Source organism: Brachycentrus maculatus, unplaced genomic scaffold (genome assembly GCF_059751285.1).
Source record: "Brachycentrus maculatus isolate JH-2025_06_01 unplaced genomic scaffold, ASM5975128v1 h1tg000034l, whole genome shotgun sequence".
Lineage (NCBI taxonomy): Eukaryota > Metazoa > Arthropoda > Insecta > Trichoptera > Brachycentridae > Brachycentrus > Brachycentrus maculatus.
This window is the reverse complement of record NW_028280788.1, coordinates 202,929-458,786: the sequence shown is the minus strand read 5'-3', so window position 1 is coordinate 458,786 and position 255,858 is coordinate 202,929. Positions and strand designations below refer to the sequence as shown.

Sequence of the window (255,858 nt, the reverse complement as noted above, 5' to 3'; positions counted from 1 at the left end):
TACAAAAACAAGAAGAAGAAGACTAAACTCTATTACTAAAATTTAACATAACGAATATAGCATGAATCCATAAAAAATATCTTGATTTTCTAGCTGTTAAACCTATTTAGTGTTGAAAGAAAGATATCAATTTGTGCATCATAAATTTTTATTACATAAATATAAGTATATCAATAAAAATGTAAATGTTCATTTGTTCAGAATTTCAAATCTCCATACGTTATTCACCGATTGCTATAAAATTTTGACACCATGTTTCATTCAAATACATGCATTTTAATATGCTCCTGTGGCAGGTAACAATGCTATTTTGAAAAACATATTTTTTACCATAATGGCAGCGTAATCTGCTGAACATAACAGCAACACATGCAGTACTAAAAAATTACTCATGGCGGACGACGTGATTTTTTACAGCTGCTGTCATATTCACATTTTCAATGTTTCTAATTGCATTTTAGTAAAATAAATATGCAGTAATTAATACTTTCATTGCTTTAAATTAATAAAGTTAAATTTTGTTTGAATGGATTTTGAGAAAGCTACTTTAGACATCTATCAAAAGGCTTAGAATGGCTGGCGCAGGAACACCATCCTACTAGAGTAATTTATATACTTCTTAAAAAAAAATTTATGCAAATTGATTTCTTCCTTCCTTATTACATAAAATAGTAAGTTGACAAATGGTGATATGTCTCTTTGAAAGTTGGACGACAAAATAAATAAATACATAGTAATTTTACAAATTATATACGCTGACAACCTGGTCAGATATGTGGCAGAGGTGAAAATAACTAAAAGGTAATTATCAACTATAGTAGAATCCCAAAGGTCGCTCCGGAGGCTTCAATCCTTTTGACTACTGAGCATTTTTTAGTTTGCGTATTGCTCTTTTACTGCTATAATAAACATTAGATGTTAGCATTTGGAATTATAACCTGTTATGGCACTAAAATTCTCTTGTCGGATTTGAATGTTACAATTGCAGTCGTAAGTATGCATAATCGTCATTCTTTTTGGGGTAATAAGCATAAACGATATATATTTTGTCATTATTGCAGCAAATGAACCATACGCAGTTACCCAGACTCTTATCTTTTAGCATTAACGGAATGGTATAAGTTTCTACATATTCACATTTCACACAAATGAAAGGAAACTTTTAAGGTACAAGTTTTGAATAGAAATATTGCTACATTGAATATTTATGGTACATTGTTAGTGAAGAAGCATTGTGTGTTTATCCAGCGTCAATATTCTACGATATATTATAATGCACAACAGTGCAAAATTCAAATCAAAGTGGAAAATAAAATATATTTAAAATATTCTGCAACAACTATTGATTACAATAATATTACCCAATAATACATAATATATATGGTTCCCAGCACCTTATGAGCATCAATTTAGTATTACGATTAATTACGATAATTTCTGTATAGTCCTAATATGTTTGCCGTTTCCTTACCCAGAATATAACAATATTAGAGATGGATCGTAATATTGTTATAAAATCGGCATATTCATGGCAGGATAACGGTTTTATCGATATCTAAAACATCTACATATAAATATATATCTATTTAAGTAATTTTACAGTTACGGCGACGGTTTGCCGTGTCGATACCCTTTGCGGCGATACTGAAATAATGCTCATGTTTAAACTAAATTTAAATAATAATTTATATACAACTACGTCATTACGTGCGACGATTCACTATCCACAGACTATTGCCGAAAAGCGGGTAGATACTGCCAAGTAGATATCCACCGCCTCCCGCAGACATGCTACGATATGTTGATCAATTACAATTTTGTATTTGGTCTATAGATAATGTCTAACCGCTACACTATATTTAAGTAGAAATGCAACATTGGCCATGAGAAAATTGCAAAGGAGTTGGATTTTTTTCAAGGATAATTCGAGGCTACTATTTCCAAAGTTTATTCAGTCCACAAGGTTATGTTAATGCCACAAGTAGAAACCTGAAAGGGAGTGAAACGTCCAAATGTCAAGTTTGTGTAACATATTATTCCAAAAGGAAACGCTGCTTTGCAAGACTAGTTTCTGCATGCTCTGAAGGTGGACATATCCATGCAGTGCAAATGTATTACAAATGGGAAACATGCAAAACAAAAAGGCCAAAATTAGTAATCATTTACAATTTTCTTTGCACATTTTAGAGAAGATTCGTTATATAATAAAATATATTTTTGCCATGCTAAAGAAATTTTTTATTTAATTTGACAGGCGCCATGGCATAGTTAAGTAGATGTTCGACCGCAAAACTGGCATCGCGGATTCGATTCCCGCCAAGTGCAAAATAAATTCAAGAAAGATTTTTCTTCAATTGGTCTGGGTGTTTGTGGTGTATTTTTCTCATTTAACTTCCCTATCCTTACTATCCTACCTGCAGACAAGCATCTAAAAGTAGAGGCTTTGCCGGTTATTCCTTTAAAAAAAATCAAAAAGGTAGCTCCGAATATCCTCATTTGTGCAACTCTTTGCAATTCAAAATTATTGATTGTAAAATTTCCTCTTCGCATAGTTATTTTACATTGACAGATATCTTAATGCTTAAAAAAAACACTCCTCAAGTTATCATAGAAAGCATTTTTTTAAAGATAAATTTCGCTCTGATTAAGTGCACTTTGGAAAAAGTAGCTTTCAATTCAATACATCCTGTAGGATAAATCATTACAATTGAACTAATATTTATTAAAGGGCCTCCGTGAAATTGACAAAAATTAAATATTTTTTTAGACATCCACATGAATGAAATAAATGTATGAAATGAAGCGAGTCTTGAATGGGAATGAATTAAGGTAAATAATTTACTGTTTATATATTTTTTTCTCAAATTATGTAAACATTGACGTGACCCTTTCTAAAAAGATAGATTTGGCCTATGTTTATGATAAAATACAATTATATTACAATAGTATGTGCTGAATTAAATCAGTGCAAAGCAAAAATACCATGAAAAATTAAAAGACTGAAATAAATAGCAGATAATATCAATGGTGGTATGACAAAGGGGTGTATCTGAATATTTGACACGGTTTCCTTCAACATATAAGACCGCGGTCATACTGGAAGCATAAAGAAGGTTATCAATAATCGGGTAAGACCAAACCAGTGATTCTGATCAGCATTCCTTGAAAACCAGCGAACGCAAATGCGCCATGTATATGAATAGGTCCAACATTTTGAGTGTGTCCAAATACTTGTTTACAAAATCTCGATTATCTCCAATTACAGGAGTTATTTTCATTTTTTGACATCTCATCAAAATGAAGAAAAATATGAAAGTCTGGGCATTTACAAGGCTGACGACCGTCATAGGCTGGTTTAAGTGATCACTTTACACACGTGTAACATTCACCAATTCTACCCATTATTGACAACCGGAGTTGTCATGCCCGTAAATGCCCAGACATCCATATTCTTATTCATCTTTGATGAGATGTCAAAAAATAATATGAATAAGTCCAGAAAAACACCTCTCTTCTGATTCTCATCCACACTCGATGGTGCATAGGGCCCTGCATCTAATTCTTGTAGCAAAACCTCGATCACGATCTCACAAACGAAAGGTGATCACTCCTGTGTTTCAGTGACCAGTCCAGGGTATTATTAAATAAATATAACAGCGAATATTCTATATACAGTGGAACTTCTCATAACGAGCATAATTCGTTCCAGAATCATAGTCGTTAGGCAAAATAGTCGTTAAGTGAAACATTTTTTGTTTTGACTAGCTTGGAAGTCCCGGTACACAAGTGAATGTCGGGACAAACGGACTTGCCTTTTCTCTGTAACTCCTGCAAAATGTCGCTCGTAAAGGGAGTAACAATTTCACATTTTTTTGCTAACTATGCGAGTTACTCGTTATGAAAGTTGCTCATTATGAGAGGTGCTCATTATGAGAGGTGCTCATTATGAGAGGTGCTCGTTATAAGAGGTGCTTGTTATGACAGATTCCATTGTATTTATGTATGGAATTACTACAATATATACAGAGGTTGACACCCATAGAGACCCTTTCTTCCTTGATCCCTGTCTACATAGGGTTCAATTGACGCGGTGTCAATTTGATTGTTAATTATATAAAGACAGGATGATCATTCCTGCACTGCATATTCTTACATACTCATACAAACTATCTAAGGAAATTTATATTATCCACTGACACTTCGTGATGGAATTGCATTTTTAATTTATTATTAGATTAAAACCAATATTTTTAGCTTTTCCACTTTTTTTATTTGACCAGCGACCGGGTTTCGTCGTTACCGACATCATCAGACTGGTGAGAGGCTATACAAATTGTTATGTTATATATAAAAGAAGGCAGGAGTTGATAACCATGATTTGAAATAATTTTATTGAGAAATTAATTTAATTTGAGTGAATTTAAGTATTGTATGATATTAAAAATAAAAAAATTAAATAAAAAAAAAAATTAAAAAAAATTTAATACCAGTCTGATGATGTCGGTAACGACGAAACCCGGTCGCTGGTCAAATAAAAAAAGTGGAAAAGCTAAAAATATTGGTTTTAATCTAATAATAAATTATCTAAGGAAACACGAGGTTTTGATATTTGCTCTCTCTACCAGTGTAACTACGGTCCGTGTTATTTTTACGTTAGATAAATAAGTCAATATATTTTATAATGATAATAATTTAGTACATATTAATACAACAAATTTACCAAGAATCAAACGAAATAAGATGGAACATTATCATTTTCCCTCCGCTAATTATTTGACAAATATATTTAGCAATAATAATTGAACGGTAAAATCTAATTATTTCTTATACAACATGAATGAAAATATTCTAAATGAAATAAATTTGTATGTTAATTATTGCATTTTAAATAGTTCACAATTAAATTTATTCATTCACAACATTCAGTTTTAATACTCATTTTCATATGATGAAGCGCAGGTCATTTATTTATATATATTTAATATAACTGATATGTGGTACTTTAATTCATAAATAAATAATTATAAATTAAGTAAAAGATAGTTTAAATTAAGGATAAATTGAATATTCCAAAATTTAAAAACTAGGAAGAAATTCTGATAACAAATAAATAAAATAATAGTTACAATTTATTTATTCTTTTGTTACTTGATGTTCTGTTAAAAAAAATTGGCTTGGCCATGTACTCTGCATGCTTCCTGAGAGCCTTAATCAAGCTTGCCTCTTTTACAAGGCATCAGGTTCGCGCCGCCCGGGACGACCACTGCTGACAATTCGTCGGCAGTTCTCATCAGAACTTTGGGACGCGGATCTGACTTGGGAGGATGCAAGAGAGCTGGCAGCCAACAGAAAAGCCTGGAGACAGTTTGTGGACTCCATATCCTCCACCTAGGGAGCGGATATGGTTTAATAATTTAACTCTAAAGTCAAGTTTATCAAGCATATAAACAATATTTTTTAGCTTAATTCTACAAAAATGTAATATTTGATATGCTTCTACTTTATTTCATTGACTTTTTAGACTAAAATTCCTGCTAATTTTTAAACGAGTTAATCACAATTAATAAATTGTGAGTTTCCTTACATTTCTGGGCGTTTCATACGAATATTAGAAACATGGGTAAATAATGACCCAAAAGACACAAAATTTTCATCCATTAGTGTATTCAATTGAATCAGATGATTTATTTCCTCGCAAGGTTAATACAAAAACATTATCAAAAGGTTACAATATTACCCTTCCCTTCCCGGTGATATGTATTTACTACAACTCGACTTTTAAAATGAGAATATCAATATAAAATATGATAGATACGGGCTCAGAATTTTTGTATTCCTCCGTAATACAATTACGTTTTACATAAATGTATTATAGTATAAAGTTATTCATTTGCAGCGATGGGAATAAGTAATTTGTAAAAAAATTGGGGATACAATCACTAATACATAAATGTTTCTTAGTGTGTGCGTGCGTGCTGTGATTTGCGTATACACGCATGACATAGCGTGTTTACAGCGACAGTAGTGCGCAGATCGTCTGATGCGACGGTCGTGTCGCTATGACAGCCATTGCAGCTACTTGCGATGTATTTTTTTTTCATTTTCAGATATTTACCAGAGCTAACATTACAAAATTGTTACATTTCAACTCCAACTATGTTGAATAAAAGCGACATTTAGGAATATTCACATTTTTCCCGTTTTTAAATAAAATCTTCATATGGTGTGCAAAATACATATCACCGTTGCATGCGGAAGTTTTTTTAGCACCGTAAGGGAAAGGTTAACAAGAGGTTTGTGCAAATTAAATAAATAAAATGTTTGAGAAATACATTTATATTTATGCGCTTAATATACAATACATATTTACTATTGGATATCCTGGGATGATAACCGAAGTTCAGGTGTGATCGCCTTCATTAGTCATGCAAGTTAACACTGTATCGATTCGGTTGGTACTCTATGCATCATAGGATGCGACTAAGGGTCAAGAGAGGTGGAAGACGATTTCTATATTATATTAAGTGCATAAATATAAACCTTATTTGAATGTTGACATACGGAAATTAAATATCTTCAATTGGCTTCAATTACAGTCTAATATCAACTAAATAAGATATACAGACAACTTTTTAGGAGGTATTTATATCAATACTAAATACAGAAAAAATCTGAGAAGTACGTTTGGTTCCACAATATTGCAATTTTATGTGTAACATTCGTCAACTTTTGAAAAAAATGGTGTCTACATAATAAACATAAATACAACATTTTTCAAGGCCACACCACCTATCGAAGCGAAGTCAGTCATTTTAAAAAAGGGTTTTTTTTTAAATTCATTTTTTATTATAAACCAATTACAGTTAACATAAATGGGCAAAAAAAAATTGATAAATTATTTTAATGTTTTAATAACAGTTTTTTGGGAGTGAAAATAGTTTTAATGTTAAATTCACTTGAATTTGTAACAGAAGAAAGGTAAGACAGACTTCCTGGTGATTTAGTGAATAATTATTATTTAAATGCATTTAAAAAAACACAAACAAAGACACTTTAGGTTACTAAATAAATCACTCTGAATCATTCACAAAACACCTTATTCATTCTTTGCATCGTCAGTTTAAAAGCAAAATTCATTACGTACCTTTTTTTATATGAACGATGACGATTTTTGCTCTTCAAAATTTCTCTTTTTTATTATATACATACAAATAATGAATATATATATATATATATATATATATATATATATATATATATATATATATATATATATAAGGTTTTTTTGTCCATCCTCTTAGTGCAGTGATTGGGGTGTTTGACTTGGTTCCATTCCCAGGAGATATAATATAAATTCATTAATTGATTCGGCAGTCACTTTATGGTAAAATCTATCCATTTTTAATTAATGTTTTACTTAGTAAATATCACTATTTCTTAAAATCTACTATGACACGTGTTTCGATGCATTCCGCATCATTTTCAAACACGGTATGTGAAGCTAATTCCAAATTTTAGAGTTGGGTTCTTGGGACGTTGAAGGTTGAAGAGAGGGTAGGAGCTGTTTCTTATTTTTATTTATTTATTTTTTTTTTTTTTTAATTTCTTATCAGTGGGAACATAGACAATGGCGGGGAGGCTTTAGTGATTGTCATATTGTTAATTATTGGTTTATCGTTATCTATATTTTTATGAATTTCTATTGTTTCAAATTGTTGCAGTTTATGGCTTTTCGTAATACGAAAAATACTAAGTAAAACATTAATTAAAAATGATTTAATATAAATTTGATATTTTTTCACTTTTATATTTAATTGATATCCTGGACTGCAGCGATGAGAACTACAGAAAAAATGCAGCCTAAGCAAATGGAGTTTACATACTACTGTAAGGCTACAAAGGTTCACTACAATTGTAGTGTTCTCACAACATACAAAGACGTTGAATGACCTTTACACAATTGAATGTTACAGTACCTATCATTATTCTTGTCAGTGTGTGCAAAATAAAGCAAACGTATTGAATTTATATGGCACAGCTCTCGCAAACTTTTGGTGCACAAATGTAGTATTTGAGTATATTAAGGTACATTTAACATTTTCGTCATTATATGAACACTACATTCGTAGTCTACTTTTATGTGAAAATGAATGTAGCACATCTTATGTGAGAAGTAGCAATACATTACATCTGAAATGCGAGACTTGATTGTCATCTTCACCCGTCAATGTAACATTGATTTGATGCAGTGCCCTATGCACCATTGGGTGCGAATGAGCTTCAGAATCAAGATTACAGTGAAGAAGAGAATTTTCTTTAATTCTTGGTGCTGAATTCATCTAAATGACAAAGAATTTTGCCTGTAAACCAACGTAAAACAACATTATTCTCAATAGTACCTCTGCACTGTAGTACATTTTCTCAAATACAAGAATTTTTATTTATTTTATAAAGTTGATAAAATCACTAACATGGTGTAAAACAACAGTTGAATGTCCTTCTTGAATCAGTTTATGGCAGTCATGTTATAACATAAATTGAATCATTCTAGCACTTACCTTCATAAAACAAATAAAATAATTCATTACCTCATTTTTGATTTTGCAAAACTGTACTTTCTTTGAAGAACTGTAAAATATTTAAACACACGTCAATATTCCATGTTTCAAGTCAGTAAATCAGACTAGAAACTCTTAATACAGAATCCTAATATCAAATGGAATTTTCACTGCACAACTTTTTTTCTTTTGTAGTAAACTGAATACTGAATGTGTAAAAGCTAAAGTAATATTATTATCAAATTCGGGAATTCCTTAAATAATGAACTGCTTGTTATTTAAGGTTAGGTTGTCACATTGGGAAATCATTTTTATGTTGCATGGCATTCAATGAAATCCAAAATCGGCATTATGGGATCCGATTTGAGAATCGGAAAAACTGAGGTTTTAAAGACGAGGCAAAAAATATGACGAATTCAAATGGAAATGTATGTTTAATAGAAAAACAGTGGAACCTCTCATAAAGAATAATTCGCAGAGCAAGCAAAAAAAAAGTGAAAAAGTTGTTGCTTTAACGAGTGAAATTTCGCATGCGTTACAGAGAAAAGGCAAGTCCTTTTTTCACGACATTCACTTGTGAGCCGGGACTTCCCCACCAGTCAAAACAAAAAGTGTTTCTTTTTAATAGATTTATATTATCCACTGACACTTCGTGATGGAATTGCATTTTTAATTTATTATTAGATTAAAACCAATATTTTTAGCTTTTCCACTTTTTTTATTTGACCAGCGACCGGGTTTCGTCGTTACCACCAGTCTGATGATGTCGGTAACGACGAAACCCGGTCGCTGGTCAAATAAAAAAAGTGGAAAAGCTAAAAATATTGGTTTTAATCTAATAATAAATTAAAAAGTGTTTCGCTTAAAGAGTAAGATTTTGAAACAAATTATGCTCATTATAAGAGGTCCCGCTGTATTAGTTACTAAGATAACTCTACTAAATAGATATTTGTTGTAGGAAAAACCAATTGTATTTATGTTATTTTGATTCACCAATATTAGCATTTAAAAATTATAGTTATGTGATGCAATATTGAAGGGTTCATATTGGCATTTTAAATTGTGAAAACTCTGAAATTGATTTATATTTGTATTATTGAAGTGTTTAATAATTAAGTATTATTTATAAAAAAAATACAAAACAACACAAATGATTTTCTTATCACTCAATTAATTGGCTGTCGGTTTATAAATATAAATTATTATATTTTGCCACTCACTTGGGAATGTTCCAAAGAAAAATCATAACGATTTATCAACAGTGTTATGAATAATAAAACCGCTAGATTATTCACGTACGATTTTAGTTATGTATCGATTATTGACCCTACAATGTTTTATGTATCTATTTTTTATTGTATTATTAATAATTTGCTTAGTTCGATTAGTTTGAAAACGTCCAATTCACCATTCCCTAAGCTTTTCAAATATCTTCAGTCTAAAATCTTAATTTCCTCAATTAAGACTGTTAATTTTAAAATGTACAAACTCTCTCCGCGCCGATTATTTAAATTAGTTATTGACACTATCGAAAATATTATACTTAGGTATAATTTACTGTCCAAATCGCCAGACGTCGATAAGATTGCTTCGAAATAACCGCACACGTATATCATCCAGTTTTGAACCCATCCAATTTATAATACATATAATAGTTACTCTTAAATATATTAGATATTAAACGCTTTTGAATATTATTGCCAGTTTTGCATTATTTGAGGTGTATTTATTAAAGTCTTTTGCGAGTTTATCACTCGTTCTGCGATAGACTTAGTCTATCCACAGTATGGGCTTATATCATTTAAACTGAGCCTGGAAAAATGGCTGCTGGTTCGATTGAGGTCCTCCGAACTGGTTGAAACCGCCCAAGATATTAGCGTTCGGGTTACCCACGGGCGAAAGTAAACTTCCGTTGTTGTTGTTGATGAATGGAGGCGCTCCGTTGGTATTAAACCCGCTCTGCTGTTGCGGAAATCCTTTCATCGGCACTTGAGCGAACGCCATGTTGCTTTGCGGGAAACCTTGCGGGCTCGCAAACAGGGGTTGCCTTATGCTCGGGTTGCTGACAATCGGGCTGGCGACTTGCGAATTGTTATGAACGGGGCTCGACGGGATACTCTTCAGTTGGTTCATGGAAGGGGGCGGTCCAGATTTTGGACTCTTCATTCCGAACAAGTCGTCGAGATTGATGTTGACTTTGCTAGTTTCCGTGGCCCAAGTCGCCCCCACGGCGACCTTGCTGGAATTTTGCGCCGACGATGGATTTTGGTTTGCTTGGCTGTCTCTGGTTGGATTTATGGAAACGGGTTGAAGGGTCAGGCCTCCTCCGAGCATATCTGTAAAACATTTATTATTATATCTTCTATCAAACAAGAATCACTAACCTAACCTAACTTATATTATTTTGAGAAATAAAAATACTTTGTTTTTTGATCCACTCAATGTGAGTGGATCAAAAAACAAAGTCTTTTTATTTCCCAAAATAATATATCAATATGATCCACAAAGTTAATGCTTTCAATATTCAAAACATAACCTAACTTAACTCATTCTGCGATGACATACAACCTTTTGTTAGTAGAATGCGGCATGTGGGGGTTTCAATTAAAGAAATAAAATATGTAAATCCACCCTTGAGGTGACACAAAAATAAGGCTATAATAATTGTTTATTTATTATTATTTGCGTATAAATTACATTTTATTTGACATAAATATTTATAAAAAATTCCTTGAAAGGCAAATTGAAACTAAGTACCATAGAACGGGGCTACTTGAACTTTGATGTGTTACTTGAGCCCAGTACAAACAAAATATTTAGATCGTGGTATCGATCGAAGTATCGTGAGAATAAGTGTCACCTGTCAGGGAAACAATGAATCATGTCGATACGTTCATTATTGTAGACCAAATACAGATTTAATTTTTTTTTTGTACTGGGCTCAAGTAACATATCAAAGTTCAAGTAGCCCAGTTCTACGGTACAGGGTGTCCGGTGGCAGAATTACGATTTCAAATTGAAATAAAAAATAAACTGAAAGGTTATACATTTATTTCAATAACTTCAATAATTACAAAGAAGAGAAGTGCGGATTTTATTTCTTAAAAATTATTTTGTCTAAATGTAGACCGTCACGACGGACACACGCTTGGAATCTGGCCTCAGTATTCCGTGCCACTCACTGGAGAAGTGACGTCGGGATGCCATTAACTTCGCGAACAATACTTTTAGTGCAGAGATGTTGCAAGGTCGGTTTCATACACTTTACTTTTGAGGTATCCCCACAGAAAAAAAACCCATAGGAGTGTATGATCAATCTCATGACGTTCCATGATTGAGTTCACAACAGTCATCTATGATTGGATTTAGAAAGGTTTTATTTAGCAGAGACCCTTTTTATTTGTACGCAAGATCCGAACGCAGATAATTTTACATAATGGAAAACCCCTGAAAACCTGTTTTCAGGCAATTTCTATGCAGATTATACATTGACCAGTTATTTTATTCACATTTTGAGAAGGGATAACACGCAAGGCCTCTAATAGAGGCTTGTCTGCAAGTGGGATAGTAAGGATAGGGAAGGTAAATGTGAAAAATACATTACTAACACCCAGACCAATTGAAAATAAATTTTTCTTGAATTTATTTTGCACTTGGAGGGAATCGAGCCCACGATGCCAGTTTCGCAGTCGAGTGTCTACCCAACTACGCCACGGCACCTGCCAGCAAGTGTGTCCAAATACTTTTTCACAAATCTGAGTTTCACCACTTTTACTGGGAGTTATTTTACATTTTTGACATCTTAGATGATTCCTCAGATCAACTCAGATGATTCATCTGAGATGTCAAAAATGTAAAATAATTGCAGAAACCCAGATTTGTGAACTAGTAATTGGACACGCTCAAAATGTCTTAATAATGTGAATTAATGGGGGAAAAAATTAAAACATTTTACATGAAGAACATTTATTTATTGGTACAGATTACACTTGGTGAACGAACTAGATGTAGGTAGTTTTGTTCAAGTTTTGGAAGGTACACAGTTCTAGTTACATCTTTTTCTACTTACAGATATCATATTTAAACACATAGTACTTATATTTTTATTATAAATCATTTATTAACATCTCAAATATAAGGCTACATTTGTAGGATTTATTTGTGTTATTTGAGGGGTATTTATATGTTATTGACGACAGATGGTACCACACTTTAACAACTTAATATGACCATAGAGGTCTCTAAACAGAATATACAAAGTAACTAACAATGGACCTAATAGCTGTTTTCCTCTCAGTCTTCAAATAAAAAACTTTCATTGGGTGAACTTCCAATCGTGTTTCTTGCGTCTAAATAACCTATTGTAAGGGTAAAGTATCAGGAAAGCATGCTCATTCTAGTTTGTCATTACTACCATATAAAGGATCCAATTATTCAACAAAATATATATGCTTGGTTAGAAAAAGAGATATAATAAACTATTACTTCTCTCTCTCTCTGGTCTCAATCCTGCGGATTGGTCTGTAGCAACAGATGACATCTCTTTCGCCATTCTCGCCTATTTTTTAAAGTCCTCTTCAGCTCCTCATACGTCGAGCAGCCCATGTCTTCGTATAAGTCGCTTAGGTATTCGCGGCGTGGGCTTTTATTACTTCTATATATGTTTAAACATCATACCAAAATATATGCAAAAATACTAATAAATTGCATGGTCTTATTAAAAACTCTCCAAGCATAATAAAATTATTTTATACAATAGATTTCTCAAGTGAGAAGAATTATCCATCATTTTTTATACGGAAAAAGATGCGAGTGTAAACAGAGGCACGCATTCTATATAGGCAGAAAAGCAGTGCCTACCCTGGATTACTTGCGTTCCATATAGAAACACGACCAGTGCCTACTATACCTTATCCTTACCCAACCCTACTCAGATTAAAAACTCAGTGCACGCCACTGAGTGTGAGAAATCCAGTGCCTTCTATATTCATGCGTCTCCTCATACATACCCACCAATTATTCTGACTCCTGACTTGACCACAACCAAGTATTTGAATAGGTAATCAGGTAGATCATGCCAAGTTATCCTCGGTTTTCCTCTGCTTACATTTCCAACTACATTCGCCTCATAAATTTATTTTACTGTTCTTTCTTCACTCATTCTATTTACATGCCTAAACCATCAACACGCCTCCCTTAATTTTATCAATAATACTTACTCAGCCTTGCGTTTTTTCCTTATTTCCCTATTCGAACATCAATCATATATCGTTTTGAAACACATTCGTCTATTTCTATCCTTTTTTTGTCAACCCTAGCTTCACTTCCAGAATTAAGGTTGGAACTAGAACCCAATGGCGTACTGCCAGTTTAGCTTTAGCTGGTTTTTATATGCTATAACTGGTAATTAGTAAAATATTTTGAGATTCTGCTCCTTCCAATGATTTATGGTATAAAAATTCAATGCTTAAAAAATGTTAATCCGAATTAAAGAATTCAACCTAAAAATCTATACAAGTAAAAAAATTAATATTTGTTCAAAATCTAAAGTTATTCACCGACTGCATTGAAATTGACACAACGGTTTATTTGAAAACGTGTATCTTTTAATATACATTTGTGACATACATGTCGCTCACTCCTTTCAACGTCATAATATTAAAAATCGTCAATTTTCAGTTGTACATGTTTTCGGAATGCCCAGAAAATGTACTATATCCCAGCAAAAGCGGCATATTTTTAACTTAATATTTACCCGCTACAGGGCAGAAGTGATGTTTTTGCATTTTGAAGAAAAGGTATTGTAAAAAACCTTCAGATTTTACCCAAAAAGATTTGTTGCACAGTAAAAAGTTCAATAAGTGGCTTGATATATATTTTTAATACGTTTTACTATATTCTTGAACATTAAATACGATCTCCTGAAAAATCAAGTTTTTTGATATATAACATTGTTGAAAGGAGTGAGCGATGTGTGTTAGAGAGCTTACTACACTTTAGATTAAAATTAAATATAAAAATAACACATGCTACATGTTTCGTTATTTCAAATGCTTTGTGGTGACTTCTCACATAAAAAATCACAAATATATTGACGCACCACCATTTTTAAAATGTGGTACCAACCACCAACTCTTCTGTAAGTGTAGCCTTATATTCATACTACGGTTTTACAACAATAATACACTCCGAACAACATTGACAAATCATTTTCTAAATGCGAAACAAAATCAACTCAATGTTTGCAAAATAAGAAATCTCATAGATAAACAGTAACGTGTCTCACTTTGTGCGAACAAAAAAAAAGTGCACAAATAATTAACAATTTTTGTTTTAAACCCTGTTTAGCGTTGTGATTTAAAGAAAAAGATATAAGCGCTTATATAGATTATGTATGTGTATGGCTAACATTGATATCACACATACTAACACCCATTAAACGCATATTTATTTATTATTATTATGTTTGACTTAAAATTTGTTTGACAATGTTTATATAAACAAAAGTATATTAAATTTATTAATTTATGTTAAAAATCTTCTTAAATTTTTAATGATTACTTTAAAATTTTGATAACACGCTGCATTCAAATACGCGCATGATTTTATATACCTGTATCGAGTAAAAAATGCTTTCTTTGAAAAACAGGCCACGATGGCAGCGTCATCTGTTGAATGTAACACCGATACACGCATTACTAAGTATCGCTCGTGGTGGACAGCGTATTCCTTGACAGCTGCTAAAATATTATATACCCAAAAGCATTGTGAAATTTAACATATATGTTTATTTTGATCATAGTTTATATTTAAACCCGTAGCTTCCAAAACTAGTCATTAAAAATAAATATAATACTCAAGTGGTAAAAAAACAAGTGTTTTCATTTGCAAAATAACATATTAATGTAATGTATTTTTTCTTTCTTTTCCATTTAACTAGACCGAGCTACAGCAGTGTGCGGCCGGGTAGAGCTAGATTAGAATAAAAATTTACTTAAAAACGGCTATTAACAGATATTAACTGTTTAAGATGACCCGAGTAACTTTCTACACTGACGATTTTACTGATACGCATTTAAGACAAGTGAGGTGTGATCCGAAGGTTTGTAGGATCTACCAATGACTAAACAGAAGTGAAACATCTATGTTTCGCTGCAAAACATCGTCACAAAGAATTAGAGAGACGTTACTACATAGTCACGCACGCTTCACATTTGAAATTACCCAAACAGTTTATCCGCCTTCGTAGCGTAATGGTCAACACGCTCGGCTACCGTACTGGAGGTCCCGGTTTCAATTTCCATGGAAATCAAATAAATATAGGTGATTTTTTCACTATAATATTTATTCAATATTACCCTGGACTGGTACCTGAAGCGGGGGGCCGACCTTACCTTCATGTGTTAACAATCAAGATAAAACTGTGTTTATATGATACAGTGCCCTATGCGCCATCGGGTGCGGATGAGGGTTTGAAGAAGAACAAACAGCCAAATCGCCCTAGTGAATTTTTCATTGCATACCCTTTTCCAACTGAAAAATGTTCATTCGTCAATTTGGCACAATTTACAACATGTTGAGTGTGTCCAAATACTTGTTCACTAATCTGAATTATCTCCAATTATAGAAGTAATTTTTCATATTATTTTTTCACATTTCAAGAAAGATGAAGAAGAATATGGAATATACCGTAATTTATTTATTGTAACTACAGACGGTAGAATTCCATATTGAATTGTTGGGTAATATATCTAAAATTAAACATGGTTTATTGGTTGAATTCTACATTTATTTATGTATATTTCAATATGTGACACGTTTCGTCTACTTAGGACATTATCAAACACTCTGTGTTTGATAATGTGTTTGATGATGTCCTAAGAAGACGAAACGCGTCACGTATTAAAATATACATAAATAAATGTAGAATTCAACCAAATAAACCGTGTTTGATTTTGGATATATTACCCAACCATACCGTAACTGCCCAGACTTCCATATTCTTCTTCATCCATGTCGAGATGTCAAAAAATAATATGGGGCGATTTAGCGATCGAAGCAGTTTTGGAACCAGGAATGGTGCAAGGTGTCCGATGTGAACATGCATCATAGGAGCACGTCCGGGTTGAGCTCCACCATGTAGTTGTTGAGGAGATTCAGGGCGGCTCGCGCGAAGGCCTGGCTGTCGGTCAGCATCCTGCCCGAGAGGTGGCGGGCGGAGCTGTCGGCCAGCCACATTCTCATCTCGCCGAGCTGCTCGCCGCAGGTGGCCCTCAGCACGGCGCTGGGCACGTGCAGGATGGCCGTGGCCACGATGGACATGGCGCCCAGCTTGATCTTGTCGTCCTCGTTGTACCGCAGCGCCCAAACCAGTTCCAGAGCCGCCTGGCAGAACTTGGGCGCATCCGGGCAGTTTTTACTCGCGACCAGCAGCATAGCGATCGCCGCCAGGTAATGCTGCAGCAACACGTTATCTGAATCATTCGTCAAATTGTGTCCTTTCAACGTGAACTGGTGCTTGCCGAAGCCGTACAACAGGGGGTAAAAGAAACTCTTCGCTACTTTGGCGAATACATTCTTCCTGGCTTTGGCAAAAGGGTGTTTGGATCTGGAATGGTAATATCTGGTTTTCGCCATAAGCCTTTCGCGGATGACGTCCGCTCTTGCCGGCTCCAAGCTCTTCGCCTTGTTGGCTTTTTCCTTTGCACCCTTTGACTGTTCGGATTTCGTCTTGCCGGGGTAGGAGAGCCGCCCGGCGGATTCGGCGATGACATCGAGGAAGAGAAGCCGCGTGGCGATGGAGTACTTCCCGACCGGAGCGTGGAACTCTCTGCAAATGTGTTCAGCAGTCGGTTCTGGGTGAACGCACACGATGGAGATACAAGCGGACAGTCGTTTTTCGTCGAAATCTTCCACGGGAAACTTTTTATCCAAGTGTAAGAGGACATCTAGTAGTTCGATGCCCAACTGACTGTCGTCATTCGGTAGCTGCTGGTAAATCAAGTCTTCGGCGGTGTTCAGACATTCCGAAAACGCTTCGGGGTCGCTCGCTTCCAGTAGGCAATCCTTCAGGTCTCTCAAGTACAGAGGTCTCTTCTTCGCGGAGATGGGTACGTCCGCACTCATGTCGTACGGTTCCAGGTCGTCATCGGAATCTAGTTCCAAATCGCTTACGATTCTCAAAGTCGAGGCGATAGACGGTCCGGTGCTCGCTTTAGCGGATGCCGAAGGCTCTTGGCATATATTTTCGTTGGAATCGAAACTAGGCCCGTTGGTTTGCTCTACAACCGGCGTGATATCTCCGTATATCTTTTTGCCAATGTCGGTCAGGACTCGAAAGCCATCGGGGTATACGACATTACTTTCCCCCGGGGAGGGCACATAGCTGAGATCGAGAATGCACTTCTTGCTCAGTCGGGAGAAATTGTCGTATATCTTTTTGGCGTTATCTCCGAAATCCGAGTAATCAAACTGCAATTTGGGTCGCTCTTCGTGAGTGCGTTCGTTGGAGGCGAGTATGTTGAGGGATATTTCGGCGGTGCTCATTCCGATGCTTCTGACGAGGGGATCTACGGACTCCAAGTGCAGGGGGATTCCTTCGAACAGATTCTCGCGGATGGTCGCTATGTAGTTGAAGTCCAAATGGCACCTCATCAGGCGAGTGAGGTAATTGATGCCCAGGATGAGAGCCTGAGATAAGTACATCCGTTGGTTGAACGGCAAATTGGCCAGTCCGTTCTTGCTAGACCAGGCCGATGACAGCTTCGAGACGAGGTTGAAGAGGGGGGACTTGAGTATGTGTTCTTCCTTGGTGGACAGAGCGAGGTACGCCATCAGGTTCTCCAGGAGGAGAGTGCTTTCGGTGGGAAAGTGGCACATGAGAGGGAGCTTGGTGCACAGTACGTACTGCCAATCTTTGCTGGTGTCGATGGCCGCTCCCAAAATGTTGCACAGAGGAAAGCTGAAGAAGGAGTTCCGACCGTAGTCGATGGGAACGTTCTGCAGAAGCATTATGGCGAAGCATTCGATGGCCGGGCGAGTCAGCAGGTCCACGATGGTCTGGATGAGCCTCCTTCGCAGGTAAGAGCGATCGTCCATAGAGCTCGTCCAGGAAACCAAAATTTTGATCATATCCAGAATGGACTCGGATTGGCAGAAATTGTTATAGTTCACGATAATTTTACTCAAAAGATGAGCGGAGAATTTGAGAACGTATTTAGCGTCCACGTGGAAGCAGCTGTCTGACATGAAGTCGATGGTCCTGGTGAACTGGAACACGAGCAGCCGGCAGTAGTTTTCCGGAACAAACTCGTCGGGCAGACTCCTCTTGGTCCGGTTGGCCACTCTCTGCGGGAGGGAGATAACAAACTGTACGTACTGTTCCCACTGCGAGAAGTTGGCGGCCGATTCGTTCGGGTTGACCTTGGCGATCTGCTTGAAGGAGAGGCTGATGTTGGCGGCGAGCAGGCAGTCGCTCTTGACGTGCGCGATCAAGAGGCGGACGATCGGCGCCACGCGAGTCTTGTCGACGCTCTGCAGCTTGCGGCAGAGGGCCGAGAGGGACTCCAAGCTGAATTGGAAGGAGTGTTCCACGGTAAAGATGGCGGCGACGTTGTCGTCGAGGCGGTCCCCGCAGAGGGGCCAGGTGGGCGTGAAGGAGTCCAGGAGGGCGCCCAGGAGGTCGGCGTAGGTGGTCTGCGCGTAGGCGTGCCAGCGCGGGCCGGGGTCCTGCCCCGTGAGGCGCTGCGTGGTGAGGGGCCCGGGCAGGGAGCGCCGCAGGGGGCCCAGCAGCAGGTGCGCCTGGCGGGCGCTGCGCGGGGCGCCCTCCGCGCGCAGGACCCGCATCACCTCGGCGGCTCCTGAAATCCCAATACACTCGCTGTGTCCCCGACTTTTTACTATGCACAACACTCACTACGTTTTTCACATTGAGGAACTAAAACGATGTCACCTTGCCAATTTCGCGACCGTGTAAACACTAAGGCTAAACTTATATTGACACCATCCAGTGTCGACATATGTTTAGAAAGATCGTTGAATACGTAACGTGTAATTCCGGACAGGCATAATATATTTTTTTCATTTTTTTTTCCGATTTTAATTTCCGCAATGCTTATATTTTTGTTCATCAATTCACAAATAGGTAATAAAAGGGAATTTGGCACATATACATACTGCGATTGCGAAAATAAAGAATAAAGCACTAATGTACACATCAACAACACCGAAACAACAAATTAATACCATTATAATTTTAGTGAAGTGGAAATTAACTTTAGAAAATGTTTTAAAATTTTGTATTGTTATAAAACTCTAAATTGACAAGACCATCTTATAAACAACGTTTAATTCTTCGAGATAAAAACAAATCGAGAGGAAAATTGTGGATTTTAAAATTAATATATAAAGGTACCGTAGAACGGGGCTACTTGAACTTTAATGTGTTACTTGAGCCCAGTGCAAAAAAAAATTAAATCTGTATTTGATCTACAATAATGAACGTATCGACATGATTCATTGTTTCCCTGACAGGTGATACTTGTTATCACGATACTTCGATCGATACCACGATCTGAATATTTTTTTTGTACTGGGCTCAAGTAACACATCAAAGTTCAAGTAGCCCCGTTCTACGGTACAATATTTAACGAAAATTATTAATTAAATAAATCCATAAAACGTAGCTTCAGCTCGGCTTAGTGATAACATTAAAATTGTACTATAAAGGAAATTGAAGATTTAAAAAATACATTTGTTGCATTTCTATATACACTTGAAACACAACAAACGGTTTTTTGGAATCCATGCACTGCGCTTGAATGTTGAATTATAAAAGTTTTAACTCAAGTTACCGAGAATTATGCTGCCAAATCAAATATTTTAAATATAATTTATATTTGAAGCACTAACTTTGCGATTTTCCATTTTATAATTAAAATGTAACTTTGTTTTAAAATCACTATAATTTATAGTGATTTTAAAACAAAGTTACATTTTAACTGTCAAATGTTTTACAATCCTATGGCAACTGTAAAAAATTATACTAATTCTACTACTCTAATATAATGAATGGAAAAGATAGGACATAACGTTTTTTTTTCTTCTTCAATAAAATGGTACTAGCTATTTTAGTGAAAATAGTTTATACAAACATGCAAAAAACAGGATATTGAATATTTTTTTCCAATGTAGATGTGCCATGCTCAAATTACAAAAATTTGTACATAAATGAGAAAAAAAAATCATTGGGGCTGATATTCAAAATGATATCAGTCCCGTGAACAGCACAAAAAAGTAAACAATTAACTTAGTATGCACAACATTTTGAGTGTGTCCAAATACTTGTTCACAAAATCTGGATTATCTCCAATTACAGGAGTTATTTTCATATTATTTTTTAGCATCTCATCAAAGATGAAGAAGAATATGGAAGTCTGGGCATTTACGGGGCTGACGACTGTCATAGGCTGGTTTAAGTGATCACTTTACACACGTGTAACATTCACCAATCTCCGCCTCCCTAGTGTAATGGTCAGCACGCTCGGCTATCGTTGTGGAGGTCCCAGGTTCGATTCCCAGGGAGGGTTAAATAAATATGAGTGATTTTTTCACTGTAATATTTATTCAATATTACCCTGGACTGGTACCTGAAGCAGAGGGCTGATCACCTTTCTTTCATGTGTAAACGATCAAGATAACACTGCGTTTATATGAAGCAGTGCCCTATGCACCATTGGGATGCGGATAAGGGTTTTATTATTTTATTAACATTCACCAATTCTATCCACTATTGACAACCACACTACTCAAATTCTTGGAAGTTCTATATATATGAACCAATTTAGAAACCTTGTTCTTGAAAAAAAAGATATATAAAAAAAATAATATAAAAAATAACTTAGTACGTGGTGAAACTTTCACAAAGGTTTTGAATTTAGATTAAAGTTTTAAAACATGCAGTCACACATGCCTTAAAGCTGTGTTGCATAAGCCGTAGCTAGATTTCAGAGTCGCTTGGACACTAGGTAATTCAAAAATAATTCAGTCAGACATGCCTCCAAATGTATAACGATTAAGATAATGCTGAGTTTATATGATGCAGTACCTTATGCACCATAGGATGCGGATGAGGGTTTTGAATATATCACTAGCCATTGTAAAGTGTTGGGAAAATTAAAATATTTTTTGGCAACAGCATAATTCAAACTATTATCGCATCGATGGAAAATTTTCCCATATCGTACTCATACAGGAGAAAGTGACCAAGTGCATTTTTTACAAAAACGTGATCATTGACTATTTGATATCTTACTAGCTTAATATTGCCTTGAAAAAATCCCAAAGGATTTTAAACTTGGAAGTATAATATATTGACTAACTGCATTGATGTTTATTTTCTTGCCAAGCTAAAGTGATTTGAATGGCCCTCCTGAACATTTTACGTTTTGTCAGTTGGTCACTTTCTCCTGTACGAATACGATATCTCAATATGTACGTTGTTTGTGGGAAACGCTTAAAAGCGTCATTTACATACTGTTGGTAGAGAGCGGGAGACATTTTCAAACATTCCATTTACTGACTTTTAGTAGAGCGCGAGATACCAAAAAAACATTGTACAGATGGGAACAGGGTTTGCGGTTACTTATGATTAGTTTACTGAGGGTCGGGCAGCAGACTGTCGAGTACTGAGTATAATTTGATGAAAAAACTGCCAGACCAAAAAAAATAAACATAAAAATTTCACCACATTACAAGCGACAATGAAAAATATATATACAGTACCTTAGCAACATTTAGAGTGTGTCCAAATACTTGTTCACAAATCTGGATCATCTCCGATTATAGGAGTTATTTCATATTATTTTTTGACATCTCGACGCAAGCCCCTTAAGGTGGAGACCGGAGCATTTTGTCGTAACATAACATGTTACGATGCGAGCATTCAGTCAGTCATTTCACCGAGCCGAGCGCTCCATCCATAGTTTTGGATGCTCGGTAATGCTCGCCGCGAGCGATGTTACATTATGTTACAACGAAATGCTCCGGTCAGTCTCCACCTTTAAATGCCCAGACTTCCATATTCTTCTTCATCTATGTTGAGATGTCAAAAAAAAATACAGTACCTTTGAGTGTGTTAATAGGAAATAAATTAAGTGACTACAAGTATAGTCACGGCCTTACCTTCCATGGGGTCGATGGTCAGTGCGGACATCTGCGATAGGATGGGCGGCTGCTGCTGCATGAGGGAAGCCGGATGCTGCGCAGTGCCCAGGGTCTGCAGGTCCAGGAGTCCGGAGCCGGTCGGAGTCGGAGAGCTGCCCAGGAGGTCCATGCTGAGTGCGGAAGCCGGAGCTGCAAAGTGAAAGTTGTTAGGTAATATATCCAAAACTAAACAAGGTTTGTTTGGTTGAATTCTACATTTATTTATGTATATTTTAATACGTGACGCGTTTCGTCTTCTTAGGACATTATCAAACACTCTAAAATATACATAAATAAATGTAGAATTCAACCAAATAAACCTTGTTTAATTTTGGATATATTACCCAACAATTCAATATGGAATTCTACCAACTGTCTGCGGTTACAATAAATAAGTGGAAAGTTACTTAAATTTCAGTTGTGGTTTTTGATTACTGCTATATGGAACAAAAAAATGGAAGGATATGAGGCCTGACGTTGGCGGGGATTAGGGGTGACTGAGAGTATAGAGACAGAGATGGATGGAGAAGCTCCGTGAGCGGTGTTCACGAGGTCTCTGCGCGGCTACCGGTACAACAGAACTGACGAGGACACGGAGTGCGCAGTGTGTGCTCCAATTATTAACCCTTATCACTCGAGAGAAAAAAAATCATATAGGTCTCCAGCAACTCGAGGATTTTTTTTAACAAAAATATGAGAAAAACTAAGCTATTCTTAGAATTTTTTTTCGGAAAGGTAGCAAATAAGTATCCTTATTTACATAATTTGTATTTCAAGCACTAACTTTGTGATTTTCCGTTTTATATTTAAAATGTAAGTTTTTTTAAAAATCACTATAAATATTTTACAACATTTTGAGTGTGTCCAAATACTTGTTCACAAAATCTGGATTATCTCCAATTACAGGAGTAATTTTCATATTATTTTTTGACATCTCATCAAAGATGAAGAAGAATATGGAAGTCCGGGCATTTACGGGGCTGACGACCGTCATAGGCTGGTTTAAGTGAACACTTTACACACGTGTAACATTCACCAATTCTACCCATTATTGACAAGCACACTACTCAAATTCTTGGAAGTTCTATATACATATATGAACCAATTTTGAAACATTATTTTTGAATCACTAGAACTTCACTAGAGACATCTATTGGAGAGATGAAAAGAAGCTTTTTAATTAATTTTTAATTAGCTAGAAGAAACAAAAATCCACTAAATGATCTATAAACCTTGTACATAATAAGCAAGGTAAATAATAAATGCAATTCCCATATAAAAATTAAAAAAAAACAAGTGAGAATTTTTTCCAGTACGTAGGGTAGAAAAACCGACTAATAGGTGTTTGGTCATTTACGGTTGGCAGCGTTTGGTAGTTAATATAATCAAAATCACAATAATCAAACGATTACTATAGAAATTATGAATGTACTTGTTAATTGCTTGTATGTTTTGCTCTTAGTACAAATTTGCTTGGTCAAAAAATTGTCGGTAAATAAAGTGTTAATATTGGTATTTATTGATTTGGCGTTTAATTTGTAGAACTCCATTTTAATTTACGTATTAATTTTAAATCGAACACAGATTTTTTGAGTCTACTAAGTTGTATTTTATTAACAAAAACACATAAAAAAATTCTACTGTGACAATTGTTTCGCCGTGTTAGGGCATTATCAAACGATGATGTGAAGATCAAATGGACTACGGTCCTTATGTAGCTATACAAGTGACAGTTTTAACACAGTTTTCAAAAGATCTGTGTTAATATTGGCATTGCTATTAGATTGTAGATTGCGACTCACCTTGCGCGGTGGTGGGGGCGGGGGCCACGAAGGCGCTGCTGAAGTCTGCAAACTCATCGGCGCCCCCCGAGGGCGGGCGGGGCGGCGGGGGGCTCCCAAACGCATTGGCAAAGTCACCAAAGTCCGGCCCGTCCTTGGGCGCAGGAGGCTCGTCACCCCTGAAATACACAATACCGGCACACCAAACATCAGTAATGACATTACGACAACCTTACGACATCAGCAACGCTTCTCCACTCTCTTCAAAAATCTTCACAATTTTACCAATTATTTGCGTAGTTGGTCGATTATGACGGCCATAATCAAGTTTGCGAAAAGTGGCGACGTTTAAATCACCCCTTTTATGGTAAGTTTTAATAATTTCAACTCGTTCGCTTGTTGAACGATGCATTATCATAAATGGCAAACATTTAACTAATATTATGACACTGCAGATGACAGTTGAGTTAGAAAGACGTCAAATGCTTTCATCTTGAAACCACGAAATGAATGATCCTGTACTATGAAACATTGATTGTTGGTTTTTTCTAGGCTACATGACACTCTGTAATTGTGATGTACATGAAACATAAATAAATACATTGAGTGTTTTATTTTAATTAGACCCATAACAGCAAACTTATTGAAAAGCCCAAAATATATCCAAGTTTGCTTGTGTGGGCCAGTAAAGATTTACATATGGTTCACATGCTTTCTGAGATGATTTGTAATTTAGAAGTTTTCTATGATGTATTAGGGGGTTGAATTAGTTCTCGCCGTTTATAAAAAATTAATATTTCTCTGTGATTTAAATATATTCCTTTCTTTTTTTTTGTTTTCCTGTCCACCGCTACCTCGAACACCCACGTGACACTTTCAACAGCCTCAAGCCGCCTCAAAATTAAGGCTATGGGCCTTGTTCATCGGCAGGGAAACTGGGTCCCGTATGCTCTGAAGGAGAGAGATATGGAAAGTCGACTTTGCATGTGTGATTCACTCTTGCAACGGCATCACAGAAAAGGTTTTTTGCATCGCGTCATCACCAGCGATGAGAAGTGGATCTTCTTCGTCATCTGCCAGCCAGGTCAGCCACTCCCTGCTGAAGCCAGCATTGCAAAACGCAACATTCACGGCTCAAAAACGATGCTTTGCATTTGGTGGAATCAGCAGAGAGTAATTTTTTTCGAGCTTCTCAAAGCAGGCCAAACAGTCACAGCAGAGGTTTACAAGCAGCAAATGATCAAATTGAAAACAGCAATTGAAGAAAAACGTCCAGAATACGCAGCCAGGGACGAGTCGATTCTCATTCTGCACGATATTGCGCGCCCGCATGTTGCCAAAGTGGTAAAAGAACAGATAAACTCCTTCGGCTGGGAGGTTCTGTCACACCCGCCCTACTCCTCTGACGTCACACAATCCGATTATCATCTGTTTCGGTCCATGCAGCATGGATTATCGGGAGAAATTTTCAAAAGTTATCGAGAAGTCGAGTTATGGGTTGAAAATTGGATTGCCTCAAAAGACAAGGTTTTCGTTTATAGGGGAATACGACTTCTTCCTGAAAGATGGGCCAAAGTAGTCGAGAAAGAAGGGCAATACTTTGAATAAATTCTTACTTTAAATAAAAAAAATATTTTCAATTCAAAATACTACAAAAAACGGCGAGAATTAATTCAACCCCCTATTAGAATAGTAGATGTCTCTTTGTTTTTGTGGAGGCCTTTTGAAATCATCTAACAAATAATATACTAAAATGTAAGTAGTACAGCAGGTATGTATAAATGTCACCACAATTTTTCAAAGTCGAATATAGGGTGTAAAATGTTTGTTTGTTTTGCCACTCCTTACAAATATATGATAAATAACGGAATTTTGTTTCCCAGCGATTCCTCACAAATTGAATGTGATAATCTACCGTTTGTATTACTGGCTTGTGGGGAATTTGGACATTTAAACAGTCAACAGAGTGGCAACACCCTTATGAGGCGAAATAGCCCAAAAGAAGTTTTTGAGGTATCTCTACATGAGAGAGTACGGCTATTATCCTTGGCTCTACCCGAACGAGTTTCTCCAGGGTATGCTTGGCTACAATAGTTTAGAGACTAGAAGGAATGTGTATTTGACTACCCATTTTTTTCGATTGTTGCGCGGTATGATTGATAATCCTGAAATTATCCGGATTATTGGTCTGTATGTTCCCGATAGCTACCTAAGACAGCGTCGACATAGATTGTTTCACATTCCTATACACAGGACCAACCTGCCGATGGTTATGCCTGTAGGAAGAGCTACTGCTATGTTGAACAATATCACATTGGATATTGATCTGTTCCATGTGTCCGAAGGAGTTTTCCGAAGCGGGATACTTCTACACATTTAACAAGAGTCTTCTTGCTTACTTTTTAATTACGCCTAAAATGTTAGTTTGTAATGTATATATTAATTATTGAATAAATTGAATTTAATTGAATTTAATTTAATAGGGTAAATGAGGGGAAATTGTTTATGGATACATACCGGGGGTTGAAGTCATCTTCTCGCGTAGGGGAAGGGGGTGCGCAGGTTTGGAATAGGTCCACGGTGTTATTCTTACTACTGCTGTCCGTGGCGGTCTTGGCATATTGAGCTGCGGCTCCTTAACACACAAATACAGATAATTATTTTATATTTTTTATTTATTTATTGATTTGGGATTTTTACAGCTATAACAATACAATAACAATTAATAAAACTACAGCCAATAACAAAAATCCACCGATAATGTTATTCTTATTATAATTAGTGATGAATGAAAGTAATGTTTGTGGTTGGGGTGAGTGTGTGTGTGTGTGTGTGTGTGTGTGTGTGTGTGTGTGTGTGTGTGTGTGTGTGTGTGTGTGTGTGTGTGTGTGTGTGTGTGTGTGTGTGTGTGTGTGTGTGTGTGTTTTTATGTGTGTATCAGTGAATCATACATGAGTAATAAAAATATGGAAAGAAGGAAAGAGGAGGCAGGAGAGGCTTTGAGAAGAAAAAACGGAACAAAAATATTTTATTAAAATGGTAAATACAGTGATCAATGTACCAGCACACTACCCACGACAAGTGGTATCGTATTGTCGTCAGTGCGTAGCGATGGCAATGTATTGTATTATAGCGGGAGTATTATTATTATTTAAAAAACTCAAATGCACACAGCGATTCATGGAAAGATCCATGCTTGGTTTAAGCCTGAGGGATAAAGTTTGAAATATTTCACAATCACATAGAGGCGGTCAGTGGTAATGCATTGAAAATGTTAAGATTTGTTCTGAGTACTGCCAGGATTTTAGAAAATACCCACGTACTGAGAACTCTTTATAACTCCTTGGTGCGAAGTAAACTCGAGAGTGGCTCGATGATTTGGGGACCGAATATGCTTAAGTACTTTCTTATGGTAGAGAAAGTCCAAAAGAAGTTTCTGAAGTATTCTCCAGGGTATGCGTGCTCCGGATGATTTCAGGATTGTCGATCATACCGCCCAACAATCGATAAAAATGTGTAATCAAATCCACATTCCTCCTAGTCTCTTAGCTATTGGAGCCAAACATACCCTGAAGAAACTCGGTTGGATAGAGCCAAGGATAGTAGCCGTACTCTCTCACGTAGAGCTCAGAAACTTGTGATAACAACAGTCTTATGTTCAACGACGACAACAATCAGATAAATTAATGTAGCCATAAGAAACGAATAGGTTCCCCGCCCCTGGTCTAACCTGCCATCAACCATAGAAACTAACCATCACGCCGTTTCACCCGCAGGGGTAGGCAGAGAGAATAGAACGCCACACCACTCTGCCTTTGCAGACATTCTTCGCCTCTTCCACGTTCATGCATCTCCTCATACATACCCGCCGATTGTTACGACTCCTAACCTGACCACTTTCAAGTATTTGGCCTACCTGATCGTGCCATGTTTTTCTCGGTCTTCCTCTGCTCGTTTTTTCCACTTACATTCGCCTCATAAATTTGTTTTACTGTTCTTTCCTCACTCATTCGTTCTACATGTCTAAACAATATTTCATTGGATATCTAATTGGATTAAACAATATCTCATTGGATATTGATCAGTTCCATGTGTCTGGAGGAGTTTTCCGAAGCGGGATTCTTCTACACCTTTAGCAATAGTTCTTGCACATATTTTATTTTAATGTATTTTTAATATACGATTTAAATTTTTTATAGTTTTTAATGTATATATTGATTGAAATAAATAAATTGAATTGAACCTAGGTCGATCTTCTTGACCCCCTTGTTGGGGTTGGGCTTGGCGAGGCTGAACTTGGTGGGCGTGGCGAGGGCCGACACGGGCTGCGGCGGGCGGCTGATGCTCACCGGGACGGGCTCCCGCGGCTCCAGGGCCGACGACCGGCTCGGGGCGGTCTCTATGGCGTCCCGGTACGCTTCCACTCTGGAATACCAAGTTGTCTAGTCAAACCAATTTTTTTACATTTGTTCACAAATATGGATTATCTCCAATTATAGGAGTTATTTTTCATATTATTTTTTAACATCTCAACATAGATGAAGAAGAATATGAAATGTTGTTATTATCAAACACTAAGTGTTTGATAATGTCTTAATAAGACGAAACATGTTACGTATTAACATATACATAAATAAATGTAGAATTCAAATCCAATAAACCTTGTTTTTTTTTGGATATATTACCCAAAAATTCAAGATGGAATTCTACTAACTGTCTGCAGCTACAAGTCTGGGCAAGGAATCAGCTAGCTTAAGTGATTACTTTTTAGACTTGATTTTTGGGAGTTGTATATATATTTTTATTTACAACTGTATTGGTATCCGTCCGCCTCCATGGTGCAATGGTTAGCGTGTTTAGCTACCGTGCTGGAGGTCCCGGGTTCAATTCCCAGGGGGGTTGAAAATAAATATTGGTGATCTTATACTTATTTAATATTATCCTGGACTGGCCCCTGAAGCGCAGCAAGATCACCTTGCCTTCATGTAGGTAATGATCAAGATAACATTGCGTCAATACGATGCAGTGCCCTATGCACCATTGGGTGCGGATAAGGGTAAGAAGAAGAATACATATCGCAAGCATAATAATGAAGAGAACAAAGTTTGTATAAATCAAAATACATATAATGCCATCTGTGGATCAATGATGAAAACGATGGTGTAAAAAAGGAGATATTTACTTAGCGTTTCCCCCCCGGCTGGGACGAGGGGCCCCTCCTTCCTCTTCCGAGTCTTCTCTCTCCGCATCATACTGGTCCTCTTCTCCTGCAAGGGAAGGAAAATTGTCACAAACACACAACTACTGACTGTATTTCTCTGTAACAAGGTCTCTATATGCGAGTCTTCTATAAGAAAGGCTCCTTACTCAGTCACAAGTAGGTAACTAAACAAACAGGTAAACCCGCCAGGTTGCCCGCACTGGTAGATCTACCAGGTTGTTAGCCCTGTGTACTGAACGCAGGAGAGTCTATAAAAAAGTATATTCCCGATAGTTACCTAAGGGTTGTGACTGACTGGAGCATTTCGTCATAACGTAACGTCGTAATATCGCTCGCGCCGAGCACCAGCGAGCATCCGAAACTATGGATGGAGCGCTCGGCTCGCTGTACTGATTATACGAATGCTCGCATCGTAACATCTTACGTTACGACGAAATGGCTCCGGTTAGTCACCACTCTAAGACAGCGTCGACATAGATTGTTTCAGATTGTTCAATTGTGTCGCAATGTTCAAGTACTATCTACCCGCTGATTGCTAACAGCTATATATGGTATCAAACATTTTGATCAATATCACTGTTTTGGTCGGTTGGAAGATATTGCTTTTAAGCAATAAGCTGAGCGTCTACCCAACTTCGCCACGGTGCCAAGAGAGCTAAGTATTCACCATACATAGAATGCGCATCTCATGAAAAAATGCGTAATTTCTTTGATTTTTAAAGTGACATGGGCAAGACTTACCCCAATTTGAAGGTGGTTTTCTGGATGTGTCCCAGGACTGGTCGCTGTAATCTCCGCCCCGTCCCCCCATAGCATCGGATGACATACCTGAGAGAGATTGTAATCAATATCATCTGATACTCAATTCACTATACATGCGGTCAATCATTGAGTGGATGCCTTCGACTTACCGACGTATTTATCCTTATTTTTCTTTGCCTTCTTCCTTTCTTCCCTGAGTTTATCGTCATCTTGGATAAAGTCAATCAGATCCCTGACCTTATGTCTAACATTAACACCCTAAAAGCAAAAAGATCATTTATAAAAGGTGTCATTAAACAACTCTGTCACTTTGTGGTTATATCCTAAATCAGCTGATGAAGTTGTAAGCCCTGTAAATGCCCAGACTTCAATATTTCTTTCCATCTGTGTTGAAAAATCAATAAAAAATCTTGATATAATTAACTCCTAAGTGGAGCGAAATCCAGAAATTGTGAATAAAAATTTGGACACACTCAAAATATTTTGAATTAAATGGAAGCTTGGGTATAAAAATACACAGCATTGGATTCACATGGACAAATTTTCACGTGTAGAAACAATGTTATTAGCTATGGATTTTCCTTTACATACACAAATTCACATATACAACATTACCGACATCTATCGACTGATAACACAACTTACCAAGTTTAACAACAATTGAAGCCAAAAGAAATTCAAAGTAATTCATTCAAGAAATCTCACCACTGAAGTCGATAGAAATATTGTGAAATAATCGTAGTGTATATTTTCTATGAAATGTCTATCATAATAGGTTGTTTGTATATTCAAATACCTGGTCTTTCCCATTCTCGTCAATGTGCGTGTAGTGCTCGAGCGATCTCAGATCGTAGATGTGTTCTCTTGCTGAAGTGACCACCCTTTCGGATCCATTCCTCACGAGGTAGCTCAGGAGAAGTAAACACTACAAATAATGAAACACGATTAGCCACCCTACTCTCGGGTTATTTAATGGGATGGGTATTTTCACCTTCTGCGCTGACTCATTTCAAAGTCAGAAAAGGAAGAATTACATATTTAATGTTTTCATATGAATTTTATGTACCAATCTCTTTTTTGAGGTCTTAACTATATGTACATAATTATCAGATCCCGTCGCCAGCGTTCTGCAGGCGTAAAAAAACACCATGTGATAAATATTTTGTGTAGTTTATGTGTGTGAATAGTGCTACGGGTAGTATTGTTTGCATGCTGTGGCAGTGATTGTCCTGACGAAGAGACGGGTACGTCTCGAAACCGGTAGACATTAAATCTCGGTGAGTGGCTATATATTAATATAAGTTAAAAGTAGGAATTTATTTTAAATTTTTAATATAGTTTAGTATCTTGTTAGCATCCCGTGATTGTTCGCAGTGAACGCATCAAAGTTGATAGAAGTAACGGGGGCCCAGTAATGTACCTTGTAGGTCCTGCGCCAGCGGGTCTTGTTGTCCTGCAGCATGCGCCGCCACAGCATGGACATGACCTCGGGGAAGTGCTCGTAGGTGAAGGTGGCGAGCGCCAGCTCCTGCATGAGCTGCCCGGTGGGGCCCCAGGCCTCCTCGTTGGTGGCCTCGCGCACCTTGCCCTCCACCTCCGTGTAGTTCATCACCACGTTTGTCCTGTCAATTCAAAATCATCAACAATTTCAATAAATATGTAAAGAAAAAACGTCATTCATATACAAAGTGATTTTCTCATGATAGGGAATGACTGGAGTCATTTCGTCGCAATAACACGTTACAATGCGAGCATTAGTATCATCAGTACAGCGAACTGAGCTCGTTCCAAGTACACCACCCGATGTTCGGATGCTCCCCGCAAATGTTACATTATGATGCAATGCTCCAGTTAGTCCCCACCTTCAAGGTTGAATTTTTTTATTTATTTTGAATATAAAATATAAAAGGTACGGGCTCAGAATTTTTGTATTTCTCCGTAATATAATTATGTATTACATGAAAGTATTAAAACATAAAGTTATTCATTTGCAGCCACAGAAACGAATAATTTGTGAAAAAATCGGGAATAAAATCACGAATACACAAACATTTCTGTGTGACGTGCTTTGTAAGTATTCGTGCATGTCGCATGTCGTAACGTGTTTACTCTGCCAGTCCAGTAGTGGGCAGATCGTCATGCGCGACGGTCGTGTCACACTACCATTTATAACGGCCACTTACGATGTCTTTTTTCTCGTTTTCAGGTAATTATCAGAGCTAACATTACAAAATTGTTACATTTTAACTTCAACTGTTACATTTTAACTTCAACTATGGTCAACGAAAGCAACATTTAGGAATATTCACATTTTTCCCATTTTTAAACCACAATCTCATATGGTGTACAAAATACATATCACCGGAGCGCGCGGAAGTTTTTTGCATCGTAAGGGAAGGGTTAAAAACACCCTATTATCATTTAAAAAATAATGATACTAAATTTGGATGATTTCATAAAATACTACGTCAAGGGCTATATCTCAGAAATTTTAATAATTTCAATTTAAGAAAACATCTGATGTATTACTTGTAATGCTTGATTAATATCCACTGACAGTTAAAAGCTTATCAATCAGAATTTTCAATTCAAGGACAAATTTGTTTATTAAATATCAATTATAAGGTTGCTATGATTGTTTCATGTTCCAAATACAGTTTGATGTACGGATGAACAGTATTTGGATTTATAATAATTATTTTATTTAACACACAAGTTCAACCTCTCAAGTAAAAAAATTTTAACACATTGTTGTGTGGTTTTTTCATCAACTCCGACCCTAACAGACTAGACAGTCTGCCGCCCGACCCTCAGTATACTAATCACGAGTAATCGCAAACCCAATTCCCATCTGTACAATATTTTTTGGTGTCTCTTGCACTCTACCAAAAGTAAGTAAATAGAACGCTTATAAGCGTATCCCGTTCTCTACTAACAGTATGTAAAAGACACATTTATGCGTTTTCCGCAAACAAATGTGAATAAGGGGTTGAATAAATAAATTATATATTGAGTATTTTTCACATTTCTTTTTCTTCTTCCACACCCCAATGGTGCATAGGTAACTGCATCACATAAACGCAGTGTTATCTTGATCATTAATTAACACATGAAGGAAAGGTGATCAGCCCTCCGCTACAGGTATCAGTCCAGGGTAATATTGAATAAATATTAGAGTGAAAAAATCACTTATATTTATTTGACCCCCCCCCTGGGAATCGAACCCTGGACCCCCAGAACGGTAGACAAGCGTGCTGACCATTACACTACGGAGACAGAGGAGTAATAAATAATTACCATAAAAAAAAATATGAAGATAGTGGTGGCATTCTTTCCTCTCTTGTTAGTTAGGTAAATTAAGATGAGGGCTTGAATTTTTTTCATGATTTTTTAACACTGTTATTTCTAGGCATAACCCGGATTAAAAAATGTGCATTTTCGAGCATGCAAAATTAAGTAGAAAAACAAAACAAAATATGGATTATAAAAATTATTTCAATTTCTTATTTCCTTCTTATTTTTAATTTCATTGTTTGAATAAAATGTTGTAAAACATATATGGCTGACTAAGTATTGCACCCACCACTTAGTCAAGCTGGAATAAAGAGTTAAAAAAAAAAAAAAATAAAAAAAAATAAAAAAAGATGATTATCGATTGGCATTAAGATGAATAAAGATAACAGAAATAAGATATCAAATTAACAATAATTTCATAACTTTAATGTTTCTAGAACATACTCGAAAAATTTTATTGAGTTCCCATCATTAAATGCTTGTTATTATTCATAGTTAATTATTTCTAAACCACGGTTTAAGATAAAGAATATTTAACAAGAATATTAAAAACTAACTAAGCATCGCGCCACTTCACAGATAATAGAATGCCACTCTACAATATTAGAGACTTTGTGACACCACAAATGCCCCCTTAACAAAAACCCAAAAACATCGTCACTTAAATTGTGTTTTTTTGGCTTTTTAAAAATTTTATTAGATAGAACACATTTCGCTCATTCCTTTCAATAACGTCATTTATAAAAAAACTTGATTTTTCAGGAGATCGTTTTTAAAGATTCAAAATATAATACAATGAATGCATTAAAAATTAATATCAAGCTACTTTTTGAACTTTTTACTGTGCAACAGATCTTTTTAGGTAAAACCTGAAAGTTTTTTTCTCCATTTGAAAAATATTAAGTATATTTAATAAAATAATTAAACAATACCTTTTCTTCAAAATGCAAAAACAACACTTTCTGCCCTGTAGCGGGTAAATATTAAGTTAAAAATATGCCGCTTTTGCTGGGATATAGTACATTTTCTGGGCATTTCGAAAACATGCACAACTGAAAATTTACGATTTTTGATTTATAGCGTTGTTGAAAGGAGTGAGTGATTTGTCCCATCTAACAGCAGTTGTACCTTTTTCATACGAAATGGCATTTAAAACTGGGGTCTTGTATTTCATAACATTTATAAAATGTCAAAAATTGCTCTCGGATTCTTTTGACGTCACACATAAACAGCTGTTGTAAAAACATTAGTTTTTTTTCTTCTTTAGATAATAAAAAATATTTATTTCCAGGAAAACCAATTTTAAATTATAAAAAAAACATGCAATATCAAAATGACTTTTATTCGACAAGACAGACTATTTTTTCTCAAGGACTCGCCGATTGGTGCAATACCGAGCTGTCATTTTCCCACAACAGTAAAATGCAACATATTGTTATAGCGCTAGGCGTAAAATTGCAATCAGAATAGAATATGGTGATTAATTACATTTGATACCGATAAATCAGTATTAGGCAATTAGGATGGCAGCCGCATAACGTGTTGTCTTTAACCAACGTCGCTAAATGTATGTACAATATACACACCCAATAGACAGTAAACGAGTTTGTTCGTCCTCCGTGTGAAATAGTTCACAAAATTCATTATATCAGTAATGGAAACAATGCATATCGTGATTTTAACCCGTTTATGATAGAAAATGAAAGCGAAAGTGCGAAATTATGTCAAAATCAGAGCCCCAGATGGAAAAATATTTGAACGAAAACATCAAATGAAAACATCAGCAATACTTACACTTTGTCTGCGAGCTCCCGCACTTTCCACATACTTATAATTTTGTCCATTTTGAATGCAAATCCGAAACTCTTGTGTATATTTAAGAAAACATGTAAATGAATAAAGTCTATCAAAGTCAACAGCTACCTGATGATTTGGCTTACATTATTGCAAAATGGCGATCGGGATAATGACGGACAGGCGAGAGGCTATAAAATTATCAGGTTTCGAGTACAATATTTGAATTGTTAACAGGCGATTGGTTGTTGTAATACATGCGGACCAATCAAATGCGAATACAAAATATTTCCTAATGTCAAAATTGAGAAATATATGTAAAATATCTAAATATATAATAAATTTAAAATATTGGTAAATATATACAAATATTTGTCTTTTTACGATGATTGTCGTCGTGAAGAAAATTTTAAATGCTTGAAATAAAATGTCGAATTTGAGGCAAGTTTTCTAAAAACAATATCAAAATATAGTTCTTATGGTAAATTTACATAAAGATTATATTTGCATGGTAATACTAGTTTGTAAGTATTCTAGTACTGCGTAGAGAAAATAGTGTTGACATTTTTAAAAACATATTCTCCCGGGAAATTATTATCTGTGTAAACTAAATATGTCAATGGGATCTACGGATTTTCGGATTTATTCCTATGTCAATACCACCTTTCTCGCTTTTGACGTATTCATCGGCAGATAAATTATGTTGTTATTTTCCCGTATTCAACTAAAGGATATTTAAAAACTGTGACCTTTTATGCGTCTATGTTGATAATGTCCTCGTATTGGTGAAACCTGAGCCTTCGTCTCTTCCAGGATTACGCTCAAGTGGATTGAAAGGTGTGGTTTTCCAAATAACAATAAAAAAGTTATCTGTCAAAATGAACAGAAGACGGACTAATAACTTTACCTACGTCAGTTCATGTGTGAAATACATGATATTTTTGCTCAACTTTATATTCTGGGTAAGTCGCTTCGTGTTTTCATTTCTAAAACTCTATTTCCTGTATGTGAATGGCTAAGCCATTGTTGTGTTATTGAACTTTTGATGTTAATGACTCATTATTTCCCGTAACAGTTGTTTGGCGGTTTGCTCATCGGGGTGGGCATGTACGCCTTCGTTGACAAATGGCAGGCTACAGGATTAGTAAAGGTAAGATTGGCTTTTGATATTTTAAACTTGAAACAATGAATTCATGTTCCAATTTTGGAAACAAAGAAATGAATCTTTTAATTTGTTTATTTTTCAATAATTGATCATTACAAACACATCTCAAATATAATTTATTTTATTGATTAAATACCAGATGAAAAATGCTACCCACTGAGTTCATAATTTGTGGTTAGTGTCGCAGACTCTTAAGTCAGAGTTTCTCGGTTCGAATCCACTCTACCACAATTTGATACCTATTTCTAATAATGAGCCGCTTAGGCTCACAGAAATAGTATGAAATAGAAATATTTTTGTAAATAATAAAAACACAAATATTTCTCTTAAAAAAAAATATATATAATGCTAATCATTATTTAGAAATAAGAGTCCTTAGAAAAACTATGACCTACATAATATGATTAATTTTATATTCTTTACTCCATTATTGCTTTCTGTTTCATTAAAATTTTTGCAAAGAGTAAAGTTAAATGAATGCATAAAATTAGCAGTGTTTAAGTCACAAGCTGTTACAAGTACTGGTAAGCTACGTATTTACGTGGCGACGGGCGGTAGGAAGGAGAATGACTCTCGGGTGGAGGTATGTGGGTCTCTTTCGGTGAACCGATTATATATGGGAACAGTTGTCATAATAAATAAAGTAAGTAAGCACTACGAGCATTAAAGAACTAGCTCAGTGCCGGTCTATGGCAACACTTTTGAATAAATTGAGAGTTTTATTTGTATCACCACACCTGTTCCACGCATTGGTCTCAACCTTCGCCGAATCTAGCGATATTTACAACATCGCTACCATCAGGACTTGCCCTTCCTGCGCCCTAGAAGATACCAACCCCCATACAGTTTTCTACAGCCTTGTGCGGCACATTGATATCTCGTACAATCATCCCTTCGGATACCAAAATCCTATATATCGACTTTCGGTTTTCTGGCGTGAAATACTGGATCCGTTAAATCTGACGTCATGATTTATAAAAGTATCAGATTCGTTTTGAACAGTATGTTAGTGATTCCTTCAGGGTTGTACAAAAAATTTTAAATTCAATTTTTTTTTCAATTTCAATAGGCTATCCATCGATATTTAGATTAAATGATCATTTATGACTTACAATTGGTTGAAATATTTATTTACATGATGCGTTTTGTTTTCCAGCTGGACACAGTATTTGATGTGGTGTTAAATGTATCGCTGGTGCTTGTTTTGAGCGGAGCTCTGGTGTTTATAGTCAGTTTTGCCGGGTGTGTAGGTGCCCTGAGAGAAAACACCTGTCTGCTGAAATTTGTAAGTTCTTAATTAATTTTTTTATTTTATTAAAATGCTTCTTTATGGCAACACCATCACTGCTTTCATAGTAGAATATTGAATAACATGTTTTAAAGGATGATGGTTACTATGAAACTTCTCTTGAAAATTATATACATATGTATACCAATGGTATTATATATGACCTCTGTATAATTATCTTATAGAAGAAATTGTCTTCTCTATTTGATAGAGATATTTCGTATTTTGTTTAAAGTTCATTATAGACAATTTTCATTCAGTTCTTAATTTTAAGCTTTTAATTTACAACATTTTGAGTGTGTCCAAATAACTCCTGTAATTGGAGATAATCCAGATTTTGTGAACAAGTATTTGGACACACTCAAAATGTTGTAAATAAATTATCTGGTCAAATTATAAGCTTAATAATAAAAATGAAAATGGTATTTTCTGGCGTTTCTCATGTGTGTGATTATAATCCAGGATTCGGATCTCACATACTAATATAAGAGTTTCTGCTTAATAAAAAGCTTCTTTACATCTCACCAATAGATGTCTCTAGTGAAGTTCTAGTGATTCATGAACAGTGTTTCTAAATTGGTTCATATATATAGAACTTCCAAGAATTTGACTGGTGTGGTTGTCAATAATGGGTAGAATTGGTGAATGTTACACGTGTGTAAAGTGATCACTTAAACCAGCCTATGACGGTCGTAAGCCCCGTAAATGCCCAGACTTCCATATTCTTCTTCATCTTTGATGAGATGTCAAAAAATAATAGCTTTTAATTTAATTGGTTTATCATGTTTTAGAATTATGATAATAAATATGCAATTTTTATTATTCTTTCTTTACATAACATCATGAAAAGTAAATTTTTCTTGCTCATAAAATTTACCATATTTAATTCGCACTGACTTATACAGGTAAAATGCTAAGGTATTAATATATTTTTTAAAAAGTGAGAAGTAATTTTTTTTAGGAGTTCAGTGAAATTTCATACCAGTATTAGAGAAAATAAATATTAGGAAAAACTTTGTAAATTTGAAATTGTATATCGTAAGTGTAACGTTAAAAAACATTAACTTGATAATATGCAATTTTGATTTGATGCAGTATTATAAAGTTTTCAACATTCTATAAACTGGAAAAATACAATAAGTAGCTTGAAATGTCATATTTTTGTGGTTTTAAAAGTAAATTCAACTTTATGTTTAAAAGCGGGTATTTTATTCAGGCTGAAAGCTTTAAATAACAGGGATTTCAGAGTTAACGTTTTTTGCCAGTATACCCACGATATGAAAGGGAAGATATATAAGAATTATCTCAAAATTCTAATTTCAATAAAAAGATATGTTTCATTAATTGATTCGGCAGTCACTTTGTGGTAAAATCTATCCACTTTTAATTAATGTTTTACTTAGTAAATACCACTATTTCTTAAAATCTACTGTGACACGTGTTTCGATGAAAATGATGCGGAATGCATCGAAACACGTGTCACAGTAGATTTTAAGAAATAGTGGTATTTACTAAGTAAAACATTAATTAAAAAAAGATTTGTTACTACAAACAGTTGGTTTTGCAAAATTTCAACTTTAATTTTAAACTTTTAAAATTACTGTTGAAATATCTAGTTCTATAAAGTGATTGAAATGATTTTTTTAAATGAGACTTGAATTTGCAGTATTCATTCTGTCTCCTGGTGCTGTTTCTGATTGAGATGTGTGTCGCCGTGTTTGGGTTTGTATCTCCGCGAGCAGCGCGGGGGCTGTTCAGGGAGTCTTTCACGGACAGGGTCGTGCATGCGTACAGGGAAGACCCCGACTTGCAGAACATCATCGACTATGCGCAAACAGATGTGAGTTTATGTTAACTATGTTATATTTTCGATTCCCAGGGGGGGTCAAATAAATATAAGTGTTTTTTTCACTCTAATATTTATTCAATATTATCCTGGACTGGTACCTGAAGCGGAGGGCTGATCACCTTTCCTTCGTGTGTTAACGATCAAGATAACACTGTGTTTATATAATGCAGTGCCCTATGCACCATTGGGGTGCGGATAAGGGTTTGAATTGAATGTTATATTTTAACAGATGCAGCTTTTAACTCGTATATAGTTCATTCCTTGTGGTATGCACTATATACAATTTAACCTTTCCGGGATTACAAATAATTGATGTCCGACTTTCTCTGTGGAGTGGTTTTTTATTCTTCTTCTTCTTCAAACCCTTATCCGCACCTCAATGGTGCATAGGGGACTGCTTCATATAAACGCAAAGTTATCTTGATCGCTTCAGATACCAGTCCAGGGTGATAGTGAATAAATATTAGAGTGAAAATTTCACTTATTTTTTATTACATGGAATATAATTTTTTTACAAAATGTATGTATTATTAAGATAGAAATTATGTAATAATTATTATAAATGAAACTCTCCATCTCTAAGTTTTATTTTATTACAAAATTACATACAAATATCCACAGATGTCATTGCTATACAAGTTACATCATACCAACTGACAGACGTACTTTGACGTTCATTAAGGTCGATACTCCATTGAGGAAAATTCGCACCAATGTTCATTTACGACCATACTCCTGGAAAGATTTAAAATAAATAAATAGATAAACTTAGCTATTTTTTACAAAAATGTTAGTAATATTAGTCGCTGAGATTTTTATATCTACCGGTTTAGAGACGTACCCGTCTCTTCGTCAGGACAGGACAATCACTACCACAGCATGCAAACAATACTACCCGTCACTACCATAGCACTATTTACACACTTAAAACTAGGTACATAAAATGTTTCACACATGTGATTTTTGGTCGACCCGAAGACCAACATGCACTAATGGTTGCAGGACAAACATGCGTTAAGAGCCGAGGTCAAACATGCACTAGGGATATGAGTTACAATACGACTGGTTTATATACTCATAGGTTGAAAGGAGTGGGCGGGGTTTGAATTGGATATTGACAAATCTTGCTTAACCGATGTTGAATCAAGAATGGACTATAAGTAAAATTTGTTTTAGTTGTTAATTTAAGGAATATTATTTCTAAGTGCCTTCCGAATATAAAAGTCTTAGATATTGTTTTATTCTTATTATTTAAAAGGATTTTCCCAATATTATTATTAATAAAAATGAAATGCCGGTCTAATATTTTTAGGTAAATATTTAGTTACTTTATTTGTTAAATTATTATAAACATTATTCTTCTCCATTTATTATTTTTATTATCATTAGTTATTGCGGGATATAAGAACTGTTTTAAGGTTTTTTGTTTATTTTTTTTATTTAAAAGAGAATCAATTAATTGTACATTATAACCATTATTTATTTTCATTAAATCTCGGTGAGTGGTTGTATACTATGATTGTCCTGACGAAGAGACGGGTACGTCTCGAAACCATTAGATATAAAAATCTCGGTGAGTGGTTATATACTAATATTACTAACATTTTTGTAAAAAAATAACTAAGTAAAAATGACTAACTACAAAGTAAATGCTTTAAATATTAATAATATTGAGAATAATATAAATAGATAAACTTCCTTTGTTTTTCTTGTTATCTGTCTATTTTTTATTTATTCGGGAATTATACAGCTTACATATAAAAAAAGATATAAAAAACAATAGTTGAATTAACAATAATAAACATTACATTACATCAACAAAAAATAATTACGTTAAAAAAAAAAGCCAATTAAACAATTCCACATTTATGTTTTAAGCCACTGAATCTGTTATTGGGCAAACTATTTATGTTGCCAGTTCCACTGCTGTGGCCTGTCGTCCGACGGGTACATGGACTGGTCCAAGAACGAGTACTTCAACTGCTCCTCCCCGTCAGTGGAGCGCTGCGGAGTCCCGTACTCGTGCTGCGTGAACGCCACTGACATCTCCTCGGGGCTGGTCAACATCATGTGCGGATACGGAGCTCAGAACCTAACGGTAAGTCACTTTACTAGCCAGTGACCTGTACTATATACTACTGCAACAACTTTTTTTTAACCGCTTCATGCTTTTGAACGAGTCACATTCGCGCACTTATTGCGTTCCAATTGAATTTGAATTACTTTTTTGAGGATGAATAAATGTACGATTTTGACGATGAAAGTACAAAATATTGTAGACGTCATTTTAAATGAAATATGCTTAAATTGTTATATTTTATTTGAAAAGTGGATACACTTTGATTAAAACATTTAAAAAACCTGATGTTTTTTTAAAACACTTTCTGTAAAAAAAAACCCTAGCATTAAGTGGTTAAAACCCGTACCCGATGGTGTATAGGTCACTATATTATATAAACACAGTGTTATCTTGATCGTTAATACATGAAGGATAGGTGATCTGCTCTCCGTTTTAATTACCAGTCCAGGATAATATAGAATAAATATTATAGTGTGTGAAAAAATCACTCGTATCCCCCCCGGGAATCGAACACGAGACCTCCAGTAGGGTAGCCGAGTGTGCTGACCATCACACTACGGATGTGAACAACAACTACAACTACTACTGACTCATATCCGCACCTAATGGTGCATAGGGCACCGCATCTAATCTATATATGCTTAGACAAGCATTGTCAGGGAAGACTCCCTGACAATGCTATTAAGACTTGTATGGGCTTTATTGTGGTGGTACTTCTCTTGCACGCACGCAAGTCGTATTCCAAACGAAGGTCGTATACCAAGCAAAATGTTTTGCTTCCAAACACGACGTATACCAAGTAGGACTTATTCCAAAGCAGATGTATACCGAGGTTCCACTGTAATTACAAGTACAAAAAATATATAATATTAATACAAAAAAATATCCCACTAAGGCCTGTGTGTGGGTATACATTTTATTTTGGGTTATAATAAAAGGGCACTGGCAAGAATAAAATAGATACATATTATCAGAAATAAAATTAGATTCAAAGTGCTAGTATAAACTACAAATATTTGATTTTAACAGAAAACAAAAATCAAAAAGATGAAAATTAAAAAAGTAAGCAAATATGTACTATATGAGTTATACGTTTAAAAGAAAAATGTACTTAGATCTCTTTTTTTTAATAAATAATCTAAGCAAAATATATATATATTTTTTTAATGTTTAATAATTCTAGGTGGCCGAAGCGAGCAAGAAAGTGTGGACGTCCGGTTGTATCGAGATAGTCCGCTCTTGGGCGGAGCGGAACCTCTACACCATCGCAGGAGTGGCTCTCGGAGTCGCCCTGTCGCAGCTGCTGGTGATCTACCTGGCCAAGACCCTCGAGGGGCAAATAGAGCTGCAGAAGTCGCGGTGGACGTGAGACTCGTTGCGGAAACGGATCGTCGTCAAATGGGGGAACTCCAACAGCGCTTCCCAAATGAAACTGCTGTAAAAGAAAAGTCATTTTTGCAGTAAAAATTCAATTTCAAACTAAATTTTATAGTGTGTTCCCTTTCGCTTCCGGTGTTTCCGTTTTATTTTCAAAATATTGGGAGCTTTTGATGACGAGTTTCGAGACTTTGGACTGTAATGCTCTTGGAGCGCTCTAAATTTCTTAGTGTCAAAATTTGTGTTTCAATCGGTGAAAAAACGAACAAAGTTCGCATTTTGGATTGTGACTGCCTAGATCTATGAGGTGATACCTTCTGCCAACCACTTCTTTGTGTATTTAGCGATAAGATATAGATATTTTTAGGCTTCGGTATACACATTAGGAAAATGCATTTAAAAATATTGCGTGGAAAGTGTTGTCTAAATGAATGTGAAATAAATTCACTAATTTTAAGAATTCTATATGTAAGTGTTTGTTTTCATAGGTACGTGTTATATAATTCCACAACACGATGGTTGTCGAGTTAATCATTTGAAATTTTTTATTAATATGTATCTACAAAATTATGATTATTGATTCTTCTACTGTCTCTGCCTTGATAGTGAGTTTGGCTGCATGCACGAGGTCTTGAGTTTAACTCTCGGGGGGCTTAAAATAAATATTACTGTCTTGTTCTCTCTGATCTTTATTTAATTACTTTCGACTAGTACCTGAGGTGCGTGGCTGATCACCTTTTCTTCATATAATTTACAATCGTGTTAACACTCCATCAATTGGATGCGGTGTCCTATCCACTATTGGTTGTGGATAAGAGTCAAAAGAAAGAATGTCTTCATCTGACTTTTATCTGGACCCGATGATGCAAAGAATACCAATTTGAATTGATACTGCATTTCCTTGATCATTAATCTCGTGTAAGTGAGGTGACTAGCTGTCCACTAGGTACCAGTCCAGGATAATATTCAATAAATATTAGGTTAAAAAAAATCAATTGTTTTTATTTTAATCCCTGGGAATCGAACCAGGGACTTCCAGTACAGCAACTAAGCAAGATAACGATGATTGAGAAAGAAAAACTTTTTTGTCTGTTATTTTTATATATTTTTTATTATTGTAAAGTTAATAGTGACTGCAAAAAAATAGAGTTTTGGAAGAGTTCTGAAGAGATGGGACCAAGATACTACCTGAATGTTCGAAAATTTCAAAATGTAGGATATATTTGTTTTAAAATTAGATTTGAAAAAAAGTAACGATCAATATTTTGTGTGCGTTCTAATCTTTGTACACAAATACTTAAAAAGTAAAGTTCAAGATTTAAATCATATATCAACAGAGATGGAGAGGTCATTGAGATGGAAATACGGTATCCTTGGCATTTACAGGGCCTATTATGACCCGTCATTTGCTGGTTCAAGTGGTCACTTTATACATTTGGCAAATGTTAATGTTCATAAACGCAATAATAATTCTCTTGGTTGAATTGATATGTACATTTATTTTTCGGTTCTTAAAAACAGTTTGACATAATGTGGGAATATTTTAAAAATGTAATACATTTGAAATTTATCCGCTGTTATTGTATCAACAACAAAAAAATTAGAATTTTGTTTTTTTTATTTTTATTTTGTATAAAGGATATCAATTAGTACAAATAAATTTTAAAGACTTTGGAAAATACACACAAAAATAATGTCCAACATTTGGAGTACTGGGTAATGGAAAAATTGTATAGAAAAAATTGATAAATAATTATTTATACTTGAAGCGTACAAAATTATCTGATATTTGGAATGAAAATAAAATTATTTATCTGAGAAAAAACCTTATTATGTATGTATAATTTACAACTAAGTTATGAAATTATTCAATTGTTTATTTAACATTTTTCCTGGCAACATTTTACACTGTCGTAACTTAACAATATTTTTTTTTAACCTTTCCCTTCCGGTGCTAAAATAAAATGCGCGTCCCGGTGTTGGGTAGTCACTACACAATCAAAAGTTAGCAATTTTTAATCGGAAAAATACGGACATTCATACCTTAAAATTATAATAATTTAGATTTATTTGCTCAAAACATAAAAAAACCATCTGGTAACGCTCACGGAACAAGCATAGGTCCATTCTTGTCGAAAGCTCAAGAGCTACTGCCGCGAACCCGCTAGCTAGCCAGAGAACATTGAGCTTTGAGCTCTTCACGCTTGCACAGTACAAGTATGCAAGAGTGAGATGCGAACATAGTGTCGCGGTTCCCGCACACTCTTCACGCGCTATTTATACGCAAATTTGTTTCCAATATTCACAAAATACCTTCGATGTACCCGATAAATTCTGATTAATATTAATATTATTTTTTAAATAATGCGCAAATATGTTATGGAGGAATACCTAAAATCTTAGCGTTGTATTTATTATATTTATAGAGATATTGATGGTTACAAGGTACACAACACCGGGAAGGATAGTTAAACGTGAATATGTATTTTTTAAATATTTGAATTTATTGAACCATCATTTCAAAATAGGTAAATGATGTTATTGAATGACACTTAAGTGTTTGTGATAATTCTATTTGACAATTCATTCTAATTAAGCTTTAGTTTTACCTTTGTAAAGAAGTAAGTATGTACGTATGTATGTCTTAGGATAATTTCTACCATTTCGTATTAAATTAAATTAACTTTGTTTTCTTGACTTCTGACTATCCCAGGGCATTGAAAAATTCAAATATACTTTTTTTATACTGTTGTTTTTGCATTTCTGTTGTATTCTTCTCACTATGCAATTTATTGGGCTATTGTCCCTACCATTCCGATAATTGGAAGTCAACAGTATCTCTCTATCTAGCGTAATTTGAACTATTACCTTAATGTGAAATGATATTGTAAAGTTTTTTTTTGTAACTTGATTATTTCTTTTATGTATGCATGAATATTTTATTATAATATATCTCCGTCATTTATACCCTTTTTGACGACTCACAAGTTGTCGTCCAGAGTGGACATATTCGCTGCGCAATGCTCAATACAAGCAACATTTAAGAGTTTTTTCCCGTTTTTTTAAATCGCATTTTTATATGGTGTACGGAGTGCGTGGAATTTTTTGGTATCCTAAGGGAAAGGTAATTAACTATAACCTAACTCAGAGTATTTCAATGTTTTAGAATTAGTACATATACCCTGAGGATGACAAGGTTCTTGTCGAAACCGGTTGGAAAAAGTGTACCAATAAAAAGTGGTTAAACAAAGTTGTTTTATTTTATAATGTTTATAAAATGTGCCACAAAGTATCTGCAAAAACCATTCAAGAAATTTTCACAATAATTCGAAACATCATTTTATTTGTTTCTGTGACTCGATTTTAGTAGTTTTCTAGGTGTGACTATCTCATATTTATACTTGCATTTGTTTTCTTTATAAACCGTGTCAAAATATATATAAAAGGAATAATCACAGTTATTTTAGTAATTAAACCCAAATTATTTTAAGTGTCATGTCACATGAAGTGTAATGCTTAAAAGTTTTTAAATACTTTTAATCCTTAAAGATAGTATATTCTGATATTAAATAAGAATAAAAAGTATTATATTTTAAATAAATTTCTCCCTTCTCTGATTATATTCTCATCTATTTAATTTTAAAACTAGCGTAACATATTATATGAAATAATTCTCAATGTATTTAAAAAAAATATTAATCATCCAGTATTTTGTTTTATTATAATTTTGTAAATATGACGCTAAATAATCTTAAAAATAATCTTAATACATTTTCTCTTTGTCTAAATCAGTGGTTCCCAACAATTCTTAGTCTGGTGTCCCCTTATAGACTGGCAACATAAATCTACTTTCCATCGCACGTATTTGTGCCAACTAGTTTGTGCAAGTAAGCATGTGAATCATATATTTGATGAATGTAACAATAATGCCTGTAATAAAAAAAGTTATTTGATCGCATTGCCGTGCTTCCGAAAATAACTGGACTTCCGAAAAAGATTTTTGCCTTTATGAGGCAAACCTGAACCTTTTTGGTTTGCGCGAACATGTTTGTACCATGTAGCCACAGGCATTCACATAGCTGCACTAACATCATAGTATTCCGTCTTTTTTAACAAACATAATGTGCAAACCAAATGTGCAATTAAGTTTTTGCATGTAGACAGACTATTAGAGGTAGCTACTATGAATTAGGGACCATATCGTCCCCTTTATTATACCACAATAATTTCTAAAAGGGCAAAATCACCATTTTAGGAATCACTGTTGTAAATAAAATAAAATAAAACACAGCCATAGGTATAACATCAGTGCAAAAGTATTAAAGTTCAATGATTGAAAAATTCTAGTGGTTTTTTCTTAAATTTAAAGACTAATAAATAATAATAATAATAAAAACCATGTAAAGGATATTTTTGTAGCGCCATTTTCGAAAAAAAAAACATGCAACTGACTCTTGATTTATTGAGATTGGATTAACGGCAAATATGATTATCACAGATATTTTGTATTTTGAAAATCACATTAAAGGATTTTTTTACAATGATAAAAAAACAAAAATATTCCATGTTCTTATGATGATAAGAAGTTCATGAACTTTTATTTTTATGTCCTTATGAAAAATGATCCATTTTGTCATTTTTATTATTATTTTACGTTTTAGTTTGCTTTTCAGCAGAATAAAGCAAAACGTTTTCAATATCCTTGTATTAACTGAGAAATATATTCACTATCCATCCCCGTAAATCAAGAGTCCGTCAAAATCACTTGATTAGTATATTCCAATATATAAATAAATAATGAAAATACACAAAATTACTTTTTTAACACTTATTTGTAAGAAATGCTATTGTAACTTTTGAAAAATTTTCTTTTATGTTTTAAAAAAATTACAATTTTAAATTTTATGTATGCTCAATATGTATTTTGTTTACAATGAAAAAAAGACTATTTCTTCCATATATTTTACATCATTTTAGGTTGAGCGATGTCTTTATCGTATATATTGCTCAGATTGTTTGATCTAAGGTACTATAACATAATTATGTAGACACTAACTTTGAAAACAGTATCATGGGTTTGATTCCCATTCGATTACAAAGGAAATTCACGGAAAAAATCAACTTCTTTGTACGTAATGCTGTTTTATTTGCATCTTTTTTCTTAATTTTTTTATTGCATTCAGGTAATGCTTGTCAATCGATCCCTTTTGAAATTATTTTATAAGTTAATGGTTCATTTTCTGCTTCAGTTACACTACTTTGTACTTCAAGATTTTACACATTACATTTAAACTAAACTTATTATATAAGTGCTTATATTTCTTAAATATGGTATTGTTTAAGACAGTAATAAGACAGGTGTAATTATTGTATCTCTTCCATTTTTTTTTAATAGACCATTTTATATAGTCAAACATCTGCTATTATCTGTGGTTTTATCCCCATTTGGTATCATAGATTATGTAACCTTGGAAGTTTAAAATTATTAGATATTAAATTATTTTGAAAAAATTAAGCTCAAAATTATTGGTGTTCATTTATAAATAATTTAGTCTTCTTCATAATGTAATATGTTTAGCAGTAGATCGTTTCTCAATCTTTTAAGTATGTCATCCCTCTAAAAATACAAATAAAAATATGATCCCTTAGTTCTATACATATTTCACAATGTAATCATTAATGTGACTAACATTTTTCCGGCTGAGTGCGACCCCTAGTATGTCTGCTCATGACCCCATTTGAGAAACGATGGAGTAATGTTTGTGTAGTACACCATAGCTGATAAGATCTATTTTATGAAAATAAAGCATTTTGTGGTAAATATTGTTTTTTACCATTTGCATAGAATATTTTGTACGATACAATCATGGTATTTTTGAATTACAGAACTTAACAGTAGAAAAAAATCATTATTTCCTACATCAGCATTATAATAATACTGCTGTATTAGGGTTTTATTGTTTGTTGGTATTTGTAGAATGCAGTAACACTACAGGTCTTTTGTAATAAATAATTGAGTAGAGAAGGTTACATAAAATAGTGAAGGGTCATTCCTTGCTATAAATATTAAAATGTCCACCATATACACATTCAATAAAATTTAACCATATCTTAATCTGAAAAAAACAATATCAGGGCATCAATTCCATACAGAAGTTAATGTTATAACTCTGCGATGTATATGTTTTTACTTTTATTTGGTAAAATAAATATTCTTTTCTTTTTGTTTGGTAATTTAAGCTTCATGACAACATAGCAACCGGTCTAAAATTGCCTAGGTCATTCATTAGAAATAAATGTCCAGATGTAAAATTAAAGTTATTGACACTATGTAACTAAAACGCTCACTTCCGTATGTAATTTATGTAATTTATATGTAATTTATGCCCTGAATTTACTGGAAAGTCGTTTAATATTTTACTTACAAAAAAATCTTTTCTCATTGTGTTATGATGATTTTTTACTGTGAACATTTATTTTATATTTGTGCTGGCAACATTATTTTTCTTTGTACCCCAAGATGTCAAGAAATCATTGATTGGATATTTTTTATTATAAATTACCACTTTTATATCCTCCTGTGAGTGTTAAAAGGTTCTATTCATATAGCATTTATGTACATTAAACTCGGAAATAATATGGCATTTTACATTTAAAAAAATTTAATCTGTTTTTAAAGTTTTAATTACTTTTAAATTTACTTTGTAGTTCCTTTTTACTATTTTATTAATCAAATTATTATTTTTAATCATAATAATTGTGGATATTAGTTTTTTCTCTCTTTGTGTTATTGATTATTATTATAGTTAGAATGTGTAATTTAATTTTAAAACCCTTTGTAAATAAAATACAAATCTCAATATTTTATTATGAAGTAAAAAAAATACCAATGTCAGTGTTACAATGTGTAGTAAATATACAAAAATATCTCTAAAATTCATTGTTTTATTTATAATTTATTTTTAAAACAACCTTTTAACTTACAAGGCTCCAGAACAGCTGTTACTGAGTTTTGAGAATTGGTGTATAATTACAAAAATATTTCTTATCAAACTTTATAGACAAAAATACCTTCTTTATTTTTCTTCAAGATATCTGTATTAACCAACCAGGAATATAAAACATCTATTCTGTATTCAAACGGAGTTTTGAAATGGGTAAGTTAGCAAAATGAATACTTCTTTTGTTCGTGTCATGTCAGGTCCCCTTGATGTCGACTATCACTTGAGAGTAATTGTCCTTGTCTTGAGTAGCTCTAAACAGCGCCTAGATGGTTCTGGTCTTTGTCCAATCTCGTATATTTCGGAGCCAGGAGATCTGACTTCTGCCCACACCTCGTCAACCCTTTATTTTAACTTTTATGATTAGGTGCAATAACTTATACTATCAATGGTGAATACTATTTTATTATTTTTAATATGAAACAAAAATTGGAATAACAAGTATTTGTAAACAGTACTTACTTATGTTACGGCGTAATATTTGTAGCAAGATGAACTATGACCCCAAGCGCCCGCTAGGGGCAGGGCGGGGTGTACGCGGGGAATGTTTACGTTATCCCTTATGAGATTGAGGCAGGGAAGACTGGATACACTTGTCATTATACTGTCATGGCGACCTGTTCAATAAACCGATTGCATCCTAATTACGAGTTATTATTACCTATACCCGAGCCACGTAATACTTATTACATTTGTTATCTCCCTGATGAGATAATTGATTTTTAGTTATGTATTTCCCTCATAAGCACTCAAATATGTAATTACTTTTCTTCAAGCATTAAAGAGAATTTCGAAAAGTAATTTAATTTAAAATATATTTAGTTATAATGAAACTCGTATTATTTACTATTCTAATTATATGAATATATTTATTTCCTTCATGCCCCTATGCTGACAGTTTATCTTGGGCAGCGTCTGACTAAGTACAATGATGCCTTGCCAAACGAACGCCTCTCTAAATGAGTGCTGAGCATAATAGACTTTCTGTTATTCATTACGCGACTCACATAACGAGCTTTGCTTTACACAATGAACTGTATCATATTTTGTCTAGCCGCTCCAAAGTCAACTATGATGGCCAAGGAAGTATGCATTGGAGCTAGAGGAGGAGGATGTGGAGGAGCTTTTTGAAGAACACTAAGAAGAGCTGATAACTGAAGAACTCCAATGACTTCTAGTCCAGCAACATGATGAAGCTCAAAGAGAAGCTTCATCTGACAACGTGGAGGAGCAATCAAATCAATCAACCTTGACTGCTGCCATTAAAGACATTCTGGTTTAAATGGGAGAGGTTCAGGACGAACACTCGCTATGTAAACTCAGCTAAAGTCAACAGGATCAACGATCTCTACAATAATTACCCTTGCCCGTTATTCCTGATAGATATTGAAGAAGAGGGAGAAACAGTAAGTAAAAAATCTCAGGTAAGTACTTATGTAAAAAGTCATAGACGACATAATATTCTTTTTGACAGCCATAAAATAAGTCACATTTCGCGCCAAACTTGGCAAAACGCGCCGGTGTCAGTTTTGTTGAGTTTAAGTTTGTTTTCATTTTCGTTGAAGTTTATTAAGTTTTACAATTTAAAATGGATGTGGCTGATGCTCATATTGGACAACTCCGCGTCAAAGACGAAGTAGGCGTACGGTGCCAAAAACTTTTTCAGGATTTCTTAGAAGAGTGAGTAAAAACGAAATCAAGGCTATTGTTTTTTTACAATGTGCTCCAAAAGACAATGCAACTGTAATAAATTCACTCATAAATTCAAATAAAATCGCTCATCGTATTAGAAATATAGTTTTATATTATAAATAACTACTTTAGATTTGTGATTTATGTGTAATTTGTTTTTGACATTTACACAAATTCGAATTTAAAAATTGTTATGTTCGCTTTTGTTTATCTATATTTATTTGTTGTATATGTTACTAATAACTTGTTAGAACATTAGATTTAACGAATAAAAGGATATTACTACAATAAGACTAAACCTTTGCGTTCAAATTTTGTTTCTTCCTGGTTCGACTTCTGAAAGGAATTTTGTGTAGTGTCATGAACTCGGGAAATGCGTATTTTAGTATTTACATAATTCTACTAAGTACAGTTTTATGTCATATCGCTCACTCCTTTCAAGAACGTCATAAATCAAAAATCGTCAATTTTCAGTTATGCATGTTTTCGGAATGCCCAGAAAATGTACTATATCCCAGCAAAAGCGGCATATTTTTAACTTAATATTTACCCGCTACAGGGCTGAAAGTGTTATTTTTGCATTTTGAATAAAAGGTACTGTTTAATATTTTTTTTTAAATAATATATATTTTTCAAATGCAGAAAAAACCTTCAGGTTTTACCTAAAAAGATCTGTTGCATAGTAAAAAGTTCAATAAGTGGCTTGGAACTTATTTTTAATACATTGTATTATATTTTTAAGCTTTAAAAACGTTCTCCTGAAAAATCAAGTTTTTTGATTTATGACGTTCTTGAAAGGAGTGAGCGATATACACATGGCCTAAACTTTGCACATAAATGAGAATGTGTGCGGATGTCGATGTCCAACGACTTCAAAGCCAAAAATTATAAATGTGTAATATGTATTTATTTTCATTTTTGAATTCTGTCTATAATTACATTCAACTTCAGAAGAGACGTTTGAAAAATAGTTTGCCCCTTATATCAAGTGTGAGAAATATGCTGCACTATGTAATATATTTGGTGTTGATTATTTCCTATAACAAAAACCTGGTTTTTGTCCCCAATCATTCAGTTATGAAAGTTATTTCTGTCGAGGTTAACAATTTTTATCGGCCATAATAATCAAAATTATGTTTAAAAAGTGCAAACAAAACTTGATTCCTTTTTCAAAGTAGGATTACCGAAAGCTAGCGCGTCGATATCAAACAGCAAACTTCACAACAAATGTCTGAAGACAATAATTTGATTATTGCTTGTATTTTGTTTTGTTTATGTATATCTTAATACAGTGTTCATATATTCCAAAAAAATATTTTACCCATTTTAATATAACAGACTTTCAGCTTTAACGAACACCCCCTCCCCCCAAGTAGTCCGTTATATGGAGGTTTAACTGTATTTCGATATATATATATATATTTTTAAATAAAAGAGAAATATTTCAGTTTTATTATTTACAAAAAATTAATACTATTTCTGTGAGCCTGAGTGGCTCATTATTAGAAATAGGCATCAAATTATAGTAGAGTGGGTGCGAGCCTAGAAACTTTGACTCAAGAGTCTGGGACACTAACCACTGTACCACAACCTGACACATTTTGTTTAATGATTTTAAATTTTTCAGGTTTAAGGAAGACAATGTAGTCAAGTATCACAATCCAGCTCAAGAGCTTGCCAAAGCCGAGTTGAGCACTCTGGAAGTCAGTTTCGACGATGTGGAGCGCTACAACCAGCACCTGTCCACGACAATCATCGAGGAATACTTCAGAATCTTCCCCTTCCTCTGCACTGCGGTCGCAAACTACGTCCTGGGGATCACGGAGCAGACCAAAGACTCGCAGAAGAAGGAGTTCTACGTCTCGTTCACAGACGTGCCCACACGACACAAGGTCCGCGAGCTGACCACCGCCAAGATAGGAACCCTGATCAGGATATCTGGACAGGTTGTGCGAACGCACCCCGTGCATCCGGAACTAGTTTCCGGAACCTTTGTCTGCATGGATTGCCAAACTGTTGTTAAAGATGTTGAACAACAATTCAAGGTATAAATATTTTAATTATTTTATAATTTAATATGGTTAGTAATAATAATAATAATAAAACCCTTATCCGTACCCAAATGGTGCATAGGGCACTGCATCATATAAACGCAGATTTATCTTGATCGTTTACACATGAAGGAAAGGTGTTCAGCCCTCCGCTTCAGGTACCAGTCCAGGGTAGTATTGAATAAATATTACTGTGAAAAAAACACTTATATTTATGTGACCCCCCCTGGGAATCGAACCTGGGACCTCCAGAATCGTAGCCGAGCGTGCTGACCATTACACTACGGAGGCGGACAGATTTAATATGGTTACAAAAGTTTTTTCTATAATTTTAATTCATTTTCTAAACATTTCTACTTACCATCTTAAAATTAAAAAACTTTTGTGCTTGGAGAGGGACTTACACTTGCTAGTTATGTTTGTTGGTAATACAATTTTTTTGTTTTTTATTTCTTCTTAGATTAACATGTATAAAATTCAATTAATTTATTTTCTTGCATTTTGAAGTTTTGAATTATTTTTTTTATGTCTGTAGGAAGGTTGTTGATGTACTTAGTTCCCAAATATTTAAAGTTCTGTTGGAATTGTTTGGTATTGCATTTTGTATACTCATCTCGTATATTCCGGAACCAGACAATATGACTATTTTTATTAGTCATCCGCTTCCGTAGTGATTTGGCTAGTGTACATGATTTTTCCTACTCTTTTCTGCTGATAAAATCATTTTGCGTCTTAAAAACCTGGATATTATTATTTTTTTGGCAAAGCACCCAAAATTGAGTGATACATATATTTAAATTGAATGTATCAGTAAAAAATATCCCAACAGTATCTCAGGAAAATATGGCAACCCTGTAAACCGTGATATTTCTATCCGGATAAAATTCATGTTCAGGAATTGTAGGATTCTCAATAAATTAATTAAATTTACAACATTTTGAGTGTGTCCAAATACTTCTTCACAAATCTGGATTATCTCCAATTGTAGGAGTTATTTTTCATACATTATTATTGAATGTTACACTTGTGTAAAGTGATCACTTAAACCAGCCTATGACGGTCGTCAGCCCCGTAAATGCCCAGACTTCCATATTCTTCTCTTCTTTGATGAGATGTCAAAAAATAATATGAATTAATTAAATGTTTCAATTTCCAGTATACGATCCCGACAATCTGTAGGAATCCCGTTTGCTCCAACCGGCGTAGATTCCTTCTGGACACCGATCGCAGCGTATTTGTGGACTTCCAGAAGGCCAGGATCCAGGAGACGCAAGCTGAACTTCCACGCGGCTGCATCCCGCGCTCCGTGGAAGTCATTCTACGGGCTGAAACTGTCGAAACTGTTCAGGTGTGTACGTTTTTGATGTTTTATCAACACAGTGGGACCTCAACTTGTTGTTGGGTTGTTGGTAGAGAGCGGGAGGCGCTTATTAGTGTTCAATTAACTTCCTTTTGGTTGAGCGCAAAAGATACCAAAAAACATTGCACAGCTTGGAATTGGGTTTGCGGCTACTTGTGTCGGGCATCAGACTGTTTGAACATAATTAGGGCGTTTGTCCACTACACGGGATCTCACCGTCCGGCAGTCCGGTTTTGAAAAATGAAAAAGACAATGACAGATTAGCGTGAACGAATTTACGCGCAACTTGTTCACGCACCGATCCGAAGAAATATGGACAGATGCACAAGCCAATCCAAGCCAATCATCGTTTTAAAACGCTAAATGACGTGCCGGACGATAAAATTCCATTTCATTCCGGGTAGTGGACAAGCGCCCTTAGGGTCGGGGTTGATGAAGAAACCCCCCGGCAACAATTTACCAAATACTGTTGAACTTCCGTACAATAAATTTCTGTTTTCTAAATCTTACAATAATACATGATTATTTTTATTTAACAATTTCGCATGGGTGTTTTTTACACCTGTGGACCGCTGGCGACGGGATTTGATAATTGTGTACATATAGTTTAGATCTTAACAAAGAGATTGGTACATAAAAACACTAAATAATTCCTTCTTTTCTGACTGTGAAATGAGGTCGGTGCAGAAGGTAAAAATACTCTTCCCGTCCTTAAGCATCAATCCACCAAACGGGTAGAAATACCTTTCCCGTCCTAAGGTCGATTGTCCACTACCTGGAATTTGACTGTCTGGCAGTCCGGTTTTAAAAAATGAAAGCGACTATGTAAGTGTAGCGTGATCAAATTTACGCGCAACGTGTTCATGCACCGATCCGAAAAAATATGGACAAAAGCACATGCCAATCCAAACCAATCGTTGTTTTAAAACGCTAACTGACGTGCTGGACGGTAACATTCCGTGTAATTCCATATAGTGGGCAAAAGTTAATATGAAAAGTTAAAAACCCTCATTTGTTCTTTTGACAGTCTTGAATCTAAATTTTCCGACGAGTCTCCTTTTTTTCCTCAATGTTTGTCTCACTTGTGCAGGCGGGGGATCGCTACGACTTCACGGGAACTCTGATAGTGGTGCCGGACGTGGGGTCTCTGGCCTTTCCAGGCACCAAGGCGGAGATCACCTCCCGCAAGGCGGGCGGGGAGGGGCAGGCCGAGGGGGTGAGGGGGCTCAAGGCGCTCGGCGTGAGGGAGCTCCATTACAAGTAACTATGATGATCGTAATATCGTAATAGCGCACTGCAAAAAGTGAACCAAATTGTCCGTGTGATTTTACATGAGCTCATTCGTATGATTGGAAACTCTAGTTTTGTGAATTGTAGATTGTTATAATACCCCTTGAACATCGAACATTTACATTTTTATTTATATAAATAAATAATAATAATAAAACCCTTATCCGCACCCCAATGGTGCATAGGGCACTGCGTCATATAAACGCAGTGTTATCTTAATATTTAGGCACATGTACAGACCTCGTACATGTGCCTAAATATTTTAAAGCAGAAAATTTCTGCTTGGCAAATTCATAAACTTACAACCTCAAAGGTGTTCGCTTATTTATTCGATATTCGCATGCATCTTAGACGGGTCATCCTTAAAGAGTTTATTTTCAATTTGTCATTTGTATAGTGTGAAATGTACGCAAACAGTTAAAAATACATGATATTATGCCAAGAAATATGAATTTAACCTCATATTTTACTGCTTTTTTTCAGAACAGCCTTTTTGGCTTGTAGTGTACAGTCAACATCAGGTCGATTCGGTACATCCGACCTACCTGCTGATGACCTGACCTCTGAAGATATGAAGAAACAGATGACTGACCAAGAATGGGATAAGGTAAAAATTAGTAAATGATATTCAAATTATGATTTAAACTACTTGATTTTAAAACTTTATTTACTGAAATTTATAGACTATCTCCTTTTTGCTTCTTGTTCAGTACCTCAAATTTTGGAGATTACTACGACTTTAAATTCCCTCTTTGGAGAAGCTTCTAAATTCTTCCAATACAGTAGTCTCGATGTGTCGAGTTGTGGTCCTGTGGTTAGTGTCGCGGACTCTTAAGTCAGAGTTTCTCGGTTCGAACCTCTGTACCGCAATTTGATACCTATTTGTAATAATGAGCCTCTAAGGCTCACAGAAATAGTATGAAAAAGAAATATTTGTGATAATAATTAAAACATAAATATTTCTCTTTTATAAAAAAAATATGTATATATTATCCGACCTAATCTGGTCGCGGCAAGGTCAGATGAGCGGAAAGGTCGGATAACACGGAAAATAATAAAAACACGGAAAATAATACAGACATTGAAAATGTGTTAATTTTATTTGCACATGGAAAACTTTTCAAATATGTATTTTCAATATTTTCAAACATGTAACATAACTGAATGTAAGGAACTAAAACACCAAAATACACTTACGTAATAAAACATGTTTTATAGTAGGTACATAGTCACATACAATGCGGTAAACTACGAAACTAAACTCAATGGTAGGTCTGATAACTCGGAAGGTTGGATAACCGAAGGTTAGATAACTGAGACTCTACTGTAATAATAATTACATTAATGAAATTTTTGGATTATTTATGTAGAACCATTTTCGTAAAATATTACCTCAAGGGCGCTTTACTGTGATTTAATTAGGGAAAGGAGATTGTGGAAGTGATTATCACTAAAACTCAATTTTACAACATTTTGAGTGTGTCCGAATACTTATTCACAAATCTGAATTATCTCCAATTAGGAGTTATTTTTTACATTATTTTTTGATATCTTATTTTATGCATTTTTCTCAACCCAATCCCCACATGCCAAACCTTGCATGGTTTTCGTAGAAGGGAATTGAACTGTCTATTTTGTAATCAGGTGTACGAGATGTCCCGGGACAGGAATTTATACCAGAATCTCATTACAAGCCTGTTCCCCAGCATACACGGGAATAACGAAGTCAAGAGAGGAATTCTTCTCATGCTGTTTGGAGGAGTCGCCAAGACTACCATGGAAGGTGAACAACTAAATTAATTAATTATCCGCACAATATTAAATATAAACTATGTTGACCCATCTGTTAAAACAAGTTTTGCGCAAAAAACTTTTCATTCCTTGCGCCAAAGATATTTAATTTGCTGCCCGTAACTTTTATTTACCTTGCTTATTATGTACAAGGTTTATAATAGATCATCATGTGGATTTTAGTTTATTATAACTTTAAAAAATAATGTTTTATTTTAATCTGTCTTGGTAACAGGAGGGATAATCTAGTGTGGGCCAATCAGGAACTTCTCAGCATTTGCTCATTGCTGGAATGAAACTACGTAAAACTCCTCAGTAGACTTTCCGTTCCACTAGAAGAGGGTTCGGCATTGTGTCCTAGCTTGAGAATATGATGATTTTTATTAGAATATATAGGATATAGGGGGTGAGGACCAGTCTAATATATTTTACTAAGAAGACTCTTCGTTACAATGTCAAATTAAACAGCATTACTTAATACCACTTTCCTTACGGTATGATTTTAAATGAATTAGATTAAAATTAAAACGGTCGGTTTTAGGCACAACTCTTCGGGGAGACTTGAACTGTTGTATTGTCGGAGACCCCAGCACGGCCAAGTCCCAGTTCCTGAAGCAAGTTAGCGAGATCACTCCGAGGGCCGTGTACACCAGCGGCAAGGCATCTTCAGCAGCTGGGTTGACGGCTGCAGTTGTCAAGGTATAAACATTTATAATATTGATTAAATCATTAACTTCTCTGCCAGTCATTTGAACGAAATGTTGGTTAAATTTGTACATAACTATTCACTTAGTAACTAAATTACTTAAAGTTATAGTAACTAAATTTTCATTTCTCTTAACCTACCTGGATTTTTCACTCTAATATTTATTCAATATTACCCTGGACTGGTATATTAAACGCTGGACTGATCATATTTCCTTCATGCATTTAATGATTTAGATAGCAACACTTCTATGTGTGTTATTTTACCCATGACATTTTATTTATTTCACCCAACTACTGCATTCCACAACAGTGTGGAAGAGAGACAACAATTATGAACTGTAGCCTTCCGATCATTCATGCTACGGTTAGCGCGGTCCTTCTGTGAACATGCTACTGACTGTGCGTCACTGCAAGCTCATTATTATTATCACAACCATATTTCTATGAGTAGGACTAGGTCTTTCGATTCCTCTCTTTTGGAGCATGCGTAATTTTTAGATGGTTTGTGTGAGGAAAGTTAATAGAGTACCAAATAGTTCCACATAGTTCTCTCGGTTTTCCTGTATCTCTATTTATCATTCATTCACAGGATGAAGAGTCATTTGACTTTGTGATTGAGGCGGGCGCCCTGATGTTGGCAGATAACGGAGTGTGCTGCATCGACGAGTTTGACAAGATGGATCCTCAGGATCAAGTAGCTATTCACGAGGCTATGGAACAACAGACTATATCATTGGCCAAGGTATAATAACACCTATATTTACACATACTATTCTTATTTATTGACTTGGCGTTTAATTTGTAGAACTCCATTTTAATTTATGTATTTATTTTAAATCAAACACAGATTTTTTGAGTCTACTAAGTTGTATTTTATTCGTTTGATAATGCCCTAACAAGGCGAAACAATTGTCACAATGTAATTTTTTATGTGTTTTTTGTTAATAAAATACAACTTAGTAGACTCAAAAAATCTGTGTTTGATTTAAAATAAATACATACTACTCTTCTTCTGTTCCTTTAAAAAAATATGATACTTTTTTATTTTAATCTTTATTAGTTGCCTTAGAAAAAATCTCCTTGCCTATTATCCACAAGAATTTATAGCATATTTAGTTTATATGTCTTAAAAATGATAATGGATGTATATAATTAAGAATAAATGAATAAGGTATATCTCAAAAACAATACAATATTTACTACAATGCAATAGACACAATGGATTCAATATCTTATATCAATCAATATTTGTCACATAGATATTTATTTGTCATATTCGTCTTGTCATATTTTCTAAATACGACACTACTAAATCTGATTGAACTCTATGCCTTATTATCTTTGTGTATAAATTTCTTAAAAATAGTATTTAAGTCTTGCCTTAAAAATAAGTTCTGCTGCGCCATCTTTAACCATGTGAAATTTTATATTTCCCTTAGGCCGGAGTGAGAGCAACATTGAATGCGCGTACCTCGATTCTAGCCGCAGCAAACCCAATCGGTGGAAGATACGACCGTGCAAAGTCGCTGCAACAAAACGTCAATCTCAGCGCACCCATCATGTCACGATTTGATCTGTTCTTCATACTTATAGACGAAAGTTCCGAGGTAAAGTTTTTTTGTAATTTTTGATTATTTTGTATTATTATAATTATTATTATCATATGCTTTCAATTAACCTTTCCCTTAATTACTAAAAACTTCCATGTGCAATGGTGGTATGTTATTTGTACACCATATGAAAATGTGATTTAAAAACGGGAAAAATGTGAATATTCCTAAATGTTGCTTTTATTGACCATAGTTAAAGTTTGAATGCAACAATAATGTTACCTCTGGTAAGTATCTGAAAATGAGAAAAAAAAATACATTGTAATTACAATTTGGAGCTACCATAGTTGGCGTAGCGGTACAAACCACCCTGAAGGACGACTTGTGCGCTTTGAGAAACGTTTATTCGTTTAAATTTTTTCACAAAATATTTATTTCCGTCGCTGCAAATGAATAAGTTTATATTATAACACTTTGTAATACATAATTGTATTACGGAGGATCACAAAAATTCTGAGCCTTTATATTTTTATATTGATATTCTCATTTTTAAAGTGGAGTTGTAGTAAATACATATCACCGGGAGGGGTAGGTTAATAAGGGGATATTTTTAATTCACATTTCATTGACCTGGCCTTTTTCCAGACCATCGATTATGCGATTGCCCGGAAGATAGTGGACCTCCATTGCAACAAGGAAGACACCTACGACTGCTTCTACACGCGAGAGGATTTACTGAGATACATCGCCTTTGCCAGGTCTTTCAAGCCAATCATTACCGAGGTATGTGCAAACTATCTATATATACGTATATCCTATCATGTTATCTCTCTTATGGTGTCAAATAAATATAAGTGATTTTTTCACTCTAATATTTATTCAATAGTACCCTGGACTGGTACCTGAAACGGAGGGCTGATCAACTTTCCTGCGTGTGTTAACTATCATGATAACACTGCGTTTATATGATGCATTGCCCTATGCACCATTGGGTGCGAATAAGGGTCTGGGGACGTAAAATCCGGGTTTAACTGTATTACATTTAACAAGGAATTCCAGGATTCGAAGCAATTCATGTATCATAAAAATAATAAATGATATCAAAAATAACTACTGTAATTGGAGATAATCCAGAATTGTGAACAAGTATTTGGACACACTCAATATGCTGTCTATTATTTTAATTACAATAAATTTATCGAAAACTAAATATATGAGATTTTATTAATTGTTTCAGCATTAACTTTGTGGTAAGACATGCTACAATGATTAAAGAAAACACTTTTTTTTATACCACTTGAGTTTTATTATAGATTACTAGAGTTATTATTCAGACCTGAATGATGGAAGATTAGCTTCTGAAACTAGTGGTCTTTAATAAAACTCAAGTGGTATAAAAACAAGTGTTTTCTTTAATCATTGTAAATATATGATCATTGACAAATCTAAAGAATTGGCAGATGTGCTCCTCAGGATGAGAACGGAAGTATTAAAAATTCCATCTTCTTCTTCTTCTTCTTCTTCTTATTGTAGGCCTTACGGCCTGTTTTTAAGAGGGATTAGCCTCCTGCGACGTCGATTCCCAGCTATCGGCCCATCTCTTTGGTGGTCTGCCCGGGAGTCGTCTACCATGGGGTTGGCCGTACAATGCGATGTGGGGGAGTCTGGATGGTTCCATTCTCCTCACATGCGCATACCATTGTCTTCTTCGTTGCCTTCCCCGCCTAACGACATCTTCGATCTCGCATATTTCCCTGATCTTGGCATTTCTCAATCTATCTCGAAGAGTCTCGCCTGTTATGCTTCTCAGAGTCTTCATTTCTGACACTCTAAGCGTGTTTTTTGTGGCAGCGGCAAAAATTCCATCAATGTAAATATTTGGGCCGGCTTAATGACCAGCGGGGACCACTCGCAAGAGGTCAAAGTCCATTATACCTTTGACTCAAGTATCGTCGTGTCGTTGGCCATTGGCAGGAGGCGGGCAAGCTGCTGGTGGACCTGTACGGCCAGCTGCGGCAGAGGGACAACTCGGGCGGCAGCAGCAAGTCCACGTGGCGCATCACCGTGCGCCAGCTCGAGTCCATGATCCGGCTGTCGGAGGCCATGGCCAAGATGCACTGCAGCTCCCACGTCACCGCCGCCTACGTTCAGGAGGCATACAGGTAGCTCACTTTTTAACATTCAATATGAATTGCTTAATTTGAAGTTTAAGTTTAATAATACAGTGGAACCTCTCACAACGAGCAACAAAAAATATGTAAAAGTTGCTCCCTTAACGAGAGAAATTTTGCATAATGAGTTACAGAAAAAGGACAAGTCCCTTTTTCTGTAACTCATTTTATCACAACATTCTCTTTTGAGTCGGGACTTCCGTGTCAGTTAAAACAAAAAATGTTTCGCTTAACGAGTAAGATTCTGAAACGAATTATGCTCGTAATGAGAGGTTCCACTGTATATATTTTTTAAAGGTTGCTTGTTTATGAATGTTTTTCAAGACCAAATCATCCATGTCGAAAAAATTGGTTTTAATTGAATAAAATTATCGCATAGAAAAAAGGAAATTGTTCTCTTTAAGGCATGTTTTTAACCTTGCAATTAATGATATGATTTTTTTTTCAAAAGTGTGTTAGGTACTCATTTGTACGTTTTTAACTCTTTTTGCATGTTTTTAACCCTGTAAATAATGATATGATTTTTTTTGCAAAAGTGTGTTAGGTACTCATTTGCACGTTTTTAACTCTTTTTGCATATTTTTAACCCTGCAAATAACGATATGAATTTTTTTGCAAAAGTGTTTTAACGGTGGTACTCATTTGCATGTTTTTAACCCTGGATTTTTTTTTGCAAAAGTGTGTATACAGTGGTACTCATTTGCATGTTTTTAATCCTTTTTGCGTGTTTTTTAACCCTACAAATAATGATATATATTTTTCTTGCAAAAGTGTGTATACAGTGGTACTCATTTGCATGCTTTTAACCCTTTTTGCGTGTTTTTAACTCTGCAAATAATGATTTGATTTTTTTGTATAAGCTGTTAACAGTTGTACTCATTTGCATGTTTTCAACCATTTTTGCGTGTTTTTAACCCTGCAAATAATGATATGATTTTTTCGTAAAAGTGTGTTAACATTGGTACTCATTTGCATGTTTTTAACTATTTTTGTGTGTTTTGATGAGATACCCTGCAAATAATGATATGATTTTTTTGTAAAAGCGTGTTAACAGTTGTACTCATTTGCATGTTTTTAAGCCTAGAAATATTTTTTTTTTTAAAGTGTGTACAGTGGCACTCATTTGCATATTTTTAACCGTTTTTGCATGTTTTTAACCCTGCAAATAATGAATTATATTTTTTTTTGCAAAAGTGTGTTAACATTGGTACTCATTTGCATGTTTTTAACCTATTTTGCTTGTTTTTAACCCTAAAAATATTTTTTATCTGTCTCTTGTGATGTGGACTGCCAACTGTAAAGCCATCACTTTGGAGGTCTTCCAGTTGTTCTTTTTCCGCCTGGGATCTGAAGAGCAATTTGGGACAACTCAGCTTGAACCAATTGAACATATTGATATATCATCCGCAAAGTGAACAAACCAGTGTCTGATAGAATAAATTGTTAAAATATAAACTGCTTTGAGGAAATGTCATCCAATTTATGAACAAAACCTGTAAAATAATTTTCATATTATTTTTTGACATCTCTTCAAAGATGAAGAAGAATATGAAAGTCTGGGCATTAACGGGGCTGACGACCGTCATAGGCTGGTTTAAGTGATCACTCTATAAACAAATAATGAAGAAAAAAAAAATTCTTTACAAAACGAGTTATATGACAAAAAAAAACAAGAGATGAAAAAAGAGAAAAAATAAAAAATAAAAAACCGTGACCTTGAAGGTTTTAAAGCCGTGCCGGTATGAACGTGACGAGAAAAAAATTTCCCATTTTGAAACGAAAATTATGAATGAAAAAGTAAATAAAACAAACAAATAAATATAGATTAACGAAGGAGAAACATTTGTAAAATATTTGGACACACTCAAAATGTTGTAATTTTTGTTGAAATGTTCCAGATTGCTAAACAAGTCCATTATCCGAGTGGAGCAGCCCGACATACATTTGGATGAAGATGAACCCCAGTTTGAGCCCTCTATGGATGTGGATACTGATCACCCGGTCACTAATGGACACTCAGGTAAGGCTAAGTTCACACAGAGATGTTTTTTTTTAAAAGGAATAACTCGCAAAGCCTCTATTTTAAAGGCTTGTCTGCAGGTAGGATAGTGAGGATCTTTCTCTCTCTCTAACACTTATCCGCACCCTAATGGTGCATAGGGCACTGCATCATATAAACACAGTGTTATCTTGATCATAAACACATGGAGGAAAGGTGGTCAGCCCTCCGCTTCAGGTACCAGTCCAGGGTAATATTGAATAAATGTAAGTGAAAAAATCAATATTTATAGTGATATTTTCACTCTACTATTACTAGGGTCAAATAAATCAATATTTATTTGACCCCCCATGGGAATCGAACCCGGGACCTTCACAACGGTAGCCGAACGTTCTGACCATTACACTACGGAGGTGGTTCAAATAAATAGTGAGGATAGGGAAGGTAAATATGAAAAACACCACAAATACCCAGACCATTTGAAAATAAATATATCTTGCAATTGTCGGGAATCAAACCCGCGATGCCAGTTTTGTAGTCGAGCGTCTACCCAACTATGCCACAGCACCCATGTGTTACAAATATTTTTGAAGCATGAATTGCAATTTGTCTGCTTTTCTTTTACCTTGTAAAATTGCCACCGAAATGCTTGTACATATTCTGAAATGGTGTTTAACCACTTTATGCTTTGGTTTTTTTTACAAAAAGTATTTTTTAAATGTTTTATTCAAAGTTCATTCACTTTTCAAATAAAATATAACAATTTAAACTCTGTCCATTCATCATGAGGCTGGCTGGGATGTGCCTCTTCCGATGAGGAACTCAAAATTGACGAAGAGGAATCACTTACGGAATGTTCAATATCAATATCTTCATATTCACTATCACTCTCCATATGGGCTTTTATTTGATTTAAAAAAATTCTAATTGACACTATATGATATATATTAATTTTTTTAATTAAACGATGCATTCATACATACATGAAAATGTGAACACAATATAGTAAAAACGAAATAAGCAGCTCAAAAATACGCACAATCTCAACTGCAGGCAAATTCCAACTGCGTTAAATACATCGCTAACTTAGACAAGCGTTATTCAAGTTATATATGGAAGGCAAAATAAAGGAATGGGTAAATGATCAAGAGTTAATTGTATAAAAACGGTAAAAAAGTTTATATTTTAATTTTTTTCTCTCTTTTTTGTGTGTATATTAGGTTAAAATGGATAAAAACAATAAAAAATGTACCGTAAAATGGGGCTACTTGAACTTTGATGTATTACTTGAGCCCAGTACAAAAATAAGATTTAAATATGTATTTGGTTTACAATAATGAATGTATCGTGACAATAAGTGTCACCTGTCAGGGAAAGAATGAATCATGTCGATACGTTCATTATTGTAGACCAAATACAGATCTAAATATTTTTTTTATACTGGGCTTAAGCAACACATAAAAGTTCAAGTAGCCCCGTTCTACGGTATGTAAAAAGAACCCCACCGACAAGACACACAAGGTGGCTTGGTGGGTCTGCAAAAAATATTTTAAATATGTTTATAATTGTTCTTTAAATAAATGTATACAATTTATGTAAATAAAAAAAAATAGATATACAAAAAAAATGCTGCAAGTGGTAACAGATGAGCGCCACGCGGGCCTGCAGAAATTGGAACGCATTTAGACTGACGGACTTCGACGTAAATTAACATCGATACCGTAGAACGGGGCTACTTGAACTTTGATGTGTTACTTGAGCCCAGTACAAAAAAAATATTTAGATCGTGGTATCGATCGAAGTATCGTGACAATAAGTGTCACCTGTCGGGGAAACAATGAATCATGTCGATATGTTCATTATTGTAGACCAAATACAGATTTTTTTTTGTGCTGGGCTCAAGTAACACATCAAAGTTCAAGTAGCACCGTTCTACGGTACTCCTTTGAGGAAAATTAGCATCGATGTTCATTTACTCTCAGAAAGGTTAAAATGATTAAATGGTATTTTGAACTGCGATTTTTTTTTATCCAAAATGAATTAGTTAAGAATAATAATGAATATTTGCAGATACAAACGGCACAAATGGAACTACCAACGGGCACGGAGAACCTCATGTGAACGGAGACACGGTTCCCAAGAAGAAGCTCACGTTATCCTTCGAGGAATACAAGTCCCTCAGCAACATGCTCATCATCTACATGAGGAATGCCGAACTAGCCATGGAATCCAGTGGTAACTACTTTTTGCATTTTATAAATAAAATAAAAACTTACAATGCAAAACTACTTTATTTTGACAAAAAATACATATTTTGTGTACCCAATCATGCAGAGTTTTCTCAACTACACTTCAATAATTCCAACCCTTATCCGCACCCAATGGTGTATAGGGCACTCCATCGTATTGTCTAGATCGTTACTTACATAAAGGCAAGGTGATCACTCCTGCGCTTCAGGGTTAAATAATAGATTGTAAAATCTTCTTCTTCTTCAAACCCTTATCTGCACCCGATGGTGCATAGGGCACTGCATCATATAAACGCAGTGTTATCTTGATCGTTAACACAAGAAGGGAAGGTGATCAGCCCTCCGCTTAAGTTACCAGTCCAGGGTAATATTGACTAAATATTATAGTGAAAAAATCACTTATATTTTTAAAATCACTAATATTTATTTTCTTCCACCCTGGGAATCAAACCCGGGACCTCCAGCATGGAAGCTAAACATGCAAACCATTACACGGAGGCGGACACTCCGATAATACTCATCTCAACCCTGCATACTCACATCTATCATATAGAGTTTCACAACACATTTGTATATTATTTTCCTAGTTTAACTTCTGCTTATAAACTTGGAGTACCATGGAATTTTTGAAGCAGAGTAGTAAAAAAAACCTTTACAAGAGGTGTTATTTGTTTAATTGGTGAAACAAATCAATAATAAATTCAAGCCGTTATGCAATCCTTTCCGGAATGCAATTTTGTCCCTGGATTTCAAAAGAAATTTTTAAAAAATTGCTGTATATATTGTTTTTTAACTACATATGACATAGATAGTTTTAAAACATAAACGGACCTTTAAAATATCATTAGTGATTGATTGTTTTCGCCACTTTGTGTTTTGAATCATAACATAGCCATGTGGTACATGCACACCATATCAAACTTTTGTTTTCTATGTTCCGAATGTTTCATTTTGACTCGTTCAATAGTAAAAGTGACATGGATAGTTTGAAAACATAAATGGACCTTTAAAATATCATTAGTGATTGATTGTTTTCGCCACTTTGTGTTTTGAATCATAACATAGCCATGTGGTACATGCACACCATATCAAACTTTTGTTTTCTATGTTCCGAATGTTTCATTTTGACTCGTTCAATAGTAAAAGTGACATGGATAGTTTGAAAACATAAATGGACCTTTAAAATATCATTAGTGATTGATTGTTTTCGCCACTTTGTGTTTTGAATCATAACATAGCCATGTGGTACATGCACACCATATCAAACTTTTGTTTTCTATGTTCCGAATGTTTCATTTTGACTCGTTCAATAGTAAAAGTGACATGGATAGTTTGAAAACATAAATGGACCTTTAAAATATCATTAGTGATTGATTGTTTTTGCCACTTTGTGTTTTAAATCATAACACAGCCACGTGGTACATGCATACTATGTCAAACTTATGTTTTCTATGTTCTGAATGTTTCGTTTTGACTCGTTCAATAGTAAAAGTGACATGGATAGTTTGAAAACATAAATGGATCTCTAAAATATCATTAGTGATTGATTGTTTTCGCCACTTTGTGTTTTGAATCATAACATAGCCATATGGTACATGCACACCATGTCAAACTTTTGTTTTCTATGTTCTGAATGTTTCTTTTGACTCGTTCAATAGTAAAAGTGACACGGATAGTTTGAAAACATAAACGGACCTTTAAAATATCATTAGTGATTGATTGTTTTTGCCACTTTGTGTTTTAAATCATAGCACAGCCACGTGGTACATGCATACTATGTCAAACTTATGTTTTCTATGTTCTGAATTTTTCATTTTGACTCATTTAAAGTCAAAGTTGATATTATTGTTTTCTTTGTTGCTTGTAGAAGATGAGTCAGATAGTTCGGGTATTAGAAGAAGCAGCGTGATCAACTGGTACCTGGAGCAAATTGCAGAACAAATAGAAAATGAGGAGGAATTGGTGGAGAAGAAGGCTCTCGTGGAGAAAGTGCTGGACCGACTAATGTACCACGTATGTATATCATGTATTCAATTCATAGATATAGATTTTTTTTGTTACATCATGTTCATTGTTCCAACTCTAATGTATGGAAGTGAAACATGGAGTTGGCAAAAGAAGGATGAAAGTAAACTGAATGCAGTCGAAATGCGATCTCTCAGAAGAATGTGCGACAAAACGATGTATGATAGATGTGCGAATAGTGAAATAAGGAAGGAATGCAAAGCTGAGATAAGCATTATCGATAAAATTAAGAAAGGTGTGTTGAGATGGTTTGGACATGTAGAACGAATGAGTGAGAAAAGAACGGTAAAACAAATTTATGAGGCGAATGTAAGTGGAAAAAAGAGCAGAAGAAGACTGCGAAAAACATGGCACGATCAGGTATGCCAAGTACTTGAGGGTGGTCGGGTTAGGAGTCGTAACAATCGGCGGGTGTGTATGAGGAGATGCATGAACGTGGAAGAGGTGAAGAATGTTTGCACAGACAGAGTGGTGTGGCGTTCTATTCTCTCTGCCTACCCCTGCGGGGAAGCGGCGTGATGGTTAGTTTGTTAGTTTTGTTAAATCATAATAAAAATATATATTTTACACTTGTTGTACCTAGTGTTCCTGTGGCCCAACTCTGTTTAAATAGAAAACAAAACAAAGAGAAAACACATTTCTAATGTGTTTTGAATATTGAAAGCATTAACTTTGTGGATCATATTGATATATTATTTCGAGAAATAAAAATACTTTGTGTTTTGATCCACTCACATTTTTATTAACCAACTAGTTTCGGCAACAACCTGTTGCCCTTTTCAGGGTTAGAGTCATAAATTAGAGTCGAAATATTACATTTCTAATGTGTTTAATTACATAATGCTTATGGGTATATATTCTGTCTGCCTCTGTAGTGCAATGGTCAGCACGCTCAGCTACCATACTGGAGGTTTGGTAAAAAAAATCACACTCATCACTTAAAATTTACTCCCAGCTGTCACTAAAGAAGTGACTAAAGAAGTCACACAGGAAGTCACTAAAGAAGTCACACAGGAATCCAGAGATGTCGTTAATTAAATTTTTTGCTATCCATTTTGTTTTACAGGATCAGGTAATAATTCCTCTCTCTACAACCGGCTTGAAGTCCGCCAAATCACAACCAGATGAAACAGATGATGACCCTCTCCTTGTCGTGCATCCAAATTATGTTGTGGACGTGTAACCATCGTTCTTACTTTAATCGTCAATAAACTACTTTTTACTTTTAACTACTCGTTTTATTTTCAAAAAATTAATTAAAAAAATAAATGTTTTGATTAATATTATTTTTTGACATCTCATCAAAGATGAAGAAGAATATGGAAGTCTGGGCATTTACGGGGCTTACGACCGTCATAGGCTGGTTTAAGTGATCACTTTACACACGTGTAACATTCACCAATTCTACCCATTATTGACAACCACACTACTCAAATTCTTGGAAGTTCTATATATATGAACCAATTTAGATTTGTTGTTGTTTTGATTAAAATTACCTTGTCATTCCTAAGGTCATAATTCTTGAAATTTATTATATTATATATATATATATATATATATATATATATATATATATATATATATATATATATATATATATATACATACATACATACATACATACATACATACATACATACATACATACATACATACATACATACATACATACATATATATATATATATATATATATATGGATGTATATTTTTCGGACAACAAAGGTACTAGTCATCCATACATGTCTCGACATGAATTTAAGACACGGAGTGAATCAGTATCATTTCGCTATTGAGAGTGGTAGACGTGTTCTGGGGGAGCAGTACTGACACGTCCTAGTGAAAGAGTTCGCGCCCGTTACAAGTTGCGTAATTGGACACCAGACCGCCTGGTTAATAGGTTAAATAAGACAATAAACTTTTAATAAATCAAATGTAATACAATTTTATTTTCTTAAATTATGACAGGCAAATAAAGAAATTTATTCATATGTTTGTCCTCTCTTTCATCAGCAAATGCAAAGGATTATTACTCCTCGGGGGTGTTGAAGCCACACACGCCACTTTGCTAAGTCCCGCGAACCTATCCCTCTGTCTCTTGTTTCTTTTACCCGAGTCAGGAGTATCCTTCACCTTTACGTGAGATGAGGGTGCCGGAGACAGATAACAGGACCTCTTGAGTTGTTCATTCTTCCTGAAAGTTTGGGGAGTCCTGCCCTTAACTTTGTCGAGAGTGTGAGGAGACGGTTTGCTATTAAATAAATTGTGTGGCGTCATCTTCGAATCATCCAACTTGGCTTTTGCTTGTTTATTTGTCACATTGTATTTGGTTGTTTTTTTGCAGTGAAAACACTTGATGAGCTGAAAATATTAAACTATACTTTAATAAACTTACTTACTTATAACCCTTATCCACACCCAATGATGCATAGGGCACTGCATCGAATTGACGCAGTGTTATCTTGATCATTACTTACATGAAGGCAAGGGTATCACTCTTGCGCTTCAGGAACCAGTCCAGGGAAATATTAAATAAATATTACAGTGTAAAATCATTAATATTTATTTTCACCCCCCTGGGAATCGAACCCGGGACCTCCAGCACGGTAGCTAAACACGCTGACCATTACACCACAGAGGCGGACTAACTGTATTGAATTAATTTAACTTTATTTTGTCCGCCTCCATAGTGTAATGGTCAGCACGCTCAGTTACCGCACTGGAGGTCCCAGGTTCGATTCCAGGATGGGGTCGAATAAATAAAAGTGATTTTTTCACTATAATATTTATTCAATATTACCCTGGACTGGTACCTGAAGCGGAGGGCTGATCACTTTTCCTTCATGAGTTAACGATCAAGACAACACTGCATTTATATAATGCAGTACCCTATGCACCACCACCAGATTTTGTAGTGTAGACAATTGGCTACCATGCTAGAGGTCCCGCGTTTGATTCTCAGGGGGGTCAAAATAAAGAAATGTGTTCTCACTCTAATATTTATTCAATATTTTCCTGGACTGGTTGGTGCCTGAAGCACAGGACTGATCACCTTGCCTTCATTTAATAAATGATCAAATTAACATTGCATCAATTTGATGCGGTGCCCTATGCACCATTGGGTATGGATAAGGTAGTAGTAGTAGTAAATCAAAGAAACATGTTTGTTTTTTGGTGACATTACTTGGTCATTACTTGAAAAAGTTCTCCTCATTCATATTATTTATCTTGATTGACAAGAGAAGTCTCCGTAGCGTAATGGTCAGAACGCTCGGTTACCGTACTGGAGGTCCCGGGTTCGATTCCCAAGGGGGGTCAAATAAATATAAGTGATTTTTTCACTCTTATACTTATTCAATATTACCTTGGACTGGTACCGGAAGCGGAGGGCTGATCACCTTTGCTTTGTGTGTTAACGATCAAGATAACACTGCGTTTATATGATGCAGTGCCCTATGCGCCATTGGGGTGCGGATAAGGGTTTGAATGAATGACAAGAGAAGAGGGGAAATTATACCTTTAAAGGTGGAGACTGACCGGAGCATTTCATCGTTACGTAACATGTTACGATGCGAGCATTCGTATAGTCAGTACAGCGAGCGGAGCGCTTCATCCATAGTTTCGGATGTTTCCTGATGCTCGCCGCAAGGAATGTTACGATGTTATGTTACAACAAAATGCCCCAGTCAGTCTCCACCTTTACAGTAATGTATTAGTTTCCGATAAGTCTTTAAACCAACTTACCAAAATTTTCAAAGAAGAGATTTTATTTTTAGCTTTTTCTATTTCTTTTTCGGTTTTTGAACCATTTCTATTCTCCGCAATAAGCTTGTATTTTCTTCTTCTCCGTTTGGACAACCTCTTTATTTTATTTGACTGAAATCAGAAATAAATTGGAATCAATAAAACGCTTATTTAATTACATCAACTGATACTCAAATGACATTTATATATTATTTAAATTTAAGACTGCTGCTAACACACAAGGGACGGGAAAGGTATTTCTACCCATTCGGTTGATTGATGCTTAAGAACGGGAAGGGTATTTTTACCTTCTGCGCCGGTCTCATTTCAAAGTCAGAAAAGGAGGAATTATTTAATGTTTTTATATTAATATTATGTACCATTCTCTTTGTTAAGACGATTTTTTTTAGCTTTCTATAAATAAAATCCAGAGAATTTGAAATCTGACATTTTCTTGAGTTACAGAAACCAATTAAATTAATTTGGTATTTATTTATCAAGTATTTCATAAAGTAAATAAATGTGATTTTATTAATTGAATTGGCAGTCGCTTTCTGGTAACATCTATCAATTTCTAATTTAAATTTTACTTAGTAAATACCACTATATTAATAAATAAATAAATATTTTAATTTACATATAGTGCTTGAAATATGGTGTTAGATAATGATGCTGAGTGCATTGAAATGCGTGTTAGAATAGATCTTATAAAGTCGTGGTAAAATCAAGTAAAATTTGAACTAAAAGTTTTTGAAAAATCTGATATCTCCCAGTGAAGAATGCATTTTTTAATGCATTCTTCACTGGGAAATTTTGTGCCGAAGAATACATTTTGCTTGCACGCTTTTGTTTTCATATATTTATTTATAAATGCTACATTGAAATAAATAATCATACTTTTATCGAGTAGTTATCTTTCCATTGTCCGCAACAGTTGCTACATCTAACATCCGAGCCAAAGTATTTCACAGGAATTTTATAATTAAACTGACATTTTTCCTGGAAAGTAGTTCTGAAAAAAGAGAGAATATTCATGTACACGATTTATATTAAAATTATAACTGAAGTACATATAATATCGACATCTGAAATAACGTTGAAAAATGAACATTGATAAAAACAATGAAGTGAATGCTTATTTCAACTTTTGCCTAAGAGCGACTTACAAAATATTATTTCTAACCAAATTAGAAATATGGTCCGAATGTGTTATTGTTGACGCGCAATCCCACAAATGTTTTACAGATATTTCAATATTTTCCATCCTTAATTACGTTTTAGGTTAATAAATAAAAACAAAACACCAACAAACTCTTTCTAAGGCACTTCGAAAAATTTGAAATTGACATGTGTCTCATAGATTAAATCGTGCTAATATTTCTAAATAATAATAAGGGAATGGTCAATACTGAAATTAGAGGCAAAAAACTGAATGTGATCGTATGATGACGTTTATTTTCGAACATAGTCACGTCAATAATCTATGGCCTGCTCCTGTCATATTGTCTTCGCGAAATTAAAATTTGCGAATCGATTTTACCATATTTAAAAAAATAACAACCGAGGAATATGAAGTTATCTAATATATTATTCAATTCTCATGTGATAAAAGGTCGTCAGTTTTTCGTGTCGACCCCGATATATTACGTAAATGCCCGTAAGTATTACGCATTGAAAGTCTACTTAACCTAGCTCTTAATGTAAATATTTACCAATAAAATATAAATTACAATATTTCATGACTGGTGTTTGGCAGCATCATGTGATTAATTATGTAAAGAAATTATATTTGTATGGTTTATTAATTCTCTTTTTTTAATTCAAGGCTGTTAAAAGTCTATTAATAATGGAAAAATAAATCAATTTAAAACCAGAATTTCTCATAACAATCCGTTAATTATGTCAAGTATTCCATACGTAGTACTCTATTCACAGATTTGGTTGATTGAACATTTTTATGAATTATTTATTATGCTGCGTGGTATTATCCAGAAAAATGATACGAGGCATTACTAGCTCCAGTAGCAAAAAGCTGTTAAACTCCAACAACTTTTTGTTATTGTTTAGTATTAGTGATAGTATGAAGAATACATATTCTATCAGTTTATCTAAATTTCCTAACAATAGCAAGTATTTTAACATACTTCCAACAAGTATTTTTTATCACTGGTGACGGGATTTGATAATTATGTACGTACATATAGTTAAGACCCTAACAAAGAGATTTGTTTATTTCTTTATTCATTATATTTTCATGCAACAATCATAAGACAAGTTATGTCGTAATTTTGTACATGGTAGTCCAGTCATGCAACATATAAATATATTATTATACTGTTTTATTAACTGTGGGAGTCACCATTTTAAGTCATACAAAATAACCATTCTTAAATACAAATAAGGCTTGAATTTACATAAAGTAATTCTGTAGTTGAAGAGTGATAGGCCGCTTGTCCACTAGCCGGAATTTTACCGTCCGGCAGTCCGGTTTTGAAAAATGAAAGCGACTACAACAGTTTAGCGTGATCGAATTTACGCCCAACGTGTTCACGCACCGATCAAGAGCTCCGATCCGAAGAAAGATGGACAAAAGCACAAGCGAAAATTCCGTGTATTTCCGTGGAGTGGACAAACGCCCATAGTGTGCAATCTCTTAGAAATAAAATTACAAGCACGAGAATATTATTTTAGACGCTCATCAACAGTCATCAATTTCTTAGTGTAGCGGTGAATTGAAATGATAAGGACTTTTGCTACTCTCTTTTGTTTCCAGTGCCTCACGTCAGTCACTTGTACACAGTGGTGAATTGATATCATGAGGACTATATTTGCTACTCCCTTTTGTTTGCAGTGCCTTATATTAGTCACTTGTACACAGTGGTGAATTGATATCATGAGGACTATATTTGCTACTCCCTTTTGTTAGCAGTGCCTTATATTAGTCACTTGTACACAGCGGTGAATTGACATGGGGGGACTATATTTACCACAGGTCAAATCTCGGTATTACGAACTTCACGGGACCAAAAAAATATTTCGCTACAATGAAAATTTGTTACATTGGATGTATAGGATATGACACATTTAAAAATTATTTTATCGCTTTATTATCCACTCTTATTAAAAAATTAAAATAATTTATTACTGTTACATTACACCCGATCTTCCGGCCAGTGATCAATACAATATAGGTACCTACCTACTACAGGACACAACAGAAATGAAGCTATGATTTTCAAACTGTATGACTTTATTGGAAAAAAGAAATTTACAAGCAATGAAAAAAAAGTGAATTAAAAAGCAAGTTCAAATAGGTTTTTAATTTTTAATTAAAAAAATCAGAAATTTTCTTTTGGACTTTGGAAAATTTTGAAAAAAAAAGTTTGTTATTTTGAGATCGGCTTCGCTACATTGAATTTTGGTTCAGTACATTTTATATGGAAGTTTTCTGGGGGCAAATTGCAGATTTGTTATACTGGAAATTTCGTTAATTCGGTGTTCGCTACAAAGAGATTTGACCTGTACTTCCTTTTGTTCGCAGTGCCTCACATCGGCCACTTGTATACGGCGGTGATTGCCGATGCCGTGCAGCGGTTCGAGAGACTCGTGGATCCGTCTTGCCACGTCACCTTCAGCACAGGTACCGACGAGCACGGCACCAAGGTGCAGCAGGCCGCCAGCTCGCAGGGGGTGCCGCCCGCCCAGTACTGCCAGACCATATCCAGTCAGTACAGAGCCCTGTTCCAGGATGCCGGAGTCCACTTCACAGACTTCATCAGAACCACGGAAGACAGACACAAAATGGCTGTTCAACATTTTTGGGTATTTTTAAACAGCATCAATATCGACAGTATTTTAATTATTAAAAATTAAACACTTGTGTTAGTCCACTGATTAAGTTTTATTTCACACGACTAGTTTAAAAACTACACATGTTTTCATCAACAGTTGGTCACAACAAAAAATTGTGTGTGAAATAAAACTCAATACGTAAACGTATCTTTCTAACCCTTATCTGCAGCCAATGGTGCATAAGGCACTGCATCATATAAACGTAGTGTTATCTTGATCCTTAACACACGAAGAAAGGGTGATCAGTCATCCGTTTCAGGTACCAGGTCAGGTTAATGTTGAATAAATATTAGGGTGAAAAAATTCACTTATATTTATTTAACCCCCTCCCCTGTAATCGAACCCTGGAGCTCCAGAACGGTAAACATGCTAACACGCTAACCACGCTAAACACGCTAACCGTTACACCACAGAGGCGGATAAAACTAGTTTTGAAACTAGTCATGTGAAATAAAATTCAATATGCAGTCTTATACAAGTGTTTAATTTCAAACAATCAACATTCCGCAAAGTTAATGCCAAATCAATAAATAATATCATATTTTAATTTATTATTTGTATTTTTATTTTTTATACATTTTTTTTAGAAAGAGCTGAAATCTCGAGACTATATCTATTCTTCAGACTATTCCGGATGGTATTGCGTCAACGATGAAACATTTGTAACCGAATCACATCTAAAGGAAGAAACTAGAAATGGTCAAACGGTAATATAAATCTTTAATTTTTTAACAAATTTAATTATCACATTCACACGGGAAATGCTCAAAAGTGTCTTTTACATACCCACTCTTGTAAATTGAATCATTGGTAAACTGTTGACATTATGCCACTCTGAAATTATACCACTATTTGTTGAATAATCCATTTCTTTCTTAACTAACTAACTAACCAACCATCATGTCGCTTACCTGTAGATCACTTTTTTATACAATTAATCCAAACATTGTTTATGGGAAACGCTTAAAAGCGTGTTTACATGCTGCTGGTAGAGAGCAGGAGATGCTTTTAAGCATTCTATTTGCTTACTTTTGGTAGAACGCGAGAGACTTCTAATTTTGATAGATTTGGAATTTTAGCTCATGGTGGCGCGGAATTATTGACACATTGTTTGCCGGAAACACTTTTACATACTTTTGGTAAGGTGTGAAACGCCAAAAAAACATTGTACAGATGGGAATTAGGTTTGCGGTTGCTTGTGATTAGTTTACTGAGGGTCGGGCGGCAGACTGTCTGAGTATAATTAGGGTCAGGGTTGATGAACAACACCACCTGCCAACAGTGTCTTAAGAAAGAAAAAATTAAATACATTTAATCAGTTATATATGGCTCAAAATAAGGTTATAATTTTTGTTATGTATTTTATAAAAGTTGTTTATATTTTCATTGCAGGTAAAAGTGTCAATTGAGTCCGGACATCCGGTAGAGTGGACGCAGGAGGAAAATTATATGTTTCGGTTGAGTTCCTTTAAATCAGATCTCCAATATTGGTTAAGTGAAGGTATGTATTAGATTAATTTAATTTGTTAATCTCTTTCCGCACATAAAGTGTTTTAACATATGAAATTTTATAACTGGTATGTATGGAAGGGAAGCGTTGAGTTGCAAAAGAGGGATAAAATTAGGCAGAATGCAGTCAAAATGCAATCACTCAAATAAATGTTCAGAAAAATGATGTATGATAAATGTTTGAATGATGAAACAAGGGAAGAATGCAAAGCTGAGATAAGTATTATCAATACAATTAAGAAAGGTGTGTTGATATGGTTTGGACATGTGCAGCTAGGAGAGAATGGTAAAACAAATATATAAGGGGAGTGTAGTTGGAAATAGAACCAGGATAAGACCGAGGAAAACTTGACATGATCAAGTACTTCAAATACTTAGATGTGGACACATCAGGAGATGGAAAAATCAGCATGTATGTATAAAGAAATTCATGAAAGTGGATTAGTTAACAATTGCTAAAAAGACGGAGTGGTCTTTCCAAACATTCAACAATGGTGTGATTGTTAGTTAGTTAAATGTTTTTATTTTTATTTTTTATATATTTTGTCCGCCTCCGTAGTGTAATGGTCAGCACGCTCGGCTACCGTTCTGGAGGTCCCGGGTTCGATTCCCAGGGGGGTCAAATAAATAAAAGTGATTTTTTCACTGTAATATTTATTCAATATTACCCTGGACTGGTACCTGAAACGGAGGGCTGATCACCTTTCCTTCATGTGTAAACGATCAAGATAACACTGCGTTTATATGAAGCAGTGCCCTATGCACCATTGGGGTGCGGATAAGGGTTTTATTATTATTATTTTATATTAAGTGTTAAGGTTTGATAAAATGAAAACAATAAATCATCTTCCTGTAGTAAGTTTTTAAATATCAAGCATGTTATGACATGTTGTATTTTTAGATGGTGTTATTCAACCTGCTAAGTATCAGAATATAGTAAGGAATATGATCTCAAATTCAGAATATTTACCTGATATTTCTATAAGCCGACCTCTTAATAGAGTTAGTTGGGCCATTCCGGTAAGTTCTATCAATTTATTCATATTAAAAATCTATACTTCAATGATGTATGATCTCAGTTTTAACACATTGTTGTCGGACGGTTTTTTCATCAACCCTGACCCTAATTATACTCAGACAGTCTGCCGCCCGACCCTCAGTATACTAATCCCAGGTATCCGCAAACCCAATTCCGATCTGTACAATGTTTATTGGTGTCTCTTGCACTCTACCAAAAGTAAACAAATAGAATGCTCATAAGCGTCTCACGCCCTCTACTAACAGTATGCAAAAGATGTTTTTAAGCGTTTCCCGCAAATAATGTATTAATGTTAATACAAAAATATGCAAACAATGTTAATAAAAAAATATCCTGCTGTGTGCTATACCAAAAATGTAAAGAATTGTGATTCATATATTATATTATTTTTTATCTCTATATAATTTCTTTTTAAAAAACAATGTTTTTCATATTCTCAATATTATTCATATTTAAAGCATACTTTGTGGTTAGTCATTTTTACTAATTTGTTTTTTTACAAAAATGTTAATAATATTAGTATATAACCACTCACCGAGATTTTTATGTCTACCGGTTTCGAGACGTACCCGTCTCTTCGTCAGGACAATCACTACTACAGCATGCAAACAATACCACCCTTCACCACCATAGCACCATTTACACACTTAAAACTACACAAAAAGTTTAACACATGCGATTTTTGGTTGACCCGAAGACCAACATGCACTAAAGATTTCAGCACAGACGAGCGTTACGAGCCGAGGTTAAATATTTTTCAGGTTCCGGATGATCCATCTCAGGGTATTTACGTGTGGCTAGATGCCCTGATCAACTATCTCACTGTTACCGGCTACCCAGATACAAGCTCTGCCAAGTGGCCGGCAGATGTTCATGTCATCGGAAAAGACATCCTGAAGTAAGTTCATACTCTCAATGGCAGCAATATTTCTTTATTTGATTCGGCAGTCACTTTGTGGTAAAATCTATCCATTTTTAATTTTAATTATACGAAACAATGTTTGCGCTTACGTAATTACAATCTGTGTTAATATAATTTGTCAAAATGATAAAATATGTTATTGTAATTAACTATTTTTTTTTAGTAAAAAGCTTGACATGAAGTGAGTACCCGGACCTTTTTTATTTAAAAATAAATCCCTGATTATAACTCGTGTATTATAAAATCAAGGTTTCAACCCCTGCCTTGTTGTGTATATCGACGTGTCCTACGTAAAGTGCTTTAACTACATTTTTTTCGCCTAGTTTTCAGTTTTAAAATTACGCCTAGTTTTCAGAAGTATAAGACGCTATCTACATCGAATTTTCAAAATTAACTGAACTCCTAAAATGCTAACTACTTAATTTTGACAAAGCGTAAAGTTTTAAAACGATTCAATACATTATTTTATCGTGTTTTTGAATATATAATACTAGTTTAGAATTTAAGATAAAACCGTTAATTAATTTTAAAAAATACTTTGAAAAAATCTTCTAAGCTCTAACTGCAAAAGTGACAGATTTGCAGATAGATTACTTTACGTAGAGGCCGTCGATATAACATAGAATTTTGTTAAGCCTCTCACTAGTCTGACGATATTGGTAACGACAAAAACCGGTCACTGGTCAGATAAAATATATGTGGAAAAAACTATATGCACAGTTTTTATTTTAATAAATATTTATTCTTTTATTATCTGGTTTTTAGATTCCACGCCCTGTACTGGCCGGCCTTCCTCATGGCCATGGGAATGCACCCCCCGCGCTCCATCCTGTGCCACGGCCACTGGACCGTGGAGGGGCAGAAGATGTCCAAGTCGCTGAACAACGTGGTGAATCCGTACCACGCCCTCGGCGGGCTGGAGGCCTTGCGCTACTTCCTGTTGCGGGAAGGGACCATGCCCAGTGACGCCAGTAACTAATCATTTTATTTAAAAATGCAATCTCGGTCGAATAAATTTTCAAACAGTTTAATAGAGAAAATATGCAAAGCAAAGATAATAAGCACTATTTATTTTTATTTCAACACAAAGGGACCGCCAAATCAATTAATGAAAAAATAAGCACTTTTAACCATTTCCGGTCCCCCAAAAAAAAAAATCTAGTTAAATAGACAGTTACATTCCAATTGGAAAAAATCTTTTTTCCTCTGCTCCACATACTGTTGTAATAGATACGAGTGACAAAAATGTAAGCTTGGAATTTAAATAAATAATACTAATGATGAAAAAAATGTCAAATAACATCCGGCATGGGACCTACGAGGAAAAAATTGATGTTGAATGAGATTTGACATTGGACAGTAATGGTCAATAAAATTCAATGACTTCTTAGAACATGATAAACTTTCATGAGATAAAATTTTCACAACACTTCAACAGTAGTTTACTGATACTTCTGGTTCTTGGCCAGCATGGGTTTCTCCTCTGTCACTCTACTGCGCACATTTACACTTTTGTACTATTGTTTCCATCACTCTATAGCAGACTTTCTCTAACGCTCATATCTTGCATTTAGAAAAAAATGTAAAATGGTTTGAGCATGTATAAAAAAAATAATAATCCAAATATGGTTGGAAGAAGATCAATGATGATGTGGCATGATGAAATACACCAAATACATAGTAGAAAAGTCAACAGATTGTGAATCGGAACGTTCAGCAGGTATGTATGAGGATATGCATGAATGAAGAGGTAAATAACGTATGCAAAGAGGTATGAGTACACAAACAAAATAAATAACAGTAAAATAATATTTTTCATTTATAAAATTTGTCAATCTTTACATTCGTACCAGATAATATTTAATTTTAACTGGTCAAATTATCAACAGATTGTGAATCGGAATATTCAGCAGGTATGTATGAGGATATGCATGAATGAAGAGGTAAATAATGTTTACAAAGACTGGGTGGTATGTTATTCTATCCTCTTTGCCTACCTTAAGTGGTGTGATGGTTAGTTAGTTACAATCAGTTATCTATCAAAATTAAAAGAAAATTTTTGCATTTTTTTTGTGATAACCAATGTTTGCATATCTAATAATTTGAAAAAAAAACAAACAAATAATAATAATAAAAAAATATTTAAAAAAAAATTGTATTAACATGTTAGTATTTCGGCTCAACACAGGCCATGCCTAAAGAGCCGTAATACATATAGTTGATGTATCTATGAATTAAATATGAATTTATCTATGTATCGATGAAATAAATAAATAAATAGATAAATAAAAAATAAAAAAATAAAATTGGTAAAAATATCCTCATTTTTGCAGATTACAGTGAAACAAAGATGGTGCGCGCTATAAATAGCCAGTTGGCCGACACTCTGGGGAACTTGCTGGGAAGGTGCACGGGACACAATTTAAATCCGAGACAGGAATTCCCGCAACTGCACGCCGAAGAGTTCGAGAAAATCAAAGAGATGGAAGTGACGTCCAAGCTAATAGAGCTTGCGGACAATGTAGCTGGTAAGTTACATGCTCCTCGATCACCATAGATCCGCACAGGCTGCAGTATTGTCAGGAGTTTCGCACGGCTTTGTCCTCCCTAGACTAGAATGAGAATAGGAACCTTATGAGGGAATCCAGGGGCTATCAACATGTTAATTGCCCATGAAATTTCATCTGCGTATCCCTTAAACAATGGTATTTTAATAACTCTTACTGGTATGAGTACACAAACAAAATAAATAACAGTAAAACAATATTTTTAATTTATAAAATTTGTCAATCTTTACTTTTGTACCAGATAATACTTAATTTTAGCTGGTCAAAATGTAAGCTAAAACAAAAATGAAAAAAATATTTTCTAGCATTTCTCAAATACGTGAATATAATCCAGGATTCAGACCTCACATATAAATGAAAGAGTTTCTGCCTAATAAAAAGCTTCTAATATCTCATCATAGATGTCTCCAATGAAATTCTAGTTGATTCAAACAGTTGGTTTCGAAATTAATCAATATATGTAATTAGAAGTGCCAAGAATGTGAGTAGTGTGGTTGTCAATCATAGGTAGAATTGGTGAATGTTACACGTGTGTAAAATAATTATTAAAACATGCCTATGACGGTCGTACGCCCCGTAAAGGCAAGACTTCCATATTCTATATCTATGTTGGGATGTCAAAAAATAAATTAATCCTCTCATGTAATACATACATAGGAATGGTCAATATAATGAATGCTGATTCAAATCTTCCCTCAGACTTATTTAATAAAGCGTTACCATAGTTGCTTATTATAATAAAACCAAAAATATATATTTTGTTGCAGCAATTTGTTACAACCACTATTCAAACTACAACTTCTATAAGGCGGTTGATGCCGTTATGGCAACTCTCCACGCGCTCAATCTATTCTTCGAAGTCCTCAAACCCTGGGAAATCAAGAAATCTCCCGAGCGTCAGAAGGATCTGGATGTGGTGCTGCACCTGACGATGGAAACCCTCAGGATATGCAGCATCATCCTGCAGCCGATAATTCCCTCCCTTTCTGGAAAAGTTCTGGATAAATTACTCATTCCGGAAGACTGTAGAAATTGGGATCATCTGAATTACATTAGTTGGCAAAATAACCTCATTTTGGAAACGAGAAACATCTCAAATGAAAAGTTTGTATTGTTTCAAAGAATTGTTCTTAATAAAGAAATGAACGCAAATGCCTCTTGACAAATTAAAGACAGTCAAGCTTTCAATTGATCATACCATTTATTACAAGTACAGTTCTTCCTTATGGGCATTTGTGGAGGTTACGTTCTCAAAAAAAGTTGCAAATATGTATCGAGACATCCACTCTTGATCATCTTATCACACAGCCAATGAGTCTCATTTCTATGAACACAAAATGTATTGATTTTTGACATATTTTAATAGAAAGCAGCATTACTAAAGAAATTGCCTTTCTGTTATATAAGTTCGAAATTATTCAACATTAAAACATCAAATCATCATTGCAACATTTATCATCTTCAAACAATCGAAACTGTAAATAAAAAATCCATAAATACTGAAAGACTACTGCAGCTATTCAGGCAATTGATTGACTTATTTGTATATAAATTTTAACACTAATATTGCAGGTTTTTATATTCTAATTGAAACAATATTTTTTATGTTATAAATTTTTCCTAAGGCCGAAAGCCTTAGGAAAAACGCAACGCAATGATATATTTATTTTATGCAAAAATTTATGGTTTTATGAGTAACACTATTTATTTATTTGATTTATATGGTTAGATGTCTGACTGCCAAATTGGTCTACGGGTTCGATTCCCTAGATGTAAAAAAAATGCAATGTTTTCAAGTATGTACTGCATTGCAATGAACATACATAAGTTATTATAACGTAATTCACCAAGTACTTATGTTACTTCCAATGTTTTAGAATGATTCTGCCGTAACTTAATCTATAATCTTCTAGCAGGATGGGGTCTATATCGTCATACATAAAATAATTTATTTAGCAGTGAGTTTAGATTTTCTGTGATTTATATTGTTAAGAAAAATGTACAGTTATTATAAAGTAAGTTGAGTGTTTTTAGACATTTGATAGAATATTCCAATAAATGTTTTTGAAATCTCGTACTTAACGGTAATGAAATTTCAGAAGTTTTCCATGTTACACACACTTCAATGTTTCCTGCCTCTGACTGAAAAGCATTTATCAATTAACTTAATAAATTATTACTTTAATAAATAAACGTAAATACTATTTAAGTACTTTGACTTTAATCGAATGTTAAAGAAATTGCTCTAAATGTGTATGTGCAATAAGTTTATTCTGTTATTATTGTTTTTAATAAATATTTATTTATAATAGTCTTTTATTTTTAAATTAAAAAGAAGGAGATTATTTAAATGAAATATTGATGGATTAATAAAAGACATTCATCTTCATATTCATAAAGCCTGTCAAAACTTTTTAAATCTATATAAAAACAAAAGATTAGGCCGATTTTCACCCTTTGTGTCTCCCCATACATTTAAAAATCATAATTTATCTAGGCAAAACAAATATAATCAAACGTAATCTTGCAACATTAATATGTGTTATCTTAAATTGCATTTTTTTATAAAGTAGAATAACGGGTTTATCGAAGTCACTAAAAATAAAATGGAATTTTCAATTTTGTATGATATTACTTAGGAATTCAAAATTTCTGTATTTTAATACAAATTCTTTCTCTTTCACCCTTATCCTCACCCAATGATACGCGGGTATTGACGCAATGTTATCTTGATCATTACTTACATGAAGACAAGATGATCACTCATGTGCTTCAGGGACTAGTCCAGGGTAATATCAAATTAATTTAAGACTGTAAAATCACTCGTGTTTTATTTTCAACCTCCTGGGAATTGAACCCGGGACCTCCACCACGGTAGATAAACACGCTAACCATTACACCACGGAGGCAAACAAATTACCCCGTATATATTTAAATTTATTTAAAAAATTCGAGCACCAATCAATGGTTTAAAAAAATATTTTATGAATCATTTTCTATTCCATTGACGTATCTATGGAATTAGCTGTCATTCGCGAAATGAAATTTCGTGCGCACGCGATTTGTCATTAAGGTCGAAAACAAAAAGTAAAGCAAAATGTTGGTGCCGAAATTTCGTTTACATCAAAATGCGGAACGTGTTATTATCACTATTCACTCTCCGTATACAAATATCGACGATACCGAGATTTATGTAGAAGGGAAAGATTTCGTATTTTCGTCTCCGCCATACCATTTGCGGCTCCACTTGCCCGGAAGGATTGTAGAAAACGAGCGATCTACGGCCAAATATGAATGTGATCAAGGAGACTTTACCTTCGCGTTCGAAAAAGAAAATAAAGGTGAAGAATTCCAAGGGCTAGACATGATAACGAGTTTAATTGCGCCCACCGAAATGAAAGACGTCAACCCGAGTCTAGTGGAAGTAATTAGCAGCACAACAGACAGCGGGGTAGTCGAAGCAGAAGAGACAACCTTGCCTATCAATCGTTCATTACTGAACAATAATTTCTCTTACGGGTTTGCGAATAAATTGGCCGGTTCTTTCAAGGACTTGGGGGGTGAGTTTCCCAATATTTTCGAGCTGAAAACTCCCGACGAGATTTCTATCGAAGATCGCAAAAGAATGCGGGAGGAGCACGAGAGAGATAAATTTTCTTCCGACCATTATCTCGCTGACTTCTTCGACGAAGAACTAATTTCCCCGCTGTTGAGTTATGTGGCACCGTGGGAGTGTCGGGACACGAGTAAAGAAGTCACATTCACAGACGAAGAGATCGATATCTTAAAAGATTTGCCTAACAAAGAGTATTTGTTAAACAAGAGTGAATTTGACAGCGTCATGTGTAATCTAATCGACGTTCTTTTCGCGTACTGCTACGAGAAAAGAACAACTTACAACGAAAATACTGTCGAATCCAGTTGGACCATTAACAGAGTCTCCGCTACTCTCAGCTGGTTCGAAACTTTCGCAAATTTAAAAGAAACAGTCACTTGCTGCTACAGAAGAGCTCTCGTTTACCCGATGTATCGAAACTTTGAACTCTGCCAAAAAGTAAAACAGGACGTCATCGCCATATTCAAAATCGGTCGGAAATACATCGTCAAGTGTTTACTGGAGATTTACCATCTCTTCAACTCTAGTCAGGATGCTCGGTATATCCTTAACCAACTTTACATAAGAGACTTTTTAATATTTTCGCAGAAATGTGAGGAAAGTACGTACAACGATGTTTTAGAAGAATTAAAAAATATACACATCACAAAGTCCAGTCTGGATTTGGAGCTGGAGGAATACGAGGAGGCCGGGAATATGGTGCAGAGTGAAGAATCGCAGATTTTAGAGAACGCAATGGCGCTGAAGATGTCCACCATGAAGTTGGGCGAAGAACCTCCGCTGATGCTGAAAAAACCTCCGAATCTGGAAACCAAAGATCATAGTGAATCCTACGATTCCAGTAGCGATTCCAGCTCTTCCAGTTCCGATTCTTCCAGCGACTTGGATTCGGATGACGACAGTGATACAACAACTTAATTACTGGCAATTTTAACCCAATGTAAGCGTCATTGTGATAATTATTAACCCATTGCACCTCTAATAAAGATGACATAATTTGTTCATACGACACACTATTTAATTTTGAGACATTTTTTAATTACAATAACACAAAATAAAAACATAAAAAATGTATGCAAAGTAAATTTATGAATACGGTGATTGTCATTCAGTTTTATGTAAAAAAAATCACTGTCATTTTTATGAATAAAGTTATTGTCATTCAGTTTTAATGTAAAAAAAATCACTTCAAACACAAACTAGTGAATCGCTGGCTTTGTGAGTCAGTGACAAATTGACCTTGGCCGGCGATTCGTCGGCTTTGTGTTGCAATGGGTTAAATTTAATAAAATTATGTACTTAATTGATCGCAATGCTTTTGTAAATGAATAATTTTAAAGCCATTCTTTAGGGTCAGCCGGAACTGCAGAACTGAAATACACCATTTTGTGAATAAACATGGACTGAGGTATTAAACCGAACCTGGTATATCTAGTTTACAATTTTTGTAAAGGTACCGTAGAACAGGGCTACTTGAACTTTGATGTGTTACTTGAGCCCAGTACAAAAAAAAAAATTTAGATCATGGTATCGATCGAAGTATCGTGACAATAAGTGTCACCTGTCAGGGAAATAATGAATCATGTCGATACGTTCATTATTATAGACCAAATACAGATTTCATTTTTTTTTGTACTGGGCTCAAGTAACACATCAAAGTTCTCTACGATACACATTTTTTCATTTCTGATAAATTGAAACTTTACTAAATGTACATCTACACATGGGCGAGTTGGTATTCATTGACTCAATTGTTGTCTCTACTATTAAATCTTGTATTTTAGCAAGCTTAATAAACAGCTTTTTTTGGGACAATGTAATTTTAGAAACATACTACTAAATGTAACAAACATATAACTAATGATGTCAACATTAAGTAAATGATTACTTACGTTAAAAGTATTACTAAATTAGAATTTATTATTAACACTACTTTATTTATTGTTTCGGCATTAACTTTGTGGTAAGACATGTTACAATGATTAAAGAAAACACTTCGTTTTTTACCACTTGAGTTTTATTAGACTGCATGTTTCAGAAGTTAAACTTCCATCATTCAGGTCTGTATAATAACTAAAATATAAAATATAAAATTGTTCTATAAATAAGGAGAGGGGAAAGTAATCCGTTCCTTGACTAACTCCTTCCCCTTACTTTCCCCTCTCCTTATTTATAGAACAATTTTATATTTTATATTTTAGTTATTATACAGACCTGAATGATGGAAGTTTAACTTCTGAAACATGTAGTCTAATAAAACTCAAGTGGTAAAAAACGAAGTGTTTTCTTTAATCATTTTAACACTACTTGTTTCGACAGAACAGTTCTCCCCGCGTACGATTAAAAATAAAATAATTTAAAAATATTTTTTATGTAAATATTATAGAATCTTGTTGTGAGACCTATTAGGATATAAGACTCATCGAATGTAAGCTAATAAATGTATATTTTTATGCCTCTGAGAACCTTGAATTTATTTTTATAATTGTACATAATTTCTGTTGAATGTTTTGGCAAACCAGCATATTTTTATTGAAGAATATTAATTCTTGGACTGGAATAATTTATATTAATATCATAATAAATTGAAAATTTCTGATGAAAACTTTACATCGAATGTCCTGATTTGAAAAAATACACTTTTTATATTAAAATGTTTACGACATACATTATTTTAAACACTGATGTTATCACAAATGGTTGAGGAAGTCTAATTTTTTTTTATATTATTTGCAAGTAGACGAATCAAATTATGCCAATTTTTTTTGTGTCATATTAATGCCATTTTTTCAAGTTTGAAATATTTATTTTTTTACTGTGCATAGGAAAATATTTTTTTTAATTCAATTTACGGTAGCCAACTTTCTCGTTTTAAGTACAACTGATAATACAATACTATTTTAACCACTTAACAGTTGAATTTTGGCAAGAAAATTCGTCAGTGCAGGTAATCATCACCAAACAACTCGAAACAGGACTACACGAACACTGCTCGGGTTAGTAAAAAAAAAACAAATACATAAATATACCTGACTAAGGCAAATCAATACCACCAAGTTGGATTAAGATTTTCCCGAGCAACACTCGGACTCATCAATGCAACACAAACTCCTTGCCCGAGTCACGTGAGGGATAAACTGGCAACTGGTTAAAATAGAGTCTTAATTTTTTGCCAGATGATATCATATTATTTTCTTTTATTGATCATAACTTAACCAAACCTCTGATGTTCTTTGAATATATAATTATTTAATATTTTTGTAAGGATTTTTGCATACATTTTTATGCTAGCATTTTATTTTTACAATTAAATAACTGCTTGATTTGTACTCTGTGCGGAATATACTCGAATAAATGTTTGAAGTAAAACTCCTGCTTTTTATTTCCCAACTTGTATTTGAATGATTAGCGGTGCCAAGTTTAAAAAAGATGGAAGGAAATTTTATTTTATAGGCTTTTTAATAGGTAATAAATATAAAAATAACCTCTAATTATTATTTTGTAGTCTTATATATAGTTGTCCGCCTCCGTAGTGTAACGGTCAGCATGCTCGGCTACTGTCCTGGAGGTCCCGGGTTCGATTCCCACGGGGGGTTAAATAAATGTGAGTGATTTTTTACTTATATTTATTCAATATTACCCTGGACTGGTATCTGAAGCGGAGGGCTGATCACCTTTCCTTCATGTGTTCAAAGATCAAGATAACACTGCGTTTATACGATGCAGTGCCCTTTGCACCATTGGGGTGTGGATAAGGGTTTGAAGAGGATGAATTATTATTTTAGCATGATTTTAAAAAATCATTAATTTTCATTCAAACCTTATCTGCACCCGATGGTGCATAGGGCATTGCATCGTATAGAAGCAATGTTATCTTAATTGTTAAATACACAAAGGAAAGGTTATCTATCAGCCTTCTGCTTCAGGTACCAGTGCAGGGTCATATTAAATAAAAATTAGACTGAGAAGTCACTAATATTTATTTTGAACCTTTTGGGAATCGAACCCGGGACCTTTAGCATAGTAGCCTAGCGCGCTGACCACTGCACTATGGGGCGGATGTTTCGATACACACGTATTAATAAAAATATTTATGTTCGTTCACAAAGGAATACAAATAAAAACACGATAATATAAAAAGTTTTCTTTATTATGTGTACAATTTAAGTAGGTCACATTTTTATTATAGACACGTTTATGTTTGTATGCAATGGATAAATTGTTGATAAAGATTGACAACATACTAAAATCATAGATAATATGTAGTATATAAAACGTCTACAATATTCATATATGTATAAATCTTTGGTTTTTATGTACAAAATATTCCAACTTTCAAGTGTAAACTCTTGTATTATATTCATCTATATATTCTTCTTTTTCTTTTCTCTTTTGCCACCCAAATGGTGTACAGGGCACCCCATCGGATCGACACGGTGTTAGCTTGATCAATTACTTGAAGGCAAGGCGATCAGTCCTGCGCTTTATCTAAATATACATATTAGCATTAATCACATAACTGATACGTTAAAAAAAACAGGGAAACTCTTATTTGAAGGGTACACAGATAAAATGAGGCCAACCAACATTAAAAACCTACTTCTGGAAAGTTTATTTCTTTATTAAATACTAAAAAGAACTTATGTATTAATTTTTAAATCAAACACAGATTTTTTGAGTCTACTAAGTTGTATTTAATTCAAAAAACGTATAAAAATTTATATTGTGACAATTGTTTCGCCTAGTTATGGCATTTTCAAACATTCATTCGCAAATGCCATAACTAGGCAAAATAATTGTCACAATATTAATTTTTATGTGTTTTTTAATAAAGTACAACTTAGTAGACTCAAAAAATCTGTTTGATTTAAAAATTGATACATAAATTAAAATGGAGTTCTACAAATTAAGCGCCGAATCAAAAAATAAATTAAAAAGAACTTACTTTTAGTGTTAAATAATGCAAATCTGGTAGGAGTTGTGACAAAATTACTGTATACACAAATAGGTTGCATGAAATCAAAGACAGAAATTTGTAAAATTGTATTTTGCGATAAACTAAATATATATGTAAATGTTTTACTCACTGTTCAAGCATAAATTTTGTTTTCAACTTTGAATTTTAAATAAAACAACTCAATATTTTGCTGGGTGAGAGTTAATTGCCTGGAATTCGAAAATAACTCTAAAAAATGATTTTTAGAGTTATTTTCGAATTCAAGCATGAGCTCGAATGACCATCCTCCAAATTTGACATGAGTGGATACGGTATTCACCGGAATGATTAAAGCGTTGAAGTTGGAATTGAACAAAACTGGACTAAAGATGAATTTAAATAAAGGAAAAATCATCAAAATACTAATGGTAGAACCCTACCTGTACACAAGGTCGACTATTACGTATACTTAGGTCACAGAACGCGTGTCATTCACAAAAAATGTCAACACTTTGCAACTCCATGCTTTAAAACAAACATCACTTGCGAATAATTGCACTGTGATTTGCATTACAAGGGAATTAATATTATTTTTGACAATAAAGAAATTATGCATCATTAAAAATAACCTAGCTGTAGTGGTTAAAATTAGGAAAAAAAGTAAATACAGTAAAAATTCGCTATAGCAATCCATAAATAAATTACTCGTTAATGTTGATGAGCCCCCTTTGGCGGTGTACCCTGCATTTATATTACGCGAAAAAAAAATATATAAGCAAAATTTAACAGTTATTATTGCATACATTTTATATGGACACAAGAAGTGGTAAAAATTATGCATAAGTGGTTAAGCTTATAAACAGTTAGTATAGATTGCAAGTCTTCATAAATTGGTTTTCATATCATTGCACCAAAAGAATACATAAATAAGAATAATAATAAACAGCACACAATTACATAGAAACCTTTGCTTATTGAATTCACTTTTTGGACCTATAATGCTGTGAACAGCCATTCATATATCGTAGTCGTACAGGAGAAAGTGACCAACTACCAAAACGTAAAATGTTCAGGAGGGCCATTTTAGTCACTTTTGCTTGGCAAGAAAATAAACATCAATGCAGTTAGTCATTTTTACCAAGTCAATATGTTATACTTCCAAGTTTGAAATCATTTGGGATTTTTTCAGGGCAATATTAAGCTAGTATAAGATATCAAATAGTCAATGATCACGTTTTTGTAAAACAATGCACTTGGTCACTTTCTCCTGTATAATTACGATATGTAATGTGATGAAAAAAACAATCTGAATATCTCAGTAGCTTAGCGGTTGAATTTTTAGGCAAGTTTTGATAAAATCAGCAAACAGAACCTGGGATCAATATTAAAAAGGTAGTATAAATCTAACGGATTTGAACACTTTACCATTCACACCTTCTTTGACATTGCAAAATGGGGAAACACATTTCTATTGTATTAAATTGGTTATTCGAAAATCATTTGCTGTATTTAATTAGCATCTGATTGAGACTATAGTTCTATAGGTGGTGGTTACCAACTTTTATTAGATAAATTTAAAAAGCTGCAAATATCTCCCATTCCTAAAAAATATATATAAATATTATCTATGCATGTTTTTAACTGTTATTTTATTTATAATCAATATATTTTACATTTTCTTTATTAAAAAGCAAAATATTTCGAAAAAATAATCTGGTGGGAGAATTAATACATTATCCTCATAAAATAATTATAAAATGCCCAAAATATGGATTGTAAACATTAAAAATAACTGTTATAAACGTCGAAGGTGCAACCTATTTAAATTTGATTTTATAAAACTTTGTTTTGTGAAATATTAATTTACGTAAAATTGAGCCATTCACATGAAAAATACTGCATACTACTCAATAGATAATAGCGTTGTTCATTACCAATGATTTTATTATTAATAGTAATAATGTAATAAAAAAACAATATTTTCTTGTTCTTCAGTTACTTTGTATGGGAAGTAACCTAAATAGCAAATCAGTACATTTAATGTGTAAAATGTATGTAAATATCTTAATAGGATTGAAAATCTTGATTGTCAAATGTTTAATTCAATGCAAAATAGCAGTTATTATTAATAAATAGTGATAATAGAATAATTAAATTATTCTATGTGATGAATGGTGATTAGTACATCAAAAAATGTTATTGGTTCTTTAATCAACATAGTCACTTTTGCTGCGGTATAAGGGTTGTATACAGTAGAACCCTTGCAATCCGTCATCTTTGGGACAAGGGGGTGCAGTCAGAATGCAAAAAAGGTCACATTATCAAAAAATACATTAAAAAAATGGATTGACAGTAAAATGAAACAATCTCTGAACTAAAAAATGACTATATTTTATATTTGAAGTATTAACTTTGTGATTTTCCATTTGATAATAATAATGTAACTTTGTTTTAAAATCACTATAAATATTTTATTATAACTTAATTACAATGTATACCGGTTTCGAAGCTAACCGCTTCTTAATCAGTCTTAATAAAGAAACGGTTAGCTTCGAACCGGTAGACATTATAATTAAGTTATAATAAAATATTTATAGTTATTTTAAAACAAAGTTACATTTTAATTATCAAAAATGACTATTTGTATTGTTCTATGCATTAAAAACATTGCAATAAACCGCACAAAAGTTGAAGAACGGTTATAGGATTACAGCAATAGCGCACTAAGCGCACACGGGATTGTATGAGATCAGTTAGCGTTTCAAATGGCATTTTATACTTAAAAAGATATACTAAGATGTATGACTTTTTGGTACATAACTCTTTAATATCTTCCCTTACATTAAAACTATTGAAAAGTCATCGTTGAGAATTTATAAAATAGCGGCAAAAAGAAAGAGCTGTCTTTATTCATTTGTAGAAAACTGTACATTAACATTTAAGCACAATAATTATGATATATAAAAAAATCTATACAAATAAAAATGTATCGGAAATAATTACAATTTCGCAATAATAATCGATGTATATAGTATGCACATTAATAAACTATTTTATATCACACAAGAGTCAATAAAGTCGTGTCAATTTTTAGCGGGGTCATTAAACTAAGGGATATGCTTAATATTTACTATAAATAAGTCAAAAGCGTTCATAGCTTCACATTTACATTTAAAAAAAAGTAATTACACATAAAGATTGTCCAAAATAAGATAACTTAAAGGTAAGATAAGGTAGAATAATAAATTAGCTATATTGCCAAATGGTTCCACAAGTAAATCACAAGAAAAATCCTTAAGATTTATCTTATTTAGTTAATACTAAATGTGTGAAGTACAACAAAAAAAAACACTCGGATATCAATTCTAGCAGTCTTCGTCACCTCACATTTGGTGATAGTAATGAAAATACCTAATATTCTCTTCGGCTGGCTGACGGCGTAGACCGATCACAGCCGAGCGCAAAAATGGCACTACGATCTCGGATTAATCCTAATTTAAGTTTTCTTCAGGCCAGTCGCCGGGGTTTTCACTCCCTGCCCGAGTTTGGTAGCTTCGAACTTCTGCTGCAAGTTCGCAACATTAGACACTTTGGATCCTAAGCTAGGTTTAGACGGTAACGCGGCACTCTGAATCTTCGGTCCCGTCTCCAGTTTCTGGGGCCCTGATTTGACACCCGGTTTCAGTTTGGGATCGGCAGTCGGTTTATTAACGCTAGGGGTGCTCTTCTCGAAACTGTTGGATTTGGAACTAAGGCCACTATTACTGCTAGAATTGTTTTTGTCCGTCGCGTTCTGTATCACTTTGGGCAAAGTCGGCCTCGCCGGAGCACTTTTTTTTAACGCGGTTGCCGGCGGCGGCGGTGCACTTCTCAAAACATTCTTCGGGTCCGATATTGTCGTCGAATTTGCGCCATTTTTCAGAGGTTTAGGCGTGAATTTTTGGATTTGCGGCTTGGCCGGGGGGACCGCTTGCAAAGTGGGTTTTAAAATCACACCCTGGTTCATACCTGACGGTTTGGCTACATTACTTCCGCTACTGGTAACTACATCCGGCGATTTGACACTGTTGACTGTCGGCGCGCAACTCGATACTAGATCGGGACTATTAGACGATGAGGACAATCTGTTGATCGCTTTGGAACCGTTTTTGGGGGAAGGAGGAGTGTTTTTGACATTGCTATTTTGCAAAGCCGAAGAATTATTTGTTTGAGTCAAATTCTTCAGACTCGGGGGAGTGATCTGCCTATTTATTCCGACAGGAGGACTCGGTCTGTCCAGTAATTTATCCGGAGTGTTTTGTCGTGTCAACATGGGCATCTTAGAACTAGGGTTCTTCTGAAGTCCAGCCGTAATGGGTGGAACGGCCGGTTTTTCCGGCGGTTTTTTCTCCACGCCGGGCGTCTTTTCTTTGCTGTAACTGCTAGCGAAAGGGCCCAAAGACCGATGAAGAGTGGAACTGAATGTTTTGTACGGTTCCGTCGTTTCGATCGGTGTTTTCGGTTCGGGAGTTTTACTATCTACTTTATCGATGCTAACTATTCCGGATTTGGGTGGGATTTTTCCAACGGGAACGTTGACGGCTGCCGGATTTAAATATCCGCTACTCGTAGTCGACGCTGCGCTGGAGATGTTCTTCATTCCGTTCATATTGCTATAATCTCCCGGAGATTTGTAATGGGACGTGTTGGCGTACGTACAGCCGTCGTCAAAATCTATTTCTTCGTCGGACGTAATGCCATTCTTCTCCCTCAGTTCCTTCTCTCTCTTCTTTCTGGCCAATGTGGATGTGGAGTAAATGGAATCGAAATTTCTATTCTGTATTTCGGAGACTATCTCTCCCAGCAACCCCATGCTATCAGCTGCGGTGGAATTTGCTCCGTTTCCTAAATTTGCATTCTTGTTGACAGGTCCGGCCAATTGCTTGGTGTTGGCATTAGAGACGGTCGGCTTAGTAAAAGCCTTATTATTCGGCGGGCTTTCTTCTATAATAGCGTAGATGTTATCTGGAGAGGTTTCTTCGCTGATGTTAGCTAGAGGAGCGTGCGTTTCGGCGACACAATCGTCGTACTCCGGATTCTTATTATCTTTCAAATTTCTTCGATCGAACATGGGAGGGTTTTGGTAACCCGGTAGTCCTTGAATCTTCTTGATGTCCGGTTTGTCGGCCGCTTTTCCCGGTAAATCCGTGGGTCTCGGCGGAGGGGGAGAGGTCGGCCTGCTGCTGACGTGGATGGAGGTGGGTCTCTTGGCCCCGGGAGCTTGTCTCATGCTCCCGAATGTGGGGATAGCCGGTCTAGCCGCTAGCGCCGGGCCTCTCATGCTCTGAGCTCTCATCACGACCATTTTGGAAGGGTCTTCGAGGTCTTCCGAGTCGGAAACGACGGGAACAGTACCAACGGGGATGTCGATATCGTTTTGAAGGATAGGATTAGATATTTGAAGATTTCTCAATGCATTCTTATCTATATTTTTAACAATCTTGACTTGGTGGTTTGGGTTTTTAGGAAGAGAATTACTTCTCTCCACCGGATTCCTCGATTTTTCTTTATCAGATTTGTCTTGTTTTAAGAACGAAGCTATCCTATTGAGAGTGCCTCCTTCTTTGGGTTTCTTGACAGGTTCTTCGGGCATGGCGAACACGGCGTTGGTGGTAGAATTAGGGCTGCTCAGGGGTCTCTTGTTGGCGGGGGGAGAGGCGACAGGGGGGACTGTAGGAGCGGGTCTCAGCGGGACGACCACGGCGCCTCCCGATCCGGAGCTATTCTTAAGGGGGGAAATTAGCTCTTTGGCCGTGCAGGTGGACGCTTCTAAGATGGGATTTGAAATGGTCGGTCTAGAATTATGATGTCCCGGGTTTAGGGGAGGTAGAGCGGGCGCGACGGAAGTAGAATTGATGTTCTCGACGCCCGAAGCTATCGACTTGGGTCGACTAGCATCTGTAGCCGATCTGTCTATCGTAACACCTCTTTTGACATCGGCGGCTTGCGTGTTAGACCTGTTGACGTTGGAGATTTTGATCGCAACGGTAGGAACGGAGGGAACAGGCGGTGCGGATCTCTGCGGAAACTTCTGAGAATTGTTCGGCGATCGAGGAGTGTTAGTGAAGGAAGGCGTCCGATTGATCTGCGCGGTCTGACTGGCATTTCTATTGAGTGAATTGACCGCATTTTTCACAGTCCCAGTTTGAACCGGAGAAGTAGGCCGGTTATTTGTAAAGGAGGAAACATTCCCCGGGTTGTTTTGTTCGCTTTCGACCGCGTAGTTTTGGTTTCCAAACGAATCGTCGCGTTTCTGCATCGGGAACAGAGTGAAGCCCTTGAACTGCCCGAAGAAGTTACTGTTCAAGGATGGGATGTCGGCTCCGTTCTGGGTGGGGAGCAGGCTGGAGTTCATGTCGTCGGGGGAGAGGGCATTGGCGGACACCGTGTTGGAGAGGGGAGAGGTGGACGACTGCGGAGACGGGGTGGAGTGCCCGAAGCAGCTGGGACGGGATATTCCACGCTGAATATTGCTTTTTGTAGGGGACTTGGACCTGGAACATTAATAAAAAACAAATGTACCGAAATTGCAAACTACTCAACTTGGTTTTTCATTGTGCTAGTGTAATAATGCTTACTTTTTATTACACTTTTTTTATTATTATTATTTAACAATAGCAATTTTTTTTCTAACAATTTAGGTAATTAGTTTCCCCCCATATTGTTTCAATGTAAAAGTGAATCCTGACATATAAGTTTTAAGAATATGTCCTGGTCAGAAATTTAAAGAAAATATCAATTATATATATCGCTCACTCCTTTCAAGAACGTCATAAATCAAAAAAATAGATTTTTCAGGAGAATGTTTTTAAAGTTGAAAAATATAATACAATGTATTAAAAATAAATATCAAGCCACTTACTGAACTTTTTACTGTGCAACAGATCTTTTTAGGTAAAACCTGAAGGTTTTTTCTCCGTTTATTAATATTTAGTATATTTAAAAAATAATTAAACAATACCATTTCTTAAAAATGTAAAATCAACACTTTCTGCCCTGTGGCGGGTAAATATTAAGTTAAAAATATGCCTCTTTTGCTGGGATATAGTAAATTTTCTGAGCATTCCGAAAACATGCACATCTGAAATATGGCAATTTTTTATTTATGACATTCATGAAAGGAGTGAGCGATATATACCAATTACGATCTTAAATTTATCATCCTAATTTAGCGGAATATTATTCTATCTGAGCACTTTAAATCACTATTACCCAGTTCCTTAGATGGTTTAAGTTCATTGATATTTGTCCCAAATAAGCATCTGTTCCAGTTGTCTCGATTAACCAGAATCCACTGCATTTATTGATCAAATTTATGTTGAGAAATAAAATATTAATGATTGACTCGGTTACTTTGCAGCGTGGTCAGGATAAAGCAATTTGAAAAAAAAATATCTAGCACAAGTAAGAATTTCTACTCACCGATACAGCAGCCCAAGCAACCAACACCAAAACATGCAAACAGCACTACTTCTAATACAAAATAGGAAGATGAGTATGAAAATAATGAGAAACAGATGAAAAATCAATACTTTATTCTATTATATGATAATATAAAAACATGCTAATTCTATGAGAAGCTATGGGAGACCAATCACATAAGTTTCCGTAACACAACTTAAAAAAATTACCAAACCCAAAATTACTTGAATTAGTTTTTGCTGTTGTCCAAAGGTGTCGTCATTATTCATATTATTTGCAAATTATTTAAATACATATGTCGAAAAAGTTGGCAGTGAGCATTAAGTTCAAATTGAAATGTGTACAAGTGATTCAACTTGAGAGGAAGTCTGAGTGCCAAAGGGCTTACGACCTGGCATTTGGCTGGCTTAAGTGATCACTTAATAATAAATACACTTGTGTAACATTCACCATTACTGTAAAAAAAATGAATTGCAAAAATTGACGACACAATGACATTTAAGAAACGTGATGAGGAATAGGTTTTTTTAAAACTTTTTTGTGTTGTTTAAAATGAATCGTTAACCAATTTTTATACAAACACGCTTTATATGAAGTCGTTCATTCAGATATTTGGCAAAGGCCGAAATATCTGAATACTACAGCACCAATTAATTTAAGTATCTTATAAAAATAATATAAATAAATACAAAATACAAGCTTAGTCTTTACTATAATACGTTTGGGCATAAATATTTTCCATTCTGGAATTTGGTTAGAACCTTTTTATTTCTTTTACTTCAAATAATAAAGTATATATTGAAACATCCAACGTGGGTTCTGTAAATTAATGCAAAAATGAGTTATATTCTTCTTTTGCCTTGGTTTTCATCGATCGGATTGATGCAGTGCCAACTGGATTGTTGGCAAAGCAAGGTATTAATACCTGTGAATAAAAAATATTCCTACTTGTGTATTGAAAAAGCAAAGAAAACTTCAAAATGCTTCTCTGTAAAGTGCCTAATTTGTAGATCTAACATGATTCATCAGATTTTTCAATATCATTATTATAACTACAGATGTTTGGAGAGAGATTTGCTTAGTAGTTTTAAAGTACAAGATAGCTGTTTGAATCAAAAATATTCCTACTTGTGTATTGAAAAAGCAAAGAAAACTTCAAAATGCTTCTCTGTAAAGTGCCTAATTTGTAGATCTAACATGATTCATCAGATTTTTCAATATTATTATTATAACTACAGATGTTTGGAGAGAGATTTGCTTAGTAGTTTTAAAGTACAAGATAGTTGTATGAATCAAAAATATTCCTACATGTGTATTGAAAAAGCAAAGAAAACTTCAAAATGCTTCTCTGTAAAGTGCCTAATTTGTAGATCTAACATGATTCATCAGATTTTTCAATATTATTATTATAACTACAGATGTTTGGAGAGAGATTTGCTTAGTAGTTTTAAAGTACAAGATAGCTGTATGAATCAAAAATATTCCTACTTGTGTATTGAAAAAGCAAAGAAGTGCCAATATTCACCAGACGTTTCAATGTTAATATAAAAAAACTAGAGATATTTGGAGTGAGATGTGCTTAGTAGTTCTACAAGATTTAAAGTACAAGATGATCGATATCTTATCACAAATACGAGACAAAATAGTTAATTGTAAGGTTAGTCACAAATAAAAAATACACAAAACAATTATGTATTGTTATTAATCAAGTCCTAGTGTTAAACATTCGAGGCGATAGTCTATTTGGAGTTTTAGAAGGAACACCCAAAACTTCGACATTTGTCCCGTTGCTGGAACTAGATGAACTATTAGTATTGGAAAATAGTTTTTCTCTGAGCGCTTTTACTGATATCGTTCCGACATCAGAGTCATCGTCGGGTAATATGATTTCGCTGGTTTCGGGAGTCAAGCAACAAGTCGAGGCGGTAGAGATACAATCGGACACTTCGTTTTGAATGGTCGTGTCGACCTTCAGACCTTTGACGTTCTTGTCAAACATTTTGCTCTTGACAGGCGGATGTTCGACGAAGATAGACGGGATTCGTTTGGCGTCCTGATTCGATAAATCGTCAACTTTGGAAGCGCGTTTGTCGTCCTTCCCTCCGAAGAAACTGCTCCTGCGCAGACTGAGAACGCGGGATCGGTAGCTGGCAAAGTTGTTGGTCACGTGTTCGTTTGTAGTCGAGATCAGCGCGGTCTTGGTAATGTCTAACTTCTCGCCGGTTTTCAGTTCCTTTCTGAGTTTGGGGCGACTGTCTTCGCTTTCTCCGCACAAATTTCTCATGCAACCGCCACCGGGAGTGCAGGATGCGAAGCAACATAGTGATTTGGCCGTGCAAAGAGAGGAACTACGTGAGGGTTGTGTTGTGTTTTGTACGTACGCTGATCCTTTGGGCTTCTTCCAGAACATGATGGAGTTCTGACGGTAGTACACGAAGAGGAAGATCAGGGCCATGGCGGGAACCACTCCGAGGAACATGATAAGCAGCACCTTTGTCACCAGTTTTTGGTCTGTTGAAAAATAGATATTATTAAATAATATTTCAAAATCGCAAAAAAAAATAAAACAAATTGATATCTGAACAACATCACACTAACTACCAATCCAATTTTCGTAAATGTATTTATCATCTGTGTATGTTAAAACATCTTACCTCACTTACAGTACAGATAATTATTTATCTTTATTAATGCTTTAGTTTATATTAAAACGTGTAGATGGAAGCATCAGTAGCTTCCAAAACTAGTCATTAAAAATTAATATAATACTCAAGTGGTGATAAGTGTTTTCATTTACAATTTATGAAAAAAAAATTAATAAATCCCATAATTAATATAACTATCATTATTTTTATTGAAGGGATAATGCGGGAAAATAAAATCTTCCAAAATTCTCGAAATATTAAATTTTAAATTGAAAAAGGGCCTGTAAGGCCTTTTATGATTGCTAGCGTTATTTACAGAAAATTCATCTGAATTTTAAATACAAGAATTTTATTATGATTTATGAAAACGAGTGAAATTTGTATTATTAATATCCATATGCAAAAGTGCAAAAAAAAAAACATTACAATTGGGATCGCTAGCGGGTCCGGAATCCAGACTGCCCCCGGGTCCCGGGAGTTTACACAGCGGAGGGGCGAATCCGTTATCACAGTGACAATGGCCTGGAAACAAATTTATGACAATTTTATTAAAGAATAATAATAGCAGGTACAAAAATGCTTTAAGGTGCAATTATGATTTTTTTACCCAATGAATTGCATACTCCGTGCCCTGAGCAATCCGATGGACAGACAGCTCCTGAATCAGTTCTGGCCTGAGCTCCGAGTCGTAGAGATGCTACGGCCATACATTTCTGATTCACGCACATCTGAAATTATATTCAAGTGATTAATGAATCTCTAATTAACATCCAACAACAATGCAAAGACACTCATTTTTCATAGCTCCAAAACTGTTCAACTTATTCCACAAAGACTATTTGTTAGATGTTAATTCCCTAAGTTCGTGTAAATTTAAAAATTTGCTTAGATTATTTATAGAAGAGACAGATTTAAGCTCCTTTTTCATTTAGCACATGATCGCTAGCTTTTTACTTTTTTACTTTGTCATCTTTTTTTATGTTTTTTAAGTTTTAATTTAAAAAAAAAAAAATTGCTTACTGAGAGTCAAGTATTTTTTTTTGTATTTTATATTAAGTTTTTTGTATTTTGTATTAACTAATTATACTCAGAAACCTATACCCTTATACCCTGTACTATGACTATTTATTTTGTATACCCACACACAGGCCATGCCTTTGTGGGATCTTTTTTTGTATTCATTTTTATTTTTTATTAATATTTTTTGTTTTTGAATTTATGTAATGCAAAAGAATTTAATATAAAGAGAAAAAAAAAATTAATTAATTAAAGTATATCGGTATTAGTAGACGTGAGTCTATGTTGGCACTTTGAATGAAAGAGAGAGCGATGTGTGAGGATTGCAGACCGAGTGTGGATTCATTCACATTTGAATTTTTGTCCAATCAATATGTAACTATTATTGTAACATTATTTTTTGACATCTCATCAAAGATGAAGAAGAATATGGAAGTCTGGGCATTTACGGGGCTTACGACCGTCATAGGCTGGTTTGAGTGATCACTTTACACACGTGTAACATTCACCAATTCTACCCATTATTGACAACCACACTACTCAAATTCTTGGAAGTTCTATATATATGAACCAATTTAGAAACCTTGTTCATGAATCACTAAAACTTCAGTAGAGACATCTATTGGTGAGATGTAAAGAAGCTTTTTATTAAGCAGAAACGCTTATATTAGTATGTGAGATCCGAATCCCGGATTATAATCACACACATGAGAAACGCCAGAAAATACCATTTTCATTTTTATTATTAAGCTTATAATTTGACCAGATAATTTATTTACAACATTTTGAGTGTGTCCAAATACTTGTTCACAAAATCTGGATTATCTCCAATTACAGGAGTTATTTTCATATTATTTTTTTTGATGAGATGTCAAAAAATAATATGAAAATAACTCCTGTAATTGGAGATAATCCAGATTTTGTGAACAAGTATTTGGACACACTCAAAATGTTGTATTATTGTAACCATTTTAATTTCAATTGAATATTGAATCCGTTCTCCTATCATTTTTATATCAATGTAGGTATATTGCTACTTTGCAATAACAAAAACAGCTTTTGTGCACACGCAATCGTGTATTCTTTTCAAAATCATATATTTATTTCGAATGAAAACTTATTTTTTCAATACACAATGAGTGTTGTTTTAGCAAATAAAAATCTATCAGCGGAAGCTAAACTGGCAGTACACAATGGAGTTCTGGTTCCAGCCCTTATGTATGGAAACGAAGCATGGAGTTGGCAAAAGAAGGATGAAAGCAGACTGAATGCAGTCGAAATGCGATCCCTCAGACGAATGTGTGGCAAAACGATGTTTGATAGATGTTCGAATGATGAAATAAGGAAAGAATGTAAGGCTGAGATAAGCATTATCGATAAAATTAAGAAAGGTGTGTTGAGATGGTTTGGACATGTGGAGCGTATGAGTGAAGAAAGAACGGTTAAACAAATTTATGAGGCGAATGTAGTTGGAAAAAGAAGCAGAGGACGACCGAGGAAAACTTGGCACAATCAGGTATGTCAAATACTTGAAAGCGGCCGGGTCAGGAGTCGTAATAATCGTCGGGTATGTATGAGGAGATGCATGAATGTAGAAGAGGCAAAGAATGTTTGCAAGGACAGAGTGGTGTGGCGTTCGATTCTCTCTGCCTACCCCTGCGGCGAAGCGGCATGATGGTTAGTTAGTTAGTTCAATTAGTGTTTTCAGAAAAAAAAATACAATTACGTTAAAGGTTACCTGGGTTGAGACAAAATTAAGTTGCGGGCTATTTATTACTGGGACTTAATGTAGAGAACAATACATAGTCTTTATTGAACTGAGAGATTTGTTTTACTGTAAATCCATGTGATAATCTGACCAATTTGGCATTCTGAATGGTTGGGGTATGGACCCCCAAAGGAGACGGATCAGAGAGGTTCTACTGTAATTACATATATATCAGTGACATCCAAAACTCCCCGGAATAGGGAAATACTTTTGATGAGGATCTAAAGAAGGAAGCTCCACAACCCGAGTGACTGTCGACAGTGCCCCGAGTCGGCCTGGCCCAGCCCGAGGTCCACGATGGCTTAACTTATCTTCTACAGTCTCCGCAACTCGGAGACTGTATAGGATAGGTTAGGTTAGGTTAGTTAGGTCAGGTAAGGTTAGGTCACCTTGCTGTCTATAGAAGAAAGCTTGGGTCTATAAAAGGAAGCTCCGCAACCCGAGAGAGTGTAGAGAATAGGTTAGGTAGGTTAGGTAGGTTAGGTCAGGTCACCTTGCCGTCCCCGCACTTGGCGCCGTCGGGCACGAGGCCCGGGTCGGCCTGGCCCAGCCCGAGGTCCACGATGGCCGTGCGGCAGGGGATGATGTTGCCGCGGCTGTTGATGAAGGAGTGCGACAGAATGGCCACGCTCTCCATGCCAAACTCCAGCTTCTCGTTGAGGTGGCGGCAGTGCAGCATCCCGCAGAACACGTTCTCCTCCTGGCAGGTCGTGAAGTGCTGCTTCAGGCGGTTGTAGCCGCAGTTGCCGTGCCTTCAAATGCAAACATTCATCAGAGATGTTATAAAACATGGTTTTTTTTTGCAGCAAAATTAAGATTTACAAAACAAAAGTGTCCGACCCATCATGACGTATGGAATCGAAAGTAGAGCGGACACCGTTGCCACAAAAAACGCGCTTAGAGTGTCAGAAATGAAGACTCTAAGAAGCATATCAGGCAAGAGTCTTCGAGATACAATAAGAAATGCCAGGATCAGGGAAATATGCGAGATCGAAGATGTCGTTAGGTGGGAAAGGCAACGAAGGAGACAATGGTATGCGCATGCGAGGAGAATGGAACCATCCAGACTCCCCCACATCGCACTGTACGGCCAACCCCATGGTAGACGACTTCCGGGCAGACCACCCAAAGAGATGGGTCGAAAAGAGAAGAAGAAGATTATTTATATACCTGGATCCTTTCTTGTTCATTTCGTAGCACTGGTCATCGCTGCTCTCTCCCGAAGGACCCCAGAGAAGTCGGCACTGATCAGATCTAGTTCTGCAGGAACCGTGGTAGCAGAATGCCTAGGAGACAAAAAAGAATCATATACATATTATAGGTGTCTCAATAGGTTATATGTGGTTTAGAAGAATTGGAAGTCTGGGCATTTACGGGGCTGACGACCGTAAAAAGCTTTATTTCATCTCCCCAATATATGTCTTTAGTAAAGTTCTAGTTCTAGAAGTGATTCAAGAACAATATTTCTAAATTGGTTCATATATAAATACTTGAAAGCGGCCGGGTCAGGAGTCGTAATAATCGTCGGGTATGTATGAGGACATGCATGAATGTAGAAGAGGCGAAGAATGTAGACATAAAAATCTCGGTGAGTGGTTATACACTAATATTATGAACATTTTGTAAAAAAAAAAATAAGAACCTTTACCTTATTGTAATCTTGAGAATTGAGTTTGTAAGGGGACTGAATATGTTGCTAGAAAGGAATTGAGGATGTTGACTCATCCGGGTGAATGATACTTCCTGATTTTTGGGATGTTTTTCGGTGATACGCTATGTGGGCATAAGTTACCTTTCCATGGTCGCAAGTTTCAGTGTCCATCTTGAACACATCATCGGGGCAGAACTCCGACTGACCGGTGCAGTACTCCGGAAGGTCACACTCGTGGTCAGCACTCCGACACTCGGTGCCAGCAGTAGAGGGTCTGCAGGTCTGCAAAAGGTCATTCCAATAATATTTTAAGCAACAATTGAGTATCTAAACTGAGTGCATGTCAACATACAAATATGACTGAATATTGTAAATGAAAACACTCGTTTTATACCACTTGAGTCCTATATTTATTTTTATCATCCGTAGCTTCTGAAACTAGTTGTTAAAAATAAATATATTATTTATTGATTCGGCATTAACTTTGTGGAATGACATTATAATTATTTAAAATAAAAATAAAACACATTTCGCTCACTCCTTTCAACAACGTCATATTTCAAGGATCATCAATTTTCAGTTGTGCATGTTTTCGGAATGCCCAGAAAATGTACTATATCCCATCAAAAGCGGCATATTTTTAACTTAATATTTACCCGCTACAGGGCAGAGAGTGTTGTTTTTGCATTTTGAAGAAAAGGTATTGTTTAGTTATTTTTTTAAAAATACTAAATATTTTTCAAATGGAGAAAAAACATTCAGGTTTTACCTAAAAAGATCTATTGCAAAGTAAAAAGTTTAATAAGTGGCTGGATACTTATTTTTAATACAGTTTATTATATTTTTAAACTTAAAAAATGATCTCCTGAAAAATCAAGTTTTTTGATATATGACGTTGTTGAAAGGAGTGAGCGATGTATAACCACTTAATGAGTTTTATTTCATTACACACGACTAGTTTTGAAAACTAGCAGATGTTTCCATCTACAGGTGAAAAGTAAAAACTAAGTGTTAAGTCAAAATTGCATATTTTCGAGTTAATTAGTTTATTACAGTTTATGTCCTAGACGGAAGGAGATGATGGTGGGTTCATGGTGGTGTGATTGACGTAAGAGGATAAGTAACCTTGAGATCGCAGCATTCCCCGGTGGCGCATGTGGCGTTGGGGAACAGCATGCAGGTGGAGGGGTCGCAGCAGTGGTTGGAGCCGCAGTTCTTGCTCAGGCCGCAGTCACACTGCTCCCCGGACTCCACAAACCCGTTCCCGCACACCGGAGAGTCAAACAGCCGCGTCGGCTTGTTCCTGACAGTCAAACAGTCAAAAACATATAAATAAAATAAAATCACATGAGAATTCTACAATGCTAAATCTTTTCAGTACTTCAGTATGGAGTCAGTAAACCCTTCCCTTACGGTGCTAGAAACTTCCCCGTGCACTGGTGGTAGGTATGTATTTTTTATACCATTTGAAAATGTGTTTTTAAAACGGGAAAAATGTGAATATTCCTAAATGTTGCTTTTATTGACCATAGTTGAAGATGAAATGTAACAATTGTGTAATGTTAGCTCTGGTAATTATCTGAAAACGAGAAAAAAAATACCATCGCAAGTAGCCGCAATAGCTAGCGTAGCGACACGACCGCTGCGTAAGCGATCTGTGCACTACTGGCATAGTAAACACGTTACGACATGCGCATATAATGACATGAGAAACGTTTGTGTATTGGTGATTTTATCACCGATTTTTTCATAAATTTCATTTCTGTCACTGCAAATGAATAACTTTATACTATCATGCAATACATAATTATATAATGGAGGAATACAAAAATTCAGAGCCCGTATCTATTATACATCTTATATTGATATTATCATTTTAAAAGTCGAGTTGTAGTAAATACATATCACCGGGAGGAAAGGTTAATTAATGTTTTATTACTATTTTTTCTCAGACACTATTCACCCTAAGGATGACATATCAATATTATAGCATCTCAGGACGCTCAGACATCCGTTTTACTTCATATAACATAAAAAGATAGATGTTTCATCTAAAGTTGACATACCTATAATACCAATCGATGTTGGCACTTTTAGTGAACATGTAACTATTGTTGTAGCCATTTTTATTTCAATTGAATATCAAATCCTTTCCCATGTCCATAGATGGCAGATGAACGTTATACTTACATTAATCATAGATGAAAAACCGTAGATATTTCATCTCAAGTTGATTACCTGTATAATGTCAATCAATGTTATTAAATATACATATCCCTCACTCCTTTCAAGAACGTCATAAATCAAAAAAAATCATTTCTCAAGAGAACGTTTTTAAAGTTTAAAAATATAATACAATGTATTAAAAATAAATATCAAGCCTCTTACTGAACTTTTTACTGTGCAACAGATCTTTTTAGGGAAAACCTGAAGGTTTTTTCTCCATTTAAAAAATATTTAGTTTATTATTTCGAGAAATAAAAATACTCTGTGTTCTGATCCACTCACATTTTTATTTAACCAACTAGTTTCGGCAACAACCTGTTGCCCTCTTCAGGGTTACATTTATTACTAAATATATATATAAAAAGAAACAGTGTACAAGTTGTTGGGTTTCAAAAGGGTAGGGGTGGGGGTAATGGTGTTTTAAGGAGGGGTAAGGGCGAGGAAGGGGATAACTCTGTTTAGGTTGGGTTTGATTTTATTTTATTATTTTTTTAAATAAACTAAATATTTATTCAAAACATAATATTTAGTTTATTTAAAAAAATAATAAAACAATACCTATTCTTCAAAATGTAAAAACCAACACTTTCTGCCCTGTAGCGGGTAAATATTAAGTGAAAAATATGCCCCTTTTGCTGGGATATAGAACATTTTCTGGGCATTCCGAAAACATGCACAACTGAAAATTGACGATTTTTGATTTATGACGTTCTTGAAAGGAGTGAGCGATATGACAGCGTAGATATTGTTACCTCAGGCAGTAATCCATGCCGTGCTCAAAGGCCAGAGCCAGGTACTCCAGACTGCAGGAGGACCAGTGCGTGGGGGAGAGCGCATTGCTCGAAGGACTCATGATGCACCTCTCGTCCGGGCAGTTGCACTCCACTGTGTCATGCTCCATCCCTGGGAAATGCATTTACAACATTTTGAGTGTGTCCAAATACTTGTTCACAAAATCTGGAACATCTCCAATTACAGGAGTTATTTTCATATTATTTTTTTGACATCTCATCAAAGATGAAGAAGAATATGAAAGTCTGGGCATACACGGGGCTGATGACCGTCATAGGCTGGTTTAAGTTATCGCTTTACACACCATGTAACACATGTGTAACGTGTTTACACATTTGTTACACGTGTGTTCTGGCGTTTCTCATGTGTGTGATTATAATCCAGGATTCGGACCTCACATACTAATAAAAGAGGTTCTGCTCAATAAAAAGCTTCATTTCATCTCACCAATTAATGTCTCTAGTGAAGTTCTAGTGATTCAAGAATAATGTTTCAAAATTGGTTCATATATATAGAACTTCCAAGAATTTGAGTAGTGTGGTTGTCAATAATGGGTAGAATTGGTGAATGTTATACGTGTGTAAAGTGATCACTTAAACCAGCCTATGACGGTCGTCAGCCGCGTAAATGCCCAGACTTCCATATTCTTCTTAATTTTAGATGAGATGTCAAATTTTTTTAAATAATATTCAGTGCATTATTAAGAAATTCAATATTCAAAACTTAACACATTGTATGCGGGAAATTCTTAACACAATTCGGACGGGAAAGTATTTTTACCCGTTCGGTCGATTGATGCTTAAGGATGGTAAGGGTATTATTACATTCTGCGTAGGCCTCATTTCAAAGGCAGAAAAGACAACAACCCGGGATCCTAATTAGTATACTAATTAAATTCATATATTAATCACAATAACCGCAAACCCAACTTTGATCTAGACAATATTTTTTGGTGTCTCTCGCGCTCTACCAAAAGTAAGCAAATGGAATGCTTATAAGCGTCTCCTACTCTAATAATAATAAGTATAATAAAGAAGCTTTTGAGTATTTCCCGCAAACAACAACAAACGAGACGCCAAAAAATACAGATCGGAATGGACGACACAAGTCGATCCGCATAATTTTGACATAAGCTCACGTAAATATTTAAAACCTGAGAGTTTCGTGAATTTGTTTTTACACATTAAATATTCTAGTTTTCCGAAGTTAAAACTCATTTTCAATTTTCAGATATGATCAAGATGAACCACCATTATCAGTATTGATTATAAGCAAATCCTCCGTAGCACTCACCAAAGTTGTGTCCCATTTCGTGAGCGACGGTGGTTGCAACGAGTCCCACCACGTTGGAGTGATCCATGGCCACTCCTCCCGAGAACTCGAAAGTGCAGATGGGACCCTTCAAGGCCTTACCGACCACTCCGCCGACAAATTGCTCCCGCCTAGAAACAAAACTTAGAGGTAAAATAACTGTAGATTCACTGTACATTAAAAATGGATGGATTTTACCACAAAGTGACCGTTGAATCAATTAATGAAGTTGAAAATTAACCCATTAATCACATCTCTAGAAAATAGCCTATCGTAATGTAAGATCTCATATTGAACTTACGTCAAGAGTTGGGCATTGTCATTGGGATGGTCCTTCACCAGCCTCTCTCTCCTGTAGTGCAGGAAGTTGGTGAGGGTTGTGTCTCCGTTGTTGGAGAGAGATATCTCATCATACTCGGTCCAGACCACAACGCCGATCAGGGCAATGAAGATGTTCAAGGGGGCATATAACTGGAAAAAAGTTTAAATTTAAATGTATTTGTCAAACAAGAGGATGTAAGGACCTGTTGATGTCGTCGACATATTTCTGTAAACGAATGTCATATCGCTCACTCCTTTCAAGAACGTCATAAATCGAAAATTTACAATTTTCAGTTGTGCATGTTTTCGGAATGCCCGGAAAATGTACTATATCCCAGCAAAAGCGGCATATTTTTAACTTAATATTTACCCGCTACAGGGCAGAAAGTGTTGTTTTTGCATTTTGAAGAAAAGGCATTGTTTAATTATTTTTTTTAAATATGCTATATATTTTTCAAATGGAGAAAAAACCTTCAGATTTTACCTAAAAAGATCTGTTGCACAGTAAAAAGTTCACTAAGTGGCTTGATATTTATTTTTAATACATTGTGTTATATTTTTAAACTTTAAAAACGTTCTCCTGAAAAATTAAGTTTTTTGATTTATGACGTTCTTGAAAGGAGTGAGCGATATGGATTGCTGAAATCTCAGTTTAGTTATGAAACATAATAATAATTTATAAAGTGCCATTTTCGTAAAATATTACCTCAAGGGATGCTTCTTACTTACTTACTTCAGCCTTTTTTTAGGTATAATAGCCTTTTATATATATTTTTTCAAGATTTATATGTAATGGGCATTAATTTTTTTCTTAAGAATTTTTATATCTTCCATTTTTTAAATTTCTTTAGGGAGTTTATTGAAATATTTAATTCCCAAATATTTGAAGTTTTGTTGAAATTGCTTAGTATTGCATTTTGGAGTTGAAAAATCATTTAAGAATCTCGAAGATAATTTTTTTTTTTAAATTAAAATATTTGTCACCCTTTAGTATTTGAAAAATTGCAATTTTTTTATAAACGGTTTCTATGTTTGGGACTTGAAATTTCGTAAATAGTAATTTTGTTAGATGTTTTTTTTTTTCAAAATAACTATTGTTTTCTGTACTATTTTTACAGAGTTCAGTATGTTGTTGTATGAGCCTCCCCATCCAACAATGCCATACTGTAGTAGTGAGTGTAAAATAGCATAGTAAACTCTTTTTAGGTTGTCAATGTTCAGTATGTTTCGAATTCTAATAAATAAATTTTACAATATAAATTTTAGTGTCTTTATTTATTATTTCTTACTGAGTTGATGATGTTGGCGATATCCTTGCAGTGATGGTGCACCTTCTCCAGGCTCTCTCCCAACTCCTTGTACTCCTTGTTATCCACCACGAGGACCAGCTCCACGTAGCGGGAGAGCTTGTTTGCGTCGTAAGGCCCCCGGATTTTAGGCTCATCGCTCACTTGCCGCTTGTACTGAAACATCAAGTCATAAATTAGTCTCTTCTAATTGCAATGGTGCATATTGAAAGCTGTCCCACCGCATGCCCAGATTTGATACAGAAGCGTCTAGGCTTCCTGACAGATCTGCTCTTGCTGTGCAATATTTATTTTTATTTTTTTAACTAAGTTGAAAAATTTATTGAAAACGTGAAACAATATAAAATTGTATCCCGATTTTACTGTGAATTTACATTTAAAAGCTTTCAATATACCTGTCACTGCCAATCTAAATAAAAACAAGATTGTAAGTCCATTGCCAAATTTTCTAGAAGTACCCCAGTGTAGGCAGTGAAAGCGATTAGTGTTTCTTTCAAATAGTCAGCTAGATCCGATTCCGACTCGACGTTGGCCGGTACACAGACGCCCATAACCCCGACCAGCACAGCAGACAGACACAGAACAGTGCAAAGACATATACAGAAAATGGTCAGTGAATGGTGCATGGAGCACTGCATCATATTGACGCAGTGTTATCTTGATCCTTATTTAGATGAAGGGATGGTGCTCACTCCTGCGCTTCGGGGACCAGGCCAGGGAAATATTAATTAATTATTACAGTGTAAATTCAGTAGTATTTATTTTCACCCCCCTGGGAATCGAACCCAGAACCTCCAGCAAGGTAGCTAAACACGCTAACTATTATACCACAGAGGTGGACATATCGTAGTCATACAGGAGAAAGTGACCAAGTGCATTTTTTACAAAAACGTGATTCTTGACAATTTGAAATCTTACTAGCTTAATATTACCCTGAAAAAAATCCCAAAGAATTTTAAACTTGGAACTGTAATATACTGACTTGTTTAAAATGACTAACTGCATTGATGTTTATTTTCTTGCCAAGCTAAAGTGACTTAAATGGCCCTCCTGAACATTTTACGTTTTGTTAGTTGGTCACTTTCTCCTGTACGACTACGATATCATTAATAATCGTAATCAATGATGAGGTTAGGTTAGGTTAGGTTAGGTTAGGTTAGGTTAGGTTAGGTTAGGTTAGGTTAGGTTAGGTTAGGTTAGGTTAGGTTAGGTTAGGTTCCCCCATCATGGTTCGGGCCTTGTCGTGGCTTGGGGGCTTCCAGCGCTCATCCTCTTTTGGATGGGTGCTGGGTTACCAAAGCGAACCCCTGGGTGCTCGCGGGGATGTATCCTCCTGAGCGCCCAGGTTTAGAATAGGTGGTGACGGGTTAGTCAGTAGATTGGTGGTGGTAGGGTAGTTAGTTTCCTAGTAGTAAGTTAAATTAGGTTAGACTGGGTTGGGTTCCCCTCACGGTTCGGATCCTTGTGGTCAGGGGGTCTTGGTGTCGAACTATGAGGATGGATCATAGAATGGACGTCGACACTGAGATCTGAAGCGAACCACGTCACAACCTAAGGGTCTGGTCTTTCCATCATTGATGGAAGGATCAGACGACGTGCCGATGGGTTCGTGGCTGCAGTGACGTTAATCGTGCAGTCGCGAGCGTACTCTGGAGGTACCTGCCGCCCCCTCCATGTATGAAGGCTTAGCTGGCTATCAAGGCTCTGGTCAGCCGGACTTATACTTCCTGTATACTCGTGGGAACAAAAATGAATTCAACCATAATTAAAAAAATCGACGCTGTTATGAACCAGCTCAAGGAGAGAACCCTTGAGCTGGAGGAGTTTGTGGGAAGGACACGAAATGTGCACCTCCCAATTAAGGACCTGACAAGGGTGATCAGGTTCGCGGTCGTTGAGCTCGCCGAAATGTTAGGGGAAGGCGAACCAAAAACGACGTCACCGTTGCCGGCCTGTACAAGGGCCACGACGGCGGTGGCGACCACGCAGACTTCCCCGAGAGCTGTCTTTCACGAACAGAGGAGAAGGACGGCTCAAGACGAGCCGTTGTTGGCGGGGCCAACAATGACAGAGGAGCGTCCGACAGCCTCAAGAGGAGGTGGCGCACCCTCACAGGTGCAGAAACGGGCGCAAAAGAGAAGGAAGAAGAAGAGCAAGCGGCCTGACCCGCCTACTGCCACCCCACATGATCCACCAAACAAGTGGATCACTGTTGGAAGACGCGGCGAGGTGAAGAGCCACCCAAGGGAGGACGGCCAAAGGCTCGAAGCGGGCAGGAACCGACCCCGGAGGACTCAGAGGAGCCCTCCTGAGACGGTTATCCTGGCCCCCCTGAAGGCGGAGAATCCCCCGTTATCGTACGCGGGAGTTCTTCGCAAGATAACGGGGAGTGAAGAGGGGCAAGGGACCCAGCTGCCGGTGGTCCATTGCATCCGAAAGGGTGCCAATGGCACCTTGAAAATAACGCTGGCAAAGGGCGACCACAGGGGCCCTGCCCTAGAGAGCCTTCTGGCCAGCGCGGCTGGCAGTGGCTTTAGAGTGCAGAGACTGGCGCCTAAGCGCACAGTCTTTGTACGAGACCTCTGCGAGGATGTAGAGATAAATGACGTCAAAGCGGCGCTGGCCAGCACGGTTGGAGATGCCAACGTGGAGGTCGGCCCAGTGAGGCCTGGACCACGGGGAACCTTTGCCTGCACGGCAAAGATCCCGTGGTCGAGGGCCAGCACGGAGGTGCTGGAGCGAGGGCGATTGCAGGTCGGGTTGCTCCGGTGCCGGCTGCAGCCGAGAGTGGAAGTAAGGCAGTGCTTCCGCTGCCTCGGATTCTCACACATCGCATCAAGATGCCCTGTGGGCAACAAAATAACAGGTAAGGCGACAGGTAAGCCCATCCCTATCTGTCGTAGGTGCGGCGAGGGTGGACACATGGCAGCGGGGTGTAAAGCCCCGCTGCGGTGTGCCCCGTGCTCGGTGGCAGGCCTGGAGGCGGCACACTGGTGCGGAAGCGCACAGTGTGGTGCCTTCAGGCGTGCTCTGAAGGCCGCAAAGACGACAACCTACAAATAACCATGACCTTGAACGTTTTACAGATAAACTTGGCCCACTGCCAGGCTGCCCAGGATTTGATGTTCCAAGTGGCTCGGGAGAGGGAGGTTGACGTCGTTCTTGTCTCTGAACAGTACCGCAACTGTACAAGTTGCTGGTTCTCGGACGAGACTGGAGTGGCTGCCATCTTCTTCCCGTCACGGCGAGCATCAATCACTGGGAGAGCCCCAACAGGCACTAGCGGATGGACTTGGATTGAGGTGGCTGGTTGTAGAATATACAGCTGCTACTTTTCTCCTAACAGCCCGCTTGACCGATTCGAGGGTGAACTGCGGTCTCTCGAGGAGGACGTGAGGGGCGCGGTACTGCCCGTTGTGCTGGCTGGTGACTTCAACGCCTGGGCGACTGACTGGGGCTCGTCGGTGACAAACAGACGGGGCGCTCTTCTGTGTGAGATGGCTGCGGGCCTACATTTGCTTCCTGCAAATGTAGGCGGGAAGTTCACCTTCTGCAGGGGTGCCACGGGTTCTGTCATCGACGTAACCTTTGCTGACGAGGGAATGATTGGGCGGGTGAGAAACTGGCGTGTGCTTGATGAGCACACGCACAGCGACCACCAGTACGTGACCTTCTCGTTGGCAGAGGGGCCGCGGTCCGCCGTGCCGGGCTTGAATTCTGGTGCTGGTATGACGGGCTGGAGCCTTCGTTCCCTTGACTCCGAATCTTTTTGTGCTATCATCGAGAGTGGCAGCGACGAGATCGCTAACGCGGTCGGAGCTGCTCAGAAGGTGAGTGGGCTCGGCGACGTGGTCAGGCGCGCCTGCGAGGCATCCATGACACGGCGAGGTGGGCACGCCCTCAGGCGAAATGTTTATTGGTGGACTGAGGAGATTGCCCGCCTTCGCCGGTCGTGTTTGGCCTTACGGCGCCGAGCCCAACGCTCAAACTGGGCTGATTCATTAATCTATGATGATTACAGGGCAGCGAAGAAGGAGCTGAAGAGGACCATCAAGCGCAGCAAGGAAAGGCGCTGGGGTGAACTGTGCGAGGCGGTGGATCGCGACCCCTGGGGACTGCCGTACAAAATTGTGCGACAGAAACTACGAGGATGTGACCTAGACCCCTTTCTCAGCGATCCCCGAAACCTGACCGCTGTCATTGATGGCCTCTTCCCCCTTCACGAAGATCGACCGAGGGCAGACCCGGACCCCGAGGAGGACGCTGAGCTACAGCCGTTTACAACGGCTGAGCTCGAGGCAGCCACCAAGAAGGTAAGCAAAGGTAAGGCACCTGGACTTGACGAAGTCCCGAATGAGATCGTGCTGCTAGTGGCCCGGGGGTTTCCGGAGGTGCTGCTCGGCGTGTACAATGCGTGCTTGGAGGAGGGACTGGTCGGCGATTCCTGGAAGAGACAGAGGCTTGTCCTCATTCCCAAAAAGGCCGTCGTGGACGGACCCTCTTCCTTTAGACCATTGTGCATGCTGGACGGCTTCGGGAAGCTTCTTGAGCGGCTCCTGCTTGGGAGACTCCAGCCAATCCTGGAGGATCCCGAACAGGGTCTCTCCGACAGGCAGTACGGCTTCAGACGGGGCAGATCTACGATTGACGCAGTCGGACACGTGGTAAGCGTTATCCGACAAGCGTGGCAGGGCACGGTGAAGAGCCACCGACGGGTCGTCATGATAGCACTTGACATCCGGAACGCGTTCAACTCGGCGCGATGGGAATTAATTCTCAGAGCGCTGAGAGAGCGCTTCCGGGTGCCGGGTTATCTGATGGCCATGCTTGAGAATTACTTCGATGGACGAAGCCTTGAGTACCGGCATGGTCCCTCAGGGGTGGAAGAGAAGCGGCGGATCACGTCTGGTGTCCCGCAGGGCTCGGTCCTAGGACCGACCCTGTGGAATGCTTTATACGATGGACTGTTGCGGACGGACATGCCAGAGGGATCGAGCATTGTTGCCTTTGCTGATGACATCGCAGTAATGATCGAGGGGAGGACTTCCCGTGACCTAGAAATTATAGGGAACGAGGCACTAAGGCGGGTGAAGAACTGGCTCGACAGAGCTGGATTGGAGCTCGCCGTGCAGAAGACCGAGGCAGTACTGTTCTGTCGAAAGCGGCGACCTCTGCTGCCTAAGCTGCTGCTGGAGGGTTTTGAGGTGCCGCTGGCGAAATCGCTGCGGTACCTTGGGATCCAACTCGATCGTGGTCTCCGTTTTGGGGAACACATCGAGCTGGCGGCTGCCAAGGCAAGCGGAGCGGCGATACAGTTGGGGAGGCTCATGCCGAACGTGGGTGGACCGAAATCATGCAGGAGGAAGCTCTTGCATGAGGTGGTCCACTCCACACTTCTGTATGGGGCACCCATCTGGGCGAAGTCGCTTGAGACAGAGCTGTACAGGAAGAGGATGGCAGCCGTCCAAAGAAGAAGTGCGCTGCGAGTAATCTCCGGTTACCGTACCATCTCTGAGGAGGCGGCGTTGGTACTGGCTTCTTCTCCGCCCATAGACTTACTGGCGCTTGAACGCAAAGCTGTCTATGACCTAGGTAAGGGACCAGGTAAGGAGCACAAGAGACTGACGCTGTCGAAGTGGCAGGATCGCTGGAGCTCGGCATCTAAGGGACGCTGGACGAACAGGCTTGTCAGCCAACTCGAGCCTTGGTGTTCGAGGAAGCATGGCTGCCTGAACTACCGGCTCACACAGGTGCTGAGTGGACACGGTTGTTTCGGTGCCTACTTACATCGTATAGGCAAAGAAGCAACTGCAGCATGCTGGCACTGCGACTCAGCAAATGATGACGCAGAGCATACGCTGCTGTCGTGTCCTGCATGGGCGGACCACAGGGGGTCACTAATGACCACCATTGGGGTCGATCGCCTAGGCTTGGACATGGTAGTGCCGTCAATGCTCCAAAATGACAATACGTGGCGGGCATGGGACGCCTTTGCCTCAACCGTGATCGGACTGAAGGAGGATGCCGAGCGTGAGAGGAGGAGGCGAAACATGACCGCACAAGTAGATGTAGATCAGTAGATTGACAATGCCACACTCTGAAGTAATGCCTAACGGCGGTTCCGGAGTGTGGTAGATGCTTGCACGGGAGAGGTTTTTAGTGGGTAGGCCCTCAGCAGGGAGATTCCCACACTGCCAGTCTTGTGACCCGGATGTCACCTGGCGTCTTATAAAAGATTTTCCTCTTCCCACGCAAAACAAAAAAAAAAAAAAAAAAAGGTTAGGTTAGGTTAGGTTAAGTACAATGCATAACCGTGATTATTATTATTTGTTTTTACCAATGATATTAGTATATTGTAATTCAATATTCAGGATTGATATCCTGTTTTGGTGAGTTTACCCTTAATATCCTGTTGACTTCCTCGTGCTTCCCGGCTCCCTGGAAGCCATCAGCGGTGGAGGGTGGAGTGGACGGAGAGTGCTGATGCTGCGAGGAGTTGGAGTGCATGCCGCTCTGGTAGCCGCAGGTGTGGTTGCTGATCAAGTCCTGGTGCTTGTACAGGAAGTGCTCCGATTCTATGTCGTCTTCTAAAATGAATATGCAACAATTTATTAGACAATTGAAAACTTGTTTTTATAAAAAAAAATTATAAATTTCCAAATATTTTTGAGGTAGGTACTTTTCATGAATATTTGTGAAATAAAAGCTAGTCAATGGTAAAATCCATAGAAATCGTCGCAATCTAAAATAGAATTCGACCACAGACTAGTTTTCAAATTGTCAGATAGATTAAGCTCTATTTGAAAAATAATTTTCCTTTCTCGTTGACAGGATCAAGACATCTCAAATTTTTTATAAAATAAAAGTCTTTATAATCAAAGTAATATTTACGCAAGGACCTATTTAAGGAAAGGAAAAAACTTCATGGCCACAAATGCAGTATTTTATAAAAATTTCTACACTGGCAACCTTAAACGTCACTGGCTACACTACTGGCATATCTGTGAATGTGAACAGAACGTCTTACTTAGTGGACTGGCATTGCAACTGTCCTTGTCCAAATGCCACATAACATTACTAACTTAAGTTAAAATGTTTAATGATAAAATGAATGCTTTGTATTTGTAATGCGCCGTTAGTACCACTTTACAGAACGACAAAATAAATTGATTATTACTAAGAAAATCTTTTGAAAACAAATTGTTTAATACTTAACACATTGTTTGCGGGAAACGCTTAAAAGCATCTTTTATATACTGTTGGTAGAGAGCGGCAGACGCCTATAAGCGTTCTATTTGCTTACTTTTGGTCGAACACGAGAGACGCCAAAAAACATTGTACAGATCGGCATTAGTTTGTGGCTTTTTCAAAAAAAAAAAATATATAAGGAATAACCCGCAAAGCCTCTATTAGAGGCTTGTCTGCAGGTAGGATAGTAAGGGTAGGGAAGGTGAATGTGAAAAATACATCACAAACACCCAGAACAATTGAAAATAAATCTTTCTTGAATTTATTTTGCGATTGGCGGGAATCGAACCCGCGACGCCAGTTTCGCAGTCGAGCGTCGAGGTTACTTGTGATTAGTATACTGAGGGTCGGGCGGCAGACTGTTTGAGTAAAATTAGGGTCGGGGTAGATGAAAAAACCGCCCGACAGCAATGCGGTACGGGAAAAATATTTGAGAAATAAAAATTTGTATGTTAGTAAAAGCGATATGTTTGATCTCATATAAAAGGTACCACACCAGTTGTCGGCTAATTGATACCATACAAAAGATTTCATACCAGTTGTCGGTTGCAGATAGTGCATGGTCTTTCCATCGTACACGACTCCTCGAAGTCCTCGGCAGGTGGAGATGGCAGCCCAGGAATCTGCCAGGTCTCTCACTACTCCCATGTAATGACACAACTCCAAATCCTGAAAAGCCATCGCAAAAATGAGTGAAATTTACATCCAAGGGTTTTACTGCGTGATTGGTATTGTTTGTACAATTGTACAAATATGGGAAACTGTATTGAGACCACAGGCCAATGCAAACAAGATTGTGCATGCAAGTTATAACAATACTACAGGTTATTCACTTAAGATTACGCGCTTAAAAAGACCCCTTACAATTCTTTTTAACTTGTACTTTATAATAATAAATAATAAAACCCTTATCCGCACCCCAATGGTGCATAGGGCACTGTGTCTTATTGTTGTCCTAACGCAGTGTTGTCTTGATCGTTTACACATGAAGGAAAGGTGATCAGCCCTCCGCTTCAGGTACCAGTCCATGGTAATATTGAATAAATATTACAGTGAAAAAATCACTTCTATTTATTTTACCCCCCTTGGGAATCGAACCCGGGACCTCCAGAACGGTAGCCGAGCGTGCTGGCCATTACACTACGGAGGCGGACAAAATTTTATAGAATTTAATGTAGTTTATAGAATTTAAAAAAATATATTCATATTAATACTAATATTTGTGCGATCTCTCAGAAGAATGTGCGACAAAACGATGTATGATAGATGTTCGAATAGTGAAACAAGGAAGGAATGCAAAGCTGAGACAAGCTTTATCGATAAAATTAAGAAAGGTGTTTTGAGATGGTTTGGACATGTAGAAGAAAGAATGAGTGAGGAAAGAACGGTGAAACAAAGTTAATGAGGCGAATGTAATTGGAAAAAGGAGCAGAGGAAGACCGAGAAAAACTTGGCACGTTTAAGTATGCCAAATACTTGGAAGTTGTCAGGTTAGGAGTCGAAACAATAGGCAGGTATGTATGAGGAGATGCATGAATGTGGAAGAGGCGAAGAATGTTTGCAAGGACAGAGTGGTGTGGCGTTCTATTCTCTCTGCCTACCCCTGCGGGGAAGCGGCGTGATGTTTAGTTAGTTTTATTAATACTACATATCCCGTCAGAGTGAATTGTTATTATATTTCTTGAATGTTTTTCGTACTTTATGTATGCGCGCGATTCCATTCGTAGCTCATAAATTGTCATTTGGAGTTGACGTATTCGCTACGCAATGCACAATAAAACAACATTGAGGAGTTTTTAAATCATATTTTCATATGGTGTACGGAGTACTGGAAGTTTTTGGTAAGGGAAGGGTAATTAACTATGAGTATTTCAATGTTTTAGAATTTAGTACATAAACCCTGATGATGACTTATGGTTCTTGTCGAAACCGGTTGGATAAAGCTTACCAATAAAAAGTGGTTAAAACAACTTTGTTTTATTTGATTAATTAAACCATATCCGCTCCCTAGGTGGAGCATATGGAGTCCACAAACTGTCTCCAGGTTGTTCTGTCGGCTGCCAGCTCCCTTACGTACTCCCAAGTCAGATCCGCGTCCCGAAGTTCTTACGGGAACTGCCGACGAATTGTCAGCAGTGGTCAGGAACCTGATGCCTTGTAAAAGAGGCAAGCTTGATTAAGGCTTTCAGTAGGCATGCGGAGTACATGCCTTTTCTTGAGGACAGTTGTGACCAAGATTTGCTGCGTTCTACGCGTTATCTCTTCATTCCTCACAAAGTCAAACCACCGCGCACGCCTAAAATTCTAAAATTGTTTTATTTTATAAAGTTTTTTATTATATTATTTATTACCTTTCCCGTGGGCCTGTTGACGACGTGCTTCCCGCTGTGCTGATACCGGATGAAGAAATCGGAAGGAACCAGCTCCCGGTTCAGCCGGAGGTCCAGGATGTGCTCCGTACCCTCCGACACATAGCCAATGGTCAGCGAGTTTATGTGAAGTCCATCCTGAGAATACGCCACCATGTTACAATTCAATTCAATTTAATAAACAATAAATATGGGAGTCGAACGCTGCAATATATCGTTCCGAACATTTTTAATTTGTTGCCGACGGATGTTAGAGGTTGAAATAAAATATGGAACAAAGGCAAAATAAAGGAATGGGTAAATGATCAAGTTAATTTTATGAAAATTGTAAAATGTTTATATTCTTAATTTTTTTCTCTTTTTTGTGTCTATATTAGGTTAAAATCGTTAAAAACAATAAAAATTTATTAAAAAAGAACTCCACCGACAAGACACACAAGGTGGCTTGAAACATTATCTTTGGAATCTTAACTATACACCATGTCATTCATCCTTGGTCTTACCAGATCTTTCTTCCTTTGCCTTCTTGTTTTAATAATATACAGATTCATAAATACAGTGAAACCTCTATCTATCGCTCCTCGAATAATCGTTTTCCCGGATGTGTCGTTTATTTCTTCTATCCCGACTTAATTTTATACTAAACTAAACCGCATCGATCGTTTCTCTATCACCATTTATCGCTTTTATCGTTTGAATGAAGCTGCATATTTGATACATTTTGTCTGTTTTTTTACATTATTTCCAATTTTCTTACATTCAACGGCAACGTATGGGATAGAAACTATCGAAAGCTTGTGTAACCGATAGCAGCAGAGGTCGATATTGACGAAAAGGAGCCGCTGCCTGTACCTGCATTTCCAGAAGTGTGCACACTCTTTGAAAGAAAACTTTCTACAACGCACATTCAATAACCGATGCTGAAAAAAATACTATTTGTATTCTTCTTAGAATTTTAGCCTACGAATGGTTGTGCAGATTGGGAGGACGGTATATTTACTCGTCGTATCTATTTGCGTATTGACCTCTTAATCCCGCATTCATTGTTTTTTATTTTAATGGGTCCCTTTAAAAACGATAGATAGAGGTTTCACTGTACATAATTTTTAATTGACAGATTCATTAATATACAGAAATTAATTGCAATTCACATTTTTTTACACTTATTTAAAAATGGCTATATAAGGGTGGTGACTGACCTCCACATTTCGTCGTAACGTAACACGTTACGATGCGAGCATTCAGGCAGTCAGTACAGCGAGCCGAGCGGTCCATTCAAAGTTTTGGATGCTCGCTGATGCTCGCCGCGAGCGATGTTACGACGTTATGTTACGACGAAATGCTCCGGTCAGTCACCACCCTAAGGTTTCAACTTTGACTAGTATCTTGATTGTGATAAAATAAAATAAGATTTTATTTTTTACATTAAATTGAAAAATTCCAACATGCTTTGTTGAGTTTAATGGTCGCCAGTAACGGGAAAATTTTGAAGCGGTCCACTGCACAATTATTTAGCCATCAGACTGACCATCACAGTGAGGCAACGTTTATGTGTTTATTTACTGCGCTCTCAAATATTTACAGCCTAAAATTGGATAAATATCAAATGAAAGAGAGATGTCTATCAAAAGATTATCAGAGCGAAAAAACTGTAGTAATAATACTTATAAATTATTGTATATAAATATATAAACCTTATTATTTGCCGGTTGCAATGGATTGACAAAATTTTGTTGTTTTTTTAATTTTTTATTATTATTTATTTAGACATTTAACAGAACATTAACATAAAAAACCGGTAATTGTAACATTCCAATTACAAAATTTCACAAATGTTAAGTGATTTAAAAGTTAACAGCAAGAATAAAATATAGCAAAAATTAAGAAGATCAATAGGCAGACTTAATTTATAGCTAAGTAAAAAAAATAAAAAAAAACAGTTAAAAGATGTACAAGTTGAGAAAAGTAAAAATACAACATTTTGAGTGTGTCCAAATACTTGTTCACAAAATCTTTTCATATTATTTTTTAACATCTCATCAAAGATGAAGAAGAATATTGAAGTCTGGGCATTTACGTAAATTCCCAGACTTCCATATTCTTCTTAATCTTTGATGAGATGTTAAAAAATAATATGAAAATAACTCCTGTAATTGGAGATAATCCAGATTTTGTGAACAAGTATTTGGACACACTCAAAATGTTGTAAATAAATTATCTGGTCATTTGACCTATAATTGACCTTATAATTTTATAAGCTTAGTAATAAAAATGAAAATGGTATTTTCTGGCGTTTCTCATGTGTGTGATTATAATCCAGGATTCGGACCTCACATACTAATATAAGAGTTTCTGCTTAGTAAAAAGCTTCTTTACATCTCACCAATAGATGTCTCTAGTGAAGTTCTAGTGATTCAAGAACAAGGTTTCTAAATTGGTTCATATATATATATAGAACTTCCAAGAATTTGAGTAGTGTGGTTGTCAGTAATGGGTAAATTGGTGAATGTTACACGAAGTGATCACTGAAACCAGCCTATGACAGTCCTCAGCCCCGTAAATGCCCAGACTTCTATATTCTTCTTCATCTTTGATGAGATGTCAAAAAATAAATAAATAATTGTCTTCATTTGCGCGTTTCCGTCTTCCTCATCACGAGTGTTCCAGTACCATTAGCAGTAACACTTATCTTCTTGTGATTTACAATCATCATAATGCTTCACCATTTTACGTTCTCTAAAAAAGAAGATAGGGAAATTTAAGCTGATTCTTACCTCATCTTTGGTGGAAGATATTTGCCGTCTCTCCCTTCCGTGGTAGAGTCTGGGCTTCACTAGCGTATGGCGGCTGAAGTCTATTGAGGGTGATGGAGTGTCTGGTGATGTCTTTACGACTGCAACAAGAAAGAGAGAAAAGATTAGGTAAATGTGACAACATATGACTGGAGATATAGAGAGGTACAGTAGACTGTGGATTAATAGTGTCGACAGGATGGTAAAAGGTGATAAGTAGAAGTGACTGTAGACTGTTAATTAATAGTGTCAGCAGGAAATGACAGGAGTCTGTTTTTTAATAGTGCCAACAACGGGATAAAGTTTGATAAGTTGAGGTTGGAGGTAGACTGTTAATTAATAGTTACATAAATATAAGATAGGTACCGCGTTATCGGAGGGGACCTTATAGGGAATTTAATGTTTTAAAATTGTATTTCAATTTTAAATGACTCATTAGTCTACAACATTTTGAGTGTGTCCAAATACTTGTTCACAAAATCTGGATTATCTCCAATTACAGGAGTTATTTTCATATTATTTTTTGACGTCTCATCAAAGATGAAGAAGAATATGTAAGTCTAGGCATTTACGGGGCTGACGAAGTAGAAAAATAATATGACTCATTAGTCATTTCCGCTAGTTCTTCTTCTTCGAACCCCTATTCGCACCCCAATGGTGCATAGGGCACTGCATTATATAAACGCAGTGTTACCTTGATCGTGTTAACGCACGAAGGATAGGTGATCAGCCCTCCGCTTCAGGTACCAGTCCGGGGTAGTATTGAATAAATTTAAGAGTGAAAAAATCACGTATATTTATTTTACCCTCGCTGGGAATCGAACCCGGGACCTCCAGTACGGTAGCCGAGCGTGCTGACCGTGAAAAATACAATTTAAAACATTGACCACTTATAAAATTCCTTAAGATAAAGGGGTACTTATGTTAACGTTGTAGGAAGAGTTTACTGTAATAGATTATTCAACAAATGGTGATATAAATTGACAGTGGCATAATGTAAACAGTTTACCGATGATTCAATTCACAAGAGTGAGTCTTTTGTTCGAATAGCCCACATAAACAGTTGCAAATTAAAATCGCCTAGTAAAAAAAGCAAACGTCTTCTTCCGAACTTGTGGCTGACAAACGATTGTTAACGACTGTTTTGTCACAATTGTCACGGTAACTCGGGCCATTTTTCTCTCTAGTGGGCGACAAGTTTGCAGAGAGACATTACGAACCACTCGTTCATGGAGCGTGTGCTAAGTCTGTTCTGATTAATTTCAAAAGAAATTACTCGTTCAGTCTATCGAGTGGAAGAACTATGTATTGAGATAATTCAATAAAAAACATATTATTTTTTGACATCTCATCAAAGATGAATAAGAATATGGAATATTATTTCAAGAAATAAAAAGACTTTGTTTTTTGATCCACTCACATTTTTATTAACCAACTAGTTTCGGCAACAACCTGTTGCCCTCTTCAGGGTTTAATTTTTCGAAACTAGTTGGTCAATACAAATGTGAGTGGATCAAAAAACAAAGTCTTTTTATTTCTCAAAATAATATATCAATATGATCCGCAAAGTTAATGCTTTCAATATTCAAAACAAAGAATATGGATGTCTGGGGATTTACGGGGCTGACGGCTGTCATAGGCTGGTATAGTGATCACTTTACACATGTGTAACATTCACCAATTCTACCCATTATTGACAACCACAAAGTTCTATGTATATGAACCAATTTTTAAACATTATTCTTGAATCATTAGAACTTCACTAGAGACATCTATTGGTGAGCAGAAACTCTTTTATTAGTATGTGAGGTCCGAATCCTGGATTATAATCACACACATGAGAAACGCTAGAAAATATCATTTTCATATTTATTATTTAAGCTTATAATTTGACCAGATAATTTATTTACAACATTTTGAGTGTGTCCAAATACTTGTTCACAAAATCTGGATTATCTCCATTTACAGCTAATAACTCCAGCAGTTATTAGGCAGAAAGTGTTATTTTTGCATTTTGAAGAAAAAGTATTGTTAAATTATTTTTTCAAATAAACTAAATATTTTTCAAATGGAGAAAAAACCTTCGGGTTTTACCTAAAAAGATCTGTTGCACAGTAAAAAGTTCAATAAGTGGCTTGATATTTATTTTTAATACATTGTATTATATTTTTAAACTTTAAAAACGTTATCCTGAAAAATCAAGTTTTTTGATTTATGACGTTCTTGAAAGGAGTGAGCGACATGAGAAACGACAGAAAATATCATTTTCATTTTTATTATTTCAGCTTATAATTTGACCAGATAATTTATTTACAACATTTTGAGTGTGTCCAAATACTTTTGGATTTTGTGAACAAGTATCCAAATACTGTCCAAACACACTCAAAATGTTGTAAGTTTTATTTTTGTTGAAAAATTTCATCAAAAAAATAATAATAAATAATACAACATTTTGAGTGTGTCCAAATACTTGTTCACAAAATCCAAAGGTATTTGGACACACTCAAAATGTTGTAAATAAATTATCAAGTCAAATTATAAGTTAAAATAATTAAAATGAAAATTATATTTTCTGGCGTTTCTCATGTGTGTGATTATAATCCAAGATTCGTTTCGCAAGCCTATGACGGTCTTCAGCCTCGTAATCGCCCAGACTTCCATATTCTTCTTCATCTTTGATGAGATGTCAAAAAAAATATTTAAAAAATATATGTAAATAAATAATAAGTATTGTTTCTGGAATGGCATCTATTTTCTATGTATTATGGCTTTAGGTAGATAGATGGAGGTATAGGTATGCGCCGTACGTGAACTATTTCCTGCGAGCCCCACACGCAGAGACTAGACCAATAGACACAACAAGAGAAGAGCTGAAAGATTACATCACGCGATTGCCGCCGTGAGATGGGGTCAAGAGCTACGCTACCTTGGAGGGGTAACTTTACAGAAATCCAAAGAAAATATAATCATTTGTGAACTCACGAGTAGGCATAGGCTATGAAGCTTAAAAAGTTGAAGCCTGAGTAGGGTCATGATAAGCGGTGCTGCATAAGCCGTATCTAGATTTCAGCGTCACTTGGACGTTAGGTAGTGAAAAAAAAGAATAATATGAAAATAACTCCTGTAATTGGAGATAATCCAGATTTTGTGAACAAGTATTTGGACACACTCAAAATGTTGTAAATAAATTATCTGGTCAAATTATAAGCTTAATAATAAAAATGAAAATGGTATTTTCTGGCGTTTCTCATGTGTGTGATTATAATCCGGGATTCGGATCTCACATACTAATATAAGAGTTTCTGCTTAATAAAAAGCTTCTTTACATCTCACCAATAGATGTCTCTAGTGAAGTTTTAGTGATTCATGAACAAGGTTTCTAAATTGGTTCATATATATAGAACTTCCAAGAATTTGAGTAGTGTGGTTGTCAATAATGGGTAGAATTGGTGAATGTTACACGTGTGTAAAGTGATCACTCAAACCAGCCTATGACGGTCGTAAGCCCCGTAAATGCCCAGACTTCCATATTCTTCTTCATCTTTGATGAGATGTCAAAAAATAATATAAAAAAAGAAGCTTAATTTTCTTTTAACTCAGGTAAAATTTAACGTAATTGAATTTTTTGCTTACAATGTCGATTTTGAATTAAAAAAATATGTTTATCCTAGAAAGAAATATATGGTTTGGAAGAAAAAAGAGAAAAATGTTTTTTCAACTTACCATATTTTCAAAAAAAAAAGACAAAAAAAAATCCTGCGTGGAAACACGTTCGAAACGTTTGAGATCTCAGCCTCAACTTATTATTTAGTGCTAAATTTTGAACTAATTGGTAATAAACTATTTAGAATTAAATATTTTAAAAAGTATATTGTATGGTTTGAAGGTTTATTATATCAACGCCGTGTCATGGTCAGCACCCTCGGTTACCTTTCTGTAGGTCCCGGGTTCGATTCTCAGGGGGGTGGGGTCAAATAAATATAAGTGTTTTTTTCACTCTAATATTTATTCAATATATCCTTGGACTAGTACCTGAAGCGGAGGGCTGATCACCTTGCCTTCATCTGTTAATGGTCAAGATAACACTGCGTTTATATGATGCAGTGCCCTATGCACCAATGGGGTGCGGGTAAGGGTTTGAAGATTTTAACGCCTCATAGTGAAAAACGATTAATAAAAACGTATAAGTATCCACATTTTTATGGATCCCTGAAAAAATTACAGTTATTTTCATTGATTGATTTGGCAGTCACTTTGTGATAAAATCAACCCTTTTTTAATCTAAGTTTTACTTAGTAAATACCACTATTTCGTAAAATCTACGGTGACACGTGTTTCGATGCATCCCGCATTATTTTAAAATTTATAAAATTTCTCTTATCATCTTACGGTGTTTGAAAATTTTGTAGAATGCATCGAAACACGTGTCACAGTGGATTTTAAGAAATAGTGGTATTTTCTAAGTAAAACTTCAATTAAAAAAACATTGACAGTTGTTAGGAATTGTGTTCAAAAAGACCCCAGCGGCCACAGTGACCCCATTGTCCGCCGTGATTATTACTGTACGCGTCTCCCGCGTGGGCCGTACAGTGATGCGATTACCGAAATATATTGTCACGACCTTTGAGATGAGGAACAGATGGTGTGATATGGGCTTATCGAGACGGTAAATATTGCTAATAAATATGTATAAATGCACCTCAAATGTGTAAAAACTGACAGTAAAAATTACTATCGCAAAAAATGGGCCGATAGCGAAAATTGAGGAAATGCCAAGTATAGGAGTTTTTATCGAGGTGAAAAAACTTAGTCCGCCTCCGTAGTGTAATGGTCAACACACTCGGCTACCGTTCTGGAGGTCCCGGGTTCGATTCCCAGGGGGGTCAAATAAATATAAGTGAGTTTTTCACTCTAATATTTATTCCATATTACCCTGGACTGGTACCTGAAGCGGAGGGCTGATCACCTTTCCTTCATGTGTTAACGATCAAGATAACACTGCGTTTATATGATGTAGTGCCCTATGCATCATTGGGGTGCGGATAAGGGTTTGAAATGAAAAAAACTTTTATAATAAAATAACAACTATGTAGTTTTTTTCACATGTTTGCAGAGACAGGGTGGTATGGCGTTCTATTCTCTCTGCCTACCCCTTCGGGGAAGCGGCGTAATAGTTAGTTAATTAGTTATTTGTAAATCTAGAATAACGAAAAAAGGTAAAACAACATTTTGAGTGAGTCCAAATACTTGTTCACAAATCTGGATTATCTCCAATTACAGGAGTTATTTTTTTGACATCTCATCAAAGATGAAGAAGAATATGGAAGTCTGGGCTATGTTTTTTTTTTTTTTAAATAATAATATGAAAAATAACTCCTGTAATTGGAGATAATCCAGATTTGTGAACAAGTATTTGGACACACTCAAAATGTTGTAAATAAATTATCTGGTCAAATTATAAGCTAAAATGATAAAAAATGAAAATGATATTTTCTGGCGTTTCTCATGTATGTGATTATAATCCAGGATTCGGACCTCACATACTAATATAAGAGTTTCTGCTCAATAAAAAGCTTCTTTTCATCTCACTAATAGATGTCTCTAGTGAAGTTCTAGTATTCAAGAACAAGGTTTCTAAATTAGTTCATATATATTTATAGAACTTCCAAGATTTTGAGTAGTGTGGTTGTCAATAATGGGTAGAATTGGTGAATGTTACACGTTTGTAAAGGGATCACTTAAACCAGCCTGTGACGGTCGTCAGCCACGTAAATGCCCGGACTTCCATATTCTTCTTCATCTTTGATGAGATGTAAAAAAAATTATATGAAAAAAGGTAAATACTGAATGTACTTGTTTTTCCTTGTCAATTGCGATTTTTTGGATTATCCGGATTTTTCTTTATCCGGGCTACTTTTCACCCCCAATTTGTCCGGATTATCGAGGTTCTACTGTATTTAACAAATCATTCAATACGTAATAGCTCATTTAATATAATTTCTACATTAAAAGCATTGTTAACTCTGTGTGGTATGGTAATATATTTTCTCATTTTTTATATTTTCTCATTTGTTTATTTTAAATATGCTTCTTTCCTTACGTTTTTCTCATTTTTTTAAATATGCTTCTTATGCCTATTTATTATACCTGTTTATTGTTTTTATATTTTGCCAAGTATTAGTTTTGGTTATTTAAAACAAATATTTTTTGTAACCTTATTATTTGTGTTCCAGTCTTGTTAACCTTAATCCCATGTCCCAAAATGAGAAATAGAAATTACTCATCGGGTATATTATATATGACGTATGTATGTTATACGTTTAAAAAAAAATAATAAAAGTAATAAAAAACTCCTTTTCATTCATTTTTATGTAATACCACTTTGAAGTGGTTTTACACAATGTAAACGATGAATGATAAGGAGAGTGCTTATTTTATATAGATATAATATTTTTCAAAGGGTGTAAAAATAAGGAAGGTTCCCATTAAGGAAACGTGATATTACTTGAATAGCTTCATTAGGCTGAGATGCACTGGACCGTGCGGTAAGTCAAACATCCGTGACGCGTGACGCTTCAAAACTTCCTTGAGGCCGAGTTCACGAATGACAATAAATTACCGTCGAGAACCAGAACTCAAAAGTACAGATTGCGTCTTGAAGTGATGCTTCAAATTATTTATTTTAATCTTAGCTTCAAAATTTTAATTTTAGATAGGTTTTACCACAAAGTGACTGCCGAATCAATTAATGAAGGTATTATTTTAGTATATTGTTGATATACAACATTTTGAGTGCGTCCAAATACGCGTCAGGTCAGAAGTCGCAACAGTCGGGGTTCATATCGCTCACTCCTTTCAAGAACGTCATAAATCTAAAATCGTCAATTTTCAGTTGTGCACGTTTTCGGAATGCCCAGAAAATGTACTACATATATCCCAGCAAAAGAGGCAAATTTTTAACTTAATATTTACCTGCTACAGGGCAGAACGTTTTGTTTTTGCATCTTGAAGAATTTTTTTTAATATGCTAAATATTTTTCAAATGGAGAAAAAACCTTCAGGTTTTACCTAAAAAGATCTGTTGCACAGTAAAAAGTTCAGTAAGTGGCTTGATATTTATATTTAATACATTGTATTATATTTTTAAACTTCAAATACGTTCTCCTGAAAAATCAAGTATTTCGATTTAAGACGTTCTTGAAAGGAGTGAGTGATATGTGAGGAGATGTATGGATACGGAAGAGATGAAGCACGTCTGGCGAGACTGAGCAGTTTGGCGGTCTATCCTCTCTGTCTACACGAAGAAGGGTTGTGATGATCAATCGGTTAGGTTAAAGGTGAAATGGGTAATTTTAAATGATTATTTATTATGTAATTGATTTTTTAGGATGCGGGAAACCTTAAGATTTTTTTTAAAATATCCGTTTAATATATTTTTATTTATTGCTAATTTCACTGACGCAAATCGCTAGATAGTAAGCATCCTGTAGATCCCAAACCGCAATGATAAGACATTGACTCATACAAAAATGCATTTAAAAAAAAGCACTGCAATTATTCTAATTCGATAATTCCCTTTGTTTGGTCGGGAATAAACTTCCTGTCATTGTGCACACAAAATTATAAGGAAAACCTAAGGGCTATTTGTGACGTCAACAGCAGTTGAAATTTATGGAAATAAATCTTTGATTAAAAGTTTATTAAAATTCAACTCTATAAAAAGGTATACGATACTCATAAAACTAATAAATTAAGTGTGTTTATGACATATTGATTATGTAGATGATTCATCAGTAATAATATGTAAGTATGTACATTATTTTATTTTAAAAAAAAAGTTTCATAAAAAAAACTATGCGTTTCTGATAAAACGTCACTTTGGAAATATGGTACAGTGGAGGTCGGTTATAACGCGGGTTTGCGGGCGGCGTATCTGACCCGCGTTATACAGTATCTACTCAATGAATTAGGGCCACCCATTATTTTTTTGAATACTCTGAAATCTTTTGGATTATTATATTTATTTTACATAAATACTTTAAGTTTTCTATTGACATCTAATATCATGTATATTACCTTCAATAATATGTAAAATATACCTGGATAATTTAAGCCTTTATAAAATTTCAAACCCTTTTTCTGAGAAAGGTCCCTAATTAGCACAGGTAGACAGATAGTTGAAAGTTCAAAAAATAGTCCTATCTCATTTATTAGTGAAGTTTCTTCAGTTCTGGTTGTTGCTTTGTTTAGAGAGGTTATATAGTTATCGTGTCTTGTGAAAAAAACTTAATTTTTAATTTTAGTTCATAAATTATAATTTTTTTTTGTAAACACAAGTGTTTTTTTTGAAAAGGACAAAATGGGAAAAAGTAAAGACATTTCTGAGGAAAAAAAGTCTAGTGTTATAGTGCTACTGAAATTAAGAATACTATCTAATAGAGAAATTTCAAAAAAAGAAAACGTTTCTCGTCAAACAGTGGACAGAATTTCAAAATCAATAAAAAATCAGTCACCCGCCACCAGCAATCGGCGAAAGAACTGTCGTAGGATTAGAAAAACAACACCGAGGACTGATCGAAAAATCGTTCAAAGTGCCTTAGAAAACCGTAGTGCATCAGCAAAAACATTAAAAATAAAATTGGAAGAAGAGGGTATAAATATATCGGTATCAACACTGAGGCGACGTCTTTACGAAGTAAATCTGAAATGCAGGCGCCCTGTAAAAGTACCAAAATTGACACCACGAATGAAAGCGGATCGATTAAAATGGGCCAGGCTACATCGAAATTACTCGGTAGATGATTGGAAAAAGGTATTTATTTAAATGTAATTTTCAACATATCATTTTAGTAAATAAACTTATATATTTGAATTAAACTTAAATTTTCATTATTTTTCAGGTCATCTTTAGTGATGAGTGCCGGTTAGAAGCCGTGACAGAGAGCCGTCGATTCGTCAGGAGAACACCAATGGAACGTTACAATGAGGCCTGTGTGGTAAAAGTTATCAAACACCCCCTGCAACAATGATATGGCCATGTATTATTAACAATTTACCTGGGCCGTTGTTTTTCGTGGAAGGAACAATGAACCAAAATTCCTATAAGCAGGTCCTCGAACGAATTTTATTGCCCTTCTACCATACACTCGACCCAACAGAAGGTCCATACACCTTCATGCAGGATGGGGCACCTTGCCACCGGGCTAAATCAATAATAATTTTTTTTCTAACAAAAATCTGCCTTTGCTCCCCTGGCCTGGAAATTCTCCGGACCTTAATCCTATAGAAAACGTATGGAGCATGTTAAAAAATAAGGTATACTCATTTCCAAATCTGACAGTAGACTGTCTAAAAAAAAATATTCAAAAAATTTGGTCAGAAGACGAAGAAATAAAAAACATGATAAAACAGTGCATTTTAAGTATTCCAAAAAGAATTGAGGCAGTTATTTCTGCCAAAGGTGGAAATACTAAATACTAACTATATTTATATGAAAGTGTATGCATAATTTAAGCGTAATAAAGTGTTCATGTGTAAATAAAATTCAAGGTTGTTTTATTCAAGGTTTTCTCTGAGTTATTCCTGTTTGAATTGAGAAATTGCGCGAAATTCTGCGTGGCCCTAATTCATTGAGTAGATACTGTATGATCACCATGGTATAAACGAATTGTACAAAATTATGATTTTATTTCTGTGGGGAACAAAACATATTTATAAAATTTAAATAACAACCATAACACAATCACTTGATTTTTTCTAAAGGTTTTTTTTTGAGAATAGCATATAGCATGCTTTTTATTGGGTCAAAAACTTGTGCCTCTAGCCATCCAATTGCGGTCTTCAATCCTTGCACTGCTTCTTAGTATGTTGGAACTGACATATTGCAAGTCTTTGTGGACTTCCTGTGAATTCGTTTCACTGTTTACATTTTCGACTAGATCCTCATCTGTTAGGAAGTGACATATTTTTTTAAATATCTTTGACGACATTAACCCATACGTCAATTATATCGTTGATTTCCGAATTGTCGAGTATATTTCTAACTGCCTGTAGTCAGCATGTAGCTAATGCTGTGCGCTGCTTCTTTTTAATTTACTTAAGTTAAATTCACTTTACAGTGCTTGTTAACACATTGTAGTCGGGCGCTTCGAACAATAGACTCTAGCCTATAGCGGGTGTTTTTCGCGATTAGCGCAAAAATATATCGCTTTCTTAAAATTGACACAATTTCTAAACCAAATAATATTTTCGATTGAAATTTTCGAAGAAATCATATATGACATTTGATCATCAAAAATAAATTATAATCATAATTTTTAATTAAGTATTCCGTATTGCACAATTTTAGAAGCATTGTAAACTATAAAAAATAGTCTTCCCTTCCGAGGTATCATTCCCTATACAATGCTAATATAATCAAATAATAACATACCAAACAGTAAACAAAACAGTGCGAGCGGTATGAAAAATAGTCCAATACGTGAAATGGCTCAAACTAAACTTGAGATTGAGATCGCATAAAAACTCTAGATTTCTGGGGATGCCTTTACAAGCGACACACTAGCCAATCTGGACAAGACATCTCAAAAAACGTCAACAGACTATCGCCTAGCACCCAGGTAGCAGATTACCATTCAACGCGTTTTATTTCACGCTGATAACAAACCCGTATATTGCCGCTTCCCGCCGATAACCGACAGTCGACAAAAACGGCATTTGCCGTGTCCCGCAGTTGACCGACAGTCCGCAAAAAACGGCAAATGCCGTGTCCCGCCGACAACGTGTTAAAACAAAAAAATGACAAGAAAAAGACGCGCGGTATATCCGAATGCGCGTGCTATAACCGGCTTTTAGCGCAGTGTTTAAAATAAATAGTTTTAGGTTTTAAAAGAACCCGATAGAGCGTCAGCTTATAATTTTGTAAAGCATGCAAGTATTTCGGCTCATCACAGGCTATGCCTAAAGAGTCAAAATATAGATAAATTATATCGCTCACTCCTTTCAAGAACGTCATAAATAAAAAACTTGATTTTTCAGGAGAACGTTTTTAAAGTTCAAACATAAAATACAATGTATTAAAAATAAATATCAAGCCACTTATTTAACTTTTTACTGTGCAACAGATCTTTTGAGGTAAAACCTGAATATTTTTTCTCCATTCGAAAAATATTTAGCATATTTAAAAAAATAACTAAACAATACCTTTTCTTCAAAATGCAAAAATAACACTTTCTGCCCTGTAGCGGGTAAATATCAAGTTAAAAATATGCCGCTTTTGCTGGGATATAGTACATTTTCTGGGCATTACGAAAACATGCACAACTCAAAATTGACGATTTTTGATTTATGACGTTCTTGAAAGGAGTGAGCGATATGTTCATGTACTCGTATATTTAAGAAATAAATACATAATATTAAATAAAAGCGCAATCTCCATTCAAACAAATTTTGTAAGACATCCAACATTTCATTGCATTTTTTTCTGTAAGATCCGATGACGTCTATCATTGTAATATATCGTATGTTGTTAGAAAACTATATAGGCTATCAGATTGATAGATATATTATGATTTTTTTATTATTATTTAGGTCTTGCAAAATTTGGTCCAACGGAGACGGCACTTAAGCGCGGTTAGCATACACAATACGGTATTGTGCTCTACGCCGTGTCAACTCATGTAAAGGTTCACTTTCCTACTAGCGTCGATCGCGAGCGGCAGACGGCTCCATTAATGGATGAATTACGCGATTTTTTCAATGATTTAACGTAACTGGCTCATTTCAAATGGATATTTCTAATTTGAGTTCGAATTTGAAAATGTTGACGATTTAGATCCTATTTTTGGGGTAAAGAGTTTAATTTATTTTTGTTTGCTTTGTAGCCCTTTAGAATTTAACCAGCGATATATTCTAATAAAAAAAATAAATACCAGTTTACATTCTGAATTTAAACGACTGAGATTTCAACCTTAAGGGCGTTTGTGCACTACGGAATCACACGGAATTTTATCGTCCGGCACGTCAGTTAGCGTTTTAAAACGATGATTGGCTTGGATTGGCTTATGCTTTTTTCCATCTTTCTTCGGATCGGTACGCTTGATCGGTCCGTGATCACGGTGCGCGTAAATTCGATCGCGCTAAACTGTCGTCGTCGTTTTTATTTAAAAAAAAAAAGGCCTGTCGGACGGTAAAATTGCGTGTAGTGCACAAGCGCTCTAAGGCTAAGATCTTAAAGCCTTAAAGAATTAATGTGCGCAATTCAATTTTTAAATATGTACATATTTAAAAATTGTGCCCTTGAGGTAGTATTTTATGAAAATGGCGCTATATAAGTTATCCAAATTTATTATTATTATTATACTGGAATTTGACGATTTTTAAAATGTGTATATAAAAATATTTTTACCATTTTTTTCAACTCCTTCCCGTTTAATAACTCTAGTTTTCAGAACCATATAAGTACTTATGGTATTTATTTCGTAGAAAAACTTTATTTTTCAATACAAAAACAGTATTTCAAGCAAAAAAAATCAATTACGTCAAATGTTACCTTGTTTTAAAGAAACTGAAGTTGCGATTTATCGATATTGGGCCCTAACAAACTTCACCGTAACCAATATGTTAACCCTTTCCGGTCCCCCAAAATTAATTTAAAAATCTAGGTAGACACTTACATTCCAATTGGAAAAAAATATTTTGTATTTATCTCCACATACTGTTGTAATAGATACGAGCGACAAAAATGTAAAATTGGAATTTAAATTAATAAAACTAATGATGAAAAAATGTCGAATAACATCCGACATGGGACCTAAGAGGAAAAAAACGATGTCGAATGAGATTCGAGATTGGACCAGTAAGGGTTAATGAATATAAGAGCGTCTGCCGATAGCGTTTACCGCTACTAGGGAAGCCAACCTCGAACTAAACTTAACACACATATATATTTACAAACCGCACAAATGTGTTATCGGGGTAATCTTTCCAGCTGACAGGATGCCCGGGATCGGGCGATGGGGGAAGAGAGGATGGAGGAGAGAAAGAGAGGAGTGAGAACGGAATATTAATGCGTTCGTTGCACATATCCTTTTTTTGTAATCCTCAGTTCCTGTTCGTCGCACACACGGATGTGTATAATTAAATAAACCGTAAAAAACGCCTAAAATGATTGAATGTCTCCTTCAAAAGGCCACTCAAAGTTTTTTGAACAATAATAATAATAACACTCTCCTTATCATATACACAGGACCAACCTGCCGATGTTTATGCCTGTAGGAAGAGCTACCGCTGTGTTGAACAATATCACATTGGATATTGATCTGTTCCATGTGTCCGAAGGAGCCTTCCGAAGCGGGATTCTCCTACACATTTAACAAGAGTCTTCTTACTTACTTTTTAATTTGTTTTTTTTTTAATGTATACGCCTTAAATGTTAGTTTGTAATGTATATATATTAATTTTTGAATAAATTGAATTTAATTGAAATAATAATTGATTTGAATTTAGTAATCATTAAAACCACAATGTTAAAAATGCTTTTACCTATTTCCTCCTTTTTTACCTTTCAAAAACTATTTTCTTTTCAAAACAATATATTTATTTTGAAAAAAAACTTAATTTTTCAATACGAAAACCGTATTTACAGCAAAAAAATTTAATTGCGTCAAATGTTACCTGGGTTTAAGAGGATACAACGCAAACAGAATTCGATCACCGGCCGACCACCGGAGAGGTCACACGTCTTTTCGCGCCCGATATTTCTAAAGAATGTATATTGGATATCCAAAACATATTTTTATGTATTTTTATAACTGATTTTCTTTCTATAACTCTTCTATTTTCAAAGCCATATCATTATATTGAAGAAAAAATTATTTTTTCAATGCTTAAACAGTGTTTAAAAAAAACGATTAAGTAAAATTTTATTTATTGTTTCGGCATTAACTTTGTAGTAAGACATGTTACAATAATTAAAGAAAACACTTCGTTTTTTACCACTTGAGTTTTATTATAGACTACATGTTTCGGAAGTTAAACTTCCATCATTCAGGTCTGTATAATAACTATTATACAGACCTGAATGATGGAAGTTTAACTTCTGAAACATGTAGTCCATAATAAAACTCAAGTGGTAAAAAACGAAGTGTTTTCTTTAATTAAAGTAAAATTTTACCTGGATTTAGAGCGATTTAGCTGCGACTTAACGAATACTGGGCCTCAAAGAAAATGAAGTAGCGATATATCGTATATTGAGCCTTAAAAAAAATAAAAGTCCACTTTTTACACATAGATACATATTCTTGTAAAGAATCTAGTTTTTTTTCAACTTGGCATCACCACGTACGGATCGGAAAGATCCGAGGCGCCGTACATTTTGCCATCGAGCTAAAAAAAAGGCAAAGAAAAATGCGAATCTTCAATCATACAGTCCTTTTTGCGGCTTTATCACATCTTAAAAGCTACCTCATATCGCTCACTCCTTTCAACAACGTCATATATCAAAAATTGACAATTTTCAGTTGTGTGTTTCATGTTTTGAGAATGCCCAGAAAATGTACTATATCCCTGCAAAAGCGGCATATTTTAAACTAAATATGTACCCGCTACAGGACAGAAAGTGTTATTTTTTCATTTGAAGAAAAAGTATTGTTTAATTATTTTTTTTAATATACTAAATATTTTTCAAATCGAGAAAAAACATTAAGGATTTACCTAAAAAGATCTGATGCCTAGTAAAAAGTTCAATAAGTGGCTTGATATTTATTATTAATACATTTTATTATATTTTTAAACTTTAAAAACGATCCTGAAAAATCAAGTTTTTTGATATATGACGTTGTCGAAAGGAGTGAGCGATATATTATTAATATTTGGTTTTTTACAATCTGGGTAACTTTGATCTCTTGGGTAACATGAAATTCCATCCAAAAAAAAATTACGAATTAATTTTGTTATTAATTTTACAATTTTTATGAAAATATTCAAACGATTTGAAGTAATGTTAAGAGTTATTATTTTATTTGGAAGATAAAAACAGCGATCCACGTTTAGAAGTTTTATTTGCCAGTTGGTACGACTTTGATTGACATTTCATGACATTGATTTGATTGAAATATATAATTGAGTTTTATAATGATGTTTAATTTATATTTTGTTTCACAGTTACCAAGTGAGAGGATAGTTTTAATTTTATTTACAAAAAAAATAATAAAAAAATAGTTGACAGTAAAATAATAAAATTTTCATAGTTTAAATGCGTTAACCTTTATAATTTTAGGGATTTAGACAACAGTTCCAGAATAAAGTCAGAAAGAAGTGTGGATACTTGGGTGGAGAGTTGAATTCCTGACTGTTACGCTTTTTAACCGGACTAACCGGACAATGAATATTGGCTAATTTTTAAATATCTCTTTGGAAAGGAGTGTATCTGATATTTTTTATTCAGTTATGTAAGTAAGTACACAATAAAGAGGCGAAAACCATAGGCGTTTGATTGAAAACGGTAAAAAATTGTTTAAATATGCCATTTATTAGGTTTTTATTTGGTCTCATCGTCGTGATTCGTGATATTTTTTTATTTAATGTAGTAACATAAGTTTTTTTCATAATTTTCATTCATTTTCTACACATTTCTACTTTTACAGTATTAAAATTAATAACGCAGTTCTCCCCAATAAAGAGACTAAGCTCTTGTGCTTGAAGAGGGACTTATTAAAAATGAAATATTATTGATAGTTTATGTTTGTTGGCAATATAATTTATTTTTATTAAAATTATTATTTTGTTTTTGCGTTTTAAAATTTCCCCAATTATTACTATTTTGCACCCAGCTCTACATTTATCTCTTTAAAAAACGGTGACATTGGATTTGTCAACATTCATAAGCATCCGGTGTATGGAATATCACCGGATCACCTTCCGGAGATATTCCATACATTCAATATCGTACAACATATTGCAGCACCAATGCAATTCACCGTATATTTTACTTCAAAGAGAAAAAAAGTCTTAAACATAAAATAATAATAAAATAACAAATAGTAAGCACTGGTCAATACACGTCTCCTTCACACACTATCAGCGAGCAGCGTGAGAGAGTGAAACACAACGTTTAAATTTTAACGATCAAGATGACACTGCGTTTATATGATGCAGTGCCCTATGCACCATTGGGGTGCGGATAAGGGTTTGAAGAAGATATTTACTATGTAAAACTTAATTTTTTCCCCTATCCAAATATTCGTTTTCCGATTAACTGTATAAACCTAATAGTATTTTGACCGAGGAAACCTTGGCACAATCAGGTATGTCAAATACTTGAAAGCGGCCGGGTCGGGAGTCGTAATAATCGTCGGGTATGTACGAGGAGATGCATGAATGTAGAAGAGGCAAAGAATGTTTGTTAGTTAGTTAGTTAGTATTTGGGGAAGGAGATGTGTTTTCCTCGAGTTTCCTCGGGCTCTCCAGCCCGGAACCGAGCCAAGGAGATCCGCGCCAGCCGCGTCTGTCTGGCTCCGTGTCATTCCTCCCGCGGCGGGTTATTTCCCGCGCCATGCAACACACGGCTGTGCGCGACTCTGCGTTATATAATAGCGGGTCCGCCGAAACCAGTGGCCAAACAAACGAAACCCATTATTTTTTGACATCTCATCAAAGATGAAGACGAATATGGAAGTCTGGGCATTTACAGGGCTGACGACCGTCATAGGCTGGTTTAAGTGATCACTTTACACACGTGTAACATTCACCGATTCTACCCATTATTGACAACCACACTACTCAAATTCTTGGAAGATCTATATATATGAACCAATTTAGAAACCTTGTCCTTGAATCATTAGAACTTCACTAGAGACATCTATTGGTGAGATGTAAAGAAGCTTTTTATTGAGCAGAAACTACAATTGGAGATAATCCACGTATTTGGACACTCAAAATAATGTAAACGAAACCTCTCCAACGCGTTTTTTTTTTAAATCTCAAACGAGAAGCTAGCGGTTCCCAACGGCGTGCTGGTACCGACACTAATGTATGGAAGCGAAACATGGAACTGGCAAAGGAAGGATGAAAGCAGAGTGAACGCTTTCGAAATGCGCTCCCTCAGACGAATGTGTGGAAAATCATTGTATGACAGAATCAAAAAGGAAGATATAAGAAAGGAATGTAAGGCTGAACGAGGAATAATTGAAAAGATTAGGAAGAGTTCTTTGCGGTGGTATGGACATGTGGAGCGAATGGATAGCGAGAGAATGACTAAGAAAATATTTGTGGCAAATGTGAGAGGGAAAACAGAACGAGGACGACCGAAAAAGACTTGGCACGATCAGATCAATCAGAACCTAAAATCTGGCGGCGTCAAAAGTCTGCGTAATTGGAGGGCATGTATGACTAGATGTATGGATGTGAAGGAGGCGAGGAGTGTATGTCAGGACAGAAGAGTGTGGCGTTCCATCCTCTCTGCCTACCCCTGAGGGGAAACGGCGTGATGGTAGTAGTAGTCAAACGAGATGCTAACACGAAGTGTTATCTTCACAGACTCTGTGAGTTGTCTGCAGCAACTGCCATCTCCAGCAATGTACTCAAACCCCAACGTCTGAAACATTACTATCCATCATTAGAATCCTGTCCATCAAACCTCATTCCTTAGTATTTTCTCTAGTATCCTAGATATTGTTGCTATTATAATTTTTCTTCCGACCATTACTCCTCCAAAGTCGTTTCCAAAATGATAGTACACACTGTTCACAGATATGTTACCTCAATTTTATTATTTTCATTTTTTTTAACTTGAATTATTTTTGAAAAATACAGGTAAAATATCTGTGAAAGGAGTGTAATGTCCTTCACTTAAAGCTCAAGCACTCTTAACATATCGCTCACTCCTTTTAAGAACGTCATAAATAAAAACTGTCAATTTTCAGTTGTGTATGTTTTTGGAATGCCCAGAAAATGTACTATATCCCAGCAAAAGAGGCATATTTTTAACTTAATATTTACCCGCTACAGGGCAGAAAATGTTGTTTTTGAATTTTGAAGAAAAGGTTTTGTTTAATTGTTTTTTAAATATACTAAATATTTTTCAAATGGAGAAGAAACCTTCAGATTTTACCTAAAAATATATGTTGCACAGTAAAAAGTTCAATAAGTGGCTTGATATTTATTTTGAATATATTGTGTTATATTTTTAAATTTTAAAAACGTTCTCTTGAAAAATCAAGTTTTTTGATTTATGACGTTCTTGAAAGGAGTGAGCGATATATCCCTATCCTAAATCCAAGGAACTGAATCGCAGGACTGATCCACTTTTCCTGGATAAAATTAACGATAAAGTGCCCTATATTTTGTATTTTAAAAGCATAAATGACTTTGTGGTATGGCAATATAAAACTCTCGATAAATGATAAGGAGAGTAGTATGAAGTGCCTTATTTTTTATATATTAAAAGCATTGATAACTTGGTACGGTAATATAACACTCTCTTTATCATTAAAAACACTACTTCGGTAGTCACGAATTAGTGTTTTTAAGTGGTATTACACAAAGTGAACGATGAATGATAAGAAGAGTGTTATAAAGTGGCCTATTCACCATCAGGTATTGAGAGGGATGACACCATCTTACAAATTTATTGAATATTTTTTTTAACTTTACATGAAAAACATCCAGTTAAAAAAAATTGCATGTAAATATTTTGCCTGAACTAATTGCATGTGACACCCAGTACCGTATATTATGTATAGGGCGGTATATAACATCGGTTTATTATTAGACAGAGCTGCATTCGTTGTTCGCTTGTTTTGGTGCATACAGAATCGACTACTTCGGTCATACAAGACAATTCACAAAAACAGGAAAACAAAGTGGTTTATTTTTCCCATAGTGGTGATTGTTGCAGGGTTATACGGATCGTAGATCGATGGTGTGATGATGGAAAAGTTTTATTCGATGTTTTTTTTTCGTGCACACAATCAAATAAAAAACAAAATCGCCCAAACGAGAGCCTAGAACGATCGCTCCATCAACACATATAGTATATTATAATGGAATTAGTAGTTAAGCGTTTTAATGCCATTCATTTTCGATACTATCTAGGAGCGCGATCGCGCTCTTCGGCATTAAAACGGTTAGTAAAACTATTTAAATATAAGTTTTTTTCACATGAATTTTATTTGACCAGCAACCGGGTTAACGGAAAATCTATTCGCTCCTAGATATTCCTTCTTCTTACTGGCTACATACGAACTTATCGTCTTTGTGGACTGTTGGGGTCAGCTCTTAATCAGGTTGTAGGTCCTTCTATCATGGACAACGTCACCTAGGCCATGCCTTCGAATCGTGTTATCTTTCTGTAGCATCCGTGATTTTTTTAATGAAATATTTTATTATTATGAAATATTTTATTATCGTTCCTCGATATTCCGAATACAAGAAATATTTTCACCATTTTTTTTCTATCATCGATTTACAATCTTTTCATTGAATGATTCGGCAGTCACTTTGTGGTAAAACCTATCCATTTTTAACTAAAATTTTACTTAGTACGATTTCCAATCTGTTTTGATTTAAAAATAATAATAAACGCGCAACTATTACGTATATTTTTTATTTAAAATGAGCAAAAAGTTGGGAAACAATGTTCCACTAGTGCAGACAAATCCGATACAAAAAGCTCAACTGTTGGCAAACTATACTCAAACAAGGGTAGTGTAAAACAAACATCAAACCAAAACACAAGCTTAAAATACAATTTTCTCATGAAATTAATACGGAGATACCCGAGAGTTCGCGTTAACTATAAACTGAACCAGTTTTCGAACGTTTGGTCAACTGGAAACCAGCGGTTGAAATGTGAGAAGTGACTCAGCTGAACTGCGGATTGGGGTTTGATGGGGATTGGAAAAGTGGATTAGATTGTGTCTGATCGGAGTAAATGATTACAGTAAGCTTTATGCACTTCACGCATCAATGGAAAACGACAAATTATAGGTTGGTACAACGTGCAGAAACTGTAATCTCACGGACCATAAAAGTTAAATAACTTAAATAAAGTTAAATAATAAAAAATATAGGCTTAAATAATAAAAATGAAAATGGTATTTTCGGGCGTTTCTCATGTGTGTGATTATAATCTAGGATTCGGACCTCACATACTAATATAAAAGTTTCTGCTTAATAAAGGGCTTCTTTACATCTCACCAATAGATGTCTCTAGTGAAGTTCTAGTGATTCAAGAGCAAGGTTTCTAAATTGGTTCATATATATAGAACTTCCAAGAATTTGAGTGGTGTGGTTGTCAATAGTGGGTGGAATTGGTGAATGTTACACGTGTGTAAAGTGATCACTTAAACCAGCCGATGACGGTCGTCAGCCCCGTAAATGCCCAGACTTCCATATTCTTCTTCATCTTTGATGAGATGTCAAAAAATAATATGAAAATGACTCCTGTAATTGGAGGTAATCAGGATTTTGTGAACAAGTTATTTGGACACACTCAAAATGTTGTAAGTTAAATAACTGATAACAATATTTTTTTTTCTTTTTTTTTTTTCTTTATTTAATATAGTTACATTTTTAAGTACAACAAAATTTAAAAATTCCTAATACTACATAATATGTATTCTGTATTCTCATTTTTAGTTTCCATTTTGCATATAAATTCCCTAACCCTTATCCGCACCCAATGGTGCATAGGGCACTGCATCGTATAAAGCAGTGTTATCTTGATCGTTAAAAACACAAAGGAAAGGTGATCAGCCTTCCGCTTCAGGTACCAGTAATATTGAATAAACATCAGACTGAAAAATCGTTGTAATTTATTTTGATCCTCTTGGAAATCAAACTCGGGACCTCCAGCATGGTAGCCTAGCGCGCTATGGTTTTTTCTATAGAGGGGGGACAACATTTTTATTTAATTTTTTATTTATTTAATATAGTTACATTTTTAAGTACAACATAATACAATTTCTAAACATTTTTATTTATTTATTTATTTAAACTTCATGTACAGAAAATAAAAAGTACATTGGCGGGCTTATTGCTAAAAAGCAATATCTTCCAACCGACCAAAGACGGACTAGTGATATTGATCAAAACGTTTGATACCATATATAGCCGTTTGCAATCAGTGGGCAGATAGTACTTGAACAATTAAAAAAAACATAAATTACAAATTGACATTTAAAAAGAAACATAAATTAACAAAAGACGATAATAAGGAGGGCAAAGGAAGAAGGAATTTAGGGAAGGAGGTAGAGGGAGGAGGTTTGATCGACAGTTAGGATTCTAATGACAGATAGTAATGTCTCAGACGTTTTTAAAAGTTAATACATATTATTGTCTGATGTAATAGATTTTATCAAAAAACTAAAAAACAATTAATTAACAATTAGACAAAAAAGTATTCTAGGATTCTAATGATAAATAGGTAGAATTCGGTAGCAAGTTTAAGAAAGAGAGGAGGGGTCAGGGGAGGAGGAGATGGACAGTTAGGGTTCTAAGGTAAGATAATGATGTTTCAGGCGTTTTTTGAAGGTTAAGATAGAAGGTGCACATTTATACATATGACAAACTTAAGTTTTAGATTCGCTGTGCCTCTCCAAAAAAGAGACTGAGCTCTTGTGCTTGGAGAGGGACTTACACTCAAGGTTTAATGTTTTATATAATTAATCGTATAATAGTCTTTTTTATATTTTTTTAAAGATTTATATGTAATAGGCATAATTTTTTTCATAAGAATTTTTATATCTTCTATTTTTTTAATTTCTTTAGGGAGTTTATTGAAATATTTAATTCCCAAATATTTGGAGTTTTGTTGAAATTGTTTAGTATTACATTTTGGAGTTAGAAAATCATTTAAGAATCTCGAAGATAAGCTTTTTTCAGTTTCAGAAAAGTCAAATATGTGCCATCCTTTAGTAATTGAAAAATTGCGGTGAAATAAAAGCTAAATGAAAGTTTATACTAGCCGTAGAAACCTCTTTTTTAAAAATAAAAGAGAAATATTTGTGATTTTATTATTTACAAAAATACTCCAATTTCATACCATTTCTGTGAGCCTAAGCGGCTCATTATTTGGAATAGGTATCAAATTGTGGTACAGTGGGTTCGAACCGAGAAACTGACCCAAGAGTCGGCGACACTAACCACGGGACCACAACCCGACACAAACTTCACAAATGCAAAAATCATAAATTAGTATTTAACTAACAAAGTAACTAAATGCCGCATCTCCGCCGGGATATGCAGAGAAAATAGATTGCCAAACCAATCTGTCTTTGCAAACATCTACGTCTCTTCAACATTCATGCATCTCCTCATACATACCCACTGATAACTTCGACCTGACCACTTTATTTATTCAGGTACCGAGCAGGCGCCTGATGTAAAAAGTTTTAGAGCCACTGGCCTAAATAAGGAAACTGTCTAAATACTAAAATAAGTTAACAAAAAGATTCTCGGAATAAGTCCACCGAGTTACGTTTAAAAAAATGGAGGCCTAGATGTTTTTAAATTGATAAAAAAAGTTTCCTTGCTTATCGATGTACCGACCAGGCGCCTGATGTAAAAAGTTTTTTTTTTAAATTACCTTGAGTGACTCTGAAATCTAGCTACGGCTTATGCAACACCGCTTATCATGACCCTACTCAGGCTTCAACTTTTTAAATTTCATAGCCTATGCCTACTCGTGAGTGGAATTACTCTTTATGTTTGAAGTTACTATAATTTTATGTAGTGTAATGGTCAGCACACTCGGCTACCATTCTGGAGTTCCCAGGTTCGATTCCCAGGGGGGGTCAAATAAATATAAGTGAATTTTTCACTGTAATATTTATTCAATATTACCCTGGACTGGTACCTGAAGCGGAGGGCTGATCACCTTTCCTTCATGTGTAAACGATCAAGATTACACTGCGTTTATATGAAGCAATGCCCTATGCACCATTGGGGTGCGGATAAGGGTTTTATTTTTATTATTATTAATTTCATGTAATTCATGAGTGAAAATTCTAGGCAAAAACACTCGCTGATGTAAAAGGTTTAGAGCCACTGGCCTAAATAAAGAAACTGTTGACACGGTTCAAGTCTCACCTGATACTAAAATAAGTTTACAAAAAAATTCTCGGAAAAACTCCGCCGAGGCACTTTAAAATGGAGGCCTAGCTGTTTAATAAATTTATATTAAAAAAAAAAACTTTCCTTGCTTATCGATATCTCGACACTTGCCAGTATGCAAGTAGCCCAACATTTTAATGTTGTCAATTAGCGGTTTAATAATAACGGTAATAGTTAACGGTCGTGTAATGTTATATGCACAACTTGAATTACCAATAAACCGAGTAAGGGATAATTAAATATAAATATTCATTTATACTTTTATAAGTATCGCTCACTTCTTTCAACAAGGTCATATATAAAAAATCGTCGATTTTCAGTTGTGTATATTTTCGGAATGTCCAGAAAATTTCTATACCCCAGCAAAAGCGGCATATTTTAACTTAATACAGGGCAGAAAGTGTTAGATTAGTTTTTTTTAAATATAAGTACTAAATATTTTTCAAATGGAGAAAAATCCTTCAGGATTTACCTAAAAAAGATCTGTTGCACAGTAAAAAGTTCAATAAGTGGCTTGATATTTATTTTGAATACATTGTATTATATTTTTAAACATTAAATACGATCTCGAACCTGAAAAACTGATTTTTTTATATTTCACTCACTCCTTTCAAGAACGTCATAAATCAAAAAACTTTTCAGGAGAACGTTTTTAAAGTTTAAAAATATAATACAATGTTTTAAAAATAAATATCAAGCCACTTATTGAACTTTTTAGTGTGCAACAGATCTTTTTAGGTAAAACCTGAAGGTTTATTTTCCATTTGAAAAATATTTGGTATATTTAAAAAAAATATTAAAGAATACCTTTTCTTCGAAATGCAAAAACAACACTTTCTGCCCTGTAGCGGGTAAATATTAAGTTAAAAATATGCCGCTTTTGCTGAGATATAGTACATTTTCTGGGCATTTCGAAAACATGCACAACTGAAAGTTGACGATTTTTGATTTATGACGTTTTTAAAAGGAGTGAGCGATATGACGTTGTTAAAAGGAGGGAGCGATAAATAATTTTGACTTATTTTTGTATTTTCCAATCCACTACGACATTTTGATGAAGGTCAATATAATTTACGATATGATTTAAAATTTGTATAAAATTAAGAAACAGCCTATTTAACCTTAATTCAAATGTCTTATACAAACTATAAAAAATAACATTCACTGAGAATATTCGTCAAAAAATTAAATGTCGTCTCAAGAGGTATAAAAATTAAATTTAAATACGAACTTCTTAAAAAATATAAATGAAATACCCATGGCCACCCAAGTTCAACGACGCACAAAAAAACTTATTAAATAATGCATACAAGAGGGATACGTGTTTTTAAAAGTTTAACTATCCGTGTTTTACTGCACCATGCAAAAGCTATTTTTATGCGAACCAGCGGTTCTAAAACTATTAGTTTAAATAAGGCTCATTACTTAAAACCCTACCTAGCGAATAAGACATATTTATAGTTATCTTTTACTCTTAATGTGGAAGCCAAACGTGGACTATCGGGCAGGCAGAACGGGGGCAGCTAGAGGTGTTTGAGATGTGGTGCTACAGGCGCATGTTCGGGATTCATTACGCGAGTACGCCTGATTTGAAGAGATAAGCGGAGGATAGAGACAGGTGGACAATGACAGGAGCAAACCAATCATCATGAAGATTGTAATTCACGAAGAAGATGGTAATCTGTTTGGAAGTTAGTGAGTGAAGCCAAAACTGTGAATTAAAAACGAAGCCCTGTTAATGCCCAGTCTTCCATATTTTTCTTCATCTATGTTGAGATGTCAACAAAATATTATGAAAAATAACAGCTGAAATTGGCGATAATCCAGATTTTTGAACAAGTATTTGGACGCACTCATAATGTTGTAAGTAAAAGCGAGTTTTATACAATAAAACTACTTTGTTTTTAACCACTTTTTATTGGTACCTTTCTCCAACCGATTTTGACAAGAACCTTCTCGTCTTCAGGGTCATTTTTGCTTCATTGCTGTAATCGCCAATATAATTTACTGAAAGTTTTTGGCAGATAAACTTTATAAAATAAAACTACTACGTTTGAATCACTTTTTAATCCAAAAAGTGGTTAAAAACAACAGTAATTTTATTTTATAAAGTGTGCCAAAATCTGCGAAAAACATTCAACAAATTAACGAAATTAAAAAAAAAAATTCCATGCAGGGCCGATTTCAAAATTGCATTCAGCTCGATTTTTGTATAAAGACTATATGCAGTTTGAGAAGCACTGTAGCCCATTCTGAGTGTAGCGCTAGTGTGTTATTTTGATTTGTATAGCTAAGCATTTTTATTATGTTTACAATACAACACTCTCTGTAAATATTCCAATCGTGAAAACGCATTTTGTAAATAAAACACTGCTGCCAAGCCATTGTGCGTTTCAAGAAAGAACGCGATTTGGAAACATGTGTTTCATCGTTGTATTTTTTATTGTATGTAACACTTGGCTTAAACAAATGGCTATCGACGAGTTTGTGATGAATCCACATTAATATGTATTAAATTTTTTATCGCAGGATTCCGATCAAATCAGCCTAGTGTGAAAAAGAGTACAGGAAAATATATTGAGTCCTAGTTCCAACCCTAATGTATGGAAGTGAGACATGGAGTTGGCAAAAGAAGGATGAAAGCAGACTGAATGCAGTCGAAATGCGATCTCTCAGAAGAATGTGCGACAAAACGATGAATGATAGATGTTAAAATAGTGAAATAAGGAAGAAATGCAAAGCTGAGATAAGCATTATCGATAAAATTAAGAATGGTGTGTTCAGATAGTTTGGACATGTAGAACGAGGGTTAATCACCTTTTCTTCATGTGTTAACGATCAAGATAACACTGCGTTTATATGATGCAGTGCCCTATGCACCATTGGATGCTGATTTGAATTAATTGAAATTAAATTAAATAAATAATTGAAATGAGGGTTTGAATTGAATTAAAAATACATTGTTCATATTGAAGAAGAAAAAAAGTTTTTTTTAATTTATTTTGAACCTATTTCGGCTTCAACGGACACCCCCTCTCTCCGATTAGTCCGTCATATCGTAGTTTTACTGCACATCAATCGAGAGCCAAAACGCAAAGCCACTGAACATCGTGATGAAGAGTGATGTCAAAATACATGATATTGACCACAGCGCCCGGAGTATCTCGGATGTGGAGGCGCCGATCTCGACTCCTCGACTGTCGGCACATGGCGGAAGTGGGACGGAGACGGGCAGATGCGGGAACATGTCGCCGGAGCGGGATGGCGGTACGACGGCAGTACGTACGCGTGTGACGCTCGCACAGAGATGAGTTCATAGAACCATTCTCATTTCCTGGTCTCTTGGTGGTGACAGACGTTTTGATGAAGAAATCAAAATATAAATGTATGGAAAAATCTGTTTTGTTTTTGGAAATAACTTATTTAGTACGATTGGGTATTAAATATATAAAACTCGAAATAATCGGCGGGTATGTATGTGGAGAAGCTGAATGTGGAAGAGGCGAATAATGCTTTCAAAGATAGAGTGGTATGGCGTTCTATTCTCTCTGCGTACCGCTGTGGGAAAGCGGCGTGATGTTAGTTAGTTAGTTTATATTATATATATAAATTTTAACAACATTTTGAGTGTGTCCAATAACTTGTTAAAAAATCTGGATTATCTCCAATTCGGAGTTATTTTTTATATTTTATTTGGACACAATCAAAATGTGGTAAATAAATTAACTGGTCAAATTATAAAGCTAAAATAAATTCAAAATTATGTTTTCAAGCGTTTCTCATGTGTGTGAATATAATCCGGGATTCGGACTTCACATACAAAAGGAAAGAGTCTGCTTAATAGAGCTTTCCTCACAAACCCATAGATTTCACATTAGTTTGAAAATGCCATAAAAAGGCGAAACAACTGTCACAAATTTTATTTTTATGTGTTTTAAATAATAAAATACAATTTAGTAGACTAAAAATCAGTTGGGTAATATATCCAAAATAAAACAAGGTTTGTTGGATTGAATTCTACATTTATTTATGTATATGTTAATACGTGACGCGTTTCGTCTTATTAGGACATTACAAAACAGTCTTGAGTGTTTGATAATGTCCTAAGAAGACGAAACGCGTCACGTATTAACATATACATTAATAAATGTAGAATTCAATCCAACAAATCTTGTTTTATTTTGGATATATTACCCAACAATTCAATATGGAATTCTACCAACTGTCTGCAGTTAGGTACAATAAATAAACTAAAAATCAGTGTTAGATTTTAATACTTAATAAATAAAATAAATTTCAGTAACAAACATCGGAGGTGCTCTTTTCTTAGGATACGAGGTATCTATTTGCCTTTAAGTACATGGTTTTTAGCGTAATATATACGAAAAGGTAGGTAGTATTGAAGGTAATAAAAACGTGATCTTGGGAAAAGGACATTGATTAAGATACAGAGTCCTGGGGACAGACAATAGCCGTACGTGAGAGACTGAGGGACAATATAAATTCTTTGGTGACACAACAATGAGCATTATTACGTTTATATTATAGGATCAAGGCTCTACGTTCGACTAATTCATCGAATAAAGTACTTACTTATTTCTTTGTTGAAAATCGACGTTCAAATTTCTAATTCGCAAAAAGTAGAATATTCGACCAAAATGGGTAATTTGATTGAAAAATATATATAAAAAAACATTAACATACATCGCTCACTCCTTTCAAGAACGTCATAAATCGAAAAACTTGATTTTTCAGGAGAACGTTTTTAACGTTTAATAATATAATATAATGTATTAAAAATAAATATCAAGCCACTTATTGAACTTTTGACTGTGCAACAGATCTCTTTAGGTAAAACCTATTTGAAAAATATTCAGTATATTTAAAAAAATAATTAAACAACACCTTTTCTTCAAAATGCAAAAACAACACATTCTGCCCTGTAGCGGGTAAATATTAAGTTAAAAATATGCCGCTTTTGCTGGGATGTAGTACATTTTCTGGGCATTCCGAAAACATGCACAGCTGAAAATTGTCGATTTTTGATTTATGACGTTCTTGAAAGGAGTGAGCGATATATTTATATATTGCATTAACATATATATTTAACGTGTATTTATTAAACAATGATTTAAGGTTTGTAGTTCAACAACCAATAAATACGACGCCCATAAATTGTGGACAATTTGCGATCATGCATAAATAATAACAAGCACATCAACGTCACATCCGCCAGTGCACATTTATGCAACACAATATTCTTCCTGTTCACTTTATGGAGAGGATTCCGGTGGCGTTTCGATTTGCATAAATACCAAATACACACCTTATTGGGTCACGGACGCACAATGGTCTGACGGAGGAAAATACCCAACACCGATAGTGTCAATCTGGTATATGTTTCGTCATATTGATCTCCTGGGACCCTAAGACTTTGTGCACGACTCGCCTCCAATCCTCCCGGTCCTGGGCCAAGTTGAGGGGGAGAAGATTTATTTCCGAAAAATATTCATAGATCTAGCCGAAAAATTGATAATTTACTAGACATCCCTTTTTGCAAATCCAGACTCGCGCAAAGACACTCATTTTTCATAGCTCCAAAACTGTTTAATTTTAATTCATTCCTAAAAGACTATATTTTAAACTTTTTAAAATTAAATAACTTTGTTTTCACCACTTTTTTCAACAGCAAAAAAAGGTGAAAACAAAGTTAATTAATTTTATAAAGTTTATAAAATGTGTCACAAAGTATCTGCGGAAAACATTTAAGAGATTATATGTTAGACATTAATTACCAAAGTTAGATTCAATTTAAATTATTTTGCTTAAATTATTTATTATAAAAATAGATCTACAATATATTATCAGAAATCATATGTTACATATTTGCTAACTATTTTCATTTCCATCTTTCTAATTTTTTGTTTTCTGTTAAAAATCAAATATTTGTAGTTTATATTAGCACTTTCAGTCTTCTTTTATTTCTGATATCTATTGTGTTCTTGCCAGCGCCTTTTATTACAACCCAAAATAAAATGTATACCCACACACAGGCCATGCCTTTGTGGGATCTTTTTTTTGTATTAAAATTATATACTTATGTATTTATTTTTGTACTTGTAATTTTAATATATTTTGTGAAATGCAAAAGAATTTTAAAAAAAAAATCTCAAATATACAAAGCAAGTACGTGACCGGCTGCGCGACAAGCCACACGTATTGTCTGCGGGCTTTTTCTTAGAACATTTATTGGAATTAGGCGGATAAATATTTTTTTTATATATTTTTTAACGACTTCTTTTTTCTTTTCAAAATCATATATTTATTTCCATAAAAAAATGTTTTTTTTTAAATTTATAAGCGGTGTTTTAAGCTTAAAATTCAATTACGTTGAATGTTCAATATATATATATTCTTAAAAAACTATTCCCATATTTGTTTAAAATAGATACGATAATAGATTCAAAACAATACGTCGTATCTCACAAAACGAACAAATACGGAATATGAGAAACTGGATTTATGCACAGAACCGAGATATGCTCTATATTATTTATTGATTCGGCATTAACTTTGTGGAATGACATGATTATTTTAACAGATATACCGTAAAACCCACGAGCGGGTTTACAAATATTACAATATAATCTGTGCTGGTTTGTGTATTTGAATAAATTACGTTGAGTTAAAAAGAGGACACGTTCATTGCATTTTATAACCGATTCATACTCGTTACTCGATGCACTAATGTCGTGGGTGCATTTACTAAACACATCAGGCAGATTCCGAGAAGGTGTATTCTTATAACAGTAAAAAATGGCAGCGGCGCATACCGATGCAAAAATAAACCCGGTAAACACCTGCTGAGATTTATTTTAAAAATATTTATTTATTTATAAAAATGCGGCAAAGCCATTAGGTGCTATGAAAGGATAGTAAATGATGGAAAAGACAATGTATTTTACTATCCTTTCTTCACTTTAGATTTTGAGTGTGTCCAAATACTTGTTCACAAATCTGAATTACCTATCTTTTTAAAAAATTATAAAAACGTAAATTGTAAACATTTATTTAAATCACAATCTTAAACATATTTAAAAATAATAATAGTTGCAAAGACCCACTTAGAAGTTATGTAAAAAAAATGACATCTCAATAAAGATGAAGAAGAATATGGAAGTTTGGGCATTCACAGGGCTTACGATCTATCATAGTCTAAAATTTGAGTAGCATGATTGTCGATCATGGGTAGAAGAATTGGTGAATGTTAAAAGTGTGTAAAGTGATCACTTAACCCAGCCTATGACAGGTCGTAAGTCCTGTAAATACCCAGATGTTCTTTTTTCACTCATTCGATAAACACGCTCAAACCATCTCAACACACTTTACCTTAATATGAGGCAAATGTGATTTGTAACAGACGTAGAGAAAAACAGAGGAAAGCTTGGCGTGATCAAATATTTCATATACCATGAGATAAAGGATTGTGTGCAAAGACAGATTGTTGTGGCGTTCTATTCTCTATGCCTACCCCTGCGAAGAGTCGGAGCGATGATAAGATTTCTCACTAAAAACTGTGTAATATTAATATTATTTTTAACAACCTGTTCTAGATTATCTCTTTAAGTGTTTGTAATTTGTGTAGAAATGTCTTAAAATTGTGTTTGTAATTTGTGTAGAAATGTCTTAAAATTGTGTTTGTAATTTGTGTAGAAATGTCTTAAAATTGTGTTTGTAATTTGTGTAGAAATGTCTTAAAATTACCACGTGTTTAAATTTGATTCAAGAATAGATCATTTTTGGGTGAAAACGACAAAGATCCACAAAGTGAAAATGCATTTCACATACTTGGCAAGGATTTCGAATTCCTTCGAAAACGACGAGTATTTATTACGAACGACTGAAATTTGGAAATTCGTGTGTGGTAAGTCACAAACCTACATAATCGTGAAATTAATCGTGAAATTAATCGTGAAATTAATTAATCATAATCTGAATAAACGATTATTAAAAATATTTAAATCTCTCAAAATATTATTTGTGGAGATGAATATGGATGTCTGGGTATTTTACAGGACTTACGACATGTCACCATAGGCTGGTTTAAAGGATCACTTTATACATGGGCTTCCTCCTTTCAAGAACGTCATAAATAAAAAAAAAGATTTTTCAGGAGAACGTTTTTAAAGTTTAAAAATGTAACACAATGTTTTAAAAATAAATATCAAGCCACTTATTGAACTTTTTACTGTGCAACTTATATTTTTAGGTAAAACCTGAAGGTTTTTTCTCCATTTGAAAAATATTTAGTATATTTCAAAAAATTATTAAATAAAACCTTTTCTTCGAAATGCAAAAGCAACATTTTCTGCCCTGTAGCGGGTAAATATTGAGTTAAAAATATGCCTCTTTTGCTGTGATATAGTACATATTCTGGGCATTCCGAAAACACGCACAACTGAAAATTGAAAATTTTTGATTTATGACGTTCTTGAAAGGAGTGAGCGACATGTCGCCCACTCCTTTCATCAGCATAAATTATTACAGGAAATCTCATTAGACGTTTGCTATGGGTTTTTTGACACCAGTTTTTTTAGTTTTTTTGTTTTTACTAGAGAATATAATTATTTTAACCGGATGAGGGCGCCGAATCGGCCAATATCATTCGTTACAATATAAAAAAAATTAATGTGATTTGTAACGGTGTATGTATATATGTATATATAAATTTAGATTATTTAAAGAATACCTATGAATTATATTATTTTTTGACATCTCATCAAAGATGAAGAAGAATATGGAAGTCTGGGCATTTAGGGGGCTGACGACCGTCATAGGCTGGTTTAAGTGATCACTTTACACACGTGTGACATTCACCAATTCTACCCATTATTGACAACCATACTACTCAAATTCTTGGAAGTTCTATGTATATGAACCAATTTAGAAACCTTGTTCTTGAATCACTAGAACTTCACTAGAGACATCTATTGGTGAGATGTAAAGAAGCTCTTTATTAAGCAGAAACTCTTATATTAGTATGTGAGGTCCAAATCCTGGATTTCAATTGTGAAACTCTTATATTAGTATGTGAGATCCAAATCCTGGATTTCATCTGTGAACAAGTATTTGGACACACTCAAAATGTTGTACATATGAATTCATTTTTTGACTCCTTACCTTTCAATAACTCTTTCTTTTTCAAAATCATATATTTATTCAGAGAAAAAAATGTTTCTTAAAAAACTCTTTTCAACACAAAAACGGTGTTTTGAGCAACTTTTTTTTTTCGTTCAATATTACTTATAACCCTTACCCGCACCTTATAGTGCATAGGGCACTGCATCGAATTGACGCAGTGTTATCTTGATCATTACTTACATGAAGGCAAGGTGATCACTCTTGCGCTCAGGAACCAGTCCAGGGTAATATTAAATAAATATTACAGTGTAAAATCACTAATATTAATTTTCACCCCCCCTGGGAATCGAACCCGGGACCTCCAGCACGGTAGCTAAACACGCTGACCATTACACCACGGAGGCGGACAATCGTTCAATATTACCTGGGTTTAAAGAAAATTAAGCTGCGGGCTATCGAAAATCCTGCCTTAACACAGAGTTATGGGTTAAACTTCCGATATTCTACGTAATGGCATGTATGTTAACATAACTCGGAGTATAAGTAAATATGTATATCATTCATGATAAGAGGGTCTCAATCTGAAAAAAAATACACGATTTCTGCGAATTTTTCACATTTACCGGTCAATCAGCTGCTACCGTGTGTACATATGAACGGTGGATTCCGAAGCGTGAGTGGCCATTTAAACTGTTGAACCGGAAATGAGCACGTTGCCGGATGCGTCAGTTAGTATTTTCGTAGAAAAACTCGCGCGAATTGTGACTAAAGTATACTATTGTAAATAGCACAACTGATTGAAATAATAAAATGTGTTCGTTGGTTATTTCGCAAAAATCGATCTGACAAGTTTCTAGTTTGAAATCGAAGATTTTTTTTAAGTTTAACTTCTTAGGCGGCGTTTCAGTAATCGATAATATCGAATCACGGACATATCGCTTATCACAACGTCAGTTATCAAAAAACTTGATTTTTCAAGAGAACGTTTTGAAAGTTTAAAAATATAATACGATGTACTAAAAATAAATATCAAGCTACTTGTTGAACTTTTTTACTGTGCAACAGATCTTTTTAGGTAAAACCTGAATGTTTTTACTCCATTTGAAAACAATTTAGAATGTTAAAAAAAATAATTAAACAATCCCTTTTCTTCAAAATGCAAAAATAACACTTACTGCCCTGTAGCGGGTAAATATTAAGTAAAAAATATGCCGCTTTTCTTGGAATATAGTACATTTCTGGGCATTCCGAAAACATGCACAACTGAAAATTGACGATTTTTGATATATGACGTTGTTGAAAGGAGTGAGCGATATGTATATCTCATATTTTAGCTATCACCAATTGAAGCACCAATCAATGACAGTGTAAATAGATTTTTTTTTCAAATTTTGCATTGTTGTATTTTATTTCAGATGCTCTTTCTCTCTGTTCTCTCACTTTAAATCTCTCTTACCATTTAATTTTGAAGAAGTTTCACTTCTATCACGTGTACGGTACTGCAGGCGCATTTTCTCTAAAGAGTGCTCAAAAATTGAAATAAATCTGGGTATATTTTTTTTAGTATTTACATACATATTGTATTTAACGCCACAATCATATTTTATGGAATAAGATGTGATCCTAAGGTCCGTTGTTTGAACCCTCATGCTGACATGATTCGTTTCTTTTTCTAAGCGATAGGACTAAACGTTAAAAAAGGTGAAAATTAAAATGATTTAAAAAAAAACAATTTGCTTAAAAAAATCTGCGGTGTCTTAAATCAGCACCGGGAAAGATAATTAGAGGAGAAGGTTATGAATTATATTTTAAAAAAAAACATAAGTAAGTAAAAATAGCTCGATATTAGGATCTATCACCCTGTCGTAATGAAGATAATAGCACCTTAGCACCAATCTCGGAACGTGGTCGTAAATAAAAAGCGAAAAAAATTACCCAATGATAGGTGGACCATTAAACAAAGGGCCATCGTCCATACAAAGTGGATTAAATACATCGCACAAGTCAAAGAAATACCTCGCACCAAAAAAAGAAGAAAAAAAAATCAGTGATACAGAAATAAAAAATAAGCAATATATTTATTATATTATTTATATTCAAAGCATTTACTTTGTGGTCAAACATTTTAATTGATATTAGTAATGTTAGTAAATAACCACTCACCGACTACTTCTGTCTACCGGTTTCGAGACGTACCCGTCTCTTCGTCAGGACATACACTACAATTTAACAATCATGCGAACAACACTACACCACACCCACTTAGTACTATTCACATACACTATCACTACACATGCAAAACATGCAGAGCGAGTTGTTAGTCCCACCATGCTTTTGGGAAACTAAATAATAAAGAAAAAAAATATATATATTTAGTTTCCCAAAAGCATGGTGGGACTAACAACTCGCTCTGCATGTTTTGCATGTGTAGTGATAGTGTATGTGAATAGTACTAAGTGGGTGTGGTGTAGTGTTGTTCGCATGATTGTTAAATTGTAGTGTATGTCCTGACGAAGAGACGGGTACGTCTCGAAACCGGTAGACAGAAGTAGTCGGTGAGTGGTTATTTACTAACATTACTAATATCAATAAATATATTTATTGATTTGGCGTTTAATTTGTAGAACTCCATTTTAATTTATGTATTAATTTTAAATCAAACACAGATTTTTTGAGTCTACTAAGTTGTATTTTATTAACAAAAACACATAAAAAATTGTCACAATACAATTTTTTATGTGTTTTTGTTAATAAAATACAACTTAGTAGACTCAAAAAATCTGTGTTTGATTTAAAATTAATACATAAATAAGCAATATCGTAGACGTAATAATTTTAGAGGTTGTTTTTCCCTGTTAAAAAAATCCTGTATACACAAAAGATATCAAATTATAACTAAATAACTAACTAACCATCACGCCACTCCCTCGCAGGGGTAGAGAGAGATATTGGGTTGATGCAAAAGTTATGACCGTTTTTTATGATCCCAGGTAAAAAAAAAAACTTTTCTTAAATTATAAAAAATATCTTCTTTTTTATGATACCATTGTATAAAGGATGCTTTTCCTCTACTTTCTATTCAGTTTTGGCCTAGCCAGAGTACAGTAATGACCCCTTGTATTTTTTCAAAATGTCGCTCGATAAAGTGCATTTACGTCATTGTTTACTTTATGAATTCCATAAAGACAATACCGCGAGTGTGGAAACCAAAAACATTTGTGAAGTGTATGGAGTAGATGTCATCAAAGTTCGACAGGTACGAAGATGGTTTACAAAATTCCGATCTGGAGATTTTTCACTCATTGATAAACCACGTACCAGGCGGCCATTGAAGTCTGATGACGACAAGTTAAAAGTCATAATTGACACCAATCCACGTCAAATCATCAGGGAGATTGTGTCAATGATGGGAGTCAACCAAACAACCGTATTAAGACATTTGAGGCGTATGGAAATGGTTTCGCGGTACGACGTTTGGATACCTCATCAATTGTCGGCTGCCAATTTATTGGATCGTGTTTCAACGTGCGTTGCTTTGAGTGCGAGACAAAAACATGAACCTTTTTTGCATCGTTTGGTGACGGGAGATGAGAAGTGGGTCGTGTACAACAACGTGACAAGAAAAAGACATTGAGCTATACCTGGACAAGCCCCATTAACAACTTCGAAGGCCGAAATCCATAAAAAAAAGTTAAACTTTGTGTTTGGTGGGATAATAAGGGTATTGTGTATTTTGAACTCTTCAGACAATTACAGCAGAACGATATTGTCAGCAATTATCCAAATTGAACATGGACCTTCAAAAGGATAGACCAGAATTGGTAAAAAGAAAAGGGGTAGTGTTTCATCACGACAACGCGAGACCACATATGGCTATGATGATCCAACACAAGCTAAATGAGTTAAATTGGGATGTTATCAAGCATCCACCGTATTCTCCAGATCTTGCTCTTTCTGATTTTTATTTATTCCGATCACTGCAAAAAAAATTAAATGATGAAAAAAATTATACCATAGAGCAGGTAAAAACATCCCTTACTTAATTTTTCGCATCAAAATCCACGGATTTTTTTACTACTGGTATTAATAAGCTGATAGAAAGATGGGAGAAGGTTATAAGAGCTGATGGAAATTATCTAGTTTATTAAATAAAAAATACATATTTTAAAAAAAAATTAAAAAAATTATATGTAAAAAACGGTCAAAACTTTTGCATCAACCCAATATAACGCCACGCCTGATAACGTCCTAATAACGTAAGATAATATAACGTCCGCTTTTGCGAACATAAATGTGATGCAATGCCGTATGCAAGACAGGGGTTAGAATAAAATATTTATATCATTCATTGTTTATAGTTTATAGGAAAATAAATATTTATGTTAATGCTACGTTTTAATATCCTTATAGATCACGTAGGTTCTTTTGCACTAAAATAAAACATTTTTTTATTTCACTCATATTTTTTATTACTCGCCCCCTTGACTAACCCCCTCCCTCCCCTAACTTACCCCTCTCCATAACTAATTATTTTTTTATGTCTTAGTTCACATTTAGACCTGAAGATGGTAGCTTATCTTTCAAACTAGTTGTCATAAATAAACTCAAGTGGTAAAAAAACAAGTGTTTTCTTTAATATTTTTTTATTTCACTCGCTGTATGTTTTCAATTCACTGTTTTATATATAATTTCAGTGAGGTATAAATTCTAAATAAAAGAGCATATCTCATTTCTGTGCATGAATCCAGTTTCTCGTTTTCCGTATTTGTTCGTTTTGTGAGATACGACGTATTGTTTTGATGAGAGTGATATTCATTAAATCGTAATCTTGGCATTCAATCAATCATTCGTGTCATAATATCGGAGCCCTACTGTACCAACGCAGGTAGGCATTTCTAGAATGTGTAAAATTATATAGATGATGGTCAGTGAACTATGAAATAAATAACTCAGTAATGGAATCGGTGTGTGTAACACTTCATACATGTTCCGACAGTAGACTACTCTACTCTAAAACTATAGTGCTGTAATAAACAACAGTCTGATACTTTTTATAGCCAGCTTCATTTTTTGTATTAGAATTAGTTGTTCTACAGAAATGGTAAGGACCGATTTGACTACATGAATTTAAACAGTTATCAAAGTGTATTTATTACCTTAGCACCAGTAACTGGCGATCGAATTAAAAGAATAATATACCGAAAACTTCGTTCGAAAAAGTCGTTTCTTTGTTCGGTTTTTTTATTCGATAATTTCAAGCTAATCGTCACTCTAATCGGTGCAGAAATTTGCGTGATAAGTGTTTCTAATTTCTGATATTTTCTTTCTGACTCCATCCTAATTTTGTAGACTGTTGGCATCAGCTCTCCTCCTTCTCAGGGCCATGCCTTCGAATCATGTTATCTTTCTGTAGCATCCATGAATTCTTTGGTCTCTTCTAGATGTTTTTCGAGGAAGATCTATGGAGATTGCCTGGTTCACATTATGATCAGGTTCTCTGCGTTCTGTGTGCCCATACCATCTCTATTGCCTTTCCTCTACCTTACCATTGATGTCTGTTACATCCAGGCTTCAACGAATCCGTGAACTCTTTATTTTGTCTTTAAGGGACACTACAGCTGACTTTCTAAGCATTCGCATTTCAGCAGTTTCATCATTAGTATTATTTATTTAAATTCCAAGCTTACATTTTTGTCACTGGTATCTATTTCAACAGTATGTGGAGCAGAGAACAAAATATTTATTTCCAATTGGAATTTAACTGTTCACCTAGATTTTTTAAAAACTTTGTGGGACCGGAAAGGGTTAAAAGCGGATTCATACGGGTCTATACTGTACGTTTCTTGCCGCATACGATGGTAACCGAATAACACTTCGTCTGTTTTCGCTAGTCATAAGGTTTCTTTGGCAGTTAAATAAAAATGGGTAAAGTCTAGCTAGAGACTAACATAGATGGACGTGGAGAATAATTTTAAGACGACTTTTGGAGATCGGCCAAGCAAAGAATTCACTTTTTATAATTATTACACTCTTGGAAAATGGTTCATGGTCGCGTGTGTCTAGCGTCTTCTCCGGACAGACACAATAAATTCATTGGTGCGATTCTCAAAGCTCGAAACATCAAAGAAAAAAATTAAATTGTAGTAAAAAAAATCGCTAATTTGTAAATTCCGTGTTTCACTGATGGATAGCTTTAGTTTAATATTTTGTAAATTAAAATCATGGTTAAAATTGTGGTATGGTAATACAACATTTTTCTTATCATTCATAGTTAACTTTGTGTTATACCACTTAAAAAATTACTCCACGACTAGTAATTTAAATGGTACTATACAAAATGAACGATGAATGATAAGGAGAGTGCTAGCTTTAGTTTTATTTACAATTAAGTTTCTTCTAACCCTTATCTGTACGTACCCAGTGGTGCATAGGGCACTGCATCGTATAAAATCAGAGTCATTAGATCTTTGATAACATGGAGGCGACGAGATCTATCTCGCGCTTTAGGGTAATATTAAATTTATAATACAGTATAAATCGCAATAACGGGTTATTCCTTTAAAGTCAGTTGAATGATAAAGTTGATTATAGATTATTTAAAAAAATTATGTCCATTCAATAAAAATAAAAATAACGGATACGATTTTGAATAGGTCCAATAATCCATTTGTGTACATTGTGGATTTAATTTATTGTCTTTGACGTATGTATATTTACAACGACACAAAGGCATTATTTTTGCGTCGTATGTTTGAAGAAAATTAAAATTATAAGTGTGCATACTTATGCAGGGAGATTATTCATATTAAAAGTTAAAACGTAAGTAATCATGAGCATAAGAATGACGTGTCATATTCTCAGTCTTAGAGATTTACACCTGAATTCTTTGTTTTCCGAATTGGAATCTTTTGTACTTGTTTTTTTTCATGGATTTCATTAACACTAACGAAAATCGGGCAAGCGCACAAACAAAAGGTTATTTTAACTGATCAAATCACTTTGTGTACATTGTGGATTAAATTGATTGTCTTTGACATATCGCTCACTACTTTCAAGAACGTCATAAATCAAAAATCGACAATTTTCAGTTGTGCATGTTTTTGGAATGCTATAAAATGTACTATATCCCAGCAAAAGAGGCATATTTTTAACTTAATATTTACCCGCTACAGGACAGAAAATGTTGTTTTGCATTTTGAAGAAAAGGTATTGTTTAATTTTTTTTTAAATATACTAAATATTTTTCAAATGGAGAAAAAACATTCAGGTTTTACCTAAAACGATCTGTTGCACAGTTAAAAGTTCAATAAGTGGCATGATATTTATTTTTAATACATTGTGTTATATTTTTAAACTTTAAAAACGTTCTTCTGAAAAATCAAGTTTTTTTTATTTATGACGTTCTTGAAAGGAATGAGCGATACGTATATTTACAACGACACAAAGGCATTATTTTTGCGTCGTATGTTTGAAGAAAATTAAAATTATAAGTGTGCCTTCTTATGCAGGGAGATTATTCATATTAAAAGTTAAAACGTAAGTAATCATGAGTATGAGAATGACGTGTCATATTCTCAGTCTTAGAGATTTACACCTGAATTCTTTGTTTTCCGAATTGGAATCATTTGTACTTGTTTTTTTTTTCATGGATTTCATTAACACTAACGAAAATCGGGCAAGCGCACAAACAAAAGGTTATTTTAACTGATCAAATCACTTTGTGTACATTGTGGGTTAAATTTATTGTCTTTGACATTTGTATATTTACGACACAAAGGCATTATTTTTGCGTCGTATGTTTTGATTTAGATTTTTTATAGAATTCATAAATTCATTCAAACCCTTATCCGCACCCCAATGGTGCATAGGGCACTGCATTATATAAGCAGTGTTATCTTGATCGTTAGCACACGGAGGAAAGGTGATCAGCCCTCTGCTTCGGGTACCAGTCCAGGGTAATATTGAATAAATATTAGAGTGAAAAAATCACTTATATTAATTGATTGACCCCCCCTGGAAATCGAACCCGGGACCTCCAGAACGGTAGCCGAGCGTGCTGACCATTACACTACGGAGGCGGAATTCATAAATACTTATGAAAATTAGGAATGCGCACAAATAAAGGTTATTTAAATTGATCGATTTTACAGGTATGAAAATCTTAGTATGCTTAATTGATTTGAATCGTGTTACTATGGAGTCAATTCAATTCTTTTCAAACACCATTCTCTTACAGAAGTGAAAAAATGTGCAGTTAATTTTATAAATTAAATATTAAAACCGACCACTGATTTTTAGGATGACCTAAGTGGTATCATTTTTTTTAAGTTAAAAAATTTAATTTAAATTCGTGACGATTCTTTCGTCTTGTAAGGGCATAATCAAACTACTGTTCTGTACAAGGCGAAACAATTGTCACGGTTTTAAATTTTTTCATGTATTTAAAAAAATGTCTGCCCCCGTAGTGTAATGGTCTGCCTGCTCGGCTACCGTTCTGGAGGTCCCGGGTTCGATTCCCAGGGGGGGGGGGTTAAATAAATATAAGTGTATATATTCACTCTAATATTTATTCGATATTACCCTGGACTGGTACCTGAAGCGGAGGGCTGATCACCTTTCCTTCATGTGTAAACGATCAAGATAACACTACGTTTATATGACGCAGTGCCCTATGCACCATTGGGGTGCGGACAAGGGTTTATTATTTTATGTTTTATTATTATTTAAAAAAAAAACTTAGTAGACCCTAAAAATTAGTGATTGATTTTAATATATAAAATAAAAATTATGGAGTTCCACGAACTAAACACAAAATAAATTAATAAATATATTTTAATTTCATTAATTGATTCGGCTGTCACATTATGGTAAAATCTTAAATCAAAAACTTAAATAAATAAAAATATATATTTTTTTTTTTTTAAAAATTATTATATTCAATAATATATATAATAAAAACATTATAAGACCCAACATAAAAAAAGCACAAAATTTAATGGGTAGTTCCTTGATATTAACCTTTTCATAGCCGCAAATAAATTACGCCGCAGTGCTCAACAGGCCAAGTATTTTTTTGAAAAAAAAAAGTTGTCTAAAGATTTTTTTTGTTGTTGTTTTTATTGAATTATAATTTACTTACCAAATATTATATCCCGCATCGATTGTTAGAGTTTTATTCTTGAAGTTAAACCAGTTTCAAATTTTCAGGGTTGTCACACTAAGTCGCACACGCAAGTTTTTATTAAATTTAATATTAACACACAACTATTATTTATCAATGGAATATTTTAAAATAATAAGAAAAACACAAAAAAAATTAGCAAAATAAAAACCCCTGGCGTTCAAAACAATCGATTAAAATAATCAATATTTCAAGTGGTTTGAGTGGTAGCCCTAATGACATCTGTCAACTGTCAGCTGAAAGTGATACCGATAAATCACTTAAAAGTATTTAAAAACTTTATAAAATATTTTGTGACAACTTCAACTGATGGCAATGTATGTTCCGTTTTTGACAGATTGTCAATATGAGTTAAAACTGCGGAGTAATACGTCATCAAAAGTACTGACGAGATATCTCGTCTCTGGCCATACGGGCACTCCGCCATTTGCCGAGATATCTCGTCTCTGGCAACCATCGGGTTAAAACAATGAGTAACGACATAGATTGTCATGGTAATAATATTCTAACTTTCTCCTATGGCATAAATGACGTTGAAATTATACATGTAGTAGGAAAAATGTGCTCTATTCGCTAATTATGACCGCGGTGGCGAGTATCGTAAGAGGCTAAATGAAAAGTCACCATATGACCCAAATCATATTTTTTTTCAACAAAATCCTCTTTTTCGCTGTGGAGATCTCATTTTTGATGCGTCTAGCCCGATGGTTGCCAGAGACGAGATATCTCGGCAAATGGCGGAGTGCCCGTATGGCCAGAGACGAGATATCTCGTCAGTACTTTTGATGACGTATTACTCCGCAGTTTTAACTCATATTGACAATCTGTCAAAAACGGAACATACATTGCCATCAGTTGAAGTTGTCACAAAATATTTTATAAAGTTTTTAAATACTTTTAAGTGATTTATCGGTATCACTTTCAGCTGACAGTTGACAGATGTCATTAGGGCTACCACTCAAACCACTTGAAATATTGATTATTTTAATCGATTGTTTTGAACGCCAGGGGTTTTTATTTTGCTCAATTTTTTTGTGTTTTTCTTATTATTTTAAAATATTCCATTGATAAATAATAGTTGTGTGTTAATATTAAATTTAATAAAAACTTGCGTGTGCGACTTAGTGTGACAACCCTGAAAATTTGAAACTGGTTTAACTTCAAGAATAAAACTCTAACAATCGATGCGTGATATAATATTTGGTAAGTAAATTATAATTCAATAAAAACAACAAAAAAAAAAATCTTTTTTTTTTCAAAAAAATACTTGGCCTGTTGAGCACTGCCGCGTAATTTATTTGCGGCTATGAAAAGGCTAGAAGTGTGACCAATGGGTAACTGTTACTCTCTCGGTAAGAAAGTAATAGTAAGAACATTTATTGTAATTTACCGTTTATTGCTTTATATTTTACATTTTGACCGGTATTCGTTAAGTCGCAACTCAATTTTCTCTAAATCCAGGTAACATTTTACGATATTGATCTTTTTCTTGAACCACCATTTTTGCACTAAAAAAAAGGTTTTTCGAAAACATTATATGGTTTTGATAAGAAAAGAGTCATTGAAGGGTAAGGAGATAAAAAAAATTATATACATATTCTTAAAAAAAATTATATATATAATAATAATAAAACCCTTATCCGCACCCCAATGGTGCATAGGGCACTGCTTCATATAAACGCAGTGTTATCTTGATCGTTTACACATGAAGGAAAGGTGATCAGCCCTCCGCTTCAGGTACCAGTCCAGGGTAATATTGAATAAATATTACAATGAAAAAAAACACTTTTATTTATTTGACCCCCCCCCCCCTGGGAATCGAACCCGGGACCTCCAGAACGGTAGCCGAGCGTGCTGACCATTACACTACGGAGGCGGACAAAATAAGGCGGAGAAAATAATTTGATAAGAAAAGAGTCATTGAAAGGTAAGGAGATAAATGTACGAGTTCCAAAAATTTGAGACAGGTTATAAGCCCTGTAAATACCCAGACTCTCTGCATATTGCAGTCTTGTGAAATACTAATATGTTTGCTTCGCTGGTGCCTTGAAATTAGATTTATGTAGCGATTGTAAAACTGTGTTGCGTGGCTTCACTACTCAACAAATTAAAACGTGGGTACGATAATCATAAAAAATACATTGAAACTGGAAAACCAGGAAATTGTTTTCACTCTATATTTATTGGTACTTCTGATTTCATGATACAAAAATAAGGAAAATTAAAATCGGCAGCGCTAGATGAGATCGTTTTCTCTGCGCAAGATTTAAAAAAATATATATTTAAATTTGACTTTTTTAACCCCTATCCGCATCCAATGGTGCATAGGGCACTGCATCATATAAACTCAGTGTTGTCTTGATCGTTGTTAACGCCTGAAGGAAAGGTAATCAGCCCTCCGCTTCAGGTACCAGTCCTGGGTAATATTGAATAAATATCAGAGTGAAGAAATCACTTATATTTATTTGATCCCTCCCCCACTGGGAATCGAGCCCAGGACATCCAGTACGGTAGCCGAGCGGCTGACTCTACGGAGGCAGATTAAAGAAATATATATAATTTTTTAAATCAACTGTTTTCCTATCATCTTTCCATTATCTGTAAAATCGAATTTATAATTAATTATTTTATTAAATTAACAGATTTTACTTTATCAAATTTCCCTTGCTACTGGCACGAATCGAAACAGCAATGACAGTTTAGTAGTCAAACGTTTACTATCCGGCCATCTCCGCCTGACCATCATAGGACCAGGTATATCGAAGGACAAAAACGCGTCGGGAAAACATTTTGAGGAGTTGTGGTCTTCGCATAATATCATTGCAAGTGACTGAATTAACTGCACACGTGTTCACAGCGAAAATAGAACAAAATCCCACAGAGAAGTAGGTACTTGTCTACATCACACATAATAATACGGTCGTAATGTTGCCAGTATGTACTTTCGTGAGACAGGATATTTCAGGACATGTCGCTCACTCCTTTCAAGAACATCATAAATCAAAAATCGTCGATTTCAGTTTTAGCATATTTTTAAAAGCGGCATATTTTTAACTTAATATTTACCCGCTACAGGGCAGAAAGTGTTGTTTTTGCATTTTGAAGAAAAGGTATTGTTTTTTTTTTATGTACTTAATATTTTTCAAATGGAGAAAAAAACAATCAGGTTTTACCTAAAAAGATCTGTTGCACAGTAAAAAGTTCAATAAGTGGCTTGATATTTATTGTTAATAAATTTCATCAGATTTATGAACAAGTATTTGGACACACTCAAAATGTTGTACTTCATACATAGTGTACAGTAAGAAATTGTCAGCCGTGGAGGCGGATTTTTCCATCGATAATCCTCTGACATTGACGGACAGAAAAGTACATTTTCCAGAAGCAATTTAACGAAAACGATCACATTTATCGGCTAATGTCGCGCGTGACCAACTCCAGTCAGGCAATTCTGCGACTCGTTGTGACCAATCACCGTGAAGTTGGCTACGATCGAAATTGACAACCAAAAAAATTGACCTGAGACTACTAGATCGCATCAATGTTGGAATAATCCAACGGATTGCCGAGACGATGAGGTTTTTGAACCGAATAAATTAAAGTACTTCTAAATAAATAAAGTGTAATGGTTTATTTTTGACTTAGGGCGCTTGTGCACTACACGGGATTTCGCCGTCCGGCAGTCCGGTTTTGAAAAATGAAAACGACTACGACAGTTTAGCGTGATCGAATTTACGCGCAACGTGTTCACGCACCGATCAAGAGCACCGATCCGAAGAAAGATGGAGAAAAGCACAAGCTTGTGCACTACACGGAATTTTACTGTCCGGCAGTCCGGTTAGCATGATAAAACGGATGATTGGCTTGGGCTTTTGGCCGTCTTTCTTCGGATCGGTGCGCGTGATCGGTGCGTGATTGTGGTACGCGTAAATTTGATCACGCTAAACTGTCGTAGTTACTTTTATTTTTAAAATCCGGACGGTAAAATTCCGTGTAGTGCACAAGCGTTCTTAGGGGTCTATTCTACTAAAATAGTTTACGACAATTTTTTTCCAACATAAAAAAGACCAAAAAACCTTTTGTGGCATGTGTCTTCGAACTGTCATTGTTGCATTCATTTTCGCAATTTTCAGTGAAGGAATCTATGTGTTAAACTATTTCAGACAGTAAAACGATTTTTGAAAAATAATAAAAAACTTGCCATGATCAGGAAAACGATTTAACAAAAAGGATCGAGGACATCGGACTTACCTGAAATCATAAAAATAAAACAAATTAAAAATTAAATTAAATTAACATATATTTTCATATTTCAGCAATTCGGTGTAAACGACCCAATAACGTCTTCTATGATGTTCGTCTGATACTTATCAGAGATTTATTATAAGTTCAATTTTAAGATAAAATTCGATTCGAAGTTCATATATCAGTTCACATATCGGCCCTCTATATTAAGGCCCAGTATTCGTTAAGTCGCAGTCATTCCACCGGAGAGGTCACATGTCTGCTCACGCCCGACTTTTTTAAAGAATGTACTCGTACATTGGATATTTTTTTGTTTTTTAGATTAAAAGTAAATGGAAAAAAAAATATACGTATTTTATTCAATAACACTTTTTTTCAAAACCATATAATTATTTCGAAGAAAAACTTATTTATTCAATGCAAAAACGGTGTTTTAAGATAATATCAACAACGTAAAATGTTACCTGGATTTATAGAAAATAAAGTTGCGACTTAACGAATGCTGGGCGTTAAATTTTAGAAGAAATAAGAAAAAAATCAACTGTTTTTCTAACGCCTTTCTTTTTTTTTCTAAAAGCGACATTAGAATTAATTTTTATATTAAATTAACCATTGCCCTTGCAACTGGCCGATATTGAACAACAAACTAGTCAACAATATCGAAATCTTCTAGTACACAACCACGATTTACACACTACGAAGGTTTGATAGTCCCAAGAATTGACAATAAATATGGTAATCGAATACTGCAATATATCGTTCCAAACATATTTAATTTGTTGCCGACGGAGGTTAGAGGTCAAAATAAAATATGGAACAATGGCAAAATAAAGGAATTGGTAAATGATCAACGAGTTAATTATATGAAAACTGTAAAATAGTTTATATTCTTATTTTCTCTCTTTTTTGTGTGTATATCAGGTTAAAATGGATAAAAACAATAAAAAAATTTATGTAAAAAGAACTCCACCGACAAGACACACAAGGTGGCTTGGTGGGTCTCTGCAAAATATATTTTAAACATGTTTATAATTGTTCTTTAATAAAATGTACACAATTTATGTAAATAAATGAAAATAAATATTAAAAAATAAATAAATAAAATAAAAATCACAGTTTCGTAGTCAAACGAAACTGTGTCCGGCCATCTGTGGCGTGAGGTCTGATCATCATATATAAAATAAAACCCATTCGGGGATACAAAATAAATGATAAAAGAAGGTACATTATGGGAAGATATATATGTAGTGATTAGTCATATTTTCTTATTTTGTTTTTACCTTACATATGTTTTTTATATTTTCTCATTTTTTATATTTTCTCATTTATCTCTTTTAAATATGCTTCTTGTGCCTATTTATTTTACCTGTTTATTGTGTTTATATTTTGCCATGTATTAGTATTAGTTTTGGTTATTTAAAAAAAAATCTTCTTTGTTGCTTTATTATTTGTGTTCCAGTCTTGTTAACCTTAATCCCATGTCCCAAAATGAGAAATAGAAATTACTCATCGGGAATATTATATGTATATATGACTTATGTATGTAATATGTTTTGAAATAAATAAAAAAATAAAAAATAAATAGGTCCAACACTTCAAACGTAGCAACTCGCAAACCGACATTCCGACGAAGTATAATAAAAAAGTGTATTAAACATGAAAAGGTGATGGATTCGAGCATTCGAGCAATCAAGAACCAATTTGAGAAGCGGCTATAAAATAGTAAATAGTTCAACGTGGTACGGCGCAAAAAAATGGAGCGGTCAGTTTTTTTTCTCCATTTTTCATGTTACATTCTTCTAAACTTTATAAAAAAATATAATGGAATGGGATATGACTTAAAATCAATTAGGATGGACTTAGTATTTTAATGATTTGATTTGTTTTAGCTCTTCACACTTAAAATGAATCGCCTAGAAAAAATAATAAGTTTTTCGACCTTAACATAGTATATTTTTTATTGTATTTGATGTTTCTGCGTTTTTGATCTTGTGGTTCTATTTATGATTTCATGTAGCGTTTTATTGATAATCTGCGTATTGTTAAGCTGGGAATATTATTTAAATATAAGTGAATGAAAATTACTAAAAAAACATTACAAAAATATATATTTATTATTATGAATAAAATGGCATATAATTATTACAATATAATTAATTCGAGGGTCAGTTTGTGGTGATACGTTTGCATTATTCAATTTAAATTTCACTCTCTTCATCCTTCAACGTCCCAAGGACACTATAAAATTTAAACTTAGGTTCAAATACGGTGTTTGAAAATGATGTAGAATGCATTGAAACACGTGTCATTGTGATTTTAATAAATAGTGGTATTTATCAAGTGATATTTAAATTTTAAAAAAATTCACAATATTTTGAGTGTGCCCAAACACTTCACAAATGCGGGTTTTCTTCACAAGGGAGTTATTTTTTTTTTGACATCTCAACATAGTTGAAGAACAATATGAAGAAGAACAAATCGCTCACTCCTTTCAAGAACGTCATAAATCAAAAATCCTAAATTTTCAGTTGTGCATGTTTTCGGAATGCCCAGAAAATGTACTATATCCCAGCAAAAGAGGCATATTTTTAACATAATATTTACCTGCTACAGGGCAAAAAGTGTTGTTTTTGCATCTTGAAGAAAAGGTATTGTTTATTTATTTTTTTTAAATATTTTAAATATTTTTCAAATGGAGAAAAAACCTTCAGGTTTTACCTAAAAAGATATTGTTTTATATTTTCAAACTTTTAAAACGTTCTGCTGAAAAATCAAGTTTTTTGATTTATGACGTTCTTGAAAGGAGTGAGCGATATGTGGCTGTTGAACTCATAATACACTCGGGCCTCGTATAACACGGTCATATGGTTCCACAAAAACCCGTGTTATACAAGGTTTGAAGTTCATACAAAATTAGGGTTTGCGTCCCAAAGAAAAATCTAAGATGGTTTAAATGAATAAGTATTTTATGTACTTTATTTTTTTCAATAACAAACTAATTATTTCATTCATTTATTTTTCTGAAACAGTGTTTTAAAAAGCGTGTACAATTTTTATTTATTTAATTATTTATTTCATAGATACATAGATACATATTTATTTCATAGATACATTTACTATATCGCTCACTCCTTTCAAGAACGTCATAAATCAAAAAACTTGATTTTTCAGGAGAACGTTTTTCAAGTTTAAAAATATAATACAATGTATTAAAAATAAATATCAAGCCATTTATTGAACTTTTTACCATACAACAGATCTTTTTAGGTAAAACCTGAAGATTTTTTATACATTCGAAAAATAATTAGTATATTTTAAAAAAAAATTAACATTACCTTTTCTTCAAAATGCAAAAACAACACTTTTTGCCCTGTAGCGGGTAAATATTAAGTTAAAAATATGCCCTTTTCCTAGGATATAGTACATTTTCTGGGCATTCCGAAAACATGCGCAACTGAAAACTGACGATTTTTGATTTATGACGTTCTTGAAAGGAGTGAGCGATATGTATTAAGGCTCTTTAAGCATGGCCTGTGTTAAGCCGAAATACTAACATGTTAATACAATTTTTTATTATTTTTTTATTTATTATTATTTGTTTGTTTGTTTGTTTTTTTAATTATTAGATTATATACATTGCATACAAGAGATACAATAATACTTTACAGTATAAAGGTTAATACAATACATGTGTATACAAAAAATATGCCAAAATGTATACATCCGTGTTATATAAAACCGTGTTATATGAGGCCCAAGTGTATTTACTACGTCACGAGATTTAATTATATTTAATAAATTAATATATCTGGGGGTTACAAAAATTAGAATAGTGTGGTTATCAATCATGAATGGAATAGGTGAATTACTTAACCGGCCTATGACAGGTCATAAGCCCTTTATATACTCAGACTTCCACATTCGTCTTCATCTATGTTGAGATGTCAGAATAAATGTAAAAATTAACATCAGTGATTAAATAATTAAGAAGTGTCGGGTTGAGGTCCCGTGGTTAGTGTCGGGGACTCTTGAGACAGTGTTTCTCGGTTCGAACCCACTCTACCACAATTTGATGCCTATTTCTAATAATGAGCCGCTTAGGCTCACAGAAATGGTATGAAATTGAAATATTTGTGTAAATAATAAAATCCTCCTCTATAGTATAATGGTCAGCACGCTCGGCTACCATTCTGGAGGTCACGGGTTCGATTCCCAGGGGGGTCAAATAAATATAAGTGATTTTTTCACTGTAATATTTATTCAATATTACCCTGGAAATTTTGAGTGTGTTCAAATACTTGTTCACATATCTGGATTATTTCCAATTATTATTGTCCGCCTCCGTGGTGTAATGGTCAGCACGCTCGGCTACCATTCTGGAGGTCCCGGGTTCGATTCCTAAGGGGGGTAAAATAAATAAACGTGATTTTTTCACTGTAGTATTTATTCAATATTACCCTGGACTGGTACCTGAAGCGGAGGGCTGATCACCTTTCCTTCGTGTGTAAACGATCAAGATAACACTGCGTTCATATGAAGCAGTGCCCTATGCACCATTGGGGTGCGGATAAGGGTTTTATTATTATATTTATTAATAATAAAAACACAAATATTTATCTTTTTTTAAATGGTAATACAAAAATAACCAGACCCCATTTGTTGATTCACAATCGCCAAGATGTGAATGAGGCCTATTTTAAGTAAACACATTCAGTGCGAATCGTGTAAATATTTTGTGAGTCAGTTAGCCGTTGAATGGTCAGTCTGGGATTCAGATGAATCGCAGATTGACCATTCAACAGCTAATTCTGTAAGTTTAGTCTCATCCTAGTTTACGTTCGAGTATCGGAAAACGAATAAAACTAGCATCAGTACTTTGTTCTGGCTTTCATACCTGTTGATTCGACCGTACACAATAACTCGATAAAATAAAAATAGAAATATATATAAATAGAAAACACTTGGGAATTTGCGTAAAGCGTGAAGCCTTAAGACCGATATCGCTCACTCCTTTCAAGAACGTCATAAATCAAAAATCGTCAATTTTGAGTTGTGCATGATTTCGGAATGCCCAGAAAATGTACTATATCCCAGCAAAAGTGGCGTATTTTTAACTTAATATTTACCCGCTACAGGGCAGAAAGTGTCATTTTTGCATTTTGAAGAGAAGGTTTTGTTTAATTATTTTTAAAAATAAACTAAATATTTTTCAAATGCAGAAAAAACCTTCAGGTTTTACTTAAAAAGATCTGTTGCACAGTAAAAAGTTCAATAAGTGGCTTGATATTTATTTTTTATACAATGTATTATATTTTTGAACTTTAAAAACGTTCTCATGAAAAATCAAGTTTTTTGATTTATGACGTTCTTGAAAGGAGTGAGCGATATGTGTAATCGTAAATTTATATTACTCGTATAGTGATTGAAAAGTAGTATTTTCACTCACAATAAATTGAGTGTGTACAAATATTTCTTCAGAAATTCATATCAAGTAAAGTAATTTTTATGAAGTTTTTTTTTTTATTGACGGTCATTCTCTGAATATATAAATGGCTGTAAGAGATGTAAGTGATAGTGACATGAATTTGTATAAGTTTATGGTATTTTTAACACCAAGGCCCAATATACTATAAATCACAACTTAACTAACTAACTAACTAACCATCACGCCGCTCCTCGAGAATCGAACGCCACACCACTCTGTCTTTGCAAACATTCTTCGCCTCTTCTACATTCATGCATCTCCTCATACATACCCGACGATTATTACGACTCCTGACCCAGCCGCTCTCAAGTATTTGACATACCTGATTGCGCCAAGTTTTCCTCGGTCTTCCTCTGCTTCTTTTTCCAACTACATTCGCCTCAGAATTTTGTTTAACCGTTCTTTCCTCACTCATACGTTCCACAGGTCCAAACCATCTCAAGACACCTTTCTTTATTTTATCAATAATGCTTATATCAGCCTTGCATTCTTTCCTTATTTCATCATTCGAAGATTTAATGTAATTCAATTTTTAGCTTAAAACAACGTTTTTGTATTGTTTTTTTTTTCGACATAAATATATGGTTTTGAAAATATGAGCTATTGAAAAGAAGGGAGTAAAAAAAATTATAAAAATGATCAATGACATATTATAATTTTCTTTTAAAAATTGTGCGCTGAAACACGTCTGACCCTAGCGCAGACGGTTGCGTTTGAATTTGTCGTTTAAGATCTCAGCCTTAACATAAGGTTCTAAGAATAGCACTTTGAACTTTTAAACGACCAATCTCGATGAAGTACTCGGTTATTGGATCTATCACGTTACTGTATACGGCTGTCCAAACTTAAAACACAGTAAGTGACATTTTTTTTGAAAAAGTTTTTTTTTGCATTCTTGGACTAAGTAGAATCAGGTTAAGTAATTCACCAATTCTATCCATGATTGATAACCACACTATTAAAACTAATTAACTAACTAACCATCACGCCGCTTCTCCGCAGGGGTAGGCAGAGAGAATCAAACGCCACACCACTCTGTTTTTGCAAACATTCTTCGCCTCTTCCACATTCATGCATGTCCTCATACATACCCGACGATTATTACGACTCCTGACCCAGCCGCTTTCAAGTATTTGACATACTTGATTGTGCCAAGTTTTCCTCGGTCTTCCTCTTCTCTCGGCTTCTTTTACCCTTCCCATGCCCCTTACTGTGTTTTAAGTTTGGACAGCCGTATAGTCTCGTTTCTGGATAAACACTCGGGAGAGTAAGTACAGTACGAGAGTGTCTGGAGAATGGACAGTGACATCATCAGCGAGACTAATTCTGGAGGCTAGAGACATCACTTAGTAGCCAACAGCCGCCAGAATACTAACAGTATTATACTTCATATATTATGCAGGAATTGTCACAATTTCGACTGACCATAATTAACACACGGACAATGAAAAATAATGACAATGGTAAATATAAATTAAAGTATTATTTTTTGACATCTCATCAAAGATGAAGAAGAATATGGAAGTCTGGGCATTTACGGGGCTTACGACCGTCATAGGCTGGTTTAAGTGATCACTTTACACACGTGTAACATTCACCAATTCTACCCATTATTGACAACCACACTACTCAAATTCTTGGAAGTTCTATATATATGAACCAATTTAGAAACCTTGTTCATGAATCACTAGAACTTCACTAGAGACATCTATTGGTGAGATGTAAAGAAGCTTTTTATTAAGCAGAAACTCTTATATTAGTATGTGAGATCCGAATCCTGGATTATAATCACACACATGAGAAACGCCAGAAAATACCATTTTCATTTTTATTATTAAGCTTATAATTTGACCAGATAATTTAATAATGTTACACGTGTGTAAAGTGATCACTTAAACCAGCCTATGACGGTCGTCAGCCCCGTAAATGCCCAGACTTCCATATTCTTCTTCATCTTTGATGAGATGTCAAAAAATAATATGAAAATAACTCCTGTAATTGGAGATAATCCAGATTTTGTGAACAAGTATTTGGACACAGTCAAAATGTTGTAAATAAATTAAAGTATTTCCAAAATCAAGTGCCGACTGCCCAATATTTCACAAAGGAAAATTTCACAAAAAATCTCATCGGAATCAAAGAATGTCAAAAATTGACGTTGGAATCACAAACCATTTATTTCTTGAATGTTTTCCGCAGATGCTTTGTGGCACATTTTATAAACTTTATAAAATAAAACAACTTTGTTTTTACCACTTTTTCCAACCGGTTTCAATAAGAACCTTGTCATCTTCAGGGTTTGTGTACTAATTCTAAAACATTGAAATACTCATAGTTAGGTAATAGATAATTACCCTTCCCTTACGATACCAAAAACTTCCACCATATGAAAATGTGATTTTAAAAACGGGAAAAAACTCCTAAATGTTGCTTTTATTGAGCATTGCGCAGCGAATACGCCCACTCCAAAAAAGTGTACCGATACAAAGTGGTTAAAACAAAGTTGTTTTATTTTATAAACCATTTATTTATTCAAACTGCATGTACAGAAAATAAATAAGTACTATTTTTTTATATTATTTTTTGACATCTCATCAAAGATGAAGAAGAATATGGAAGTCTGGGCATTTACGGGGCTTACGACCGTCATAGGCTGGTTTAAGTGATCACTTTACACACGTGTAACATTCACCAATTCTACCCATTATTGACAACCACACTACTCAAATTCTTGGAAGTTCTATATATATGAACCAATTTAGAAACCTTGTTCATGAATCACTAGAACTTCACTAGAGACATCTATTGGTGTATGTGAGATGAGAGTGTAGTATGTGAAATCCGAATCCTGGATTATAATCACGCACATGAGAAACTTCATGAAAGCTTCTTTACATCTCACCAATAGATGTCTCTAGTGAAGTTCTAGTGATTCATGAACAAGGTTTCTAAATTGGTTCATATATATAGAACTTCCAAGAATTTGAGTAGTGTGGTTGTCAATAATGGGTAGAATTGGTGAATGTTACACGTGTGTAAAGTGATCACTTAAACCAGCCTATGACGGTCGTAAGCCCCGTAAATGCCCAGACTTCCATATTCTTCTTCATCTTTGATGAGATGTCAAAAAATAATATGAAAATAACTCCTGTAATTGGAGATAATCCAGATTTTGTGAACAAGTATTTGGACACACTCAAAATGTTGTAAATAAATAAGTACATTGGCGGGTTTATTGCTAAAAAGCAATATTTTCCAACCAACCAAAAACAGAATAGTGATATTGGTCAAAACGATTCTTTAAATTATGTTTTTTTTAAATACCGTTATAATTAAATAAATTGGTATGAAGTAAATGGTCTTCACTTCAACTTACGGCCGTGTATAATATACGACTTCGTAAGTGCGGGAGTAGTTTTAAAAAATGGCAAAATATTGACAGGTAATAACATAAATAGCTCGGAAGTTGAAAGGTCCAATTTGTGAGCTAAATCTGCTCTGCGCAAAGATAATTTTGACCTATAGCTGATTCAGCTGACCCCGTTCTTGGTACAGTGGCTAAAGCAATTGGCGCCAATGACTCCTGTAATTTATTGCTCATAATATTCATATACAGTTATTATGTGCGGCGTAATGAATCACTTTAATAGGGCAAATAAAAGTCTACTTTACTATAATTACTTGGTATTTTTCATATTGCGTTTCGCATAAAAGCATTTTCGTTAGAAAAAAAACTAGTTGGTTGTGGAGAAAAATAGCGTTTTACCAAAACATTCAACGGGCGGTCCGTATCTATAATACACTGCGCTCCCTTTTACACGGTATTTTTCACACGATTTCTAAATAACACGGTGCAAAAAAAATACATTTATTTGACAAATGTAATTCTTTGAACAGTAATGTCAATTTGCGCAGAGAAGTATGCGGAAAGGAGTTAAGACAAAGAGGTATCTATTTTTTCAAAAATTATTGATTTTTTAAGTTTTTTTTAGATAAAATAATGAATATCATTTTTTGATATCAGGAATTGATTTTTATACGAAAAATACAAAGTAAACACGAAAGAATGATCAGATCAGAAAGGATGATTTTCGTTGAATTACCCGAAAATTGATCCTGGGATAATGCACATTACAGCCAAACAACTACGCTAGGGATAAATAAAAAAATAAAAGCATAACCTAATATAACACAACCCTACGCTAGGAAGGCATAAATGAACAAAACATAACCTTACCATAACGCTAGAAAGGCGGAAAAAATCTAACCTAGCCTAACCAGTACGCTAGGGTGGCAGAAAAAATCTAACCCAACCTAACTATTACACTAGAGAGGCAGAAAAATATAACCTAACCTTACCACTATGCTAGGGAGACGTAAATGAACCAAACCTAATTATTGCGCTGGAGAGGCATAAATAAACCAAATCCAACCCAACTGCTACGATAGGGAGGCATAAAGAATCGAAACCTTACTAATGCGCTAGAAGGCAGAAAATACCCAAAGCTAACCACTACGCTAGGAAGGCAGAAAAATACTATTTTCCCATTATCAAAATCCAACAGGTCAACATTCACGGTACACATGGTGTTACATCTATGCGGCACTATCTTGACCCCAAATCACACGATAGTAAATCACAATACCAAACCAACAAGGGGCACGTTGAACCAGTCTGGAATCGAACCCGACCTAAAGGTGTCACGAAAGGGTGTTAACCCCTGAAGGAAGGTATGTTTCGACTTTCCCAATCCCGCGTTGACCAAAGTGCCCGGAAGGGCTGGATAAGTGTCTTGTTTCAACTAAGTAATTAGGTCTTTATGGTCCCGAGCGATTCACGAGTGTACCTGAATCTAAGATCCACTCCAGGCGCCTATAAACTAATTTTAATTTAATCCTTACTTGAATTTGAAGGCAGCATTACGAAACGACTCTAGGGATCCGGTATAAACTAACGCTGAGAATTATCTTACAACATTTTGAAAGTGTCCAAATACTTGTTCACAAATCTGGATAATCTCCAATTATAGGAGTTATTTTTCATATTATTTTTTTGACATTTCATCAAAGATAAAGAAGAATATGTAAGTCTGGGCATTTACGGGGCTGACGACCGTCATAGGCTGGTTTATTATAAGCTAAAATAATAAAAATTTAAAATGATATTTTCTGGCGTTTCTCATGTATGTGATTATAATCCAGAATTCGGACCTCACATAAGAGTTGCTTTAAAAAAAGCTTCTTTACATTTCACCAATAGATATCTCTAGTGAAATTCTAGTGATTCAAGAACAAGGTTTCAAAATTGGTTCATATATACAACTTCCAAGAATTTGAGTAGTGTGGTGGAAGAAGAATATGGAAGTCTGGGCATTTACGGGGCTGACGACCGTCATAGGATGGTTTAAGTGATCACTCCACATTCGTGTAACATTCACCAATTCTACCCATGATTGACAACCACACTGCACAAATTCTTGGAAGTTCTACCATATATTTATTAACTAATTTAGAAAACTTGAACTGATTTTGTAATGATTTTCTCTGCGATTTTGTTAGATACTAACATAATATTCTCTTTCATGTTGTATGAATATAGCTCTATTTCAGTTTTTCGATCTAGGGTGGCCGAATGGGTTTTGTAATTGGAGCCTCGTGAAGTAGCGAAGTCTCTTTGATCGAGTTAGAAGACCAGGAAGATGCGAGACGTGGTGAGTTACAGTTTCCGGGCTAAGAGCCAATCATCTCTTGTTAGCACACCGTAAAATGTGACACTAAACTAATAATATTACATTTATTCAATTCCTTTAGCGGCTTGTTATACGATACTGAAGAAGATACATATTATCTATAACATTTTGAGTGTGTCCAAATATTTCTTCACAAATCTGGATTATATCTAATTAGGAGTTGTGTTTTATATTATTTTTAGACATCTCAACATAGAAGAAGATGTTTCAATGTTTCCTTTTACAAAAAATGTTGTTTCTTAACCCCCCCTCCCTATATTTATTAACCTATATATACACCTAAATATATTTTTATTCGTTAGTTTTAATTTGTACCAGAAGATGAAAACAATTGTCGTTTTCGAAACTAGTCGTAAATAAAAATAAAACTCGATAAAGTGGTATATTCAAGTGTTTAAGTTTAATAGAAGAAGAAGAATATGGAAGTACGGGTATTAGAGATAATCCAGATTTGTGAACAAGTTTTGGACACTCTCAAAATGTTGTGATTAAAAGACATTTTCACAATAGAGTCACTTAAGATAATAATACAATAATAAAAATAAAATAAAAAAAACCCTTATCCGCACCCGAATAGTGCATAGGGCACTGTGTCATATAAACGCAGTGTTATCTTGATCGTTTTTACACATGAAGGAAAGGTGATCAGCCCTCCGCTCCAGGTACCAGTCCATGGTAATATTGAATAAATATTACAGTGAAAAATTCACTTATATTTATTTTACCCGCCTTAGGAATCGAACCCGGGACCTCCAGAACGGTAGCCGAGCGTGCTGACCATTACACTACGGAGGCGGACTAATACAATAAGAGTAATAATATATTATATATCCATTTTTAATAAAAGTTGTGAGTTTCATGTATTGCGGTGTTTGAAAATGCTACGGAATGCATCAAAACACGTGTCAAGATGAATTTTAAGAAATAGTGGTATATACCAAATAAAACATAAATTAAAAAATAAAAATAACTCTTAGAAGAAATGTTTTAGATTCAAGGTCTATGATAGATTATAGTGAGTTACGAAGAACAGTTTACAGTGGACAATAGCACAATTTACGAAATATTAATAATGGTACTATCGGACAATGAACACAATACATACAATATATTAAAAATAAATTAAACGTCTTGACCTCCCCAACTTGTGTCACACTAACTGCAAAGATGAATCACCCGTTGCAGTTCTGCAGGACAATGCTCCGTTTTGCGTCGTATTTTTATTGTTTCAAAATCTCTATGAAACGATGAAATTTTCTCAAAAAACCAGCACCAGTATAGGAAAAACTTTTTTTTACATTCTATTATTTTTGGAGTAAGCCTCGGTTTTGCGTCATACTTTTTGGTTGTTTCAAAATCTCTATGAAACGATGAAATTTTCTCAAAAAAAAATTACCATTACAGGATTTAAATTTTTTTTTATCATATCTGGAGTAAGCTTCGGTTTTGCGTAGTATATTTTTGTTTTTGTTTCGATATCTCAATAAAACGATGAAATTTTCTCAAAAAACAAGCACTAGCATTAGAAAAATGGTTATTTTTTACATTTTATTATATCTGGATCTAAAGTAAGCTTCCGTTTTGCGTCGAATTTTTCTCGTTTCAAAATCTCAATGAAACGATGAAATTTTCTCAAAAAATAAGCACCAGTATAAGAAAAATGTTTTTTTTTTACATTTTATGATACCTGGAGTAAGCTTCGCTTTGCGTCGTATTTTTTTGTATGTTTCTAAATCTCAATGAAACGATGAATTTTTCTCAAAAAACAAGCACCCGCATTGGAAAGATGTTTTTTTTTACATTTTATAATATTTGGAGTAAGCTTTCGGTTTGCGTCGTATTTTTATTTTAAAAACTCAATGAAACGATGAGATTTCCTCATAAAAAAGCTTTTCAACGCTGATTCATCATCGTAGCATTAGCACAAATAAACTGGTAGCTATTTTATTATTATTTTTAATATTTTTTTGGAGTAAACTTTGTACTTAGCTATAAAGTATGATCTATGTGACGTATATTATATAAGGACCTACAACCTAAGGACAAAGAGAGTCTACAAAGACGGTAAGTTGGGATGGAGTCAGGAACAAGAAGAAGTAAGCTATTATTTACTATATATTTTTTTTATTATTAAAGTTAACTAATATTGAATAACGGGGCCAAAGCTCTGGACACGATAAATTTAATGATAGTAGAACAATGGTATCTCCTTTACTGGTCATACATTGGCCGGAGAGGTCACAGTTCGTGGTTCGCGACTTGCCATTGGAATCTATAGTATAATTTAACAATTACAGTAAGACCTCGATATAACGGACCTCTATTTGAGGTCCGTTACCTCGATATAACGGACCTCTATTTATTACTCAAATTCTTGGAACTTCTATATATATTGTTCAAATTCGGAACATATTGATTGAACTGACTAGAATTTCACTAGAGACACCTATGGTGAGATGAAAGAAGCTTTTTATTGAGCAGAAACTCTTTCATTTGTATGTGAGGTCCGAATCCTGGATTATATTCGCATACATGAGAAAAGCTAGAAAACATCCTTTTCATATATTTTTATTTTAGCTCATAATTTGACCAGTCAATATATTTACAACATTTTGAGTGTGTGTTCAAATACTTGTTCACAAATCTGGATTATTTCCAATTATTATTGTCAGCCTCCGTGGTGCAATGGTCAGCACGCTCGGCTACCATTCTGGAGGTCCCGGGTTCGATTCCCAAGGGGGGTAAAATAAATAAACGTGATTTTTTCACTGTACTATTTATTCAATATTACCCTGAACTGGTACCTGAAGCGGAGGGCGCATCACCTTTCCTTCATGTGTAAACGATCAAGATAACACTGCGTTTATATGAAGCAGTGCCCTATGCACCATTGGGGTGAGGATAAGGGTTTTATTATTATTATTATTTATTATTATTATTATTATTATCTAGTTACTGGTATTATTATTATCTAGGTAAGGTAGGGTAGGTTGTGTTTTTATTTGTGGTGCGGGTAAGTTAGGATAGGCACTGCTTTTCTGCCTATACGGAATGCACGCCCCTGTCAGATGTAACATGGGAAAGTAATAATTAAATTATGTACTGTGAATTAATTATCCATAATTCAAACTATGATCGGAGTATCAAACGTTAGCGAGAAGACATTGGCTTATTGTGCTCCTTGTATGGGCGAGATAATGGGAGGATACTATAATGTACGAAAATAGCCATGAATAAATTAATAATAAGTAACTAATAAAAAAGATACTTTGAAAAATTGACAGCAACACTTTTATCTCAACATTTAGTTAGGCATGTCTTGTATTCTGCTAAGCGCACGGGATATGTGCTAACGTTCATGAGTATTTTAACGTACAAGTATCGATGAATGATTCAATAGATTTTTGGAAGAAATCTGTTAAGAAAAGTCAGTGGAAGGGTATTTTTAGATTAGGCATATGCAAAATTAACTGCGTATTTACATATGGTGGATATTTGTTTATAATTAAAAAAGTTTAAATACAAAAATCGGGCAGCTGTGAGGCAGGATAATACAAATTTTGATGCAAGTAAATTAAAATGCAAAAATCAGGCAACTGCGAAACAGCATAGTAAAAATAATGATACAAGTAAGTTAAAAATCTAAAATCAGTTTGACTTAGTAAATACCAGGTATTATCTAAATAAAATCTACATAAAAAATGAATAGATTTTACCACAAAGTGACTACCGAATCAATTCATACAATTTTAATATATCTAGGGCGATACAAATGTAAACATATGGGTTTCCTAGAAATTCGACCAAATTCTACCTATAAACATCGTAGTATAAAAAATACAATATTTCTAAGAAATTTATAAACAACATTTAAGTATTTCTAGGAATTTAGGTAATAAAATTAATAAAGCCCTATTTATAAATGTTTAAAAAGGGCTTAATGAAATAGGTTCAAATAATAATAAGGCATATTCACTTATGAAATGAATAAAACAATATTAATAACTCGCCTCGATTATGACAAAGTCGGGTTTTGACCTTGATAAGATAACATAATTTATAGTTAAAACAAGTGTATTATACTAAATTGATAACAAAGAAGCGGAAATGATAAATAGGAAGTCGAACTTACTCCGGTCATTTGCTTTCCGCAAAACAATTGTTACAATTAAACCAACAATTTCTTTCATTTTAGGGATTACAATAATAATAATAATAATAATAATAATAATATATTATAAATTGTTACAATTGAACCAACAATTTCGTTCATTGTAGGGATTACAATCATAATGTTACCGACGTAACTCTCGCTATGCCACTGGGGGGCCCGTCGTCTGTAGCACAGCTATTGCTCTGCCGTTGTAAGGGGCAGAGACTCACCGCAGCTCAGTCCGGTCGGCGTAGCCGAACAATATCCACTGGCCCTGAAAAGGGCCTCCGACTTGGGTATCGGTCTAATGGATACCAGACTGAGATACGGAGAGCAGGATCGCAGGGAGATCGCACTGACTCGTGTGTTGAAGCGTACTCACTAGCCTTGAGAAAGGCTTTCCAACGGTCCGTTGTTGGTGCAGTGAGACGGCGAGTCAGGCGAAGTCCAGCGGCGAATTCTTGAGGCGAAGGAGCGACAGGAATGGTGAAAATAAAAGACCGATTTGGTTTTTACAAAACACACACTGATTTATTTAAGAAATAAGGCTGCATAGCCGGCACGGTTTCATACCGTGTCGGCGTTTCACGGCGCTGTATAACGGTAAAGTACCGTTACTCAGGTAACGGTACTTTTCCCGTTATCCGAGGCTTGTCCGTACGGGCCCCTCTATGCGGGCGACCGCGTTCCCCGCTCTCCCTTCCGGGCGGGCGGAGCTCAGTCGCCGCATTCGCTCCGTACGGAACACATCAAAATACATATATAAAACGCTTGACAATTTGATGCTTAATGCTACCTTATTTCTATGCTATTCTAATACATATATATATAATAAGTCCAGATGACCGCTACACCTCATAGGAGGCCAGACGTCCGCAACACTCCCCCCGTGCAGCTTTGCTGTACCCAGAATGCAGCAGGACGTGTGGGTTCCTCATCAGGACGTTTCTTTAGCTCGTAGCTCGTTCATGCGATGCGCCGCGGTGTGAAGATCCGAGTGATCTCCCGGCAGCGTCGGGTCCGGGCCGGACATCTCCGGCCGGTCGAGACGGTGCTCCTCGCGAAGATCTCCGTGATCTCCCGGCAGCATCCGAGTAGGGCAGCTCTGGCCGGTCAGAACGATGCGCCGCGCCAGACAGCAAGTGGTCTTCCGGCGGCATCGTTGTCTGGCTGGACAACTCCGGCATGCAAGGGTGATGCGCTGGGAGAAGATTTCTGCGATCCTCCGGCAGCATCCAAGGTGGGCCGGACAGCCCCAGCCGCTCTACACGTTGACCGGATATCTCCCCCCGGTCAAGGCGATGCGCCGCGCCAGAATCCAGGTGGCTCCACGGCAGCATCGGCGGGCCGGACATCTCCGGTTCTGTGATTTGATCTGCGCTGTGATGAGTCGAGCCACGATCCAGGTGGCTCGTCGACGTCATCAGTGGGGGGTCGGACAACAGCTCCGACGTGACGCTAAGATGCGCCGAGCCACGATCCAGGTGGCCCCTCGGCGGCATCCGGGGTGGGTCGGACAAAGGCTCCGACCGCTCAAGGTGATGCACCGCGCCACTAAACAGGTGGCCCCGCGGTAGCATCGATGTGCCGGACGTCTCCGGCGTCTCGCTGTGATGCGCCGCGCCACGATGCAGGTGGCCTCGCGGCAGCATCCGTGTGTCGGACAACAGCTCCGACGAGTCGCTATGATGCGCCGTGCCACAATCCTGGTGGCCCCACGGCGGCATCTGTTTGCCGGACGTCTCCGGCGTCTCGCTATGATGCGCCGAGCCACGATCCAGGTGGCCCCTTGGCGGCATCAGGGTGTTGCTGTGATGCACCGCGCCACTAAACAGGTGGCCCCGCGGTAGCATCGATGTGCCGGACGTCTCCGGCGTCTCGCTGTGATGCGCCGAGCCACGATGCAGGTGGCCCCTCGGCGGCATCCGGGGTGGGTCGGACAACAGCTCCGACGAGTCGCTATGATGCTCCGTGCCACAATCCTGGTGGCCCCACGGCAGCATCTGTTTGCCGGACGTCTCCGGCGTCTCGCTATGATGCGCCGAGCCACGATCCAGGTGGCCCCTTGGCGGCATCAGGGTGTTGCTGTGATGTACCGCGCCACGATGCAGGTGGCCCCGCGGCAGCATCCGTGTGTCGGACAACAGCTCCGACGAGTCGCTATGATGCGCCGTGCCACAATCCTGGTGGCCCCACGGCGGCATCTGTTTGCCGGACGTCTCCGGCGTCTCGCTATGATGCGCCGATCCACGATGCAGGTGGCCCCTCGGCGGCATCCGGGGTGGGTCGGACAAAGGCTCCGACCGCTCAAGGTGATGCACCGCGCCACTAAACAGGTGGCCCCGCGGTAGCATCGATGTGCCGGACGTCTCCGGTGTCTCGCTGTGATGCGCCGCGCCACGATGCAGGTGGCCCCGCGGCAGCATCCGTGTGTCGGACGTCTCCGACGAGTCGCTAAGATGCGCCGTGCCACAATCCTGGTGGCCCCACGGCCGCATCTGTTTGCCGAACGTCTCCGGCGTCTCGCTATGATGCGCCGAGCCACGATGCAGGTGGCCCCTCGGCGGCATCGATGTGTTGCTGTGGTGCGCCGCGCCACGATCCAGGTGGCCCCGCGGCAGCATCCGTGTGCCGGACATCTCCGGCCGGTCGCTGTGATGCGCCGCGCCACGATACAGGTGGCCCCTCGGCGACATCAGTGGGCCGGACAACTCCGGCACGATGCGGCAAACTCCGACGTGATACGCTGCGTGAAGATCCCTGCCATCTCCTGGCAGCATCCCGGCGGCATCCTTCCCTCCTGGGAAAGACTTAACAACTCCTCCAGCCCGACTTGTGGTCCGCTGTAGCTTTGGATGGGTAAGCCCGTATGTTACCGGTCCCAACGCGGTAGTTACTGTCAACCGCCCGTCCGCTTGAAACACAGGGGAGCCGCTCGCTGCCGTTAACGAGGCGTTATCTAGCCCAATCAACATCCGCGGCCTTACGCCCCCGGCCCGCGCACTTTCTTTGTTCCGATATGGTAAGTTCATAGTTGGCACTGTCCGCGCCTGAACCTCGTACTCGTTGATGAATACAGACACGCACTGTGAACTCACGGCGTTAACCTTACCACCCAAGGTCGCAATGGCTAAGTTGTTTGCGGCGCCCGTCGCCCCGACCTCGGTTGCTACTCCCTGTTCGATAAGAGTTACTGAGGAGCCGTCATCGAGCAGCGCGTCGATGGATACTTGGCCGCGCGGTCCCTTCAACGTTATCGGTATAACTTTGAAGGTAACTGGTACCTCCTCGGTATTTACACCGGATATCAATACATCGATCGGTGCACTATTGTCCGGATGTAGCAATCGATGATGGCGACCGCCGCACAGATCGCACTTTTCCTCCTTGCAGCTCCTGGATCTGTGTCCCACTTCCAAGCATATAAAACACGCGGAACTAGTGCGGGCGAGCGCCCGTCTCTCACTCAAAGTCTTTGTTTCGAACATATCACATCGCGCGAGTTTGTGCGCCCCATCGCAGCACGCACAACTTTCTACAGTACACAAAAACACGTGTCGCCTATCTCGCGCTACCGCCGGTTTCTCGCGGCCGTCTGTTCGTCGGTTCGTGTCTCGCTGGTTTTTTGGGGCTGGCGCGCTCAAGCCCCCCGACGACGGCACCACCGACGTTATTTCATCGAGCCATCCTGCCAGGTCGTAGATGTTGGCCCTCTTCGGGCCTCCGACGCGATGCCTGAACCAATCCCATTTCAGGAAGGGGGGCAATTTTGCTACCATTTCGCTCAGTAGCTGGGGATTGGCCAGGTAATACGAATCCAGGCCCTCGACCGTGGTTATGACGTTCTTGATCGCCACCGCAAAGTCCATAACTGCTTCCACGGTGGCATGCTCCGTCAGACGAGGCAGGAGGCTCGCTTCTTCAAAGATCCCGGCGATGATCAGCGCCGGGCTCCCGAAGTTTTCTTCCAATTTCCGCATTATCTCCGGGACGTTGCGGGGGTACAGCAGGAGCCCCGCAACGATTCGACGAGCGCGTCCCTCCAAGGCGCGTGCCAGCCGTCGCTGGTCAACGTCAACGCTCCGTCGACTGGTCGTACAGCGCCTTGAATGTCCGCCACTCCTGTGGCTGGCCGGCAAACTTGGGTAATTCCGGCGGCTGGCCCGACCATCTTGTCGATGCCCTCTCCCCGGTCCAGGGGGAAGAATCGGTTCGCCCGGGCACTGTTGCTTGCACCGGACCGCCTCGATCCATCGTCCTGGGTGGCGGGAGGAATGAGGGGGCGTCATCCACCCACTCTCGAACCGGGTCACGCTCTCCCGGTCCTCTGTTGTCGCTGTAGGTACGCCTTACGTAGCGCTCCTGCGCTCCGCGTCTTCCGGACTCATCCGGGTGATGCTCGTACGCTGTTGCCGGGCCGTGAGCCTTTGGCCTCGGCGAGTGTGTGTAGGGCGTCTCTCTAACCGGGTTGTCCGCCGGTGCTCGAGAAGCTGAGCCGGAGTCCTCCGGCCTAGGCTCGCTACGGGAAGAATAAGCCGCGTTCCCCGTAGCAGAAACCCCTCCAAGCGACGCTGCATTCGCTGCTTGCAGCCGGTCGATCATTTCCCTCAACTCTGCGTTCTGTTCTTCCTGTCTCCGGCTGTTCTCGGCCATCTCATCTAGCTGACGGCGCAGCTCAGCGTCCGTGATGGTATGAGTGGACGAAACGGAGGCAGCATCCTCTTCGCGGCCCTCGGGATCCATACCGGCGTTGCGACCCGATCGCAAAGAAGCCGGCATCGTAGCTGTAGACGGGGGGTCCAGATCCGGCTCGAAGGACCAAATGTTACCGACGTAACTCTCGCTATGCCACTGGGGGGCCCGTCGTCTGTAGCACAGCTATTGCTCTGCCGTTGTAAGGGGCAGAGACTCACCGCAGCTCAGTCCGGTCGGCGTAGCCGAACAATATCCACTGGCCCTGAAAAGGGCCTCCGACTTGGGTATCGGTCTAATGGATACCAGACTGAGGTACGGAGAGCAGGATCGCAGGGAGATCGCACTGACTCGTGTGTTGAAGCGTACTCACTAGCCTTGAGAAAGGCTTTCCAACGGTCCGTTGTTGGTGCAGTGAGACGGCGAGTCAGGCGAAAAGTTAAAACGATTTATATGTATGGGATGAAAATGATACAGTAAACACATTGTAAATTAATTTTGTATATACTACTAGTACATATGTACACAGTCTTAATTTACATATTACTAATGTATACATACATGTATTATATAAAATTGTTGGCAGCCTTTAGACATATTAAACAAATAAATATATATCCACAACGTTTTCAGTGTGTTCGAATATTGAAGTGAGTTTTTTTCTCTTAATATTTAAACATTTTTTAAATTAATGTTTAATTTAGTAAATACCACTATTAAAATTGGATAGATTTTACCACAAAATGACTGCCGAATCAATTAATGAAATTATAAATATATAACTAATCAATGAAGTCAGCTCTTTAGTACCACATTTATTTTTATATATCCATAAGAAAAAAATCTTCAAAAATACATTGAAGATGATTTTTTTGGTAGAAAATAATCTAAAGAGCGCTTAGTAGTTTTCGAATTCCACCCTCGATATGGTATAAGGGTAGAGAAGTCTCTTCAGAAAATGTAAGTTAAAACGCGGCTAGAACAATATTCTCCGGTTTAAAAAGGCCATTGTAATTTTAACATTCTTAAGAACTTTGTAAAAACACGTTTTGAATTTCAGGAGAGCGATATAAAAAACGCGATTAATATTGCGCAGAAAAATTGTAAAAAAGTCTTCTTATTTTTGAGAATTAGGTCGATTTCCATAGTTTGACAATTTGATCAAATCTAATAAAATATTTGAGAACGTATCGCTTACTCCTTTCAACAACGTCATATATCAAAGATCGTCAATTTTCAGTTATGGGTGTTTCCGGAATGCCCAGAAAATGTTCTATATCCCAACAAAATCGGCATATTTTAAACTTATTATTTACCCGCTACAGGGAAAAAAAGTGTTGTTTTTGCATTTTGAAAAAAAGGTATTATTTCATTATTTAATTTAATATACTAAATATTTTTCAAATGGAGAAGAAACCATCAGGTTTTACCCTAAAAGTTCTGTTGCACAGTAGAAAGTTCAATAAGTGGCTTGATATTTATTTTTAATGAATTTTAATATATTCTTAAACTGAAGGAATGCAAAGCTGAGACAAGTATTATCGATAAAATTCAGAAAGGTGTGTTGAGATGGTTTGGACATGTAGACCGAATGAGTGAGGAAAGAATGGTAAAACAAATTTATGAGGCGAATGTAATTGGAAAAAGGAGCAAAGGAAGACCGAGGAAAACTTGGCACGATCAGGTATGCCAAATGCATACTTAAAAGCGGTCAGGTTAGGAGTCGAAAAAATCGGCGGGTGTGTATGAGGAGATGCATGAACGCGGAAGAGGCGAGGAATGTTTGCAAAGACTGAGTGGTGCGGCATTCTATTCTCTCTGCCTGAGTGGTGCGGCATTCTATTCTCTCTGCCTACCCCTGCGGGGAAGCGGCGTGATGGTTAGTTAGTTAGTTAGTTATATTCTTAAACATTAAAAACGATCTCTTGAAAAATCAAGTTTTTTTGATATATGACGTTGTTGAAAGGAGTGAGCAATATGTATTTTTTTGAAACCAGTAGTGAATGAAACTTCACATTCGTTTGAAAATGCTAAAACTAGGCGAAAAAAATGTCACAATATTAATCTTTAAGTGTCTTTTAACAATAAAATACGACTTAGTAGACTTTAAAAAATCTTTGATTTTTACAATTAATACATAAATTAAAACGGAGTTCTACAAATTGAACGCCAAATCAATAAATAAATTGATAATAAACTAAATAAAGTAATAAACTCAAAAGATGTTTATACAAATGTTTCTTTTTAAACCTTACGTTATTCTACAAATAATTTGTGTATATAATCAAATGTATGTAAGTATGTATAAGTATAAAACATTTCTATAATACCATTTTTAAGTTTTTTTTTAAAATGCAAAACAGACTAGTTTAGTTTAGAACTACGGATATATATTCATACACATAAATGGTGCATAAGGCACCGCATCGTATCAACGCTGTGTAAACTCCATCATCTAAATAAATGCAAGGCAATCAATCTTGGGCTTCAAATTATTAGATTTACCATTTTTTTTAAATATATAATGGCGTTTCATATAAAATATACTGCTTTTGCCAATGTCAAGTTAATTAAATAATATTACTCAATTATAAAATATGATAGACTTATTATAAATTAAATCCGTTCAATTAAAAAAAAAAAAAAAACAAAAAAAAAAATAACTAAGTTAAATACATTTCACTCTGACCATATGGTGAGAGTGAATATAATGTATTTAACGACATACATATGACGTAAGTGAAGGACTACCCATGGCGGAATGGATATGCTAAAGCAAATGAAGAAAGAATAGTAAATAGTTACAAGGAAAATAGAATTACAGTCGGACTCGGTTATAACGAGGATGAAGGGACCGTCTGAATTTGCTCGTTATAAGCGTTACTCGTTATATCCGAGAATATTTTCTTTTTTTAAACACACCTACCACATGAAGTTTATCTGGAATGGTCACATACACCATATCACTCACTCCTTTCAAGAACGTCATAAATCAAAAATCGAGAATTTTCAGTTGTGCATGTTTTCGGAATGCCCAAAAAATGTACTATATTTCAGCAAAAGAGGCATATTTTTAACTTAATATTTGCCCGCTACAGGGTAGAAAGTGTTGTTTTTGAATTTTGAAGAAAATGTAGTGTTTAGCTATTTTTTTTAAATATACTAAATGTTTTTCATATGGAGAAAAAACCTTCATGATTTACCTAAAAAGATCTGTTGCACAGTAAAAAGTTCAATAAGTGGCTTGATATTTATTTTTAAAACATCGTATTATATTTTTAAACTTTAAAAACGTTCTCCTGAAAAATCAAGTTTTTTATTCATGACATTCTTAAAAGGAGTGAGCGATATGTCGCAATTAAAACAAAAAAAAATAAAACATTGAAATATTTACAACATTAAAAAAAAAGACGATCTCTTTTTGCTCGCTATAGCCAAGAAGTTGCTCTTTATAACTGTGAATGAATAAATGTATGGAGAAAATCATTTACCAAAATGTCTTTTTTTTAATTACCTAACGTCCAGGTGGCTCTGAAATCTAGCTACGGCTTATGCAACACCGCTTATCATGTCCCTACTCAGGCTTCAACTTTATAAGTTTCATGGCCTATGCCTACTCGTGAGTGGATTTACTCTTTATGTTTAAAGTTACTATAATTTCATGTAATTCATGAGTGAAAATTCGAGGCAAAAACACTCGCTACCAAAATGTCGAGGAATGTTTCCTCGTTATATCCGAGATCTCGCTATTTCCGAGCTCGTAACCGAGTTCGACTGTTTATGTGGTTATATGGGATAGGTGTATTTATGCGGTAATGAGGCCACGTTAATATGCATGTATGTAATCAGACGGAGGGTTGTTTCTGCTCAATACACCCGAAACGCACATAAATACTGATTAAAACACGCCAAGTTTCGTGTCACAAGGGCGTCATGTAGGGGTAGAATTTACCGAAAATAAAGGTTTTGTTTTACTATAAACGAAATGGTGACAGAATACGGATATCAAAAGGAATCTCTGGTCCCATTTTTAAGCTTTTGTATACTGTAGTTGGATTCAACATGTTACCTTAATTTTTTTCTTCTTCTTATGAAGCGGTCTCTCTTAGGCGTCATCCTAATACAACTTCAGTTTGTTCTTCAGTTTGTTGAAAGTTACGATTACCCTATTACTTAGAAATTCTGACACAACGTTGAATCAAAATGTTTGCGTTTTTATATAAGTACCTCTGTGTGGCAGGTAAACACACCCGTTTTTTTATTTGTTTTTATTTATAATTTAATAAAAATAAAAAAAAACCCTGCGCACCCCAATGGTGCATAGGGCACTGTGTCATATAAACGCAGTGTTATTTTGATCGTTTACACATGAAGGGTGATCAGCCCTCCGCTTCAGGTACCAGTCCATGGTAATATTGAATAAATATTACAGTGAAAAAATCACAAATTTAACCCCCTTGGGAATCGAACCCGGGACCTCCAGAACGGTAGCCGATTTATAATTTTATTTTATTTATTTTAACTACCCAGATGGCAGCGCCATCTGTTGAACGTAACAGAAATACACGCAATCCTTACCATTGACAATGGCAGACAGTGTGCTTCTTGACAGCTGCTGAAATTATGGCCACCCAAAAGCACTGTGAAATAAAACATATTCGAAACGTAGCGTAGTGGTTAGTCGTTCGACTACCGTCCAAAAGTTTCCAGTTCTCAGATATGACATTTGATAGTGATTTTTTTCCATTGCAATTTTTATTCAATATCACCCTGGACTGGTACCTGAAGCGGAGGGCTGATCACCTTTCCTTCATGTGTAGACGATCAAGATAACACTGCGTTTATATGATTATATGAAGCAGTGCCCTATGCACCATTGGGGTGCGGGTAAGGGTTTAAAACTGAATTGAATTGAAATTGAATATTAGTATTTGGTTTCACAATAACTTAATGATAAAAATCATAGATTTGACATTGTTTGGGCAGTGTTTTTTCAAACTGCCTTTATTCATCAAACAGTAGACTTATTATACACGCATGTGCCAGCAAACTTCTCCATTTCTCTTCGCAAAAAGTTTACCCTCATGAGCAAACAAAAAACGTGTAAGCAAACACAGAGTAAAAGCTGCAGGTTTATGAATAAGCAATGAGCAAATTAATTACACATCATGCGTTATCAAGAATATGTGAGTATTCGCTATTGCTCGCACGGTGAACAATAGGAAATTATGCAAAATTGATGATCTAGCCGTGAGCTCAGATTCCTTACAGTGACGACGTGATGTGTAAGAGATTGACGCATTTTTTTTACTATCGTTATTATCATAATAATGATATCTGCCACAAAAAACGCGCTTAGAGTGTCAGAAATGAAGACTCTGAGAAGCATAACAGGCAAGAGTCTTCGAGATAGATTGAGAAATGCCAAGATCAGGGAAATATGCGAGATCGAAGATGTCGTTAGGCGGGGAAGGCAACGAAGAAGACAATGGTATACGCATGTGAGGAGAATAGAACCATCCAGACTCCCCCACATCGCACTGTACGGCCAATCTCATGGTAGACGACTCCCGGGCAGACCACCAAAGAGATGGGTCGATAGCTGGGAATCGACGTCGCAGGAGGCTAATCCATCTTAAAAACAGTCCGCAAGGCCTATAATAATAATAATAAGAAGAAGATTATTATCATTATTCACATACGCAGGAGAAACGGATGTTGATTGGGAAGATAAGAAAAAAAATATTGAACGTTAAATAAGGATAAAAAGAAATCACTTAAGGCCCAATATTAGTTATATCGCAACTTAATTTTCCCTAAATCCAGGTAACATTTCGGTAATGTAAAGGCAAATAGGGTATATCTGTCTTGGATCAAATTTTACAGGAGAGCAAAAGCAAACTTGTGAAATTGAACAACTCATTTGTTTTACAACATTTTGAGTGTGTCCAAATACTTGTTCACAAAATCTGGATTATCTCCAATTACAGGAGTTATTTTCATATTATTTTTTGACATCTCATCAAAGATGAAGAAGAATATGGAAGTCTGGGCATTTACGGGGCTGACGACCGTCATAGGCTGGTTTAAGTGATCACTTTACACACGTGTAACATTCACCAATTCTACCCATTATTGAAAATGAAAATGGTATTTTCTGGCGTATTTCATGTGTGTGATCATAATCCAGGATTCGGACCTCACATACTAATATAAGAGTTTCTGCTTAATATAAAGCTTCTTTACATCTCACCAATAGATGTCTCTAGTGAAGTTCTAGTGATTCAAGAACAAGGTTTCTAAATTGGTTCATATATATATAGAACTTCCAAGAAATTGAATAGTGTGGTTGTCAATAATGGGTAGAATTGGTGAATGTTACACGTGTGTAAAGTGATCACTTAAACCAGCCTATGACGGTCGTCAGCCCCATAAATGCCCTGACTTCCATATTCTTCTTCATCTTAGATGCAAACAATACTACCCTTCACCACCATAGCACCATTTACACACTCAAAACTACACAAAATATTTTGTGTAGTTTTGAGTGTGTAAATGGTGCTATGGTGGTGAAGGGCAGTATTGTTTGCATGCTGTGTTAGTGATTGTCCTGACGAAGAGACGGGTACGTCTCGAAACCGGTAGACGTAAAAATCTCGGTAAGTGGTTATATACTAATTTTATTAACATTTTTGTAAAAAAAATAAATAAGGTCTATATACTTTAGCTTTTGGTGTGCCGCGTAATACTAGGAAGAATTTTAGTGTGTCATAGGTGAGAAAAGGTTTCAGAGCACTGGCTTTCACGACGTACTAGGTGACAAATCAAATAATTAACATGAGAGAAAAAAACGATATAATTTGATTAAAACATCAGATCCTCCCAAATTTCGTACTCAGAAATAATGGATGACGAAAAATTGACCGAACAAATACGTCATCATAGTTGATTACCATAATTTTACATAATATTTCATTCAGAAATTCAGTACCCATGAATTTAAAAAGAGACTTTCAAGGAATTCGCATACTCAATTATTATATGATATAACAAGCATATTACGTATACATATTCAAATATTTGTCAGCTTTCGTAGTGTAATGGTCAGCACGCTCTACTACCGCACCGAAGGTCCCGGGTTCGATTCCTAGGGAGGGGGGGGGGTTTAAATAAATACAAGTGATTTTTTCACACTAATATTTATTCAATATTACACTGGACTGGTACCTGAAGCGGAGGGCTGATCACCTTTCCTTCATGTATTAAATCAAGTGTCATAACATTGCATCAAATAAACGCAGTGTTATCTTGATCGTTAATAGCCGTCTACGGTAATGTTGAATAAATATTCGAGTGAATAAATCACGTGTATCTATTTGACCCCCTCTGGGAATCGAACCGGGAGCTCCAGTACGGTAGCCGAGCGTACCGATTGATTAGTCCAGCTGTGTGAGTGACACTACGGAGGCGAACAGTAGTAAAAATAAAAATATTAAAATACTTAGATAAATAAAAATACTAAACTAAATTTCAACTAGCGTAAAAATACTGACCAAATTCTGTTTTCCCTGATTATATTATATATCGTGGGTAAACTGGCAAAAAACGTTAACTCTGAAATCTCCCTTTGAATAATCCCTGTTATTTGAAGCTTTTAGCCTGAATAAAATACCCGCTATTTTATTATTAAAGAAAATTATGTGTTTTTATTATTTACACAAATATTTCAATTTCATACTATTTCTGTGAGCCTAAGCGGCTCATTATTAGAAATATGTATCAAATTGTGGTAGAGTGGGTTCGAACCGAGAAACTCTGACTTAAGAGTCCGCGACACTAACCACGGGACCACAACCCGACACATTAAACATTATATAAGACATTTCAAACTACTTAGTGTATTTTGCTAGTTTATGGAACGTTTTAAACTTTATAATACTGCATCATTAAGTCAAAATTGCATATTTTCGAGCTAACGTATTTTGCCAGTACACCCACGATATTATATTACGATTCGTATGAAATCAAAAGTAAAGTAATTCTGTGTCTATCGGAACAAACTTCCTTCCACGGTGTATTCCGAATGCATAACAGTTTGATGTTCCCACGAATTGGTAACGTCATGATAAAACAAAGAAACTGTCGCTTCCATTGTTTATTTCCACATAATCATTATAGCCCCATTATGAAAAAAGGTTTTACTTTTAAAATGCTAAATTCAAATACATTTTGTTCGCGAGAACACGAGTGGACACGTAGAGCCCTTCTTGGCAGAGTACCGTAAACGACAATTAGAGGAGAATCATAATAAAACATCTTAAGGGTGTATTTTCAAATGAACAAAGTCAGTACGAGTCCGGCTGCGCGAGATATCATACATGTTGTCCGCGCATATTTTTAAAAAAATATATATAATTTGGTGAATAAATATTTTTTAATAAAAATGTAACTTCGTTTAAAGTCACTACAAATATTTTATTATAACTTAATTATAATGTCTACCGGTTTCGAAGCTAACCGTTTCTTTATCAAGACTAATTAATACTGTAGTATTAATGAGTACAAATTTATAATTAGATTAAAACCAATATTTTTAGCTTTTCCACTTTATTAATAAAGTGGAAAAGCTAAAAATATTGGTTTTAATCTAATAATATATTAAAATGCAATTCCATCACGAAGTGTCAGTGGATAATATAAATCTGAGTACTAATTTCTATTGTCTACCGGTTTCGAAGCAAACCGCTTCTTTATCAAGACTAATTAACACTATATTATTAATTAGTACTAATTTCTAATAGTATTAATTAGTCTTGATAAAGAAGCGGTCAGCTTCGAAACCGGTAGACATTATAATTAAGTTATAATAAAATATTTATAGTGATTTTAAACAAAGTTACATTTTAATTATAAAATGCAAAATCACAAAGTTAGTGCTTCAAATAAAAAAAGTCTTTTCTTCTTAAAACCATTTAGTTATTTCGAAGGAAAACGTATGTTTTTAATACAAAAACATTGTATTAGCCAGCGAGTTGAATATCTGTTACTATCACAAAACTAGTTAGCGATAAATGACTGTTCAGTAATTATGATATTCAATTAGTTAAGAAGCTAAGAGCACATTTTACTTATGCCAGATGTAACGTTGGTACGACGAACCACTTAAATTTATTCAACGGAAATATATATCGCTCACTCCTTTCAAGAACTTCATAAATAAAAAATCGTCAATTTTGAGTTGTGCATGTTTTCGTAATGCCCAGAAAATGTACTATATCCCAGCAAAAGCGGCATATTTTTAACTTAATATTTACCCGCTACAGGGCAGAAAGTGTTATTTTTGCATTTTGAATAAAAGGTATTGTTTAATTTTTTTTTTAAATATGCTAAATATTTTTCAAATGGAGAAAAAATATTCAGGTTTTACCTAAAAAGATCTGTTGCACAGTAAAAAGTTAAATAAGTGGCTTGATATTTATTTTTAATACATTGTATTTTATGTTTGAACTTTAAAAACGTTCTCCTGAAAAATCAAGTTTTTTGATTTATGACGTTCTTGAAAGGAGTGAGCGATATGTGATATATCTTTATAATATTTTGAGTAACAAATATCTTTCAATAAAGTATTTTTTCAGTTCATTAATTTTGGATTCCCGACTGTATTTTTTTTATATATGCAGCTGGTTAATTTTGGTATAGGCTACTACTACTACCATCACGCCGTTTCCCCGCAGGGGTAGTCGGATGATGGAACGCCACACTCTTCTGTCCTGACATACACTCCTCGCTTCCTTCACATCCATACATCTAGTCATATATGCCCTCCGATTACGCAGACTTTTGGCACCACCAGATTTTAGGTTTTGATTGATCTGATCATGCCAAGTCTTTTTCGGCCGTCCTCGTTCTTCAGCTCTCATTCGCAATCGAAACTCTTCGAAATCTTTTCAAGTATCCCTTGTTCAGTCTTACATTTCTTTCTTATATCTTAGTTTTTAATTCTGTCATACAATGATTTTCCACACATTCGTCTGAGGGAGCGCATTTCAACAGCGTTCACTATGCTTTCATCCTTCCTTTGTCAGTTTCATACATTTCCAGTTCCATACATCAGTGTCGGTACAAGCATTCCTCTGTGGACCGCCAGTTTGGCTTCCATAGCAAGCCAATGATCATAAAAAAATAAAAAAAGTTACTACATAATCAAGATAATGTGCAGGAAAAAATATATTCATTCGTGGATCCAAAATAAATGATCTGAAAAAGTACTTTATGGAAAGATATATATATAGTGGTTAGTCATATTGTCTTATTTTGTTTTTACCTTATGTTTTTTTTAATATATTTTCTCATTTGTTTATTTTAAATATGCTTCTTACCATATCGCTCACTCCTTTCAAGAACGTCATAAATCAAAAATCGACAATTTTCAGTTGTGCATGTTTTCGGAATGCCCAGAAAATGTACTACATCCCAGCAAGAGGCATATTTTTAACTCAATATTTACCCGCTACAGGGCAGAAAATGTTGTTTTCGCATTTGAAGAAAAGGTATTGTTTAATTATTTATTTAAATATACTAAATATCTTTCAAATGGAGAAAAAACCTTCAGGTTTTACCTTAAAAGATGTGTTGTAAAGTTAAAAGTTCAATAAGCGGCTTGATATTTATTTTTAATACATTGTGTTATATTCTTAAACTTTAAAAACGTTCTCCTGAAAAATTGAGTTTTTTTATTTAGGACGTTCTTGAAAGGAGTGAGCGATATGTTCTCTCATTTATTTCTTTTAAATATGCTTCTTATGCTTTTTTTATACCTGTTTGTTGTTTTTATATTTTGCCATGTATCAGTATTAGTTTTGGTTATTCAAAAAATCTTCTTTGTTACTTTATTATTTGTGTTTTAGTCTTGTTAACCTTAATCCCATGTCCCAAAATGAGAAATAGAAATTACTCATCGGGAATATTATATGTATATATGACTTGTGTATATAATATGTTTTGAAAAAAATATATGAAAAATAAAAATAAATATATATATATATATATATATATATATATATATATATATATATATATATATATATATATATATATATATATATATATATATATATATATATTTTATCCTGCACATTATCTTGATTATGTAGTAACTTTTTTTAAAATTATTATTATAATCATTTGCTTGCTGACGTAAACATCCGATTACAAAAAACTCGAGTCTTACGCAAGTTCTACGAAATTGCATAAAAATCAATTATCTTTCGATTCGGCTGTAATCGATATGTCAATAAACGCATTTCATTTAATTCAATTTGTTATCAATCCAGATGTCAACTTCGTAATGCATGTTGCGGAACTCTCGATTCTGTAAACACAAATATGTACAAGCGTTGAGCAACTCTTATCAAACCGCACACATCGAACAAAGGCAGATAAGGATTCGAGTAAATGAAAAATACAGGCTGTTTTAACGGGATAATAAAACAAGCTACAATGTTTTCAAACGTGTTTGTAATTTGACGTGGGGCAAGTTAAATATTATGTATTTTAAATGCTACCTCGAAATAATAAATGATGATAATGAACACGAAAATACGAATGACAGAACAAAAGGCGGGAAAACATAATACTACAGGTTTTGATGAGACGCACTATTTGAAAAGTGTTATATTTCACTTCCAAGTTCCAAACAGGTACTTAAATATAGCGAATAGATAGGTAGGTACCTATTATTTTTATGACGAAAGTAGGAACTTTTGAGGCACCCCACGTTGAAGGGAAAAGTGTCTTCCAAAAAAAATTGTTTTACTGAATACGAGAAGTGTCTATTTAATTATATTAATAAATGTCAAAGGAGTTTTAGGATGGTTTCAGGTAACAGTGAGATTCTGTCCATTTAAAAATAAGATTCATTGTAATATAAGAGTACCTACCATTAAAAAAATAATAAGAGTAATTTAAAAATAAGGATTGGAAGATCAAAAAGTTTACTTATACAAGAAAAAGGGAGTTTAGGGAAGGAGGTAGAGGGAAAAACTAGGGCAGGAGGTTTGATGGACAGTTAGGAATCTAATGATAATGTCTCGGACGTTCCTTGAAAGTTATTAGAGAAGGTGCATTTGTTTACAAGGAGAGGTAATTCATTCCATAGTCCGGCCGCTTGGACAGAGAAGGAATTACTGAAGAATGACGTGTTATGGCGAGGAAAGGAAAGTGTCCTTTCTTGGAAACAACGAAGTGATAGACCATGATCTGAGAGGTATATAAAGTTTTCAGCAAGATATTTAAGTGACATTGGGGTTTTGAAGAATATTTATTTTATTTTATTTATTTATTTGATAGATACATACATACATTTTTTTACTATATGTATTACGGCTCTTTAGGCATGGCCTGTGTTGAGCCGAAATACTTACATGTTAATACAATTTTATTTATTTATTATTATATTTATATTTTTTAATTATTAGATTATATACATTACATACAATAGATACAAGAACAATTTACAGTATATTATTATGATTACTTATGCATATTACTGCAATCAGTGTTAAACGCAGCAGCGAGACTAATTTTTGAGATTTCTAAATTCAGTCACATCACCCCACTACTTCACAAACTCCACTGGTTACGCTTTCCCGAAAGGGTTGAGTATAAACTCTGCCTACTCATGTATAAATCAATACACAATATGGCTCCAGAGTATCTTAAGGAGCTGTGTATTCCAGATGAATTGGTTGATAGACGTCTCACGCTTCGATCGGCTACAACATCTGCAATGGGCAAAGTTATCTTACCAGCTCGCAACCAACGCACTAAATTTGGCGAGCGTGCCTTTGCTGTTGCAGGACCGACGGCGTGGAATGCTCTTCCACCAATGGTTAGAAATAGTGAGAGTGAGATGATCTTTAGAAAAAGACTAAAAACACATTTGTTTGCTAAATCATTTCCACCATAATATTTTCCCCAATTCATTCACCGTGAAGCGCCCTTGAGGTATTTTTTTACGAAAATGGCGCTATATAAGTTATCCAATTTTATTATTATTATTATTACATACATGGATTGAGGAAGAGTTGTAATGTGTGGGAAGGTGTGGGAAGGTGTGGGAATTCTATTCCACTCAAGGAATGCGTTGATAGTTGGTTCATTACAACATTATTAAGATGGAAAAAAATACGAAAAAAATATATATCCTCGAGCAAAAATACTATCGTTATCAGATAATTTATGAGGTTGGGCAACTTTGCACAAGTGTCCGAAAGCAATCTGAACAAAAATTTACATGCTGGGAAAAAAGGGCGTTCACCCGAGCGGTTATTTAGACCTGAAAAGGGTCACTAAACCAAGAGAGAGACATTTCTCATTTGAAATAGGTTCTTTTTGGCGACCCTTTTAACGGCGAGTCGTTGACCGGGACCATCTACCGTACACCTATAGCATATAAACATACAGGTACAGTAAAGCCTCGAGATAACGGACCTCCATTTAACGAACTTCGGATATGACGGACAAAAATTTCAGGCAAATCTAAATAAAAAATAGAAACGTCCTGTTAATATTATGCATGCTTCAATTCAAAAGTGTCGCCGCAAACAATTTTCAGCGGCCATTATAATAAAAAATTATGTCTCAAAACTTTAAAAGTGCAAATAAAACTTGATTAATTTATTTGTTGATTTGTTAATAAAATACAACTAGGTAGACTCAAAAAATCTGTGTTTGATTTAAAAATACATAAAACTTGATTCCTTTTTCAAAGCAGGATTACCGAAAGCAAGCGCATCGATAAATCAATTAGCAAAGTCACTTCACGTCGAGTGTCCGAAGACAAAAAATAGTTTTGTTTGTGTATTGGTTTATTTACTTATATCTAAATAGAGTTTTCAAAAATGTTGAAAAAAAGTTTTTGATTTATTTTCAACATATTTTTATTTAGCGGACTTTCGGCTTAAACGTGATATTAGCAAACACAGAATTTATTCCACCGGAGACCACCGGAGTGGTGACGTATCGCTCACTCCTTTCAAGAACGTCATAAATAAAAAATCGTCAATTTTCAGTTGTGCATGTTTTCGGAATGCCCACAAAATGTACTATATCCCAGCAAAAGCGGCATATATTTAACTTAATATTTACCCGCTACGGGGCGGAAAGTGTTGTTTTTGCATCTTGAAGAAAAGATATGTTGTAATTATTTTTATAAATATACTAAATATTTTTCAAATGGAGAAAGAACCTTCAGGTTTTACCTAAAAAGATCTGCTGCACAGTAAAAAGTTCAATAAGTGTCTTGATATTTATTTTTAATACATTGTATTATATTTTTAAACTTTAAAAACATTTTCCTGAAAAATCAAGTTTTTTGATTTATGACGTTCTTGAAAGGAGAGCGATATCCGTTCTCGCCTGATTTTTTATATTGGATAATTTTTTGTTTTTTATAATTGTTACGGACAGATCGCACACCCCGTGCGGCGGCCCTGAAAAAGAATTCCAGGCGCCTGGCGGCGAGCGAAACGGTCGCCCGTCGGAATGCGGCCCGAAGAAGGGCCTCTATGGATTCTACCGATTTCTCATGTATTTACAGAATGTGTTAGATATAAGAAAGAATAAGACAATGTTAATACATAAATGCGCCTAGATGTTAAGTTGTATAAATAGATTACTGATATAGATTACTGATAAAATAAACTTGTAAATTGTAAATTGTAATGTAATAACGAACTGTTGGAACGGCACCGGTACGGTATGAAAGTGTAGCCCGTCCGGTGCCCATTAGAGAGAGACAGAGATATGGCTGTCTCTCTCCCCCGGCCGCTGATTGGCTGTACTTTCCCACTGTCGGGCGGTACGCGATCACGGCCGGGTATATAGAGGGCGCATTTTCTAATAATAAACCAGTTCTGGTGTGACTGTTGAAACCTGTGTTTCATTTCTCCGCTCCCGCTCCTTGGACGACTCGCCGCGCCGCCAGCCTGGACCGCTTCGCCTCATTATACCGATTCACGGACCAGTTTCGGAAAGCCCTTATCAGGGCTATTGAGGTTGACTTGTCGGTCCAGTGCCCGCTCTTCCCGGCTCATACATCCATTCACCTCCGTCCGTATCCAGCTTACTCGGTAACTCGGTACGGCGGGGCCGTCTGGAACGTCACCCCTTACAACGGTGGCATAGTTGGGAGATTCCGAAGAAGGCCAGGCGTGTACATTTTTGAGAGTCATCGCACGTAACCCACGCCGGTTACAATAATATAAGTATATCGAATTATTTTTTTTTTACAATATTTTAAATCTCTTTACCTTTCAATAACTCTTTTCCTCTCAAAACCATATAATTATTACGAAGAAAAACTTATTTTTTCAATGCAAAAACGGTGTTTTTCTCTCTTTCTTAATTAGTCCGTTATATCGAGGGTTTACTGTTTTAAATCTTTAGGATACAAAGTGCGGGAATACACTAGCAGTTTGAAGCAGTCGATGTCAGCTGCTGCAAACTGACGCAGTTTGGACATTCTGCACTTAAATGCAAACATCTCATTTCGTGCAGTCGACAGCTGTTGGCGATTACGACAGCACGACTGCTACGCAACGATTTTTTGTCGATAATTTTTTTAAATAGTGGGTGTGTCGGCTAACGGCTCAACGATTTGAAAATATTGTAAGGGTATGATTCTGATATGCCGAAAACTAATAAAATATATACTAAAAATAGATATATGAGATCTTGAGATATATCCATTCTTCCTTTGTTTTTTTTCTTTCTTATATTGTTTATTTATGTTTTATACTGATTTATTATATTTCAAAATATGATAAAAAAAACATAATAGTAAAAAAAAGGGTGGCTTTTTCGACCCACTTTTTTCCTAGAAATGGATAAGAGGGAACTAAAAAAGTTAAGGAGGAAATTTTGGAGGAAATAGAAAAAATAACGTACGTACGATGATCAAGAAGTGGGTAACCGAATTATAACTAACCATCACGCCGCTTCCCCGCAGGGGTAGGCAGAAAGAATCGAACGCCACACCACACAGTCTTTGCAAACTTATTCGCCTCTTCCACATTCATGCATCTCCTCATACATACCTGACGATTATTACGACTCCTGACCCGGCCGCTTTCAAGTATTTGACATACTCGATTGTGCCAAGTTTTCCTCGGCCTTACTCTGCTTCTTTTTCCAACTACATTCGCCTCATGAATTTGTCTAACCTTTCTTTCCTCACTCATACGTTCCACATGTCCAAACCATCTGAACACACCTTTCTTTTTTTATCGATAATGCTTATCTCAGCCTTGCATTCTTTCCTTATTTCATCATTCGAACATCTATCAATCACCGTTTTGACACACATTCGTCTGAGGGATCGCATTACGAATTATTCATACGTAATCGAATAATAACATTTCCTAGGGCGATGGGCCCAAAAGTTTGGGAGTCTCCGGTTTAGAATGTAGATTTTTCGATGATGCGAATTGATACGACACTGACCTTAATTTATTTATTTTAGCACACCTTCTATAGAAAAAAAAATACTGCAACAAGTTTTACATCCAGTACATTCATCGTATCCTAAGAATATGAATCAGACTCTAATTTATTACACACGACGAAGAATGAATAAGGTTTCCTGTTTATTGAAAATGTATGGTAGATATTTTATTTAAATGCAGAAATATTGTCTATAAATACGACGATTGGATCTTGTAAGCATCAATTAATAAAATACTCGATGAAGACGATAGACTTGTAATGATATAAACGAGTTTCTCGGGATCATTTCAAAGGAAGGAGGTAAAGAACGAGATATTTTTTTAACCAGGGAATTATTTATATTACTCCTAGGGGTTAACATCCTGGAAGAATATAACCTTAAAACTATGAACGTTACTTCTTGCGTACATTTATTTATTATAAACAGGCGTCGTTATCTCGAGGATTCTTTGTACAATATTGGAAATACAAGCTAAGTATTTTTAATTGAAATGCTGGACAACCAAGGTCGATTGTAAACACAAATTTAACGGATCTTGTAGCGACATTGAAGGTTTTTAAACTCAGTCGAAATGCACAAAACACTCAAATAAACATTTACATATTTATTTATCACATATACAGAAACGTAAATAATAAATTACTCACACAACTGTTCCGCAAAGACTTGGTGCTGGGTAAATCCAATACATAAGAGAACCAAAACTATTAAACACCAGATGCTAAATTCATGACATACAGCCATTTTAGTAAATAAAACACAGCACTCTCGCGAATTTCACATTCGCGATAATATAAAAAATAATAAATATCTCAATCATTCATTGTTGACATAACTAAAGAGATCACTGTCAAAACACCACCTCGCGACACAAACGACGCACGCTGACTGACTTGTCGGTAAAGAAGTTAGCAGTTTACCTGCCAATGATGAATCATAGCACTGCTAGTGACATCTATCTTTGACGTTTGTGTATTTTGTAGTAAGTAATTCCGCTAGATGTCCGAAACAGTAAAATACCGGCGCAGAACGTATACGAAGATATGATATACTTACATACTTATATGATGAAATAAATTAAATAAAAATCTGGTTTGCCTTCAAGTATATATTTTAATCGATAGTTTACATACTGAAACTACATATTAAAAAGAGGTTAGTTATTGGCTCACCAATCAGGTTGGTTTAGTCAGTATAGATTTAAAACAACCATTTATCATACCAATGATTTTTCTTGTCTAAATGTATATACTTACTTACTTACTTACATAGTATATTTAGTTAATTTTTAATTATTTATTATATTGAGGTATTATTGACTTTTTATGATGAAAAATAATTTAAAAACACTCCTCACGATAATTATTTAAAGTTAAGTACATTTAAATTCTATTTTATTTTCAAATGTTAATCAACTTTTAATTAAAAAAATGTCATTTTTTAAACACTATTTTTGACAATTATTGTTATTTACATATGAGCATGCGAAAAGTGACAAAGTCAACCCACGTAATTTTAATATAAACTCAATTAAATGTTTAAAAAAAATTATGAATAAGATTCCCAAATTAAATTGCATTATTGAGTTTCCAATTTTTTATAAAAGTAAATTGATTTAGAGTCATAAGAGTTTAGTTCAATTATGTTTAGACTTAGATCAATTTACTTGAATGCATAATAAAGCAGTAAGTACTTAGCTTACGAAATAAAGTCAATAAGTATTCCTCAATTAAAAATAATATGTAAAAACATGCACAAATATAAGTCATAATTAATCCAGGCAGTCTATCTACCAAATACCTATAAATCATACATTTTAATGTATTAAGATTAACCATACATGATAATAATAAATAACTTTAGATTAGGAAGATTCTTAAAATAAACATTTTACAAAATTATTTAATTTTTATTATGGAGAATGTCTTGTATCTCTTGCAAGCTCTTCCCTTTTGTTTCGGGAAGTAAGAACTGTACGAAGAAGAAACCCATGAAGGTGATGATAGCGAATATCCAAAAAGGATAATGCATCCCTATAGCATCTCCGATGGCCCCGAAGTACTTGGTGATCAGGAATGCCAGGATCCAAGTAAAGGATGTAGCGATGGTCGAGCCGAGATATTTGATGTCAGGGTGAAGAAGTTCTCCAATGACTGCCCAGGCCAGAGGACCGTAGCCTGAAAATATCATAAGAAACAAAATTATTATATTTATCAGATGAATGTCAACAGCTGAGAAATATATCCCACAGAGATTATTCCCAAATAGGTTTAAACATTGTATTATGAGGGTACAACGGGTGATGTGAAAAATATTCTTAATTTATTTATTACTTACTGAAAACTAAATGATTTTTATTTCAGTGTTTTATATTAATGTTCATTAATTATCGTATTCATTGAATTCAAAAATATTTACAAGTAACATATGTATATTAAAAATACTCTAGCACTACTAAATTGCGCATTTTGGATAATGAACAAGGGTTTTGCATTTATTTTTGCAGGAAAAAAATCCTGCAATAAATTAAAAAGTACTTTGAATAAAACAAAATTGAAAAATATTTTGTTAGGTTTTAATTTTCCTCAAATGTTACGGCCTACCGAGAATAGCCTTACTAATACTTCCTGGCACTTAAAATGTTAAATCTAATATATGTATATTTATAAATCAGATATGGTCTTACCGACGCAAAAAGTGCTTGTGTAAATAACCACAGCAGTGATTGGAAGCCACGATAAGTGCTCTATAGCTGGGTCGCCATTGTAATCAAGTATGAAGAAAACGCCAAGTAATGTCTGTTGAAAACAAAATATTATACGTTATTTAAAAGAAGATAATCCTGTTAGTCTAGCGCGCTATACGACTGAAAGCTTTAGGATGGGCTGCGTTTGGTAAATTATCAAATTCCCTAAAATCCCCACACATTGCCATCCATCTAAAGAGGAAAACATTTGATGCATGTGTACTCCCATATGGATTTGAGACATTTACCTTAACAAAACGAATCATATATAAACTCCAGGTAACACAAAGACCAATGGAGAGAAGGATGCTAATCACATACCTTAGGGACTGAAAAACAAATATTTGGATAAGGGAAAAGACCAAAATAAAAGATGTGGCTTAAAGTATCGCAAAACAAAAGTGGAATTGGGCAGGCCATGTAGCACTATTGGTATTATACAAGTACATAAGTTATTTTGTTTTAATATTTAAAGCGTCATGTTATTCTACAAAGTTAATGCCAAATCATGAAATAAAACACTTGAAGATAGTTAAAAAGATTTTTTTTTAAATACACACCAAAGCGATTCCCATGCAAATTGAAGAAAACTTCAGAAGCCATTTTTTCCCCACTTTATCCACGACAAATGGTGTCACAGTGCTTGCCACTACTTGAACAACTCCTGTAATAAAATAAATTGTTAAATAATACCATTAATCATATTTATTAATTGAATACACATTCTTATAACCCTTATCCGCACACCATGGTGCATAGAGGCTTATCGTGAATGCATCAGTTTCGCGATTCACAAGTCCAGGATGATATTTACTCAATACTGTAATATAAACAAAACCAAGATAAGGCTTGTTAGGAGTTTGGTCCACTCTATTTTTCTTTATGCTGCTGAAACATGAACCATAAAAGCAGCAGAAAAGAGACAAATTGACAATTTTGGAATGTGGTGTTGGAGGCGCGTGCTCTGAATTTCATGGACAGCTAGACACACCGACGAGTCCATTCGCCAGGAACTACACTTGTATGGCATGACTCTGGCCAATGTCTGTAAAACGGATTCTTCAATTCTTTGGACACGTTGCGCGTGGCACATAGGATAACCTGGAATGACTGGTTGTGATCGGTAGCCTGAAGGGGAAGAGAGGGAGAGGAAGATCCCCCAAGATGGACTGATCAAGTTAAGTCAGCTGCAGGCACCTCAGTGGTTGGAGCGCTACGTGCAGCGCATTCAAGGGATAACTGGAAAAGAGTCATTACTTCCACAAGGGTCTCAACCCTCAGTAATGATGAATAAGACGGAGAAGAAGAATAATAAAAAAAATATTTATGTCTTTTTATTGTTACAAATCGGTAGTATAAAGGCAAAGGGGTATATCTGTCAAATTTTACATTTTCTAAGTTTGTTCCACAAAATGTCTAAAATAAAACTATTCCATAATCTGGCAAAAGAATAAAGCTGTAGTTGCAATACATATTTAGTTTTTTAAAGATATGTACATATAAAAATACAAAGAACAAATGAATTATTTAATTTCACAAGTTTTTTTTGCTCTCCTGTAAAATTTGGTCTGAGACAGATATACCCCTTTGCCTTTACACTACCAAAATATTTGGTCTCTTATTTGTTTGAGGTCAACAAATGGGAGGGTGAATCTCATTGTAACGGGTTTTTAGGCATCCAAACCTCAATACATATAACAAATGACTTGGTATACCAATTTTTTTAAACCCCTTGAAATTCATTACATCAAGGTTTCACTGGATTATTCTATATAATTTCTTCAAACATTGTATTTACCTATTATAATTGGTGATATTTCTGGGTCTAAATTCGTTCCCGTCTTCTCGAAAATAGTCTGCATATAAAACTGGACAACATTGATCCCGCTGAACTGTTGAAGGGCCAGTAATCCGCAGGTGAGGTACATGGCTTTGATGTTTGCCCGGGAGGTCCACAGATCACTGAAGGACGCTCTTTTGGAGCTGCTGTTGATTTGACTGTCTCTAAGATTAGCGAGTTCTTCTTCAACTATTTCCTTAGATTTTCCTCGCAGTTTTTGTAGAGCTAATGTGGCTTCTTCATAATAGCCTAACAAAAAATGGTTAATCAATTTTTTATTCATAATAATAAAATTTTTAGCTAAATTATAAATCACCATGTAAACGAAACATTGTCTCAAAGGCGCTGTGCAAATTTTCTTATTTATTTCATCTTATGCTAACTAAATTCCAGTTGTGTAAGATTTTTATTTATTTCTTTACTTGGCTTATATTACATTTAATACAAACCTTTTTTACACTTAATTAACATCATATTTATTATTTATATTTACATCTTTTTACAGTATACAAAACAGTTCTTTTTAAATTCTTTCAGACTCTTCATTCTTCATACATTTAGGCATTTCATCATACAATATCAAACCCTTGTACATTCAGATGTAAATTTTATTAATTGAATTGGTAGTTACACTGGCTAAAACACCCTAGAAGGGAAAAAGCCACAAAAAAATAAGAAGGAGAATCCTAATTGCTTTAGAAACATTGCCATGCATTAACTTATGTATGAAAACATAGGTTTAAAAATAAATTCTAGTTAATTTGGTCCCTTAAATTTAATAAAACGAGCTGTTACCGTAGTATGAATGTTAGAATACCTTTTTTCACAAGATAACTGGGGCTCTCAGGCATGAAGCAGAATATGACCATAAACAGGACAGGTGGCACCATGGAGATGATACTAAGAGTGAGGTAGGAGACAAACGGACCAACTGAGTAAACCAGCAAAAAGCCAAGCACGAGGAATATCTGCAGAAACGATCCCAATGCACCTCTCACATTATCCTGAAACAAAATTTTGAATCTGTCTTCTTCTATTTGTTTTCTCTTATGTCAGATCCTCCCAGCATTGGCGATCACTCTGGCAAAGGTTTCGCGGTCCTGTATCGTCTAGAATGATTCCTTCACCCCTCTTATACCGGTGCAGTCATTAATGTTCTAACACACTGTCCCAACACAGATGAAAATTTAACATGTTTGTAGCTAGAAGAAACAAAAACCCACTAATTTATCTTTAAACCTTGTCCATAATAAGCTAGGTAAAAAGCAAATGCTGCTATCATCTAAAAAAAAAGTCGAAAATGTTGCGCAGCCACTATGTTTGCTTTCTGCCAGTTCCTCACAGTCCTTCCATCTCTTCCATCATGATTAAATGCAAAAGGTGGTATTTATCTCCACGAAATACATGACCCTGATATGAGGATATCTATATAAAGCGCTTAACGAGAACCTTCACATTTTAAACCATCATAGTCATTTGTAGCATCCTGTTTTTTTTAAACGTATTAATTTTTACTTTATAAAATAAAACTGGAGCTTTGTTTTTTGAACACATTTTTATTGGTATTTTTCTCCAATCAGTTTCAACAAGAACCTTGTCATTATCAGAGTTAAACATGTACTATGTATGTCTAGTTTTATTTTATAAATATTGTAAAATGTGCCACAAATTATTTGCAAAAAACATCCAAGAAAATATTTTATAATATGATTTGAACTCATCGATATTATTCTTTACCGGTTTTGAGACGTATCCGTCTTTACACCATGACAATCACTATCGAGTAAAACTATATTTTACCTTGATAAAAAAACTATCCGTTAAATCCATAGATCTTAACTAAGTAGCTAACCATTGTGTCGCTTACTACAGGGGTAGGCAGTGAGAATCCAATGTCACACCACTCTGTCATTGCAAATATTCTTTACCTCTTCTATGAATATTCATCTCCTTATACATACCCACCGATAACTTCAACTTCTCACTTTCAAGTATTTCATACTTGATCATGTCAAGTTTTCATCGGTCTTCCTCGGTTGTATCTTCAACTACATCCGCCTGATAAATTTGTTTTACTATTCTTTCCCCACTTATTTATTCAACACACCTTTCTTAATTTAATTGATTTTACTTATCTTAAAAATAAATAAAAGTGATTTTTTCACTGTCATATTTATTCAATATTACCCTGGACTGGTACCTGAAGCGGAGGGCTGATCACCTTTCTTTCATGTGTAAACGATCAAGATAACACTGCGTTTATATGACGCAGTGCCCTATGCACCATTGGGGAGCGGATAAGGGTTTTATTATTATTATTATTATTACTTATCTCAGTCTGGCATTCTTTCCTAAGTTCACCATTTGAACATCTATCATACATTGTTTAGGTGCACTTTCATCTAAAAGATTTGACTGCATTCGGTCACCTCACGCTTCACTTCCATGAATTGGAATTAAATCACTTCTAAATTTGTGATTTTCCAATAACACATTGATTCTTATGACAGCCTTACCTCCGCTATTTCTCCTACGTACATGGGAACGCAGGTGAACACTTGCCCCAAGGCAAGTCCCCACAACACTCTGGCAGCATATATTTGACCAACTTGTTTGGCTGTAGCAACTAGAATCCATCCAACCAGCAAAGGGATCCCACTAGCTATGAGTGTTTTCTTCCTTCCAAATATGTCTGTAGAGATTCCAGAATAAAGTGGACCTATAGATAAAGAAAAGAAAAGCGAGTAAAAAAAAAAAAAATGATAAAACATGCTTGATATATCGCTCACTCCTTTCAAGAATGTCATAAATCAAAAAACTAGATTTTTCAGTAGAACGTTTTTAAAGTTTAAAAAGGTAATACAATTTATTAAAAATAAATATCAAGCCACTCATTGAACTTTTTACTGTGCAACAGATCTTTTTAGGAAAACCTGAAGGGTTTCTCCATTTGAAAAATATTTAGTATATTTAAAAAAAATATTAAACAATAACTTTTCTTCAAAATGCAAAAACAACACTTTCTGCCCTGTAGCAGGTAAACATTAAGTTTAAAATATGCCGCTTTTGCTGGGATATAGTACATTTTCGCAACTGAAAATGGATGATTTTTGATTTATGACGTTCTTGAAAGGAGTTAGCGATATTTAGTTTCTAAAATGTCAAATTTGAAGTGAAAAACCTATATTAGTCACCATCTATCTGGGCTCCATTTGTATATAACAGGGGACCTCAGAAAAGTGTCGAGAAATAGTTGGTTTTTCAGTTTTTATTAAAATTACCTAGCGTCCAAGTGACTCTGAAATCTAGCTACGTATTATGCAACACCGCTTATCATGGCCCAACTCAGGCTCCAACTTTTTAAATTCTATAGCCTATGCCTACTCGTGAGTGGATTTACTCTTTATGTTTAAAGGTACTATAATTTCATGTAATTCATGAGTGAAAAATACTAGTTGGTTTCTCAGAATACAAATGGTCGGCCTATATTGGCAGGCCCTCTGGGTTGCCATAGATCGGCCCTTCAGGTATATTAGAACCACGAGTAGCTCGGCTAAAGACTGGCAACTTACTTACAGCTGCACCAACTGTCAGTAGAGATCCAATCCAGGAACTTTGGTCATCCGTTATTACTTCGTCTAATGGGGTTTTATCTTTATCAAAGAGCAAGGGTATGGTTGGTGACGTCCATCCCATGCATATTCCTATGGAAAGGATGCCCAAATTTGCTGAAAGAAAATAAAAAATCAAGGTAGAATATCTTAAGATAAAGTACCTACCCATTTTACATAAGTAAATTCATGGTCAGCGTGTTTAGCTACCGTGCTGGAGGTCCCGGGTTCGATTCCCAGAAGGGTGAAAATGAATATTAGTGATTTTTACCCTGTAATATTTATTTAATATCACCCTGGTCTGGTTCCTGAAGCGCAAGAGTTGAAGACCTTGCCTTCATGTAAGTAATGATCAAGAAAACACTACGTCAATTCGATGCAGTGCCCTATGCACCATTAGGTGAGGATAAGGGTTATAAGTAAGTAAATTCATGATAAAGCGCCCTTGAAGCGCTGTGTAAATTATCAAAATTTATTTGTATAAATATTTAATAATAATACAGAAATTTAGTACATTTTGAGTATATCCAAATACTTGTTCACAAATCTGGATTATCTTCAATAAGTTGTTATTTTTTACATTATTTTTTGACATCTCAACATAGATGAAGAAGAATATAGAAGTCTGGGCATTTACGGGGCTTACGACCGTCATAAATAGAGTAAATAAATCTGTAGTTCTCATAACTAGTCGTGTTTACGTAAACTCAAAAGTAATCTTATGCATGTGTTTTATTTTATTATTTATGAAATAAAATACATAAGTAACAAAAAAAATCAGTATTTAATTATACCATTTTTAAAAGAGTTTTCCTTTATCATTGTTATTGATCAATTATGCGTGTTATAAAATATGTACATCTAAATGCGGAAAACTACATTCCTTTATAGCAATTAATATCTACTACACACACACGCACACACATGTCGTAAGTCCCGTAAATGCCCAGACTTCCATATTTTTATTAATCTATGTTGAGATGTCAAAAAATAATAGTCCTTTTTATATTATTTTTTGACATCTCATCAAAGATGAAGAAAAATATGGAAGTCTGGGCATTTACGGGGCTGACGACCGTCATAGGCTGGTTTAAGTGATCACTTTACACACGTGTAACATTCACCAATTCTACCCATTATTGACGACCACACTACTCAAATTCTTGGAAGTTCTATATATATGAACCAATTTAGAAACCTTGTTCATGAATCACTGGAACTTCACGAGAGACATCTATTGGTGAGATGTAAAGAAGCTTTTTATTGAGCAGAAACTCTTAGATGTCAAAAAATAATATGAAAATAACTCCTGTAATTGGAGATAATCCAGATTTTGTGAACAAGTATTTGGACACACTCAAAATGTTGTAAGTCCTTTTTACATTTATAAACTTAAAATGTGGTATTTTGCAAGAATTTTATATTAATATTAAAATTATTCGCAAGTGCATAATATACCGTTGAAAATGTTAAAAAAAAAACATCGATTAAAAAAACTCAAAATAGGTGTCTGATGCTTTAAGTATTGTATATGATTTGATAAGGACAATTTAATATATTAGAAACGGAGATATTTCCCGATTGTTTTTTGTATGAATAATTTTTCGATTAACCGAATAATCATTAAATGGGAAAACAATAATTTCCCATGTATTTACTGTCTGTTGACACATCAAATCACGATTCAAAATAAATAAAATATCAAAAATTAAATGAGAAAATCATACCTGCTCCTGCGGCAACATATTGCCGCCATTCCTGTCCAATTTCCATATTTTTATTCAAAAAAATAACAATGGTTCGGTATATCACTTTTTACATTGATTAAGTATATTTTGATACAGCGACAAACGCAACACTGCTCTCTTTCACCGGTAGATTGCAATTGATATTGTTTGATGATATATCCACATATGTACCAACGCAGGCAGGTTCGTATAAAACATACATGCGCGAATGTGTACATATACTAAAGGAAATGAAAGTCTTGTTTACCAGTTATTCAATTCGGGTTTTTCACGTGAGATGAAAAAAATATGATCATAAGTAGGTTTTATCTGAGATCATCAATTCGATATGAAAAAACTCAGTGAGTGATAAACCGAATCTTTTAAAATAGTTATAAATCGATTTAAAAGGAAAACCAGAAATTAATTTAGTTTGGATTTTTTGATAAGGTTTTAGAAATAAAATTTTATATTTTACTCATTAACATATACAAATACATACTGATACATATACGTAGATTGATAAACCGTTTTTAATATACACGCGTTGCTTCGGCTCAGTGAAATTAAATGGAAAATAGAAGGCACACATTTCTTTTACGTATAATTTCACAATGAAGCAATCAAAATATTAAAAATCTACGGAGTGACAGCACTGTCTATAAGCATGCTGTCCACCACAAGCAATTTTAAGTATAGTATGCGTTTCTATTACGTTCAACAGATATCGCTGCCATTGCGCCAAAAAATGGTCTAAAAAAACATGTTTTTACCTGGTACACATATACACATGTATGTGTGTATGTGTGTATGTGCGTGTGTGTGTTTAAAATCAGTAAAATATAATATATTGTAAATATTATGATTTAAAAGGCGAAGAAAATTTTTTGAAAAACGTGTTTTTTTAATGAAGACTTTTTTTTATCAAGAATTCAAAGATCAAAGAACATTTTTCTCGTTTTCTTTGAAAAAGAAAAACTAAATTTTACCATTCAATTGTTTATGATTTGCCGCTATTTGCCTGTCAACTTTAATATATTTTTAAAACTGATTAAAATCTTGATACCTAATCAAAAGTATCTGTAATATTTTAACACTTATCTGTTTATCGCAAATACAGGATATTTTTTTATCAGTGGCTATACAATACATTAGTACTTCGAGGTATTTTGTGACATAAAAAATATTTAAAGATAACATTGATTAATAATATTATTTACTACATTTTGAGTGTGTCCAAATACTTGTTCACAAAATCTGGATTATCTCCAATTACAGGAGTTATTTTCATATTATTTTTTGACATCTCATCAAAGATGAAGAAGAATATGGAAGTCTGGGCATTTACGGGGCTGACGACCGTCATAGGCTGGTTTAAGTGATCACTTTACACACGTGTAACATTATTAAATTATTAAATTATCTGGTCAAATTATAAGCTTAATAATAAAAACGAAAATGGTATTTTCTGGCGTTTCTCATGTGTGTGATTATAATCCAGGATTCGGATCTCACATACTAATATAAGAGTTTCTGCTTAGTAAAAAGCTTCTTTACATCTCACCAATAGATGTCTCTAGTGAAGTTCTAGTGATTCATGAACAAGGTTTCTAAATTGGTTCATATATATATAGAACTTCCAAGAATTTGAGTAGTGTGGTTGTCGATAATGGGTAGAATTGGTGAATGTTACACGTGTGTAAAGTGATCACTTAAACCAGCCTATGACGGTCGTCAGCCCCGTAAATGCCCAGACTTCCATATTCTTCTTCATCTTTGATGAGATGTCAAAAAATAATATAATAATATTATACTCATTCTGGGTACCTTTGTACATTTTGTGCATTTTAAAATATTTTAAAACAATGATTTAATTCTAATTTTGTTTGGAATCCAAAACTGTTCAATTCATTCTACACAGACAATGTTAGACATTGATTACCTAAGTTTGTTTCGATTTAAAATTTTGATTAAATATTTATTTTAAAAAAAAAAGATTTTACCTTCTTATAACGTATAACTCATATCGCTCACTCCTTTCAACAACGTCATATATAAAAAAAAAATCATCAATTTTCAGTTGTGCTTTTTTTCGGAATACCCACAAAATGTACGATATCCCATTACATTTTGGGCGGTATATTTTTAACTAAATATTTACCCGCTACAGGAAAGTGTTGTTTTTGCATTTTGAAGAAAAGGTACTGTTTAATATTTTTTTTTAAATTTACTAAATATTTTTCAAATGAAGAAAAAACCTTCAGGTTTTACCTAAAAAGATCTGTTGCACAGTCAAAAGTTCAATAAGTGGCTAAAATTTATTTAAAATATATTTAATATATTTTTAAACTTTAAAAACGATCTCCTGAAAAATCAAGTTTTTTTTTATATATGACGTTGTTGAAAGAAGTGAGCGAAATGTATTTTTAAAAATGTAGTCTCAAACAATGTAGGTATTGCACAATTTGCGAGAAATCTTGATTTTTTAGGAGGATCAAATAACCGAACAAAATAATTACGATGTTTTTGTTTACATTATCAAAACTCTTATAATAGAGAATTAAAATCAATGTGAAATTTGATCCAATAAATTGGTTTTATTTTGGATACATTACCAAAAATTAAAAATGGAATTCCACTAACTAACTGCATTTGCAATAAATTAAATAATTGCATTTTATTTAAAGTTACCCAGCGTTCAAAGTCACCCAAATACTGTATATTGTAACATATCGCTCACTCCTTTCAAGAACGTCATAAATCAAAAAACTTGATTTTTCAGGAAAGCGTTTTTAAATTTTAAAAATATAATGCAACGTATTAAAAATAAATATCAAGCCACTTATTAAACTTTTTACTATGCAACAGATCTTTTGAGGTAAAACCTGAAGGTTTTTTCTTCATTTAAAAAATATTTAGTATATTTAAAAAAAAAATTAAACAATACATTTTCTTCGAAATGCAAAAACAACACTTTCTGCCCTGTACCGGGTAAATATTAAGCTAAAAATATGCCGCTTTTGCTGGGATATAGTACACTTTCTGGGCATTCCGAAAACATGCACAACTGTAAATTGACGATTTTTGATTTATGACGTTCTTGAAAGGAGTGAGCGATACATGTGCCATTAATTAATTGATGACGCCTGTTATCGCAAATTGAGCAGCTTAAAATCTTTTATGATTTGCGAATTTGAAAACAAATATCTTAGCGATACAATATCTGTTTGCGATGCAATTTCTTCATCCTCTTCCTTTCAACCGACTCTCAAGTCGAGCTCGACTGCGGCAATTTATTTTTTAGATAACGCCAAAATTACGGCTTCTTGCGACACCTATGGGTCAAAGGAGGCAATATAATTACATAATATCAGTTCTCTACTTTATCGACAGTGATTTTCAATCCACGTGACCAGTTTCAACGAGATTGCCAACAGTTTTTTCACGATTCTGCGGATTTATCAACTACTTTTTTTAAATTTTCACCCCTAAAATTTAGCGAACATCAATAATTGTGACTTTAACGAAGTGTATGTTGATTTTTTGATCTAAAAATTGCTATAAAACGTCGTGACAAGCTGCCAAATGCGCATATCGAGAATTATACAAATCTAACCGAACACGTGGATGGGTTTATTTAATTTTTATTCTTACTGGAAAGTGTTGTTACGTGAGTGTTGAATGACATTCAAATAGTTTTTGTGTATTCCGAATATTTGTGACTTTTTATAAGTACCTATATTACATTTTTGTAAAGATAGGTACATATTTCACGTGCTTTGTGCTACTTTAACCCGGTTGAAGCGTTTTTTTGTGTTGTGATTAAGTGCTAGTAATTTTTCAATAAAAAAAACTACCCAAATAGAAGAATGTGCAGAAAATACCATGTTCATAGCCAAATTAAAAGCAGGCATTATGTACATAAGGACACTAAATATATGTTTGGAGAGTATGCAATTCTTTTGTGTTTTGGAGAATGTGATAATTGTTTTACGAAAGTTTTATCAATAAATCGCGGGTTTCAATTACAAAACAGTTTTTTTAATTAAAACGTTTTGTGCGTGAGGTTATGTGTGAAATGGAAGTCATGTTTCGTTTCGACGTGAAATAATTTTTGAGTGCCATCGGTTGGTGACATCTGGACGCAGGTAAATTTTCTTTACGATTTTTAATTATTTTATAACTAGAATCTGATTGTGATTTTGGTGCTTATGTCACAAATGCCATTAGAAATAATATTATATTAGATTTTTGTTGTAATTATTATTATTTTTATTATTCCCAATGGATAAATATCACGATGTGTGATTATTGGCTAATAAATTAATATGAAAATTCACAAGACATTGGTGACATTCTTATTGAAATCTGTAGAGAACTAAGGGACATATGAAGGTTTAAACTTTAGATATTTGAATAAAACGAAAAACGTGCGTTCGCATACTTTATCAAATTTACATCATCAAACGTTTTATGATGTCATATGGTTTATTGTCTATCGTTTATAGAGCTGTAAAAGTAGTAGTATGGATTGTTTGTTTACCACTACACTAACATTTGTGTTATACAAATATGAGGGGAGGGGGGGGGGGGAGGGTGCACCATAGACATCAACAAATAGAGCCGCCAATAATTAAACAATGAAACCAGCATTAAAATAACTCCATCGTTTCTGTGACGTCATTCTTTGCCAACTTGTGAAAATAACGTTTTTTCGAAGGCGAATTTTCCAAAAGAAAATGATGAATGAAAATATTAATTATATCGGCTGTTATAAACACAAAACGAGTCTAATACAATCCTTTATAGGTTGAGTATGTTAAATTAGATATTCCTCCCGTTTGACAAAGATCCATTCAGTGCGTACATAAAACTTTTCACAGTACGAACCCGGTTCACACGCATTTCATAGTATGAAAGAGGAACAACCGCAAAAAAACATTATTCCCAAAAAAGATTTATTTTTTAACTGTGCGAAATAGAGAATTGTGCGAATGTCGAATGTGCGAAAGATGAGGTCCGCCTGTAGTTTTTTTCCACAAATATTTTATTTGACCAGTGACCGGGTTTCGTCGTTACCACTATGATGATGTCGGTAACGACGAAACTCGGTCACTGGTCTAATAAAATATATCTGGAAGAAATTATGTAGTTGTTTAAAACTGAATAGTATTATACCCAAACAACAACAAAAAAATATCGATTTTAGGTTGACATCGGATAAACTTATGTTGCAAACCTATTAATATTCCCTGAAAGAAATAATAAAAAAGATTTTACTATGCATAATATATTTTATTTATTTAAAATAAATTAATTTACTTAATTATACATATTTCTGTTTTATATAATACATAAATTAGTAAATATGAGTGTAAAAATAATTTAAATACGTATTTTTTAATATTCTCAATATTATTAATATTTAAAGCATTTACTTTGTGGTTAGTCATTTTTACTTATTTTTTTTTTACAAAAATGTTTTTGTACAACAATACCTTTTTATGTATACAATCATCGAGATTATTTATGTATTACAATACTTCTTTTTTATGTATACAATAATTAAAAACAACACTACCCTTCATACCAGCATACATGTTGTGGTAGTGATTGTCCTGACAAGTGTGTGTGCTATGGTAGTGAAGGGTAGTATCGTTTGCATGCTGTGGTAGTGATTGTCCTGACGAAGAGACGGGTACGTCTCGAAACCGGTACACATAAAAATCTCGATGATTGGTTATATAGTAATATTATTAACATTTTTGTAAAAAAAATAAGTGCACATTTTTAATCTCAGGTAAATACCATATTTATACAATATAATATTCGTAAATATTAACAACCAAAATAAGGTTATGGTCATAAATAAACAGGACAAAATTTTGTAACACAATTTTCATTACATTTAAAAAATTGTCATTTTTATACCATCCAACGACATTTGAATGTGTTCGTGACACCCATATTTTATTATATTGATTCAAAGAAAATATTTTATTGTACTCTTTAAAGATATTTTCACTATATTTTGTAGTTATTATATTTTTTATTTAATTATAATATTCTTATTACATATATAGATATCACATTCAGCGTTGCCAAAGCCAATTTTCAGAATTCCTCAAAAATCTAGGTAAATTTCCCCAAATAGGGAAAAAAACAAGGTCTCGATTCCTCACAAATTTCCCATATACTTAATTATCCCATGGAAAAAATGAGTTTTCATAAAAAATCGACTAATTATTGTTATTTTTATTTTAAATATTAAGGGCCCTAATTGGGCTTTTACATGAAATACATAGAAATTAAAAATACATTTGACACGTAGTAAAATGTATGAGAAAGTATAGCCTTAAAAAACAGCTAATATATATATTTAGTTACATAGTGTATAAAAATAATAATTGACACACTTTGCTTATTATTTTATAGCATAAACATAGTTCAAATAATGAAAATTTTATCAATTATGTAGAATACATAAAACACACAAAAAATATACTTTAAAATATTATTATAATAAATGGTAAAATGTTAAAATCCCCACAAATTCCCCAATTGAGTTGAGATTCCCTGCAGTTTGGAGAATTCCCACAGATTGGCAACCCTGATCACATTTAAAATATTTTTGAAAACCTTGAATAATATCCCTTAAAAAATAGAAAATAGAGAGTAAATGAAATTTCATTCAAACCCATTTTAATTTATGTATTAATTTTTTAATCAAACAGATTTTTTGAGGGCACTAAGTTCTATTTTATTTTTAAAAACATATAAAAATTAATATTGAGACAATTGTTTCGCTTAGTTATGGCATTTCCAAACGAATGATTGTTTGAAAATGCCATTCACACGAACATTCGTTTGAAAATGCCATAACTAGGCGAAACAATTGTCCCAATATTAATTTTTATTAATAAAATACAACTTATGTAAAGTAATGTACTTTAAAAATTAATAAATAAATAAAAATGGAGTTCTACAAATTAAACGCCAAATCGATAAATAAAAATCCATTTTTATTGACGGTTACTATAAATATTAATAACTTTTCAATGAAAAATGAAACGTTTTTAATGATTATCTGATTTCTCGTGAATATTTTTTATCTTATTTTATAAATATATATATATATATATATATATATATATATATATATATATATATATATATATATATATATATATATATATATATATATATATATATATATATATATATATATATATATATATATATATATATATATATATATATATATATATATATATATATATATATATATATATATATATATATATATATATATATATATATATATATATATATATATATATATATATATATATATATATATATATATATATATATATATATATATATATATATATATATATATATATATATATATATATATATATATATATATATATATATATATATATATATATATATATATTAAGCAGTATAATACATTTAAAATAATTAGTCTATAAAAGGACTACTCCATTAGCACATTCTTTTTACATTACACTTGATTTTTAAAAAAAATGCCGATACAATAGAGCACAAACGTACAAATTTAAGTAATTATACAATAAATAAATACTATATTAAAATAAATAAACAATTAGAAAAAATGTACGTATTTTGCTGATACTTTTTGGTATATTTTACAAACTTTATAAAATAAATAAAACACAAAAAAGTGTTTTTTAAACACAATTTCTTTTTCGGTCGATTCCTTGTGTTCTTCGGGGATTGATAAACCGGTTGAAATAATAGTACCAAAAATATGTGTGAGTACATAACGAAGCTTGTTTTTTTTTATATATCCAATATACTATAGGATGATCTAATTATGATAACGTTAGTTGAATGTTTTTGTTTTACAAAATTTCAGTTCAACGTTCGGTTCGGTTGCAATGTAAACCAGTACTTACTGCCAAACCCGTCTACGACTTCTCTGCGACCGAGGTCTTCCTATTGTTGAGAATGTCTTGAATCTCCTGGAGACTCTTCCCTTTGGTCTCAGGAAGTAGGAACTGGAAGAAAAATAATCACATTTGAAAAATCCTACTTTGGCCTCGAGAAACATAAAGATTTTTTTACAATATTTTTTAGTGTGTCCAAATACTTATTCATAATATATTATTAGATTAAAACCAATATTTTTAGCTTTTTGACCAGCGACCGGGTTTCGTCGTTACCGACATCATAGACATACCGACATATATAAAACAATACAATATAACATAACAATTTGTATAGCCTCCCCACCAGTCTGATGATGTCGGTAACGACGAAACCCGGTCGCTGGTCAAATAAAAATGAAGTGGAAAAGCTAAAAATATTGGTTTTAATCTAATAATATATTAAAAATGCAATTCCATCACGAAGTGTCAGTGGATAATATAAAACTTATTCATGAATCTGGATTATCTCCCATTATAGGAGTTATTGAGTTATTTTCATAATATTCGTTGACATATCGCTCACTCCTTTCAAGAACGTCATAAATCAAAAATCGTCAATTTTCAGCTAAGCATGTTTTCTGAATGCCCAAAAAATGTACTGTATCCCAGCAAAAGAGGCATATTTTTAACTTAATATTTACCCGCTACAGGACAGAAAGTGTTATTTTTACATTTTGAAGAAAATTAATTATTTTTTTACCTATACTTAATATTTTTTAAATGGAGAAAAAACCTTCAGGTTTTCCTAAAAAGATCTGTTGCACAGTAAAAAGTTCAATGAGTGGCTTGATATTTATTTTTAATAAATTGTATTATATTTTTAAACTTTAAAAACGTTCTCCTGAAAAATTAAGTATTTTGATTTATGACGTTCTTGAAAGGAGCGATATCAAAGATAAATAATAATGTGGTCGTCAGCCCCGTAAATGCCCAGACTTGTATGTATTATGAAGATAGAAATTATGTCAAAATAATTAAATAAAAAAAACACCTATTCGAAATATTTTTCAATTATGACAAAATTACACACAAGTATCCACAGATGTCATTGCTATACATGTTACATCATACCAGCTGACAGACGGACTTCGACGTTCATTAACGTCGATACTCCTTTAAGGACAATTCGCACTGACGTTCATTTACGTCCATACTTCCGGACAGGATAAAACATAAAAATTAACCATGAGTTACCTGGACGAAGAAGAAAGCGATGATCGTGAATATCCCGAATATCCAGAAGGCAAAATGCATTCCGAGAGCGTCGCCAATGGCCCCGAAGAACTTGGTGATGAGGAAGCCAATCACCCAACAGACGGTCGTGGCGATGGTGGAAACCAAAGACTTGATGCTGGGGTCCAGCAGCTCCCCGATCACAGCCCAGGGAAGGGGTCCGAACCCTGTAACAAGTCAGACTCATTATTTTTTTATTATTATTTCTTAAGTTAGCTTATATTACATAATTTAAACTATTTTATACACTTAATTTACTACATCTACAGAAAGTGTTGTTTTTGTATTTTGAAGAAAAGGTATTGTTTATTTTTTTTTTTAAATATGCAAAATATTTTTCAAATGGAGAAAAATCTTCAGGTTTTTTCTAAAAAGATCTATTGCACAGTAAAAAGTTCAATAAGTGGCTTATATTTATTTTTAATACATTTCATTATATTTTTAAACTTTAAAAACGTTCTCCTGGAAAATCAAGCGATATGCGTTAGAGACCATAGTTCTGACAAAAAGAAATGTAGAGAAGCTCAAATGCACACATCGATCCATAGCTTTCTAGATCTTTCTAGATTTTCTTTCTGGATCTTTATCCATGCTTGGTACAAGCCTAAGATATAAAATAAGAAATGAAGAAATTAGGAGCAAAACCAGAATAGCGGATATCATGGATCTGGTAGCAAGACTCAAGTGGCAATGAGCAGAACATGTTGCGAGACAAGACCCCACAAGATGGACCACTAAAATTTTAAGATGGAGACTTTGGGAGAAAAAAAGAGGTGTCGAAAGACCTCAAAAAATATGGTCTGACGACATAGCTGCAGCAGAAACCAACCAAAAAAATGAAAGGATTTGGAAGAGGCTTTTATCCAGCAGTGCAGGCAGAAGGCTAAAGACGAAGGAAATTTTATTAAAAATATATATAAAACCAAAAAAAAACTTACCTATACAGTACACACACATGAAGAGTACAAGGGCAGCTATAGGCAGCCAGGATATGTACTCCACAGCAGGACTGTCGTAGTTGTCCAGGATGAAAAAGAGCCCGAGAAGACCCTGTAAAAATATATACATATGTTGGTAAAAGGTTTTCATCATTATTTGATTCAAATCTTTAAGACCCTGTTTTATAACTGGATGATAGGTTACACTATTGTAGCCTGTTTGGTAGATGGATTCCAATCTTAAGCTGCCTTTTCCAGCTCTGAGAAGTTGGTATACATGATAAGAATAGTGAAGGATATCGTTGCCATAAACCAAGCTAGGACACAAAATGCCAAACCCTCTTCTAGTGGAACGAAAGGTCTGTTGACGACAGTCACCAGAAGTTTTACGTTGTTTTCTCTTAGCAATGAGCAAATGCTGAGAAGATCTTGATTGGCCCACACTAGGTTATCCCTCCTGTTCCCAACGCAGATTTGAATTAAAAAAATATGTTTTTAACATTGAAAGCATTAACTTTTTGGATCATATTGATATATTATTTTGAAAAATAAAAAGACTTTGTTTTTTTTTATCCACTCACATTTTTATTAACCAATTAGTTTCGGCAACAACCTGTTGCCCTCTTCAGGGTTTAATTTCTGACATGAATTAACCCTGAAGAGGGAAATAGGTTGTTGCCGAAACTAGTTGGTTAGTAAAAATGTGAGTGGATCAAAAAACAAAGTCTTTTTATTTCTCAAAATAATATTTGAAAAAATAGCTTGAAGAAACAAAAATCCATTCAATGATTTATAAACCTAGTATAAAATAAGCAAGGTATATAATAAATGCAACTCTCATCCCAAAAAAAGCCCTGAAGAGTTAACTTTTGTTTGTTATGGATCGCTCCATATTGTTAATATTTTTCATACTTCACACTCTATTTGTCATTTTCATACTTCTTCGAGTATCAAAAATCTCAAAAAGTATTGGAGAGTGTATCACAGTTAACATATAAACAGTGATCTTTCGCGTGGAGCTCTTTGATGATTGAATTAATAGAATGCAAGAGATGATGCAACATTATAATTACCAAAGCAAATGTCATTCCGATAGCAGATATGTTGAGAAGAAGTTTTCTTCCGAGTCTATCCACAACAAACGGAGTCACCGAACTGGCCAAAACTTGGACCACTCCGATGATGATGGTAGAGATAGCTGGTTCCAAGGTTGTCCCGGCCTTGTCGAAGATTGTTTCCATGTAGAACAAAACGACGTTGATGCCAGACAACTGCTGGAATGTCACAAGGCCGCAGGCTAGGTACAGTGCCTTGAAGTTTCCTTTGGACGTCCACAGATCGCTGAAGGATGCCTTCTGAGTATTGTCGTCCTGACTAGCTTGGAGATCATCGAGTTCCTGTTGGACGCCACTTTTCGATTTGCCACGCAGTTTTTGAAGGGCGACAATAGCATCCTCTTTACGACCTGAAATACGAAGAAATCCATATTAAGTATGCAATTGTTTCGATCTGTAACATAACTCTGCATTCAAGATAAATCAATAAATTGTAATCACCCTTTTTGATGAGATAGCTAGGGCTGTCAGGCATGAAGAAGAACACTACCATGAATATCACGACTGGCACGATGGAGATTATACTCAGAGCGAAGTAGGATACATATGGTCCAATGGCGTATGCTAAGAGGAACCCAACTACAATAAACATTTGCAAAAATGAACCCAAGGCGCCGCGAACATCGTCCTGAAATGGTATAAAGTTTAACATATATCATGTTCTTTATCACATCACACCCAGATTGTCCGAAAAATATCTAAATATATGTACTTTTTTTCTCCTTTTTTGTTTAAAGGAATAACCGGCAAAGTAGGTTGCAGGTAGGATGGTAAGGATAGGTAAATGTGAAAAATACATTACAAATACCCAGACCAATTGAAAATAAATCTTTCTTGAATTAATTTTGCACTTCGCGGGAATCGAACTCGCGACGCCAGTTTCGCAGTCTAGCTTCTACCCAACTCATTATAAAAATAGTGAAGGACATTGGTAACATAAACCAAAGTAGGACACAAAATGCCGAACCCTCTTCTAGTGGAACGGAAGGTCTGCTGATGACAGTCAACAGTCCGCCTTCTCCTGAGGAGTTTTACGTGGTTTCCTCCCAGCAATGAGCAAATGCAGAGAAGTTCCTATTTGACCCACACTAGATGATCCCTCCTGTTCCCAACACAGATTCAAACAAAAACATATTTAATTAGCTAGAAGAAACAAAAATCCACTAAATGATCTATAAACCTTGTACATAATAAGCAAGGTAAATAATAAATGCAATTCCCATCTAAAAAAAAAAAAAAAGCTTCTACCCAACTACGCCACGGCGCCCGTATAAACACTAGATCATTCTGGAAGGATGAAAAAAGAAGAACTATATTTTTTAAACACTAGAGCATAAAGGACCATACTATTAGATTACCTCAGCGATTTCACCGACATACATTGGGACACAAGTAAAGAGTTGTCCTACAGCGAGTCCCCAGATGATCCTAGCCGCATACAGTTGGCCGACCTGCTTGGCTGTCGCTACCAGCACCCAGCCCACTATCAGCGGAATGGCACTCGACAGGATGGTCAGCCTTCTTCCGAACATGTCCGCCGCCACTCCGCTGTACAGAGGTCCTGGAAATATACAAACATTGTCAACTATGTCAGCAGGTCTTAAGAAGCAAGCTGTCTGCCATGAGCAATGTGGCCAGCGTGCGTATGTTGGTGTAGCGTTCGAGATTGCGCTGTCACTGTGGTAAACAATACATGTTTTTTTACCGCCGTGTTTCAAAACACGCACGTATTTGAATGCAACGTTGTGTCCATATTTCAAAGCAATCGGTGAATAACTTTAGAAGATTTATAGTAAGTTTTTGACAAATTAAAAATTGCATCTTTATTTATATTGTAGATACTTATATATAAAAAAAGCGCGCGTATTTGAATGCAATGTTTCCATCGGTGAATGATTTTAGGATTTTAGATCAAATTGCGAAGGGTTGACTTCTCAGATTTTCAGATATCGCTCACTCCTTTCAACAACGTCATATATCAAAAATCGACAATTTTCAGTTGTGCATGTTTTCGGAATGCCTAGAAAATGTACTATATCTCAGCAAAAGCGGCATATTTTTAACTTACATATATTTACCCGCTACTGGGCAGAAAGTGTTGTTTTAGGATTTTGAAGAAAAGGTATTGTTCAATTTTTTTTTTTAAATATATTAAATATTTTTCAAATGGAGAAAAAACATTCAGGTTTTACCTTAAAAGATCTGTTGCATAGTAAAAAGTTCAATAAGTGACTTCATATTTATTTTTAATACATGGTGTTATATTTTTGAACTTTAAAAACTTTTTCCTGAAAAATCAAGTTTTTTGATAAATGACGTTGTTGAATGGAGTGAGCGATATGTCAATGTATTTTTTAAATTTTATTTAGCATGTTAGGTGAATCATATTTGATGATATTTTGTTTGTAGAAACCTTGCCATACTTGCTTTAATGAAAAAAAAAACTCACCGACCGCCGCTCCGACAGTGATTAGGGAGCCGATCCATGATTCTTGGTCTGCTGTGATAACGTCGTCCAACGGTGTCGTGCTGTTGTCCTTTAGTTTCGGGAGAGTTGGTGAAGTCCAGCCCATACACAAACCTACTGCTAATATTCCGAGATTAGCTGCAAATAAAGGGGTACACAATATATTGAAGAAGTCTTCCACATCGAAGATACGTGAATTAACAGAAATCATTTCATTTATTGATTCGGCAGTCGCTTTGTGGTAAAATCTATCCATTTTTAATTGATGTTTTACTTAGTAAATACCACTATTTCTTAAAATCTACTGTGACACATCGCTCACTCCTTTCAAGAACGTCATAAATCAAAAATCGTCAATTTTCAGTTGTGCATGTTTTCGGAATGCCCAAAAAATGTACTATATCCTAGCAAAAGAGGCATATTTTTAACTTAATATTTACCCGCTACAGGGCAGAAAATGTTTTTGCATTTTGAAGAAAAGGTTTTGTTTAATTATTTTTTTTAAATATGCTAAATATTTTTCAAATGGTCGAAAAACCCTCAGGTTTTACGTAAAAAGATGTGTTGCATAGTAAAAAGTTCAAAAAGTGGCTTGATATTTATTTTTAATACATTGTGTTATATTTTTAAACTTTAAAAACGTTCTCCTGAAAAATCGAGTTTTTTGATTTATGACGTTCTTGAAAGGAGTGAGCGACATGTCTCGATGCATTCCGCATCATTTTCAAACACCGTATGTGAAGCTAATTCTAAATTTTAGAGTTCCTTGGGACGTTGAAGGTTGAAGAGTTGAAGGTTGTCACAGTAGATTTTAAGAAATAGTGGTATTCACTAAGTAAAACATTAATTGAAAATAACAGAAATCAATTAATATCTTGAAATCAGAATCCTTGTGTATACTGCTGATAGTTCTGACTAATGAGTTTGGCGACCGCTGGTTTAGTGGAATAGGTCAGGTGGCATGTTTGGATTACTTAGTGCTGTAAAAAGTGTCCACATAGCTGTGTAGGTTCTGAATAGATGACAAGGCTTGAGCTAACATTCAATTACTTGGCTATGCGGCGCTACAATTGGTCAAGACTATTATTGCAGGAAGCCACGCTTCCAGACGTACTATACACAACTACCAACTCTATTAGAGAATACAATTCTCAAACTGTGTAAAATAAAAGCCATTATCAATAATAGATTGAACTAACTTCAATTTAAAAATAATGTTTTTATTATTTTTTTTTTTTTACAAAAATGTTAATAAAATTAGTATATAACCACTCACCGAGATTTTTACGTCTACCCGTTTCGAGACGTACCCGTCTCTTCGTCAGGACAATCACTAACACAGCATGCAAACAATACTACCCTTCACCATCATAGCTATAGGTGCTATGGTGGTGAAGGATAGTATTGTTTGCATGCTGTGTTAGTGATTGTCCTGACGAAGAGACGGGTACGTCTCGAAACCGGTAGACGTAAAAATCTCGGTGAGTGGTTATATACTAATTTTATTAACATTTTTGTATAAAAAAAAAAATAAGTAAAAATGACTAACCACAAAGTAAATGCTTTAAATATTAATAATATTGAGAATATTATAATGTTTTTATTTTTAAAATAACCGCTAAACATTTTAAAATTTAGACGTTGCTAATGCCAAAAAAAGATTTATGCCACTTTCAAAATAAATGGCTCAACATGTCGGCTGTCTAAATTTAAAACACAGTAAGGGACATTTTTTTGTATCAGGTTTTTTTTTGCATTTATGGACTAAGTAGACTCTACTTAGTCCAAAAATGCAAAAAAAACCTACTACAAAAAAATGTCCCTTACTGTGTTTTAAATTTGGTCAGCCGATGTGCTGTTATGGTAATTATATGTCTAATATTACAAATCTGCGACAGTATTACACTGTGTTTTTTAATAACAAAAAGAAGATTTCAAAATTCTTAAAAAAATAATACCTATTACAAGTAAATCTTATAAAAAATATATAAAAGAAAAGAAAAATACTATTATACTATTATACCACTCACAAACATGAAAAATTGAAATCCTAAAATATGAAAATTTAAAAAAGTGACAGTCAAAAACTGATCCAAGGCGTAGATGTTCGGGAAATTCATAAAAGTGGAAATATCTGGAAAACTAAGGCACTTTTACGGAGGTCATATTTTCATTTTTTGGTGACCTCACAAACCTTAAAAGGAATATGGGACACCCTGTATATATATAGACACATTCTCACAAGTGATATTCAACGTCAGGGGGACTCGACATGTCAATATATGAATATAATCCAAGGTATTACTGAGGTCATATTTTTATTTTTTGGTGAGTCATACGCTGGCCTAACATCCTTTGAAAGAAATACGTTGGATTATGGGACAGCCTGTATACTCGTACTAATATTACTAACATTTTTGTAAAAAAATAAATAAAAGTTTAAAGTTTGAAATTCGCTGCCCGTAAAGTCTGCACACCTATTCACTACAAATGATAATCTTTTCCTTCCGTCTCGTCTGACATCTGATGATGTGAATGTTCTCTTACCATGCAAACCGCCTTCGAGAATACCGTCTGCAAACTATGCGCATAGGAAAGTTCTTCCTTTTAAAATACAATATTGCACTTTTATGACCTGTTGAGAAATCCGCACCCAATGGTGCATAGGACACTGCATCGTATCGAAACAGTGTTATCTTGATCGTTAATTGCATGAAGGTGATCAGATCAGACCTGTTGAGAAATCCAGACTCGACTGGATAATCGTATCGCATGTTTCTTCTTCTTCTAATTCGCGCCCAATGGTGCAAAGGGCATTGCATCGTACCGACACAGTGTTATCTTGTTCGTTAACTGCACGACGGCAAGGCGATCAGCGCTGCGTCCAGAATGTCACTAAATAAATAAAAGAGTGAAAATCACCCATATTGGCCCCTTTGGGAATCGAACCTGGGACCGCTGGAACGGTAGCCAAACGCGCTTACTACCACGAAGGCGGACAAATATACATATGGTTAACTTGTATTAAAGTTACCTAAAAAATTTGAAATGTGTTATATTATAATAAAACAACAACGATATTGTCGGTAACGATTAAACCCGGTCTGTGGTTAGTAAAAAACCCGGTTTGTAGTTGGTAAAGTAGGTAAAAAAAGTAGAAAAGGATATTTATTTGTTATTTTATAATTTACTTGCTACACCTAGGCACGCCATGGAGTGGCTGAGTCTGGTTAAATGGAAAAGAAAAAAACAGAAATCATACATTTCTAATATGTTTAATTTCACAATGCTTCTTATTGTAAAATATTTTAGTATGTGCCAAAAAAATTGCGGTCAGCTATCAATACTTTATATTTTGTGTATCACTGTTACATTCAACACATGGCGCTGCCATAGCGGTAAAAAAAAGTGTGTCAAAAGTTAAAAAACAGTTAAAAATATGTCACAGGTAAATACACCTATCTCAAATACTCGTATACAAAAGCACGGGCGTATTGGAATGCAACGTTGTGTCGAAATTTCCAAGCATATTTTTATGGTTTTATACAAGGTTACAACTTTATAACAGTGCTTAAATGTTAAAAGATTAAAAAATCTCAGTTCATTGTCAGTGTCAATCATTAGCGAGAACAGTAATTACCTCTTTACCTTTGCATTGTTAATTTTTTTGCTGTCAAGGTAAAAATCATCTAAATTATTGTTATTTTCATAATAACAATAATATAGTTGTTATCAAATAATAATATTAGTTGACTATGTAATTTTATGTATATTTATGTACATAATAAACAAATCTGTCTTGATCTTTCAAAAGAGATGCAAAGAAATAAATTAGTCGCTCACTCCTTTTAAGAACGTCATAAATCAAAAATCGTCAATTTTCAGTTGTGCATGTTTTCGGAGTGCCCAGAAAATGTACTATATCCCAGCAAAAGAGGCATGTTTTTAACTTAATATGTACCCGCTACAGGGCAGAAAGTGTTGTTTTTGGATTTTGAAGAAAAGGTATTGTTTATTTATTTTTTTAAATATACTTAATATTTTTTAAATGGAGAAAAAAAGGTAGGTTTAACCTAAAAAGATCTGTTGCACAGTAAAAAGTTCAATAAGTGGCTTGATGTTTATTTTCATTACATTGTATTATATTTTAACTTTAAAAACGTTCTCCTGAAAAATCAAGTTTTTTTTATATTTGGCGTTGTTGAAAGGAGTGAGCGAAGTGTGAAATGGAGTTATATTTGGTGTACCCATAATTTGAAAAGGTCTAAAATTATAATACAGGTGTACTAGAATTGCAAACACATTTGACTCTCAAGAATTTTTTAATCGTTGTAATATGCATGTTTGGTTCCTTGGCTTTAACAAGATTGCCGACCACTGCACCAGGCTGTGAGATAGGCGATTCTGAAGTTTTTTTTTTGTAAATAATTCGTGTTAACATTAAATGTATAAATATATGTATATATATACACACATATATATATATATATATATATATATATATATATATATATATATATATATATTTATATATATATACATACATACATATATATATATATATATATATATATATATATATATATATATATATATATATATATATATATATATATATATATATGTTTATATAAATATTTTTTTTAAATTATATACTTTGTAAAATTTCTACATAATACAATCTTATAATATTAGTTGCGCTAAGCCTCTCCAAAAAAGATAATGAGCTCTTGTTCTTGGAGAGAGTCTTTTTTCTTCTTTTTTTTGTTGTTGTTGATAGTATCATGTTCGTAGAGCTGATGAGCTGAATGTCCGCCTCCGTAGTGTAATGGTCAGCACGCTCGGCTACCGTTCTGGAGGTCCCGGGTTCGATTCCCAGGGGGGGGGGTCAAATAAATATAAGTGATTTTTTCACTGCAATATTTATTCAATATTACCCTGGACTGGTACCTGAAGCGGAGGGCTGATCACCTTTCCTTCATGTGTAAACGATCAAGGTAACACTGCGTTTATATGAAGCAGTCCCCTTTGCACTATAGGGGCGCGGATAAGGGTTTTATTATTATTTTATCATAATATAGAGCTGTTTTATTTTTATTTTGAAATCGTTTTCTTATTCTGCAGAGTTAATGCAAAATCGATAAATAGTATAGCTGAAATGGTCATGAGGATATGTCGATATGATCGAGTATGTGTCCATTCATAATTCGCATGGCGAGTGCAACCGAGGCAAAACGAAATACGGACAAAGGTGTCGAGGGCGCGTGTGTGAATACCACACACTGCGAGACATGCAAACAAGACACTGTCCAGACGACATGCCCCATTTACTGCTGCTGGCACGTACTGTCCATACAAGGTTTGAGAACAAACGTGGTACAGACCAGGGCAACAAGCAGTGATGGGGTAATTAATAGTCTAAAGCAGCGGTCGGTGAACTTTTTTAACCATTAACCCCAAAATATTTTTGCGTAAGTCGATATCACCCCTACCCTCATTTTGAAAAGAAGACAAACAATGTACATTTAAAATAATATTTATTTATTGAATTAATTTACACGAAAAAGAAAAAAAACTTTCACGAAAATAATAAGTATTTAATAGACAAACAAAATAAAATTCTCAAATTGCATCAAACGAAAAATCAGGTTTTCAGGTTTTCTTTTCGGTTTTTGGAGAAATGATGTTGCTTCATGTTTGATACAATTAATTAAAAATTGGGACTTTTTGATGTAAGAGCAATTTGAATAGTTTTCAGCATTTAATCGATTTCTGAATTATATTTTAAATATTGAAAGCATTAACTTTGTGGATCATAGTGATATATTATTTTGATAAATAAAAAGACTTTGTTTTTTGATCCACTCACATTTTTATTAAAAACCAACTAGTTTCGGCAACAACCTGTTGCCCTCTTCAGAGTTTGTTTTATGACTAAACATACGTACTTGATATATAAAAGGAACAGTGAACAAATGATTAGGTTTCGATAAGGATAGCACAATGAAAGCATAAGGATAACATGTATAAAATACCAAACTAGAAAAATTTCCTTATTACCCCAAAAAATTAATTTTTACCCCATTTGGGATAATTTACTCCGGTTCCCCGAACGCTGGTCTAAAGATACAGATACACATGTTCTCTAGCCTGTATACACATGCTGGTTTTTAGCATGCTCAAATCAAATACTCCGACACATATTATGACATCTGCTAGCATGCTCTTCGTCAACTCAGTGTAGTGAAAATGGAAAACAAAGCGGTATTTCGTACAGAACTGAATAAAATCATTATTTACTTTACAAGGCAATGTGTATAAAAAAAATAATGTCATTAAGGGCCAGTATTCGTTAAGTCACAAATTGATTTTCTCTAAAATCAGGTAGCATTTAAAATCATGTACATATTTTTTTTTTTAATACACCGTTTTTGCATAAAAAAATAAGTCTTTCTTCGAAATTATTACAAACATACAAACAAACTAATGTGTCTTATTAGATACACCGCAGTTAGATATCTTAACAGATTATTAATATATAAAGATTAATATATAAAGATTAATATATGAAGATTATTAATGAGAAAGGAATACAAAAGCCATGCCATTCACTTAGCTTGAAATTTGTCAATTACTTTCCAAAAAGCAATTCAATTTGGAATTTTAATCATGGGCTATGTATGCCCATGGTTGAAATCAAAAACGCCTTGAAATTATATTGACGCCTGAAAATTATATTTTCAGGCGTCTGTAAGCGTATGTCAAATAATTCGGGAATTTTTTTTTCATACATTTCATGATAACCAATAAAATAACTTCTTCGTATATGATATCCATATACATAGATAGAATTTACGGATGAAACATGTTTAATTTATTATCTCCTTGTTTCTGGCGTTCAGTTTCTTTATTTAATTTTATACAAGCGGTAAATTTTGTCTATGCTTATTACAAAATTGCAAACAGTTACATAAATGATTATCTCAGTTTAAATTTCCCAAAATGCGAGTTAAACATGTAAATTAAACGCTCTACTTAAATTTAAGTGATCTTACACAGAGAACGTTTCCTCATTTGAATCGAGTGTGTCCTTTTTAAAACTGTTTTTTAAAGCGTATTATTAACCCAATTTTTCATTCAAAGATGAATTAAGTACAGAAGAAAAATATTGTTATTTTTTCGAGTATTTTTCAACAAGTAAATAATAAATATAGAAAATCTTCATTTACTAAGGTAAAACTGGTCTCATTAAAATGGTAAATTTCGACAGTCTACGTATATTTTTATTGCGCTGAGTTTTTAGTCGTTCTGCCTTGTTAGAGAATTTTCGAGACAGCTAAAGGAAAACTTCAGGTACAAAATTAATTTATTTGGGAGAAAATTTGGGAAATTTTGGGAAATCTCTCCAACATTTATTAAATATAACCCTGGACTAGTAGCTAAAAAGCAGAACTGATCACCTTACTTTCATGCAAGTAACGATCAAGATTACACTCCTTCAATATAATGCAGTGTTCTATGCACCATTGGGTGCGGTAAGGGTTGGAAGATAGAAGAGAAGGGTTACAAGAAAGAGGGCCCATAATTTGGATTATTTAACAGATTTTTTTCAAATAAACACATTGATTTTTTTAAGATAATTTTTTAAAAGTAAAGTTGTTTTTAGGTACCTCCCTTTTTTTTAAATTTAAGATTTAGTTATTTTAACAATACAAGTGAAATTCTTATAAAATAGTCCATGTTTATCAAATCACAATAAATATTAATTTTTAATGCAAATACCGATATTATTATTTTTATATTAATTTTGAATGCATTTTGCTTGAATACGTTTCAGAATAGTGAATTAAACCTTACGAAATCTATTTTTTTCAACTAATTAGACATTTTTGGCGACTTGCCAGCATTAAGCATTGTGAAATAAATGTCTTGTATAAATTAAGTCTAAAATAGACAAAACAACGTATTTTGGTCACTAAGTACGAAGGTTCATTGTTTCGTTATAATTGCAAGAATGTAATGGTATGCGTATTGCGTATGTTATAAACATATATACTATTGTAGTATACCTGTATAAGTTTATATGCTTTTATTTTATTTTTAAATTGATATCTTAACATATATGAAAAGGAGTATGAAAGTCTTTGTATTTGAAGCGCCTCTGAGGTAGTATTTTATTAAAATGGCGCTTTATCGTAATTTATTATTACCATTCATGTATTTATTAATTTTAAATCAAACATAGATTTTTTGAGTCCACTAAGTTGTATTTTATTAACAAAAACACATTAAAAATTAATATTGTGACAATTCATTCAACACTCGTTTGATAATGCCCTAACAAGGCGAAACAATTTTCACAATATTAATTTTTACGTGTTTATGTTAATAAAATACAACTTAGTAGACTCAAAAAATCTGTGTTTGATTTAAAAATAATACATAAATTAAAATGGAGTTCTACAAATCAAACGCCAAATCACTAAATATATGTTACTATTCAGTTTATGTCCTGTCATAGGCTGGTTAATTAAACACTTAGCACATGTGCAACATTCACCATTCAACCCGTGATTTAATATTTTTCTTCATCTATGTTAAGATGTCAAAAAAAAGAAAAAAAAATATGTGAAGAAAATCAAGGTTTATGAACAAGTATTTGGACACACTCAAAATGTTGCCTTTTTATTGTTTTATATCGGTACTTACATTGCATAGATTATTTCAGCGAGTGTAAAAGCTGCTGTATTATTTGCTTGATCAACGACTTATCGAAAAATAATTACCATTTTGATCTATCAGCTTACCCTAACAGAATCGATTCGAGTATGTAAAATTGTTAAAAAAAATAAGTCGTAGGAGGAAAAAATTGATTAGAGTCTGATTTAAACATTGATGGATAATTACAACGAAAAAAAATTAAGCTCCAACAAATTGTGAAAAGTTTAAATTTATTTATTTTTATTTAAATTTGTAATCAATTAATTTGAATTCCGCCCACAAATAATTAAATTATTCATAGATAATAATGTCGCAGATAAAATGATAACGACGTACTATCTAAGTTATGCTGATAATATAACAAAGCCATTTACCACAAAGGATAAAAGTCATTTGCCATGTTGCTATATAGTATTTTCGAAAATGCCGCTATATAAAATATCCAAAAATATTATTATGCCTATTACACCACAAAAATATATTGTTCAATTATAACAGAAAAAAAATCTTATCATTTAACTTTGCGTAATTCATTGGACGTGGGAGATCGAATTGCAAAAACCGAATTAAATAACGACTCAATGACAATTAAATAACGATTAAACGATAAACAATAACGCTCTCCTTATCATTCGTCGTTCACTTTGTGTAATACCACTTAAAACGATGAATGATAAGGAGAGTGTTATATTACCATATCACAAAGTTAACGATGCTTTTAATATACAAAAAATAAAATTAACAATACTCTATGAAATTATTTTATTTTATTTAAAGATGTTTATAATATAAAAAGTCTAAAAAAATCGATTGTGTACTTCTGTATGGAATTTACGATTGAAGAAAACATCAGAGATGTGGATCCACTTGGTGACTACCACCATTTCTTAAAATCTAATATGACACGTGTTTCGATGCGTCCCGCATCATTTTCAAACTCAGTGTGATGTATGAAAATGATGCGAAATGCATCGAAACACATGTCACAATAGATTTTAAGAAAAAGTGGTATACACCAATTAAAAATTAAATTGAAAATGGAAAGATATTGCTACAAATTGACTGACGAATCAATGATGAATATACTAATGCACTTGTCGGGTTGTGGTCCCGTGGTAGGTAAGTGTCGCGACTTTGAGTGAGAGTTTTTTTTAATATTACCAGTCCATGGTGGTATTTAATAAATATAAAAGTATGTCACACTTATATTATTTTGACCCCCCTAAGAATAGAAAGCGGGACCTCCCGGGAATTCACTGCACTACGAATGCATACAAAATCCATGTTTATATAACATTACATTACATGACATTCCTTAGCTTATCTGATGCACTATTCTAGTAAAATTAGGGGATTTTGCCAAATTATAATATAATAATACAACTAAATTTGTTTTGATAATACATATAATCAAAGAGTTAAGCTTGATATTCCCATGTTGTTTGTCTGATGTACTATTCTAGTAAAATTAGGGGATTTTGCCAAATTATAGTACAATAATACAAATAAATTTGTTTTGATAATACATTTAGAGTGTTAACTGTTTATGCAAGTCAGTGAATTTATGTTTGTGTATTTATGTGGATGTAGTTTTTGGAACTTTGACAAGTATTTATACAAGTACGTAGCATTTAAACGCTGACTTTACAAAATCCAGAAATTACATGCATTCGTGATGCACAAGCTTCATTAGCTTTCAAAATGTTTCAGGTTATTTTTTAACCCTAAAATGACCACAGGACTGAAACCAATGTTTGGATAAGAAAAAAGACCAAGGTAACATATAGCCCACTCCTTTCAACAACGTCATATATAAAAAAAATATATATTTCAGGAGATCGTTTTCAATGTTTGAGAATGTAATAAAATGCATTAAAAATAAATATCAAGCCACTTATTGAACTTTTTACTGCGCATCAGATCTTTTTAGGTAAGACCTGAATGTTTTTTCTCCATTTGAAAAATATTAAGCATTTAAAAAAAATAAAATAAACAATACCGTTTCTTCAAAATGCAAAAACAACACTTTCTGCCCTGTAGCGGGTAAATATTAAGTTAAAAATATGCCTCTTTTGCTGGGATATAGTACATTTTCTGAGTATTCCGAAAACACGCACTACTGAAAATTGGCTATTTTTTTTTATATATGACGTTATTGAAAGGAGTGAGCGATATGTGGCTCAAAGAATCGCGGAACTAAAGTGCAACTGGGCAGGTCATGTGGCACGTATGTATGAGATAGACGAAGAAGGTGGACGAAGATAGATGGACGAAGATAGATGGACGAAGAAGGTGCTTGATTGGAGGCCTAGAACAGTAGGTAGGCCGCAGACAAGATGGTCTGATGACAAATGTGGCGGGCCTCCACTGAAAGAGAGAACTGTGTCCAACTCGCGTCCAACAGAGAACTGTGCAAGTCCAGATACAACGAAAATGAGAATCAATCAGAATGAGAACAAATTTATTAAATTAGAGTTAGGCAAAACAAAAAATAATCAGAAAACTTCTCAGTTCTTTTGTTACTCTTCTCTTCTTTGGTCCAACGTCTTTACTACTTGACGCCATTATATGGGTCTTGAAATTGTAACGAAAAACTTCCATATATGGGATATGATACGAACTACGCATAATGGAATGTTCTTTTGATGGTTTTATGTATACTTAAAAAAAAATGAAATGCTCTGCGGGCCGCGGTTGGCCACCCTTGATGTATAGTATGTCTGTTATGCGTTAATACAATCGATTCTGCAGTATGGAGTTATAGGCTGGGGAGGCGCTTATAGGACAAATTTCAAATCATACACAATTATTTAAAAAAAAATTGCAAAAAATAATTCTTAAAAAGCCCAGTACTTACCCTTCAAAACTTAATGTACAACAAAGAACTTAATGTACCAACAATTGAAGAGTTTTTCAATAAAGCATTTGTGCTTTATTAAAACACAATTTCTTACAAACTTTTAAAGAAAAAACAACTGATTTACAAATTTCACGTAACCCTTGATTTTGTAATAATTTAATATTACACAGATGTAGAACAACAGCAACATTTACGTATGTAGGTAAAAAAATATTTTAAAAGAAAAAAACAACTGAAGTGCACTCACCCCTACCTAGACTCCATACCAAAGAATTTTTTTAAATTTTAAATTAACTTTGTTTATTTTTAATTAAAATTAAAATTTACTTTGTTTATTTAAAAAAGTAAAACGAATTCCTTCTCTAAACACAAGTATCTACTTTATTAGAGAGGTAGAAAAGTCATATTTGAAATGTATAGTATATTTACCAACTATTTTGTATTATTTAAATATGTATTTTGTAAAAAAAAAATAAAAAAAACATAAATGGTTGAATTTAAAGACAATATAATATATATTTTTTAAAAAGGCATGACTGAGTTACACGTAGCCTAGTTTAGATCAGTAGCACTAAAAATATATAAAGATATAGTTATATAAGGGGTTGAATTAAAACACTATATTTTTTTTGTAAAAAATAGGCATGACTCAGTTGTATCTAGCCTAGTTTAGGTCAGTAGCACTTGAAAATCTTATCGATGTTTTTATCATGAACAGTATTAAAAAATAATTGGACGTTGTATCACTTTACTCGTATATTCCCTATTGTATCGTAATTTAATCGTTTATTCGAGTTTTATGATTGAAAATATTTTTACTGTAGTCATTGTATTCCATTGCCTTTGGACTCTGACATTTCACTCAACCACTAAATTTAAAATATTTTATTATTTATTTCTTATTGATAAATTTTTAACCCTTATCAATCGAGAGGCGCCGCTACAGCGCCACATAAATTCTAATTCCACTCGTTAGGCGCCGCAGCGGCGCCATGAACAATAGTCATACATTTTATTATTTACAAAATCTAAGGGTGCATGGATAGGTTTCTTCATGTTTACAGTTAGTTGCGTCTAGTACCTACTTCTGAATGCTTGTGTATTGTGCTATTTTTTTCTTTTTTACAATAAACACTCTGTTATTTATTCAAATATTTTTTTTAATTCGTCTAAAATTTGCCGTTTTTGCTTTTATAAATACTTACTTTCTATGATAAATATATTATATATTTATAAACATAAAAAATAATTCTTATTTGCTATCTTTCTGCCTAACCGACTTGTTTAAAAATTTGTATCGAATTGTGAAAGAGTGGGGATCGAACCGTAGCTTCTGTCATGAAATTTATTATACTGCAACGAGACCACAATCCGATTTGGTCAATGTAAACAGATTCGAATGGAATGTGAATTGATTATCAACAAATTTTATCAAAAATATTTACATTTGTAATGCGATAGCTAATATTGACTTATCATTGTCGATTTACAGAAAACAATATTTATATTTTAATGCATATATATTAACAACTGTGCTAACCAGATGTTGAATATACATATATAAAAATTTTGACAAATTTATAATAATAATAATATAATAATAAAACCCTTATCCGCACCCAATGGTGCATAGGGCACTGCTTCATATAAACGCAGTGTTATCTTGATCGTTTACACATGAAGGAAAGGTGATCAGCCCTCCGCTTCAGGTACCAGTCCAGGGTAATATTGAATAAATATTACAGTGAAAAAATCACTTATCTTTATTTGACCCCCCCCTGGGAATCGAACCTGGGACCTCCAGAACGGTAGCCGAGCGTGCTGACAATTACACTACGGAGGCGGACAGATGGACAAATTTATAATAAATATAAAAAAATATTATTCACTTAATTTTTTTAATAAAATGACTTTATTCGATTTTGCTTTGCTATGGCTCAATCTGATTGAATGCAAACGAAGAAAATAGGAAAGTGCATTTTTAATAAGTTCTATTTCAAAATGTTTGTGAAGCAATGTAAATAATATCTATGAAACAATCATGCAAAAAACATTTAAAAGTTTTTTTTTTTTTAAATATTTTTTGCGTGACTTAAATGATGAATTAAAAAATAACAGCGGGTGTCAGGAAGCACACCGTCTACCATGATCAATGCTTCGTATAGCGTGTGTTGCCGTTACTTTCAACGGATGGCGCTGCCATTGTATTAAAAAAAACTGTTTTTACCTGTCACAGGCGTACATAAAAACGTTGAGTCAAAATTTTAAAAAGCAATTGGTTAATTATCTATGGAGATTTAAGATTTTTAATAAAATAACATTTTCACTTTTATGCATACAGGTAATAGATTATTTGGCTTTGTTAAAAAAAATATAAAAAAAACGTGATTGTTACTGGATTTGAATTTAACCTTCTCGGATCCTAATTGAAACAGGTGAAACCGGCATTCTTTGTGGGGAATGTTTCAATTCCCAACAACAATTACAATAAACTATAAATTATTACTTTTAAGAGATATAATTTAAGAGTAATTATTTAAAGATAAATTTATTTCACATTTATGCAAACTTTAAAAAAATAGAACTCCATATTTTTTACCAATTTTTTCGCACCATTTTTCTAACCAATTTCGCCATATATGTTGTCTTCTCAATATCGTGAAAATATCGCTCACTCCTTTCAACAACGTCATATATCAAAAATCGTAAATTTTCAGTTGTGCATGTTTTCGGAATGCCCAGAAAATGTACTATATCCCACCAAAAGTGGCATATTTTTAATTTAATATTTACCCGCCATAGGGCAGAAAGTGTTGTTTTTGCATGTTTTTGCAAAATGTATTGTTCAATAATTTTTTTAAATTTACTAAATATTTTTCAAATGGAAAAAAACATTCAGGTTTTACCTAAAAAGATCTGTTGCACAGTAAAAAGTTCAATAAGTGGCTTGATATTTATTTTTAATAAATTTTATTATATTCTTTAACTTTAAAACCGATTTCCAGAAAAATCAAGTTTTTTGATATATGACGTTGTTGACAGGAGTGAGCGATATGTCAAGATATCAAACAAAAATGAACAATATAGATCATTTTACGAGAAAGTCGGCAGGCGCCGTGGCGTAGTTGGGTAGACGCTCGACTGCTATTCTGGGGTTCCGGCTTTTAATCCCAGCAATTTTTTTTAGAAAAGTTTAACCCGCAAAGCCTATACTTTTTAAATGACTGATGTTGAAAATCAATTATAATTAACAATTAAAAAATAATATACGTTTATTTTACTTTAATATATCAATAACTATTTTATCATGTAAAATCATTTATAGAAGACATAAAAAAACGGTATTTCGATTAAGACATGGGCGATGGAATTAAAAAACTGAATTGATAACGATTTATTTAAATGAAATCGTAACTTAATTCGGTTTTTGGATTCGATCCTTCAAACCTAATCACGTAAACGTGTGTTAAAATCTTGTTGAGAATCGCGTATTTGTAGCTCCTTTTTTTATAATTCGACATAAAACTTAAACTGGAAATAAATAAATATAAATAAACCGAGAAAAATTATCGAATACCAATTAGTCCCATCTCTATTGTGCTAAATGATGTACCATATATGAATTGCATACGTGAAGATTATTTATTTATTATCTGAGCAATGAAATTTTAATATTACAATACAATACATAAGATATCTTTCAGATAATCCGAAGATAGCGGATAAGGAAATTATTTTTATTGCAGTGACTTGTAGGTTATTTTCAACATATTTTTACTGTTACAATATACAAACAATTGCATATATATCGCTCGCTCCTTTCAACAACGTCAAAAAAAAAACTTGATTTTTAGGAGATCGTTTTTAAAATTTAAAAATATAATGAAATGTATTAAAAATAAATATGACAAAATGAATATTGAACTTTTTACTATGCAACAAATCTTTTTAGGTAAAACCTGAATGTTTTTTCTCCATTTGAAAAATATGTGTGTATTGAATTTTTTTTTAAACAATACCTTTTCTTCAAAATGCAAAAACTACTTATTTATTTCTGATTCCTTAATTTATAAAAAAAGGATATTATAAACACTACAGGGTGGCACAAAATGAATCACCCTTTCAAAAGATGATATAATTTTAGCAAATGGCGTACGTCAATCATATTCGACATTTGTGAACTAGACAGCAACACAAACAAATTGAAAAATCAGGCGCAAATCGCGCACTCCTTTCATCGTCATATATCAAAATACTTAATTTTTCAGGAGATCGTTTTTAAAGTTTAAAAATATAATGGTATGTATTAAAAATAAATATCAAGCCACTTATTGAACTTTTTACTGTGCAACAGATCTTTTTAGGTAAAATCTGAATGTTTTTTCTCCATTTGAAAAATATTTAGTATATTTAAAAAATTAATTAAACAATACCTTTTCTTCAAAATGCAAAAACTACACTTTCTGCCCTGTAGCGGGTAAATATTAAGTTAAAAATATGCCGCTTTTGCTGGGATATAGTAGATTTTCTGGGCATTCCGAAAACATGCACAACTGAAAAGTGTCGATTTTTTTATTATATATGACGTTGTTGAAAGGAGTGAGCATGTATATGCATTCATTGTTAATATTTTAACGCATATATTAGTAATGGTATATTATAATTATATTTTGTTTATTAAAAGCATTGTTAACTTTGTGGTATGGTAATATAACACTCGTGCTGTAGGTCCTGGATCCGAATCTCAGGAGGGTTAAAAATAAAAATTAGTGATTCTACCCTCTAATATTTATTTAATATTACCCTGGACTGGCTCCTAAGGCGCAGGAGTGATCTTGCCTCCATGTAAGTAATGATTAAGTTAACACTGCATCAATACGGTGCAGTGCCCTATATATAATATATAAGTCTGCCTCCGTAGTGTAATGGTCAGCACGCTCGGCTACCGTTCTGGAGGTCCCGGGTTCGATTCCCAGGGGGGGTCAAATAAATATAAGTGATTTTTTCACTATAATATTTTTCAATATTACCCTGGACTGGTACCTGAAGCGGCGGGCTGATCACCTTTCCTTCATATGTTTACGATCAAGATAACACTGCGTTTATATGATGCAGTGCCCTATGCATCATTGGGATGCGGATAAGGGTTTGAATGAATGAAAATATATAATATAATTATGGTACGTACCTGTTACGTCGGTTCTTTATCCTTAAAACGACATTCAATTATTTTTTCTATTTATTATTTATTTATGGAATTTTAAATAATTTATATTTATAAAAAAATGATTTTAACATAAATTAACACTGTCGATAAATCATTATTACACACTATACTGTTTTTTTACATAATTATTACTATATATCACAAAGGTTATCACCAAAGAATTTTATAATTTATATTATATTACTGTAGATAATATTTGTTTATTATTCACGTACTCGAATGTGTTACAACAAAATAAAACACTTGACTAGTTCAATTCACAATGAAACATTATTTACAATGGCTGAAAAAATCGGTCATAAAATTAAAAGTATCTACGCAATTTTATCTGTGTGTTGAAAAATCGTTAAAATGAAATCAAGTTTTCGTAACAAAACATTCGGTTATTTTTGGCAGAATAAAACACAAATTTGATTCACTATAAAACACTTTTAACAATCCTTGTAAACAATATCAAAATAAAAATTGAGTAAACCAACCTATCATGAAAAAATCGTTGACATCAAATAAAATTTTAGTAACAAAACATTCAGTTATTTTTACCTGAATAAAACACAAATTTGATTCACTATAAAAAAACACTTCACAATCCTTGTAAACAATATCATAAAATAAAAATTCCGTAAACTTATTATGAAAAAATCGTTGAAATCAAATCTAATTTTCGGAACAAAACATTCGGTTATTGTTGGCAGAATAAAACAAAAAATCGATTCACAGTAAAAACACTTTTCAAAATGCTTGTAAACAATATTGAAATGGAAATACGGTAAATTTATTTTGAAAAAATCGTTGAAATCAAATCGAATTTACGTAACAAAACATCCGGTTATTTTTGTCTGAATAAAACACTAGTTTAATTCACAATAAAACACTTATCACAATCCCTGTAAACAATATCATAAAATAAAAATCCCGTAAACTTTTTATGAAAAAATGCTTAAAAGCAATTTGACAGCTCAAAATTTTAAAATAAACAAAAGAGCCCGATTTTCCTTCGTTTTTCGAAATATGCGCGGTTGTCAATTCGAAAGTAGGTACTGTTAAATTAATATTGGGGTAGGTACCTGCGCCGGCAGCCATGTACTGGCGCCACTTTTGCCCCGCTTCCATGTTGTACCTCCGCTCTGCCTGAAGCACGGGCTGGTACAGATGCGCTACTGCCGCCCTGTCGTCGGCCTCAGCTGCCATCGGCCGCCTATCGGTCGAGATAATTGGCCGCGCTCGTGCGTCACCGCCCAGGAACCGCGCGAGGATTTGGCGCGCTTTTTGCTAAACGCCAGATCTGACAGACGCGGAAAATGGCGCCAAGCGAGAAAAACGCTGCCTTTGATAACTGAAAATGAAAAGGTTTTAAATGATTAAAACTGTAGCTTCACATGAATATTTAAATAAGTTCGAAAGTCAGGTTGTATTTATTTTTGTGAATTATAAAAACACAATTTTTTTATAACGTTTGTAATATTATTTTTCTAACGTAACATGTTTTTAACGGCAGAAAATAAAATCATTAAAAAATAAATCCGATGAATTCATCAATTATCATTAACAACCATTAAAAAAATAATGCGATATGAATACTGGATTAATTATTATATGTGTTTTTTAAAATTTGCCCTTATATTAAAGATAAAATTTAAATTTAATGTTTTACTTGGTAAATACCGCTATTTCTTAAAATCCACTGTTACTTGTGTTTTGATGCATTCCGCATTTTAAAACACCGTGTAAATGATGCGGAAGATATCATATATACATATATATATATATATATATATATATATATATATATATATATATATATATATATATATATATATATATATATATATATATATTTAGTTCATGGTCATATTACCATTTATTGCGATAAGATTGTCTGCTATAAAACGATATTAATAAAACACTTCCATTCGACTATTAGAGATACAAAAATTGGAGCAGCCCTTGAAAAAGTGTTTAGACAGAAACGGCGATTATGTAGAATAATAGAGAAGGTTTTAAGCTTTAAAATGATGTATAATGCCGAGGAAAGCTGTATACTTAAAAAAATATGGGACCCTTATTTTTCTAATGACCTTCGTAGATTTTAAATAGATTTTAAAAAATCATCAAAACACGTGTAACAGTGGATTTTAAGAAACAGCGGTATTTACCAAGTAAAACATTAAATTTAAAATATATCTTTAATATAAGGGCAAATTTTAAAAAACACATAATAATTAATCCAGTATTCATATCGCATTAATTTTTTCTAATGGTTGTTAATGATTATATACATTACACACATTGTATTATATTTTTAATCTTTAAAAACGATCTCCTGAAAAATCATCTTTTTTGATATATGACGTTGAAAGGAGTGCGCGATTTGCGCCTGATTTTTCAATTTGTTTATGTTGCTGTCTAGTTCACAAATGTCAAATTATTGACGTACGCCATTTGCAAAAAATTATATATTTTTTGATAGGGTGATTCAATTTGTGCCACCCTGTAGTGCTTATAATATCCTTCTTTTTTAAATTACGGAATCAGAAATAAAATAAAATAAAGTAATAATTTACTTTCTCACCTTCTGGATGTTTGATGATTTCCGAAAGCTCTAAATAATGGCAGATAACTGAAGTTCTCTGGTTGAGTTTATGGTCCCAAATAATGAGTGTAAATCAATGCAATGCTAATTATTATGGTGCAATAAAATATTATCTAATCTCAATATCTTAGATGACCACTTATGCATATATACAAACTCGATTCCTCTAACTTGAACCCTGAAATGACGGTAATTGAAAGCTGTCCCACCGCATTCCCAGATCTGATACAGAAGCATCTAGGCTTCCTGACAGATCTGCTCTTGCAAAGCATTAAAAAAAAACCAAGTGGTGAAATTTATTGAAAATATGAAACAACACAAAATTGAATTTACATTTAAAAGCTTTCAATATACCTGTCACTGCCAATCTAAATAATACAAGTTTGTAAATCCATCACCAAATTTTCTAGAAGTTCCCCGGTGAAGGCGGTGAAAGGGATTAGTATTTAGTTCAGTTAGTCAGCCAGATCCGATTCCGACCCGACGTTGGCCGGTACACAGACGCCCACAACCCCTACCATCACAGCAGACAGACACGGAATAGTGCAAAGACAGTGCTGTCTTTGCACTATTCCGTGTGAAATGACGGTAGGTACAAATTTACTTTACGTATGCATTTCATCAAATAAAACATAATTAAAAATTACAATAATCTGCCCCCACTGAGTTTTCCCGCGCCGAGGGCACATTTTACAATACAGTAAACTCTCATATAACGTTGAGATAGGTACCGCGTTATCGGAGGGGAAGTTATAGGCGGGTTGAAGTTTTTAAATTGAATTTTAATTATAAGTGATTCAAATTCCGCTTGTTAAAATGTAGAAATATGGTTAAAAACATTAACTCCTTATAAGATTCCCTAAGATAAAGGGGTGCCTATCTCAACGTTGTAGGGGGGTTTTATTATATTTATTTACGTTAAGATAGGTAACGCATTATCGAAGGGGAAGTTATAGGCAGGTTTTACATATATTTATATATATATATATATATATATATATATATATATATATATATATATATATATATATATATATATATATATATATATATATATATATATATATATTTATATATATATATATATATATTTATATATATATATATTTATATATATATATATATATATATATATATATATATATATATATATATATATATATATATATATATATATATATATATATATACACTTATTATTTTATATTGTATTTTTTTATCCATGATTATTATTTGTGGGTATTTTTCATTTATTTTATTTCACTCTGATAACAATTAAGGGGGAAATTGCGGTTGTTTGCCAGTATATCCACTTTAGTAAGAGATCGACTGCGCGAGAAGTCACACGTGTGGTCTGCGCTTAATTAAAATAATCCATGTATTATAATTTAATATGCTCTTAACCTTTCAATAACTTTTTTCGTTGGGCTTTAAGGGTTAGACGATTTGGACTTGATACAGTTTTTTTTATTTCAGAAGAAAACTTATTAATGATAATAATATTATAATACTTTGTATCACTTTATTTAACTGGAAAATAACCTGCGTCATACCACTTATATATATTTTTTTCTACTTATGTAAATATGCCTAAGTACCTACAATGTTTGATACACATAAATTACATAAAGAAAAATTCAATAAAACCTTGAATATGACGCTTTAAAGTGACGCGTTTTATTGACTTTTTGTTTTCAAATTATAAAAAAATTAATTTTAGATCAAAAATATGCATTTCAAGATATATGTATATGACGAATTTGTGTCATAAATTCAAGAGATAAAATATGATAAAAATTTTGACCTCCACAAAAAGGCGTCTGTATAAAGGAAAACTCATTGTTATTATGAATTTGAAATCACATACAAGTATTTTTTAAAATTGACATCTCAAGGCAAATTGTACGTAATACGATTTTATTTTAATAATAATTTTAATAGATTATAATTCCATTTAAATACATATGTAGATTGATGTTGATTCCGTTTTCTTGGCTTAGAATTCACTCATTTTTTTCCTGAGAATTTCATTTTTTTGTTAAAATTTAAAATATCATTTTTTTAAATGATTTATCTTGTGATTTGTTGATAGATTTTCAGTCCAATTTTTTGAACAACGCTGCTTAAAGATGATATACCAAAAATATTGCCTATTTAGTGACCAACTTTTTTTTCATAATTAATTTGTAGATTTTCGATTATTTCGCACAAAAATCATACATGCTCATATAATTTTAAAAAAACCGCACATTTATTTAAAATAAAATCGCATTGGTACATAACACTAACAATTATCAAAAACCAACAAATCAGTAACTACCTACTTTGTTGTTCCTCCTTCTTTTATTACTGCTTCAATCTGTTTTGGCATGGATTTTTCCAAATTCTGTATATAGTCTTTGGAAAATTTTTCAAACCGTACCTTTTCGATGCCATTTTTAAGGTTTTCTTTTGACGAAGGCTTCATATATATATATATATATATATATATATATATATATATATATATATATATATATATATATATATATATATATATATATATATATATATATATATATATATATATATATATATATATATATATATATATATATATATATATATATATATATATATATATATATATATATATATATATATATATATATATATGTGTGTATATGTAGACTGTCTCTTAAGTTTAACATGATTATTTTTTATCCAAATAGCCTTCTTTTTATCATATTGCCTATAAAACACTTGCACGGTAAATTTTCAGTTCATTTGAAATACAGTTACCCGTGCTGACTTGTATCGCAGCATTTTCATACAATTTACGTTAGACTACAAACGAGCCGGTGGCACTCACTTATTTTCACGTCATTCAAATGCAATTAGTCACGATATTATTTTTCCAGTTCAGAAAAATGACACATTTTAAACTACCATAATGCCTAGAAGAGGAGAATCTGTCTTTTTCTGAAAATATTTGGGGCTCCGTTGGCACGGGTTAGAATCGTCGTACAGGGATGAAATTTCAATAAAATGTTTTTCTCGGTGTGGAATTTTTCCAAGGCGGGACTAGGTAAATACATATCTCAGAATTGTGAAGTTGAATATCGCAAAAGGCACTTGTAATGCGTCTTCATATCAGCTCGAAATCTACCGCATTTTAATAAAATTAATCATTTTACTTATAATCTTACGTCACAGAGATATCGATATGCATATTAATAAAATAATATTTGTTTGCTGTTATTCATAATAATATTCATAACACATGCCCTCCGATTACGTAGACTTTTGACACCACCAGATTTTAGGTTCTAATTGATTTGGTCGTGCCAAGTCTTTTTCGGCCGTCTTCGTTCTGTTTTCCCATTCACATTAGCCAAATATGATTTCTTAGTCATTCTTTAGTTAAGCATTTGCTCTACATTACGAAGGCGGACACACACATATCGCTCACTCCTTTCAAGAACGTCATAAATAAAAAAAACTTGATTTTTCAGGAGAACGTTTTTAAAGTTCAAACATAAAATACAATGTATTAAAAATAAATATCAAGCCACTTATTGAACTTTTTACCGTGCAACAGATCTTTTTAGGTAAAACCTGAAGGTTTTTTCTCCATTTGAAAAATATTTAGTGCGTTTAAAAAAATAATTATGCAATACATTTTTTTCAAAATGCAAAAACAACACTTTCTTCTCTGTAGCGGGTAAATATTAAGTAAAAAATATGCCTCTTTTGCTGGGATATAGTACATTTTCTGGGCATTCCGAAAACATGCACCACTGAAAATTGACGATTTTTGATTTATGACGTTCTTGAAAGGAGTGACCGATATGTATATACACATTTAAATATATGTATATACATATATATGTATACATATATGTATATATATATATATATATATATATATATATATATATATATATATATATATATATATATATATATATATATATATATATATACATAGAAAGTGTGATATTATATGTGAATTATAGAAGATTGTTATATATTGTCGTTTCTTTAATAAACAAAATAACACATTATTTATGTTATGGATTTTCTCGGTTTTTCACATTTCTGATGTTTCATTTATTTGACATAATATTTAATCAAAGAATAAAAAAAAATCTATCAATATTAATGCATTTAATTTACTATATTAAATACAACACTTCATTTATTTTTCTGATATCTCGTAACCTTCTAGTAATAATAATAATAATAATAAGAAGAAGTGCATACTTAAGTTACGCAGTACTTGAAAGAGGGTTATTTAAAGTGTTAACGTATCTATGAGTGTAGTATTATTGATAACTCAAACAGAAATACCTCATCATAAATTATTCTGCCACTTCAAAATACCCAGATACAAAATACAAGTAAATCAAAGAAGAAAACATATTTTTTTTAATATATTTAAGTTTTTTTTACCTTGTGAATACCACTATTTCTTAAAATCTACTGTGACACGTGTTTCGATGCATTTCGCATCATTTTCAAACACCGTATCTGAAGCTAATTCTGTCACGTGTTACAATAGATTTTAAGAAATAGTAATTTACTAAGTAAAACTTAAATAAAAAATACATAGATTTTACCTCGAAATGACTGCCAAAGCAATTAATGAAATTATAATTTTCATTTTAATTAAATTTTTTTATTTTATTAATTTTCAAATGTAATTGAAGTAGACTCTATTATTTACTGATTTAGCATTAACTCTGTGATGTGTTGATTATTTTAAAATTAAACACTTGTATAATGTTGAGTTTTATTTCATGACACACGACTAGTTTTGAAAACTACATATGGTTTTTTTCTTTGAATGTTTTTCGCAGATACTTTGTGACATGTTTTATATAATAAATAATAATAAATCCCTTACTGCACCCCAATGGTGCATAGGGCACTGCTTCATATAAACGCAGTGTTATCTCGATCGATTACACATGAAGGAAAGGTGATCAGCCCTCCACTTCAGGTACCAGTCCAGTGTAATATTGAATAAATATTAGAGTGAAAAAATCATTTATATTTATTAAACCCCCCTGGGAATCGAACCCGGGACCTCCAGAACGGTAGCCGAGCATGCTGACACTACGGAGGCGGACATATATACTTTATAAAATTAAATAACTTTGTATTTAACCACTTGGTATTTTTTTTATCCAATCATCATCAAGGTTTAACATGTTTAACTCTGATGATGAAAAGGATCGTGTCGAAACCGGTTGGAGAAAAAAAAAGTGGTTAAAAACAAAGTTGTTTTATTTTATAATGTACAAATGTTGTCATCAACAGGTGATTACAAAACGCAACGAGCAAAATCGCTTTTTGTTATTGATGAAAACAAGTGCAGTTTTTGAAACTAGTCGTGTGTAATAAAATAAAGGCACATAAAATAATAAAATAGAGCACATTCAGCCGGTTTTTAGTTTCCGTTTTCTTATTTGAAAAATATAAATATTTTTTCAGTAACCTTTTACTGTAATTTGAGTTTGAACTATTACACTTCTATGTAATTAAGTATATTTTAATACATTTAGCGTAAAATAATGTTTTGAAAAATAAATGGAAAATGGCCGATTGTGCCCCACGCATTAGGTACATTCAGCCACTAGGAGGGGTAGATTCAGCATTTTTATTAGCATTTTCAAGGAAATAACAACATACACAATGGTTTTATAGAAGTAGATTCCAATCCAGATACTCTGGTGACAATGAAAACTCCATATACTTGTATAATGACACTTATAATGGGTATTTAAAAATCATTCTTTGGGTGAAAAACCCAGTCTGACAGAAAACGAATATCGTAGAATATTTTCTAAAAACACAATCAATTAACATTTTAGTGACGTCTTTATAAATATAAGATCTGATATCTGAAGATTTTTTGACAAAGATACTGTTTTATTTTATTCAAAGATTTTTGACCTTGATCAAATGGATTTTTCTCACCGTGTCGGTTTATTGGCTAGATTAATATGAAAAATCACAAAACTATCGGTAACATTCTTATTGAAATCTGTAAAGAAGTAACAGAGATATGAAGGTTTAAATTTTAGATATTTTAATAAAACAAAAACGAACATCGCTATACGTAATTTTACGTCATCGGGTGTGTAAGGGGGCGTATCCCTTTATATAGCTGTAATAGTAGTAGTGTGGATTCGTTTCTG

General features: G+C 34.6%; 9 protein-coding genes across 11 annotated transcripts; 4 read left to right on the top strand and 5 right to left on the bottom strand.

The window, feature by feature from the left end:
* Positions 1-16,527: 16,527 nt before the first annotated feature.
* lqfR (clathrin interactor lqfR) lies at positions 16,528-35,786 on the bottom strand. Its single transcript, XM_088274406.1, has 11 exons — positions 35,613-35,786; positions 31,945-32,146; positions 31,321-31,449; positions 30,674-30,782; positions 30,504-30,590; positions 29,724-29,808; positions 28,785-28,966; positions 27,059-27,176; positions 24,563-24,720; positions 22,740-22,910; positions 16,528-19,417 (listed from the first exon to the last, which is right to left on the bottom strand). The coding sequence occupies exons 1-11, from the start codon at positions 35,660-35,662 to the stop codon at positions 16,665-16,667; spliced, it is 4,044 nt and encodes a 1,347-aa protein (XP_088130532.1). The 5' UTR covers positions 35,663-35,786; the 3' UTR covers positions 16,528-16,664.
* A 496-nt stretch (positions 35,787-36,282) lies between these two features.
* LOC148312730 (tetraspanin-33-like) lies at positions 36,283-45,688 on the top strand. Its single transcript, XM_088274392.1, has 6 exons — positions 36,283-36,574; positions 36,688-36,762; positions 37,934-38,062; positions 39,732-39,905; positions 41,833-42,012; positions 43,178-45,688. The coding sequence occupies exons 1-6, from the start codon at positions 36,491-36,493 to the stop codon at positions 43,361-43,363; spliced, it is 828 nt and encodes a 275-aa protein (XP_088130518.1). The 5' UTR covers positions 36,283-36,490; the 3' UTR covers positions 43,364-45,688.
* A 6,160-nt stretch (positions 45,689-51,848) lies between these two features.
* Positions 51,849-70,484, top strand: Mcm6 (minichromosome maintenance 6). The gene is made up of 15 exons (XM_088274382.1): positions 51,849-52,052; positions 53,692-54,109; positions 55,272-55,463; positions 56,566-56,735; positions 57,249-57,372; positions 58,410-58,548; positions 59,098-59,255; positions 59,854-60,006; positions 60,704-60,871; positions 61,460-61,597; positions 62,789-62,976; positions 64,884-65,005; positions 67,055-67,219; positions 69,101-69,246; positions 70,325-70,484. Exons 1-15 carry the CDS (start codon positions 51,961-51,963, stop codon positions 70,439-70,441), a joined length of 2,490 nt encoding a protein of 829 aa, XP_088130508.1. The 5' UTR covers positions 51,849-51,960; the 3' UTR covers positions 70,442-70,484.
* Positions 70,485-71,176: 692 nt separating this feature from the next.
* On the bottom strand, positions 71,177-74,388 carry LOC148312728 (uncharacterized). Its single transcript, XM_088274372.1, has 4 exons — positions 74,168-74,388; positions 73,899-74,013; positions 73,002-73,133; positions 71,177-71,618 (listed from the first exon to the last, which is right to left on the bottom strand). Exons 1-4 carry the CDS (start codon positions 74,263-74,265, stop codon positions 71,244-71,246), a joined length of 720 nt encoding a protein of 239 aa, XP_088130498.1. The 5' UTR covers positions 74,266-74,388; the 3' UTR covers positions 71,177-71,243.
* A 60-nt stretch (positions 74,389-74,448) lies between these two features.
* MetRS-m (Methionyl-tRNA synthetase, mitochondrial) lies at positions 74,449-85,199 on the top strand. Its single transcript, XM_088274361.1, has 9 exons — positions 74,449-74,658; positions 76,543-76,823; positions 77,441-77,560; positions 78,246-78,354; positions 79,264-79,382; positions 80,163-80,299; positions 81,089-81,294; positions 82,657-82,851; positions 83,658-85,199. The coding sequence occupies exons 1-9, from the start codon at positions 74,571-74,573 to the stop codon at positions 84,050-84,052; spliced, it is 1,650 nt and encodes a 549-aa protein (XP_088130487.1). The 5' UTR covers positions 74,449-74,570; the 3' UTR covers positions 84,053-85,199.
* Positions 85,200-85,919: 720 nt separating this feature from the next.
* On the top strand, positions 85,920-88,016 carry LOC148312726 (protein SHQ1 homolog). Its single transcript, XM_088274593.1, has one exon. It carries the CDS (start codon positions 85,988-85,990, stop codon positions 87,422-87,424), a length of 1,437 nt encoding a protein of 478 aa, XP_088130719.1. The 5' UTR covers positions 85,920-85,987; the 3' UTR covers positions 87,425-88,016.
* Positions 88,017-94,307: 6,291 nt separating this feature from the next.
* On the bottom strand, positions 94,308-207,506 carry Meltrin (disintegrin and metalloproteinase domain-containing protein meltrin). The gene is made up of 17 exons (XM_088274582.1): positions 207,264-207,506; positions 124,333-124,451; positions 121,541-121,696; positions 119,726-119,858; positions 118,341-118,528; positions 111,924-112,097; positions 110,615-110,784; positions 110,296-110,444; positions 108,963-109,113; positions 107,110-107,287; positions 106,126-106,266; positions 105,504-105,619; positions 104,827-105,085; positions 102,156-102,276; positions 101,975-102,070; positions 101,285-101,414; positions 94,308-97,975 (listed from the first exon to the last, which is right to left on the bottom strand). Exons 1-17 carry the CDS (start codon positions 207,358-207,360, stop codon positions 94,939-94,941), a joined length of 5,415 nt encoding a protein of 1,804 aa, XP_088130708.1. The 5' UTR covers positions 207,361-207,506; the 3' UTR covers positions 94,308-94,938.
* Positions 207,507-207,717: 211 nt separating this feature from the next.
* On the bottom strand, positions 207,718-216,676 carry LOC148312724 (facilitated trehalose transporter Tret1-like). The gene is made up of 8 exons (XM_088274550.1): positions 216,541-216,676; positions 214,775-214,930; positions 213,719-213,921; positions 212,020-212,206; positions 211,161-211,451; positions 209,923-210,026; positions 209,303-209,414; positions 207,718-208,793 (listed from the first exon to the last, which is right to left on the bottom strand). Exons 1-8 carry the CDS (start codon positions 216,584-216,586, stop codon positions 208,519-208,521), a joined length of 1,374 nt encoding a protein of 457 aa, XP_088130676.1. The 5' UTR covers positions 216,587-216,676; the 3' UTR covers positions 207,718-208,518.
* A 7,748-nt stretch (positions 216,677-224,424) lies between these two features.
* On the bottom strand, positions 224,425-248,230 carry LOC148312723 (facilitated trehalose transporter Tret1-like). 3 transcript variants are annotated; one of them, XM_088274524.1, is made up of 8 exons: positions 248,148-248,230; positions 230,255-230,410; positions 229,164-229,366; positions 228,247-228,433; positions 227,764-228,155; positions 226,691-226,802; positions 225,714-225,919; positions 224,425-224,588 (listed from the first exon to the last, which is right to left on the bottom strand). In XM_088274524.1, the coding sequence occupies exons 1-8, from the start codon at positions 248,191-248,193 to the stop codon at positions 224,499-224,501; spliced, it is 1,392 nt and encodes a 463-aa protein (XP_088130650.1). In that variant the 5' UTR covers positions 248,194-248,230; the 3' UTR covers positions 224,425-224,498. The 3 variants fall into 3 exon arrangements, with proteins under 3 accessions (XP_088130650.1, XP_088130658.1, XP_088130666.1); XM_088274532.1 differs by lacking the exon at positions 248,148-248,230 and adding an exon at positions 247,624-248,027; XM_088274540.1 differs by lacking the exon at positions 248,148-248,230 and adding an exon at positions 247,042-247,190.
* Positions 248,231-255,858: the final 7,628 nt, after the last annotated feature.

Excerpts from the sequence above, each read along its gene's own strand:
- lqfR (XM_088274406.1), bottom strand. The coding sequence starts at position 35,662 with ATGGACAAAATTATAAGTATGTGGAAAGTGCGGGAGCTCGCAGACAAA. Across the intron at positions 32,147-35,612 it reads CGGGAGCTCGCAGACAAAGT|GACAAACGTGGTGATGAACT; the intron begins GTAAGTATTGCT and ends TTGAATTGACAG. Across the intron at positions 28,967-29,723 it reads AGCCGGGGGGGAAACGCTAA|AGTGGAAGCGTACCGGGACG; the intron begins GTAAATATCTCC and ends TTGGTATTCCAG.
- LOC148312730 (XM_088274392.1), top strand. The coding sequence starts at position 36,491 with ATGAACAGAAGACGGACTAATAACTTTACCTACGTCAGTTCATGTGTG. Across the intron at positions 36,575-36,687 it reads TGCTCAACTTTATATTCTGG|TTGTTTGGCGGTTTGCTCAT; the intron begins GTAAGTCGCTTC and ends TTCCCGTAACAG. Across the intron at positions 38,063-39,731 it reads ACACCTGTCTGCTGAAATTT|TATTCATTCTGTCTCCTGGT; the intron begins GTAAGTTCTTAA and ends TTGAATTTGCAG.
- Mcm6 (XM_088274382.1), top strand. The coding sequence starts at position 51,961 with ATGGATGTGGCTGATGCTCATATTGGACAACTCCGCGTCAAAGACGAA. Across the intron at positions 59,256-59,853 it reads TGACGGCTGCAGTTGTCAAG|GATGAAGAGTCATTTGACTT; the intron begins GTATAAACATTT and ends ATTCATTCACAG. Across the intron at positions 69,247-70,324 it reads TGGACCGACTAATGTACCAC|GATCAGGTAATAATTCCTCT; the intron begins GTATGTATATCA and ends TTTGTTTTACAG.
- LOC148312728 (XM_088274372.1), bottom strand. The coding sequence starts at position 74,265 with ATGGAAAATATTGAAATATCTGTAAAACATTTGTGGGATTGCGCGTCA. Across the intron at positions 74,014-74,167 it reads TTGGTTAGAAATAATATTTT|AACTACTTTCCAGGAAAAAT; the intron begins GTAAGTCGCTCT and ends CTCTTTTTTCAG. Across the intron at positions 71,619-73,001 it reads TCTCTTCTTTGAAAATTTTG|CTCATCAAGTGTTTTCACTG; the intron begins GTAAGTTGGTTT and ends TAATATTTTCAG.
- MetRS-m (XM_088274361.1), top strand. The coding sequence starts at position 74,571 with ATGAAGTTATCTAATATATTATTCAATTCTCATGTGATAAAAGGTCGT. Across the intron at positions 74,659-76,542 it reads GATATATTACGTAAATGCCC|TGCCTCACATCGGCCACTTG; the intron begins GTAAGTATTACG and ends TTTTGTTCGCAG. Across the intron at positions 80,300-81,088 it reads ATCGGAAAAGACATCCTGAA|ATTCCACGCCCTGTACTGGC; the intron begins GTAAGTTCATAC and ends TCTGGTTTTTAG.
- LOC148312726 (XM_088274593.1), top strand. The coding sequence starts at position 85,988 with ATGTTGGTGCCGAAATTTCGTTTACATCAAAATGCGGAACGTGTTATT.
- Meltrin (XM_088274582.1), bottom strand. The coding sequence starts at position 207,360 with ATGGCTGTATGTCATGAATTTAGCATCTGGTGTTTAATAGTTTTGGTT. Across the intron at positions 124,452-207,263 it reads AGTCTTTGCGGAACAGTTGT|TCGTAAAGACATCACCAGAC; the intron begins GTGAGTAATTTA and ends TTCTTGTTGCAG. Across the intron at positions 109,114-110,295 it reads CGAAATGGGACACAACTTTG|GGATGGAGCATGACACAGTG; the intron begins GTGAGTGCTACG and ends TGCATTTCCCAG.
- LOC148312724 (XM_088274550.1), bottom strand. The coding sequence starts at position 216,586 with ATGGAAATTGGACAGGAATGGCGGCAATATGTTGCCGCAGGAGCAG. Across the intron at positions 212,207-213,718 it reads ACGTAGGAGAAATAGCGGAG|GATAATGTGAGAGGTGCATT; the intron begins GTAAGGCTGTCA and ends ATTTTGTTTCAG. Across the intron at positions 208,794-209,302 it reads CACAAGCACTTTTTGCGTCG|GCTACGGTCCTCTGGCCTGG; the intron begins GTAAGACCATAT and ends TGATATTTTCAG.
- LOC148312723 (XM_088274524.1), bottom strand. The coding sequence starts at position 248,193 with ATGGAAGCGGGGCAAAAGTGGCGCCAGTACATGGCTGCCGGCGCAG. Across the intron at positions 230,411-248,147 it reads GTACATGGCTGCCGGCGCAG|CTAATCTCGGAATATTAGCA; the intron begins GTACCTACCCCA and ends CTTTATTTGCAG. Across the intron at positions 229,367-230,254 it reads CACTGTCGGAGCGGCGGTCG|GACCTCTGTACAGCGGAGTG; the intron begins GTGAGTTTTTTT and ends GTATATTTCCAG.